Below are 288,358 nucleotides of genomic sequence, written 5' to 3'. Positions count from 1 at the left end.
TAGAAATCTTTGTTCTTTGCAAGACTAGACCCTGAAAGTAACAGGGTGCCCAGCATTGTTGGGGTTACTCAGGATATAATAAAAATGCATTAAAACATTATGGACTGTTCACTTATGGTTCATGCCTTTTTTCTCTAGATACATTATACTTCAATAGTTACTTTAAAAAAGAGAAAAACAATATGGAAATCATTGTGGAGTTCTGACTCAGTGAAACTGCTGATAAATCGAGGTAGAAGTGGAAACTGCCACTAGCTTAGAGCTATATAAAGCTGGGGGCTAGGGGGAGCCTCTCTGGGGGAGGGATCCCTCTGTGCAGGCACTCATCTTTAATTTTCTTTAAAAAAAGTTATAAGGGCTCCTGTCTGGACAACTAAAGACTTTTTGCCTTTCTTGTTGAAGGTTATTACTTTTCCTCTATATGTTGCCACATACTACTTTTTTACTATACCAACACAACTTCCATATTGTACTGACATTATTCTCCTACTTACTAATGTGTATACACTATTTCATTTCATGGAAAGGGGTGTCGTAGCTGAACAAACTGTACTCACTCTCCCAGCTTTCCTTGTAGGTGAGAATGGCCACATGACCTGGTTCTGACCAATGAAACAAAAGGGAGACTTTGCTGAGAAAGCCCTAAGTAGAACCCCATACCAGCCTTTTCCACTTTTGCACTTAGTCACATATAACACTTGGAGCAACTGCTGCCATTTTAAAACCATGAAGAGACTCACTGGGGTCACATTGCAGACAGTAAAAGAAAGCAGGAAAGGAGGCTGGGTCCTTGATGATATCATCAAGATCCTGAAACAACCCTGGAACTACTTATATCCAGCTCTAATTTTTAACTTACTTTTGATCTCATACTCTTCACTCAAGGTGGAAAGTACTAATCCTCTGCAGCATTTCCTATAGAGCACTTATATACCCACTGCATTAGTTTCCTAGGGTTGGTATAACAAAATACCACAGACTAAGTGCCTTAAACAACACAAACTGATCAAGACTTTAATTCTCAATTTATAGGAAATATAGAGTTGGAGGACTGTGAAAAGACACTGCAGAGAGCCAATGAGCAAAGTCCAGGTTGTTAACAACCTACTGGAGCAGTTTTTTCAACAAATATAAGTTGTAGGGCTGGGGGTGCAGGGAACAAGGAGAGGGACAAAAGAGCTACAAGAACCGATATATCAAAAGATACTTAAAATAAATGAAATGGAGACTAAAAAAAATTAGAAATGATCAATGAAAGCGAGAGCTGGTTCTTTCAGAAGACAAACAGAATTGATAAACTCTTAACCACACTCATAAAAAAAAAGAAAGATGACTCAAATACATAAAATCAGAAATTAAAGAGAAGTAACAACTAACACCACAGACATACAAAGGATTATAACAGACTACTAAGAAAAATTATGTGCCAACAAATTGGACAACCTAGAAAAAACGGATAAATTCCTAAATTTAAACTGGATCTTCTCGATCTTCTAAAACTGAATCAGAAAGAAATAGAAAATTTTAACAGACCAATTAATAGCAACAAAATTAAATCAGTAATCAAAAAACTCCCAACAAACAAAAGTCCAGGACTAGATGACTTCATAAGCAAATTCTACCAAATATTTAAGGAAGAGTTAACACTTATCCTTCTCCAACCATTCCAAAAATAGAAGAAGAAAAGTGTCCAAATTAATTCTATGAAGCCAGCATCAGCTTGATAACCGAAACCTGATAAAAAAAAAAAACCACTAAAAAAGAGAACTACAAGCCAATATCTCTGATGAACATAGATGCAAAAATCCTCACCAAAATACTAGCAAACTGCATTCAACAATACATAAAAAAAAAAAAAAATTGTTCACCATGATCAAGCTGGATTTATTCCTGGGCTGGAAAGGTGATTCAATATTCACAAATCAATCAACATAATACACCATATTAACAAAATGAAAGTTAAAATTATACGATCATTTCAATAGACGCAGAAAAGCATTTAACAAATTTTGACATCTGTTCACTGTAAAAACCCTCAACAAAGGAGGTTTAGAAGTATACTTCAACATAATAAAAACCGTATATGAAAAACCCACAGCTAAATCACCCTTAATGAGGAAAAACTGAGAACTTTTCCCCTAAGGTTAGGAAGAAGACAAAAATGTCCACTCTCACCACTTTTATTCAACACAGTACTGGAAGTCCTAGCCACAGCAGACAACACAAAGAAATAAAAGGCATCTAAATCGGTGAGGCAGAAGTAAACTTCCGCTATTTGCAGATGACCCAAAAGAAAACCCAAAAGATGCCACCAAAAAACTGCTAGATACATGAATTTAGTAAAGTCACAGTATACAAAATCAATGTACATATATCTGTGGCATTTCTATATATCAATAATGAAGCAGCAGAAAGTGAAATTAAGAAAATAGTCCCACTTACAATTACACCAAAAATAGTAAAATACTTAGGAATAAACCTAACCAAAGAGTTGAAAAACCTGTACTCTGAAAACCATAAAACACTGATGAAAGAAATGAAGATGACACGAAGAAATGGAAAGACATTCCATGCTCATGGATTGGGAGAACAAATATTGTTAAAATGTCCATACAACCCAATGCAATCTACACATGTAATGCAATCTTCATCAAAATACCAACAGCATTTCCACAGAGCTAGAAAAAAGCAATTCTAAAATTTAGAACAGCCCAAGCAATCTTGAGAAAGAAAAGCAAAGCTGGAGATATCACAATTCTCAATTTCAAGTTATATTACAAAGCTGTAGTAATCAAAACACTATGGTACTGGCACAAAAACAGACACACAGATCAATAGAACAGAATAGAAAACCCATAATTGGACCCACAACTATACGCTCTATTAATCTTTAGCAAAGCAAGAAAGATTATCCAATGGCAAAAAGAGCCTCTCCAACAAATGGTCTTGGGAAAACTGGACAGCAGCATGCAGAAGAATGAAACTGGACCACTTTCTTACACCAAACACAAGAATAAACTCAAAATGAATTAAATGTGAGACATAAGATCATAATAATCCTAGAATAGAACACAGGCAATAACCTCTTTGACATTGGCAGAAGCAACTTTTTTCTATGCATGTCTAATGAGGCAAGGGAAACAAAAGCAAAAATAAACTATTTGGACTTCATCAAAATAAAAATCTCCTTCATAGTGAAGGGAACAATAAAAAAAACTAAAAGGCAACCTTCAGAATGAGAAAGGATATTTGCAGATGACATGTCTAATAAAGGGTTATTATTTAAAATATATAATAAATTTATACAACCCAACACCCAAAAAACAAATAATCCAACTTTAAAATGTGCTAAAGACATAAACAGGCATTTCTTCAAAGAAGACAAAAGGATGGCCAACAGACACATAAAAAGATGTTCATCATCACTCATCATCAGGGAAATGCAAATCAAAACTACAGTGTGATATCACCTCACACCTGTCAGAATGGCTATAACATAAGAAACAAAAGATGTTGGTGAGGATGTGGAGAAAAAAGGAATCCTCTTGCACTGTTGGTGGGAATGCAACCTGGTTCAGCCACTCTGGAAAACAGTATGGAGTTTCCTTAAAAAGTTAAAAATGGAACTACCCTACAATCCAGCATTTCGGGTATTTACCCAAAGAATACAAAAACACTAATTTAAAGGGATATATGCACCCCTATGTTTATAGCAGTATTATTTACAGTAGCCAAGATATGGAAGCAGCCCAAGTGTCCATTGATTGATGAATGGATAAAGAAGATATGGTATATATATACAATACAATATTATTCACCCATAAGAAAGAATGAAATCTTGCTATTTTCAATGACATGGACGGAGCTAGAGAATATAAAGCTAAGTGAAATAAGGCAGTCAGAAAAAGATAAATACCATTTGATTTCACTAATGTGGAATTTAAGAAACAAAACTAACAAGCAAAGGAATAAACAAGAGAGAGAGAAATCAAGAAACAGACACTTAACTGTAGAGAGCAAACTGATGGTTACCAGAGGGGAGGGCAATGGCGGGGGGGGGGGGTTATATAGGTGATGGGGATTAAGGAGTGTATTTGTTGTGATCGACACCTGTTGATGGATGGAATTGCTGAGTCACTACATTATACACCTGAAACCAATATAAGACTGTATTAACTAACAAACAACAAAAAGAAAATAATTCCTGAAACATTTGAGAAATTTGAACATTGGTAGGATATTTGATAATGTAAGGAAAAATTGTTCAAATTTTAGATGAGAAAATGCTATTGTGGTTATGTTTAAAGGTTATGTCCTTTAAAGATAGTTTGATATTTGTTATAGGCTTTGAAACAACTTTTATCAAGTTGCCACCATGCACACAATGATGCATGTCACAATTGAGCCTAGGGAACTCCCAATCTTTTAAAGGGTTGCTAGAAAACCTGAATAACCTTTGCTCTGCAAGAGGTTATTATCTTTATTCTTATGGTCAGGATATAAACTTGCCCTCTAATTAAGAGAGAGATACTATCCCTAGATTCCAAAGCTGTTTGCTGTAAATCATCCATGAAACATAACCATGGTATACAAATTCCCTGGAGAATTGCCTCCCAACAATTTCTATTTATGGATTCAGTACATTATTTTAATAGTTACAATAATAACATTAATAGTTATGTAACTATTCATACTTTCTATCTCTTATATTTTTTCATATGTGTGTTTTTGAAAGTTTGTACATTTTATCCATATTTTTATTCTTTTTATTCCCATTATTTTATTTTTTATTCATATATTGGTTATTGATATTATCTCTTTCTTTTAAACAGTATTTCTAGGAGTTTATCAATTTTATTAGTCTTTTCCAAAATGTTTGCCTTTGTGACACCTTTTTATGGTTTTTAAAAATAATTTCATTAATTCATGCTTTTGTCATTACTTTCTTTTATTTTACTTGGATTTTTTTGTTATTGTTTTTATTTTATTTTCACTGTCCTTTTTGTAATTTCTTTTTTTAAATTTTTTTTACGTTTGTTTATTTTGAGAGAGAGGAAGAGAGCGGGCTCATGCGAGTGGGGGAAGGGCAGAGAGAGAACGAGAGAGAGAGAATCCCAAGCAGCCTCCACACTGTCAGCATGAAGCCCAATGTAGGGCTCGAACTCATGAACCACGAGATCATGACCTGAGTTGAAATCATGAGTCAGACGCTTAACCGACTAAGCCACCCAGGCACCCCATCCTTTTTATAATTTCTTGAGATGGATACTTAGGTTATTAAATTTCAGTCTTTATTCTTTTTTAATGTATCCATCCAATGCTATCAGTTTCTATTTAAGTCATAGCTTTAGCTGCATCCCACAAGATTTTTCTGATTATGATAAAAAGCACATAACATTGAATTTACCATGTTAACCATGTCTAAGTGTACAGCACAGTAGTGTTAGCTATACATATATTGTTGTGCAACAGATCTCTGGAACTTTTCATGTTGCAAAACTGAAAATCTATACCTATGGAACAACAACTCTCCTTTCCCCCTTCTGGCCTCTGGTAACCATATTCTTTTTTCTTTAAGAGTAAATTTTCTTTTTTCCCCTGTTTTATTGAGATATAATTAACATATAATACCTGTAAGTGTAAGGTGTACACATAATGATTTGATGTATGTATATATGCTTTATTTTCTAAGAGTTTGACTACCTCAGATACCTCTAAAGTAGAATCATACAGTATTTGACTTTTTGTGACTGGTTTATCTTACTTACCATAATGTCCTCGATGTCCATCTACATTGTAGCATGTGACAGGACTTCCTTCCTTTTTGTATGTCCAAATGTACATATGTCTATTTGTATATCTTCTTTGGGGAAATATCCTTTCAAGTCTTGTATGCATTTTTCAGTTGGGTTATTTGGGGTTTTTTGTTGATGAGTTTAAGAGTTCTTTACATATTCTCAAAATTAACTCCTCATTAATTACATGGTTTGCAAATATTTCCTCCCATTCCATAGGTAGCTTTTCAATCTGCTAATCGTTTCCTTTGCTGTGCAGGAGCTTTTCAGTATGATGTGGTCTCATTGTGTGCTTTTGCTTTTGTCACCTGTGCTTTTGGTATCAGAGCCAAGACATCATTGCCAACACCAATGTTACGAAGTTTTTCTTCTCTTCTTTCTTCTAGTTTTATAGTTTTAGGTCTTAAGTTTAGGCATCTCACAGGTTTTCTTACATAGTTTTTTCATTGTCATTCATTCCAAATAGTTTCTAATTTCAACTGTGATCCTTTCTCTGCCTCATGAGTAATTTCAAAATTAATTTTTTAATTACAAAAACCGTTGGGTATATTCTAACAGAATTTCATCCAAAAAGTGTGAGTTCTAGTACCTCTTCTCATTTAGCAGGAACCAGATTTAATTTTGAACCCCTTAGCTTTGTGATGGTGCCAAAGTGTTGGCTCAGAATCTTTGCTTCTCCATTGTCTCTCAATGAATTAGCAAATCTCCCTAGAAGAAGAATTTCTAAGCACTATTTTAGTTATTCACTGCTATTTTAGTTCTCTGATGCCTTCAAGCTTCCATTTTTATTTTTATTTTATATTTTGTTCACATAACCTAGTTGTTCTCAGTGGTTGGATTGATACAAATAAACTATTGTACTATTTCCAGAAGCAAAATTTCCTTAGATGAAATATATAGATATAGATGATATAGATATAGATATAGATACAGACATATAGATAGAAATATCTAATGTGCAAGTTTAAGTTGTGTGTTATACCTATTATGCAGTTTGAACTATACAGTACTTGGCAGATTACATGATTCCTCTCTTCTGCATTTTGGTAGTAAAATCTGATATATTCAGGAATGATGTGGCTATATATGGAGGAAGGTAGTTAAATTGACAAAAGGATGAAATTTCACATCTGGGTTGTTATGGTGCAGAGCATGAGAAAATATCAGAGGCCCTGAGAATTCACAGAAATCTTGGGGAGAGTTTTGGATATTCTCAGGGTAGGCTTTAAAAAGTTTTTTCTCTAATTTAAGTCTAATGAACATATAGTGTTATATTAGATTCAGGTGTGCAATATAGTGATTCAGCAATTCTATACATTGCTCAGTGCTCATCACAGAAAGTGTTCTGAGGGCAGTCTTTCTTAAGTGCTGGAGGCGACAGGGACATCTGGATGGGACATAGATTTATCAAATACAAAGAACTATGGGATTCAAGTACAAAGAACTGTGCAAGTGTCATGCTACTCAGTTCCTCACCTGTTATTTATCCATGTATTTTTTTTTATTCTTTTGTTTAGAGCATGTGGTGACTGTAAACTGTGCTGTAAGCACAACCACAAGAGCAAGGCAAAGCTAGAGGTAATGGGAAACAGAGAGGCTGCTATAACTATGTTAATGAAAAGGTAAGGAGGATGTTGCTAAGTCTGTTTCTGTCAGTTTTGATAAGCCAGCTTATTTTAGCACGTAATAACATCTTCTTATAGTTTAGAAAACACTTTATTACTAAAATTTCTGTGGGAGGGGCGCCTGGGTGGCTCAGTGGGTTGAGCGTCTGACTTCGGCTCAGGTCATGATCTCACAGTCTGTGGGTTCAAGCCCCACATCGGGCTCTGTGCTGACAGCTCAGAGCCTGGAGCCTGCTTCCGATCCTGTGTCTCCCTCTCTCTCTGCCCCTCTCCCATTCTCACTTTGTCTCACTCTGTCTCTCAAAAATAAATAAATGTTAAAAAAAAAACCTAAAATTTCTGTGGGAAAAAATTACTTCATTGTTGCTGCTCTTTTGTTTTAAGTTTATTTATTTTTTTGAGAGAGAGACAGAGAGCAGTGGAGGGACAGAGAGAGGGAGAGGAAAAGAATCCCAAGCAGGCTCCACAATGTCAGTGCAGAGCCCAATGTGGGGCTCAAACTCATGAACCTAGAGATCATGACCTGAGCCAAAATCAAGAGTCAGATGCTTAACTGACTGAGCCACCCAGGCACCCCTATTGCTACTCTATACATTCTAGTGCTAAGTCTCTGTTTCTCATTGAAGCATCTGTATTATTCAGTTTTTTATATTACTTTTATAATAGCAGAATGGGCCACATACTACAGCACGGCACTGTAGGGGAAGTTATGACTATCAGACTCCTTTAAAAATTGTGTGGACCTGGACAGAAGACACTGTAATAGGCTTAAGATGTTTCAGCACTTCTACCCGGATAGTCAGACTATTGGAAATAATATATGTTTTAACCAGAGTAATAAAAACTTGGCAGACTCATACTTGAAAAAAAGAATAAGGATTTTACAAAACTGAATAAGCCATACATAAGACCAAAATTCAGAAGATGCCAATACAAACACACTCACTCTTCCTTTCCCACACACAAAATAATAATCCATTAATAAATAAATCATTGTAATAAAATCGTTCTCTTAACATGGTGCCTATCACTAAAGACTTAATTAAATATTTACCCACTGTGTTCCAGGAAATACATGTTCAATGAGATGTTAATAGAATTCTCAAAAAAATATTTTCTATCCTAACCAGTTTAGGTAGCTATGCATAGTACATCTGCCACCTGGAAATTCATGATGTACATATTAAATGTTCAGGGAATTCCTACAGTAAAGAGACATGCTTAACTCAGCATTTAACAAAGTTATTTTGACCACTAAAGCATGAAACACTTCTAACACATCACTGAATTGTTCAGTGGGATGTTTTTTGGGAAATGGTAATATACTATCAGGAAATAATTTATTTTCCTTTTTTTTAAATTTTTTTTTAACGTTTTATTTATTTTTGAGACAGGGAGAGACAGAGCATGAACGGGGGAGGGTCAGAGAGAGAGGGAGACACAGATTCTGAAACAGGCTCCAGGTTCTGAGCAGTAAGCACAGAGCCCCACGTGGGGCTGGAACTCATGGACAGTGAGATCGTGACCTGAGCCGAAGTCGGACCCTTAACTGACTGAGCCACCCAGGCGCCCCAGGAAATAATTTATGTTCAAACCCAAAACACATTAAGAAGATCTGTTCTAATTTTCTATAACTTCCTGTTTGAGTTTTGGTAGTGTGTGTCTAGGAATTTGTCCATTTCTTCCAGGTTGTCCAGTGTATTGGCATATAATTTTTCATAGTATTTTTCAATAATTGTTTATATTTCTGTGGTGTTGGATGTGATTTCTCCTCTTTCAATCGTGGTTTTATCTATTTGAGTCCTCTCTGTTCTTTTTATGAAGTCTGGCTAAGGATTTATCAGTTTTGTTTATTCTTTCAAAAAACCAGCTCTTAGATTCATTGATCTGTTCTACTGGAGTTTTTTATTTTGGATTCTATATTTTCTCTAATCTTTATTTTTTCTCTTCTTCTGCTGGCTTTGGGCTTTCTTTGCTGTTCTGTTTCTAGTTCCTTTATGTGTGAGTCAAAGTTCTGAATTTGGGATCCTTCTTATTTCTTGAGATGGCCCTGAATTGCAATGTATTTTCCTTTTAGGACTGGCTTTGCTGCATCCCAAAGGGCTTGGGCTGTCATGTTTTCATTTTCATTTGCTTCCTTATATTTTTTATGAATAATATTTTTTTTATGAAATTGAATTGGCTATCAAAAATCCCCCAACAAATAAGAGTCCTGGGCCAGATGGATTCCCAGGGGAATTCTACCAAACATTTAATGCAGAGTTAGTATCTATTCTTCTCAAACTGTTCCAAAAAATAAAAATGGAAAGAAAGCTTCCAGACTCATTCTATGAAGCCAGAATTGCCTTGATTCCCAAACCAAAGATCCCACTAAAAAGGAGAATTATAGGCTAATATCCCTGATGAACATAGATGCAAAAAAATCTCAAAAGGATACTAGCAAATTGAATTCAATAGTATATTAAAAAAATTATTCACCATGATCAAGTGGGATTGATTCCTGGGCTGCAGGGCTGGTACAGTGTTTGCAAATCAATCAATGTGATAATCACATTAATAGAAGAAAGGATACGAACCATAGGATTCTGTCAATAGATGCAGAAAACACATTTGACAAAATACAGCATCCTTCTAAATAAAAACCCTCAAGAAAGTCTAGATAGAAGAAACATACTTTAACATCATAAAACCCATATATGAAAGACCCACAGCTAATATCATCCCCAATGGGAAAAAAAAACCAAGAGCTTCCCCCGTGAGATCAGGAACATGACAGGGATGTTCACTCTCACCACTGTTGTTTAACATAGTGTTGGAAGTCCTAGCCTCAACAATCAGAAAACAAAATGAAATAAAAGGCATTCAAATTGGCAGAGAAGTCAAACTTTCACTTTTGACAGATGATATGAATACTCTACATGGAAAACCCAAAAAACTCCACCAAAAAACTGTTAGAACTGACACATGAATTCAACAAAGTCCCAGGATATAAAATCAATTGTACAGAAATTGGTTGCATTTCTATACACCAATAATGAAGCAACAGGAAGAGATATCAAGGAATTGATCCCATTTACAGTTGCACCAAAACCCATAAAATATCTAGGAATAAACCTAACCAAAGAGTTAAAAGATCTGAACACTGAAAACTATAGAAAGCTTATGAAAGAAATTGAAGAAGTCACAAAGAAACGGAAAAACATTCCATGCTCCTGGAATGGAAGAAGATATTGTTAAAATGTCAATACTACCCAAAACAATCTACACATTCAATGCAATCCCAGTCAAAATAGCACCACCATTCTTCTCAGAGCTAGAACAAACAATTGTAAAATTTGTATGGAACCACAAAAGACCCCGAATAGCCAAAGTAATGTTGAAAAAGAAAACCAAAGCTGGAGACACCACAATCCCAGACTTTAGTCTGTACTACAAAGCTGTAATCATTAAGACAGTATGATATTGTAACAAAAACAGACACATAGACCAATGGAATAGAAGAGAGAACCCAGAAATGGACCCACAAATGGATGGCCAACTAATCTTTGACAACGCAGGAAAGACTATCCTAAAGGGTTAGGATACTAAAGGGTTAGTGTCCAAAATCTATAAAGAACTTACGAAATTCAACACCTGAAAACAAAGAATCTAGTGAAGAAATGGGCAGAAGACATGAATAGACACTTTTCCAAAGAAGACATACAGATGGCTAACAGACACATGAAAAGATGTTCAACATTGCTCATCATCAGGGAAATACAAATCAAAACACATTGAGATATCACCGCATGCCAGTCAGAGTGGCTAAAATGAACAACTCAGGAAAAAACAGATGTTGGCAAGGATGTGGAGAAACGGAACCCTCTTGCACTGTTGGTGGGACTGCAAAATGGTACAGCCATTCTGGAAAACAGTGTTCAGGTTCCTCAAAAAATTAAAAATATTATTACCTTATGGTCCAGCAATAGCACTACTAGGAATTTATCCAAAGGATACAGGAGTGCTGATTCATAGGAGCACATGAACCCCAAGGTTCATAGCAGTGCTTTCAACAATAGCCAAACTATGGGAAGAACCCAAATGTCCATTAACTGATGAACGGATAAAGATGTGGTGTATACACACACACATACACACACACACACACACACACACACACACACATATATATATACACAATGGAATACCACTCAGTGATGAAAAAGAATGAAATCTTGCCATTTGCAACAACATGGATAGAACTAGAGTGTATTATGCTAAGCAAAATAAGTCAGTCAGAGAAAGACAAATACCATATGATTTTACTCATGCGGAATTTCAGAAACAAAACAGATGAAATATGAGAAGGGAAAAAAAAAGAGAGAGGGAAGCAAACCATAAGAAACTCTTAATGATAGAGAACAAATTGAAGGTTGATAGAAGGAGGTGGGTGGGAGATGGGCTAGATGGGTGAAGGGCATTAAGGAGGACACTTATTGGGATGAGCACTGAGTATTGTATGTAAGTGATGAATCACTAAATTTTACTCCTGAAACCAATTATTACACTATATGTTAACTAACTAGAATTTAAACAAAAAAAAAATTGGAAAAAGAAGAAGATTGGAGACCCAGCATTAGTTTTTCCAGGAGTTTTGGGTCTGACATAAATTGAAGGTGTACTCACTACCCCCTCTCTTGTGCCATTCTATCTCCCATGACATTTTGTTTTTTTAAATATTTTATTTTATTTTTTTAGTTTTGTTTTTAAAAATATTTTTTAATGTTTATTTATTTTTTGAGAGAGACAGAGTCAGAGTGTGAGCTGGCGAGGGGCAGAGAGAGAGGGGGACAGAGGATGCAAAGCGGACTCTGATGACAGCACAGAGCCCGACATGAGGCTCAAACCCACAAACTGCGAGATCATGACCTGAGCCCAAGTCAGATGCTTAACCAACTGAGCCACCCATGTGCCCTGATATCTTTAAGTAATCTCTGCCCCCAACAAGGGGCTCAAATTCACAGCCTTGAGATCAAGAGTCATACGCTTTACTGACTCAGCCACCCAGGCACCCCATTAATAGTAAACCAATGGAGAATGGACCCTGATGCTGATTCTGCCATAAATAATTATGAGACCTTGAGGAATTTAAAACTTCTGAGCTTCTGTTACTTTGTTGATACAATGGAGTTAATCCTGCTTTTTATTCGATATCAGTAAATATTAAAAGCCAGTTATCAGGAAATTTACATTCTAGGAAGTAGGGAGGGAAGAACAGAGGGAGGAAGAGGGAGAAAGATTTTATCAATATAAAAGTAAAAAAGAAAATATCAGTAAGTGATAAGTTCTATGAGAAGACTTAAAATAGGATGATGTGATAGTATTTAGATGACTACTTTTGACTAAATAGGAAAGACTCTCTAAAGAGGTGACATTTAAACTGAAATTTGAATTATACTCAGGCAGATCTTTGGGGTGAGATCTCAGAAGAAAGAGCAGTAAGGGATCTTAAAGTGGCTGAGTACAATGGGTGGAGAGTGGGGAGAGAGATAAGGGATCAGCTTGGAGCAGGAGGCAGAAACTAGATCAAGTACAGCTTTGCAAACCATGCTATTTGGGTTTTATTTTAAGTATAATGAAAAGCCACTGAAACATTCCAAACATGGATGCAACAGGATCTACACAATTTATATCACAGAATAGTTGTAAAGATTAAATTAAGCACTGTATATGAATCAGTCTGTACTCAGACTAGGAAATTTGAGGAGAATTTTTAAAGAAACCATTTGCCATAAGTAGGTTATAGGAAACACACCAGAAATAGTGTAGTACCCATGGGCGACTAGCAGAGGGAATCTGAAGGGAATAGCTATCCAAACTCAGAGAAGAAATTTCTGTGGAGAATGTCAAATGAAAAGAGCTGCAGCATTGATGAAATTGGTCCAGTCAACCTGCAGTCCTATGAACGGAAGGAGGCAAATTGTCACCCTCCTCTGCCCACCATTGGCTGAACCCAACCAGGGGCCAGAGGCAAAGAAGTCCATTGATGAAGATCTGCACAGAATACAATAGGTAAGAGTGGAAGATGGAGCTAGAGGAGCTGCGGAAAGGATCCAGCACACTCCACTCTTTTGCCTCTCCGCATCCACTGTCATTCTTGGCCTAGGTGAAAAATTTGTGTTCCCAATCAGCTACTGCATCATCATGGTCGATTTGGTCATATCAACACTTGCATCCTAAAATGTTAACCACCAGCACTGTTCTTCACAAAAGGAGTGGGAGCAGACATGGGGAAAAGAAGCAATCATCATAAGACAAACCTGCTACAATCTCTGTAGGTGATTACTAGGCCTAAGTTGTTACCATAGTGACTGTCTTCCAATTCTCATTCCATATTTTCCTTGTTCTCCCAAAGCACATTAGTTGGATGGTTTCTCAACCTGGTTGCCTGAGTCAAATCTTTAGTCTTGTAGGAGCTGATTCTTTTGGTGGGCCTATCTTTATTGTGTTGCCAGGGTTTTCTATTGGCAAGAATCTTGGAGTAATACAGTTCTAAGTAGCTAAGAGCCCCACCTGTGTTCCAGAAATACTTTTCATGACCACTGTATTGTAGTAGCTCAATTTCCCCTTGTAATCAAGATCATCCTTCCAGCCAGTACAGTAACCTCTTCTCTATTGCTTCATTAGCCTAAAATGACCAGTGGACAGTCTCTGCTTCTAATGCAGTGGAACTATTGTTGAATTCCCTAATGGATGGATTCCATACTCCAGTGCTACAAATCCACTGAGACCAAGGTTTCATGAATGGGAAAAAAAAGTCCCCAAGATACATATTTGGTATAATAGTTGGAAAGCCCATTCTCACTTCCAGCCATTGGCTCCTGTGTAAGTGGTTTCCAGCCCCAGGGAAGGCAGTTCCTTATATTGGCACTGCATCCTATACGTAACACTCTGTCCTCATAGGATTTCTCTTCTGATGGAGCCAAAAGTGCCTTCAGATCTGAGCCTTCAGATGCCATTCCACAGTTTCAGGAGACTGACCTGAGTATCATGAATGGTGCCATATTGAGAGCTCAGCAATGACTTCTGCTATAGGCAGATTGGACCCATAGTGATGATGTAGATAAATTGGCCTTGATGAGACTGTGCCATGTTGATGAGTCCATGCATAGCTTCCATTCCTGCCACCACCATCACTTTATATTACTCCATTGACCAATCATATGAATGGCTAGGAGAAGAAGCTGATAGACATTCTTAAGAGGAATAATCTTATCCATTTAGTTATTGAAAGCTTTTCTTCACCACTGGGATACCCTCTAATGGGCATGTACATGGAACACACACATCCTTCCACCTTGTGCCCAACCTGGGAAGCCCATCCACATACCTCTCTGCCAGACCTTGCCATCAATCTTCCTATTTTTCCTTTCCAAAGCCTTAAGTGTTGGCCTATTCAATTCATGTAAATTAATTCTTCAGACTATCTCTCTTTCCATGTTAAGTGAATAATCAGATGACTGCCCAAAGTTCTGCCCACTGAGAAAATTTTCTCTCATCATTGTCTTTCAGCATCACCTGTATGTGAGGCTGTAACACATTACAGCCATCCATTTCCGTTTAATGCCCACATGATATCCATTCATGAACCAGGACTATTCCTTTTCCCCCTCCTTCAGCTGGTCATAAAGAAGTCTCCCATGAGACTGTAGGTGTGGTCTCAAAGAAATGCAGGAAAGCAATGACAGCAGCTGCCTTGGCAGTCTAGGCCACTTGTTCATGCCATTCATTTTTCCTTCTGACTCATCTAGGCTCTGTGTCATATACACCATTTTCATTTTATACTAGAATGGTATGCATATGTCAAAATTTATGGTGCAAACAATTATATGACACCAAATTCATAATGTGCAGCTTGGGTCACATATTCACTTATATTCAAAGGTCAGATGTTCAGTCTTTGCCAAGCCAAACTGCAAGCTAAAAGGTGTTTTTAAAGTAGAGACTAACTATCAGAAGGTTTCCAAACACCTACAGCCTTGCACAGTGAGCTTGCCAGGAGCTCGGTACAGTTTGTCTGAAACAAATGCTTAACACCATTGGATCTAATGGCTGTTAGCATGAACAGCATAGACTTGCCAAAGAGCCTTTAGCCTTTGTTGCTTTTCTTGCTCCAAGCTCCAAACTGGTAGCCTTATAGGTTTTCCAACAAATGGTGACACCAGTATCCCCATATGTTGTATATGCAGCCTCCCAGATCCAGAGACTCACAAAATGTTGTGCCTCATCCTTTGTAGTGGGCCATGCAAGATGCAGAAACTTATATCTCAACTTACAAGGGATATTCCCAATATACCTAAGACGACCAATACCCAGAAACTTCATCTAGTGACAGATCCTTGAAATCCCTTGCCCTCTGGCACATGTGTGACTTAGGAAGCCATGTAGGTACTTGATAGTTTCTGTTCACTAGATACATTAGTATAATTTCATTAAAGTAATGCAGTAGCATAATGTGCTGCAGAGTATCAAGATGATCGAGTTCCCTCTATACCACATTACAACAGAGCTGAAATGAGTTGACATAGATAGCAGGCAGGTCAGTATTCTGCTATCTCTAACATTTGAAAGCAAACTGCATCTTCTTATTTAGCTGACAGCGATGTCAAGAAAACATTTACTAGATGAATAGCTCTATGCCAGGATGGAGGCTATGTTTATTTGCTGCTTTGGTGAGGATGCCACATCCAGAACTGTAACTATAACTGGCATTACCATTTTATTATGTCTGTGGAAATCTATAGACATGGATAAATAGTAACAAATAAATAAATCTTAATGAATTTCTCTCACCGCTAAGTGGATTCATTAGCAAAAGAATGAAGAGCTAGGGGCATCTGGGTAGCTCAGTCGGTTAAGCTTCCAACTTTGGCTCAGGTCATGATCTCACAGTCCATGGGTTCGAGCCCCGCATGGGGTTCTGTGCTGACAGCTCAGAGCCTGGAACCTGCTTCAGATTCTGTCTCCCTCTCTCTCCACCCCTCCCCTGCTCGTGCTCTGTTTCTTTCTTCCTCTCAAAAAATAAATAAACATTAAGAAAAAGTTTAAAGAATGAAAAGCTCATTTCCTCAAATGGAAATAATACCTGGCCTCTCTTTTCTGAATGCTGGGTTCTCTTACCCAGGGAAGTGTTCATAGTTTGTGGATTTCAGTACTACATTAGGAATAAAGTAAATTATCATATTTGTGGTTGGTGGGGGATGTTAGGATTTGAGGTCAAAAGGAGGTCTGGACTTACACCAGAAGAGAGTTGGATTCCTTGAGTTAAAAGGATGAATATGTAGCAGTTTCCATAAGAAACAGAGTTCAGTGGCCTATCCAGGGCAGCAAGCTTAGAAATTGCCAAACCTCTGAATGGAGTGGCAGCATGGATCTGGGATAAAGCCACTAAGCCACTAAGCACCCTTATCTCACACAGTGAATGTACTGATGCCCAAGATTGGCACAGGGGAGCCAGTGAAGTTACCCAGCTGAAAATGTTCATAAGAGCTTGCACAGTTAGCATTTTAGTACTGACTATGGCAGAACCAAACAAGAGGTCAGTTTTTGTGTAATCTTTAAGGGAGAAGAAAGAAAAATCCATGAATAATTACTGGATCTGGATGTCCCATTATTCAGGCAGCCTGCTGCTAAGACAAATTACACTTATTAGTAAGATCCTTAAAGGTATTTTTGTTTGTATATTTATGTTTATAAAGCACATTGAAGCCTTAATGTAAAAGTACATGGAAAGCTGAAGCCTAACCATATTTTCACGATGCAAGCCTGTGGAGGCTAATGCAGGGTGAGCTTCTAATAAGAGACTCTACTTCATTTCCCTCTCTGGAAGTCTGTCACTCTTGCTTTCATGCTGCTTCCTCACAAGTGTTTTTATAATGGTCTTAACAGTCTTGTCAACATATCAACGTGTAAATAGTGTGAAAAAGGCACCGCTGTTGGAAGACTATTCAGAGGAGAAGTTGAGGGAGCAGACTCTTTACATCCTTCTGATAGAAAGTCAACAAAATTTTACTTTAACAAAAACTAATACCAAAATTTTTCTTTCATAATTTTTAAAATCACCCTTGCTATGAGCATAGTGCTGCTGAATCAATTCTTAATTAAATGCAGATTTCTCAATTCACTTACAGGAGTAACTTGTCCAAGGTCTGTGGTTTTCTACATTATTCTAGCCTGGCACAAAGAAAGCATTCTCTGCTTGCTTTTCCCAGTTGCGTAATGGCCAAAAAAGTATCAAGAGAATTTTCTTCAGACTAAAGTTGGAAGCTATGCTTCATTGGATTTTTAAAACAAACTTAAAAACACTGAAGTATTACATTTTTTTTTGACAAAGCCAATGGTTTCTCTCTAATTAGGAAAACAAATGGCACTTTATTTATTTATTTATTTTTAAATTTGAGTATAGTTGACACACTGTTACATTAGTTTCAGGTGTACAACTTAGTTATTTGACAAGCTTATGCTATATTCACCACAAGTATAGCTACCATCTGTCCCATTACATCACTATTGTAATATCAGTGACTGTACTTATACTCTGCTTTTCATTCCCATGATCTATTCATTCCATAACTGGGAGTCTGTATCTCTCCCTTTCATCCATTTTGCTCAACCACAGATGACCCTCTCCTCTGCAACCATCTGTTTGTTCTCTGGACTTATAGATCCGATTCTGCTCTTTGTGTATTCATTTTTTTTAGATTCCATATGAGTGGAATCATATGGTATTTGTCTTTCTCAGTCTGACTTATTTTACTAAGCATAATACCCTTTAGGTGCTTGCATGTGTGTCATTGTGCCAAATGGCATGATATCATCCTTTTTTATGGCTGTGTAATGTTCTGTTATGTATATATGCCACATTTTTCTTAACCATTCGTCCATTGATGGACACTTAGGTTGCTTCCATGTCTCAGCTATTGTAAGGAATGCTGCAATAAACCTAGGGGTGCATTTAACTTTTCAGGTCAGTGTTTTCATTTTCTCCTGGTAAATACCCAGTAGTGGAATATTGGATCATATGATATTTCTATTTTTAACTTTTTGAATAACCTCCATACTATTTTCCACAGTGGCTGTACCAATTTATATTCCCACAAACAGTATACAAGGAATACTTTCCTTCCATATCCTGACACTTATTGTTTCTTCTATTCTTCTTTTTTTTTTAAGATTTATTTTATTTTGATAGAGAATCCAAGAGAGTGAGTTAAGTAGAGGGGCAGAGGGAGACAGAGAGAGAATGTGGGGTTCAATCCCACAACCTTGGGATCATGACCTGAACCAAAATCAAGCATCAAGATGCTCAACCAACTGAGCCATCCAGGTGCTCCTTGTCATCTTGATTTTAGCCATTCTAATGGGTGTGATATGATAGCTCATTGTGGTTTTGATTTGTGTTCTCCTGATGATGAGTGATGTTGAGCATCTTTTCATGTGTCTGCTGGCTGATCTGTATATCTTTTTTGTAAAAATGTCTGTTCAGATCCTCTGCTCATATTTTAAACAGATTGTTTGTTGTTGGTTTTTGTTTGTCTATTTTGGTGTTGAGTTGTATGAGTTCTTTATATATATTTTGAATATTAATCAAATATTGGATATATCATTTGCAAATAGAGTCTCCCATTCAGTAGATTGTCTTTTAGTGTTGTTGATGGTTTCCTTTGCTATCCAAAATTTTTCATTTTAATATAGTTCCAATAGTTTTTTTTTTTTTTTTGCTTTTGTTTTCCTTGCTTTAGGAGATATACCTAGAAAAATATTGCTATGGCTGATGTCAGAGAAATCACTGCCTGTGTTTTCTTCTAGAATTTAGGTCTCACATTTAGGTATTTTATCCATTTGGGTTCATTTTTGCATATGGTATTAGAAAGTAGTCCTGTTTCATTCTTTTACATGTAGCTATCCAGTTTTCCTAGCACCATTTATTGAAAAGACTATCTTTTCCCCATTGTATATTCTTGCCTCCTTTGTCATAGATTGATTGACCATATAAATGTGAGGTCTCTATCCTGTTCCATTAACCTATGTGCCTATTTTTGTGCCAGTACCATGCAGTTTTGATTACTAGCACTTTGGAGCATATCTTGAAATCTGTAATTGTGATACCTCCAGCTTTGTTCTTTCTTAGGATTGCTTTGGTTATTTGAGGATCTTTTGTGGTTCCATACAAATTTTAGTATTATTTGCTCTAGGTTAATTTTTTTAATGTTTATTTATTTTTTAGAGAGAAACAGAGGACAGAGATAGAGCACGAGTGGGGGAGAGGCAGAGAGAGAGGGAGACACAGAATCTGAAGCAGACTTCAGGCTCTGAGCTGTCAACACAGAGCCCAACACAGGGCTCCAACTCACAGTCCACAAAATCATGACCTGAGCCAAAGTTGGATGCTTAACTGACTGAGCCACTGAGGCGCCCCACTGCTGTTGGTATTTTGATAGGGATTGCATCGAATCTATAGATTACTTTGAGTAATATGGACATTTTGACACTATTAATTTTTCCAATCCATGAGCATGGAATATCTTTCCATTTGTTTGTGTCATCTTCAATTTCTTTCATCAGTGCTCTATAGTTTTCAAAGTAAAGTTCTTTCACCTTTTTGGTTAAGTTTATATCTAGGTATTTTATTCTTTTTGGTGCAATTGTAAATGGCATAGTTTTTAAATTTCTCTTTTTTGCAATTTCATTGTCAATGTATAGAAACACTATGATTTCTGGGTATTAATTTTGTATTCTGCTGCTTTACCTAATTTGTTTATTACTTCTAATAGTTCTTTGGTGCAATCTTTAGGATTGCCTATGTATGGTATCATGTCATCTGTCATTGGTGGCAATTTAACTTCTTTACCAAGTTGGATGTCTCTTATTTCTTCTTCTTGTCTGATTGCTATGGCTAGGACTTCTAGTATTATGATGAATAAAAGTGGTGAGAGTGGACATCCTTGTCTTATTCCTGACTCCAGAGGGAAAGCTCTCAGTTTTTCACCATTGAGGATGATATTAGCTGTGGGTTTTTCATATATGGCCTTTATTATATTGAGGTATGTTCCCTGTAACCCCATTTTGTTGAGAGTTTTCATTAATGTTGAATCTTGTCAAATGCTTTTTCTGCATCTATTGAGATCATCATATAATTTTTATCATTTGTTTTATTGATGTGGTATATGACCTTGATTGATTTGTGAATATTGAACCATCCTTGCATCCCAGGAATAAATCCCACCTGATTGTGGTGAATGATCTTTTTAATGTACTGTTGTATAAAATTTGCTACTATTTTATTAAGAATTTTTGCATATATATTCATCAGGGATATTGGCTTGTAGTTTTCTTTCTTTCTTTTGTGTGTGTGTGTCTGTGTGTGTGTGTGTGTGTGTGTCTGTGTGCCTTTGCCTGGTTTGGGTATCAGGGTAATGCTGGCCTTATAGAATGTACTTAGAGGCTTCCTTCCTCTTTAATTTTTGGAATAGTTTGATGAAAATAGGTATTAATTCTTTTAAAAAAAAATTTTTTTTAACATTTATTTATTTTTGAGACAGAGAGAGACAGAACATGAACGGGGGAGGGTCAGAGAGAGAGGGAGACACAGAATCTGAAACAGGCTCCAGGCTCTGAGCAGTCAGCACAGAGCCCGACGCAGGGCTCGAACTCACATACCGCGAGATCGTGACCTGAGCAGAAGTCGGACGCCCAACTGACTGAGCCACCCAGGCGCCCTATTAATTCTTTTTTAAATGACTGGTAGAATTCACTTGTGATTTCATCTTGTCCTATACTTTTATTTTTTGGTAATTTTTTTTATTATGAATTCAATTTGGTTACTTATAATTGGTCTATTCAGATTTTCTATTTCTTCCTGGTCTAGTGTTGGAAGATTGTATGTTTCTAGGAATTTGTCCATTTCTTCTAGGTTGTCCAGTTTGTTGGCAAGTGAGTTTTCATTGTATTCTCTTATAATATACATTTTATGTGTATGTTGTCATATTTTAAAACTTTTTATTCATATTTTTCTTATGTCTATGACCATATCTTTTCCACTTAAATATTTCCCTTTAACATTTCTTGTAAGGCTGATTTAGTAATGATAGACTCCTTTATCTTTTGTTTGTCTGAGAAACTCTTTATCTCTCCTTAAAATCTGAATAATAACCTTGAAATGGCACCTTATTTAACTCAATAAATGTTAACACTGGAAACCTATTTGTCTGTCTACACTCTCATCTCAGGAGTTGAAGTGATACAAATCCCTAGAGAATTTTTCTTGCTCTAGACCAATGAATACTTAGCACAAGCATATTAAAAAAATGCAGCACTGCCCAAAAAATAATTCTATAAAAAGTATTTTTTAATCATACTGCCTAATATTCATGGGAATCCAAGAACATTTAAGTCATGACCACAAACTATTCAAGAGCCATGCCTTCCACAAACAACTGAAAACCTGGCATCAATGTCATTACATGGTACAGGCTGGGAGGTTCAGAGGTTTAAAGGAAAAAGGAGAGACTGGAAATGTCAAAATAGCCTCTGTAAACACAGTTTCTTTAATTTACTCCCATTTGTTTTCACTTTTCCACTTGTGGCCTAATAATGATGTAACAGAATGTGGATACATCATTCATCAGAATAACAGGTGAAGATTTTTCCAATGCCTGTGATTTTCAAAAATTAAGAAATAAATTAAACTCTTAGAGTATTATACTCTGGTGACTTCTGTAGATCACTTCTGGATACCTCTAAGAGGAATTTATCTTTTAATACATTTACAGCTTTTTCAAGGAGTCAATACATAGTCCAGGCCTGTGGTCTGGGACACCAGTACATTAGAGCTGCACATAAGCAAATCTATGCATTATTTCTCCCAGGGTAAAAAGTCAGTGTTTAAAATCTTTTTTCTTTTTTTCAGCCAAAATTTAAAGGACTTTATAGCCCTTAAATGTTATAAAAGAAAAAGTATCCTAAAAACAGCACAATGGAAATCAATGGTAGAGGAACTTTTGAATCTACTACCAATAAAAGAACTGTGTGAACAAGTAAAATATGACCTTTTAGAGCTCCTCCATGATTTTTTTAAATTAAAGGTTATCCCAAATGAACTTAAATTAGTGAACTGCATTAGAATCAGCACCTGATGCATCATCACCCCCAGCTTATTAACCAAGAAGTGAGATCCTCAAAGTTTACTTTGGTGCTAACAATATAAAATGTACCTTTGGCAGATGGATACAGGCTACTTCCTTCTCTTAAATATTTATCTTCTCCGTAGTACTCTTGTTAGTTGCAGGTTTTTAAACAGTTTCTTTGTAAAGGAAAAAGACTTTTGTGACGATGATGGTAGTTGACTAGTGTTTTAGGGGAGTTTTCTGTTTTCTCCCCATGAATAGTAATGTTGATTCACATTGATGTAAGACCCAAAAATAACCCCAAGTTAGCAAATATTTTGTGATTTAAATGAAATCATACAAATTTTATTATTTCTGAATTGGTGATGTAATCCTCTGAAATAAAAATTTTTTAAAAAGCAGACAAAATTTCAGTTTCTCAATGTCAGCACAACCATACTCTGCTGTAGTGTCACTGACAACTGCCTGCAATCCCTGATCCCCCACCCCCCAAAAGGGATTATACAAGCCAGTTGTTACTGCACTAAGGAATGCTGACTTTCTCTGTTCATCTTTAGCCATATCACTCTCATTAAGTTTCCGACTCCTGTTGTTAAATAAGTAAGAAATGTAATCATACTCAACAGTAGGTCTTCTAGTGGGAAAGGGAAGGCAGAGTGGAGGGTGTGCTTCTTCCTACCAGTCTGTAGTCAACCTGAAAAGTGTCAGTTTGTTGGTTGATTGGTTGGATTGTTGGTTTACTATAAAGGACTTAGTAAAAGGAAAATAAAATATTTTCCAAAGTCAAATATTATGAATTGGGGAAGCCTGGTCTGTGTAGGCAATCTACTTCAACTAGAACAGCATTCCTTTGAGAAAGGGCTGTTACTTTCTCAGAATCATGTCTGTGTGGTTCTAAGAACAGGAACATACGATCCATCCTACTTTTAATATTGGCAAAGCAAGTCTAAATTAAAGAAAAACATGTCCACTTACTGTGTTCTTCTCATCTAAAAAACCTTTCTAATCAAGCCAATTGCAGAAGGAAGTACAAGTGAAATAAAAAACCAGTACTTGAGTACTTTATGGAACAGGTGGTATGAGAAGATCTGGGAAAATAGTTTGGATTAAGAGCTTATCTTCTTTCTCTTCCCAAACTCCATAATATGGCCACAGAACAATACCAAGAGAGCAAATTCAGAGGGAAAATAGAAAAGGAAACAACAGTGGACCAAAGATGTCAACACGTTTGAAGATGGGAGGTGGAAGGAGTGATAGTAACTGAGATGGTTGATATAGGAAGTAGCAACTCCAGGGCACAGAGGAGGAACTGTGATAATCCTGCAGGACATTAGAAAGGCTCAGGATTTGAAGTACTAGGTATTTTTGATGGTGAGATCAAGGTGTAAGGCTGAATCCAACAGACAAGTTAAAAGCCTATATTGAAGAAACCAGGTAATTTCCTCCACTTTGTTAATCAGGGCAACTAACCTTCATTCTCCTCACTACCTATGCAGCCACTGTGTCGACCACAGGTGTAGCCCCTAGAAGCACTCAATCAGAAAGTCTCCAGATTTGGAAACATTAGCTGGAACTAGTATTGGAGAAACTTGAGGCTGAAAATGAGATTAAGTGAAATCTGTATAGTGAACTGTAAGACTTCACTGCCTTCTCCCTTTACCTGGCTGATTTCAAACGCTGGGACCCAGAAATAAATTCACCATGTAGGAGACTGAAGAACTCCTCTCTGGAGAAATTAACTGGCCATAAAGAGAAGAGCTGGAGACGTAGACCCTAAGGAGTGGCCCAAAGAAAAACAGCTCAACCTTGGGCCAATCTATGGCGATAACATCCATTAGATAAAAGCCCCACCCAAAGACTGAGAATGTTCAACCAGAGAGGCAAGGGAGGTGCTGGTTAAGAGCTCAGACTGTGGAGACAACTATCTAGATTCAAAACCAGGCTTCACCCACCCCTCTATTTGGCCTCGGGCTAGTACTTCATGTTTATTCATGTGTGAAATGGGGATAAAAACTGTTTCTTCTCTGAGGCTATTGTTGGGATCTGTAATAGTTTGCTAGGGCTACCATAGCAAAGTACCACACAATTGATGGTTTAAACAGAAGAAATTCATTGTCTCACTGTTCTGGAGGCTAGAAGTCCAAAATTAAGGAGGTGGTAGAATTGATTCCCTCTGAGGACTCTCTCCTTGACTTATAGGTGGCTACCTTCACTTTGTATCTTCACGTGGTCTTCCTTCCATATGTGCCTGCATCCTAATCTCTTCTTCTTACAGAGACATCGGTCATATTGCATTAAGGCCCACTCATATGCCCTCATTTTAACTTAATTACCCTTTCAAAAATCCTAGCTCCAAATATAGGCACATTCCGAGATACCGGGAGTTAGAACTTCAAAATATAAATTTTTGAGGGGACACAATTCAGCCTATAACAAGATTAAATATGTTAATCATGGTGAGGGCTTAGGATAATGTCTGATACATAATAAGTGCTATCTAATATCCTTTTGATGCCTCACTCCTAAATAGGAATTAATAGCCAAAAATCACCTCACAGTCTCAGCGAGGCCTCCAAATGGAAAGACTAAGACCAAAAAACATTTTTTAAATGAGAGAATTTGGAATAAACTGAGACAACTCAGAGAGCAGAAGAAAAGGTCAAAGAAATGATAATTAACATTGTTAGAGGAATTGGTAAAGGTATTGGGATTAATAAGAAAAGACTAGTATAAAGTAATGGACAACATGAAGAAAAGATAAGAAAATCAAAGTATCAATCCAGGAGATGAAGATGTTCACTCAGGAAACTTGGGAAAGTTCCCATGGGTTCAGCATCTGCCAGGGGAGGGAAGGAAGCAGGATTGGGCAGACCAAGAAGTTGAACTACAGTGTAGTGACAGTAAAGGCCAAGCTCATCATCAGCCTGGGATGCCCCCTCAAAACTGTCCTGAATTGGACTAATGAAGCTGGGCCTTTAAAATCTCACACTGATCCAGTTGTTGGATGTGGGCTGCCCCCAGGAAAGGGAAATGATCTTGGGTGAGGCAGCTCTTCCCAGCCACTGCTAATGCTCAAAGAAGAGCTCAGCTGAGAGCTGTCAACTGCCAACACTTCCAGCAGCAGGGGATTAAGCACTTCACTTCCAGAGGTGGCCTGAGGAAGGGGGGGTGGGGGGTGGGGGGGGGCGGGGAGAAGGGTGATTCCAGGTGGTACAGTGCTGCATGCATTACAGATCTCTAGCCTTTCTTTTATCTCTTCACTCACGTAAAACATAATTTATCATCTCTGTAGTTTTATTATCATGCATTTTGTTATCTCATTTTTTTTTCCCCCTCGGGTTTGGAGGGTTAATTCTCTTAATTATTGAGTGTTTTCATTCTATGTGTATCATTTCCTCACATGATTTGTACGTTTTTCTTATAAGCTAATCTTCAACAGTTTACTTCAGAAAGGCCTGAAGAGGTATTTTGCAGTATCTACCGTTTACGACTCTGTATTTGAGTTCCTTCTTGGTTTCTAGTTATCAGTTTCCTTTCAAGTCTAGGTCTGTTTTATTGTTTGTTTTTGTTGTTAGGTTTTATCCAACATTTCTGTGTCTGTAGTGAGAGGGGACTTTTCTCCTCAGCTCAGTCCTCAATATTAACAGAAGTTCTCCCAGAGTAGGGCTTAATAGGAACACAAATAAAATAATTTTCAGATTGTTAAAAATTTTTCAGTTATGTTAAGATGTTGCTCTGGATTTATTTCAATAATTAGAAAGCAAAGAAAAATATATAATTCAATTCTAAACAGATAAGAATTTCATTAAAACAAAGTTTCAAAAATTAATAGATGCTACTGATCAGTTGTAATACCATTTGTGCATGGTTCCTTTGATATTTATCTTAACAATATTGATGTTGCATCATCTACATATTTACCTGTTGTAGCCTAAGGCATTTTGTGTTTGAAAAAGCTTTACGGTTTCTCATTTGATGATGTTTTTCATCAAATTGATATTGCCAAAACTTTGCTTGTCAGAAGAAACACTTGAGTTTCACATCATGACAAAATTCATGAAATATGTTGAAATGGGCCCAGTCTTGTTAATCTTATGAAACAAAAATTTCCATTCAAAACTTGAAACCTGGTTTGTTTGAAGTGCTCTTTTATCATATCAATTTTATTGTAGTCCGTGACTAAATTGTACATAGATTAAATACTTTAAAGAAATTATATTTTGTCAGTGCATGCATGCATGACATACAAAGCTGCTCATAAGGATTTTATTTTTATTAGAAATCCATGTGCTGGTTAAGATGGCAGAGTAGTAAGGTGCCCTGGGCTTGCCTCATACCTCTAACACAGCTAGATCAACATCAAACTGTTTTGAAAATCTAGGAAATTGATCTGAGGATTAACAGAACAGTCTGCATAATTTGAGGGAGAGAACATGGCAAGTACATGGTGCAGAGAGGTGAATTGGGGGAGAGAAGAGCCACGGTGCCACAGAGGGGTGGGAGCCCTTTTCACAGAGAGGAGAAAGAGAGGGGAGAGTGAGCAGTGTGTCAGGTTCTCTCACAGGGAAAGCATTCTCCCTGAAAGTAGGTAGAGAGAAAGAGTGAAAACATGCACAGGGAACTGCACAATAAAACTATTTTCCAAAAACCATTGATGGGGAAAAAGAGAGACTTTCAATGCGGCCATTTTTTTTAATGTTTATTTATTTTTGAGAGAGAAAGAGAGAGCACAAGTGGGGGAGGGGGAGCGAGAGGGGGGCACAGAGGATCTGAAGCAGGCTCTGTACTATCAGCCTGGCAGTGCTGCAGTGAAGAAGCAGGGTAGGGCCCCTGGAATGGGCAGCAAGATCTGATGATTCCCTGGGTTGCATGAGGAAAAGTTGTTCCCTTGCTTGGAGTGCATTTGATAAAGGTGATACAGCTTTTCTGTGAGCAAAAGGCCTGGCAGACACCATAGAGATGCCCTGTTCACTGATATAGGAACAAAGATGTCAGCTGAGGGCAGCAAACCCTGGCACCAGCTGTGTGTTTTGATTTACCATAAACTCTGAGCCACTGCTGCTGTGTGGTTTCCGGATGTTTTCTGAGACAAGCCGGTACAAGCCACCATGCAGCAAGACCCTCCCCTGGAGGATTAATGCTGTCTGAGCCTCTGGAGTCTCTGAAGTGTGGGGGTTTTGAAACACAATCTGAGATAAAACTCTGGAGGGAGGTGCTGCCTGGCAAGTGGACAGCTCAGATACAGACAGGGGGAAGGCAGGAAACTGACAGAAGCCACAGACACAAGAGGGGTGATTTATTGCATGCTTGTCAGGGCATGAACTTCCTGTTCTGAAGACTAGAGAGTGGGGTGAAGTCATTTTCACCATTAGCCCACCAACACTGATAAACCCCAGTGAACTAAATAGTGCCAACAAGTCGAGAATGGAGCTGTTACACAAAACCCCGCCCCCCTGTGCCCTGCAGGCACATCTCCACTAGGGCAAGTCATCCTGAGAATCACAGCAGCAGGCCCTTCTCTCAGAAGACCAGCATAAATCCCTTCCACATGCTTAGTCTACTGATCATAGAGTGCTGCAACATTTCAGCTCTAAGTGAAACTGGATCTAGTTTCATTTGGGTTTTTTGTTTGCTCTTTTTTTTTTTTACTTCTGTTTTTATTTTTGTGGGTTTTTTTCCCCCCTTGGATACAGAAAGAGCAACATTTTTTATCTTATTTATTTTATTTTATTTATTTATTTTTAATTGTTTTTCTCTTTTCTCAATTAAGCTTCTCTTAACTAGCAGACCAAACACATTTAGGATCTAGCTTCCTTTATTTGATTTTTTTAATTTTTAAATTTTTACTTTATTTTATTATTACTTTTACTTCCTCTAAAATGACAAGAGAGAGGAACTCAACTCAAAAGAAAGAGCAGGAAGAAATGAAAGCCAGGGATTTAATCATGACAGATACAAGTAAGATATCTGAACTAGAATTTAAAATAATAATTATAAGTATTCTAGTTGCACTTGAAAAAAGCATAGAAGACACTAGAGAATCCCTTACTGCAGAGATAAAAGAGTTAAAATCTAGTCAGGCCAAAATTAAAAATCCTATAACTAAGATACAAACTTGAATGGTGCCATGACAGTGAGGATGGATGAAGCAGAGGAATAAACTATTGATATAGAGGATAAAATTATGGAAAATAATGAAGCTGAAAAGAAGACAGAAACAAAGGGAACAGATCATGAAGGTAGTCTTAGGGTACTTAGTGACTTATTAAAATGGAATAACATTCATATCATAGGAGTCCCAAAAGATGGAGAGAAAAAGGGGCAGAAGGTTTATGTGAGCAAATTAGAGCTGAAAACTTCCCTATTCTGGGGAAGACAGATCAAAATCCAAGAAGCACAGAGAATATCCATTAAATTCAACAAAAGCCAGCCATTGCCAAGACATATCATAGTCAAATTCACAAAATACACAGACAAGGAAAGAATCCTGAAAGCAGAAAAGGAAAAAAGTTCTTAACCTACAAAGAAAAGATAGATCAGGCTCACAGCAGATGTGTCCACAGAGACTTGGCAGTCCAGAAGGGAATGACAGGATATGTTCAATGTACTAAGTGGGGAAAATATGCAGCCAAGAATACTCTATCCAGCAAGGCTGTCATTCAGAATAGAAGGAGAGATAAAGATTTTTCCAGACAAATAAAAACTAAGGGAGTTCATGACCACTAAACCAGCCCTGCAAGAAATATTAAGAGGGACTCTTTGAGTGGGGAAAATAAAAAGACCAAAACAACAAAAACTAGAAGGATCAGAGAACATCACCAGAAACACCAACTTTACAGGTAAAACAATGGCACTAAACTCCTATCTTTCAATAATCACTCTGAATGTAAATGGACTAAATGCTCCAATCAAAATATATAAGGTATCAGATTGGATAAAACAACAAGACCCATCTATATGCTGCCTACAAAAGATTCATTTTAGACCTAAAAACAGCCATAGACTGAAAGTGAGAGGATGGAGAAATATCTATCATGCTGATGGACGCCAAAAGAAAGCCTGAGTAGCCATACTTATATCAGACAAACTAGATTTTAAACCAAAGACTGTAACAAGAGATGATGAAGGGTATTATATCATATTTAAGGGGTCTATCCATCAAGAAGTCCCAACAATTGTAAATATTTATGCCCCAACTTGAAATAACCCAAATACATAAATCAATTAATCACAAACATAAAGAAACTCATTGATAATAATACAATAATAGTAGGGACCTTTAACACCTCGCAGCAATGGGTAGATCATCTAAGCAGAAGACCAACAAGGAAATAATAGCTTTGAATGACACAGTGGACCAAATGGACTTAACTGATATATTTAGAAAAAGCCGAAGAATACACATTCTTCTCGAGTGCACATGGAACATTCTCCAGAATAGATCACATACTGGGTCACAAATCAGCCCTCAACAGGTACAAAAGATCAAGACCCTACCATTCATATTTTCAGACCACACACTATGAAACTTGAAGTCAACTACAAGAAAAATTTGGAAAGACCACAAACACTTGGAGGTTAAAAAACACCCTACTAAAGAAAGAACGGGTTAAATAGGAATTTAAAGAGGAAATAAAAAGTACATGAAAGCAAATGAAAATGAAAAACACGACAATCCAAAACCTTTGGGATACAGCAAAGGCTGTTCTAAGAGGAAGGTATATTGCAATACAGGCCTACCTCAAGAAGCAAGAAAGGTCTCAAATGCACAACCTAGCCTTATACCTAAAGAAGCTAGAAAAGGAACAGCAAATAAAGCCTAAAGCCAGCATAAGAAGGGAAATAAGAAGACAAATAAATGATATAGAAACTAAAAGCCCCCAGTAGAACAGGTCAACGAAACTAAGAGTTGGTTTTTCAAAAGAATTTAAAAAATTGATAAGCCCCTAGCCATACTTATCAACAAGAAAAAAGAGAGGACCCAATTAAATGAAATTTATGAAAGAAAGGGGAGAGATTACAACCAACACCACAGAAATAAAAACAAGTATAAGAGAATATTATGAAAACTTATGTGCCAAAAAACCGGGCAATCTGGAAGAAATGTACAAATTCCTAGAAACATACAAACTACCAAAACTGAAACAGGAAGGGGGCACCTGGGTGGCTTAGTCGGTTAAGCGTCCAACTTCAACTCAGGTCATGATCTCATGGCTCATGAGTTCGAGCCCCACGTCAGGCTCTGTACTGATAGCTCAGAGCCTGGAGCCTGCTTCGGATTCTGTGTCTCATTCCTTCTCTGCCCCTCCTCCACTTGTGCTCTGTCCCTCTCTGTCTCTCAAAAATAAATAAACGTAAAAAAAAAAAAAACTGAAACAGGAAGAAATAGAAAATCTGAACAGATCCATAACCAGCAAAGAAATTGAAACAGTAATCAAAAATCTCCCAACAAACAAAAGTCCAGGACCAGATAGCTTCCCAGAAGAATTCTACCAAATATTTAAATAAAAATTAATAATTATTCTTCTCATACTGTTCCAAAAAAATAGAAATGGAAGGAAAACTTCAAACTCTTTCTATGAGGCCTGCATTACCTTGATTCCAAAACCAGACAAAGACCCCACTAAAAAGGAGAATTACAGGCCAATATCCCTGATGAACATAGATGCAAAAATTCTTAATAAGATAGCAAATAGAATTCAACAGTACATTAAAATAATTATTTACCATGATCAAGTGGGATTTATCCCTGAACTGCAGGGCTGGTTCAACATTCACAAGTCAATCAACATGATACACCACATTAGTAAAAGAAAGGAAAAGAACCATATGATTATCTCAATAACTGCAGAAAAAGCATTTGACAAAGTACAGTACCCATTCTTGATAAAAACCCTCAACAAAGTAGGGATAGAGGGAACATATCTCAACATCATAAAGGCCATATACAAAAGACCCACAGCTAATATCATCCTCAATAGGGAAATACTGAGAGCTTTTCCTTTAAGGTTGGGAACAAGACAGGAATGTCCACTCTCACCATTGTTATATAACATAGTACTGGAAGACTTAGCCACAGCAATCAGACAACAAAAAGAAATAAACAACATCCACGTCAGCAATGAAGAAGTCGAATTTTGACTATTTGCAGATAACATGATACTCTATGTGGAAAATCAGAAAGACTCCACCAAAAAATCACTGGGCCTAATACATTAATTCAGCAAAGTCACAATATATAAAATCAATGTACAGAAATCAGTTGCATTTCTATATACCAATAATGAAGCAGCAGAAAAAGAAATCAAGGAATTGATTCCATTTGAAACTGCACCAGAAACAATTAGATACCTAGGAATAAACTTAACCAAAGAGGTAAAAGACCACTACTTTGAAAACTACAAAACACACCTAAAAGAAATTGAAGAAGTCACAAAGAAATGGAAAAGCATTTCTGTTCATGGTTGGGAAGAAAAAACATTGTTAAAATGTCTCTACTACCTAAAGCAATCTACACGTTGAGTGCAATCCCCATCAAAATAGCAACAGCATTTTCACAGAGCTGGAACATATAATCCTAAAATTTTTATGGAAACATGAAAGACCCCAATCGTCAAAGCAATCCTGAAAAAGAAAAACTAAACTGGAGGCATCATGATTCCAGATTTCAAGCTATATTATAAAGCTGTGGTTATCAAGGCAGTATGGTACTAGCACAAAAACAGACATAGATCAATGGAATGGAATAGAAAACCCAGAAATGGACACAAAACTATACGGTCAACTAAGTCATTTATCATTCTTTGACGAAGCAGGAAAGAATATCCAATGGAAAAAAGACACTCTTCAACAAATGATGTTGGGGAAACTGGACAGGACATGCAGAAGAATGAAAGTGGACCACTTTCATACATTATCCACAAAAATAAATTCAAAATGGATGAAGGACCTAAATGTGAGCCAGGAAACTATCAAAATCCTAGAGGAGAACACAGGCAGCAACCTCTTTGACCTTGGCCGTAACAACTTCTTACTAGATATGTCACCAAAGACAAGGCAAACAAAAGCAAAAATGAACTATTGGGACTTCACCAAAATAAAAAGCTTCTGTACAGCACAGAAATCAATAAAACTAAAAGGCAGTTTATGGAATGGGAGAAGATATTTGCAAATAGCATATCTGATAAAGGGTTAGTATCCAAAATCTATAAAAAAAAAAACTTGGCAAATTCAATACCCCAAAAACAAATAATCCAGTTAAGAAATCGGCAGAAGACGTGAATAGACACTTTTCCAAAGAAGACATCCAGATGGCTAGGAGACATATGAAAAGATGCTCAACATCAGTCATCATCATGGAAATACAAATCAAAACTACTATGAGATACCATCTCACACCTGTCAGAATAGCTCAAATTAACAACACAAGAAACAACAGGTGTTGGCAAAGATGTAGAGGAAAAGGAACACCCTGGCTCTATTGGTGGGAATGCAAACTGGTGCAGCCAATCTGGAAACCAGTATGGAGGTTCTTCAAAAAGTCAAAAATATAACTACCCTACAATCCAGCAATTGCACTACTAGATATTTACCCAAAGGATACAAAAATACAGATTCGAAGGAGTACATGCACCCTGATGTTTATAGCAGCATTGTCAGTAATAGCCAAGCTATGGAGAGAGCCCAAAAGTCCATTAACTGATGAATGGATAAAGAAGATGTGGGGTGTGTGTGTGTGTGTGTGTGTGTGTGTGTGTGTGTGTTATGGAAGATTACTCATCCATCAAAAAGAATGCAATCTTGCCATTTGCAATGACATAGATGGAGCTAGAGTGTATTATGCTAAGCAAAATAAGTCAGTCAGAGAAAGACAAATACCACATGATTTTACTCATATGTAAAATTTAAGAAACAAAACAGATGAATGTATGGGAGGAGCAGGAGGGGAAAAAGAGAGGGAAACAAACCATGAAAGACTCCTAAAGATAGAGAACAAACTGAGGGTTGATGGAGGGAAATTGGTGGGGGATGGGGTCAATGGGTGACATATATTAAGGAGGATACTTATTATGATGAGCACTGGGTGTTGTAAGTAATTGAAGAATCACTGAATTCCACTTCTGAAACCAATATTGCACTGTATGTTAACTAACTAGAATTTAATTAAAATTTGGAAAGAAAAAATAGAAACCCATGTGCCTTCCCTATTTAAATTCCAGCAGGACTGGCCATATAATTTGCAGAGTTTGGCACAGAATAATAATGTGGGGTCTCCTGTTCAAAGAGTATTAAGACTTTCAGTGTAACAATAGTAGAGCATTAAACCAAGCATATACCTTCCAAACACAGGGCCCTGTTTGACTGTACTGTTCCTAAGCCCCTGACTCGGGTTTCCTCTCCCAGGCTAAGTCCCACACATGAGAATTTTGGAGTGTTCTTTCTTCATCTGTTCTTTCCCTAACTTGCTTCGTTTTCCTCTTTTTTCATAGCATATACCTTAACTAAAGCATTTTTCCTCCTCCAACTAACCTCTGTCATCTCCAACATCAATTTTCTGAAAAAATACTTCCTTCAGAGACAAACAACCCATAAATGCCACATATGCTGCTTTTCCAGGATTTCCACAGTCAAAGTTGTCCACCTCAACTCCTATTTAACTGTTCCAAGACCACCCTAACTGATCCACATTTGTTCTCTTTTCAAACTAACTCTTATCAAACACCAGGCAAGGTTAACCAGGTGGCAGATTATGATGCCATTACAGGAAGCAACCAGTTCAGAAGATCGTCCAATAACAAAGACAAACACAAAGAGTCAGAAGACAGAGAAAGGGAGCAAGAATTCAAGAGACAGTCCTCTTTCTGTAACCACACAGTGCACTTCCAATGACCATGCATCGTGTACCTGTTTTTTCATAGAACAAGGTTATGATTCTAGAGAGGATAACCTGGAGAATAGAAGTCACAGAAAGGTGCAGTGTATATTAATCAGAATTTGAACTATCTCACCTATTTGGCTTGATGTTGGTAGGAATGCTCTCCACCATTCATGCAACTTTGACCTGGTTAACTCCTGCTTTACCTTTCAGGTCCCTTGACTGGTGTCACCAAATGAGGTTAGGTGCCCCTTTTACGTGCTTTTATAGCAATGGTGTGCTAGCAAATGTTTACAGCTGTCTCTCTGAGGGAAAAATTTTGACTTGCAGCAATTTCAGTGGTATACACACATACCCACTCATGTATTATATAAATACATGTATATATACATCACTATGGTGTGATGTCACTAAATTCAGAGTTGGAGAAAGATGCACAGTAACACATCATTATATGACAATTCCATCAAACAGATTTATATTAGATGTAAATAACTTCAAGATAATTAGGAAATGATGAATTTTGAGAGTTTATTACCTTTGCTTTTAATATAATTTATTTAATCGTAAGCTTAAATGATTTAATTTTTAATAATGGCTGTATTTAATAACAGCCTGCAAAGTTCCTAGAAATTTTATAATCAGTTCTCACAAACAGATAGGAACCAGTGTCAATGTACCACAGGCCACAGCATCCTGAATTTATTCTTACTTATAATAGCACCTATCATTGTTGATTTTAATTGCTTGTTTAATTGTCTGTCTTCCCTCATAGACTTTTTACCTGATAAATACAGACTCCTAACTTGCTGGTGGGCTACCATAGTGCCTGCCACATAATGTTCCAGAAATATGTGTTGTATGAACAAACAAAATGGAGAAATGAATGCCACATGTACCACACTGGGCCACTTTCAGCACCAGCTGCCACCAGTGTACCCTGAGATTTGGATCCTGTTTCAAAGAATCAGCTAAGCATCACCTAACCAATTTTCAATGAGTTAAGAAATCTATAGCATAATTGAATATAAGTAAAGATATTACAGTTTGAATGAATACAGAGTCACACATTCATTCTATGAATATTTTTTAAGCACCTACCATCTTTGAGGCACTAGTGATAAAATAGTGAACCCAAGGGGAAATGTCCTACTCTCATACACCTTACATTCTAGTGAAGGAGACAATGAACAAATTAATTAGTGTATAACAAAATTTCAAGTGAGGGTAAGTTCTATGAAAAAGAAAAATAGGGAAGAGGATAAAGAGTGAGAAATGCTAGGATGATCACCAAAGTTCTCTTGAGGAAGTAACATCTGTTCAGGGGGCTTGAGTGAAGTGAAGGAGCCATATGACTATCTGAGGAAACATTCTAGACAAAGTACAGATACAAAGGTTCTGTGCAAAATTAGGCAGAGCATGTTGGAGAAATGGGACAGAGGTAAGTATGCCTGGAGTGGAGTGCTTAAGCTATGGGGGAGGATAGATGAGATAAGAGAGTAATAGAAGACAGGTAGTCTTGACCTACAGGTCAAGTAAAGGATTTGGTATTATATTGTGCATGTGATGCCATTCAGTTGTTAGAAGTGCAGTTTAAAATACTTCGCCTAAGCAGAGAGAGAGAAAGAGAGAGAGAGAGAGAGAGAGAGAGAGAGAGAGAGAGAGAAAGAGAGAGAGAGTCACCCTGGAGGCAGTTACTTAATATACTCTGAGCAGTAATTTATACTCAGGTGCTTTAAGAGTTTAGAAGACCATAATCAGGACTCCACATTCCAGAGTTGTTTCAGCAAGCATTTCAAATATCACTAACTAAATCTCCACACAAAGTGTTACAAAACAGCATTAAAGATATTAGAAATAATCTTTCAGGGCACCTGGGTTGGCTTAGTTGGTTAAGTATCCAACTTCAGCTTAGGTCATGATCTCACAGTTCAGTTTGTGAGTTCAAGACCCGCATCAGGCTCTCTGCTGTCAGCACAGAGCCTGCTTCATATCCTCTGTCTCCCTCTCTCTCTGTCCCTCTCCACCACTTCTCAAAAATAAATAAACATTTAAAAAAGAAATAATCTTTCATTGTATGATTGGTAAAATTTAATAAATATATTTAACTAGAAAGTCTGTATAAGCACTATTGTCCTTGCATGAAAAAAGTGTAAAAGTCTGGCAAGCCCAAGACATCTGACTTTTACAGGGCAAGGCTTTTGACCTGGAGTTCCACAAGGTCCTGTGTCTCCCTACCCCCTCCCATAGCCTACTGCCGTGGGTACACATACACCACATAAACCGAACAAAGGACTCTGTTGCCTGATCCTGTTAGAAGTCTGGCTCATTCTACATTGAAATAGTGACATGGCTGCCTTAAAGTGAATCTTGCAATGTGGCAAAAGGATAAAAACTAAATGAGATTAAATAACGGCTTTTATACTTGTTTGCTAATAACTGTTTATACATGTGGCAGAATTCTTCCAAACATTCCCAACATCCTACTAGGAAGGGAAACTATGGGGAAGAAGACATATATCATCATCCACCTCTAAATATAAGTGGAAAATTGAATGGAAAGCCCCAGAAGGATGTTGAGCTGGGTGGTGATATGCTAAGACTTCTATTTTAAATTCTTCTTTAGTGTAACAGTTACTAAGTTTTGAAGATTTTTAAGTGTTCAATAGTAATTAGCCCATAGACTTCAAACTTCTTCACATATTCAGAAATATAATAATCATTCCCTTCTGAGAAGAAAAATGAGCTGAAGAACAATATTAGAACATGAGTAACTATACTTTGCTATATGGGTGATATGAGTGTTCAATGGAAGCTCATGCTTTTGAGAGCCCTAGCCCCTTCCAAATCTAAAAGCGTTTCACATTTTAGTGTTTTTCTATAAGCAAACTTAAAATTTGTTCAATATGAAGTTATCTACGCTATTATTTTATAATTTACAGAAAACCTCTGTCTCCTGTTAAGCAGATTCAAGTGATAAAAACAGAATGTTTCATTACTATTATCGCAAAACAGGTAATTACTATCAAAACATTTTTTTCACTCCTGGTATCTCTGTGTCATGAATTCAGAAAGGACCCAACTAGGTAGATCTGGCTTGGGGGCTCTTAGGTTGATGTAGGCAAACAGTGGTTGGAGCTGGTGTAATTCATGGGAAGTGGAGCAGCTGGGTGATGGTCAGAACTCTCTCTCTCTTTCTCTATCTCTCCCCCATCCCCCTTTCCTCCCTCCCTTCCCTCCTCCCTCTCTTTCTCACACTTTCTCTCTCTTCATTTGGTTTCGGGGTCTCTTCATGTTTCCTCTACCTGGGCTAGTTTGGGCTTCCTTACAGTATGGTGCCTCAGGCCCAAGGGCAGCTGACTTCCTTGAGAGCAAATCTGCCAAGAGGGTGTGACAGAAGTATGAGGCATCTATAACCTAGTCTCATCAGTCACTTAGCAACACTTCCATCATACTCTCTTCATCAAGGTAGTCACAGAGGTCCCCCAACTTTGAGGAGAGGGAACTTAGGCCCGCTTTGATGAGAGGCATGTCAAGGTCACACTGTAAAAAGAACACTTGGATGTGAGATGTTATTATCATCTCTGGAAAATACAATCTGCAACACAGAACAACACAGCTATGCTACACACAGACATGACTTCTGTGCCACTCATATCCTGTTTCAGGAATGATCCTATACATTGGGCCTTTACCATGTTCCCAGCACTTTCAAAGTGATTAAAATGCCTAATTTAATCTTCACAACACTTGTCTGAGGTAGAGACTACTAATTTTTCCATTTTCCAGAGGAGGAAACCAAGTTTCAGAGAATTAAAGTAACTTGTAGTGGAAAGCTTCTGCCAATTCTAATAGTGGTATCATTAAAATATAAAACTTTAATAAATCAAAAAACAACAAAAAATATCCAATGGATAGAAAGTATATTACATATTTAGAAAAATTACATGAGAAAAATAGAAATAGTAAACTCTATCTTTTTAATTCAAGTATAATTAACATACATGTCATATTATTTCAGATGTACAATATTCAACAATTCTATACATTACTCAGTGCTCATCACAGTAAATATACTCTTAATTTCCTTCACCTACTTCACCCATTCCCCAGCCTATTTCTGCTCTGTTACCCACCAGTTTTTCCCTACATTAAAGAGTCTGTTTCTCTGTTTGTCTCTTTTTTTCTTTATTGTTTTTGTTCCTTAAATTCCATATACGAGTGAAATCATATGGTACTTTTCTTTCTTTGACTGACTTGTTTCACTTAGCATTATACCCTCTAGATCCATGTATGTTGTTGCAAAAGGCAAGATTTTATTCTTTTTTATAACTGAGTAATATTCCTAAATACATACATATATATGTATACCAGATCTTCTTTATCCATTCATTAATCAATGAACACTTGGGTTGCTTCCATATCTTAGATATTATAAATAATGCTACAATAAACAGGGGTGCATATATATTTTTCAATTAATGTTTTCATATTCTTTGAGTAAATACCAGTAGTGGAATTACTGGATCATATGGTAATTCTAATTTTTTGAGGAACCTCCTCCATACTGTTTTCCAGAGTGGTAGCACCAGTTTGCATTCCCACCAACAGTGCATGAGGGTTCTTTTTTTCTCCATATCTTTGCCAACACTTGTTTTTTTCTTGTGTTTTTTATTTTAGCCATTCTGACAGGTGTGAAGTGATATTTCATTGAGGTTTTGATTTGCATTTCCCTGATGATGAGTGATGTTGAGCATCTTTTTGTGTGTCTGTTGGCCATCTGTATGTCTTCTTTGGAGAAATGACTCTTCATGTACTGCACATTTTTAATTGGGTTATTTGTTTTTATGCTGTTGAGTTGTTTAAGTTCTTTGTATATGTTGGATATTAACCCTTTACTGGATATATCACTTGCAAATATCCTCTCCCCTTCAGCAGGTTGTCTTTTTGTTACTTTGGAGTAGTATTGGAGTGCTGGGGCTGCTTGCACTCTACCACGAGTGTGGTGCCACTTTGGATGGATTCCTGCAGAGGCCAGGTTGGAGGGGACAGGTCCATAGGAGAATATGGGGGTAGGGCATGTTGTTAGCAAGGTAGGTGGAGAGTTTTCACATTGTGCTGCTTCCTGCAGGTGTCTGTATATCTATTCTGGGGTGTTGGGGAAGGACATGGTGCCCACCAGCAATTTCGTTCTTAGAGAAGTCTCTCAAACATCCCTGCCCCTCCAGTACACATTCTGAGATTAGTAAGTAAATTTTCCCTTATATCCCAGACATTTTTCAAACTGCTGTTTCTATGGTGTATCTCAGTGGAGGTTTTATCATGCTGCCTTTTCAAGAGTAGGGACTCAGTGTCCTATCACCCTCCAGCTCTCCCAGAGCTGAGCCACTGATTTTTATAGTTCCAGGTTTTAAGCCAGACTGATTGCAAAGATCTCATGAAGTTAAGTCCTATGGTTTTCAAGTCAAATGTTATGGGGATTTGTTTTCCCAGTGTGGGTCCCCCTTTCTTTGTGCTTATGGTGTCCCTTCCTCCAGTGGACAGTCCCAAGGATCAGTTTGGTTCCCCACTGCATCTCCACCCTTCCTACCCTCTTCAGTGTGGCCTTTCCCCTACATTTAACTATGGAGAGTCTGTTCTCTGGGTTATTTACATGTGCTGGGTATTTATGTGATGTGGGTGTTATCTAGGTGTATCCATGGGACAAGATGAGTTTAGAATACTAATCCTCCTATTCTGCCATCTTTCCCAGAAGTCTATTTTTTTTTATATTTTTATTCTGTTGTGTTTTAATAAAATCCTGTTCAGAAATGTGATGTATTAATAATTAATCCCTTCAATGTCATTACCTTCCACGTCTACAAGTAAGTGTAATGATAATTACGGAATTATTCAGAATGACAAAATCACTTTTCAAAAATCTCCATTTCCTGAGCACTGGAATTAGCCATGGTTTCCCCTTAAATTCATTTGCTGTGTACACTACTGTAGACATTTTTTAAGCCTATGATCATACAACCTAAAACTAGGTGAAAACTATGGAGAAACTAGACCTTTCACACTAACTGACAAATTCTTGGGAAGATAATTTTCCTTGTCTGTTGAACTTTTCTTATGGGACGTTTTGTTAAAGACCCATGACCATGAAAAGGAAATTGAACTAATTTTTATAGCCCAGTCTACTCTTATGCTTGGGATAATGATTACAGGAAGAACTATTCACAGGAAAACATTTTGTTCAGAAAGCAACTTCTCCCTTTATCCAAACCACTTCAAGCATAAAAATTGTCGTGTGGATTTTAACATGTTATCTGACTCTACTATTTCTTACAAAATGTTCAGCTCAGGCAATGAAAAATTATTCACATCTAGAATTTCTGTAACAAATGTTAAGTTGAATGGGGCGTCGGGCTCTGGGCTGATGGCTCGGAGCCTGGAGCCTGCTTCCGATTCTGTGTCTCCCTCTCTCTCTGCCCCTCCCCCGTTCATGCTCTGTCTCTCTCTCTGTCCCAAAAATAAATAAAAAACGTTGAAAAAAAAATTTTTAAAAAAAACTTGGAGGAGGGTTGGTAAACGAAAAATCAGGATGAATCCTTTTTCATGTATTGCTTTTAGTATCTGGGTAATGAGAACACTATCAAGGGTAATATTAATGTTACAGCACAATCAGAGGTAATGTTTATATGGGCACAAAGTTGTGAGATGACCCATAAGAGATATGGCATCCCATTAGCAGAACTCTCTCTGATCCTCATCCAAGAATAATTCACTGGATCCTCACTTGTTTATACTGTATCATTATTTTATCTCCTAAAACACTGCATAGTAATCAATTCAAATCCTCGCTAATCCATTTACCCATTGTGTAAACATGAGAAAGTTACTCAGCATTCCTCTGCCTCCATTTTCTCATCTGTACAATGAAAATAATAATATACTTCACTGATAGAGGTGTTAGGAGGATTTAAGCATGCAATTAAAATTTCCTATGATTATATTTGTGTCTCTTTTCCCCATCGTGATGACTTTAGAAAAAAAGGAATTCAGAAGAACCACATAATACTCACCAAGCAGTTAACTTAGATATCTATAACACAAGAATTTCTTATCATAGAGAGGTAGACCCAAAATTCTAGTCTTAGTGACATTTTAACTGGGTCTTAAGGATATAGCTAAGAAATGCATAAAGGATAATGTCACCACAATCGAAGGTTTTGTTCCTGAACCACACTTCACCTTATGTTTATTTCTTTTGGCCCTTGGCCATCTTGTTTTAGTCCCTTGCCTCTTCTCCTGGGCTTTTCATCTTGATTCACCTTTTGAACTATTTCTTGGTTCATGAAGTTGCATTTATTTCCCGAAACTTTCACCAGCTTTCTGCTTCCTGGAACAATGTCTCAATAATTTACTTTCGTTTGCATTGATGCAGGACTCCTTCCCTTCAGTGCCTCCCACCAACTGCTATGCACCTCCTCCTGCTGTGTATGACCTTGACTGGCATGACTCAATTTTCTCCTTGAAAATTTCTTGTGGTTCATGAGTGCAAGCCCTGTGCCAAGGGCTGCCCAAGGAGGCTTGTCAATATGTTAACTGAGGTCAATCAGGATGGTAAGGTAAAATGCAAAATTAATGAGACTAATCTTAGGGGATTATTAGATTTGGGATAATCCTATCCAAAAAAAAAAAAAATCTTTAATTTTTAAAAGAGGAGAAGAGGAGCATAAATAGGGATAGACCTTACAGTATCCAAATATTTGAAGAGAGGACTAAGAATGTTGAGAATTCTAAAATCTCATGACAATTTCAAAAATGGAAGTTTCTTATATCTGCTCTTCTTGTGGAATGAAAAGAGCAGGGACATTAGGTCAAATTCACACTCTGTCAATAAACAGCGTGAAACTAAGACATTCTATGAGGCCCTAACCCATAACCTCTCAACTACCTAATATGTTTAATAATGCCTATCTTGCAAAAATATCTAAAAGATCAAAGACAATATAGACCAATTGCTAATAAGAATTTCTTGAATGACTGGGTGCTGAGAGTGAACTTCAATTGAAAAAGAAGGAGAGGCTTTCAGAATGGGAGAGACTGGGAAAGGAAAGGTATGGAGAGTCAGGTTCATTCCTCTGGCTTGTTAATGTTAGGTTAACAGTTATGTACTGGATACCTTTTGTTTGAAAAAAAAAATCTTGAGGCCTATATACTAGCAACTGACAAGATATTTCCGGACAGGATATTTCCTCCTGTCTCTGAATTAATATCTCTATAGGTTCTTATTGCAAGCCAAGTGAGTAAACTCAAGAGAAAATACATGAGCTCAAAAAAGAAAACCAGGCATCTCAGACAACTCCACCCATCCAGTGAGGGAACTTCACAATAGATAGTTATCACTTGGCATATTAGTTTACAATGAATCTCACATTAAGGCAAGACAATTACATAGACTCACTGAGACTTCACACCGATTCCTTCTGTAAAGGTCCAATGAAGTAAGTAGTCAATATTTTGCTGATTTAACATTAGCAGAAAACAGGAACTTAGAGGTATGTGTTGCATCTACGCTCCTAAATTTAATGGCGAGTAATCCTGATTAGACTAGTGTCTCAATCTGCATCTTTGTCTTGATAGATTGCCATATAATCGATAATAATACCCTGGTACATAATCAATAAAAAATACCCTAGTACATTAATGTGAAAGATACTGGAAAGAATGAAAGTAGACTAAAAAGTTTTTTCTTGGATATTCTAAGTACTTCAGTATCTCTAAAGGTCTTAACTAAGATGCAAAACAAATACAATGGAACAGGGTTACTTTTTTTAATACTTTATTTTTCCAGCCAGCTAAAGAAGGATTTCTATGGGGGTGCCTGGGTGGCTCAGTTGGTTGAGCATCCAACTTTGGCTCAGGTCATGATCTCGTGGTTCATGAGTGTAAGCCCTGTGCTGAGCTCTGTGCTAACAGCACAGAACCTGGAGCCTGCTTCAAGTTCTGTGTCTCCCTCTCTCTCTGCCCCTCCCCCGCTCATGCTCTGTCTTTCTCTCTCTCTCTCAAAAATAACATTAAAAATTTTTTTAAAAGAAGGATTTCTACATAACAGGAATAGAATTTTCCCTCTAATGACCAGTTTTTGAAGAATAAATTTTAAAAATATTATTGAATTTTGCTTCTAGTAATTACTATTTTAAACAACTGAGTTTTGGGGTCTCAAATACTAATCCTTTTATAATTATAGTCTTTTGTCAGTTTCATTTAGGTTTTCCAGTGTAATTCCCAACTTCTAGATTGGGACTTGGATTATGCAATTTTTGGTCAATTCAGCAAAATGTACACATGTGCTGTGGTGAGGGTTTCATCTTCCTAAGCCTATGCTTACGGGCAAGGGAAAAACAAAGTTCTCCAATGAATAAACTGTCATTATCGCTTGGTCATAATGGACTTTCCTAGACTTCTGTTTTATTACTTAAACAGGAAGTTAAAGAGATGAGAGCTTTATTCACAAACCTAACTTTGCATATTGGAAAAAAACTGCATAAACTAGAACCCAAAATAGGTATTTGATACCTTTTTTCTTTAGATCCAAGTTACCTTCCAAATTATTCCTTATTACAGTAAGCAGACTATGTTGACTGTATTTACAAAGAAGCATTCTTTCCATGATTTTCTAAAAAGGCAAAAATAAAAGATTCTATAATGGCCAAATTTGAATATAAGTATTTTGATAGTCAACACTATGAACACAATTCACTATTTAAAAAAAAATTTTTTTTTTTACACTTATTTGTTTTTGAGAAACAGAGTGAGACAAAGCGTGAGAGGAGCAGGGGCAGAGAGAGAAGGAGACACAGAATCTGAAGCAGGCTCTAGGCTCTGAGCAAGCAGTCAGCACAGAGCCTGATACGGGGCTCAAACCCATGAACTGTAAAATCATGACCTGAGCCAAAGTCGGACGCTCAACCGAATGAGCCACCCAGGAGCCCCATAATTCACTATTTTAATACATTTATCATTACATAATATTTTATTATATTTATTAAACATATATATTATATATTATATTAAATATATATTATATATATTAAAAGTTATTATAACTTTTTTATAGTTAGCCTTGCCATTAGAATTCAAACCCCAGGAAGGCAGGGGTTTTGTTTCACTGGGTTTTGTTAACCGAATAAATAAATAATTAATTAAATAATTAAATAGCACTATTGTGCTATTTAGAAAAAAGGGAACAGTTGCCCCATTTGAGTCCAGCGTCTTGTCCTCTGTAAGCTTTGTGCTATTGTTGTCCATTTGTCAAACTTCACTGCTTTTACTACAGTCATTTGCCTCTCCTATGCTCATAAACTAGTAACTAAGAAATTGTAATAAACCACATTTACCTTAGCTGCTCTGGGCCCTCTGAGTGTTTGCAAAATGGTATAGAGTCTCATGGTAGGAGGGAGTCAAGGAGCAGTGATGTGGTAGCAATTCCACAGAATATACAAACAAAATCAAGAGAAAGACAGAAAACTGGGTTTTGGAGCCTCCCACTCATCTCCCTTTAGGACAGGGCACATGGTGACTATTATCTTACTCACATCCATGTGCTCTTATTTCTAGTTCTGTAAATGTTGTTCTAAGGTCATCTTTAATAAATGTTCTGTGCTACCATTGCACACTTGAGTATTTAATTTTCTATTCAAAAACCACAGATGTTTCCAAATGCTAAAGAGGAGGGATTGGTGTCAAAACACAGTGTGTGTTCGGCATAAAGTGCCATAGGTAGGTCAATGAATCCACTATGAAGAAGGATTGCTCAATGCCTATGAACTCAAAATCACACTGATATACTCCTATCTTTCCTAGAAGAATCATGTGGCCATCCCCACACTGGCATATAGACTTGTTCCAGCCAAATGAATTGGATGAGATAGGAATGCCAACTTATTTGAGTCAACAAGTGTTAACTTTGTTCTGGAGGGGAAGAGTATGATCATAAGTTCCCTGAAAGCGTGTGCATGATCATTCACACTTTCCTAAACCTGACTGCATTTATAAATAGTGCTGTTTAAATCTTTTGTTTCCAGAGTTCTCATACTGAAAATTCTACATGGACCCTATCAACCATCCAAGTCATAGCAGGACTTGGTCAGCACCTGCTACAAAACTGGTGTCCTAACAATGACAGTGGCAAAATGGATGTCCACTTAAAAATGAAGCTGGCAGCCTTTATTGCTGGGTTGATATTTGTTAATATGAAGATTGGGACCACTATCCATCAGAAGGAGGGAAGAAAGAGAGAAGGGAGAAAGAGAGCAGGAAAGAGTGGAAAAGAAAGAAGGTTTTTATCAATTGTTTTCTATCTAAACTGTTTTTCAAAGTTTCATCTACAGTTATGGAAAAGGTGATGTTGCCCATTAAGACACGTGGTTATTTCCCTAAATAGCTTACAAATTTCCATCTGTCAAAAAATGTCACTTGACTTCAGTAACCTAAAAACTCTCAGGAAACAGAGGGTACATATGCTAATTGTTACAGTTTCAGACCTAATATTCCCTACATATTGTCCATCTAAATGCAGTGACTTTATGCTGCTGCAGATTTCCCAATCCCAATTATTCTGCTTTTTTGCTACTAGAGCATATAGACACATTTCTTTTCAACATATATGTGCAGAACGTGCCTGAAAGAAATTTCATATTAAATGTTTTTCTTCCTGACTGTCAACTCTCCCTATCACTGTTGAGTTTTGTTGTTTTGTTTGTTTTGTTTTGTTTTTGTTTTCTTTTGTCTTCTTGTAAGATAGAACAAGTTACAAGCCAACAGAATTTCTTACATTTAATATAATACATGACTATGCATTTATCTCAAATGTATTTCCCATATTTGAATTTAACACAAGCTCTAAAATCACAGGGATCATCTCTGAGTAATACTAACATTTAACCTTTATTGAGGGCTTACTAAGTTCCAGGTACTGGCCTAAGTTTTATGAGTGTGTTTAATTCTCACAACAACATTATGTAAGAGACGCTGTTTTTGTCTGTATTTTACAAAAGAGGCCCAGAGAGGTTAACTAGCTCAAGATGCCTCAGTTAGGAAGTGAGCAAGGCAGCGTTGGAACTGAGGCAGCCTGACTGCAGAGCCCTTGCCCTTCAGGGTAATGGTATATTGTACAACAGTCAAGCCTTGGAACATTTAAGAAAGACCTTGTCTTCTTTATATTTGATGCCAGAAAGCAGTGAGTGGAACTATGATTTACGCAAATCCTACATCAACATTTGATCTTTTTAAACAATTCAGCTAACAAGGCCCTTAGCTCACCAGGCTGTAAGTATTCTGGAGTAAGGCATTTTACACCTGTATATTAAACCAAGGACATGTGATTGCCTTCTCCCTTTCATCAGGTTTGTGCTATCGCTGCCCATTTGACAAAACACACTGCTTTCACTATGAAATGTTTTCCTTTCCTTTGCCAGCAAACACAGCTCACTGAGAGGTTGTGATTGCTACTATTTACAATGTTACAGCAAACATCATTTCCTATATTTAGTACGGTTTATGATTTCACACAAATATCTGCAATGTGTTAACGAACTTCAGGATTCTGAGTAACATTTCTGAGAAAATAGATTTTTTAATCCCCTTTTAATTAAAGTTATTGCCCTTCTCAAAGAAAATAGTTATATTATCTGACTCCATTTCATCTTCCTATAGTCTTTCCCTTATCTCAAAATTCCTTTTTTTCCCATTTCATTCTCCTTTCACTTATATATTTAAGATTTATTGATCTAGAAATGATACTAACCCCCCTCTATTAAAAAAAAAAAAAGGAAATTGTATGTGTTCACAAAATAAAGGAAAACTTGGTTTGAGGCAAAGACAGTTTCATGCTCTACCAGCCCAAAACTCTCAGGAATCCTCTGCTCTGGAAGACCCCGAGCAATCTCTGATCCTTGAAACAGAGAAATCATTAGTGACAAAGGAACAGGTGTTTATTTGGTTATTTGAAAAGCCCTGAAGATGATGCCAAGGAGAGAGAAATGTGGATCCTTGATTTCTGGATATTCTTCTAATAACTCCCATGTTCCCCAAATCTATCTGGAAAACTAGAAACCATTTCAAGTACATATAACAGAAATAATTTAACTCAGGGAATTGATACCATGGAAGATGAAAGACTTGAGAAGACAAATAGTCTCCATGAGGCAAAAACATCAGGTAGCCATGGCTCTCCCTAAATCAAGGGAGGGAAAGGGAATGGCATAGCACAGGTCCCGGGGCACCACGTGAAAGCTGGGACCCTGAGGAAGGCACAGGCACTGTCAGAGATGCTGCCTTATGCAGGACAAGAGAGAAGGGGTGGCAGTGGGGGAGGGAGGCTTCCCATTAACTAAAACTAGCCAAAGGTGAGCTGACATGAGGGCTTGGTAATGCAGGCTCCAAGGTCATTCCCTCTGACCCAGAGCCAGGCAAGGAGGATGTGAGCCCTGGATCTGCGAGCAATCAGGCCTTGGACAACACACTCCAATTCTCTCTTCCATTTTTCTGTGGCTACACATAGTCATCCTTTCCCCACCAGAAGGCTGTTACTCAATCTAAAAATATGAAACTTTAGAAGTCATGCAGTAACTAACTGGTCAGTCATCCAACTATGTTACATCACTGGGATAAACTTCAAGGAATAATGTGTTTAAAACAGAAAAAAAAAATCCACTAAATCAAGGTACAAAGGAACTTGACACAAAGCTCCATCTCTGGGACGTTTATTAAAATTTAGTTGCACATTATTTCCTTATTGAGTTTTGCTTCTCTATTTTCCTGGAATATAATCATAAAGTCAAATTTGGCAAACTTATGTTGGTTAATCACATTCTACAAAATTATATTACTTCTTTATACTTCCACAGAGATATTTCAGTGACTATTTCAGAAGAATAGAAATAATGATAAGGACTCAAAGAAAACAAAAACTCTTTAAAACTATTTTTTTAATTTCTCAATTTTCAAAAATATTGTCTTAAGCATACTGTGCTTATAATTGTTAAAACCACCCCAAAGCATGAAATTTTGAGAGCTAAGAGACATTCACAACATTTTGATCTGTTTTTATCAGATTTGCTATATTCTTACCTTTAATAATCTCCCCAAATCCTATAACAAGTATTGGCCAAAAAAGGCTTTGAGTTTGGGGCACCTGGGTGGCTCAGTTGGTTCAGCATCCGACTTCGGCTTAGGTCATGATCTCATGGTTTGTGGGTTCGAGCCCTGCGCTGGGCTCTGTGCTGACAGCTCGGAGCCTGGAGCCTGCTTCAGATTGTGTGTCTCCCTCTCTCTCTGCCACTTCCCCATTCACGCTCTGTCTCTCAAAAATAAATAAACATTTAAAAAATTTTTTAAAAAGAAAAGGCTTTGAGTTTTTTGAGGGTGAGAATGGAAGCTTGTTTGATTTTGTATCTCCAGTAGCAGGTGCAGTACCTCACACCCAGCAGGCATTCATAAATGTTGGTTGAATGGATTGGGCCCTGGTAAGAAAGAGAAGAATGAAGATCTTCGGGTATCACAGACACTCATGAAGTAGAGAGTGATCCTTTTAAAATTCCTTTTTACTATGTAAGCCTTCTGCTTGAGAACCTACACTGCTTTTTTCATTGCCCAGAGGATAGAGTTCCAGAAAGAGTACAGGACATCTAGTCAAATGTGAGTTTCAGATAAACAATGAGCAATTTTGTAGTGTATGTCCAAATACTACAAATACGTGCATATTTGAGACATACGTATAATAAAATATTATTCATTGTGTATATGAAATTCAAATTTAACTGGGGATCTTATATTTTCATTTGCTTAATCTGGCAAATATAGCATAAGATAAAATACAGGGGTGCATAGGTAGCTCAGTTGGTTAAGCATCCAACTCTTCATTTCGGCTCAGGTCATGATCTCACAATTCATGAGATTGAGCCATGCATGGGGCTCTGCGCTGACAGCATGGAGCCTGCTTGGGATTCTCTCTCTCCCTCTCTTTCTGACCCTCTCCCACTTGCACACTCTCTCTCAAAGTAAATAAATAAACCGAGGTGTCTGTGTTGGTGCCAGACACTTGGTAAAGTGTCTGACTCCTGGTTTTGGCTTGGGTCATAATCTCATGGTTCATGAGATTGAGCCCCTACTTAGGATTCTGTTTCCCTCTTTCTGCCCCTCCCCAGTTCTCTCTCTCTTTCTCTCTCTCTCTCTCTCTCTTAAAATAAATAAACTTTTAAATAAATAAATAAGTTTTAAAAAAACAATAAAGGAGAACTATGTTAAGCACTGCTCACACTCACTCTCTCTATTTATAAATAAATAAACTTTAAAAAATTAAATACAAATTTCTGTTTTATCATGGCTTAAAAACGGCTTACTTACCAGATATATTGAACAGAAATGGCCATCCAATGAAGATAGCCATGCATCACCAAAGGAACAAACACCCATAATTCTTAAAAGTAGCTTTTAAAATTGTTAACAATTTTTCTGAACAAAAAAAAGTTAGTTTTGAAGTAAATAAATAATATAATTAATAAATAGGAGAAAAAAAGTCTTTGATGTTCGGGAGAACTGTTTTGAATCTTGATCCTGCAATTAAGTTACCATATGGCACTGGAAAGCCATTTATCCTCTGCAACTTTATAAAATGATTCTAATCACTTTCTTGTCATATTGAGAAGAAAAAGAGATAGGTTAAACTATAAAATTCCTTTACATCCATTTCTTCTCATTTCCTTCCACAGAAGCAATTATTGCTAACTGCTATAGTTTGAATGTTTGTGCCCCCTTGAAATTCATATGTTGAAATCTAATCCCCAAAGTTAAGGCATTAGGAGTTAGGGCCTTTGGGATGTGCTTGGGTCATAAGGGTGGAGCCCGCATGAATGGGATTAATGCCTTTGTAAAAGAGATTCCAGAGAGCTCCCTCACCCCTGTCCTCATGTGAGGACATAGCAAGAAAATGGCTGTCTGTGAAATAAGAAGTGGGCTCTCATCAGACATCAGATTTGCCCATGCCCTGATCTTGAACTTCCCAGCATCCAGAAATGCGAGAAATAAATATTTGTTATTCATGGAGTGTGCTTGTTGTGAAGAACACTGAGTGGTGTTTTAAGTCTTGAATCAGTAAATTGTACACCTGGAACAATATTACACTGTATGTTAACTAACTGGAATTTAAATAAAAACTTTTAAAAAGTATTTGTTCCTCATAAACCAGTCTATGGTACTCTATTATAGAAGCCTGAATAAAGACACTAACCATTTGATTTATATCATTATCATTTTGTACATACATATATGTGTATATATATATATATATATATATACACACACACACATGTATATATGTATGTATACACATGCTATTTTTTATTTACAAAAATGAATCACATTCCATATATTACACTAAGACTTTCATTTTCATTTAGTCTCGGATGCCTAAAAACACTTTTATTTACATAATTTTTCTAAATAGTTAAAACACACACATTATGGCAGGCAGACTCTAAAATGTATCTCCTATGATTCCCAACTCCTGGTACTCATGCCCTTGTGTAATACCCTCCCTTTTACTGTAGAATGGCCTAAATACTTGTTTTAACAAACAGAATGGGACGAAAATGATGTGATGTAATTTTCATGATTAGGTTACATAAAATTTGACTTCCATTTTGCTAGCAGACTTCTACTGTCTTCTTGGCTTTCTGGCTTTGATGAAGCTGGCTGTCATGTTGGAGACGAATGGGGGTGGGGGGAAGGCTCCAGCCAACAAACAACTAGGAACTGACGTTCTTAGTCCAGTAGTACTCAAGGAACTGAATCTTGCCAACAACCATGTAGTTTGGAAGCAGATTCTTCCACAAGCAAGCCCTTTAGGAGAGACTCCAGCCTTGGCCAACACTTCCCTTGCAGCTGTATTAAGACCCTGACACAGAAGACCCAGTTAACCAGGCCTGGATCCCTGACCCACAGTAACTCTGAGTCCATAAATGTGTGTTGTTTTAGGCTGCTAAGTTTTTGGTAATTTTGCTGTGTAATAATAGATAACAAATGCACACATGATGCAAAATTTAAAAGCCATTAAATTTAAGTTTCCTTCCCATTTTATCTCTAGCCAGTCAGATCCCTTTCCCAGAGGAAAACCCTGTTACAACCATCAATTCAGATCATCAATCTGAAAGCACTTTAAATGTTTAAAAGACAATAAATAAAGTATTAATAGAATTATTCATACTAAGATTCCCAGATTTATAAATGATACTAAGATCTTTGAGGAAGGCAAGAACAGGAATATTTACAGAATTATCTTACATGGGACTACATGGAAATAGTAGAAAAAGTGACAGATAAATGACAGAGTGACAGATGAGCCCATATAAAAAGGGATATTTAGGGGCACTTGGGTGGCTCAGTTGGCTAAGTGTCCGACTTAAGCTCAGGTCACGATCTTGCAGCTTGTGGGTTTGAGCCCCACGTCGGACTCTGTGCTGATAGCTCAGAGCCTGGAGCCTGTTTCAGATTCTGTGTCTCCCTCTCTCTCTGACCCACCCCATTCATGCTCTATCTCCCTCTGTCTCAAAAATAAAAACGTTTAAAAAATAAATAAATAAATAAATAAAAAGGGATATTTATATCTGGCAGAAATAACAAGTACATTTACAAAACTATATCTAGTGAGCTATTGCTTATGACTAGGAAGAGATCCCAAAATCATTAACCACTTAACCTTAATATCATTGGTTCAGTGTCCTATGCTGACTGTAAATCAGAACATTATCAAGATGAGTGAAAACAAAACAAAAAGCATTGTATTGCATGGTTCAAAGCCACGTCTATGCATCTGACACTGACTGTACATGGAATACTGTTCATCACAACTCAAAAATGACTTGGTGTAGCCAGAAATGACAGGGTGGGAACTAGGATGAGAGTCTGACTCATATGCTTGAGTTAAAGAATAGACTAAAATAAGAAAGGCTTTTCATCTGGAACAGGTGTGAGCCCTTTTCTGTAAAGAGCCAAATACTAAATATTTTAGGCTTTGCAGGTTATATGGTCTCTGACCCAACAATTCAACTCTAATGTTGTAGCGCTATATAAATAAATGGGCATGGCTATATTCCAACAAGACTTTATTTACAAAAATAAACTTTGGTGGATTTGGTCCAAGAGCTTACTGGGCCCTTATCTAGAAAATTAAAACAAAGGATATCCAAGACAGCTGAAGTCTTTCACTTTGGCACCTGATTAAAAGACCCAGATGCCACGGCGCCTGGGTGGCTCAGTTGGTTGAGCATCCGACTTCAGCTCGGGTCATGATCTCATTGTTCCCAAGTTTGAGCCCCGCATCTGGCTCTGCTGACAGCTCAGAGCCTGAGCCTGTTTCAGATTCTGTGTCTCCCTCTCCGTCTCTGCCCCATCCCCACTCGTGCTCTGTCTCTCCCTCTCTCAAAAATAAATAAACATTTAAAAAAATCTTTTAATAAATGTTTTTAAAAAGACCCAGATGCCAAGAAGAACTCCCCTAGCTCATAATGCCAATTCCAGTGCTGCATTCTGAACACACTGATTTGACTACTATTGAAGACACTGGTTTTTATTTGAACCAAAACTTCTAATCTGATTTCCAATCTTAGTGATTTTCTGCCCATCCAGAACCTGAGTTGCCTTGGAGCTAAAATAAAGCCAGGTCAAGAATACCCCTTCTTTTCTGAATGCCCTGCCTTCTTACCATCCCTCCTCCAGCTTCTTGGGAGATTCCAGGACTAGGACAATAGTACCAGATTGGGAAATGTCATCCTTAATAGCCAAACAGATATACACAGTATATATTTTTAATCATATTGACTGCAATCAGTGTTTTTAAGCATTTGATACTAAATTATGTTGTTTCAAAGAAACTAAATGAATATTTATTAACCAATGTATAGAACTAGGCATTTTATATTTTTATACTAAAATTTGCTCCAAAAGTTATAAATTTTATTGATTTCTTAGCATTCTTTCCCAAATCTCTCAAGTATGTATTATATGCTTTTATGTTTCATGGATTTTGTTAAAAAAAAAAAACAAAACTCAAATCCTTTGTGTGAGAGAAAGATCTACACACAGATAGCCATGTGTTCACACATACCTGGTACAATGGGATAAAATTTAACTGATTTTATTTCCTGGTTCTTGTCTTCTAGCTTACATGGATAAAACTTGGAACACACGATAGAACCATAAGAAATAAATCAGTTGCCCAATTTTACAAAAATATTATGAAAGTAAAATGTTTTAGGCAAATTAACTTCCTGTGTATAGGATTCTTATCCTTCTTCTTAAAAAGAAAAATAAATTTTTTTTCATTAATTTACGTCCCCAAAGATTATGAGATTTAAATGAAAGTGTGTCATTTTTAACCTTCTAAATTTAGAATGCCATCATCTCTGAGATACAAACTGCATTCTTAAGAGACCAACCTTGATGAAGCAAGATGTATGTTTGAAATCTTACTAGAGGTTAAGACACCGCAATTTTACTTGTGTCTGGACCAACTCCACATAAACAAAAATAAAATGAAACCCCAGTCTGAGATGCTTTGCCACTGTCTAAAAGCAGAAAAAGGCCCCTTGCCTGACCCCAGCCTCCACTTCCTCCCCAACCCAGACAAGTGGGTGTACCAGCTTTGCTGATACATTGTACATGACCTCTTTACTTCACTAAGAACTCTGGCTAACCCCCTGGCCAAGCTACGATCCACAGAACCAAAAGACTGTTATAAGTTGGGGAATATCAGTGAGATATACAGGACAGGGTCAAAACTGCAGCTTCCCACCATAAACAGTATCTAATGTAATCTATGTTTCCTCTAATTATGGTTATGTCCATATTAGGAACCATGGTGGAGTGCCTTAAAATTTTTCAAGTGCCTTAGAATTTACCACCCACAATATTTGATCTGGTAAAAGTCACCTAAGACTAAAATTAATCCAAAAACATACTCCCTCCAGGAAATAGAAGTCATCCAAAACCCTTAGAGAACATGACTTTAAATTTTCAAATATAACTAGGTAGGTTGATTTTAACTTCATCTCTACCTTCCCCTGTCTGGCCCCTGGTGAAAAGCAAAACGTGCTCCAAAAAACAAATGGCCTAATTAAGAAATAAAAGTAAATGATGTTGTGTGAATAATGAGAAGTTGCAAGGTCAGTTTATTATTTATTTGATCATAGCTTAGCCTCTTTCTTCTCAGAGGCAAGCTAATTTGACAATATTTAATGGAGTTTGTAGTCGAGATAAAGTCGAGATAATAGTCAATAGTCGATAATAGTCGAGATAAAGTCAGGTTCCCTGGTTACCAACATTTGATGCTATCCACAAAAATCTATACCAAAGCTAATTCTCTTTGGGTAAAAGCGAGAAAAACAAAAACAGAGGCCCAAGAGAAACCTGCTATCCAAATTACTTAAAATATCTATTGATACTCCCTTTGGAATTAAGTGAGATATACACCATCTCCTTCTGGAGTTAAGTGGTCACATCCTTATTGTATAAAATAATCAAATCAAATTTTAACATATTAGTAATGTCACATGGACTAATTTAGAGTTTTAGGAATGGGGAAGCAAAAATGAATGAAAAATTCTCCATATAGGTAGAAATTATACTACAAAAATTATATATATAAAGTTAGGGCATGATAATGTAAATCCAGTCTCAAGAGTTTAGTGGTCTGGAGCCTAGCTGCTAACATTCAAAAACTATGGGTTGATCATTATAATGGAATGGAAGGCGTTGCATTAATCAAGGTAACACCTGCTATTGGAAGACATGTCAGGGACTTGAGGTCATAGAGCACATCGCTGTTTCATATAATATTTATATCAGGGTTCCTGGTCACCAGACAGCTCAAGCTATCTCCTCCTTGGGTCTCTGCCCTCCAAAAATGCTTCATGGTCCTCTTCATTCAGCCAAAAGGTGAGGAGGCAGACTGTGGAGGAGGCACAATTAACATTTCAGGCACCATAGCCTGAAAGTAAAGCATGTCAGTTGGTTTATGCTCCATTGGCAAGAACTAGTCACATGGCCATGCCTAGATGCAAAGGAAGCTGAAAAATGTAGTTTCAACTGGGCAGCCACTTCCCAGCAACTACTCTGAAGAAGATGAATTTTTGGTGTACACCCAGCAATACCTGTCCCAATTATAGTAGGTGCTATAACGAATCGAAAGGTAGCAAGACATAAGGCTAGCTATGAAATTGTGCCTTTGAATTTTCCCTTTATCTAGGTATATGGTGACTGTTAAAATATGACAAGCAATTCACTCAAAGTGTAGCTAATGAAAACAACTAATATTTTAGGCCATTGTATGTAGTAAGCATGAAGCTAATGATACTAACCCATAATCACTAATCTGTGTGTTTTGAATTGGTGATTCATAGCAGCATAAGATTAGCCAAGATGTATTGACATCCTCTGACACCGTATGGCTCATAATCACAGCATGACACTAGCTGGTTGGCATGCAGGTAAATAAAGCTCTGCATTTTTATTAGATTTGAGCCTTTAAGAAACAAAACTATTCACTCTCTTTATAAGATTTCTCACCAATATCGCGGTAACTTAGAGCTTTCGCTGCATACTTGTTTGTTTTCAACCAAGTTTGGTCAAAGTTGGATGCTCATTGTTTTGATTCACATCTTAGAAGTTAGTCTCTAAACACCAGTTCCTCCTCCGTATTGCATCCCAGCATCCCGTAGAAAGCCTTTCCAACCTAGACAGGTGAAACTAGTCACTCCCTTCGCTGGGCCTCTACTGACCCTGGAAAATATATACTCAGGTTTTTGCAAGGAGTGAATGAAATCATGCATATAGATATGACCGCACAGTAATTGGCTTTCATATAATTATCTGAAAAATTGAGATCCTACTACTGAATTCATGCAGTTGTTAGGAATATTAGATAGAATGTGTATTTTAAAATCTAGATATTATAGGTTTCCCATGAAACATACAATTACTGCTACTATTGTTGTTGTTGTTATTGTTATTATTTTGAATATTTTTCCTTTTCACAAGCAAAGTCAGAAGTTCTGGGCTCACTCTTTGTTATGATAGAAAAGGTAAATGCTGAGGGTATAATAATTATGAGGAAGTGTTTCTTAGGGTAAAAATAAGCAGTAGAAATTTGTTACGAGTGAATGGGTTAAAAGAGGACAAAATGTGATCACAAACTTTGATTTTAGATAACTCTTAGATGATTTCATCTCAAATTGAAATTAACAGGTTGTCTAGACCAGTCACATCTACAGATGTTTGGAAATGAAGAGGATGTGAGTGCGGGAAAGAAAAATCTAAAAACATCTCCAGATTATGGAGAAGCCTGATATTCTGGATCTGTTTGGCAATGAAATTGCCTCCTAAAACCACAGGAGGCATTTTCCAGGAAAGAAACAAGCCAACCTCTTCAGTCACTTTCTCTTCAATCTCCCACTCTCAGTGTAACAGAATCTGAAACAAATTCATGTGACCCACACTGAGAATATGCCTCAAGAAAACACATATTTGGGGAGGTAAGGATAAAAAATTCACAGAACCTTAAAGATTGAGTCATTAGAATCATTGGTTGGAAGTGATTGCCCTCTTAGAAAGTTTTATTTTTACTAACATTATTGTAAAATTGTTCTTAACTTTTTATCTATGATTTAAAATATAGGAAAAAAATACATGATAGTCTCCTTTAAAACATATTAAAGACTCTTCAACTTTCACCTGACTGCCAGTTTATTAGAGAAGCTTTGTGTCAAAATCTTCCCTTTTTGGTATTTCATCTGAACTTCTCTTACAATCTCAGTGTTGTCTCTATGTCTACAACTTGTTTTCTCTTCCTATTACAATGTCAATATTTTACTTCTCGTGAATCTTAAAAAGATACATAAAATCACAGAATTTTAGAGCTGGAACTGACCTTAAAAAGAATCTAGATTAACTCTATCAAGAAACCTGAGACCCAGACAAGTTAAAGGTATAACAACCCCACAGATATGGGGGAAAGATCCTGGCTCTTCAGATTCTGCAACGGTGTCTTTAAATGTGTATACGGTCCCTCCCTTATCTGCAAAAATAAACTCCAATACCCCCAGCAGGTGCCTAAAACTGCGGATAGTACTGAAACCTTTATAAAAAGGCTATTTTTTCCTATACTTACATACCTATGGTCAAAGTTTAATTACACACAGTAAGAAATTAATAACAATAATAATAAAATAGAACAATTATAACAAATACTGTCATAAAAGCTACGTGAATTGGTCTCTCTCAAAGTATCTTGTACTGTACTCACCCTTCTTGTGATGATGGGAGATGATAAAATGCCTATGAGATGAGATGAGGTACACGGGGGAATGACGTAGCATTATGATGTAGAGTTAGGCTCGACTGACCTTCTGATGACTCGTCAAAAAGAGGATTATCTGCCTACAGATGTTGTTGACAGCCGGTAATTGAAACTATGGAGGGGCACCTGGGTGGCTAAGTTGATTGAGCCTCCGACTTCGGCTGGGGTCATGATCCCATGGCTTGTGGGTTCAGGCCCCTTGTCAGGCTCTGTGCTGACAGCTCAGAGCCTGGAGCCTGCTTCAGATTCTGTGTCTCCCTGTCTCTGCCCCTCTCCCATTCATGCTCAGTCTCTCTGTCAAGAGTAAATAAACTTTAAAAAAAAAATTAAAAAAAAAAAAAGAAACTGGAAAGAGAAACTGCAGATAAAGGGGGATTACTGTTCAAATTTTTCTAAGAACCCAGCAGTTGTTCTAACTCCTTAGAGTTGATGCTAAATGCAAGTATTATATGTAGCATCTATAGGATTAAGCATTATTATTTTTTTATTATTATTATTATTTTAGAGAGACAGCACGAGCAGGGTGAGGGTCGGGGCGGGGGTGGGGGGGTAGAGACAGAGACAGAGACAGAGAGAGAGAATTTTAAGCAGGCTCCATGCTCAGCACAGAGCCAGATGTGGGGTTCAATTCCATGCCCCTGGATCATGACCTGAGTCAAAATCAAGAGTTGGTGCTCAACCGACTGAGCCACCCAGGCGCCCCTTTGGGATTAAGCATTATATTAAAGGTGTGCCCCTTTGCTCACTTGTTCCTCAAACATTCACTGAGTTGCCAGCAGGAAATGGTGGATACAAACATAAGACCAAGCCCCTGCCTGGAGGGAGTTCACTTAGTGTAAGGAGACAAGCATGTAATGGCAATAAAGTATCATGGGCAGGGTGCATTAGGGGTACAAAAGTGGAAGTGGTTATTTCTATTCAGGTCAAAAAAGGCGTTATAGGGGATGCCTTGATGTTTAATGTGAATTAAGTCTGAAAAGAAAATACTTCACAAGCAGGTGTGGAGGGGACTAAAGAGATACTCTAGACATGGGTGCCCTGCAGTGTGAGCAAAGGCATGGAAATTTATACTAGCATAGTACTTTGTGGGGCTCCAATGGGTTCTGTGTGCTTGTTGCATGGAGTATAAGAAAGGGAGTCAGTGAAAGATAAGGCTGTAGAGGCAGGAGAACGCCAGTCCTCAGAGGACCTCATGGTCTGTAAAAAATAGCATTCACCTGGCTGGCCCTCTTTGTAGTTTTTTAACTATAGGAATCTTGCCTGTGGTTAGGTGTAATCCATTCTGCCTGATAGTGACTTCTAATAGGACCTAGAAGAGATGTTCAACTTGGGACTTTAAAAAGGCAACAGATGGGGCATCTGAGTGGTTCAGTTGGTTAGTTGGTTAAGCATCGGACTCATGATTTCAGCTCAGCCCATGATCTCACCGTTTGTGAGTTTGAGCTCTGTATCAAACTCTGTCTGCGCTGACAGTGCTGAGCCTGCTTGGGATTCTCTGTCTCCCTCTCTATCTCTGCCCTTCCCCTGCTCACATTCCTTCCCTCTCTCCCAAAAATAAACAAATAGACATTTTAAAAAAGGCAACAGAAAATAATTAGGAATGACTCAACTTACATGAGAATTATATATTTTTTACAATGAGTTTATTTTTTTTTTCCATTCACTGAATAAATATTTGTTGGCACAAAACTATGGGATGACATATGGATTTTCATTTTATTAAAGAATTCAAACATTAAAGGACCATATTTTAATTACTAATTATTTTAAATCATATTTTTAAACCATAAATGTTATGCCATGGAATAGAAACATCAGTGTGAGCTCTTCCTTAATAGGAACTGGCAAAACAAACAAAAGAAAAAACCTTAGTCAGGTGTGGCTAGAAAGATAACTGATTTGACTCCTTTTTTTTTAAGTATTATTTATTGGGGGGGGGGGAGTAGAGAGATAAGGGGAGCTTATCTGACAGCTTATCTGTGCTGACAGCAGAGAGCCTGAGGTGGGGCTTGAACCCAAGAACTATGAGATCATGACCTGAGCCGAAGTCGGATGCTCAACTGACTGAGCCACCCAGGTGCCCCTTAACTGCTTTTTTTGTTGTCCAGCTTTTGTCCTATTTCTTCAGATTTTCTTCTTCTGTTCTATTTTAAAATGGTCACTTTTTCATATTAACCTTAAAATGGATTTTCTACCAAAGCTTACTCAAATATCTTACTTTGAATAAAAATTTTCATAAACCGATTTCGAAGAATGCTTTTCTCCCCTCACATTCATTCTGCAGAATGCTAATTACTGGTTGCTAATTGTGGCAAAATGCATCTTCCATACCAACAGGAACCTAAGCTGCTAGACTTTTTATTTGTACATTTCTGCAGCTTTGTCCCCAGCCCTCTTTGGGTCCTCTCTAACTATAAGCTTCTGTATTGTTCCCCATACTGCTGCAGATATAGCCTTCAATGCTGCTGTGATTGAGGTTGGCTGGAAAGAGAGACTTCCTGTTTGAGACCAATCCCAAAATACCCATCCTATTCTAGTGTAGACACAGGGTCTCCAACATATGACTTCCCTAGCCACGGTCCCACTGAGTTTACTATTTAACCTCACCCCCTTAATCTCATTGGCTAAACAAGTTCCAAATTTTTTAGTTGATTCTCATGAATAAAAGTCTCCATAAAAAGTGTCTTTTTAAGAAAAAAAATCAATAATTTAAGTCCACTTTAAACACTGTATCATTTAGGGGCACCTGGGTGGCTCAGTCAGTTGAGTATACGACTTTGGCTCAGGCAGGACCTCATGTTCTATGGGTTCAAGTCCCATGTTGGGGTCTCAGCTGACAGGCTCAGAGCCTGGAGCCTGTTTCATATTCTGTGTCTCCCTCTCTCTCTCTCAAAATAATAAACATTAAAAAAATTTAAAGAATGTATCACTTAAAGAGTGTTAGAATGCCCTTAGAGTCTGTGATAATACTTTAATAGAAAATCACTATCTGATTGGTGAGTATTGGCAAATATTAGATAACAGTATACAATATACTATGAATACAAGCATAGTTCATTGAATTGAGAAGCACAAACTATGTGCTCAGAATTTATTAAGGATGGAGACTTGAGTAATTAATCACTAACAACTTATTGATGTTTATTTACTCTATAACAATTCTGTGCATCTAAAATGAAAATTTTTCTTTTGTTTTAAGTGAAACTAACGTTTGACAATAGTGAGACCACTTTTTCAGGAGCTGAATTTCGTTATTTAAGTTATTGAGCAATGGACTAAAAGTTTTATGATGTTTGTTTCTTATATTTATGAAATGTTCTCATTTCATATCTGAACTTAAAAATAGCTTCCTCTTATCTTCCACCCTTGTGTCCTCTCCTCTAGTAAATAATGCCCCTCTTCCTTAGACTAAAAATGATGAATATTGTGGCTACAGTTCCCAACTTCTCTATGACAGATTAATGATGGTACCAAGATATCAGATTTTTATTTGAACATTGATTCAGGGGGAAAAAAAATATTTGCAGAGCTGAAAATTTTTAAATAGTTGATTATACCTTCTAAGAATATAATTAGAAATATCCAAATAAGCTGGAAGTCAGTATTAAAAAATTCCACAAAACAATGACATGTGGACACTTAAATTTTCCCATTATATGGGAATTTTCATGTAATTCAAGAAAAAAAATATCATGTTCTTTATATGTTCCCGTATGTCCTCTTATAGTGTCTATATCTTAAAATCACAAATCACTGTCTACATTCCAGTTTAACAACTAAAGTTTTTTCTTTCCACATACAAGATTTACAAGGAATTTGACCAACTTGACCTTTTGATTCTAACAACCAGGCATTAGCCTAATCAAGAACGGAAATAGATCAAGCCTACAGATCAAGCCTCGCTGACCTCAATCATTTAACATGTTAATTCTGATAGTTGAAAAATCTTATTCAGAAAAAATAAGCATCAGCAGCATGTTTAATTGCAAAAAGCAAGAAGAATGAGCCTCTTCAAAAGTCAGAATGGCACACTATCCACTTCATACTTTACAGAACTGCCTCCATTGCAAACCACTTTATCTTCTCATCTCTGGAGCATCCCAGACGCATTCTTTAACTGTGAATTCACTGGTCTTTCCTCAGAATCAGTAACCTTTTGAGTGAGTGTGGGAAGTGGGGAAGGAGACAATGGTGTCTACCTGGGGCTGCAGAAAGCAATGACAGAGCAGAACAGGAATGCTTCAGTTCTCTTGGCCTCTGTGTTCCTGGTTATTGTGTCGCAGAGCCTTATTGGGAAATATTTTCTCATCTGGCATTCCAAGAAATGGAAGGCCCCACAGCTGTTTTATAGTTCTGTCATTAAATACGGGAATGTCCTAGCCTGCCAGAATAAGAAAACTGATAGAACCAGATTTGTGGTCTGAAATCCCTTTCAGAAACGCCATCGTGTGGCACTTTGGAGCAATGACCGGAAGAGTCCTGTGGTGGGTCATATGGTTCATCTCAACCTGGCTAGTCTCCAGCGAAATCTATTCCTATAACTCTCTAAGTTCATATTAAATCATCCCCGTGGGCAGAGAGTAAACCATGGTGAAATCTGTGGAAATCTTGTTGTTTTTAGAATTTGTGAACTTCCCCTCACAAAATTGACAATATGACAAATTTATGTGTGTAATATGTTTAAAGGGAAAAAACAATTTTTAAAAGCAGGAATAAGAAGTCTATTTTGAAACTTTATAACTGTGTGCTTTATATTTTATAGAGATAGCTGCCAGCTGAATTATTAAAATGTGTGATTAGAGCCCACAAATCAATAATATCAATTCATTTGGGAGACATCCAAAATAGACATACCCTCCCCCCACCAAATGTCCACAAAACCTATGGATTATGGTTATACTAATAACACTGCAAGAAATTACTTAATCCATATTTATATTAAAAGCAGCATTTAGTAAATAAGAGCTGATACCTTAGATAGAACTAATAATAAAAAGGACCATTTATCATTAATCTCATTTCACACATAATTCTTACAGTGGAGGTGTGAGATAAATAAATAGTGCAATCCCCATTTCACAAGGGAGAAAGGCAGATGAAGTAGTTAAGTAATCTCAAAACAATATTAAATACCTAAAATGGACTCAAAGCTTTGCTACCTCTCATTTCTGTTCCAATATTCAAGCTTCATCTGTAATTCTCTTTCATTTAAACACCTTTTAAATACCCAGTAAAGTTTTTTTTTTTAATATAAAAAATGTTTTTAATTTTATTAAGTAACCGACTTTAAACATCCTGGGAGAAAAACTAGAAAAAGATAATTCATAAGTCAACCCATTCCTGTAGAGATGTGCAAATTACCCTATTGATGTACACAGTTTAAAGACCTTACATCTAGCCTCATTCTAATAACTGATTCCACTTAAAGACATTAAAATCATGACTCCCTGCTCTTCCTAAACATTTCAGTAATAGTTAACACACAAAGTGTTTAAAATATGCATATAATATGTGACAAGCATTGTTAGTTTTACACATACTAATTCATTTAAACTTCTCAAAGCCCCCATGAGCTAGGTAATAGTGTGTGCATGTGACAGATGAAGAAACAAATACCGGAGGCTAAGTGATCTGCCCAAGGCCAAACGGCTAACTGGTGGCAGGGGGGAGTCAAAGCCACACTCTGGCCCCAGAAGCAGCATTCTCAAGCAGTAACACTGCTCCCAGTCAGAAACTGCCTTACTTCTGTAGCATATAGAATAAATTACCATTCCTCTATTTTATCTACTGAATTATGAGATTTGTCACCTCCAAACAATTCAAACAGTGCGACAAAAATTCACGTCCTTGAGAGGTCATTGTGAATCCAACTTAATGGGCATAGATTTCTAAACATAGTTTTTAATGTTATTAATGTCATTTGTCTAAATGACAAGTTGTTACATACTTGAAATCACAAAACCGAGCTTGAGTACTGAAGGATGGAAGGAGCCTCTCTGAACTTTTCGTACGTACACCTCAACAGTAGCCCTGCAGCTGTTAAACAAGTATAATTGTGAGGCACATGTGGTTGCATTATATTACCTTAATCTGTTGTTTACCCCAAAAGAAACAAAAATCTATTCCATTTCATTTTATTTAGGACTGATTCATATTAATAATTTTTCTTCTAATTCAGAAATGCTAAAACTCTTTAAAAGAACTAGTCATTCCTCCCCACTTTTTTAGAGGACCCCTCAGTGCCCTTCCATGACGCTGAATGACAATCCCATAAATGAAAAATCTAGTTAATGATATTGTACGTAAGTAATGTTTTAACTGCAGAGTAGTTTGTGTGTTTGTTTCTTTGTTTTTCTAACCACAAAACCAGAGGGGGAAGTGTGGGAGCAAGTGGGTGGGGCAGTGACAAAAAAACCTCATGACACATTTCTCCGCCTCCCTGTGTTGGTGGAGAATGTCTGGAGCAGCATTTAAATTCTGGGAGGTCCTGGCTGTCAGCAGCAAGAAGAGAAGGCCAGGACTGCCACACTGTCCAGGACTGGGCTCTCTTCTCAGCAGCCACAGACCAAGGTAAGCCCGCAGTGCACTGTCCTATATACTCAGCTTCGTTTCAGGGCGAAGGGCAAGTGGTAAGGAAGAGTTTAACTGTAAAGCTGTTATGCAGACTTGTTCTTGTCTTTTCATTGAGCATGCCAGATACATTACAGATTTCCTGAGGAAAGGTGACTGGCTGTTTTGAAAGCCAGTCGTCTATATAACTCAGAAACACTTTGAGTCCTCAAAAGAACTAACACTATTTCTTCCAATCAGAAAAAAATAAACATTCTATGCCCCTTTCAAATGTTTCCATATACATTAGTTTTAATGGACAGATGGTTGTGGAAGCATTTAAAAGGAAAAGGATCTTTAGTGGTAATGTAAGCTAATAATAATGCTATTTTTTGATGATTTAATGTATCCATCCTATTTTCAAGGGGGAAAAAAAACCTCCCTGAATATTTTACTTCTGTATTTAGCCGTTAAATTTTTCACCAAAATACTTGTATGACACTATGTAGACTTGTTATCATGAATAGAAAAGCTGTTGACTGTTTTCAGTGTTTTGTTTTTTGTTTCAAATTTCTAGAATGTCTTTCTTAAATAACTGAGTTTTGAGATGGCTTCATTTTACCTAAGTAGTATCTTTTTAATAATTTAAGAATCACATTTAACATGCATGCTTGAAAAATGGAGAAAGCAAGTTTCTTTCTGTAGTTTTATGTTCTTTCTTTTTGTGTTTTTCTTCTCTAAGAAATGAGTATACTAACACTAGCTTATTATTTTAATTAAATTACTAATGATCTGTTTGTAGGTTTAGACAGCTGGAGATATCAGGTAGTATTGGTATAATCCCTGGAACTCTAAATTTTAAAGTTAAATATAGACTCGTAACATTCCTCTCTCCCTTACCCAATAGTGAGAGATGGAGAATAGAGGTGGCATTACAAATATTAACTCAAAAGACCATAGTGAACGAAACAAAAGTTTTCTCCAAAAGGAAGAAAATGTTCTACAAAAAATATATTTTATTTGTAATTATTTTGTAATGTGGTAGCAAACAAAGGTATCACGGTTTTACCCTACAAAGAGATTAAATATTCCTTACAAAATGTTTTGCAGGAAAAATAACCATGAGAATTGCAGTGATTTGCTTTTGCCTCTTGGGCATTGCCTACGCCATTCCAGTGAGTACAGCTGAATCTAAAGGAAATTTCTCAAAATACATGAATTGTGTGCTCCCATGTGCTAAGAACACATTCACATTGTAATCTTTCTTCATCTTTTCTGTTTCAAAGATTAAACAGACTGATTCTGGGAGCTCGGAGGAAAAGCAGGTAAGCATCTTTTAGGTTTATCATGTCCTTAAATTAGTTATGCAGTTGTACAGGAGGCGCCACAAACATATTTGTTGCCATTTTACTTATTTTCATAGTCATGCTGTTAATTGGTAAGTACTGACTGCCTGCTTTCAACCCAGGCCAATACTAAGTACAGTTACAGATGGTCCTCAACTTATGATGGTTCAATTTACAAGTTTTCAACTTTATGACGGTGAGAAAGCCATATGCATTTAGTAAAAACCATACTTCAAATTTTGAATTTTGACCTTTTTCTAGGCTAACAATACATGGTACAATACTCCCTTGTGATGCTGGGCAGTGGTAGTGAACTGCAGCCTTCAGCCGGGTACATGATTACGAGGCTAATCACCAATATGCTTTCAACCATTCTGCACCAATACAACTATTCCGTTTTTCACTTTCAGTACAGTACTCAGTACATTACATGAGATATTCAACGCTTCATTATAAAATAGGCTTTGTGCTAGATGCTTTTACCCAACTGCAGGCTATGTAACCATTCTGAGCAGTTGAAGGTAGGCTAGGCTAAGTTATGACACTCGGTAGGTTAGGTGTATTCAATGCATCTCTGTATGACCTACCATATTTTCAACCTGCAATGGGTTTATTGGGACATAGCCCTTTTGCAAGTTAAGAAAGAGTTGGATAGGTTTTAGTAAGTATATGCTCTTAACATCAAATTAGACTTTTTTTTATATAATAAAATAATGCTCTAGGCCATTATCACTTATGTAAGATGAATTCTATGAAGTCATGTGACTTTCTTTCCATGAGTCAACATACCATGCTAGACGTAGAAAACTCCACCCTTTAGTAAGTTTAAAATTTGTCTCACATACTGGATAGTTTGTGTGACTCTAATATTCAAAATATCTTCTAAGATATTTGCTAAGAAGCCCATTATAAAAAGAAAGTCGTTTACACTGTTTAGATCTTGTCAGCTAACTTTAGATAACAATTCTCTACCCAAACAGAAGACCAAATCAAACCCTTTATTATAGCTTTTTGACCAGCACCATAGATGTATGTGCCTCTCCAAAACAGGTGAAACTGTGCCAGCCAAACAACAAATGGGCATTGTCCTGAGGAGCTCAGACAAAAAGGCACAGAGCTCAATGCCAGATGAACAGAATAAAGGCCGTAGAGAGTTGCCTGGGGTCACTGAGAATAGATTGCTTAATGAAGACATTTAGAGAAATATTGCTGTATGCACATTTGGGTGTGCAAGTAGGTGTTATAGTCATGTCCAATTGATTTGAGAAAACAAGTATTGAATCACAATAATAAGCCAGAAAAATTAACATTTCCAGAAAAGATAGAGGTCACACTATTTGAGGCAAGAATTAGTGCTTTTAAGAGAACAAATATGGTACATGAAGCTATGACAGTACAAATTACTAAATGTCAGGGGATTCAACCTTCCAGAATCCTAGAACCTTAGAACTAGTAGGAAATATGGGAAAGTTAATAGGAAACACCTCTGGAGATGAACACTGGTTATTTGTGAGTGTTAGGACTATTAGGGGGTTTAGTCTCCTTACTTTGTTCATCTATATTGTCTCCATATTACCTTGTTTTAAATCATAAATTGAACTTATAAATACATTCTCTATGAGCCCATATTACATGTCTCATCAGGAAATATATATATTAATTATTAATTATATGTAAGTTCTAACATATTTGTATATAATCTTTATATACATATTTGTATATAATCTTTCCAAGAGGGAAACTTGAACTCATCTAGACCGGTAGTTTTCATATCATTTTTAGGCAAGGAACCCCTTCTTTCAGCAAATGCTTTGAGAGAAGCCCACTGTGAATCTGCTCTGGTTAGAGCCATCCGGCCTTGGGGAAACCCCAAGTGCCCCTGACTGGCTGCCTCCCCGCCCCTCCCCCACTCGGTGGCTGGCTGTGAAAGGGACTCTGTGGAACCACCAGGATTCTCATTCTCAATGACAGGGATGTGAAGGGATTGGCTCTGGGTGATACAGCCCATCAGATGACACTTACTCAGAGCAACTTCCGTTCCTCTGCACTAGGATAATCATTTTCCAGATAAATAACTTGGCTAGAGGAAAAACCATTCATGTCTCTGGCACCTTAGAGCAACAGAACTGTGTGATGATGTTAATATTCTATTTCTGCACCGTCCACTCAGAGAGCAGCTAGACACATGTGGCTATTGAATGAAAAATGTAGCTAGTGCAACTGAGGAACTGAATTTTTATTTTCCTTAATTTTAATTAAATAACCACATGTTATATAGCTGGAGGATACCATATCAGACAGCACAGCCTTAGAGAGTTCCCCCTTGTTCCATAGAGGAAACAATGAAGATCACCACTAATTAAGGAACTTCTGCTTTAGCTGTGCTTTATCTGAGAGGAAATTTCAGCTAGCAAGCACAGTATACTGACTGCGCAGTATTCAGTATGCACAGAATGCATCAGTGCAAAGAGCCAGTTTGCCTGGATTTGAACCCTGGCTCTGCCACTTTCTACCACTAACCTTCCTTGTGGTTGAGTTTCTCCTGATCTGTAAAATGAGAATAATAATGATACTCATCTCACAGGGTGTTGAGAGGATTAAATGAATAAATATTTGTAAAACACTTTGAAAGAGTGCCTGGCCCACAGTAAGTGCTATGTAAGAGTATATTAAATGAATCTCGGGACACCTGGGTGGCTCAGTTGGTTGGGCATTTGACTTTGGCTCAGGTCATGATCTCGCGGTTCGTGGGTTCCGGCCCCTCGTCGAGCTCTGTGCTGACAGCTCAGAGCCTGCTTCAGATTCTGTGTTCCCCTCTCTCTCTGCCCCTCCCCAGCTTGGACTCTCTCTCTCTCTCTCAAAAATAAATAAACACTAAAAAAAATTTTTTTTGAAGAGTATATTAAATGAATCTGCAATGCAAATAAATGCTAAAAGAGGTATCTAAAGCTCTGGTTGACCATATACATGCATATTATTCTTATCCATCAAGGTCAGTGAAGTGTAGTTGTTTTTTTCAGCTTATCTCTTAGAGATCCTTTATGTTTCTTTTTTTAATAATGACAAATATACAACATTTTTTGTAGCTTTACAACAAATACCCAGGTGCTGTAGCTACATGGCCAAAGCCTGACCCATCTCAGAAGCAGACTTTCCTAGCACTACAGGTATTTTTAATTTTAACTAATTGTAAAAATTAAATTTTTCACAATTAGAAAACAGCAACAAGAAGTAGCCATCATGCAGGCCATTTGGGCCAGTTAAATGGAGCCTTCTAGCCCTTGGGTAAATGTGAGCTTCGGCTAGCAATTGATCTGGTCAAGTGGCTTCCTCCCACTTTAAGCCACCCACTTTTGAGGCTGAAAACTGAGAACTGCTTGGGACAGCAAAGGCTGACTGTTGAATTAAAATGTTAGGCACGTTTGATGTTCACTGCCTGATATGTGTCCCTCCTTCTTCAGAATGCTGTGCTCTCTGAAGAAACTGATGACTTCAAACAAAAGGTAAGTTCTCACCTCGAATCAGAGGCTGACCATGCCTTAGAGAGATGAAAGAAGCCACTCTTCCTCCGAATGACATTGCCCAGGTTCAAGTCTGACAAGATTCTGTTAGCAAATTTCCCAGTAAATTGCCAGTGTAAAACTTGCTCAGAAGAAAAACATGTATTTACCAAATGGCAGAAATATCAGATTTCTTCAGATAAGTTTAGGGTGGCAGGAAGTGTTTGCCAATGTCTGTTATTTGAAATACTAAGCCTCTTAACATTTTATTTAAGGTATTTTGAAGGTGTTTTTTCCAATATCCGATAAGCACCTAATTAATGCCTATGAAAGCCAAGATTTTGTCTCTAGGAACATTACTGTTCCTAACATAACTGTTTATGTGACAACTATTCTTTTTATTAGGACTATTAATATATTTGCTAAACAGAGAGATAAGTTAAATTTGTTTTCCTTAAGATCTGTTTCAATATGTTAAGAATCTCTAATTAGGAAAGCTACATAAATAACCCAGTATATTTGCGAATCAGAAGTTTAATAGACATTAACTGGTTAATTTAATTGACAGCTTTGAGCTGCAATTTATCCACCTTTTGTTTATCATGCTAATAAGGAGGTGGTTTTAGGTTTCGGTGCATGCATTAATATATGGGTGCTCCAATATCCTGAGAATTCTTATTTCAAATAGAACAAATAACCTCACAATTATGTATCTGTATTTATTTCATCATTGAATTTGGTCAGTTAAATAATATCTAATATGAACGAGGAAAAGCAATGTTATCAGTTTAAACGTCATACTCACATATATTGCTTGAAATTGTCTATGAAAATAATTGTTTATGGAAAATCAAGCAAAACACCTCAGATTATGATTCCACTATCCTTGTGTTAAAACGAAATTGGAAGATACTCACATTTGCTCCTAAAAGTCACTGAGTACATTGTTCTGAAGGCAAAGATTCTGAAAACAAAATAGTTTGAAAGACACTGTAAAGACTAAGGGAAAATAAAAACCTTTACCCGAATTTTTCTGGCCATCTTGATTTTTAGACCCTTGCAAGTAAGTCCAATGAAAGCCATGATGTGGATGATGAAGACGATGGAGATGATGTAGATAGCCAGGACTCCGTTGATTCCCATGACACAGATGACGACTCTAACCAGTCTGATGAATCTGATGAACTGGTCACTGACTTTCCCACCGATGTTCCGGCAACCCAATTTTTCACCCCGGCTGTCCCCACAAGAGACTCATATGATGGCCGAGGTGATAGTGTGGCTTATGGACTGAGGTCCAAATCTAAGAAGTCCCACAGATATGAGGACCAGGTAAATCCTTTAACAGACACATCAGATATTTATGATTAGAGCCCAATTCTAGGAACTCCAGGTGTGCATATGCACATTCATTCATTCAGTTAGCATTATTAATTTATGACTCTAGAACACAAATATTTTTCCCATTGGTGATTTTATGTTTAAGGCCATGCTATTTCTCCCTAATTTTGCCTCTCAATCACAATGCTCTTTTTCCAAATCCTGGCTATAAAGCATTTATTCTATTCACTTTTTTAGATTAAAGGAAAAAAAACTTTGGAAAACAGCAATTATCTTCACAATATAATGGTCATGTTTTGAAGCTAAATACCTAAGACAAATTGGAGAGTGGCAAATGACACTAAATGTGCAGTGGAAGAATCTGTATTTGACACATAGCCTTGCCATTTACTATTCATTTTACTTTTTAACTTTCAATTCATTTTCCCTTTATGTAAAACAGGGATCATGAGACCTAATTCATAGTCTTCATCATATGCATAATTGATGTACCTGTTAAATTAAAGGAGATGAATATGTGAAAAGGCTTGGCAAAATGCAAAGTAACATGCTAGTCCTGGTTTTTGCTTTGGCCAAATTTAGACAATTTTTAGTATAAATTGGCCTAAAAGTTGGGAAGCAGAATTACAACGCGCCCATCCCTGACTATTCATTTCATCTTTCTTCCATTTGTTCTGTGATTCAGTATCCTGATTCTACAGAGGAGGACTTCACATCACTTGTGAAAAGTCAGAGTACGAAAGATGACTTCAATGCCGTCCTCCTTTCCCACACCGTGCGGCGGTCTCCTGACAGGGACAGCCATGTGAAGGACAGTCAGGAAACAAGTCAGGTGGATGACCACAGTATGGAAACCAAGAGCCGCAAGCACTCCAAAGAGTATAAGCTGAAGGCAAGTGATGAGAACAATAAGCATTCCCATGAGATTGGTAGTCAGGAAAGTTCTGATGTCAGCAGTGAGCTTGTTGGCCAAACAGTTCAAAGCAGTGAAAAGGAGCTAGACCAACACGCTGAGAGTGAGGAACAAGATAAACACCTGAAATTCCGCGTTTCTCATGAATTAGATAGTGCATCTTCTGAGGTCAATTAAAAGGAGAAAGTGCAGTTTCTTACTCTGCTTTTAGTAAAAAGAAGAAAAATACATGATAGCAAGATGGGAGACAATATGAAATGTTTATTTCTCAGCTTAGTTGGTGAATGTATATGTATATGGATCTGGAAATAGATACTATTTTTGATCATTCGTTTAGTGTGTCGCTTCATGGTAACATCCTTGTAAACTAAAGCTCCAGGGTTTGGTCTATGTTCTTTCCATGTAAGAAATGCAAACTATCACCGCATTTTAATGTTTGCTATTCTTTTATGAATGGAAATTTATGTAGAAGCAAACAAAATACTTTTACACACTTATAAAAGAGAATATAAAATTTTATGTCACTATAATCTTTTGTTTTTTAAATTAGTGTACATTTGGTTGTGATTACTTTTTGTGTGTGTGAATAAATCTTATACCTCAAGTATAATGAGAGTTTGGTGGTATCTGTGGCTTTTCTTCCCCCCACCCCCAGCTTTATTGACATAAAAATGACATATAACATTGTGTAAGTTTAAGGTGTACCACATGATGATCTGATACACTTATATACTGAAAAATGATGACCACCATAACATTAGTTAACACCCTCTATCTCGTCACCTCCTCTATCCTATCACATAATCATCACTTTTTTGGGTGAGAGCGTTTAAGATGCACTGTCTTAGCAATCGGTTGCTTTTCTTATTTTTATTTTTTCCCACAATTGCCCAGCCGTTAACAAGTGTAACTATTTTAATGAACCTGCTAAACTTAGTAGAGAGCAATCTAGGGTCTTCTGGATTAACTGTACAGTTTCCGGCTGAGCTAAAGTTCCTAGTTAAGGTAACAGAATTCAAGTGGGGGGTGATATTCAGCCAGGAATTCTCCAACCATGCAGGACTCCACAGGCCACATACTCCCAATGGAGCACCTTTTTCTAATTTTCACAAAGCTGATACGAAAGCTAATGAAAGCCTGTATGCAATATGCAATCACAAATCAATTTTATTGTTTCACTCACCATTAATTTGCTCAGCAAATTTATTGCTTTCTTGCCCTTGGAAGAAACCCTGATAGATTCCATAGCTATTTTTTCCCATAGCTATTTTGATCCCTCATAGATAATAATCAGTTCCCTTGTACTGGAAAATTGTACTGGAAAATTCTTAAATGCAGTTTCAGGTAATAATCAAGATTTTCAATTTCATTCAAAACTAAAAGTTCTGGAAGCCTGAAGTTGAGCAAGCATTTTTAGTTCCATGGCTTGCTCCTCTGCTCTTTCTGAAACTAGAAATCCCATTTGGAAATTTAAAAATTCTTTATTAAATAACTTTTAGGACAAAAGGGGAAAAATTAAGAATTTATAAAAAAGAATTGTATGAAAACACAAAACCAATAGAGTATAGTTAAATCAGTGATCACAGAAAATCCATAGCCTTAAAATGCTGCAGCTACAAACACATTAATAAAAAGAAAATAAATTGAGCTCCCATCTTCAAAATTTGAAAAGAGCAAAAGAAACCAGAAGGAAGGAGATAATAAATAAAAGAGCAAAAGTAATGAGGTAGAGAACAGAAAAAGAGTAGAAACTAATAAATAAAAATGTCTTCTGTTTGTGAAAAACAACAACAACATAATAGATAAACCATGAACCAACCCAGGGCGCCTGGGTGGTTCAGTCAGTTAAGCACCCGACCTCGGCTCAAGTGATGATCTCATAGTTAGGGAGTTCGAGCCCCGTGTTGGGCTCTGTGCTGACAGCTTGCAGCTCACAGCTTGGAGCCTGGAGCCTGCTTCAGATTCTGTCTCTGTCTCTCTGCCCCTCCCCTGGTGGCGCTCTGTCTCTCTCTCTCAAATATAAATAAAACATAAACATTAAAAAAATTTTTTAAGTAAAAAAAAATAAAAACCACTAACCCAATAAAGGAAGAAAGCACAAATAAGAAATAAAAACAAGGAGATAACCAATGAAAGGTAAATTTTTAAATATCAAAAGACTACTTTATACAACTCATACAAATAAAATGGAAAACCTATATGAATTGGATTATTTTCTAGGAAAATACAATTTACCAAAATTGACCTTGCTATACATGGAAAGCATAAATAGACAGATTTCTATAAAGGAAAGAGAAGAAGTTATCAAAGAACTAACTGTAAAAATTAGACCCAAATGATTTTACAGGGGAATTCTATCAAACTTTCAAAGTCCAGATAAGCCCAATATCATTTAAATAGTAGCACAGAGGGAAAACTCTCATATGATCTTTATGAAACAAGTATAATTTTAACACCCAAACTTGGTAAAGATTACACACACATGCAAACACACATAGACACACAAGAGAAAACTATAAAGCAATCTCACTCATGACTAGGAATGGAATAATCCCAAATAATGTAAAATCAAGTTTAAGGAGTGTATCATAATTGAGGGGTGAGGTTATTCCCAGACAACGAAGCTTGAATATTAGTAAATACATTAGCAGTTCATCATGTAGTTAGATCTAAGGAGAAAAATGTTGATTAGATGTGTAGATGATAGAAAGGATTTTGTGTTAGTGAGCTATTACTACTGTGAAAATAGTAACAAACACCCCCGATATCTCAGTGGCTTACCACATCAAATATTTTTCTTTTTTTCACTCTCCAGTCTGTGGGTTGGCAAGGGTGGTTATGCTTGAGGCTGCAGGACGGATTCAGGTCTACTCCATATTCTCCTCTATTTGGATCATCAACTACTCAGGGCATGTCTTTCTGATGGTAGAGGCAGAAACACAAAAGGGGTGAGTAGAAACATATGATGCTTTGGACTCTGAACTTGACAAACTACTACTGTTGATCAAATTCCATCGTTTAAAGCAAGTCACATGCTCAAACCCAAAACCAGTGTATAGGTAAGTAGTCTCTCCCAACAGTATATATCATGATAGAAGAAGGGAAAAAAGAAATAATTGTGAACACATAATAAAATGTAGCATAGCTTTTGACAAATTTTAATACTCATTCTTTTTTTTTATATGAAATTTATTGTCAAATTGGTTTCCATATAACACCCAGTGCTCATCCCAACAGGTGCCCTCCTCAATACCCATCACCCACCCTCCCCTCCCTCCCACCCCCCATCAACCCTCAGTTTGTTCTCAGTTTTTAAGAGTCTCTTACGTTTTAGCTCCCTCCCTCTCTAACCTCTTTTTTTTTTTTTACTTCCCCTTCCCATGGTCTTCTGTTAAGTTTCTCAGGATGCACGTAAGAGTGAAAACATATGGTATCTGTCTTTCTCTGTATGACTTATCTCACTTAGCATCACACTCTCCTGTTCCATCCACGTTGCTACAAAAGGCCAGATTTCATTCTTTCTCATTGCCACGTAGTATTCCATTGTGTATATAAACCACAATTTCTTTATCCATTCATCAGTTGATGGACATTTAGGCTTTCCATAATTTGGCTATTGTTGAAAGTGCTGCTATAAACATTGGGGTATAAGTGCCCCTATGCATCAGCACTCTGGTATCCCTTAGGTAAATTCCTAGCAGTGCTATTGCTGGGTCATAGGGTAGATCTATTTTTAATTTTTTGAGGAACCTCCACACTGTTTTCCAGAGTGGCTGCACCAGTTTGCATTCCCACCAACAGTTAACACTCATTCTTAATTTCATAAAAATAAAATTAAAATTAAGAGATACTTTCTTGACATGATGAAATGTTTCACATCTCAGCTCAAAACCCAGCATCACACTTAATGGAGAAACAATAGAGGCAGCATTGGAGATAAGAGCCAATGATCACAAGTATATAGATGCGTAAGATTTGAGAAAGAATTAAATTATATCTCTATATAGATCATGTAATACTACACCTAGAAAACAGAACCAGTACTGAACAATTTCTGTAAGGTACCATAATATAAAATGTACCTGAAACACACATACCAAAATACAAACAGTAACCATTTAAAGATATGTCATTTAATATCAGAACAAAACCAGGGCACCTGGGTGGCTCAGTCGGTTAAGTATCCGACTTCAGCTCTGGTAATGATCTTGTGGTTTGTGAGTTTGAGCCCCGCGTCGGGCTCTGTGCTGACAGCTCAGAGCCTGGAGCCTGCTTAGGATTTTGTGTCTCCTTCTCTCTCTGCCCCTCCCCCACTTGTGTTCTGTCTCTCTCTGCCTATCAAAAATAAATAAATGTAAAAAAATAAAAAAAGCTATATTAGAAAAACTGTGAAACACTTCTGTAAGCCAAAAAAGACTTGAATAAATGGAAAGACATCATTTGTTCTCATATAGGACAACTGAATACCACAAAGATGACAACCCTCCCCATGCAATATATAAATGTGATTCCAATTAAAATGAAGGTAAACTTTTTCCTAGAGTTATGCAAACTAATTCTAAAGTTCATGCGGAAAAATAAACATACAATAATGGAAGGGAAATAAAAGCAGTAAGAGAGGACTAGCCCTAACAAGTATTAAATCAGGCTATAAAGCCTCTCTAATAAAAATACTGTGGTACCGGGGCGCCTGGGTGGCTCATTTGGTTAAGCGTCCGACTTCGGCTCAGGTCATGATCTCACGGTTCGTGGGTTCGAGCCTCATATCAGGCTCTGTGCTGACAGCTCAGAACCTGGAGCTTGTTTCAGACTCTGTGTCTCCCTCTCTCTCTGCCCCCGCCCCCACTCATGCTCTGTCTCTTTCTGTCTCACAAATAAACATTAAAAAAAAATACTGTGGTACTGGCAAACAAATAGAGTGGGAAGGGAGTAGTAAATCTAAAAACCGACCCAAGTACCTATGAAAATTAGTATATGGCATCTAAGATCACTTGGGAAAAGATGGACTTTTAAATAAATGATGTTGAGTGACTGGATACCCATTTGGGAAAAGATAAAATTGGGTCCATAACTCACACTGTACATCAGAAAAATCTCCAAATAGACCAGAGATGTAAATTTAAAAGGAAAGTATAAAGGGCACCTGGGTGGCTTAGTTGGTTAAGCATCCAGCTTCAGCTCAGGTCATGATCTTGCAGTTCTAGAGTTTGAGCCTGCATCAGGCTCTCTGCTGTCAGCGCAGAACCCTCTTCAGATCTTCTGTTTCCCCTCTCTCTCTCTAGCCCTCCCCCCCACACACTCTCTCTCTCTCTCTCTCTAGTGTGTGCACGCTCTCTCTCAAAAATAAACATTAAAAAAATAAATAAAAGGGAACTATAAAACCATTAGACAAATACACGAGGGAGTTACTTTATAACTTGGGTGTGGGAAAAGCTTTTTAACTATGAGAAGACCCAATCCCCTATCACCTGCTATAAACTAAATGTTTGTGTCCCTCCAAAATTCATTTGTTGAAACCTAATCCCCAACATGAGGGTATTAGAGGTGGGGTTTGTGGGAGGTGATTAGGTCATAAGAGTAGAGTCCTCACGAATGGGATCGATGTCCTTATAAAAGAGACCCCTGAGAGCTCCCTGGCCCTTTTCACCATGGGAGGACAAGGGAAGAAAATGGCTATCCATGATCCAGGAAGCAGGCCCTTACCAGACACCAGCTCTACTGATGCCTTGATCTTGAATTTCCCAGCCTCCAGAACTGTCAGAAGTCAATATCTGTTGTTCATAAGGCACTGAGTCTTTTTGGTACTTTGGTTACAGTAGCTCAAACAGGCTAAGACACCACCGTCCTTGAAGCCATCATTAGTGAGGTACAGCAGTCCCTTGGGACCTGCTTCATTTAGCACTTCATCACAATCAACCACAGGTAATAGCTTTACTAATTGTGTTGTCCCTGCCTGACAAAATACAAGCATCCCTTTTCCCACTGGCGAGCAGCTTAACACTATGCTCAAATCCAAACACATACCGATTTAATTCAGAAACTGTATCTCTGAATGGTGGCATCATTCAAACACTATTCTCTCAACTGTACTAGTCTGGGTTCAATTAGAAAACAGGAAACAGACTACTAATTTGAACAGGGAAAGTTTAACATAAAACATTATTAACTAGAAACAGAATATTAACCAGATGAGATAAAAGAGAACCTAAACAGCATCACAAGGCTAACAGTACCCAAATAAGGGACAATTTGCAAAGAGGGGCCCTCTCCCTAAAACTGAGATTCAGACTTCATTAGAGAGAATGTAGCTATAGCCCAGGAGATGGTAGAGAAGTTTGTTACAGCTGATCCATAGCTGGTGGGCTGAAGTTGGCAAACAGGACACTTCCCACTGGAGATCCAGGAGACTGATGCCAGCAAGCAGGAAACCACGGGCCACCACTGCAGAGCAAAATACTGCAGGCCCAGGTGCCAGAAAAGCTAACTGGAGAGTGACTGCCACTGGGCGTTCTTGCACAATGCTTGCACAGGAGGAGCAAAAAAGAGAGGACACAGGCCAGCAAGAGAAGCCTGTTTCCTGCAGTGTCCCTCCAGTGCCATCTACTGACAAAGCTTCCCATTGTGCCAGCTGGCAAAGGAAGCATGTTTATAGGGTCCCATTCTAGTATTACAAAGCAGGACAGCAGTAAACTGATAGCTGTCACAGGCTTTGGGGGTGGGGGGAAGCTGATTCCTGTTCCTTGGGTAAAATGAGTAAAAAATGAGCCAGGGAAATCTCTTCAAGGATAGAATGCAAGGGAGACCTCAAACAAAAAATGGGGTCACAACCGAGGGACTCAAGACCCAACTTGAGGATTTCCATTGGCCAAAACTGGAGTAATTTGAGAATAAAAAGAATAATGGCAAAAATGAATTCTAACAGACTGAAATTTTTTTAGTTTCATTAGTATATAGTGTACGCATAGAAGAAGGAAAGATCTTCTTTACAGATGAATGCCAGCTAATAGTAAATGTAGACAGGATGATGAAATTTGAAAATCATTTTGCCACCCACAGTGTACTATTGATTCAGGAAATGACCTCTAATGAATGTTAAAATAATTGCACGAAATGTCACTGGCAACAAGATTATCACCTGGTCTTAGAAGATCATCCCACAAATTAGTAATTCCAAAGGAAGAAGAGATTTGGTGGTCACCACGTTCATCCAGGAATCAAACTTAGCTTCACAAATGGGACGACTGGGTATATGTCCTAATGTCATGCAATAAGAAACATGCACCATCACCTGTGAAACGTTTTTGTAGAAAAATGTCTAACAGAATCAAATCATAAGAAAACAAACAGACCCAGAGTTTGAGTTACTCTACAATGCAACTGGTCTGAACTTTCCAAAAAGTTAAGTTTCCAGATAAAATACAGAACACTGTGTTAAATTTGAATGTCAGATGAATGACAAGATCATCTTTTAGTGTAAGCATGGAATATATTATACTAAGGGATGATTCGTTGTTTAGCTGACATTCAAATTAACTGAACATTCTGTATTTTTATTTTCTAAATCTTTCAATCCTGGAAAAGAAGGGTGTTAAACTATTCGAGATTAAAAGCATAAACGGGCATAACCAAGGGCAAAACATGACCTTTGTTGGCAGCTGGACTGAGAAAGAAACAAGACTATAAAATACATTTTGGGGACAATTACAGTAATTTGAATATACACAGTACGTTAGATGATATTGTGGAACTATTGTTAATTTTCTTAGGTGTGATCATGGCATCATATTTATGAAATGAATTTCCATATTCTTCAGAAATGTATAAATGAAATATTTAGGAGTGATGTGCCATGGTTTTTGTAATTTACTTTCCATTGATTCGGGGCGGCGGGGGGGGAACAGTACACAAGCTAGAGAAACTAATGTGGCAAAATGTATTATTCTTTCAATTTTTCTCAAGGTTTTGAAATGTTGAAAAATTAAGGGTAGGAGGAAAGAGCTAGTAGAATAGAAAAATTTATGATGAATAATGTCCTTAAAATAATTCTTGGGCACCTGGGTGGCTCAGACTCTTAAGCGTCTGACTTTGGCTCAGGTCATGATCTCACAGTTCATGGGTTCGAAACCCGCATCAGGCTCTGTGCTGACAGTTCCGAGCCTGGAGCCTACTTCAGATTCAGTGTCTCCCTCTCTCTCTGCCTCTCCCCCACTCACACTCTGGCTCTCTATCTCTCTCTCAAAAAAAAATAAATATTAAAAAAATATTTTTAATATCTTATACATTGATACAAAAGTATTAGAGCAATTCCTTCATGGCTTACTTCTTACATAAAGTCAAGGAAAAGGAATTAATACATTTTTATAAATAAAAAAACTGTTTAAACTGTGTCCTATCACATATGTATCCATTAATAACCCTGTAGACACTCACTTCGGACGCAATCTGACAATCTTATCATCCTTTTTCCATGTCAATAGCATAACCTAACCAGGATTTGGAACTATTTTTTACTGGTCCCTGGCACAACCTTTTCCTGCATCTCATACTCAATTTTTCAGGTTTCTAGTAACAATGGTTCCAAAGAATGTTTGATTGTAATTATAACGGTAACAACAAAACTCCCCGGGGGGACAGTCTCCCCTGTGGAGCAGGGCAGAGGCAAATAACTAAAGCAGTTCTGTTATCGATCTGCACTCAGCAGGCAAAAAAAAAGACTTTAAAACCCTGTTTGTAGAGATTGAAGAAAAAACTATTTTCTACTTCACAATTTCATGAGGCAGTTTTTTACAGATCTTCAATTTAGTGAATTCACGTACTAAAGCATTATGTATTGTGTTCTCCACTTGCAACATCCAGAACCAGAGTACACATTCTCTAACACATCGCATGTTCAACTGCAGTATTGTTTCCATGCGGTCTCTTTGACTTCATCTATTTTATTCCAAACACCTTAATGATTCATGTCTGACTAATCTAATCTGCTTGTTTTAATCCAAAGTGCAGCTACATATTGCATATTAGGTCCAAATCTCCAATAATATACGCCCCTCCACCCCCAAGTGCAAACAAATAAATGTGGGAGATCCATGAGGCTGAACATACTCACCTAGTCAAATTGAAAGCAAAGGTCAGCAACTAAATAGACAAAAGCTCAGTTGCCTTTGAGAAACTACCAAAAGAATATGGGGCAGACCTAAGGGAAAATTCAAAAGAAGTGTCCTAAAGGTGACCTAAGTATTACCACCACCACTTATATCATATCAAGGTGATACTTTGAAGTTATTATTGGATATTATTGAGTAAAAGTACAGAAGTTTTGCATGGAAATGATATATCCAACTTCTTGAAGGTGAGAAAGGGTGAGGGGAGGCCTACCCCTAGGTAAAACTCAAATACCTAACTTTCTCCACACATCACCCCTCCTTCTAGATACTGATGGTGGAGAGGAAGGGGATTAAGTGCTAAGGCTGACATGTTCTTCTAAAGAAGTCCCCCATTGTCTTAGTCTGTTAGGGCTGCTATAACAAAAATACCACAAACTGTGTTGTTTATAAATAAGAGAAACTTATTTCTCACAGTCCTGAAGGCTGAGAAATCCAAGATCATGGCACCAGAAGATTTGGTGTTTGGTGAGAGCTCTGGTTCATAGACAGCCATCTTTTCACTGTGTCCTCATGTGGTGAAAAGGACTAGGGATCTCTCTGGAGCCTCTTTTATGAGGTCGGTCATTCTGGGCTGAACCCTCCTGACCTAATCACATCTCCCAAATCCCATCACATTGGGATTAGGATTTTAACATATGAATTTGGTCAGGGAGGGAGGCATACAAACAGTTGGTTTGTAGCACTTATCCTCCAGCCTCAAAGCATTTTGAGATGGGTCAAGCAGAATACAGGCAGACTCTCCCTGGCAGTGTGTCCAAAGCCCTTCTGGAGGTGTCAGATCAATAATCTAACCTAATTTAACAAACTAGACAAACAAGAGCAAAACAAACCCAACACAAGCAGCAGGAGGGAAATAATAACTATAAGAGTGGAAATCAATGAAAGTGAAAACAGAAAACTAATAGAGAAAAGTAATTAAACAAAATGCTGATTCTTTGAAAAAGAAATAAAATTGAAAATCCTCTAGCAGGATGGGCACAAAAAAAGAGAAGACATAAATTATGTCAAAATCAAATAGGAGATTACAACAGATCCTGCAGCCATTCAAAGGGTAATAAAGAAATACTACTGTTAGGAGCTAATTGTGCCCCCCCCCCCCAAGTATGTTGAAGTTCTAATTCCTACATCTATGAATGTGGCCTTGTTTGGAAATTGGGTCATTGCAGATGTAATTAGTTTAGTTGAGATGAAGATATACTGAGTAGAGTGGGTTCCTAATCCAACATGACTGATGTCTTCATAAGAAGGCAATTTGAAGACAGAGAGACACACAGAGAGAATACCATGTGACACCAAAGGCATCACATGTGATGTCACAGGTCACCCTGTGACACCAAAGATTGGAGTGATACAGCTGCAAGCTAAGGAATACCACGTGTTCCTAGCAAACCACCAGAAACTAGCAAAAGGAAAGCAAGAGTTCCATTATAGGGCTCAAGAGGAAACAAGGCCCTAATGATACCGTAATTTTAGACTTCTGGTTTCTAGAACTGTGAAACAACACATTTCTGTTGTTTTAAACTGCCTAGATTGTGATATTTTATTACAACAGCACTAGCAAACCGGCACATCTATGAACAATTTACCTTCCTAAGGGGTAAAGAAATAGAAGAAATAAATAAAGAAGAAATTTCTCGGAAGAAATAGAGCAACTCCTCAAAATCAACAAACTACCAAAACTCTGTCAAGATGGAATTGATAGGGGCGCCCAGGTAGCTCAGTCAATTAAGCATTCGACTTCGGCTCAGGTCATGATCTCATGGTTCACGGGTTCAAGCCCCTTGTCAGGCTCTGTGCTGACAGCTCAGATCCTGGAACCTGCTTCGGATTCTGTCTCCCTCTCCCTCTGCCCCTCCCCTGCTTGCACTCTGTCTCTCTCTCTCAAAAAATAAACATTTAAAAAAAATTTTTTAAAGATGGAATTGATAACCTGAATATTCTTACAGCTGTTAAAGAAATTCAGTTTGCAATTTAAAAACTCCTGAAAAAAAAATCTCTAAGCTCAGATGGTTTCACTGGAGAATTTTCTCCAACACTCAAAGAAGAATTAACACTACTTTTACATAATCTCTTCCAGAAAATAGAAGAGGACAGAACACTTCCCAACTTACCTTATAAGACCAATATTACCCTGATATCAAAAGGAGACAAAGACAGTACACACAAAAAGAAAATTACACACCAATATCTTTCAGGAATATAGGCACAAAACTCCTCAACAAAATGTTAGCAAGTCAAACACAACAATGTGTAAAAACAATAGCACATTGTGACCAAGTGCATTTCAAACCAGGTACACAAAGCTTGTTCAATATATGAAAATCAAACAATGTATTTTACCATATTAACAAGCCAAAGGGGAAAAAAAAATCACACAGTAATATCAATGATATAGTAAAAGTGTTTGACAAAATCCAATTCTCATTAATGACAAAAACTCTCAGAAAAACAGGAATGGGGGAAATTCCTCGACCTTATAAATAGCATCTGGAAAAATCTACAGCTAATACCATTTTTAAGGAGGAATGCTTAACACTGAATGCTTCTACTTTAAGAATGGGAAAAAAAGAATGAATGTACCCTTTCACCATTTTTATCCAACATATAGCCCTGGAATTTCTAGTCACTAAAATAGGCAATAATAATAATAATAATATTAAATTAAAAAGTAAAGAGCATGCAAATTAGAAAAGAAAAAATAAAACTACTTTCAGACAAAATGATTTGCTGTGTACAGAATACCAAGAAACCTACAAAATGCTCCCAGAACAATGAGTTCAGTAATACTGTAGGATTTAAAATTAACACACAAAAATCAATTCAATTCTTGTATACTGACAATAAACCAGTTAAAACCAAAATTGAAAATGGTGCCATTTATACTTGCTCCAAAAAAAGAGAAATATTTAGATATAAAACTAAGAAAATATGTATAAAATCTGTATGCTGAAAGTTACAAAATGCTGACCAAAAAAAAAATGACCTAAATACTTGGGGATTCACAAAATGCGATATCAAAAAAAAAAAAAAAAAACACCAAGCAATCTAATTAAAAAATGGACAGGGGAATGAATAGACATTCTTCCAAAGAAGATATACAGATAGCCAACTGGTACATGAAAAGGTGCTCTACAGCACTAATTATCAAGGGAAATGCAAATCAAAACCACATGAGATACCACCTCATACCTGTTAGAATGACTATCATCAAAAAGATGAGACATACCAAGTGTGGTGAGGATACAGAGAAAAGGGAACCCTTGTGCACTGTTAGTGGATATATAAATTGGGAAAACAGTAGGGAGTCTCCTCAAAAAATTAAAAACAGAACTACCATATGATCCAGAAATTCCATTTCTGTATATTTATCCAAAGGAAGTAAAATCACTATCAATTCATCAGGAAGATATAAAAGTTATAAATATATATTCACTCATCATTAGAGCACTTAAACATATAAAACAAGTATTAACAGAACTGAAAGGACAAATAAACAGCAATAAAACAATAGCAGAGGACTTCAATATTCCACATTCAACAATGGATAAATCATCAGACATAAAATCAATAAGGAAACAGTGGGCTTGTATAACATTATAGATCAAATGACCATAACAGACATTTATAGAACATTACTTTCAACAGCAGCAGAATATACATTCTTTTCAAGCACAAGTAGCACATTCTCCAGATAGATTATATGCCACAGTACAAGTCCTAACAAATTTAGGAAGACTGAAATCATATCAATCTTTCGCAATCATGATGGTATAAAACTAGAAATCAATAACAGAAGGGAAGTTGGAATGTTCACAAATATATGGAAATTAAACAACACACTCTTAAACAACTTATGAGTCAAAGAAAAAATTAAATGAGAAACCAGAAAGAATCCTGAGAGAGATAAAAATGGAATAACAACATGCCAAAACTTATAGGATCCAATAAAAGCAATTCTAAGAAGGAAGTTCATAGCAAAATGCCTGAATTAAGAAAAAGAGAAAGCTCTCTAATAAATAACCCAACTTTACACCTCTAGGAACTAGAAAAAAAAGAAAAAGAAAAAACTAAGCCAAAGTTAGCAGAATAAAAGAAATAATAAAGATTAGAGCAGAAATAATGAAATACTCTCCAGGTGAACAATAGAAAAGATCAACAAAACTGTATTGGTTTTTTGAAAAGATAAACAAAATCAACAAACCTTTAACTAGACTGACCAAAAGAGAGAGAGAGAGAAGACTCAAATAAAATAAAACTATAAATGAAAAAAGAGACATTACAACTGATACCACAGGAATATTAAGGATCATAAGAGACTATTATCAACAATTATATGCCAACAAATTTGGATAAATTAGAAGAAATTATTAAATTCCTAGAAACACACAACCTACCAAGACTAAATCATAAAGAAATAGAAAATATGGACAATTCAACAACAAGTAAGGACATTGAATGAGTAATCAAAAATCTCCCCGCAAAAAAACCTTGGGCCCAGATGGTTTTATGGGTGAATTCTAACAAACACTTAAAGAAAAATTAATGCTAATCTTTCTCAAACTCTTCTAAAATATTGAAGAGAAGGAAACACTTCCAAACTCATTTTACAAGGCCAGAATTACTATAATAATGGACATATGTCATCATACATTTGCCCAAACCCACAGAGGTACAACACCAAGAGTGAACTCTAATGTAAACTGTAGCCTGAATGATGATGTTGTGTCAGTGTAGGTTCATCAGATGTAACAAATGTGCCTCTCAGGTGGGAAAAGTTGATAATGGGGAAAGCTATGAATGTGAGAGGGCATCAGGGACATGGGAAATCTCTGTATCTTTCCCTCAATTTTGTGTGAACTTATAACTGCTCTAAAAAAGTAAAGTCTTGGGGGCACCTGGGTGGCTTGGTCAGTTAAGCATCCAACATCAGCTCAGGCCATGATCCAACAGTTCATGAGTTTGAGCCCCACATCAGTCTCTTTGCTGTCATTGGCTGAGCCCGCTTGGATCCTCTCTGTCTCCTTCTCTCTGCCTCTCCCCTGCTTGCTCTCTCTCTCTCTCTCTCTCTCAAAAATAAATAAATGTTTTTTTTTTAAAAAAAAAAGCAAAATCTTTAAATAGGGGGAAAAACCATAATAGTAGTGAAAAGTTTTAGCATTTCACCTAGGATCACTTAGATCCTAGAACAGAACATGCAGAAATCAACTCATACATATATGGTCAATTAATTTTTAAAAATGGTGCAAAGATGATTCAAGAGAGAAAGGATTGTCTTTTCAACCAATGATGCTAGAACAACAGGACATTCATATGTAAGAAAAAAAATTGATTCATACCTCCCACCAGACGCAAAAATTATCTCAAAATGGATTATATGCCTAAATGTAAAACCTGAAAAACTTCTAGAAGAAAAGATAGGAGAAAATGTTCATGGCCTTGGATGAAGCAGGATTTTTTTTAAGTTGTTTTTTAATGTTTATTATTTATTTTTTTTGAGAGAGAGACAGAGCACAAACAGGGGAGGGGCAGAGAGAGAGGGAGACACAGAATCCAAAGTAGGCTCCAGGCTCTGAGCTGTCAGCACAGAGCCTGATGCGGGGCTTGAATTCACGAACTGTGAGATCATGACCCAAGCCAAAGTAGGACACTTAACCAACCGAGGCACCCAGGTGCCCCTGAAGCAAGGATTTTTTCTAAAAATATTACACCACATGTACAATTCATAAAAGAAACAATTTATAGACTGAACTTGATCAAAAATAAGAACTGCTATTGAAAAATACTGAGAATGGAAAGACATTTTTATTTATTTTCATTTTTTTAAATGTTTATTTATTTTTGAGAGAGAGAGCACACATGGGCAGGGAGGGGCAGATAGAGAGGGAGACACAGAATCTGAAGCAGGCTCCAGGCTCAGAATCCAACAGGGGCTCAAACTCATGAGCTGTGAGATCATGACCTGAGCTAAAGTTGGATGCTTAACCAACTGAGCCACCCAGGCACCCCTGAAAAGGCATTTTTAAAAGGACTTCTGGAATGTTACAGCAAAGATTTCAAAGCTGTAATTTAATTATATAAAAAAAGAAAGGTAAGGTTTAACATCCTCTAAAATCGCTAATCTCCTAACTCTTGCAGAGTGGGAAGCCAAAACAGCTACCCTATATGCTCAGACCAAGGGGCCTGATCATGTGGTCATATAGCATCTTATGCACATAACTAACATGAGTCTTAACAGTTTGTATGACTCACTTTTATTGAAATCTGTTAATTTTTTAATTATAAGGGACAGAAACCCTAACCTAAAATAAATTAATCAGAAAGGAAATGTTAGGGCTAATGAAGTCCAGGGTTAGATCTGCTTTCAATTAGTGCTGGTTCAGGGGCTCAAATGATACCATCAGAAGCTGGTCTTTCCTCATCTCCTAAGACCTACATAAGACATAATAAATCAGAATCCTTAGGAGTTAGGACTCCAGAGTCTTAAAAACAACAACAAAAAAAAAAACCCTTTCCAGATGAGAACCACAAAGCACTTATCAGTAATTGTGTTATCTGTGAATAGCTTGTCTTTGCAACTTAATTACAAGTTTCTTGCATGCAAGGACAATTTCCTCTGCACCCTAATTATATCATCTAAGATTGTGCTCGATGGATATTTAACAGGTAATCTGTAAATTCCGGTAGATCTAGGGATGCTGTAAGTCTCATTCATGTCAGCATCAAAAGGCATTTGAAAAAAAAATTCTGATATCCTTTTGGAAAATCTGGGCTAGTGAAAATACAGTGGGATTCAAAGTTTTTTAACAACTACATCCAAATGGAATTAGTGAATAAATTTGAGTTGGTAAAGAAAAAAGCCTCACACAGTATTCCAAAGCATTCTATTCTTAGCCCTACATGGTTCAAAATTCTTTTGAACTTGGATAAAGATATAGATGATAAATATCATATCTGTCACTAACAAAACCAGAAGATGTCAAATGATAAAAATGTATTTCACAATGTTCTTGAATAGCATGGCCACCCAAACATTACCACTAGATCAATTTTGGTATTCTTCCGGCCCTCACGTTATACTTATTTTTATGTATGTATAATATTTTTGGCTCCATTTCTCCCATGAGTATCAACATTTTGGCTGCCAGCTTGTCTAGACTTATATCCTTTGACTCTAAATCTAGCAGGAAGAAAAGCTTTTCTTTTCCACAACTTGAAAAAAAAGTTCTGTCCTGATTTCCATTGAACAGAACCAGATCCCACACCTGTTCTTAAATACCATTCACAGGGGCCAAGAGTTCATGATGCTCTGGTTGGCACGCCTGAGTTCCACGCTCATCACTTGGGAGCCAGTGCTGATGTCAGCCCCATCTGAGGCATGCATGGACTCAGAACAGGGGAGCGTGGTTCCCCCATGAAAACCTGATTACTGTTTTGATAAGAAAGGGGAATGTCTGCTGAACTGCCAAAAAACAAACCAAAAAAGTCAGGGTCTCTTCTTCTCTCTAGGAACTTACATTCTACTCAGGAAGACAACTGTTAACAGATATTTGTAATATAAAATGACAAATGTTGAGATAAAGTTTTACAGTGTAGAGGGGCAAGTAAATTCAAGCTAGGGGCCAGGATTATGGCTACATAAGCTTCCAGAAGGAGACGATGCCTGAGTCCAGAAAGATTTTAAGTCTTTACAAGGTGTAGAAGAGGGCTTGGGAACGATGTAAGGATGTTTCCAGGCATCTCTGACTTAGATTTTATCCCCTTGCAGGCAGAATTATGTCTTATCCTTTCCCCCCTTGGGATCTCCCCCGTAACATGGTGCCTGGTGTCTAGTGGATGAACTTGTCAATATTCCCTCATTATATGTTCAGCAAAATTCTGTGGGAATTCGTAAATTAGATATTTAACCACATTATCACAGAAGGCAACTGAGATAGAGAAGTTAGGTCATCAAAATCACAGTGTTACCCAACAACAGTGCGAAGGTAACCAACCCCCCACAGAAGAAGGGACATATCCAAACCAAACTCTAGACATGAAGAAGAATAGCACAAACCCTAGCCTTGTATTAGTAGTGCAGTAAATAGAGAAATAAAAGCAAGTAAAATTTTCAGTATGCTTAGCAGTTCTCACAAAGCCCAAAACACCAAATTTTTTTCTAATGATTTCAGATGTCAAGTGGTAAAAATTTATTTTACAGTGTTCTTGAATAAATAAGGACTGGGAAAAAATTGAGAGGGAAACATGTTTGTTTGGGTGGGTTGCTAAGCAACACCACACACGCCAGAGGCTCCTTTTGGATTTCCTTTGGAAGGTGGAATCTGCAGGACCAACGGTCCTTCTGCTGTGTCTGCTTCGTCTGTTCACATGGGGAAATAAAAGCAAAACAGGAAACAAACAGGCAAGTCTGATAATACAGAAGCCAGAGGTGTGGGGAATACTAAGCATTAAATCAGACCGCACTGTTTGTAAAGTTGCCTTTTAAATGGCTTTTCTAAACGGCCACCATGGCACTGAGACAAAGAGATGGGGTTTGTATAGCATGTTCCAGAAGAACGTAACCATGCAGATGAAATGAAACCAAATAGTATCCAGCTCTGTTATCTGCCCCACACAATATTTCAGGCCCTGTAGATTATTGTAATATATAATATTATAATAATATTATAATATGGCAATAGGCAATAGGATTGTGGCAACTGGGTGAAGAAACTTATGAGTGTGTGCACCTCATTTATTTTATAAAGGAAAACTTCTTATGAGAAATAGCGTTTTAAGATGGATATTAAAGGAAGGAATTCTGTGGTAAGGGAGAGAAATTTATAGCTTCAAGGTCTGCTAGAGGAAAAGCAAGGAGCTCCGAAGGGGAAAAACATGTCAACGAAAAAGCACAGAAGAGAACATTAGTAAGCCAGAAAGAGTGAATGCGTATTTGAGCAGGAAACATATTGCATGGCTGGTGGAGGGTTGATGAAGATGAAGATTTAAATTCGCAGTGAAAGTCCTGGAATGTAGGCTTTAGGATGCAGTGCATTAAATACCATCCAAGTTATATTACACAAATAATTCTGTGAATTTTTAAAAGATCACATTTCTTGTGATAATTTGTAATTAAAACTTGTGTTAAGCACACATTTAATTCTGAATTATCTATGGGTGAATGCATTTTTGTCCAGTCTGAATTCTTTTTTTTTTTAATGTTTATTAATTTTTAAGAGACTGAGCATTAGCAGGGAGGGGCAAAGAGAGAGGGAGACACAGAATCTGAAGAAGGCTCTAGGCTTTGAGCTGTCAGTCATCCCACAGCCTGATGTGGGGCTCTAACCAGTGAACTGCAAGATCATGGCCTGAGTCGAAGTCAGACACTTAACTGACTGAGCCACCCAGGTGCCCTGGTCCGTTTGAATTCTTTTGGAGACAATGGTATGGTCTTTAAAAGAATGTTTCAGATTTTGTTTTAAATAATTGACACTGTAACCAAAAAAAAAAAAAAAAAAAAAAAAAGGAGGGGGAGCACCTGGGTGGCTCAGTTGGTTAAGCGCCAGACTCTTCTTGATCTCAGCTCAGGTCTTAACCTCAGGGTCATGAATTTAAGCTCCCCATTGAACTCCATGCTGGGCATGAAACCTACTTTAAATGAATGAATGAATGAATGAATGAATGACACTGTAAATGAAGACACACTCTTATCATTATTAATTATAGAATACAGGCTATACTCTTGAACATGCATCTGAGACTTTCCATGATCTAGCCCTGCCTACCTTCCTCTCTCATGCCAGCCTGAGTAGTCTCTCTGCCTCAATCCTTTCTTGTGTTGAAAGGCTTCGTATGGACTTAATACTGTAGGGGCCAAGGGCAAGCCACCCCAAAATGTGCACTTCGGAGAACTGATTATTTTTTTAAAAGTTACTTAATAAATAGCAGGTACAAGGACACTCAGAAACTTCTCCATCCCCTGAAAGCAGGAAATCCTTCCTGGGGCTCCTGGGTGGCTCAGTTGGTTAAGTGACCAACTTTGGCTCAGGTCATGATCTCGCAGTTCAAGCCCCACATCAGGCTCTCCGCTGATGGCATGGAGACAGCTTGGGATTCTCTCTTTCCCTCTCTCTCTCTCTCTCTCTCTGCCCTTCCCACACACACTCTCTCTCTCACTCTCAAAATAAATAAATAAACTTTTTAAAAAAGGGTACCCTTCCTGTACTAGGCAAAAAGACATCACCAGAGATAGAAACTTTAAAGCTGAGAAAGGTGTAGCAAAAACCTCATTACTTTTTTTCTAATCTACTACCTCACCCAAATTCCACTTAGAATTCCTTGTTAAAGTTCCTAAACATCTGTTTTCTTCATCCTGTCAATTCCTCACAAATTTATTGTCTCTTTGTCTAAAGGGTGCCTGAGTGGCTCAGTTGGTTAAGCATCCAACTTCGGCTCAGGTCATGATCTCACAGCTAATGAGTTTGAGCCCCGTGTGGGGCTCTGTGCTGACAGCTCAGAGCCTGACGCCTTCTTCAGATTCTGTGTCTCCCTCTCTCTTTGCCCCTCCCCTGCTTGCACCCTGTTTCCCTCTCTCGCTCGCTCTCAAAAATAAACATTAAAAAAAAAAAAGGAACTCTACATGAAGAATTAGAAAACCCAGTCTTAATCAAAGGTCTGTCTGTGTGACTGCAAATGATGACACCCGACTAGGTTCACTCAGTCCCTCAACAGGTCCACAGGGAATGCAACTCCCCCGGGGCTGGGCTGTTTGCTGCACCAACTGCATTCCCTCCTAGTGTTGTGCCTGTTACTTAATAGGTGCTCAAGAAGTATTTGTTGTAGAATCCTCTGTGCTAGGCAGCAAGCGTCTGTCTTAAGAAGCTCATAATCCAGTCGTGGCAAAAATTTCCAAGTGAGTTATTGTAATAGATGAAAACATTTATCATAATTAAGATATAAGAGCTAATAATAGCTTGCACTTGAGCATTTACCACATGCCAGACAGCGTTCCACCGCCTTACATGAACTCCTCACAACAACACCATAATGGTAAACACTGTTAGTACTCCTGTTTGTCCAGGCACAAGGAGGTAAAGTGACTCACCCGAGGTTACACAGGTAGGAAGTGGCAGAGCAGGATCTGAACCTGGCGTTCAGATTTAGCACACTGCAGGGACAAGACAAAGAGTACCTTTGACTCAGGAACCGTGGAACTTTCTTCTTGGCCTGGGATTCCACACTGATGCATCACAGGTGATAACAAAGCACTAGGAATATGGGAAAATGTTTCATGAAACCCCATTGGCTTGGAATATATTGGTGCTTCTCAAATTCACAACACCCCAGAATCCTCTATGATTCAGAATTTCAGGCCTGTAATCCTGGAGTAGAGATTCAGAATCCATGTTTTTAACATTTGCTGTAAGTAGTGCTAAAGGTCTTCTGATCACACTTTAAAATACTGCACGAGATCTGTTCCCCAGCAGACCCTGTTAGCCCCAATCCTATACTCTCTTTTCAGGCCTGGCTCTCTTCTGGCATGTGACTACTAAGAATCCTTTGACTACACAGCCTCATTGTGCTGTTCAGGGCACTGGCATCTTTAGAGGTTGCTTAGATGGCAGCATCATAACCCTTACCCAGGACAGTTATTTGTGATTTATCTATCTCCTCCCGAGGGCATGGGCTATCCAGGAAATATCTCGGGAATTAACTGATGGATAGGATGAGCCAGGCCTGTTCTCCAGACCCACCACCAGCCCTGTCTTTAAGAAGCTCAAAGTTAAGTAAAGAACACAGATAACTAAAGAGATAAACAGCAGAATCGGTGATAGGCGGCCATGATCCCCTAAATAAAATCAGCATGTTATGAGCACATGGAGAACCAACAGAGGATGCTACTCAAATGGATACACAAGATGGGAAACAATGCTAGAAAAGTAGATTGGGAGCTGTTATGGCCTGAACTATGTCCCCCTCAAAAATTCATATGTTGAAGTCCTAACCCTCAACAACCCAGAATGTGACTGTATTTGGAGACAGGGTTTTTTTTGTTTTGTTTTGTTTTTGTTTTTGTTTTTAAGATAATTAAGTTAAAGTGAGGTCATTAGAATAGGCGCTAATCCAATGTGACTAGTGTCCTTATGAGAAGAGATTAGGACACAGACACATATAAAGAGATGACCAAGTGAAGACACTAGAGGAAGACCACCATCTACAAGCTAAGGAAAAAGACCTTGGGAGAAAACAATCCTACCAACATCTTGATCTCACACTTTCAACCTCTAGAATCGTGAAAAAATAAATTTATGTTGTTTAAGGCAGTTAGTCTGTGGTACTTCATTATGTCAGCCTTAGCAAACAAATGAATACAAGGGTAGATGAAGAAAATTTGCTAACCTAACCTACAGAAATTAAATTTTACCCTTTAAGCTGTCGGAAGCCCCAAGAGGTATCTAAGCATCATGTGACATGAACGGTTTTGTTTCTGAACACAATTTGGGCCTGTGGACACCTTGAAGTGGAGAATGGAGGTGGAATGGACAGGTTTGTTGTTCCAATGAGAAATATACAAGAAAACACGGATGAGAGACACAGATCCGATCAGAGATTTGTGGGGCAGAAGTAACAAGATTTAGGGAGATGAGGTGTAGGACGAGAAGAGCAGACAGATGAGGGTATCATGGAGAAGCATAGCTTGGCAAGCTTCAAGTGAGGACAGCGATGCCTCAAATCTCAACTGAGGTTACAGGAGGTGACGCAGGCTTAAAAGAAGAGGGGAGAAAGGACAGCATTTAATTTGAGACAGGTTAAGTCTGAGACCATTGCAGAACATCCAGTTGGCTGTGCTCTGTAGAGTAAGAGCAAAGTTCTGGCCCCGGGGGGCCTAACGTGAGATTTCGACCTGGAGGCCAGAACTGGCTCAGGGCAACGGCGAGGAGAGGGGATGGATGAGCTCACGCTGGGAGCCCCAGGGATCAGAGAGTTCCAGGACAGAATCCTTGGGGTCTCCACAATGTGTGGAGAGAGGAGCCGACCAAAGCTTGAAGAAACCATACAAAAGGCAGCCGCCAGGGCAAGGGACAGGCGGCCGCCAAAATCAGGGACAGGCGGCCGCCAAAGGGCAAGGAAGTCAGCGTTAGTAGTTTGTTGGTAGTTTTCAAATGAACTGAGGATTTCTTTGCCCCTACTGCAGACCAGCGCAGACTGGATATCGCTGGTCCACACCATCTCACAAAATGGTTTTCTCTCTTCTCTCTCTCCAATGTGGTAAATCGAGGCAGAAGGGGCTGGCGGTTAACAGGGACCCAAGCATTATGTCAGGGTCACGCACGCAGCGACAGCTCCAGAAGCCCTGCCCCCCTCCCCGCCCCGCCTCCGCAGGTCCCCCTCCCTGCCCAAGCCCCTCCACCCGCACGGAATGTGGGCGCCCGCCCTGGGCGCCGGCTCCACTTGGAACGTGGGCCCCGGCGCAGCTCGCCAACCGCGCCGTTCGCGGGGGCGGCTTCCTCGCACCTCCCCCTGCCGCGCGCCGCGGCCGCTGGGCCAGGCGAGGCGAGGGGAAGGCGGGCCGAGGGGGCGGGCGAGGGACGCGGGACTGCGGGGAGGTCGGGGGCGGGGAGCAGGAGGCGGCGGGCCCCGGGAAGAAAGGAACATGGCTCCTGCGGCGGGCTGCGCCGAGCGCGGCCCGGGGCGAAGGCGCGCCGGGCGCGAGTGACCGCGATGGTGAACTCCAGCCGCGTGCAGCCGCAGCAGCCCGGGGACCCGAAGCGGCCGCCCGCAGCCCGAGCGGCCGGCCCCGGCCGGCTGATGACGGGCGGCGCGGCCGTGGGCGCCGGCCTCGCCGCTCCGGGCGGCCTCCGCGAGCAGAGGGGCCTGGAGATCGAGATGGAGCGTATCCGGCAGGCGGCCGCGCGGGACCCCCCGGCCGGAGCCTCGGCCTCTCCCTCCCCGCCGCTCTCGTCGTGCTCGCGGCAGGCATGGAGCCGTGACAACCCGGGCTTCGAGGCCGAGGAGGAGGAGGAGGAAGAGGAGGTGGAAGGCGAGGAAGGAGGAATGGTGGTGGAGATGGACGTGGAGTGGCGCCCGGGCAGCCGGAGGTCCGCCGCCTCCTCGTCCGTGAGCTCCGTGGGCGCCCGGGGCCGGGGGCTGGGGGGCTACCACGGCACCGGCCACCCAAGCGGGAGGCGGCGCCGGAGAGAGGACCAGGGCCCGCCGAGCCCCAGCCCGGCCGGCGGCGGGGACCCGCTTCATCGCCACCTCCCCCTGGACGGGCAGCCGCCGCGAGTGGCCTGGGCCGAGAGGCTGGTTCGCGGGCTGCGAGGTAAGAGCGCGACCTGCAGCGGCTGATGCACAAACCAGCTGCGGGCGGCTTTCCGGGGCTCCACCTCGCATCCCTCCTGTGTCCCCGCCTCCCTTGCAGGCGCGTACCCCACCTCTGCTACTTGTGCCCTACTTCCGGTACCCATGGCGGACCGCCACTGCGCCCTTGTAGGTGCAAATTTATGGGATACCTCCTTCTTCTAAAAGAAGAAGGTGTGTCAGCACATTTTTACCGCTGGATCTACGTGAAGCCGTAATAGAATGAAAGGGTACCTCTGGAGATTTTTCTTCTTGTAGAGAATGAAAAAACATTCTGATACAACTGACTGGTTGCAACTGCATATCTGGGGCTTCCACTGGTCTGGATGCCCTATTGTCCCTCATTCCATTCTGGAAGGGGTTAACAGTAGTGTTATCCAAGTTATGGGAGGAGTGTCACTGAGTTGTCACTGATGTTTTGGTGATGTGTGTAGTTGTTTTGGGGAGAGCGGGCTGTTGAGATCACCACAAACAATAAAATAATGTCTGAGAAAAACAGTTGTGCAGCCACTTCTAATCTAGGCATTTTTCTGAAACAGTTGCAAAGAACAAGTTACATTGTCTAAAAAACTTGGTAGTATGTTTCTAAATAATTAAATCAATGTTCTTTGAAGTTCCAACAAATCAGTGGAGTCACCAGATACCAGCAGCGTGTAAATGTGTCAGAGTTCGGTGCGCCCAACTTTCCAAAAGGCAGGAAAGGAATTTTCAGATTTGCCAGTGCCTATTTAGAGGACACAGATTTTCCAGAAGCAGATAGGATCCTGTTTTTGCAAAGTTTTGTCAGAGGCATCCTTGGAAAAGAGTTGCATTTGCTCTCGCCGTTCAAATTATTTTAATCTCCACTTTTAAGAGTTTCCATGCTCAGTTCTTTTGAAAGTTTCTCTTCCCCTCTCTTCCCTGTCAGTTTTGAAAATCTTGCACAAAATAACCCAGGTGTTTTTACAGCAATGTGATTGAGACCAAGTCAGTCCTTTACCCACATCCTAGTTCCACCACACATTGACTCTATGACCTTGAGCAAACTGCTTATCCTCTCTGATCCCCAATTTTTGTTTTTCTTAAGAAGAGATCATTATAATACTTAGTTCTTGAGTGGGGAGAATTAAATGAGATGAAACTTGTAAAATGCATAGCATGACTCTGTCATGTTGTGAGTGCTTCATAAATATAAGTTAAATCATAAATTTTTAATTGTGTACACTTGGGTACTTTCATGTAGGTGCTTATGCTAGGTAATCTGACTCATGGTGTGACAGGGAACAAAAGATCCTTTTTGAACAACCTATGTGAGTTAGTGAAAAGCCCTAATACTTTTTAAGGTTCAAAACTGTATCCAAACAAATTATATATTACTTTACCTTATTTTAAATGTGCATATTCACTGATGTGAGAGAAGTTTTTTATAAGCAAATGAATAATAAGTCATGATCCTTTTAACTAAGGTTAAGCGTCTGATAACATATTTAACCTTCTTTGAATAAACTCGATAAAAGAATATAATGAAGTGAAATATGTATCTTTGTATGAGTTTATATACAAGTTTATTTCTTCAAAAATTTTTAAATTTTTTAAATTTAAAGAAATTAAAAAGAAAATTGACAATGTATAAGCTCATAGTGAACTTCTGGTCAATGGTCTAATTAGTAGGGGAAGAGACTCAGGAAAATGTTAATTTTGGAAAATTTTAGAATAAATTTTATTTTCTTAAATGTTAAATATATTAAAAATTAAACATATACTTGTCACTTATTAAATAAGTGACATTTGTTGAATCATTGGCGCTGCATTAGGTGCCTCCCTTCCCCCTCCCCCCTCCCCTCGCACACACAAAAGAACTAAACCAGCACCAGCACCATTTTCTTATGGACAGAAACCAAGAAAAGTAAACTAAATAACCATGAATGAGTTGTGATTTTTTTCCCCCCTCATGGATACCAATGACAAAAATCTTACATGCAATATGTAAGTAGTACCCTAGGATCAAAGGCAGAAAGTAACTTGCAATTTATAAAGGTAGGAGAGATTACTCAAGCTTAGAGTGGTCTAGAGTTTCCCTAGGGATCTCCTGCCTTCGTGGTTTTATACACTCACTCAGATTTTCTGGGCCTCAGTTCCTGATTTATAAAGTGGAAGAGTTGAACTTAATCTCCAAAGTCTTTTCCAGCTTCAACATACTCTGTGTTGTTCTTTAATGACATGAATCCAATATGGACAACAAATGGTCATTTTTGCTCTTTGTGCAGTAGATAGATCTACTTAGCAGAAGTAGGATAGTAAAGAAGAAATGTTTGAGGCCTGGTTGTGGGACACCTTGTGTCCAGCCAAGGAATTGAGAATTTATTCCTAAATATTAGGAAGTGGTTGCAAGTTTTTAACAGGACCAGAACATGCAGAAAGGGAATATCAGGGGGTGTGCTGTGCAGGAGATCTTGCACAGGGAGACAGAGAGACAGGAGGGCCATGTAGGAGGCAGCCAGTGAAGAAGTGGTAAAGATCTGGACCAAAGGCAGTGAAAGATGGCTGAAAGATTTAAAGACTGCCCCCAAACTTAAAGACATCCTCACTGGTCTTGCTTACTTTTTTTTTTTTTTCCTTCAAAATCTTTAGAGCAAAAATAAAATCTGATACTTTGCATGAGTTATCAAATTTTCTGAATTTCCAGAGTTGAATGTGTTCTATGGATGTATCAACCTGGTAAAGTCATTTCCTGTTTGTTATTTTAAACACCTATGCTTGGGGTTTGGGGTTTTTGTTTTCCTAGAGAAATCCTAAAGTACTGATTGTATTGGTCAGGGTAGGCTAAGCTACTATAAGAAATAGATGCCTCCTCTCCCATTCACTATGTTGTATGATCACTGTCCATTTCCAGAACTTTTTCATCATTTCAAACAGAAACTCTACCAATTACCACATCCCCCTGCTCCTGGTGACCTCTGTTCTACTTTGTCTCTGAATTTTTCTAATGTAGGTACATCATATTAGTGGAATCATATAATATTTGTCCTTTAGTGCCTGACTTATTTCACTTAGCGTAATGTTTTCAGGATTTATCCATATTGTAGCATGTATCCAAATTTCATTCCCTTTGATAAATGAATAATATTCCATTGTATGTATACAACACATTTGTTTATCCATTCATTAGTTGATCAACACATGGGTTGTTTCCACCTTTTGGCTATTGTGACTTTCCCTTTGTTTTTAATCTAAACCTCGCTCTATCACTTCTTCCTTTTGTTATTTGCACTATAATTTTGAACAAATGAGATTTTGTATTTCCATAGCTGTGGAGAATTTTTTGAGGGAGGGTTGCTACTGTGGGGTTTGTGGAAAGGTTATGCTAGTAACAGAATTTGGGCAATCAACAAACATTTGATGAGAGTCTCCTTTGTAGTGGGTACTAGGAATACAAAGGTGAATTATCATTCACCCAACTCTCAAAGAGCTCAGTTTAGTAGGGGAAACAGATGTAAGTAAATAATTGCAATGCCAGGTGTCAAGTTTGGAAGGGACCCAATGAAGAGAGGGCCAGCTTTACCTGGAGAGGTCAGAGGAAGTGAAACTTGAGTTAACATTTTGAAGGATGAGGGGAGAATTTAAGGAGGGAAAAAATAGCAGAAGTAAGACCAAGCAAGCCTGTAGCTTCTTGGTACTTTCCCTCTAAAAAGTTAGAGCTCTTGAGGGCTTTACATGTCAATCTGAAGATGATTCTAGCAAGAATGTAGAGAATGGGGTGAGGCGCATAGTACTGGTTGGTGGGAGAATAGGTCAGGAGAGGCTTAAGCAAGAGACAGAGGGGTGAAAAGGCTGCATCCAAGGCATGTGAACTGGGATAGAGGGAAGCTGGCCTGGAGACAGACAGAAGCCATCAGAATTGTGGACCAATTCCATATGAGGGTTAAGAAAAGGGCCTGTTTTAGGATGAAACCTATGTTTCTGGCTTGATACCATTAACTCAAACAGGGCAAGTAGGTTTCTAGACAAAGAAAAATCTCAGTGCATGGGGCATATGAGTATGAACTATCTGTGGGATATACGGTGGAGCTGGCTGTTATCTGTGGTATCTGCTTGTCTGGACCTCAGGAGAAGGCTAAGAATTCAAGATTCAGGAGTCAGTATCAAATAAAGTAGCAACTGAATCTTCTATATTAAATGGCCCAATAGTAGTAAAAAGTCTCTTCCTTTTTTTAAAAATATTTTATTCTTTTTTTTAATGTTTATTTATTGAGAGGGAGGGAGAGGGTGAACACAAGTGGGGGAGGGGCAGAGAGAGAGAGAGAGAGAGAGAGAGAGAGGGAGAATCCTAAGTAGGCTCCACGCTGTCAACATAGAATACAACATGGAGCTCGAACTCACCAAACATGAGATCATGACCTAAGCCAAAATCAAGAGTCAGATGCTTAACTGACTGAGCCACTTAGGCACCCATCACTTCCCATTTTAAAGGTGGCCATGAAATTCAAGTAACTATTAGGAAGGATTGCATTTGTCTTCCTAAACAAAGCCCACATGTATCTAAGCACAAAAGAACAGGATTCTTTTATGATATAAATGCAGTGAGAATTTGGTCAGGCTATTCACAGTGAAATCCAAATTCATATGGATTTGGGCATTTACACTGTTCTGAAATTTAGACCAACTAGATGTCAGAAGTAGGACATTTTTTCAGATTTGTACCTGTTTCTGGAGCTGTAGACAGGCCTCTTCCAAGCACTTTATGTGCTTTACACATAATATTGTAATTCCCAGAGCAACCCCACAAAGAGGTAGTCTTACCCCATTTTCAGATGAGGAAATGGAGCTCATGATGTCAGATAAGATCTCACAGTTCTGAGCCCTCATTTGAACACAGCCGACTCCAAAATTCCACATTATTCCTCATTATTCCTCATTGTCATGATCAATGAGTCATGAGCATTCAGTGTATTTCCGATGGGATGGGGTTAGTGTAAGGCAAATGATCCACACTGAGTCCTATAACCATAGAACTGAAATATTCAGGATGAAATGACATGATAGCTGGAATTAGTTTCAAAATTCAGAGGAATGGGTGAGGGTTTAGATGAATCAAAGTTGGCATTGAGTTGATAATTGTTGAAGTTGAGTCAGAGATACATAAGAATATGAGGAGTTCATTATGTCATTCTCTCTTTGTGATTTTTTTTTTTATATATATATTGCAAAATAAAAAGGTTTTGGAAGTATGTGAATAAGACAGTTGCAACAATGACATTTTTTTCACAGTTATTTATGTTTGAGACACCTTTGGTGTTTTGGATTCTCCATCTCAGAGTTCCCCTATATTCATATCAGTGCCACTGCCCAGGGGAATATACACTGTTTAGATAAAGTGCTCCAATTTTGGGCTCTGAAGTTGAATAAGTGCCTTCTTAAACATGAGAGAAGTTGGATATTGTCTGATTGTCCCCCTCACAGCATGTTCTCCCTAACAGCTGGAGACATTTTATGTACTGAGCGTGAGTACCTAAAATGCCAGGCAGGTATTCCCTCTGTAGCTGGGCCAATTGTGGGAAAAGACAACAGCTGATTCTGAAGAATGCTGCCATTTGGGACATGAGCTCTGTCTTTATTCTTATTTTATCAGCTGTGCTAAACATGGAAGTAGTTGGTTACAAGACAGCAATTATTTTCTATTTGTGGATGTAGCCATTTCTCACCCATCAGAATATAAACAGGTCCCTGTGTCCTCAGACAGACCCTATATACACACCCAGTGGGGGAATTGGATGAAATTTTTAAAGCAATAAGCATTTGAGGAAGTAGACTAACTTAGAAAAAGTCAATCAAATGCATAAAGTATATTAAAATATAAATAAGGGGACTTTGTTTCTTTTTATTTGAAATATTTCATTTGAGGGCTAGAATTAAATTGCGATAGGCTCTTGCAAGTTTAGCTTGAATAAAATTTGATGGGAGTTTGGTTTTTCTATTTATAGGTCGCAATACCATTTGTAAATATTAAGAACTGTGACTATTCCTTAGTGCATAATTGTTTATAAACCATGGGAAAGAGTGAAATCACTGACCAAGTGAGGCAAGACAACAATCTTTCCTGATGATAAAGAGACTAATAATCCCTATTTATGTGTATACTTTAGGTCTGGCCTCCAAAAGAAATATATCCAAAGAAAGAGTGTGATTGCATCCAGGGCTACTGAGCCTAATATTTGGCTGCCTCTGTGTTATTCTGAGTTGTAATTTTCCATGTCATCTAAATTTGTAATAATTTTTAAATATGATAGAGTTTGAGCGAACAAACATTCTGCTTGCTGCATTTCTTCTGAGTGAGTAATTCCCTGACAACTACCAGATCTTGGCAGAAGCAAACCTGGTCATAAGTCATGCTCCACTTTCCGTGTGTTGAAACCTGTGATGCGTAACACAGTGTCTTTGAATTCCGATGTTGATTTTCCTAAAGGAAATTTGAGAGAAAAAAGAAAAGGAAATGAAATATCCAAATTTAGGAGTAAAATTAATGTATTATTCTAAGACTTAAAAAATACATAAACACTAGTGATGAAGTCATTTTTATGAAGTAAAAGCCTGGATACCGTTTCTCCCTGTTCTCTGTGTGGTGTCATGGTGGCTCCAGTGGCTGTGTGAGTTTAAGTGACTGAAGGGGTTCAAGTCTGTGGAATAGGAATTGTGAGGCAGAATGCAGGGGCCAGGTTGGCTGCCATTCATAGCCGACCTAATCTAACTGAGAGGATTGAGAAGTTTGTCTTTTTTGGAAAATACTAAGTCTCTTCCAAGTAACCAGAAATGTGACTTTACCACACTGTTCATTAATGGGGGTTTTGGATGGCCACCATGTCTGTCTGCTGGCTGAGTCCAAAACTGCGGTAACTGCCTCCAGCAAGCTCACGGAGGGTTATGTCATCCCACTCAGCCAGCCGAACACTTTTTCCATCTGCTAAAATGTGGAACATGGTTGCTGATTTTACTCTTTCTCCAAAGAGAGAGAGAGAGAAGTTGGATGATTGTTGCTTTTAATTTAAAGATGATATGTTAATTAGCATTTTAAAAATCTGTTAAGCTTAGCATGTTTAGTGTAGTCAGTCAGCATTGAGTTTCTTAAGGACAAAGATGGGTACAGAGTAGAGAGATTTTATGCCAGCGTGCTAGAAGTTTAATGGATATTCCCCTAGTGAAATGATGGTCCAAGCAGCCCTTCTTTTCATCAGGGTGACCTGAAAGGTATCATGTGCCATGCAGTTACATCATGTACTAACGGTTCAGTAATAGGATAATTGCCAGGTTGCGTCCTCCCCCCACACAGGAAGAGGTGATGTGTTTGCACAAGTATTTAATCTGCTCTTCTAGGCTGCCCTCATTTCCTGTTCTCTTCCTAAATTTTTATTAAGCCATTTTCTAATAGGATTGGGAGTTTAGACAATGATCAGATTGTCGCCTTGTGATTTGCATGTTTGGGGGGACAGTAGAGGTTGATATATTCTAAAGTAAAAGGCACTCCGGCTAAACAATTTCCCAGTTACATTCAGAGCATGCCAAGAAAAGTGCAGGAGAATCTCCCTTAAAGGTTATGCTATTTATTTTATATGTTTTTTCTGCCATTCATTATTTGAAAAATAAAATGTCATATTTTTCATTATTTTAAAGGTCTCTGGGGAACAAGACTCATGGAAGAAAGCAACACTAACCGTGAGAAGTATCTTAAAAGTGTTTTACGGGAACTGGCCACATACCTCCTTTTTCTCATAGTCTTATGCATTTGTAAGTAGAACATTTTCTCCTACTAAAAGAAAAGTTTTGAAAATATTTGACCTGTCAAAACTATAATTGAAGGGAATTGTGTATGCATCAGAGGGGTTAATTCAGGAGTTCTCTATTTTCAATTTCAATTTAGAATTTAGTAAAGCCCTCCTCTCTCCTCTGGTAAACATTAATTAAAATTCAGCATTATCTGATTGGCCAGTTCATTGCCAGTTGTGACCATTTTCACTATGACACGCATCTCGCAAACTGCCAGACACCAAGAAACCAAGTAAAAGGATTTTTGTATTAGATTTCCTGGTAAATACACAGTCACTATTTTTACATCAGTTAATGTAAAGTCTACATAAGAATTATTTTTGGCAAAACGGCTTTCCAAGTGTAACTTTCAGGAAATACAAATAATGTCACCTAATACTGCTTTTATGGATATACATATACATATTTAAAAGTCCCAGTCTTTTGGATTTTGATATGTTTGTTGTGTGGGTTCCTTCATTTAGTTCTTAATATCTTCCAAATCTTCAATGAGCACTGGACATGTACTCTAAGGAAACTTACTGCAGACTCACCTCTTTCTTCTTCTCTTCTTTCATATGTCCATGCGTCCTTGGGGAAAGGAGGGGAGTCCAGCCTTAGCCAGAAACAAGTCTTAGAAACCATTTGCTTCAGAGTCCAGAAGGTCATAGACAATGGGTTTTATCTTTTCAATCAAAGAGGACTGAATGATGGGAGTCCTGTCCTGTTCTCTCGAAAGCCCTTTATGAGAACAGACAAGGAAGCAGATTTATGGCAACCGGGACCTCTTACCATACTCCTGGGAAAGGAGTTCATTCTTATCGTGCACACTTAGAAATGCTGAAAAATTAACGCCAGTCTTGAAAGGACTCCCCTTCTTTGTATATGGAAAAAATCAAAATTTAATCAAGTTTGATAATGCCATTCCTAGTACATTAAAATTGACCACCTTGAATTCAGTTGACTAAGTGCAAAAAGTTTTTTGAATTTATCAGATTTATATAAAAAGAATAAAAAAGGTTTCTAAGTTGAACATAAAGGATTGAGGAAACATTTAAGTTTCAGTTGTAATTTTAAGAAATTGAATACTGATTGGGGCGCCTGAGTGGCTCAGTCAGTTGAGCGTCCGACTTCGGCTCAGGTCATGATCTCGCAGTTCATGAGTTTGAGCCCCACATCCGGCTCTGTGCTGACAGCTCAGAGCCTGAAGTCTGCTTTGGATTCTGTGTCTCCCTCTCTCTGCCCCTTTCCCACTCATGCTCTGTCTGTCTCTGTGTCTCAGAAAATGAATAAACATTAAAAAAAAAATTAAAAAAAAAAGGAAATTGAATACTGATTTATTTACTATTCCCACACACAGTTTTTATTAATGCTAGTCAGCTCTTGATGAGCTTTAACAGGGAATGACTTCTTTTTATATTTTCTGAGACTTTGCATTTCCAAGTGGGAACTTAAGCAAAAAAGAAGTTATTTAAGCTACAAAGTTTGTATGTGTCAACAACATCCATCTTCTTGGTTTTTTTCTGTTACTTGTTTAGAAAGGAAATGTCATTAATTATTTTTTATTTTTATTTTTTAAGTTTATTTATTTTGAGAGAGAGAGAGAGAGAGGAGAGAGAGAGAGAGAGAGAGAGAGAGAGAGAGAGAGAGAGAACGCGAGTGGGGGAGGGGCAGAGGGCGAGAATCCCAAGCAGGCTCCATGCTGCCAGTGCCAGAGCCCAACTCAGGACTTGAACTCAAAAACAGCGAGATCATAACCTGAACTGAAATCAAGAGTTGGACACTTAACTGACTGAGACACTCAGGCACCCCTGTCATTACTTTTTAAAACATTCTGTCTATGATAGAAATGCTGAAAAGCCTGAAAAGATCTATTCATTACAATAAAAGTTGTAAAGGCAGAGATGTGGTATCTTTAACTTTTATGTTCTAAGCTGTTAGAGCTTAGAATATTGAAGGAGATTTTGCTCCCTGCATAGGAGCTTAAATATTAAACTACAGTGGCCTTAAATATTAACAGGTTGATTGGGATCATTGTTAAGTTTTTTTAAGCATGACATAGACACATACATACATATATGTCTTATGCAAAATGTAAGTATCCCTATAAGTAAGTCTAGGTTTTCTGTGCCCACCCCCCTCCCCCAGCCCACACCAACTGCTTGAGCATCAGAATCACCAAGAGAATTTTTTTTTTAATTGCCGTTTGCCCAGATCTGCTAAATCAGAGCCTTCTAGATGTGTCCCAGAGAAGTGAGTTTTCAGATGCACTGACAAGTTTGGGATCTAGGCCAGATAGATAAACCAAATAGCTAGAGTTTTAGGAAACATGCCTTAAGGCATATAATTAGGGTTCTTTTGTTTATTTTAGAATTTTTAAAGCTTTTTTGTTCCTTTTCACACTAATCACATTTTTTTCTTATACCAGTAGCTACATATTTTACATAGGCAAAGTTTTATTTTCAGAATATTGTAGAATCTCTGGTTAAGAAGGGATCTTAGCAACCATATGATCAAACCTCCACTGAATGCTAAAATTGCACTCCAGCGTTCCTCTCAAGTGGTCAGGCATCCTATGTCTGATTGAGTAACAGTTTCAAGTTAAGGGACTTACTTCTTTTAAATAATTCATTTCATTTTTCTATGGCTATGTTAGAATGTTCTTCCTTATATGAAGCCAAGACTACCGCTGTCTAACTTCCTCTCTCAGTGCCCCCTCCAAGCCCACCTTTACCTTTACCAAGTTCTCCAATTTAGCCTATCAGAAGTTTGGAGACAGCCATTCAAGTCTCCCTTAAGTCGCCTCTAGGTTAAACCTTTTCAGTTCCTTTAACTGTTAATCATGTCATTGGTGATATGCCTTTGAGTACCCACACGATAGAAATTCCCCCTGCACATGTTCTGTTTATCAGGTCCCTTTGAAAGTACAGTAGCTCCTGCCTGGTTGGCTCAGTCCATTAAGCATCCAACTCAGCTCAGGTCATGATCTCACAGTTTTGTGAGTTCTAGCCCCATGTCAGGCTCTGCACAGCTCCGAACCTGCTTGGGATTCTCTCTCCTTCTCTCTCTGCCCCTTCCCCACTTGCACTGTCTCTGTCTCTCTCAAATAAATAAACTTTAAAAGAAAGAAAGTATAGTAGGAGCCTCATGATGAAAGAATGGAAAAAGTGCGACTATGAGTGTCCTTATTCAGATACAAAGCTGTGGCTCCTGCACCCTCCCATCACCTGACCCTTCACGTAAATGATTCCTCAGTCTCTTCCCCCCAAACTATAAATCACTGTGTTCCCCAGCTAGTATTTGAACACTTCTTCCTGGAACAGAGTCCTGAAAGGACTTCCCTTTCAGCTCTGTTAAATTCCATCTTATTAGCACCTGCTTATCATTCCAATCTGTTGAAATTATCTTGGATCTGGAGTCATTCATGTCAGTATCAGCTGTTCCTCTTGGCTTCACTGGATCAATAGAGTTGATATCATCCATGCTCTTATCCTGATTAATTAATAATAAATCAAAAAAAGTTTGATCTAAGAGCATCATCCATTAGTGAAAGCTCTTTGAGTGGAGTTCACTGAATTATATTATCATATAGGTCAGAATGTTCAAGAAATAGGTTAATGAGAAAGACTTTTTCTTATTAATGCCCGTCTGAATAACTCCATCATTCTTCTGCTATCAGCTGTTGGCCGAATCAAAAAGGAAATGAGATAAGCAGACATGATTTATTCCTAGCAATGCCTTACTGGCTCCTAGTGATTGAACCCTTTCCCCATTGCTCAGAAACCATCTCTTTAATTACTAGTTTTAAAATCTTGCCAACAGTATCAGTATCAGAAGGCCAATAATATCAAACTCATTACTTTGTGGGTATATGAGAGAATGTACTTAGCCCTATGCCTTGCACATGGGAAGCTCTTGATATGAAATAGATAGGGATCTGGAAGGCAGCTTGACACAGTAGGAAAAGTATAGATTTTTTTTTTTGCATCAACAGAGGTCTGAGTTCAAATTCCAGCTCCACTACTTATATACTAGGTAAGCTTGAACTAAGTTATTTAACCTTCCTGTATCTGTGAAATACTTATTTTGAAAGATTTTGTGCAGGTTGGGAATAATACACCAAAAGATCCTAGGTACTATCATGTGAGAATAGTAAAAGCAAAATTCTTCCCAGAGATCGTTGACCACGGCCGAACTCTTTCATCAGTAGGTTCTAAGAAGTATAGGTTCTAATTGTTTGAGCATTTATTTGGAGCCCCTAAGTGTCCCTCAAAGGTTATCTTCCATTTTATCAGTGTTAGTTCTAAACCCTTGTATCTTTAAAATCAGTCTGAATAAACCCAGAGGAGAGAAATAACATGGGGACTAGGTAATCCTATTTTCTTTGTAATTTAGAATTTATTCTTACTTGAAACCTAAGGTTGCTATGAATCTACCATCAAAGTACTTATTTTTATATGGGTTATTGTTATAAATAGTAAGAGTATTTCTTTGTGTGACTTAGATGCTAAAGTTAAGGAAAGGAATAAATATTATTAAAGATCTTTGGAAATGGCAAAAAAAAGTCTTTGGTGAATCTGTGATAAAAATACATTTGCCTCTTCTTTTTTTCTGCTCCCTCCAGTCTTTGAAGTTTCTCAAATTTCCTGTGTTTAGACATTATAATGGAAATCATAAAGAAATGTTAGTTGAGTTAGCATCATAGAAATGTAGTATTTGTACATGTCAAAGAAATAGATAAGATTAAAAGGCAGAAAACAATTGTAAAGAATATTTACAAGAAATATTACAAAGGGTTAATACCTTACCACATTTGTAACCCACAAGTCACTGAGAAAAACACCAAGACCTCAGTAAATATTTTACAGAGTAGAAAATAGAACATATTTTATAGAGTAGAAAATGTAATCAGTTATTGTGAGAAAGTCTTTAACTTTAAACTCACTAGTGTCCAAAGAAGTATTGAAATTGGAGAAATGAACAACATAGTCCTAAAATAGCATGATGTATCCTAGGACAGGAAGAGCCCTTCTAAGAAGTAATTTGTGTGTCTCCATTTCTTTTTCTCTGGAAGAAGATATTCTAGTATTCTAAAAAAATTAAAATTAAAAAATGCTTCTTTAAATTTTTTTATTAAAAATTTTTTTTTCAATATTTATTTATTTTTGAGAGACAGAGAGAGAGACAGAGCATGAGCAGGGGAGGGGCAGAGAGAGAGGGAGACACAGAATCCAAAGCAAACTCCAGGCTCTGAGCTGTCAGAACAGAGCCTGACACAGGGCTCAAACTCATGAACGGTGAGATCATGACCTGAGCCGAAGTCGGACACTTAACCAACTGAGCCACCCAGGCGCCCCTAAAATTAAAAAATTCTTAAGAAATTAAATGAATAGTATCAAATCAACACATTGTACACTTTAAATTTATACTATATTATATGTCAATTATATTTGAATAAAAAGGAAATGAATATTTTATTTTTACTTGTAAAAATCTTGCAAGGATTGTTGTCTAATCAAGATAGTTTTCCTCATTGCAAGAGAATCCATGGAGACTCACTGTTGATAACTAGGTCAGGGAAATCAAAGGCCATGGGTTAATCATCACATTGGTGGGAAGCTAGTTCAATTTCCGGTGACAAACATTCCAACAGCTTCTCACAGCAAACATATTCAGTCCTAAAATCACAGGCTGTAGTCCATGGAAAGTAACTGTTAAAGACTGCCTATGCCCACAAAGCTCTCTGTCCTTTTCAGTAAATTGAGCAAAAACCACATGACAAGAAATGTGTATTTATTCTTCTATAAATATTAATTTATACATAGTCTGTACTCCATGTGCATAGCTTTCTCTTCTTTATGTCTTTGTGATAACATTTATTAATACTACATATCTTTCTCTTTTGTTTCAAAAGAAGAAGTAATCCGAGCTCAGTATAGTCATTCGCAAAAGCACCTGTGTCAGCCTTTATCCCTCAAAGATTTCCATCTCAGTGTGTTACTTACAATTTCCTTCAAATTTTAACCAAAACTGGATTAAAATATTTGGAAGTTTTAATAATGTTTTTTCACCTCTCTTGTTTATTCTGTGGTCTCACCTGTACTTCTTGAAAGGCCTCACCAAAGTCACTTAGGGACCTTTTTTTTTTTTTTTTTTTTAGTTTATTTTGAGAGAAAGCACAAGCAAGGGAGGAGCAGAGGAGGCGGGGGGGGGGGCGCGGGGGGCGGGGAGGAAGTGGGGGAAAGAATCCCAAGCAGGCTCTGCACTGTCAGCGCAAAGCCCAACATGGGGCTCAAACTCACAAACCATGAGATCATGACCTGAGCTGAAATTAAGAGTCAAACACTCAACTGACTGAGCCACCTAGGCACCCCACTTAGGGACCTCTTAATTGCCAAATTTTAGAGCTCTTTCCAGGTTTTTCTGGCATTTGGTCGCATGGCATTTGGCTTTCTAGAAGCTTCTCTTTGGCTTCTAGGACTCCCTCTCTTTCTGTGTTTCTCCTTGCTCTATTCACTTTTAGTTTTTTTCCTTATGAAATGTGTTTAGCCAGTTTATTCTCTGCAACTGGATCTTTGGCTTTCTCTTCGGGGATCTTTTCCACATTCTCAACTGGTACTTGATGCTGGTGACTCCAGGTCCCCCCTAGACCTTGCTCATGAACTACAAACATTGTGCCAACTTCTATCAGGCATCTCCACTGGTGTATCTCCTAGCAATCTCATCCTTAACATTCCTAACCCTGAACCTGTCATCCTCCCCATCCAAACTCGTTTCACTCATGTTCTCTCTGAGTTAATGTGAACATTACCCACATGATGCCTCTCCCCAAAGCTACACATCATTCTAGATGATTTCCCTCACTTTTCTCATTTTTCCTCTTTAGTGCCTCTCGAATCTGCCTTCCTTCATACATCACTGTTGTTCCTATTTTAACCTTTGTCATCTCTGTCCTGGATTATTCATTTATTCATTCAGTCAACTGTTCAGTAATTTAATTAAAAACAGATTTAGGCCCTGCCCTTAAATGCAGAAGTAATATGAAACAAGACAATCGGGGAGGAGGATTCCCCTACAGACAAGGCCTCTCTGGGACCTAAATTAAGAGTGGGAGCCAGTCAGATGCAGAGAGAACTTTATGAGTGAAGGTTCTGAGGCAGGAAAAAGCTCAGAACATTCCAGAAACTGAAGACAGTTACTAAAGAGAGTACTATCAGATAAGGATGGAAAGGTGGTCAGGGGCCAGACCCTATAGGTCTGGTAGGCTTTGTAAGGGGTTTACAGTGGAAAGCTGGGTTTTTTAAGTAGAGAAGTGACAAGATTTATTTAAGTTTTAAGATGACTCAGTGACCTTAGACAACATTGTTTAGTATCTAATATCTGGACTTTTAGGACTCCCAGGCACTGCTCCAGATTACAGTCTCTGAAACCAGATTAACCCAGGTCACTCTTCCATTTAACATGCTATAATCCCTCAGTTTCAAGATAAAGTTTAAAATATTTACATAATAAAGACATTATACAGTCTTTGCTTACCTTCTTCGGACCTGCCACTCCCTATGACTTCTGTTACTTCAACCACACCACACCACTGTGAGTCTCAGAAAGGCCTTGACCTAGGCTGTCACCTTCTTGGTCTGTTCAGTTCTTCCTCATCCCTCAAGATCAGCTCAAGAGGCAGATCCAGTGAGAAGCCTTTATCAACTATCCCACCTCCCTGAGCTGTGCTGAAGTCCAGGCCCACCTGTTTCACTGCAATCCTCACCTTGGATTGCCAGACTGGTTTATGCACCTGTCTCCCTCAGCACAGAGAGGGCGAAAGGGATGCTCTTAGGCACATCTCAGAGATGCCACATAGGTGCTCTTACAAAATGTTGACAGCTTTGCCCATTTTCACTCTCTGTCTTGTTTGCTAGTACTTCTTGCTCACTAACACAGAACTTTTCCTAATATGGACTCATGGTACAGCTGACTCCTGGAGTGTATGAAGCTGTCTCTCAGAGATATCCCATGGAGAGGGTGCCTGGGTGGCTCAGTTGGTTAAGCATCTGACTCTTGATTTCAGCTCCGGTCATGATCTCAGGGTTGTAATACGGAGCCCCGCATTGGGCTCTGTGTTGAGGGTGGAGCCTGCTTGAGTTTCTCTCCATCTCCCTCTGGCCCCACTCCCACTTGTGGGCACACACTTGTAGGTGCTCTCTGTCTCTGTCTTTTCTCTCTCTCTCTCTCTCTCTCTCTCTCTCAAAAAAAAAAAAATTAAAAAATAAAAAAGATATCCCATGGATTATCCCAGGGCCTGGTACAAGGGAGGAGCTGAGTTAATATTCGCTGATTCAATGTGTTAGAATAATCATCCCTTCAAAGCTAGATGGCATTGTTTCTCTAGATGTCTTACAGATGGTGCTAAATAGTCAAGAGGATGCATCACTTCCCTTTTAGTGAAGCGTGAAATTTCATACAAGTCTTGAGAATTTCAAAAGCAATCGATATTAAAAATATAGGAAAGTAAGAGAGCTACAATGTTTAATCAGTGGCTAAAATACTCACATTTATATACATAGAGAACTATTTCATATTTATACATCAAAATATTTAAATCATCTGTCATAAATCTTTTTAAACAATAAAACCCACAGGTAAAAAATTTGAGAATGAATGATCTATATTAATCAGTCAATCCAAAGCAAATTCAAATTTCAAGTTAACTGAAAAAATCAACTTAATAATTTTTTATTCAGCTTTGGGGATCCTTCGCTTCTTTTCTTTAGCATCATATCAGCTTTGTTCCCTCAGCTGTCTCTGGATCCACAGAAAGCTTCTGTAGAGTTTATTGTACCCTGTCCATCCCTCTATGGGAGCTGGCTGGACAATGCTCTTCCCAGGGATACTTATTAGCTTCTCTTCTTGAGGACAGAGATCACACCTTGCTTATCTTCATAAGCACTCTGTCCCATAAATATGAATGGATTAAAAGTCTAAACCCTTAACTGTGGCCCAGTACAGTTTTGAGAGGTTGCAAGTCATGGAGCACTTGAAGAGGAATGTTCTTACCCTAATTTGTGGGTTGCAGGAGGACAGGTGAGGGAGTCTAAAACTAAGGGGACTGGAAAACATTCCTTTCCCTCCAGATAAAATAGATACGCCGCATGATTGTATGTATTTGCTGATCCACTGACTGCTCGAGGTGGACTCTAAAACACACTTATGTTTGAATCACTATTATCTGCTCCTCTTTTTAAATAATCTTAATTATCTATGCTGCTCAGGTGGAGAAGGGAACTATATGAGGAAGAGATTTTATTAAATAGCACTTAATCCCCCTTTTAGTGAAGGGATTACAGGGATAACCTGTAAGTTATCTTCCTACCTCCCTCTAGGACCATTCGGAATGAGCTGATATAATCAGAAAATCTTTATGGAAGGAGTATAGCTTGAGTTTAGAGGGTTCCATACAAGATTTGATAGGTATTTAGTGATCATTTAATGCAAGGTTTTAAAATGCATTTTATGGGGCACCTAGGTAGCTCAGTTGATTAAGCATCTGACTCCTGATTTCAGCTCAGGTCATGATCTCATGATTCATGAGCCTGCTTAGGATCCCCTCTCTCTCTCTCTGCCCTTCTGCTCACACTCTCTCCCTCTCTCAAAATAAATCAATAAACTTTAAAAAATAGATAAATAAAATAAAATGCATTTTACGATGCCTTAAGATTATTACAGAATCAGCTAAGTGTTAATCACTTGTTGGATATTTAGAACTATGGTCAAAAGAATTATAAAAGGGAAGTGTTTCCTCTTGAAGCTTTTTGTCAGCTAGTTATAGGAATTAGAGTGTATTATACATGCAGTTGCTAGAGTCCAGTGTAAGACAGCCGTCTCCTTGTTCAAATACTGAAATTTTTAATGCAGGTGTTACAGCAAGCTGATTAAGGAGGAAGAACCACCATTGTTGGATATTTAAGTGTCAGCCACTGTATTGGGTAATTTTTAGTTATTATTTTTATTTAAGCACCAAAAACTCCTATGGGGTAGCTAATTATCCCCATCCTACAGAAAACAAAGCTGAAGCTCAGAAAATTTAAGCAGCTTGCATAGTTCACATAGTAGACAGCAGGCAGGCCAGGATTCAATCTTTGATCTCCTGTAACCTAATCCTCCTACCTCCCTCTAGGACCATTCAGAATGAGCTGATATAATCAGAAAATCTTTATGGAAGGAGTATAGCTTGAGTTTAGAGGGTTCCATACAAGATTTGATAGGTAGATGGGAGGAAGATGTGTCTGTGTTATCATCCTGCAAGGAAAGGGATGGAAAACTCAAAGTGGTAATTAAAGAACGTTTAATGAAGGCACTATGTCCAAAGGTGGGGCGGGGTTATGGGAACCAACAAGGGGAGTGAGGCTCTCAGAACAGTTACCACCTCCAGGCCTGAGGGGACAAGGGGAGGGAGTGGCATGGCATGAACCCAGTATGGCTGTGGGAGGAGAGATTCCCCCAGCAACTATGGCCAAGGTTAGAGGGTCCCCTGCCAAAGTGCATCCAGGTGGTGAGGGAATGGAGGAGGGGTGGAAGAAACAAACCCAATCTCTTTTTCCTCAGCCCCCCCCCCCCATTTCCTGTTCCACCCCCTATGGGCCAAATGCATGGAATGTCAAAGGTCAAGGGAGCCTACGTGGTACCATCTGTAGAGGTCAGCCACAGTATGCAGAGCAGAGAAGGGTGGAGAATTGATGTAGAACAGAGAATCGCCTGCCCGTTTTATTGTAGAGAGAATAACAGCACATGCACAGCCTCAGGACGAGACACTCAGCATGGCTTCAGTAGGAACCCATGCAGATCAGCCTCCCTGTGTTGAGGGGCTGATCTAGGTGGGGAGGGGGAGATGAAGTTGAATAGCCATGTCCCAGATGTCAAGTAAAGGCACTTGATCTTAACTTAATGCTCTTTAGTAAGCCAGTTTTGTTTCACATAAGGCAATGTTAATTTATTTCTTTTATAGGCTTGAGAGCTAGGGAGAGATCCTAGAAGAATGGTGAAGGGAAGGAAGGCAAGGGACAGAGCAGACTGTTTGTGGATACCTACCCATTCAGTGGGAGTGTCCTAGTAAGTGTGTGGGTTCCCTCACAGGGTTTATGTGGCTCTTTCTGTGTTCCAGTGACCTATGGGATGATGAGTTCCAGTGTGTACTACTACACCCGGATAATGTCGCAACTCTTCTTGGACACCCCAGTGTCCAAAACAGAGAAAACAAACTTTAAAACTCTTTCTTCAATGGAAGACTTCTGGAAGGTATTTACAAATGACTTTTCTATTTTTGTTTTGTTTTTTGTTTTGTTTTTGTAAATGACTTTCAAAGTATCTCTTTATCACTGAAAATTATTCATTTGGCTTCATAAATTAATTCACCAGTATATATAGGACCCATTATGTGCCTAACACCGAGTGAGATGTAGGTTATGGTGAGTTGTTGGAAGTTATGGTCCAGTTGAGAATCTTGTATGTTTCTTGCAGCATGTTGTATGTTTCATACTTTACCTTCTTTAGTGCCATAGTAACCACACAAGGTAAGTGCTAATGTTGTGCCCCGGGTGGTAGATGAGGAGACTAAGACTTAGCATGCTTACACATGGCTAGGGAGTATGAAAAATGGACTTTTTTTCTAGCCTGACAGGAACTTCTTCACCCTAGTCTATAATTCATTCATCCATTCTTGATTCAATAAATATCTGTTGACTGTCTCCTAGATATACAGCCTAATAAGGGCAAAATCTGGTTATTTAGTCTTGCTTTTTTGTTTGTTTTTGTTTTGTCTTTTGTCTCCTTGTTTACGATGGCATATACTCTAGAACAGCACCTGATATAAGGCAGGCACTTTCTTTCAGAGATCTCTAATGTGAAACTCAATCCAGCCTTCCCAAATTGCACAAGATCCAACATAGTAGCAGAGGATAAGCTATGAGTGATACCATAGGAAAAATGTTAAACTGATCTGGGAGGTATGGTGCTCAGAACCTAGGAAAATTGGAAGGGAAATTGGAAAGGAAACAATTGTTTCTTCCTGCAGAGATGCTTTCTAAAATTTTTACTAAATGCTGGGGTCAGAGCTGGTGGTTGTAAAGATAGAGGAAACTGGACCATGTGGACCCATTAATATTGATGCCTAGTTAGGCATCAGGAATTAGAGTGTATTACACATCTTGGCATCCAAATACTTGGCATCCAAAACCACTCTTGTATAATATGAATCTCTCCCCACCTCAACAGAGCAAAGCAATCCATCTCTTTTGATTGTCTGATAAGGATAAGACACTGAGAAACAGCTTCTTCTTCCCTACAGGAACACTAATGAGAGACTTCTCACATATACACAATTCCATGGTAAAGCAGGGGCAGGGGCAGTTAGAGTTCACAATGTGACAAAATAGTCCAGACACTTAAAAGATCCACCAGATGGCAGACTGGTAATCAAAACTGTAGTCTTTTCCTCTCCAAGCAAGTTTGGAACCATGGTTATGTGGGATGTTATTTTAATAAGGGAAAAGTAAAATGATCACAGTTGTGGATTTATGTAAACCACACCCCCCACCTTTAGTCCTAGGCACCAAGGGTAGCAACCATATAAAAAAATGGATATATATATATTTTTAATGAGTATTATAGATACAGGAACCTTGGCTTGAAGTTGGATCCTGCTCAAGGCCTCACAGCTAGTAAGCAGGGGAGCAAGATCCAACCCTAATCTTTCTGACAGAGAAACCCACTCTTGTCATGCTACCATGTTCACAGAGTTGCCAAACTGTTGGTCATGCAAACATTCCAGGAAAGTGCAAAGCAAGCCACTAAGCTTGGAGCTTTTCAAAGAACTTTTCAAAAATGTTTCCTTCACGGGGTGAAGCCACCTGGATGGCTCAGTCCGTTGAGCGTCCAACTTTGGCTCAGGTCATGATCTCATGGTCCGTGAGTTCAAGCCCCTCACTGGGCTCTGTGCTGACAGCTCAGAGCCTGGAGCCTCCTTTGGATTCTGTGTCTCCCTCTCTCTCTGCGCCATCACCCCCCACCACCACATTCTCTGTCTCTGTCCCTCTCTCTCTCAAAAATAAATAAACGTTAAAAAAAATTTTTTTAAATGTTTCCTTCACTTTCAGTTCACAGAAGGTGCCTTATTGGATGGGCTTTACTGGAAGACACAACCCAGCAACAATACTGACGCCGACAACCGAAGCTTCATCTACTACGAGAACCTCCTATTAGGCGTACCACGTATACGGCAGCTGAAAGTCAGGAACGGGTCCTGTTCTATCCCCCAGGACTTGAGAGATGAGATTAAAGAGTGCTATGATGTCTACTCTGTCAGTAGTGAAGACAGGGCTCCGTTTGGTCCAAGAAATGGAACGGCGTAAGTGTCTGTGCCCCGTTGCCATGCGTCCTTGCCTCTCACTGACATTCATTCATTCATTCATTCATTCATTCATTCATCATTTATTCTCTAACCCCAACCAAGGAGAAGATGCTTTAAGTGAGCCTTCAGTGCTTACACTTGAGGCGATGGCCAAATTGACTTTTGGTTTCTCAGGTTTTCTCTACTTTTTACCCCCTTCAATTTCTGCACACAAATATTTCAACAGGCTAAATTGTTGACACAAGAAACATGGCCCACAAGAAAGAGGCTATCTGGGCCTTTGGTGGTTTCTTTTAAGATGCCTCGTTCCTATTTTTCTAGATCCATTGATATAATTCACTAGGTTATTACTGGAAATTATTCTGGTACAGAAATTCTCATCTTACTAGAATTTACAAATATATCTTTGTTCATAGTACAGTTATTTAAAGTGTCTAATAAGCTTGGGAGGCAGTTTTTTGTCTGGTTTAAAGCCTGTCCTCTCAAAGATGTGTTTATGATGTTGAGTATGTATTGTCATTGTGGGTATTTGCAGGGATTTTTGGTATTCTTTTGTAACCATACTTAAAATATCTTGTGTGTTAAGGGAGGATAGTCATTACTTTTAGAATTACGGTAGTTACTATAAAGATTTAAGAAGAGCTCTCAAGCGGTCCCAAGGTGGCCCTCTTAGGGTCACTGCCCCTGAGTGAGTCATTATGGTTAGAAGTGTCTTCTAAACTTTTCTAACCTAATTCTATCAGTTCCCCTAGATCCCTTTCTTGGGAACTGAGACACCCACACTCCAGATTTGTCAATTATACTGTGGGGGCAAACAGCTCTCCAATGATCAGATTCTTTGTTTATCATCCGATGCATATTTTATTTAGTCCCAGGGTCCGTAAGGAACAAACTAGGTAAACGTCAGAAGATTTAGCATAAAGGGATTGAATCATCCCAAAGACATTTCTTCCAGGTTTGGTAATGATTTTGTCTACAGCTCCTTTTTCTAGTTCCTGCCCTTAAACTATGGTACTTTGTCTAATATTTTACTCAATTTCATATCATTAGTGAGAGAAATGGATACAGCCATTACCAGACGCTACTTAAGAAGGGATTTCATGCATTATCTCATCTGCTTTTCACAAAACAACTCTGAAAATAGGTGTCATCTCCGTTCTGTAGATGAAAAAACTGAAGCTCACTTACCCAAAGTGTCACAGCACTTAAACCAGCTTGACTCCAAAACCCATGTTTCTTCTACTAAACCACATTGCTTCTTCTCTATTAATTACACTGTTAGGGTGGCTCCTTGCCACCATCAGCTCCTTATCAGCACTCCTGCTTCTTGAGGGTGGGGACTGTATTTTGTTCACCGCTGTATTCTCAAAGCCTTGAGCACTGCCTGCTGTCTGAAGCTACTCAGTAAATGTCTGCTGGAGGCATGGGTGAGTGGGTGATGTCCATCCACCATGGATGGACTGCCATGTGTCTAAACCACTCCTTGATTCTGCCCTATTCTCAAATTACTCCCATTCCTCCTTCCCTTGAACTCCAAACTTCCGGCAAGAATAGCCTTCACTCGCCACGTCCATTTCCTTACCATTGATTCACCCCTTAAAGCTTAAACCTGTGCTTTGGACATCTCTCTTGGAAGCCACCAGTGGATTTATTGAGTTTGCCAACCCACTGACCCATTCTTGATGTACATCCCATTTGGCATTTCTGCAGAACTTGGCGGTGTTGATTGTTCATTCTTGTGACTTCTGAGAGTGATGCTTGAGTTCCCTTCATTCTGTAATCCTCCTCTTAACCCCTCCCACTTCTGTCTTATTCCTATGTTCATTCTATATTCAGATCTTTTCTTTCTGTACATTTTTTCCCTTGACACTCAGTTGACTTCCTCTCTCATCCCTATTTGATAATTTATCATTTCTTCATCAAATGTACCGAGCGTTTACTTGTGCCAGGCATTTTCCCAGTGAGGTCTCTTTTTTCTAGAAACGCCCTTGGTGCTGGCTAGGGCAACAAAACAGCAAGAAACAAAACAGAAACAAATCCCCTGTCTTCACAGAGCTTGTGTTCTAGTGACAGAAAACAAAAAATAACACTATATCCCACCAATGTCCCACCAGCTCCTATAATTCAGTCTGACCAAACTGAATTCCTCACTTTCTTATCGGGTCTGTTCTCCTTTGCATTATTCAAAGAGCCTCCAATCATTTTTCAGATGTCACTTCTCCCTTGCCCCAACTTCCAAATCAGAGGCCAAGTTCTTCTGACGGTCACTGCAGTGTCCTATCTCTGTCCTTCCTGTCTGTCTTCCTATCTTCCTATCACTGATCTGGCTCAGGCCTCATCATGTCTGGCCTATTGCAGGGACTGCTAACTGAGCTGTGTTAGGTCCCCCAGGCCCACACCCTGGCTCAGGGATTTGTTGGAAGGATTCACAGGATTTATCATCTAGTCATGTTTGTGGCTAAGGTTTAATGCAGTGAAACGATAAAAGCAAAAGCAGAAGAAGGTACAGGCGTGTGGGGCAAAGTCTGGAGGAAACAAAGTGCAAGCTTCCAAAAGTCCTCTCCTGGTGGAGTCCCATAGGACATGCCGAATTCCTCCAGTAACGAGTCCCAACAATATCTGTCAGAGAGGCTCATTAGAGACTCACTGCCTGAGGTATTTATCGGCTTCTGGTCACATAGGCAGCCACTGCCTGGCATGTACCCAAATCCCAGACTCCCAGGAGGAAAGAAGGTGTTGAGCATAAGCCACTGTGTTTGTACAGACAGGCTAGGCACAGTTAGCCACTCTTATGTATCAAAGTTTTATGTCAATATAGGGAGCTGTTTATCAGTCAAGGTTCAGAGCAGCCAAGGCCCAATCTTGCAAGCAGGCCTTCCGAATAAAGGGCCATCTCAGACCTGCTATGGCAGCTTTTCTGCACATGAGGTGTCTATTCCTCACCACTCCAGTCTTTCCTGCAGCCACCAGAGGAACTCCGTTCAGTGCCTCTCAGAAACCTTCCCTCAGTGACTCCTTCGTGCTTGCTCTTCACAATCTGATCACAGTCTACCTTTCAACGTTTCTTTCTTCATCATATGGGAGCTGAACTCAACTACCAGCTGGATGCCTTGTACTTCTCCGGCCTCACCTGGCTCAGGCTTGAAAATGCCCTTCTCATCCACTTAAACCTGCCTGAATCCTGTTTATCTTTCACAGCCCAGGTCTGCTGTGGCTTCTTCCCAAAGCTTTCTCTATGCACCTTTGCTGTTGCCGGACCCCAGACAAGGATCTGCCAGAGCAATTTCTCTATACTTCTCTGTTGGATTTATCATCCATCTACCTTGTATTTTAATTGTTTAATTACAACTTTTATCTTCCTACTTACTATAAATGTGAGAGGGAAAGGAACTTGGTCCATCTTTATATCCCTGTTAATGCGAAAGAAGCCTCTGGTTCCTAAGAGAGCCTCTCTCAATACTTGTGGATTAAACACCCAAATGCCCTGTGGAGTCTTGTTTAGTTCAGTTGCCAACAGTGGTACTTGATGAACTTGTACTTCTTGGCTGCAGTTTTCTCTGGGAGCATAGAGTCATCTAGCCCCTGAGTATAGTTACCCAGGGATGGCAGCTACATAAACTAAGGGCTAATAGCACAGGTTCTAGAGACAGTCCTGGTGTAGGTTCCTGACAATACCTTCAAAAGCATCGAGACTGAATTGACCTCACTAAGCTTCAGGGCCCTCGTACCTAAAAGGGGGATAATAAATGTATAAGAATTAAATAAGGGGGTGCCTGGGTGGCTAAGTTGGTTAAGCCTCTGGTTCTAGGTTTTGGCTAGATTTAGTGTAAAGGGATTGAATCATCAGGTCATGATCTCACAGTTTGTGAGCTCAAGCCCTACATCTGGCTCTGTGCTGTCAGTGTAGGGCCTACTTGGAATTCTGTCTCTCTCCCTCCCCTGCTCACATACTATATCTCTCTCAAACTAAATAAATAAACTTAAAAAGAAAATTAGGGGCACCTGGGTGGCTCAGTCAGTTAAGTGTCCAACTCTTGGTTTCGGCTCAAAGTCATGATCTCTTGGTTTGTGAGTTCAAGCCTCACATTGGGCTCTGTACTGACAGTGAAGAGCCTGCTTGGGATCCTCTCTCTCTGTGTCTCTCTTCTCTCTATCTCTCTGCTCTTCCCCTGCTTGTGCTCTCTCTGAAAGAGAGAAAGAAAGAAAGAAAGAAAGAAAGAAAGAAAGACAGACATTTATGAAGCACTACTCCAAGCACATTACCCAGCTTGATAAGACTTACATTTATTTATTACATACTCTATCTCACCAGGAACCAACTAACTTTATAAAAAAAATTTTTTTTAACGTTTATTTATTTTTGGGACAGAGAGAGACAGAGCATGAACGGGGGAGGGGCAGAGAGAGAGGGAGACACAGAATCGGAAGCAGGCTCCAGGCTCTGAGCCATCAGCCCAGAGCCTGACGCGGGGCTCGAACTCACGGACTGCAAGATCGTGACCTGAGCTGAAGTCGGATGCTTAATTGACTGAGCCACCTAGGCGCCCCCCAACTATCTTTATAAATGCCACAAGTGTTCCACTTATTTTATCTGTTTGTTTTGTTTTCATTTCATGTTTTAATTAGTTGGATATACACGAGTGAAGAAGACTTGAATGGGAGTAGCCACTGGGGAATGATTGCAACCTATAGTGGAGCTGGCTATTACCTGGATTTGTCAAGAACAAGAGAGGAGACAGCCGCTCAGGTCGCTAGCCTCAAGAACAATGTCTGGCTGGACCGAGGAACCAGGGCAACTTTTATTGACTTTTCGGTATACAACGCCAACATTAACCTGTTCTGTGTGATCAGGTGTGTACCAAGGGCGCTGGTCCCTCCCACCTCAGTGTCTTTGTATGTATATCCTAGTCTTGAGATAGACCAGGAGACCATTGCCTGCGGCTGGCTAAAGGACTACCAAAGATCAGAGCTGACAGCAAGGGAAGGGTGAAAACCAAAGGCTCAGTGGGATAAATATATTTGGGGAAAGGGAACTAGAATCCTAGAATATTATGAGTTGGAAAGAACCTTAAGACTGGTCCAGGTTTATCCCAAAGCTGGAACCTTCTCAGAAAAAAAGCACTGTGTTTTGCTAACATCTCTTCTTACTCATTATAATGATGATCAATGCTATATGCTCTGTTACCACGGCCTCTGCTATCAAACAGTGACTCATTTCCCTGAGCTTCCCACTCTCAAATGATGCCCATGCTATCAGAACACAAGCACAGTAGTCAGAGGGTATGCCTAGGTTTGGTAGGATACCCAGGTACCTGCTAACACTGAGATTCACCAAAGGCACATAAAATTCCTTCTACAGATCCTGTGACATTGCCATCATGGTCACATTGGTTAGCAGTGAGGAAACTAACAAAGACCTACTGGCTTGTCTGGGGCCTCTTGTTCATTCATCCACTTATTCAGCAAACATTTATTGGACACTTAATATGTGTCAGGTACTGTTCTCAGCACTTGGGCCACATCAGTGAACAAAATAAAGATAGCTGCTCTAGCAGAGCTTGTGTTAAACCAGGAGGAGATAGATAATAGACAAGAAACAATAAACAAAAGAAACAAATAGTAGGTTAGAAGGTAATATGTGCTATAAAAAAAGAAAAAAGCAGAACAAGGCAAGGGAGAGTCAGTTCACCCACTTTAATCCTCCTGGTGAATGTGTCAGCAACACCCAGACATCACTGACATGACTTACTTTCACATATATATACCTACCAAATAAGAAGCATAAATTCTCATAATATCCTTATTTTGTGATCATTTTTGAGGCTAAACTCAAATCTGCTTTACAAGGCCAGTTGGATTTTCCCAGACCACTTATTTAACAACTTTCACAGGAAATGATGTCACATTAAGTCAAATAACAGCTATTACTAGAAATGATTGAATAATGATTGCAATTATTATTGAACTTTTCCTAATGATTTCAGGGCAAATAGAAAGAGGAAAAAAACAGTCAACTCAGGCAGTCAACTCTGATTGACATTTAAGGAAATATCTATTTATAGAAGGTCTTGAGTATGTCTTTCACTTCCTTCCCATACTTTAAGAGTGAATATTGTCAAGGCAATTACTTCTTTTCTGTATGTTGCTGCCTACGTTTCTGGAGAAGTTAACAGATGCAGGGCCAGAACAGGACAAAAAGAGATTACTTCACACACACAAGCTACTTTCTGCCTTCCACATTTACACTGAGGCTATAACGAGGCTCGCTGTTTCTGTATTGCTCTCCCAGGTTTTTGTTTATTGCCCCTGGTCTCCAACACATCAAATGAGAAAAAAACAAAAAACAGTGATTGACAGTGAAGAGGAAGGAAAAATTTTCATACTTCTTTGACCAGTTCTAATTTACCATTGTCTCTGCCTGGACCTGATTATTGCTCATGCTTGAGTCTTAGATACTCAGGCTCTGGGTGTGGCTACACATCCTGTAACGGAAGAGAAGGTTACACCTGGTAGTTAACTAAAGGTCTTTTCAGAATCTTAACATTAAGGAGGTAGATATTCTATTTCTAGTTTGATAGGGGAACTGCACCATTAAGTGAATCATTTAACTCTCTCAGTGTGACACCTATAAAATGGGAAGTTGGCAAGAAACATCCTTCTTGTTTGAAAAAAAAAGAACTATAGAGCATTTTGAGCAGTATAAGTAACAGAAAAGTAAAGGGGAAACTGAGGAGGAATAATCTCTTTAGGAGGACTTGGGGAGCCTTGTTCCTTTGGGGGCACAGAATTGTACAAGAACACAGCTATTAGCTGTGATCAAAAATATATTGCCACTAGTTTGAGGTGACTTGTGGTTACAATTTTAGGACCTGTTAGTACAGGGACAGAGTAGATGGATGTCCTTTCCTGGCTGCATCCATGTGTTGTTGTTGTTGTTGTTGTTGTTGTTGTTGTTGTTGTTGTTTTGTTACTGTTTTAACTGTTCTTATTGCAATGCAGGTTATTGGTTGAATTTCCAGCAACAGGCGGTGTGATTCCATCTTGGCAATTTCAGCCTGTAAAGCTGATCCGCTATGTCACGACTTTTGATTTCTTCCTGGCAGCCTGTGAGATTATCTTTTGTTTTTTTATCTTTTACTATGTGGTGGAAGAGATACTGGAAATTCGCATTCACAAGCTACACTATTTCAGAAGTTTCTGGAATTGTCTGGATGTTGTGATTGTTGTGGTAGGTTTGAGAACAATAGAAAATTCCGTACTCTGTTATAAAAACATGTTAGAGTCCTTGATCTATCTCCTCTGTATTGTGGATCCTGATATTCCTGAAGGAGAATCTAAAAGTTCTCTTTCCTATATATCAACTTAAGTGTTACCAATTATTTTCTCATTTTGTATGAGTAACCCTTCTGAATATAGAAGTGGAGAGGTATTTATAATAAGCTATCAATTAGCCACACAAATAACCAGAATAATGTGGCTGGCTCATTTGGAAGAGCATGCGACTCTTCATCTCAGGGTTGTGAGTTCGAGCCCCACTTTAAGAGATGACTTTAAATAAATAAATAAACTTGAAAAAAAATTAAAGTGGTCGCTATGTGCTGATACACACAAGTTCCAAGACATAAAAAAAGAATAACTTAGTAATTCACATTTGGCTTTGGCATGCCATATGAGATGGGACACAGAAAACAATGTTTTGTCTATTCTGGTTTTTGTTAATTATATTTTTCTTCAACTGCTAACAAAAATTAATTTGTATTTTTCTGCACATATGTAAAGTTAGAGCAAGAAGAAGCATCCAGAAAATATTTGGGGTGGTAGAGAAAATTTCCTTGTAGTTTAAAACTTCCTGAAAATAGTCCACAGTGTACAAAATACAGGTGAGGGACCATCAACGTTTTCTGTATCAGGTGCAAGAAACCAGAAGGCAGCTAGGATAGAGTCGAGACTATGACACCTTGTAGATCCCCTGCGTGCCCTTGACTCTATTAGAACTTCTTACACTTGTTCAATATGGTTTCCCTTCCACATCAGCTTAATCACTTCCTTCCAGGGGCTTCCGTAGAGAAATGCATTTTTGCAAACTTTTCTCCCATCAATGAGAATGTGTAATCTTTTGCTGAGTCCTGTTACACATTGAAGCATATAAAGACATGTTTAATTGTTACATGCCTAAAAGTCCGTCCTTTCCACCATCATCCTCCGTCTGATGATAGAGATGCCCCTCTGAAATCTCAGTTAAGTGATGCATTATCCTATCAGGGTGCCCTTTTCTGTTACCTTACTTCTTGGCCACTATTCTCCCCCAGCCCCCAGCAACCAAAAATTCGTTTGGGCTTTGTGAAGCATTTACATCAAGTCATTATCAGATCATCACTAGAATTAGTTGGCAAAATAGGGAAAAATATTTTCTGAAGTATGTTATTAATATGTTTTAAACATAGAAAAAAATCCTCATGTTTGAATAAAAGAATGCTTAAGACATTGAAAAGAACTATATAGATATATACTGCACAAATATTAACACGAGCAATAATAATAATCATCATCACTAACACTTTAGAAGTTATGTGTGTCAGACACAGTTCCCGGTGCTTTTCATATACAGAAGTATGTTTAATCCTCACAATAACCCTCTTAGCCACTCTTCTGTTGCCTCTCAAGTTACATGCATGTGCTCTTCATAAAGGGTTTTTACTTAAAATAAGAATTCCTCCAGAATACTGTGTGGAAGCCATTCAACCTTGATGCACAATGGCTTGTGTCACATCACACAATTCCTGTAGGTAAGCTCTTGATCCCCAGATTCTCAATACATTAATAATAACAGAGTAACAAAGACATTTCACTATTTAAGGAGGGAGGAAAGGCCATGAGACTGGAAGAATTTTTCAAAATATTTCTGTACTACATGATGGAAGAGTGCAGTCTATCTACATTGAAAACTATTCTAGAAAACAATTATTGTTTGGGACTCCAAGGTTGCAAACCCTGCTTTTTTAGTTTATATGGGTATATTTATAGTTTAGGTCATTGAGAATAATGGTAAAAGTGTGATAATATGCTAGTTAGTGGCAGGTTTGTTTGGGTTTTAACCAAATACCTTTAATATCAACAAAAGACTAGTCAGTGGCAATCAACCTTTTTGATTATGTACACCTATAAGTGAAAACTTTGACAACACACCCTAATGTATTCCATATATTTGTAGTGTGTGTGTGTGTGTGTGTATACACTTGTACAAACATTCACAACATAAAATTTGAAAGATTTGGTTAAAAATAAATACAAATAGAATTCTAGCACTTTCTTTTCACTTGGATAGAAGTTTTAATATTTTATTCCCACACCTAAGTGAATCGCCTTGTACCTGCTTTGGAGAAAATAACTGATGATGTCATGGAAATTAAGGATAGTTTCTTTGGCTCAGCAGCCACAAGATTTTGCAAGTATTTCTTTGAAAACTTGCTTCACTGTGCTATTGTTCTTTTTTTTTTTTTTTAACTCTTAGTACTGCCAAGACAATAATTCAGACAGTGTGCTTTTGTAAAGAACAAGGAAGGGCTACTGGAATCCTACTTCTCCTTTGAAACCTTCTCTGACCCTGCAGAAATAAGGGCATGCTTTCTGCTCATCCCCAAAACAAGCCCTGTGCTCCACTGGACCTTCAACCCCATGAAAAAAGCAAAGGTGTTTTCATTTTATCTGGCCCAAATGTGCTAAAGCACACCCGAAACTTGAAAAGTAATTATGTGATAAATATAATTACAACATCTTGGAACCACTCTGAAATCATTTTTTGTGTTTTCCTTTTGTTTCTTCCAACAAAGACTTTGAAATCTATAGACTTAATTTAGTCAACCGTTTGACCTAAACAATAGTCTTTCAAAACTAGTGGAATTACTGAAAAAAGAAGACTGTTAAAAAGTCTAAATTCAAATAATTTTGTTGATTGGTAGGTTTCAAGGGTGATAATTATTAATTTATTCAACAAAGATTTTCTGAGCACCTGCTATGTGTCTGGCATTGTTCTAGGCACTGGGGATATAGGAAAGAACCAAACAGCCCAAACTCCTGCCCTTATGAAGCTTATGTTAAGGAAGGAAAGTTCTTTCGTAGATAAGGATGACAATCCCAGAGAAAACTCAGGACATAACTCAAATGCTTACAAAATCTCTTTTCTCATCTTTTCTCTCATTCTCTATTTTGAAGAAAACATCTCAAGGAAATTTAGTATATTGATATGATATTGATATTGTATAAATGACCAAAGCAACTATACCTAGTGAGAGCTGGGTAAAGGGCTATTGTTATTCAGTCAGTCACCCCTTCCCTCTCAACTAAGTCAACATAGAGAAACATTTTCAGTGTATTCAGAGAGCTCAAAGAAAATAATCCTACCACCAGCACAAAAATACAAGATTTGCTCTAGAAGTCCTTCACAGAAAACAAAAGATGGTAAAGATTGGCATCCAGGCAGTTTTCTGCTATGATAATCACCTGGAGTCATGATCAAGAAGCTATCTCAGGAAGGGCTAATGAAGTGGTCTTTGACCATCATTCATGAGAAGAGAGAAGGAATGGACAGTAAGGGTCTCAGCACCTAGGACAGCACACCTGCTGTGGATTCAGATCCCATTAGGAAGCCCAGGTTGTGATGGTTAACCCCTAGCACTTTCCATACATATACCTTAATCCAGTGATGATGGATGCATGTAGGGACCAATGTTGTAGGCCCAGAACTGAAGTAAATGTGGAAAGTTGCATGGTCGTGGGTTAAGGAACAGAAACAAGAGGGAAACCCTTGGCTCACACATATTCCCACTGCAAGCCTTCTGGAGCCCTCTCTGACCATCATTCCCACCATCCTTTAAGACCAAGCATATTCTTTTTCCTTCGAGCACCCCTTTTAGACTGTCTTGTTTCACCCTTCACCTTATGTTGTACAATGCCAACTCCTTAGTAGGCTTTTGGGTTGCTTATTTTTGTGTGTGTACCTGGTCTTGAACCAGAGTGTAAGTTTCTTAAGAACAGAGTTTGTGCATTTTACTTCTGTTTGTTCCTCTTAGCCCCTGGCACAGTGCTGTATACATAGATGTCCACTATGTATTTGTTAAATAGTAGAAGGAATGGATGGCTGGCAACTGGAAAAAAAAAAAAAAAGCAAGATGGGGCTGAGAAAGCAGAAGGGTGGAAAGTGATTTAAATGAGAGTGGCAGAAAAAACAAGGCATCCTATTTGAATTTGATTTTGTAATACAGCAACATCTCTCGTGTTTGTGCACATGGACACGTGCATTTATTAGATTTCTGTTGCTAGCAAAGGGAATGCAAGCAGCTTATTGTTTTACTTGTATTATGGCTGTGCTCAGCATTTAACATTTGTATGAGTGATTTGGATAAGTAGATTGCTGAGCCCTAGGAGTAATACATGAGTAAGAAAAAATAGTCATTTTAAGGTAAGTTGCATATTTCTAAAACACTGTAATAATATATAAATCTTTTGTTTTCCAGCTGTCAGTGGTAGCTATAGGAATTAACATATATAGAACATCAAATGTGGAGGTGCTACTACAGTTTCTAGAAGATCAAAATACTTTTCCCAACTTTGAACATCTGGCATACTGGCAAATACAGTTCAACAATATAGCTGCTGTCATAGTATTTTTTGTCTGGATTAAGGTAATTTACAAAGTTCATGTTCTGGATTTTCAATAATATTTTTCCCTTTCTTTTTTTATTTAAAATAAATTTTAATGTTTATTTATTTTTGAGTGAGAGGGGGAGGGAGAGTGGGGGCGGGGGTGAGGTAGAGAGAATGGGAGATACAGAATCCGAAGCAGGCTCCAGGCTCCGAGCTGTCAGCACAAAGCCCCACATGGGACTCGAACTCATGATCTGTGAGCTCATGACCTGAGCCAAAGTCAGACGTTTAACCGACTGAGCCATCCAGGTGCCCCTTTCCCTTCTTTTTATTAACATGAGTCACACAAAATGTTGGAGGACTTGAATGTGCTTTTGTGGTTAAATTCAAATGCCAGCCAAAGCTGCTTCATATTTTACAAGTAAGCTAGCAGGATTCATGTGATCTTTCATCTAACTGTGTATGATGCTTCCTACTACCTGCGGTTTTGCAAAACCAGTCCCTGCAGATTTGTTTCACAAATGCAATAAGACACCTTCTCAGTGTCCTTTGGGTCTGTGGCCCTCAGCTACACTAACACAGGGACAGGTTGGGTTTTACCTGATATCGGGTGACCAGGTGAAGGAAAGGGAACTAAGAACAAGTTGGGGAGAATGGAGAGGGACAGAGAGATGCACTGGAAATGATCTGTGGAAGAATTGTCTCTTTCCCAGGTGGAGGCCATATGGCCATATGGCTTTACCTAGAATTGAGGTTGGGACAAATACATACACTTCTGAGTAGTACCTTTATGACTCATCTCCTTTTCCAAAACAGTGTGCATTTCCATGTGTGTGCAAGGTCAGGGCATTTCATACACAAATGAGCCTCAATTCTGGAGATGCAGAAAATTTTAGTAATAATGGGGGTAGCTCCCCAGCTGTCCCTTGTGAAATTCTATCATTCTGCTATCAAGACAATAGCTACTAGCCCCAAGTGGCTATTGAAATTTAAATTTTAATTAATTAAAATTACATACAGTTAAACATTCAGTTCATCAGTCATTCTAGCCACATTTTAAGATCTCAATGTCTGTATATAGCTGATGGCTACTATATAGGGCAATGGAAATAAAGAACATTTCCATCATGTCAGAAAGTTTGATTGAACAGCACTGTTCTAAAAGGTAGTAACCAGCAGTTATTTATTTTCCTGAATTGGTATTCACACCTGAAAGGCCTGAGATTTATCAGAGGATATAGATCTCATCCTCTCTTCCTATTTATTTAGTTACATGCTTGTTCAGGAAAAAGCACCACTAATACACCAAACCTTTATCATAAAATAGTAATAATAATCCAAATCTAATAGGAATTACATAAAGAAATGTGATTACCACAACCCTCAAAAAAATTTTATTGTGGCCAGAAACAATTTCTAAGAGTTCTTTAAGTAAAATTCTAGAGATTCCTTTTCAATGTGTCCCTCAGGTTGAGCATTTTATTTAGTGTTTTGCTTATAAACATTCTCCCAAAACTTTAAGAACCATTAAGTTCTTTAAGGCAGGGATTGCACCTTGACTTCTGATGTGTCCTCCCAGCGTTCTTCCCCCAAGACTTATGCCACAGGTTGTCATGCCCCTGGGCTGTGAGGAACATCCTGAACAGACATCCTTAGTGCCTCGTTTACAGAAATGCTCAATATGATTTGGCAGTCAGATAGCGCTGGGCTAGACGGCTGGCTCTGAGCCCTGGCCGACACCTGGGGGTAGAATACCAATATTTAAATCATTGCAAAGACTTGAGGCAGTGTACGTTGCTCTTTCCACCGTACCTGACACATCATTGCTAAACAATAAATGACAGTTAATAACATGCAATGAATATTTCCTGGAGGGATTTTTTTTTAACAGTTTTCACTTGTTGGTTTTTTTCCCTCTTAATTTATTTTCTTAAAAATATTTATTTATTTATTTATTTATTTATTTATTTAGAGACAGCAAGGAGGGGAGGGGCAGAGAGAGAGGGAAAGAGAGAGAAGCCCAAGTAGGCTGTGTGCTATCAGCACAGAGCCCAATGTGGGGCTCAATCACATGAACCTTGAGATCATGATCTGAGCTGAAATCAAGAGTCAGATGCTCAACTGACTGAGCCATCCAGGTGCCCCTCCCCATTCCTCTTTTATCTCAATCTTTCTTGGGGTAAAAATATCACTAATCATCTTAATTATGATTTAAACCAATTTTTACTGTATTGTAACCATCATGTAAAATGTAAGCAACATCAGGGGATGAGCTTTGTTCTGTGCACTGCTGTTTGCAACTCCAAGAATAGTGCCTGGCACATGGTAGGCATTCAACAAGTACTTTTTGAATGAGAAAATAGAAGTTGCTGGGTTTGGGGACAAAAGCAAGTCATTATTCTCTCTCTTAAAAAAATGTTGGGAAGCTTGGGATTTTTCTCTTCCTCTCTCTCTGCCCATCCCCCCACTCATGCTCGTTCTCTCTTTCTCAAAATAAATAATGAACTTTTTAAAAAAATGTTGTAAAATACACATTAACATAAAATTTATCACTTTAACCATTTTTCAGTGTACAATTCAGTGGCATTAGTTACATTCACCATGTTGTGCAACCATCATATATATTTCCAGAACTTTTTCATCATTCCAGCTGAAACTGTATCTAGTAAAACTAACTCCCAATTCCCGCCTCACCGCAGCTCCTGGTAACCTCTATTCTACTTTCTGTCTCTATGAATTTTCATATTCTAGCTACCCCATGTTACTGGGGTCATACAATATTTGTCTTTTTATGTCTGGCTTATTTCACTTTAGCATAATGTTTTCAAGGTTCATCCATGTTGTGGCATGGATCAAAACTTTATCCCTTTGTAAGGTTGGGTAATATTCCATTATGTGTATATACTATATTTGTCTACCCATTCATCTGTTGATATCTTCCCTCTCTTACAGCTCTTCAAATTCATCAACTTTAACAGGACCATGAGTCAGCTCTCCACAACCATGTCTCGATGTGCCAAAGACCTCTTTGGCTTTGCAATTATGTTCTTCATCATCTTCTTAGCATATGCTCAGTTGGCATACCTTGTCTTTGGCACTCAGGTTGATGACTTCAGTACCTTCCAAGACTGTATGTAAGTATATATGAAATTATAAAAGAAAAATTTAATCAGAGCCGTCCTTGCCTCCTCAAGGATAAAGAAATCTTTATGGTTGCTATTTAACCACCAAGTAGTTTTAAATAGTTATTTAAAAATAAGAATTAATTATCTTTCCCAGAAGCAATTACCCACCAATGTAAAGATGGCAATGTATAATACTGATAAACTTAAGGTAGCAACTCTAAAGTCATAAGAGATAGTAGAACAGCTACAGTAAACCAATATGATTACAAAGACAGGTCTTCTTAGCACCAAATGCCAATGGTAGCTTTTAAGAGACCATTTGCCTAGATTTTCATTCTTATTCAATATTGTTGCCATGTATTTTAAACTTAAGGTTATTTTCTAGAAAAAAAATAGTATTTCTAATATTCTACGAGAAACTCAAACCGATGTAGGAATTTTCTGTCCTTTTCCAAAGTTCTCATATATGATATTAAGACTAAAAAAAAAATAACCAGTATTACATTTCCACGCCATTTGGAAAGAAGTCAGTCAGGAAAGGAGAAGAGGATTATGATAATAGAAGTTAAAAGGGCTTTTTGTGCTGGGGGATACCAAATTATGTTGCTGTTCGATGGAAGTCGGAAAGGGAAATGATTTTACTGATTAAGACCCCAGCATTGGCAACACACGGCCACTCAACAACACCACTTTGAGAGCGTGTGAGGATATTGGATCTTTGAATGCATACAATTTTGGCTATCTTTCAAAGTCTTTTTTTAAAGAGGTTTTAAATTCAGACCCAGGGTGACCATGGTGAAGTTTAGAGTTAACCATCCATGTTTTAGCCAGATTATGGATTAAATTCTTGTAACTGGTTGCTTTATGAGTCATCTAATAATTATTGTGTTTTCTTTTTAACCAAATGGAAATAATGTATTTAGCACAAAAGTATATGATTTTTATTCCAGAAAGCTTCAATTGCTCGAATAGTTAGCATTAGCAAGAATTTTCCAAGGAGACTGACAATTTTCTATTATCTGGCAGCTGTGCACACTGATAAAGAGGTCCAAAAGTGTGAAATCATCTTTAGGAAATGTTACATCAATGCTGAACAGTCTTTGTTTTTGTATTGTAGTGTTTTGTTTTGTTTTGTTTTTATAGCTTCACTCAATTCCGTATCATTTTGGGTGATATCAACTTCGCAGAGATTGAGGAAGCTAATCGAGTTTTGGGACCAATTTATTTCACTACATTTGTGTTCTTTATGTTCTTCATTCTTTTGGTATGTACACTTTTGTTTACAGTGAGGTGATTTAAACTTCATAAATCACCATCTTCCTTTTTCTCTCATGCTCTAGAGTCCTTATTTTTTAAAAGACTCAGGAAAAACTGTAGATGAGAATACATATTTTATTTTACTTCTCATTGATTCAGTTTTAAGTCGCCACCAAATAATCTTTTGCATTGTCTTTCATTTATCCATATATATGTCTATTCAATGTAAAAAAAAATTAGGTCACATGCAAATTGATAAAGTCACCTAAAATAATGCTTTGCCTAAAAAGTAGACTACTTACATATTTACAGCCTTTTTTAACACAGATGTCAGCACTTTCGTGATCACTTGCTAGCATGACTTTTCATTCCTCTTTTCTTTAAAAAAAAAGAAATAGGAACTGACAAAGCAAGCTAGATCCAGGATGTCAAGAGTAATATATGAGTTAATTATTGCTTGTCAAGCTTAAGATACTTTGTCTTGAATTACTTATATTTAACACATCTAGAGACTGCCCACAGAGAGTATTCAAATTTTAAATTTAAAACTAGCTAACAATGGATAGAAATTGCTTTAAAAGTTACTTTCAAAAATAACTTTTCATTCTCTTGATTTGGTACAAATGAACATTTTTAACATTTTGACCCTAAGTTAATTAATATTTTTTAAAAGGCATTTTGTTCTCCATCTTAACATTTACATATTTTACTGAGTAATTATTCATTTAAGTTAGCTTAACCTAGGCAGTGGGTGTTTTTTTTTAAGTTTATTTATTTGGGGTGCCTGGGTGGCTCAGTCGGTTGAGCATCCAACTTTGGCTCAGGTCATGATCTCGCCATCCATGAGTTCGAGCCCTGCATCAGGCTCTGTGCTGACAGCACAGAACCTGAAGCCTGCTTCGGATTCTGTGCCTCCCTCTCTCTCTGCACCTCCCCTGCTTGCACTCCATCTTTCTCTCAAAAATAAATAACCATTGAAAAAAAAATTTTTTTTAAGTTTATTTATTTATTTTGAGAGACAGAGAGAGAAGGAGGGAGAGGCAGAGAGAGGGAGAGACAGAATTCAAAACAGGCTCCAGGCTGTCAGCACAGAGCCCAACGCAGGGCTTTGAACTCAGTAACCAAGAGATCATGACCTGAGCTGAGATCAAGAGTACGGTGCTTAACGGACTGAGCCATCCAGGCACCCCAGCGGTGGGTGTTCTTTATCCAAACCCTAATATTTAAGTCTTTCCTTACATTAATCACCATCATAAGAAAACAACAAAATTGTCTCCATTTTCAATAAATTTTATAAGATCCTTTGTGTAAAGTTCAGTAATTCAGCATAATATTCCCAAAGTTGGTCCAAGCATTTAGTGGTTATTTACAGATTGAGTATTAGATCTACCTTGGTAGGATTGAAAGAGTCAGCAATATCACGCAAGTCCATTTGTATCTTGCACAAATGTGTTATTAGTTTTAAAGTTAAGCCTCTCTAGTTTCTTTTCTCTATCATATGTTAAAGAAAAAAATGGAACAGTAAGCCTTTTTCATCTCTAATATTGGTAGTACTTTGGATTCTGGAGCATCTGAATCCCCGAATCTCTACTAGGAAAACAAAAACCAGGAATTGAGAGCTCTGCAGTGGACCCTTTCGTTAACTGCTGGCCACCTAAGTTTTCTTTGTGTGTCCTTCTGCCAAATGAGGAACATACCTGTGGCAATTTGAAATGGTCAAATGTGGACTTGTTTGAATGTTGTCTTCTGGTAGGCAGTGCCCTGCAATTGTTCAGTCATTTCGTCAAATCAGTCACTAGAACATGAAAAGAAGCGTTTAGCTTCTGTCTTTATACTAAAGTAATTTTTTGTGCTGTTACACAAAAAGGAATTGCTCTCCCTGAACTCCACTCCTCTACCCCTCACTCCCCCAGAGAGAGGTGGGGAGTTACAGTCAATACAGATTTTTCTTTAAAGAAATGACAAGCCGAGTGCAGGGTTGGCCATTTTTCTGTGATGACTGCCGGGTGTTAATTTATTGCCCTGGCTGTAAAAGAAGCTACCGTGGTGAGAGGTGGCCCAAATGAGCCAGGAAGCAAAATCCTGTCATCACCAGGAAAAGACCTCTGATTGCACAATTAAGCAAACCTTCTGAGACAGGGTGGAGAGGAGGGGGGCTTCCTCTCCCCACACTTTCAGTAGTCTTTCTCAGCCACTTTCGGTTTTTTAAAAATCTCTTCAGAGGACCCACCCTTTAACCCTACACCTAAGATATTTGCAGGCATTAGCTAACAGCCATTTGGAAACTTTTAAAAAGAGAACATTAGTTGCCTGGGTTGGGAGGGAGAAGGTGGGAATGTTGCTCCAAATGCAAAGGTCTGTGCTCGGAATTAAACATTAAGCCACGAACTTACATGCATTTTATATTTTATTCTCATTTCTGCTACAGAATCTTAAACAGTGTTCCTCCTTAACTTGCAATGGTTTAGTAGCCCATTACAATAATAGAGCTCCCATTTGTTCATTCATCCATTATTCAATAAATATTTGCCGAGCCACTATTTCCAGGCAAGCTGCTATGTACTGGGGGTACAGTGGTAAGGAAAGTAAGAGACCAGCTCTGCCCTCGTGAAAATTCCACAGATTTGTGGGGAAAACAGACATAATCAAATACACAACTCTGAGTTCAAACCATAGTTATGTGTCAAAACGGAAAAGTGAAGGAAGAGCGTGTTAAAGAAGGACTGGATCAGTTGGGTGTGGTGCTTCAAGAAAAACCTGTTGGAAATACAAACCATTATCCTCGGGAGAGGAAAAGTTAGGAAAATGAACTAACCGTCACTGAATAATAATAGCTATAAATATGTAGCACTTACCATGCATTAGGTCCTGTCCTAAGTACTTTTACATAGATTATCTCATTAATTCTTATAAAAATCTGTAGTATTATTTCTTCCACTTTATTAATGCAAGAATAAATAAATTTTAAAATAAAGATTAGAAAAAAATTTTTAATGTTTTTATTCATTTTTGAGAGACAGAGAGAGACAGGGGAGGGGCAGACAAAGAGGGAGTCACAGAATCAGAAGCAGGCTCCAGGCTCGGAGCTGTCAGCACAGAGCCTGAGGCAGGGCTCAAACTCACAAACCATGAGATCATGACCTGAGCCGAAGTTGGACACTTAACTGACTGAGCCACCCAGGCACCCCTAAAGATTAGAAAATTTGAACAATATAGTCTTGGCAGTGCTAAGACTGAAACCCTAATGTGCTTGACTCCAAAGTCTTTGTCTTTTTCACTAAGCTTTTCTTGACCCTCTTCTGTGAAGCCTACTGTATTTCTATTTGGAGAGATCTTTTTTTAACTCTTCAAAACATGGTCTGTAAATCTCAAGTAATATATAACAACATTTGGAATAAGCATAGGATTCCACTTGTCTGTATTGATTGTTGTAATTTGAAGAACTGTGTAGAGTTCTAAATTTCTAATAATTTATGTCAAATAAAAAAATGTAGAGAACATAGACAAGCAAAAATAATAAAATAGAGTAATACCACCATCCATCAGTAAATACATCAATATTTTGTTGTATTTCATTCTTATCTTTTTTTGCAAAATGTATCACAATATATGGTTTGTAAGTAAGAAAATATATTGTATTTTCCTTTGGCATGACTTAATGGAAAAATTAATTTTCCCAAAGAATATAACAGCAAAACTATTAATTTATGACTTCTTAAGACATCAGATAACTTAAAAAAAAAACTGAAGAAAAATACATATGTCAAATTTTGGATTGATGTTTAGAAAGTATATTTAGGTTTCTTTTTTAATCTCAACTTTCCTTTGATTTACAAACAGAATATGTTTTTGGCCATCATCAATGATACTTACTCCGAAGTTAAATCTGATTTGGCCCAGCAGAAAGCTGAAATGGAACTCTCAGATCTTATCAGAAAGGTATGACAAGCCCTAATTCTCAGAATTGTTTTCATCCTCTACATATAATGAGCATTGTTTCAGCCAGATTTCCACAGCAACACTGATCCATTGTCATTGTTAAAATAAAGAGTAGATTGCCACATTTCAGGAATGATTTAAAAGTTCTCTGTCGGGGCGCCTGGGTGGCTCAGTCGGTTAAGCATCCGACTTCGGCTCAGGTCACGATCTCACGGCTCTTGAGTTCAAGCCCCGAGTCGGGCTCTGTGCTGACAGCTCAGAGCCTGGAGCCTGTTTCAGATTCTGTGTCTCCCTCTCTCTCTCTCTGACCCTCCCCCATTCATCCTCTGTCTCTCTCTGTCTCGAAAGTAAATAAACGTTAAAAAAAAAAAAAAAATTAAAAAAAAAAAGTTCTCTGTCTCAGAGCTAGAGATCGGTATGCTGTTAACTTGGACTTAAATTCTGGGAACCCGTAAACGCCCTAGAATTAAATTCTCAACAATCTCTTTCAACTCTTGAGAGCTGAGCTGCTGGCTTCATCACCTTCACTTATTTTGACAACACCTCCAGGTGGCTCTCACTTGCAGTTCCAGAATTCAGAATAAATTGGAAGAGAAAAATATGAAGACGTCTCTGCTTTTTTCTATCTCAAATACAATTTAAAAGGAGAAAAAAAAGTTTAGAAACAAATATTTTGTAGTCCACCCTTTACCCTTGATCTTCCAGAGAAGTTTTTAAATAGTCAAAGGAAAACTGTCCATGGCATCAGGCCACAGCCTAAGGGTCTGAGGACTTTCACTTACGCACGCACCCTCTCAGGAAGTTAATTGTTAGATGGAAGGGCAGGACAGGAAAGCTGGGTAACTTTGTTCTTTTCAATGTGACTTCTTTATTTGGTCTAAAGTATAAAACTTAAGCAAAAACAAATAACTACATCTGAAGTACACAGCTTGTTCCCTAACATCATTTTGCTAAGATACCAGTGGCTCCTTGACTGATCTTTTTCTGTTGGTTCAAGTCATAGGACTATGTTGTCTGTCCTGTTTGAACAGAGAACTTCCAGTTCTTAAAACAAGGTCCCTTCCATGGGACCTAAGATGTGTGTTATCCTGAATTTTGCAACAACAGCTTATTACACGTTAGCAAATCTCCAAAGTATATCCAAGCAGTCCTTACTTTGCGCTCTGGTTTTGGTATGCACAGATTTCAATTAGTTCAGTTAAATAACACCAGCCTCTCAATGCAGTTCATATATCAGTTATCACAGTATATTGACTATGAATAATAGTATAGAAGTACAAACTTGCAATTCTCACAGAATATCTTAGTTATCACAGTATATTAACTGTAATAGCATGACTATAAACTTCACTGCTGGCTCTTCAGTCTACAAATCATTACATAAGTAACAGATGTGTATCATAACCGGTGAGCATAACATCACTTCTTACAAAGTCTAGGATTGGTCCCTGAGCATCTGCTGTTCAGTTCAGGCACAGAACATGTAGTTGTGTTGCTTCTGTATCTCCCTGTGAAAAACCCATGTGACATTTTGCAAGAATGCGTGTTGGAAAAGGAGAATGGGCCAGCAAAGATGAAAGCATAGCAAAGAAACAAAGAATGACAACACTGAAAGTGAAATTCAAAACCAGTGTAACAGATTTCTAGGCTACGTAGCTGGGCGTGGAAATGTTGACATTACTACCCTTCAAGGTCTTGAATATCAATGGATAGACAGATATACAGTCAAAGAGCTTAGTGAAGCACATTTATCAACATGAATGAGGGCAGTGGTTATGAGGAAAAGGCTGACAATGTCTTCAAGGAAGTGACACTGACAAACAACTTCACATTAAAGGAATTCTTGGAGATATGACATGGAAAATGCAAAGGATAAAATGTTGGGAGCTGACCCATATTAAGAAAAGATTATGAAAGCTCCCCAAGACATAGAAAAGATGCTTACTCCATATCATATGTTATACAGGAAGAAGGCATGTGCTGTTCAGACTAGTCTGGATAATTTTTTTACAAAGAAAGAAAACATTTTAATTTTCAGTGTTTCTGAGGTTTTAAATTTCAGTGTACCAAATAAATGTTCACTTTACTGTTTTTTAAATTTTCCTAATAAGTTTATAACCAACACCAAGAAAATTTTAATGCTTTGATAAAAAGTTGTTTTTTTTTTCCCCAATATATGAAATTTATTGTCACATTGGTTTCCATACAACACCCAGTGCTCATCCCAAAAGTGCCCTCCTCAACACCCATCCCCCACCCTCCCCTCCCTCCCACCCCCCATCAACCCTCAGTTTGTTCTCAGTTTTTAAGAGTCTCTTATGCTTTGGCTCTCTCCCACTCTAACCTCTTTTTTTTTTTTTTTTTCCTTCCCCTCCCCCATGGGTTTCTGTTAAGTTTCTCAGGATCCACATAAGAGTGAAACCATATGGTATCTGTCTTTCTCTGTATGGCTTATTTCACTTAGCATCACACTCTCCAGTTCCATCCACGTTGCTACAAAAGGCCAGATTTCATTCTTTCTCATTGCCACGTAGTATTCCATTGTGTATATAAACCACAATTTCTTTATCCATTCATCAGTTGATGGACATTTAGGCTCTTTCCATAATTTGGCTATTGTTGAGAGTCCTGCTATAAACATTGGGGTACAAGTGCCCCTATGCATCAACACTCCTGTATCCCTTGGGTAAATTCCTAGCAGTGCTATTGCTGGGTCATAGGGTAGGTCTATTTTTAATTTTCTGAGGAACCTCCACACTGCTTTCCAGAGCGGCTGCACCAATTTGCATTCCCACCAACAGTGCAAGAGGGTTCCCGTTTCTCCACATCCTCTCCAGCATCTATAGTCTCCTGATTTGTTCAAAAAAGTTGTTTTTTTAAGTTTGTTTGTTTAATTAATCCCCACACCCAACACAGGGCTTAAACACATGACCCCACGGTCAAAAGTTGCAAGTTCTTCTGACTGAGACAGCCAGGTGCCCCTCATAAAAGGTTTTAAAGGTCACGGAGCAATCATAATTTTTCCTGTTGATTATTAACATCACTTCACATAGTTCAGGCTTGCATGGTCATTTTTATAATCCTGCAACTACCATGCAGAGCAAGGTCTGCACAGGTAGTTAGTTACTACTGTAAATGGATGGTAAAGTGCATGTAAAAAGAGAATAAACTAAACCAAATCTTTTCAACAGGGCTACCATAAAGCCTTGGTCAAACTAAAACTGAAAAAAAATACCGTGGATGACATTTCTGAGAGTCTGAGGCAAGGCGGAGGCAAGTTAAACTTTGATGAACTTCGACAAGATCTCAAAGGGTAAGAATCACTCTTTCTGAGGCCCAGGGAAATTCTTAATGGAAAGATAAGTTCTTGGTGATAAGGATATTTTTGGCCCAACCACTTACTCATAGAGATGCTCTTTTTTCAGAGTAGGTGTCTTTCTGGCACATATTAATAAGAGAAGAGCTGGCCCTGATTCAGCAATTTCTCCTTTATTCCTGCATTTTGATGTCCCTTTGTTTGTACTGTACTATGTACACAAGTGATTTCATCTGTAACCTCTCAATAATTTCAGGAAGGGCCATACTGATGCAGAGATTGAGGCAATATTCACAAAATACGACCAAGATGGAGATCAAGAACTGACCGAACATGAACATCAACAGATGAGAGACGACTTGGAAAAAGAGAGGGTGGGTCTCATTTAGGAGAACATGATTTGATTCAGTACCCACAGTGTTTCAGACACCATGCTAAGTCATGGATTACTGAGAGTCTTTCTCCTCTCTCTGTCTCAATTCATGTTGTAATGCCCAGCTTATTCTAAAAAGGATATATAACATAATAATATGTAAAAATGCAATAAGTTGGCATCAGTGTAAAACAATCAAAATGAAAAAATGAGGTAAAACAAAAGTGAAATATAAAACTAGACAGGAAGCTAAAAATGCTTCCATAAAAATACATGTATGTTGATTAAAGATTGGGCTATAAATCTGGCCCTAAGTTTTCTGGCCATCAGCTTCAAAAGGGAAACCTGAATAGTCACACACCTCACTGTGTCCATGAGAGTGGAGGAAAAAAGATTCCCAGGAGATGTAAAGCTAATTGTTCTTTAACATTTATAATGAAACAAAACTAACTACTGCCTTCCATTTGAATACTTCTTATGAAACTGTTAGAAGTAAACTCACATGGTCTTTTATAATCAGAAAGGATAACTAAAAGCTTTAACATTAACATTAAAAATAAATGGTTAAACGAACCAAAAAATATCCATTGTAATTGAGGTACAGAGAATGCAGGTGAATACTATATTCCAAAGTTCCTTCTCTATGAGGAGTAGTTTCTAAACTCTGCCCCACCGAATGGTGCCAGTAAGTGAAAAACTTCCCCAGGCATAGTGAAATCACCTTTCACAAGGCTGCATTTAGTCAAAATTTTTACTGTAAGATTATATCCTTCCAACTTTGTGGCTATTAAATGTGTTATCTTTTATGAAAAGGTGATAATATATTTCTTCCTCTACCTTTTTCTCTGCTTTGTTCTATTTTTAATGTTCTTTCTTGTCCAAACAAGTTAGCAGTCCCTTGCTGGTCATTAAGACCTGTTTTGAAAATTTGCCAATCCATGAAATTTACAAGTGTGGGAATCACAGTCTGGTGTTAGCCACAAAGAAATCCTAGGTAATTGGTACATACCCATTTGCCATTTGCCCAAGCCCTCAGTGAAGCTCTGTGGGGACTGGGTGTTCTCGCTCCTCACCCAGTGATCCCATGTTCTTCAGGAGGATCTGGATCTGGATCACAGCTCTTTACCACGTCCCATGAGCAGCCGAAGTTTCCCAAGAAGCCTGGATGACTCTGAGGAGGATGATGATGAAGACAGTGGGCATAGCTCCAGAAGGAGGGGAAGCATCTCCAGTGGGGTTTCTTATGAAGAGTTTCAAGTGTAAGTATAAAGGAATTGGCAGGATTTGTGTTGACAAGAGTTTAAATGAGATAAAGCAGTTTCTCCCACCTCTCTCAGTTTAATTCTTTCCATTACTAATCATCAGTTTCTTTTTTTTTTTTTATAACTTTTAATGTTTTTTTTTCAATAGAAGTAATATGTTCCTTACAGGAAAGTTAGCAAATAAATAGAAGAAAACATTACGATCTCTCCTATTCCCGCTAACCCAAAATGTAATTTTGGTGTTTGTATCTCCATTTACATGTTTTTTGTTTTTCATGTGTTTTTTGTTTTTATGGCCTAGCACAAGGTATATCCCAAAGAATGTTCCATGAGCACCTGAGAAGAATGTATGTACTACTGTTGTTAAGTGGAGTGTTCTATAGGCGTCTTTTAGGTCTTTGGTTTATAGTGTTACTTAAATCTCCTATTTCCTGTTGTTCTGGCTAGTTTCATCTACTTTCTGAAAGTGGGGTATTAAAGTCTCCAACTATTATTATTAAATTGTTCCTTCATTTCTGTAAGGTTTTGCTTTGTGTATTTTGGAACTCTGTTGTTAGGTGTATAAATGTTTATAACTGGTATATCTTTCTAATAGATTGACCCCGTTTTCATTAAAAACTGTCCTACTTTATCTCTAGTAATTTTTTTTTTGTTTTAAAGTCTTTTTTGTCTGATATTACTATAGCAACTCCAATTTTCTTATCATCGCTTTTTGCATGATACACCTTTTTCTGTTCTCATTTCCAGTCTGTTTGTATCTTTGAATCTTAGGTGTGTCCCCTGTAGACAGCATATAGCTGGACCTGGTCTTTTCATCCAGTCTGGTAATCTTTGCCTTTTGATTAGAATATTTACTTCATTTACATTTAATGTTATCATTAATATAGTTGGACTTACAACTACCATTTTTCTTCTTATTGTTTTTTGAATGTTTATTTTTGAGAGAGAGGATGTGTACACACACGTGAGCAGAGGAGGGTTAGAGAGAGAGGGGAACTAAGGATCCAAAGTGGGCTCTGTGCTTACAGCAGACAGCTGGATACAGGGCTTGAATCCATGAACTGTGAGATCATGACCTGAGCCAAAGTCGGATGCCCAACTGACTGAGCCACTCAGGGGTCCCTTATTTTTTATTTTCTGTAGGTGTCATATCTTTTTTTGTCCTTCTTTTTCTCCTTTGTTGCTTTCTTTTACATAAAGTAATATTTTCTAGAGCTACATTTTAATTCCTTTAATAATTTTTTCACTACATTTTTTAGTTATTTTTTTAGTAGTTGCTCTAGCATGTAATATATACAAATTGATTTATGAGGATCTACTTCAGATTTATATTAACTTAATCCAAGGCGATATAGAAATATTCCTATATAACTCCTCCCCTGTTTTGTGCCATATTACACATATTAATCTATGTTACAAATCCAATACAACATTGTCATAATGATCACTTCATATAATTTTAGGTCTCTTACAGGAGACAAGAAAGAAGAGAAAGTATATATTTATAGAGTTTGTTATATTCTTTTTCCTACTTACCATTTCTGGTTCCCTTCATTCATTCCTGTGGGTTCACGTTACCATCTGGTGTTATTTCCATATTCCAGTACAACTTTGCTCTTACCCCTCTTTTGTCCTGCTACTGTCAAATATATTATTATATTTCTGTATGTTATGGGCCCAACAATACAATTGTGTACATATTGTCTTACACAATTGCTTTTTAAATCAGTTAAGAGGAAAAAAAGGAAAAGAAACATGAATCTGTACTGCCTTTTATAGTTACATAATTAGCTGTACCCAGTGCTCTTCGTTTTTTCATGTGGCTTCTGATTACTATCTGGATCACTTGATGTCAGCCTAAAGAACTTCCTTTAGTATCTATTCTAAAGCAGGCCTGCTAGCATGAATTCCCTCAGTTTTTTTTTTTATCTGGGAATATTTTTATTTTCCCTTCATTTTTTTCTGGTCTCCATTGTTTCTGATGAGAAGATAGCTGTTAATCTTACTGCTAAGATTAGCAGTAAGATCTTAGCAGTCTTAACCTCAGCAATTTTACCTTAGCAATCTTACCTCAGTGTTATACATGATGAGTCACTTTTCTCTGATACTTTCAAGATTTTTTCTTTGTCTTTGTCTTTCAGTATTTTGACTGATCTGAGTGTGGATCTCTTTGCAGTTATCCTATTTGGAGTTCATTAAGCTGCTACAATGTGTAATATTTTCATCACATTTAGGAAGTTTTCAACCATTGTGTCTTAAAGTATTTTTTTGCTGCTTTCTTTCCTTTCCTTCTGGGATTCCTACCCTGTGTTTGTTGGGGTGCTTACAGGTATCCTACATTTTTCTTCACTTTTTTCCTCTTCGGCCCTTCAGATTACATAGCTTCTATCCATCTGTCTTCAAGTGTGCTGATTCTTTCTACTGCCAGCTCAGATCTACTGTGGAGACCCTTAAGTGACTTTTTCATCTCATTTATTGTACTTTTCAGCTCCAGAATTTATATTTGGTTCTTTAAAATAATCTGTATCTCTTTGTTGATATTTTCCAAAGCAGACCAGCTTCATCTTAACTGTTTATTACCATAATCTCCATTGTTTTCAAAAGCACTCTTAGGCTTAGCACTTTGTTCCAAATAAAGACAGTTCTCTTGGGGGGAAGCTTTGGAGCTCTCTGTTCTGTGGCCTGACTATCCCCTGGGCAAAACCCCTGTGCTACTGCTTCAGAGAGAGGGGCAGGGACAGTGGTCTACTTCCCAGAGTGATACCCCTGTTTCATGAATCAAGCACTGGGCTGGGATGGCAGCCTTCAGTCTTCTCAGCTTGCCTCTCCGGGCATGGAAACTCCACCCTATAGTTGGCAGATGAGTGGAGGAAGAGAGCCTCATAGCTCGCTGCCACTCTTGTCTGGATTAGATCCTCTGCAATATGGATTCGGGGGTGGAGGCACAGGGATGAGAACTGCGCAGCCCACCCCTTCCTGTGAGATACCAGAGCCCCCCACTGGGAGTAGAAGGGAGTGGGAGTCCTGTGTTCATTGCCTAACCCAACTGGAGTGGCACTTTTGTCACGCTGAACTGGGGGAGAAAGAGAGGGAGCAGACTCTCTGAAATTCAGTGGATTTTCTTAAATAAATGCTTCTTCATTTGCTGTGTACCCTTAAGAAAATGTCCAGAGTTTTGAAAAAAATTTTTTTGATAATTTTCAACAGTTGCGGTTGTTTCACTGGGAGAGGGCTTACAAAGCCCTCCTGTCACCATTCCAGAAATTGTCTCCTATTTCTATGTTTTTAAAGCATTTACATAAATTTTTTTATTCAAAATAATGGGATCACTAGTGAACAGTGTTTTCTAACTGCTTTATTTACTTAATATATTGTAAATACCACTATTCCATTAAATATTCTATCACCATACAATTTCTGGTATCTCCATAGAATTCCATTGTATAGATGAAAATAACATATTTGAAAATTTTTCTATTAATTATTTAATGTAACCATTTTTCAGTGAACCACTATTAATAAGCAGAACTCTAATGAATATGCTGGTAGCCCAAAAAATCACACATATACTTACTTCCTTCGGAAAATTTTCAAGAAGTGGAATACCTGAATAAAAGCTAAACATACATAAGACTTCTAATACAATGTTGACTTGCAGAGAATTTGTGCCAGTTAGCATTCCCATCAGCAATATATGAGTTTATAGCTAAAGTTTGAGACGGCTGATTATCATCTTGTTTAAGAAAAATATCTTAGCACTTCTATTTGAAAAGCCAGCTGGGGAGCACCTGGGTGGCTCAGTTGGTTAAGTGTCCAACTCAGCTCTGGTCACCATCTCACGGTTCGTGAGTTTGAGCTCCGTGTTGGACTCTGTGCTGGCAGCTCAGAGCCTGGACTCTGCTTCAGATTCTGTGTCTCCTCTCTCTGACCCTCCCCCACTCATGCACTGTCTCACCGTGTCTCTCAAAAATAAATAAATGTCGGGGCGCCTGGGTGGCGCAGTCGGTTAAGCGTCCGACTTCAGCCAGGTCACGATCTCGCGGTCCGTGAGTTCGAGCCCCGCGTCGGGCTCCGGGCTGATGGCTCGGAGCCTAGAGCCTGTTTCCGATTCTGTGTCTCCCTTTCTCTCTGCCCCTCCCCCGTTCATGCTCTGTCTGTCTCTGTCCCAAAAATAAATAAAAAACGTTGAAAAAAAAATTTTTAAATAAATAAATAAATAAATAAATGTAAAAAAATTGTTTAAAAAAAATGTTTTTAAATGAAAAGCCAGCTGGGGTGAAAAGGCAGCCCACCACACAAGGTGGCTTTCCCCCTCTCACCTGTGGTGTCCTGCAGCCTGGTGAGACGAGTGGACCGAATGGAGCATTCCATCGGCAGCATTGTGTCCAAGATTGATGCTGTGATCGTGAAGCTGGAGATCATGGAGCGGGCCAAACTGAAGAGAAGGGAGGTTCTGGGAAGGCTGCTGGATGGGGTGGCGGAGGTAAGTGGTCATCTGGCACAGAAACACTGATTCTAGAAAATATCAGGGTAGTCATATTTTGTAGTGTTTCATCTGAGAGGTTTTCTGAGATGTCTATAACTGCAGATCAGTGCAGATCAGATGATAGTCTGGAGGTATTACTTTCTTAATACTGTTCGGATGGTTCTGCCTTCACTGAAGGGTAGAATTAAGTCAAAAAGTCACTCCAGTAGCTCAGAGAATTGCTATATATGCTATAAATCGCCAGTGTTATTTAATGTTGACAGATTATTTGGCCCCCTGATTTCCTAAGGCAATTTCTAAGTACAAAAGTGTGCATCCCCCAACCCCCAATATCCTGATCTCTTTTTCCTTTGTTAGGATGAAAGACTGGGTCGTGACAGTGAAATCCACAGGGAGCAGATGGAACGACTAGTGCGGGAAGAGTTGGAACGCTGGGAGTCTGACGATGCAGCTTCCCAGATAAGTCATGGTTTAGGCACGCCGGTGGGACTGAATGGTCAGCCGCGCCCCAGAAGCTCCCGCCCTTCTTCCTCCCAGTCTGCAGACGGAATAGAAGGCGCAGGTGCAAATGGGAGTTCCAATATCCAAGTCTAAGATGTGTGTTAGTGTGTGTTCCTAATAGGGGAGAAAGGGCTGTCCTGAATGGCCAGAGCAAGTACACTATTTATATGCCCTGACCACCATATGATGCTGGTCTTTGTGACCAACTGTTAATTCTTCTGCACTTTAATTTATTTTAGATAAACTTTGCCCATGGATCAAAGAAGATTTTTTTTTCTCATATAAGAAACCTAGGTGTAAATATTGAGTACAGAAAAAAAAAATCTTTGTAAAGTACATGGAGTGGTCTGCCCACTTGCTACCATGGATGAGTCTTCTCAGTGGACAACAATGTAGCCTTTAAAGCTAGGAGAGAATTGTCAAAAGCCTTCTGAGTTTTATTTCCAGTCACAAAAATCAGTATTGTCATTTTTGCCCAGTGCGTGAAGGGAAAGTAGGGGCATTCTTTCCCACTCGGGCTTGGTTTATGGACATAAAACATAGCTTGCTTTAAAGAAAGGAACCCTTTGTTTCAACTACCTTCCTGGGGCAAACATTTCCAAAAGATGAGCTGGAAAAGAACTATGAACCGTGGAATGGGTATGTAGTCATTATGCTAGAATGTGTATGAATGGTGAAGATACATGTTGAATACTGTGCTTTTTTATCATTGTATTATAGTTCATGTCCGTGGGAATAACTGTTTCATTTGTTCATACTGTTTTCACTCTCATTTAAAATGAGCTGCGTGATGGGGCGCCTGGGTGGCTCAGTCGGTTGAGTGTCCGACTTCAGCTCAGGTCATGATCTCGTGGTCTGTGAGTTTGAGCCCCGTGTCGGGCTCTGTGCTGACAGCTCAGAGCCTGGAGCCTGCTTTGGATTCTGTGTCTCCTTCTCTCTCTGCCCCTCCCATGCTCATGCTCTGTCTCTCTCTGTCTCTTAATAATAAATAAACGTTTAAAAAAAAATAAAAAATAAAATGAGCTGCGTCAAACCACCAGATTGATTGTAGGTTAAAATGTCATCTCTAGCCATGACATAGGAAAATTAGAAGGAGCCCTGTCACTCAGTTTGACTTTTTCTTTCTTTCTTTCTTTTTTTTTCTTTTTATGTTTATTTTTGAGAGAGAGACAGACAATGAGCAGGGGAGGGGCAGAGAGAGAGGGAGACACAGAATCTGAAGCAAGTTCTAGGCTCCGAGCTATTAGCACAAGAGCAAGTTCCAGGCTCTGAGCTGTTGTTAGCACAGAGCCTGATGTGGGGCTTGAACCCACAAACCCTGAGATCATGACCTGAGCCGAAGTCAGATGCTTAACTGACTGAGCCACCCAGGTGCCCCATCAGTTTGACTTTTTCTTATAATTAGTTTAGTATAAAGATTCGTCCATATATTCTCTTCCCGCATGGTTCAATTTACTTGCAACTGAAATGAACGTTGTAACTAATCTGGGAAAGCCGACTTCCTAAATGTTTTCATTATGTACTGAGGGTTTTAACTCAGCAGATATGTTCGTTTGAAACAAAAATTTACAGGAGTTTTGAAATTCATATGCAAACATTATAAAACTGAAGTTTGAGTTTTATGCTGTTTTAAGAATATGGAACTCAAATAGTCTGATTCAGCAGTTCAAAACTTGAATGTATAATCTAAATGGAGCTCAATTTTAATGAGAAGGAATTTCTGGTATTGAAAATCCATTCATGATCAGAACGTATCAGTCACAGTTTGAGTTTGCAGCAGTTTTTGGTTTGTTTGTTTGTGTTTTCATTAGGAGAGGGTCCCACCAAATTTATAGAGAAGAGATTATTTCTCAATAAAAAATAAAAAAATCTAATTTTTCAAAAGTGTTGAATGAGGTGACCTTTTGAGAGAGCTAATGGGACAAGCAAGAGAGAATGCGTTGCTGGTGAATTAACTCTGACTTGGAGAACAACAGAAGGGAGGCCTGAGTTTGAATGCCTGGCTTTAAGTCGTTTACGTGATTGATAGAATATGTCGGTCAAATCTTCAGTTAAAGCCTGAGCAAACAAACCTGCCTAAGCTGGCTTCTATAGAAGTGATACGCATTGGGTTTCTTTAATAGTTATTTCTCATGCTTTATTTCCATCTTTACTTTCTTTTGAATATGCTACATGAAGTTCTTTATTACTAGGTACTGAAGTTTGCATTCCAGGGATATTGAGTGTACGTATTTATGTGTGTGTACCATGTTGTTACATGTACAAACTTCAATTTGAAGTGCAGCCATTATGTGGTATCCATGTGTATTGACCACGTGCCATATATTAATTATGGTCACTAGAAAATCTTTTTATGTACTTATTATCATCTTGTTTCTCATTTCACCTGTACGATTTTACAAAATTCTTTCTTTTTACCCATAAGTTACATACTTTTTTTTCTCTTTAGTCATGGAGAATTCCCTCCTTTTCCCTCTCCTATCATCTTCCCCTCTATATCTGTGATTTTAAGAAGATGTTACATATGCAAGTCTCTCGACAATTGAGAATTTCATTAATGTGTAATATTGAGCACTTTACTTCTTAATAAAGACTTGGTATAATAACAGATGTAATAGTTGTCTGTTTCCTAAGTAGAAGCAGCTGGGGTAATTTGCCTTGTATCATGAGACTAATTACTAAAGGTTTAGACTTTGAAACAGGCATCTTCTCTTTTATGTCCAAAAAATATGATTGACACATTACTTCTTCAGCAGTATGTACCTTCATTAAGTTATTCTGATGACTGTATAGTATTCCCTAATGTGCAACCACATTTTACTTATGCATTTCTGTAGTGAATAGTTGGTTTTAATATTTCTGTTATTTCAAAATCTTTGAACGTTAATGTTAATTCCCTCGTTGACTTTTCATGAGTTCCCCCATGGGTATATAACAGGAGTCAGACTGCTGAGTGCCAGGCCTATAAATATTTAATTTTATTCAGAACTCTCAGGTTGCCCTCCGGAATGACTGCATCCGTCCATGATTCCACTACATGCATGAGATTACCAGTTTTATACGTCCCCTCACCAGCATCAGTCCCATCCAGCTTCCTGCTTTTTGTTAATGGCATGGTTTTAAAGTGAGGTCTCATTTTATTTTGCATTTCTCTGATTCCTAATTCCTAAAGTTGAACATCCCCTCATATAAATGTTCAACATTTGCGTTTCCCTTTTGGTAAGCTGCCTATTCAAACCTTGAAACTCTTACACTTTGATCTGATGGGAAACAAGTATGTTTTTGTTCATTGCTTATTTTTCTATTGGGTCATGGTCTTTTTTTGTTGATTTCCAGAAGTTCCTTGCGTGGCTTAAATATTAATACCTTATCAGTATTGGACTCTTGTTAATATTTGCTTGTTAATGTCTCTCAACTGACAACTTTGTCAATATTTCCTTAATTTTTATATAGTAAAATCAATTTTTTTTTTTTTTGCTTTATTGTGTTTGGGGTTTTAAAGAGACCTTTGTAAGATCAAAAACTTTTATTTATTAAACTTAGTTTTATCTTTCACATTTAATACATCCCAAGAGTAAATGTGTATAAGGCCCACAGGTATTTTTCTCCAAATAATGAGCCAGTTTTTTATTGAATAAGTCACTTTACCTTACTGGCTCATGATGTCATTTCAAGGTCATGTATAAACTCTTTAGCCTTTTGCAAACTGATCTATGGATATTCTTGCACAACAATTTTTTTTTTTTTTTGGTAAGGTCTTTTTTTTATTATGAAATTGACTGAGCTACTTTTGTGAAACTTTATTTTTCCATGCAAGTGTTCGAACAAGTTTGGTGGGCTCCTATTAGAGGGAGGACAGAGAAAAAGTTCCCACTGGAATTTAATTTGAATTGCATTGAATTTATTGTTTAGTTTGGGGACAACTGACATCTTAACACTATCAGAAACAATTCTTCACTTATTCAGAACGTCTTTAATGTCCTTTAAGTGTTTCTTAAAATTTCTTAATGATCCTATGTATTTATAATATGGTTTTATTGGTACTGTGAACAGAATCTTCTATTATATTTTCTAGTTGGTTACTGCTGATATAAAGGGAAATTACTAATGTTCTATAAATTAATCTTACATGTAGCACATGTGTTGAACTCCTTCACTAGTTCTAATAGATTCTGTATTGATTCTTTGGGTTTTCTGGGGGTAAGGCTAGTTCATTTGTAAGGACAGTATTATGCTGGAGAATAGCAGTAAGACTACACATGCTTGTTTTGTTTCTGGTATTAATGGGAATGTGTTTTAGTGTCCTAAAATAAAAGTCAAGACAAGGACTTGAGTCCTTTGGGAGGTGATACTAGGAAACAGGAGCAGGAAACAGAATGAGCCAGGAAAGGAGGAGATGCAAGCATACTGGTGTGTTAATGAGGTAGGCAACAGAAGCTCAGTTCCATCTCTGGGAACCCTACAGAATGCCTCTCATAATTCCCCGTCTGAAGAACACTGGGCTGAGGCTTTGTCCTGATCCCTATTGGTGGAGGGGTGAACACCCCACACTTTCAGGCTACACTTGCACTGGGGCTGAAGAGTTTCTTTCAGCTTTGGAGGCCTCACAGCAGGAAAGTGAAGAGATTTGTGGTGCAGGTTTGAGGTGGGATGCTATCGACGTGATCTGAGCTCACTTGAGCTATCCACTACAGCTGCAGCTGAAATCAGAGGTGCCAAGGAGGTATGCCACAGAGCACCAAAAACATCTCCTTCATCCACCCTTTGCACCACTCAGATCCATTTGTGTCCACGTAAAGTCCACTCTGGACTTTTTGAGGGAGCCCAGCTATGATCTCTAGAAAACATACTACAGGAGGGTTAGTGGAACTGACTCGTCCCCATTGCTGCTGCTGCTCACAAGGCCATAGTTACTCCTTATCTCCTCTACCACCCTTCCTAGAGTTCCTCATTCTTGGCCAATACTTCAGCTCTACAGCATTGCTTGTTTGGTGCAGTGATCCACACCCTCATTGCTGAGGGCTCAAAGTCCTTGTCCTTTACCAGGCTGTGATTGCCTGTTTAGCATACCAGGTTACCTCTGTGAATTCTCTGCCCCATTATACAGCAGTAAAGTCTAGCTTCTCCTAACAGAGTTGACCAATGCGATACCTGCTTTCTTTGCCTACTGATCACCAGTGTGCAAATCTCAAAGTGTCTAAGTGGCAGACAGTTTGAGGTTCAGTGGAACCCTCACTGTATTCCCAGGTAAAAGTGTGCTCGCTTCATGAGGATTTAGGAGCTCCAAAAGAGCAGAGCCTCCAGCTGCAGACAGGGAAGCACAAATCCTGCAAATGGGCTGAAGGAAATGATACTGAGAGAGGCCAATATCACTAGTATGTAGACCTGTATAGTGTGACTACACTATAAATGCTGGGAACAGGAACTCTTGGTCTCATACAGGGACCGGCAAACTTTCCATAAAGAGCCAGATAGTAAATATTTTAGGCATTATGGGCCACAGTAGTCTCTGTCATAACTCCTGTGCCATCATAGTGCAAAAGCAGCCATGGACAATACTAATACAAATGAGCGTGACTGTGTTTCAGTGAAGTTTTATTTACAAAAACAGGCAGTGGGCGGGATTTGGCCTGCAGGCCATAGTTTGCTAACTCCTGGTTTAGTGCATAGAACATGTCCTGGAGAATGGTGCTCTTGTCCCTGCGCAGGGTGTCATCCATGAACTGGCACTAGCATGACGCTAATAACCAGTGTGATGTCCTATGGGATGTAGCAGTAATAGCGAAAATGTATTGAGGACATCCTATGAGCCAAGTACTTCTAGGCACTTTACATGCATTACCTTATTTGATCTTCACACCTCTAGAGAGATAGAAACTATTAGAATCCCTATTTTATGGATAGGAAAGATACAGACTGGGGCACCTGGGTGGCTCAGTCGGTTTAGCACCGACTTCAGCTCATGTCATGATCTCACAGTTTGTGGGTTCAAGCTCGACGTCAGGCTCCATGCTGACAGCTCAGAGCCCAGAGGCTACAGCCTGCTTCAGATTCTGTGTGTGTGTGTGTGTGTCTGTCCCTCTCCTGCTCACACTCTGTCTCTCAAAAATGAAAACATTAAAAAAAAATAAAAAGAGAAAGATACACATTAAGCTAAATAAGTCCATCAAGGTCACAAACCTGGGTGACACATGAGTAACTGTAGAGAGGCGGCCAAATCATCACCAGCTGTCACTTATGAGAGTCCCATAGGTGCTGTTCTTGGGGGATTTACCAGGTGCAAGAATGATTCCTCAGCTTAAAAAAAGTTTGAAGATCAGGTGATGTTAATGAGCTCACTTAGTTCTAGATGTGAGTCCAGTATTTAGGTGGATACAAAATATATGCCTTTAAAGGCAATTGCCACACCGATTAGATCAAGATCAAATTATAATGAATGTAGGGTTAAATGACCTTAACTGGTTATTACAATCCTAAATCAGTATAATCCCAAAGAATCACCTGGAATTCCTATGCTCACTCCTCAGAGATTTCTCAACAGATGGGGAAAAAAATAGCTTTTTCTTTCTTTCCTTCCTTCCATAAGCATCCAGATAAGCATCCATCAATGGTCATTCTTACCAGGCAAGCTTGGGAAACCCTGGGTAACCGCAAAGAAATGTGGAATCTCACAGTCACAGAGTTACTCCAATTTAGAATAGAGGTATCTTATAGTCATATTGTTCAATGGGGACAGAAAGTAGGCTGCAACATGTGAGTCACATTTTTTTAATGTGTATAACAAGAGACAGAAGGCCAGCAGGTACAGCAAGACAGTAGCTATGTTTGGTGGGGTTCCAGGTTTTCTTTGGGATCTTTATTCCACTGAGAATAAGCACAAACCTCGGACGGTGAGGCAGTTACGGATTACCTCCTGAATGGACTTGGTGAGGATGAGCTCTTGCAACGATTCAGGTTTGCTTGACACACAAATTCCTATGGATGTAGTGGACATTGTCTAAATTAGCCTTAAATCCTAAGCCCAAAGAATCCTCTGATTTCAGTTTCACACCTGAGAGAAGAATGTCACAGGTAAATGGCTACGTAACATTTTACTGTTTAAATTAGTAAACTGGTGCTCTGGTTTACCAATCCCCTTCTGAGGATGGCTCATGTGAATTAATTCCTCAGAGCATAATGCCCCTTGCATACACTGAAAAAAATAAAGTCCCAATTCCTAAACATGCAAAACACACTCTCCCACAAACCCAGTGAGGCCTCCCTCATCTCAACTGGTAGCCAAATCTCTTATGGAAGAGTAAATTATTAGGAGGCAACATATTTGTTCTGTAATACAGAAACAGGGTTTCAATAGAATATCTTGAAAAGTATCTTAGTAAAATTACCAGAAAATTTCTTAGAAATCTGGTTCATCAACATTTTAACAGCTGAGGCATCATCAGGAATGGCCATCAGGACATCAGCATTGGCGAGAGCCCAAGCTTTTGGACCCAAGAATGGCATCTGTCCCAGCTCTGCTAGTCTGATCTGGGGCGCACTGAGCAGGCACTGGGGAGGCCTAAAGATTTCATATAAATACGAGTAATGCTGCTTTTCAAATATATGTAAACATTGAGGTATTGAGGTTAATGTAATTCAAATCTAAAGACCATGAAGAATGGCTTCCAAGACGAAGAAACAGAGGAGTATGTCCACTGCCCCTTCAACAACTCTCTTCAAGCCACCCATTTTCCTTTCCTTTCTTGCTGCCTCACCTAACACACCATGGAGCCTTCCACAATGAGTCTTCCTGCACCCTTTTGTAAAAGCCCCACGACAGCAATGGAAAGAGTATAAACAGTAGCTAACACTTCTCATTTATTCCTGAGATTGCCTTTCTTTTTAAAATTTTTAACATTTTATTTTTTGAGAGACAGAGAGAGACAGACTGTGAGCAGGGGAGGGGAAGAGAAAGAAGAGACACAGAATCTGAAGCAGGCTCCAGGCTCCAAGCTGTCAGCACAGAGCCCAACTTTGGGCTTGAACCCAAGAACCACGAGATCATGACCTGAGACAAAGTCAGATGCCCCATCAACGGAGTTACCCAGGTGCCCCAGGTTTCTTTTACTTTAAACCAAATTAATATATCTTCTCCCATTACGGATTAGTTCTTCTGACATCCAAGAAAATAAAAACAAAATTCAAAAGGATATAGACATAGTCTGATTTCTAAATTTCTATAAATTAGTATGTTCTTTTATACTTTATAGGATATACGCTTTTACGTTACTTTTAAAAATGGTCCTTAATTTAAAAACCGTTAAGATGGCAAATTTTATGTTATAGGTTTACCATAATAATTAAAAACAGAATTATATAAAAAGGATATAAGGAAATTGCACTATAAAAGGATGATAGGTATAAGAGGATACATTTAAATTCTTTTTTATTTCATTTTTTAAATGTTTCTTTATTTTTGACAGAGTACCAGTGGGGAAGGGGCAGACAGAGGGGGACAGAAGATCCAATGTGGGCTCTGCTCTGACAGGCTGACAGCAGCAAGCTGGATGTGGGGCTCGAACTCAATAACCACAAGATCATGACCTGAGAGGATGTCAGACACTGAACCATGACCCTCTTTCTTATTTTAAAAGTGAGTGTTAATATATTGGGCTGCTTTGTTTCTTCTGTTAAGTGTATTTTGTGTGTGAAGCACAGATATTACTCTCTGTATAATGGGAGAAGACTGTATACAGAGAACTATGAGGAAGCAGAGTTATACACCAAGAACAGGAAAAACTGATTAACCCTAATGGTCACATAATAGGGTAAAAAGAGTGTGTGACAACATGTTACAAGACAGTGCATTAATGAAGTATCATTAAAAAAAGTTTCTGAAAAATACAATGTTATGAAATATATATATATATACACATATATATACACATATACACATACACACACACAAACACACACACACACACACACACACACACACATATATATATATAATGTTATGTCCCTCCCTGGACTGATATTGTGACAATATGGCAGGGCACCCAATGACACTAAGTGATACTCCAAGATGACCAGTTGCAAAGGGTCCACACTGGTGATTCTCAACCTCAATTCTGAAAAATGTTTACTTTCATAAAAAGGAGGATTCATTGCAATCCGATCCCCTGGAGTGGATCCTGGAATGACTAAGCATGTTAGTGTAATCTGAATAAAGTGTGTAGTTTAAGTAATAGTAATGTACCAATGTTAACTTCTTACTTCTGACATGTACCATGATATATAAAATGTTAGTAAGGAAAGTTGGGTAAAGTATATCTGGGAATTTTTCCATACTACCTTTGCAACTCTTCTGTTAAATCTAAAATTATTCCAGAATTAATACTTCATTAAAAGGGGGAGGAAAGGACTTAAGTAAGGCTGGACCTATGCACACAGGAACACAAAACATGAGAACAGCAACAAGGAGGAGTATACAAGCATCATTTCAGAAATAGCACAGAGAGAAGGAAGTAGTGATCGGGAGGGGGCATGCGGCGGGCATCCATGCACTGCTAACGTCCTGTTTCTTTGCCTAGATTGGTAGTTCCACCAGCATGTTCCTTTTTTGATACTTCACTGGACTACACTTTTCCCCACATGACCCTTCAATAAAAAAGAAGTTAAGGGGTGCCTGGGTGGCTCACTAAGTTAAGTGTCCTACTTCAGCTCAGGTCATGATCTCACAGCTCACGAGTTTGAGCCCCATGTCGGACTCTGCGCTGACAGCTCAGAGCCTGAAGCCTGCTTCAGATTCTGTGTGTCCCTCTCTCTCTGCCCCTCTCCTGCTCCTGTGCTCTCTCTGTCTCAAAAATAAATAAACATTAAAAAAAATTATATATAAAAAAAAAAGAAGAAATAGTTCCCTATTACTGATAAGGGTTAGAACAAAGAGAAGATCCGTGAATAAGAGATGTATATGTAGGAATGAAGAAGTCTGTACGGGGGCAGTTATGACAGGTAGTGTATCATAACTAAGTTTTCAGAGGCAGAGAGAATCTTGGAAATGACCAGGTCCTGGCATGGGCAGGGCTTTCTGGAGTAACCCTGGAGATGCTGATGCAGCGGGGCTCACAGGGCCTGGCCATCTGTATTTGAGCAAAGTGCCCCAAGAGGCTCTGATCCTTGCCCGGATCACAGACCACTGAACTGCCCCAGCAAGGGTCACAATTCCCAGTCCTCCACACCTACAAAGGCCAGCAGAGACCCCTGAGGTGCTCTGATTCCACTAGAGAAATCTCAGTACGTTCTAATAATCTTAAAAGGCTCATCAAAGCTTTTTCTATCACAATGGGGTTTTTTTGCCCTATAAATAACACTGGGTTTTTCCAACATAGATTAGATTTCGTACTTCCACCACTGCATCTGTACATTTGTTATTATGATTTATTAAATAATGGCAAATCACAGATTCATCTAATACTGGAGCTGGAGGGCAATGAACCCTCTATTCATTTTAAAGATGAGGAAACTAATACCAGAAATATTAATAACTTGTCACAAGTTCCCAGCATTCAATTCTGTTTTAGGTTGATAAACTAGATGTCTTCCCCATGGTTACTGTATGACCAGATGAACTAATACACAGTCCATAATATCACTAGTTTATGACTTGAGTTCTTTCATGTATAAATCAGTTCGCTGCGGTTTCTAGAAAAATAATTCTTGCTGAACAGTATGATGCCAAATGAAGAGACGACAAAAACACTTCATTGAATGCTTAAAATAAATCAAGACACTCCCTATTTAATGTGCACATAAATCATGTAAATTCAAGAAGAATTTAAGAAAATTTTTTAAGAAATAACAATTTTAGGTAGGCAATTATAAGGAAAATAACAATCATGCATGCCAAGGCTACGTGATTCTTCCACAGGCCCCAAGGGGAGATATCGATGCCCTGGTTTACCAAAAATTCTTCGCCAGTACATCTGAAATTCAACAGAAAAAGAATATAACTTTACCCTTAGTTATCTGCCAAGTTTTACTCTCAATGTATTCACAGTTCCCATAGGTTCCAAGTCTTAAAGAACTATGCCTTTATATATAATGGGTAACAATGAGGGCTTACAATTCTGCTGGATACTATGCTAAGCAGTCCATATGTAACAGTTTAGTTAATCCCTGAAACAACTCAGTGAAATAAATATTATACCCATTTAAAAAGATGAAGAGACTAAGGTTTAAGGAACTTGGCCAAGTCCACCGATTCATACTTTGAATTCAGTCGCTAATCTCTGCAAATTCATTTGTTTTCAGATCTCTGATGCTGCTCTCACTCCTGACAGGGAAAACCTCAGTTTTAACAGATGACATCTAAGGCCCCTACCAAGTTGATCAAAGCTCTTTATAGAGCTCACTACCCACCAACCAGATGTACAAAGAAACACACGCTAAGAATTCTAAAGCTAGGAAAAGAGGTGAGCGAGGGCTTCCTGCCCCCGCTGCTCTCGCAGCAGGGCTGGAATGAGCACTGCAGATACTCAGCAGCAGGCCCACCTAATCAGGTGTAAGCCTCGGTGGGGGCTGAGCTAGAGCAGGATGGAGTGGCCCTGCCACAGTTTAGAAAAGCGCCTGGTCCTAAAACTACCTGGTGCAGCCATACTGACTACCTGGTACGCCATGTGTGTGCAGCTCCTCCAAAAATGTTATACCCAGACAGAAGAGAGTGGGCAGAATATAGAAAACTTCTCTTCATACAGGTTTTTCAGAAATACTTCAAAATAACAATTTGCCCTATTACTAAGAATTATTTCTATTCTACTTGAGAATAGTTCATGAGATTCTGGATACCAGCATTCTCTTTTCTCTCATTGATCGATGTAGCAAAATCAAACCATTAACAACAATCATCGACAAGAAAAGGGTTATTCAATTTTTAAAACAACATCCTCTGATTTTATCAAAATCTGCATTTCTGTTTGACATTATGCAAAAAAATGGGACTTCTTTCTCAGTTTACTGAAAGGTGTTTCCTCCTTTGGAGGATACATCCCTCAAAAAGGATGTTCTGGGTCAGTTTAAAAGAAAAAAAAGATAGTCCTGTAGACCTCGATTTCATAATGTCTCCTAGTAAATGCAGGAGGAAGAGGCAAGTGCCCACAGCGCGGCAGGACAACGATCCTCCCCTGTGCTGCCCTCTTAGCTCTTGCTCCTGGCCTTGGGTTGGGCTTACAGGAAGCCATAAGTTTATGGATCCATACACTTCACACACTCCATACAATTCCAATATTCCAAGGCTTTGGTAAAATATCAAAGCAGCTCATTTCAAACTCAAGTGTTCGGAAAGTCAAAACTAAAACTCACAATCAAAACAGCCAATGAATCTTTTTTAAAGGCCCCCAATGAACAACGTATCAGAAACATTTCTCCATCTGAAGTACAATTTTCACTGAAGCAAGTGCCAAGGAGATGGGCACTGGTGTACAACCCAGAGAAGTCAGTGAAAGGACCTACACCAGCCAAGCGGCCCAGTGGGCTTTCTTCATACACCACAATAGTAAACAAATCCACTACGACACTGAATACCAACTTACGTCGCATAACTACAGGTATTATTTGTTGTTACGTTGAGTCCTGGGCAGAAGTTTTGTCCCAAAAATTCATTATGCTGCAAAGCCTATAACACAAGGGGGATGGGGCAAGGTAAACAGTTTTAAATTTCAAAAAACTTCAAAGAATTATCATGTACTCCTAGTTTAATCTTTATTGCTATTTCTACAAACAAACCAAGCTTCACGTTCACAGTCTCTGCCACACCAGAGCAACTAAAATTCTTTTCCTTGGCAACTGAGTAGTCTAAGGTTGAGATTTTAGCTTCCAAAACAAAGGGAAGTAAAGTAGTTGGCAAAGAGGGGAGACCTCTGGCTCCTTCCTTCTTCTCTCCCCAATTTTATAATCCCACAGTGTACTCAAAATCATACAGCAGTACTCAGTGACTATCGTTTATTTATGGTGAGAATCTTTTGTGTTATTCGCGTTTATTTTCATCAAAACCAGTGCTAATTCTTGGGAGTTAGGAACCCAATTATACTATATTAAGACAGTTTTCTTTGGAGTTGATTAGCTTTCTAAAACCAAGATAGTGGCTGTATTATATGCTCTTTGTTTTTTGGGGGGGGGGTTTTTGTTTTTTTCTGAATTCAATATAAAATACGTATTCTAGGCCCCCCATTCTCTATTTTCATAGTGAACTGAAACACAACTATATTTCTTTATATCAATTAGTCAATCTTTCTCCCTCATGAGGAGTTATCTCCCCACCCTTCACCTCCTTCAGACAACTGGGTAACTGGGGAAACCTCAGGTGATTATCAAGGTGATCTAAGGCTTAATAGAAAACTCTCCTTCATTGCTCCTAAAAAAGAAACCCCTGGAGACCTTCACAGTTCACAGTGGGAGACAAGGTTGTTAGGCTTTATTCTGGTTGTCCCTAGCTTGGGAATTCTAATCCTAGAATTAATCCTGTGCTAGGATCACAGAAACAGATGAGGAAAACTCACCGCAAAGCCATATCGAGGAATGCTGAAGTACTGAAGCCATGATAGCCAAGGCTGGATGGTTGTGAGATTTACCAACAGCCCTGAAAATATCTACAAAAAGAAAATACCAAGAATTAGACCTGGTAAGGGGATTTCATGAAGAATTACAGAGAATATCTCCTTTAAGTGCCCTACAACCTTTATAAACATTTCTGTTAAGACCAACTCTGGACATTCCTTCCATTCCTCTTTGCATGAGTATGCCTCTCTATCACTGAGGCTGTTTATGGTTCTCAGGGAATGACAATATATAATATATGTGCCATTTAATTGGAAGACCCTTAAATTTCAAGGCTTTTACTTTCTGTAACTGCACACAATGAAAGGTCAAGAAGTACTGACTGTTCTCACGATACAGACACTATATGTTCCCACCAATACATATACCAGATCATATCCTGAACATCTCATTCCTCTATTTCCAAAACACAGTATGATTTGTTATTTAAAAACGTTTGCATTCTATCTCTGCATGACTATAAAAATAATTTGGGGGTCAGGATGCATACTTAACCTACAGCCTGGAACTGGTATATAGCACAATGTGGTGAAGTGAAGCATAAAATATGGTGAATACCTTCATTTAAAGCTACCAAAAACCAGGTGACGGGGTGGCTCAGTCAGTTAAGCATCCAATTTCAGCTCAGCTCATGATCTCATGGTTCATGAGTTCAAGCCCTGCATTGGGCTCTATGCTGACAGCCTGCTCTAGATTCTGTGTCTCCCTCCCTCTCTGCCCCGCCCCTGCTCATGCTCTCTCTCTCTCAAAAATAAACAAACATTAAAAAAAAAATTTAAAGCTACCATAAAACAGTATGACAATGAAGATCCCAGGAAGGATTACTCCAGCAACAGATGGCTACATGAGAAGAGGTTCATATAAAATTTCTAACTGGCCCTAGGAATGCTGGGATAGACATAACCTGACGTCGCTGAGGGACTACATATTTTTGAACTCCACCTAACCAGGTGCTTAATATACGACACACGGCGTCTCTGAGTAACATGGTTTTATGACTGGTTTTAAAAGTTCTATATACAAACATTTAAATAATAAGACGAAGCATCTAATATAAAACAAGACATTTTTATGTATTGATGACATGTTATTTATTGGATAATACAGAAAATACATGCAAGGTTTATCAATTTCTCAATAATGTTTAGATTTCAAACTCACAAAGTTTGTCAAAGTTTGTGCTGATTATTTTCCTTTTAAAGACATCTATTCCTATTCTAGCAGAAAGAACATGTATATTAATAGACTAAGCATTCCTGTTTACTTCATGTTGTAGGGGGCAATGTGGTAACTAGTTGATTCATGTACTGATTCATCTATGTGCATGTAAAATTAAGGGACATGTAAGATTAGGATTTAGTAACTACTTAAAAAAAAAAAGGTAAGTAGAAATATATTCATATAAGGGAATGTCAGGAACGCAGAAAGGCAGAGACACAGTACTGTGTGGGTTCTGGAATGCTTCAGTATTTTTAGACACTCCTTTTCAAAATACAGGAGGGACCCAAGACAGACTACCCACACTGCAGACCATTTTGTTTCTCATAGAACTTAGCTGTTCCCTTGGAAAGGAGTAGATACATCCAAACCATTAAGTTATTGCTTAAACCAGTCAGCAGTTCTCTAACACTAGCATAGAAGTTGGGCAATTGACTGCTGTTTATATAGGGAATCTTAAAATCAAAATTTTTCTGTTTTTTTTAAGTTTATATTTAAATTCTAACTAATTAACTAACATACACTGTAATATTAGTTTCAGGTATGCAATTTAGTGATGCAACACTTGCATATACCTGGTCCTCATCACAACAAGTACACTCCGTAATTGCCATCGCCTATTTAACCCATCTGCCCACCCACCTTCCCTCTGGTAACCATCACATTTTCTATGGTTAAGAGTCTGTTTCTTAGATTGCCTCTCTCTCTTTCGTTTCCCTTTCCTTGTTCATTCTGTTTCTTAAATTCCACATATAAGTGAAATAATATGGTATTTGTCTTTCTCTAACTTCTTTCACTTAACGCTCTCTAGCTCCATCCATGTCATTAAAAATGGCAAGATTTTATTCTTTTTTATGACTGAGTAATATTCCATTGTGTATCTATACCACCTCCTCTTTATCTATTCATCAGTGGATAGACATTTGGGATCTTTCCATAATTTGGCTATTGTTGATAATGTGGCTATAAACACAGAGGTGCATGTATCCCTTCAAATCTGTATTTTTATATCCTTTGGGTAAATACCTAGGAGTACAATTATTGGATCATAGAGTAGTTCCATTCTTAACTTTCTGAGAACCTCCATACTGTTTTCCAAGTGGCTGCACCAGTTTGCATTCCCACCAACAATCTAAGAGGGGTCCCCTTTCTCCACATCTCTACCAATAAATGTTGTTTCTTTTGTTGTTAATTTTAGCCATTCTGACAGCCATTTAGACATTCTTCACAAAATGAAAAGGAAAATTCATTTTGAATTTGTTTTTGTGTATGGTGTACGAAAATGGTCCATTCTTTTGCATGTCGCTGTCCAGTTTTCCCAGCACCATTTGTTGAAGAGACGGTCTTTTTTCCATTGGATATTCTTTCCTGCTTTGCCAAAGATTAATTGGCCATATACTTGTGGGTTCATTTCTGGATTTTCTATTCTTTTCCATTGACCTTTGTGTCTGTTTTTGTGCCAGTACTATGCTGTCTTGATCACTACTGTTTTGTATTATAACTTGAAGCCCAGAATTGTGATGCCTCCAGCTTTGCTTTGCTTTTTTCAAGATTGCTTTGGCTATTCGGGGTCTTTTGTGGTCCCACACACATTTTAAGATTGCTGGTTTTAGCTCTGTGAAAAATATTGGTGGCATTTTGATGGGGATTGCATTAAATGTGTAGATTGCTTTGGGTAGTATAGACAGTTTAACATTATGTGTTCTTCAAATCGATGAGCATGGGATGTTTTTCCATTTCTTTGTGTCCTCTTCAATTTCTTTCATCAGCGTTCTATAGTTTTCAGAGTACAGATGTTTTTACCTTTTTGGTTAGGTTTATTGTTACATATCTCATGGTTTTTGGTGCAATTTTAAATGGGATTGGTTGCTTGATTTCTCTTTCTGCTGCTTCATTATTGGTGTATAGAAATGCAACAGATTTCTGTATGATGATTTTGTATCCTGTAACTTTACTGAATTCATGTATCAGTTCTAGTAAAATTTTTTGGAGTCTTTCAAACTTCCTATATAGAGTATCATGTCATCTGCAAATAGTGACACTCTTACTTCTTCCTTATCAATTTGGATGACTTTGTCTGATTGCTGTGGCTGGGACTTCCAGTACTATGTTGAAAAAAAAGTGGTGAGAGTGGACATCCCTGTCTTATTTCTGACCTTAGAGGAAAACCTCTGTTTCCCCCATTGAGGATGTGGGGTTTATGTGGCCTTTATTATATTGAGGTATATTCTCTCCAACCCTACTTTGTTGAGAATTTTTATCATGAATGGATGTAGTACTTTGTCAAATGCTTTTTCTGCACCAATTGAAAGGATATGGTTTTTATCCATTCTTTTATTAATGTGGTGTATCATGTTGATTGATTGCAAATACTGAGCCACCCTTGCAACCTAGGAATAAATCCCACTTGATTGTGGTGAATGATTCTTTTAATGCACTGTTGGATTCAGTTTGCTAGTATTTTATTGAGAATTTTTGCATCCATGTTCATCAGGGATATTGGCCTATAGTTGTCTTTTTTAGTGGAGTCTTTGGTTTTGGAATCAGGGTAATGCTAGTCTCTTGGAATGAATTTAGAAGGTTTCTTTCCTTTTCTATTTTTTAGAATAGTTTAAGAAGAATAGATATTAACTCTTCTTTAAGTGTTTGGTAGATTTCTCCTAGGAAACTATCTGGTCCTGGACTTTTGTTTGTTGGGAGACTTTTTATAACTGATTTAATTTCTTTGCTGGTTATTGATCTGTTCAAGTCTTCTATTTCTTCCTGTTTAAGTTTTGGTAGTGTATATGTTTCTAGGAATTTATCCATTTCTTCCAGGTTGTCCAATTTGTTAGTATATAGTTTTTCATAATGTTCTCTTATAATTGTTATTTCTGTGGTGTTGGTTGTGACCTCTCCACTCTTTTTTAATTTTATTTATTTGGGCCCTTTCTCTTTTCTTTTTGATAAGTCTGGCTAGATGTTTATCAATTTTATTCTTTGAAAGATTCAGCCCCTGGTTTCATTTATCTGCTGTATGGTTCTTTCTTTTTCTTTCTTTCTTTCTTTCTTTCTTTCTTTCTTTCTTTCTTTTTCTTTCTTTTCTTTCTTTTTAGCTTCTGTATCATTTATTTCTGCTCTAATCTTTATTATTTCTCTCCTCTGCTGGCTTTAGGCTTCATTTGTTGTTCTTCTAGCTCCTTTAGTATAAAGTTAGGTAGTTTATTTGAGATTTTTCTTGCTTCTTGAGGTAATATACTTTCCTCTTAGAATTACTTTTGCTTCATCCCAAAGGTTTTGGACCATTGTGTTTTCATTTTCATTTGTTTCCATGTATTTTTTTTAACTTGTTCTTTGGTTTATTGGTTGACCCATTCATTGTTTAGTAGCATGTTATTTAACTTCCATGTATTTGTGGTCTTTCCAAATTTTTTCTTGTAGCTGATTTTCCAGTTTCATAGGGTTGTTATATGAAAATATCCATGGTGTGATCTCAATCTTTTTTATTTGTTGACCCATTTGTGATCTATTCTGGAGAATGGCCCATGGGCACTTGAAAAGAAAGTGCATTCTGCTGCTCTAAGATGGAATGTTCTGAATATATCTGTTAAGTCTATCTGGTCCAGTGTGTCATTCAAAGCCATTGTTTCCTTGTTGATTTTCTGCTTGGATGATCTGTCCATTGCTGTAAGTGAGGTGTTAAAGTCCCCTACTATTATTGTATTATTATCAATGGGTTCCTTTATGTCTCATTAATAGTTATATATTTTTGGGTACTTTCATGTTGGGGGCATAAATATTTACAATTGTTAGATCTTCTTGTTGGATTGTCCCCTTTATTATGATATAGTGCCCTTCTGCATCTTAGTCTTTCGTTTAAAGTCTAGTTTGGTTTTTGAAGTTCCAGTTTATCAAGGTTTCACTATATGCCACCAAGAAGAATCTTTTAAAAACTCATTTGCAACAAAATGCTAACTAAATTTATAGCAATAATATTAGAATAGTAGCCAAAAAGGCTAGGGAATGTCAAGAAAAAGCTGTACATTCTCTAATATAAGCTATCCTTCAATACATGGCCTCCTTAAAGCAGAGAATCTAATTTACAGAATCCTCCAAGCTGGTTTCAGGTAACAGATAAATTTGCAGGAAAGAATAAGGGGAAATAATTTATTCTTAGCGAAGCACAGTTTCTACTCACCATCATAAACACAAAGGAGATGGTCATGAGAAGTGTTGCTATGGACACCACACTCTGGCCTGCTGCTATGGCCAGTGCCATAGAACTGGCTGAATAAGCCACCATCATAAGGGTAAACATCATGATGAAGAAAGCCTCCACGACTGGTTTCAATCCTTGGTTGGGAAGAAAAGAGGGGGTTGAATCCAATAGGTAACAGTGTATTTGAGAGCGCTCTGTGCAAATGGCACTATAATATTTTGAGAAACAAATATCAGAATGAAGAAAATTCATCCTCTATCCGACCACCCCATCCTACTGTATAAAGTTATCATACACTTTCTTTTTATACTTACTGTATAAGCACATTTCTATGTAACATCTATGCTCCTTTATGTGTAATTATTAACAATTTCTGAGTGCCTGAGATGGACAGCTGTAGGCAACACAAGTGGTCACAATTCTACAGCCATTTCTTCTAAGAAGGAAACTTGTCAAGAGCACATTCGTTCTACCCAGACATCACCACATGACTACTGGCTATAACTGCGTTGTGTGAAGAAACTGGGAAGATGAAGATTATGTGACCTTCCAGTGGTTTCACTATCTGGGGTAATGTCTCCACAAGCCAAGTCTCCCAAGACAAATCACCATATAACTCTGGGATTGAGGGTGGGGCTAAATAAATTTCATAAGACTACTTTACAAATCATAATGGACTAATATTATGGGTCATATAATCTGAAGATTTTGGAAGGAGCCTGAGGATCTAGGTTCTATGCCTAAATATTTGACACACCTCTTATTTGTAAAATGGAAGTTTAATTCAATCAGTGAATCTTCTTAGTGCTTTAGTTATATATATATAAATATATATATATATATTTATATATATATAAATATAAATTTATTTTATTTATTTATTTAATATATAAATATTATATTTATTTTAATATTTAATATTATATAAATATATAATATTTATAATTATATTATATATTATATATATTATATATAATTAAAATATATAATTATATAATAATATAAATATATAATATTTAATAATATTAAATATAAATAAATAATTATTTATTTATATAAATATAAATATATATTTATATTATATAAAAATATAAATATATATTTATATAAAAATATATATTTTTTTTAATAAAAATATATATTTCTGATGTGTATGTGTTTATGTGTATCAGTAAAATATATGGAAATTCTGATGCAGTGAGCCTGGGGTAAAGCCTAAACACAATGCACAGATGAATCTAATAACCACACCTATCAAACAAGTATTTGTATTAAACTAAGAAGCCCCAAAAGTCACATCTTTCACTATCTTCACACACAAACACATGCACACACACAAAAATATAAATGGTACTAAATATTCCAGCTCCTCCAGCACAGTGTCAAACAATCTTGTGAATTCTTTCCATGTTTGTAAATGATACATAGCATCTCACAGTAAAATACAGTTTTATAAAAAGTTTTTAAAGTTAGTTGCGGACAAGTCTTGAAAAAATGTCCTCAGGGAAGTTATTGAGAGTGTGCACAATGGATAGATGTCTCCTTATCTCACTGGCGTGGCTTAGAGTTTGAGAACCAAAAACATGCTGGTATAAACAAATTGGCCCGCCCTCATATCCAAGACTAAAGACACATACCTTTTGTCATGTTGCTTACCTAACAAGAAGTATATTATACAAGTAAATATAATACTTGGTAATATCCTCATGGGTAGTAAATCAGATATCAGTTTTCCAAAGAAATAAGATGACACTCTGTAGTATCCACTGATATATTCATGTCTGAAAAAGAAAAACTCATCCTACATTAGTTTAGGAAGGCAGAGAACAGATTAGATTGCTCACTGTACAGACTTCTGCTGCCACCAGGGGTCTAACAACTACAGCTTCTCACATCCTGGAGGTGAACACCCGGCCTCCATCCTTGTCAGCATCAGGCACCATCTTGGGTGGGGGCCTCTCCTGGGATGTCACCTCCATGCAGGTCTGTGCAACACCCTTCTTCTCATTATAGAACTCCCTCCGAGTGCCGCCCATTCTGCTCCCTGAGCACCTGCTCCCAGTGAGCAGATCTGTCTCTTCCCTCTCTCCCAGCACTGGAGCTCAGCTGTGGTATCAGCTTTACTTTCTCCCCACTTTTGATTATGAAGAAGGTGACACTGCTATCCTCTGAACTTCCTAATGCAGTCTTGGATCACTTCTTCCAACCTCATGATAAAATAGAAAATGGCACTTCTTCCTTCAGTGATCAAATCCTCCAACCATACATCCCTGTCAGCTATGAAATCCTGTTTTCTTTCCTCTCTACTTCTAGATCCCTTCCTCTTCCTGACATCTTCCTCCTATAATTCCAAACTCCTCCACCAACATCTTTATTCTTTCCCTCTGGAAGGATTCCTTTCCTCAGCATGTAAATATGGGCAAATTTCTTCCAACTTTAAAAAACACAAGAAACAAAACAGCCCATACCTTCTTTTAAGGCTGCCCTTTGCCTTCTTCTAGTCCCCCTCCCATTGAGGGCTAAGCTGGGTTCACATTCTTTGTCAACTTTACCTCCTTACCTTATATTTACTGGCTCAATCCACTACTTTCTCTCTACCAAGCCCCTCTAACTTTTCTTGTGAAAGGCCATTAAGACTTATCATTTGCTAAAAACAAAAGCTCCTTTTCAGCCCCTTTATTGCTGGCTTTATCTGCAGCATTTGGATTTGCTGGCTCTGCCCTAATCTTGAACTCCTTTTTCCCTTGGTATCAGGTCCCGCAGGTTCATGACTGCCTTTTCAGTCTCTGGATGCTTTTTCTCAACATTGGCAATCCCTAGGTACCACCCTGCAGCCCAATACAGGATATGACCAGTTTGACCAACACCCCCTGATACAAGACAGCCCCCTTCCTGGAACAGAGACCTACTCACATAAAGAGCTTCTTCTCAACCACAAAAAGCTCCACAGCTGAGATACTGCTGAAACACTGGTTGGTCGTGAGGAAGAAGAGCACCCCTGATCTGCAATGAGAGAAAGGGAAAAAAAAGCACTGCAGTCGATTAAACATTCTTAGATCAATTTTCTACCCATGAAACTCTCTCCTCAAATGATACCTTATAACATCAAATAGAACACTGTTCTGGTTTAAACAGAGGGAACTATGAGCTCCATCAGCTCTCTCCCTACCATCTCTCTGTACACACAGTGGTACCCCTGGGACTCCACAGAGCACAGTTTGGAAGTCACAGTCCTGGATTGCTATGGATTGAATTGTGTCCTCCCCAAATTCCTATGTTGAAGGCTAAACCTTCAATGAGATGATATTTAGAGACAATTCTGTCTTTGGGAGGTAATGAGATTTAGATGAGACCATGAGGGTAGAGTCCCCATGACAGGATTAGTGTCCTTAAAAGAAAGGGAGAGACACCAGAGTGTGCTCTCTCTCTCTCTGCCATGTGAGGACACAGTAAAAAGGTGGCCATCTGTTAGCCAGGAAGAGAGCTCTCATCAGAACCTGACAACAGAAGCACCCTCATCTCCTCAACTGTAAGAAGTTGTTGTTTAAACTGTTGTTGAAGCCACCAGACTATGGTTCTTTCTGATGGCAGCCTGTGCTGATGAATACACAGGTCATAAAAATATTATCTTGAATTTTACCTAACAAAAACAACAAGTATCATTCCTAATGTATGAACAAAGAAATAGTGAACCAAATAAAGTCTGTAGAGCTTAAAAAAAAAAAGCCTCCATTAGCCACATTTTTAAAGTAAAGAAGAAACTAGGATATGAAGAGGCAAAATGACGGGGGAGGAAAACCTCAGTCGACACCTTATTATAGACCTCCACCACACAACAGTCAGTACAGCCTTGATATTATCCTTGGTAGGCCATCACCAAAATGGCTTCAAACGTGCTCAGAAAACAAAATGATGCTTATAAAGGAAAAATTTATTTTTGCATCTGTAAGAAAAGGAAGACTACTAATGCTTGTTTCTCAATAAAATAACGAAGGCTCAAAAAGGAAAGACACTTGGATAGACATACGCATCTTACAAAAGCATGCTAACATCCCTCAGACAGTGTTGGGCTGCCCTTCATAACCAAACCATTTAATTGACATGAGGATGTGAGCTGAAACTGAAAGAGCTGAAGTGACCCATCATTTAAATGATGCAAAAATAAGAGAGAACAAATAGAAACTCAAGTGTACAGCCTCTCAAAAAAAGAAGAAAGAAAGAAAGAAAGAAAGAAAGAAAGAAAGAAAGAAAGAAAGAAAGAAAAAAGTCCAGATACTCAGTAATTGTTTTCAATGCCAAAAATAAATAAAACAGAAGACAGAAAACAGACTGTTTTAAAAGTAATGTTTAACCCATAATTAATAAATAGGAAATAGCCAGACCTAGTACAAAGGCAGCTATGCAACCTTTTCCACACAAATAAGCCTACTATCAGAATAAAAGCTAATTTCAGAAATATGGGACATGCAACAATTCAGCTCAATTTGTCAGATCTTATATCTAATAATACTGTTTGTTCATCAGAATTCTGAACTAGTAGATAGTGACATTACTTCTAAATCATAAGATGATTTATTTAACAGTAAATACAGCTTTTATTACTAAAGAATTTAAGGTATTCTAATACTTTTCAATTGGGTAATCCATGTCTGTAATATCTCCTTATTATCCAAATATTTTTAAAACTATCTTTTTTCTTAATATGCATTAATTTGTTTAGCTATCACCACAACCCTGTAAGGTAACTATTAGGTCAAAGAAGCTCATACTCGGGGAGCCTGGTGGCTCACTAAGTTAAGCATCTGGCTCTTACCTTCAGTTCAGGTCATGATCTCATGGTTCATGGGTTCGAGCCCTGTATCGGGCTGTACAGAGTGCTGGCAGTGCAGAGCCTGCTTGGGATTCTCTCTCTCTGCCCCTCCCCCGTTTATGTGCTCTATCTCTCACAAAATAAATAAACATTAAAAAAAAGAAAAAAAAGCTTAAACTCTATATACTAATAAAACCCAGCTTGTCAGTTACACAGGTTAGAGAAAGAGCAGAGCGCACCTCTCTGGGATAATTCATTCCCAAAGAAGAGAACCAAACCCCCAGCCTCCTGAGCAATTTCAAATGATGAAAAAGTGGCAGCAAGTTTAAGTCAAAAAACACAAATTAAGGGGCGCCTGGGTGGCTCAGTCAGTTGAGCATCTGACTTCAGCTCAGATTGTGATCTTGTGGTTCACAAGTTCAAGCCCCATGTCAGGCTTGACAGCTCAGAGTCTGGAGCCTGCTTTGGATTCTGTGTCTCCCTCTCTCTTTTCCCTTCCCCTACTCATACTCTGTCTTTATCAAAAATAAATAAAATATTTTTAAAATACCACACAAATTAAAATAAATCCAATGCCCTATTTCTCCAGAATAAATTTGAAGAAACTGCTAAAGCTCTTCTTTATTTCTCTGGATTCTTCTATCAAGAATTTTAATGGTTAGATTTCCAGTTTCCCTTTAAAATGCCAGTTAAGGACAGGTTTTCCAATATTTATTCCAAAAGCTTCCAACTGCACAACACAAAAGGTCCACAGGCTCTATAGATCTTGTGACCTATACTCTGTGCTTGGTAAAAATATGGCATTTACAGAAGGTACAAATCATCAATTACTAGCAAGCTTGGAAGTGAGAGAACACTGTCTTCAGGGAAGAGGTAAAGAGAAAAACAATGACATAACTCTGTAAATGAGCTGCCATAATAATCTCAACGTAGAGTAACACTACTTACTTAATTCCATTTATTTTGGAGATCATTTATTTTACTTAAGTGAAGAATTGACTTTTATGCTTATTCTTTCTTTCATAAACAATCAGCTTTCTCCAGACATCAAAACAGATTCAACTTAAGCTACTGCACCTTCTTCATATCCTTATGGTAAAATGGGGATAATATCACCCATCCCTCTGGGCAGAAGGGTAACCAGAGTCTGTGATTTAAAGCATAGAGCACAATGCCTGGCACAGAACAGTTTTACACATGAAGTATAAAGAGAACTCTACAGTCCTGGACATCACTGAGCATCTACATTTGGAGCATGCTAGACCTCATTACAAAGTCTCATTATGAAAAACTATTTTTAAGGGCACATAATGACTAAAACTCGCTAAGGTAGACTAATATAAGTGCTAACCATAACAGAAAAACCTGAGTCTCATCCACCTCCTCATGGCAAACAAATCAAAAAATAGAGAAAAAAATTACTCACAAGCAACAAACGAAAAAAACAGATGGGGTGTCTGGGTGGCTCAGTCAGTTGAGTGTCAGACTCCTGACTTCAGCTCAGGTCAGGATCTCAGGGTCATGAGATAGAGCCGTGCATCGAGCTCTGCACGGACAGTGCAGAGGCTGCTTGAGATTCTCTCTCCCAGTCTCTCTGCCCCTCCCCCGCTTACACACATACACATCTCTCCCCTCTCTCAAAATAAATAAATAAAAATTTAAAAAAAGACAAAAAAAAACCCAGACAAACTGGACTACATCAACATTTAAAACTCATGTGCATCAAAGGACACACTCAATAGTGAAGACAACCCACAGAATATCAGAAAATATTTGCAAATTTACACACGATAAGGGGTTAATATCCAAAATATAAAAAGAACACTTACAATTCAACAATAAAAAGAATCCAAATAAAAAAATGGGCAAAGGATTTGAATAGCCATTTCTCCAAAGAAGATACACATGGCAATAAGCATATTAAAAATGCTTAACATCACTAATCATTAGGAGAACGCTAATCAAAACCGCATGAGATATCACTCGACACCAATCAGGATGGTTATTATTATTATAAAAAAGAAAAAGAAAAAAAAACAGAAAATAACAAGTTTGGTGAGGTTGCAGAGGAATTGAAACCCTTGGGCACTGCTGGTAGGAATGCAAAATAATACAGCTGCTATGGAAGACAGGATACTTGATAGAATTACCAAACGATCCAGTAATTCTACTTCTGAGTATAAACCCAAAAGAATTTAAAGCAGAGACTTAAACAGATATTTACTTGTAAATCCTCACTCATAGCAGCATTACTCAATGAGAGGCAAAGGGCGGGTCACTCCAACTTGGGTTACTTTGACATGAAGACTATTTTGAGCTAAAAGCGATCAATTACCTGCAGATTCTGGAAAAGCTTTTTACCGCTCCCTCAACTGCCTAAATTTACATTGGAAAGGAGAGCCTATACCAGGAAGAAAGTTACTAAGAAAGATTGTCTTTACCTAAGAAACTTATTTGCATAAGAGGCAACTTTAGTTTTCCAAATATCATCTCTCAACTTCCTAAGATCTTTCTCCCAGTGTATCCTCAGACCTTACCCACCCCTCTCCTTAGCTCACATAGGCATCATGTTGCCTGTTTTTGGAATTTCATGTCTGTGTGGATTCCCTGTTCACATGCTACTGAATTTGATTTTCTCCTGTTAATCTGTCTTATGTCAACGTGATTCTTAGTCCTACTAGAGGAACTCTGAAGAGCAGAGTATTCTTCCTCCCCAAAATTCACAACAGCCAAAAGGTAGAAATAATCCAAGTGTCCAAGACAGATAAATGCATAAACAAAATATGATATATCCATACATTGGAATATTACTCAGTCTTTAAAAGGAAAGAAATTCTGACATGTGCCACAACATGGATGAACTTTGAAGATACTATGTAAAGGAAATAAGTGAGTTACCAAAGGACAAATACTGTAGGATTCCACTTATATCAGTACCTAGAGTAATCAAATTGGGAGACAGAAAGTATAAATGTGGATTATATGGAATAATGGAAATATGCAATAATGGGAAATAATTAATGCCACTGAACTATATACTTAAAACTGTTTAAGAAGGTAAATTTTATGTACTATGTAAATTACCACTATATATGTATACATATACATACATACACACATATATATAATTACCACTATATATGTATACATATGCATGCACACATACACACACACACACATACATATATCCCTCCAGCTTTCAATTCACTGACTTACCCTACTCTTCAGTTTAGCCTGTCTCAAATTTAAATTCTTTTTTTTTAATTTTATTTATTTTGAGAGAGAGTGTGTGTGTGTGTGTGCCCACAAGCAAGCACAAACAGGGAGGGGCAGAGAGCCATGGAAAGAGAGAATCCCAAGCAGGCCTGCACTGTCAACACTGAGAGCCCAACATGGGGCTCAATCTCATGAACTGTGAGATCATGACCTGCTGAAATCAAGAATCAGACGTTTAACCGACTGAGCCACCCAGGCACCCCTCAAATTTAAATTCTTAATGGATTTTCATAAGCTTGAAAGAAGTAACAACACTTTCTCAAAATCAAGATCCAAATTTACTTACCTATTCTGGATTCCCGTAGAATCATTTTTTAAATCATAGAAAATGGCACCTATAACCAATCCCAGGATGATTGTTACAATTATCTTTTCAAAAAAAAAAAAAGAAGAAAAGTCTTAATTAAAGACAAAAACAACACGCCATTTATGATTATTATATGGCTACGTAACCAAATTTCTCCATTGAGATAGATACTTCAAATCGTTCAGCCAAAGCCCTTGGGAGAATATGGAACAGTGTATGTTATTAGACCGCTTTCTAAATTAAAAAATAATTTATCTGTTTGTTGGGGAGGCTGACAGTAGAACACAGTAAACTCCTAGAACCCTAAGGATCCCCCCACTGATTCACCAGGCCGGTTCAAGGTCTAGTTCAAACTACCAGGCCTGGGAAGGCCATATAGAGTAGGGAAGCAATGCAAGTGCGTGGCTAAGTCATTTGAGAAATAAAATAAAGTCCATGTGGCTAAAGAGTTCTGACCTGAACTTTCAACCTTTGTGCTAGTGAACATGCAGTTTTATATTTGAAGAGGCTCAAGTAAAAACAGGATATCTTTACTCTTTTTTTAAAATGACTTTTTAAAAAATATGTTTATTTATTTTGAGAGAGAATATGTGCGTGTGTGTGTGAGAGAGAGAGAGAGAGAGAGAGAGAGAGCGAGAGCAGGGTAGAGGGGCAGAGGGAGAGAGAGAGAAAGAGAGACAGAGAGAGAGAGAATCCCAAGCAGACTCCACACTCAGCACAGAGCCCGACACAGGGCTCAGTCTCACAACTGTGAGATCAAGGACCCGAGCCAAAATCAAGAGTTGAACACTTAACCGACTGAGCCACGCAGGCACCCCAGGATATTTTTACTTTTAACATTAAAAATAAATAAAATGTTTCAAGCACATATAAAACAATTCTAACAATGTTATTTCATGTGATAAGGAAGCAGCGATAAGCTGGGGCTCGCCTATCTGACCCAGGGGACAGTCTATGCCTGCACTGGAAAAGTGCACTGTCACTGCCACCAAAGCATTCAACCAGCTCTCTCTGAGGGTACCCGAGTACTTTCACTACCCATTCTCTTGTCACTGCTTCTCCAGCAACCTCAGCCCAAGGGCCTGCAGCCAAACGAGTAGAACTAAGCTGCCAGTTTTTTGCCACTCTTACCTACCTTCACTTACTCGGTCTGTTTGAGGACTCAAGTAGACTGGATAAACATTACTTCTGTTTTTAAGATTGACAAAATATCTCTTAAGGACACTTCTATAAGCAAAGGATTAAGGGTTATACTATGACACAATTTATTTAGGAAAGTTCTACGTATTGTACTTTTATGTTGTATTAAATTTAAAAAATGTAAGAAATGGTAATCTGAAGAAAACAAAATATCCCACCATGTATCTTGGAACCTTCAAAGTTAAAAAATAAAATACAAAATCTCAGTACTACTACAGTACAATAGTATCAAGACTTGAAGGAATTTTTTGAAGCATATTTTGGCATGAAGCAAACCAAACTGGTAAACAGGATCATGATCTGTGGAGGCTAGTTTGTGAAAACCACAGTCTGGAAAAAGTATGATCTGAGATGTCTTTAAAATTCCCTTGCTAATAAGACAGTCAGAAATTTGGAGAAAAAAATCTATTACCCTGGTATATTTTCATTACCCTCAGAATATACTGTACTTCATGCCAACAGATAAGCTTCCAAAATAAATGATGATGGCTCCATTACCATGTGTGCATGTGTATGTATACAAGTCTCTGTGTTCACCCAGTATAGCTTTAAGAATGTCTGGACTTTTTAATCTGGACACTCTACATGCTTGTTCCTTTTGCATATAAAAGATACTGTCAATATTACCATTAGGATGTTCGCTAAAGGTTCGATAGTCAATATTACCAAAGGATGTTCGCTATGATCAATCTCATAATTTTGTCATGCTTTTACAAGGTGAATCCACGTTATTCTTTCTTGGATTACAGAAAAGAGAAAAAAAATAGGCAAACTAAGCATTGCTCAACAGAGCACACAAAGAGGAGATACTGTAAGTCCTGTGCACCTGGGCTCTGTTCTGAACAGAAGGAAAAAAAAAAAAGAAATTCCCTAAATATGTTATTCTGTCTTATTCACCTGTGTTTAGCAATATATCTCAAGGTGAGTTCTGAGGGATAATTATGGCCATTACTCAAAAAACATCCCTAGTCAAATGTAAAATGTGCCAGTAGAAAAAATGTATCTTTAAGAGATACGATAGTGTTTTCCAAATTGATTTGGTCAGAAAAACCCATGGCACATTAAATGAACATTAAATCCTTCTATACAGATGATCCATTCACTCCCAGATCATTCAAATACAACCTTTGGTTAAAGGGCATTATTAGAAGCAAAGTCTGAATCATGGAAGTGACTAGTTGAAATTTAGGTATGGCTGTAATACAACTGATACAGGATTTATCAGCGGGAAGCCATAAAACAGTTTAACAGCTTCATGTTCAAATAGTTTAAAAAGTAAACAACATACATGAGTTTAAAACCACTAAACCAAAGGTCAGCAAGCTAGGGTCTACAGGTCAAACATGGCCTGTCACCTATTTCTGTTCAGCCTCTAGCTAAGAACAGTTTTTACCACTTTTTTAATGGTTGGGAGAAAACAAAAGTGAGAGAAGAATATTTCTTGCCACATGAAATTTAAATGAAATTCAAGTTTCAGTATCCATCAATAAAGTTTTATTGGAACCCAACTATGTTCATTTGTTTATATATTATCTATGGCTCCTTTCAAGCTAAAACGGGAAAGGCTAGAGACAAAGACCACATGGCCCACAAAGCCCAAAGTATTTACTACCTAGCCCCTTACAAAAAAGGTTTGCCTGTTCCTGTTCTAAGCAAACATTCCAGTATCTACAAATCTGAACAGCAGATACTCAGAGAGATGCAATGTCCTATCTTTGTTCTAGGAGACTGCCACTACTCTGAACACTGTTGGGACTCCTTTAGTGGAACTGAGTTCATTGAGGAAGGAAGTAGGCTGAATATGCAACCTGGAGGCACTAGGCCTGGGTCTACATCTGAAGTAAGCCTAGCAACAAAAGATGCAGAGTCATGGTGTATTAGAAATAGTTCCACATTTTAGAAAAGGGAACCCTCTTACACTTTTGATGGGAATACAAACTGGTGCAGCCACACTGCAAAACAGTATGGAGATTCCTCAAAAAGTTAAAAATAGAACTACCCTATGATCCAGCAATTTCAGACCAGGTATTCACCCAAAGAATACAAAAACACGAATTCAAAGGAACACATGCACCCCTAGGTTTACAGCAGCATTGCCTACCATAGCTAAATTATGGAAAGATCCCAAATGTCCACTGACCGATGAATGGATAAAGAAGATGTGGTATATATACATGTAATGGGATATTACTCAGCCAAAAACAAAAATGAAATCTTTCCATTTGCAATAACGTGGATGGAGCTAGATATTGTGCTATGCAAAATAAGTGAGAGAGAGAAAGACATATGATTTCACTCATATGTGGAATTTAAGAAACAAATCAAACAAGAAAAGGAGAAAAAAAAAAGAGAGAGAGGCAAGTCAAGAAACAGACTTTTAACTATAGAGAACAAACTGATGGTTACCAGAGCAGAGGTGGGGGGCGAGGGGTTGGGTTAAATAGGTGAGGGGGATTAAGGAGTGCAGTTGTGGTGATGAGCACCAGGTGTTGTATGGAAGTGTTGAATCACTAAATTGTACACCTGAAACTAATATTACACTAAATGTTAACTGATTGGAATTTAAATAAAAACTTTTAAAAAAATAAAAAAAGAAATACCTCCACATTCTAATCATATTCTTCTCAGACTACCATATTGTGACTTGGACAAGACACTTGTAAATCACTTTCAGAGGCAAGAGAAATTTAAGTTATTTTCCAAGTTATAAAAAAATCTATAAATCACACTAAAGAACCAACTCCATCACATTCCAATAGTGACGTTGGAACAATGGTAACCAGGTTGACTTTGTTTACCAGACTTGTACCCAAAAGACATCAAATATACTATAAAAGAATAAAAATTTAACCTTGATTGCTAGTACACAGAAGTGTGCATATTCTGACAGAAATGTCAAATAACAAGTAGTAAAAATGTTTGGAGCAACTGGCAGTGTATCTCAAAGAGGGATACAGATTCTTGGTATTAATACTTACAAAGCAACTGTACTGAAGTATGAAAATTATGGTGCACGTGGTAAGAAGTCAGTAATATCTTATTAGTGCCAACAGCACGTCATCTTTTAGTACTTGACAGAAATTCAACGATTGACAGTAAAATCCATAACCCCCAAAATAACTAGCTAAACTGACTTCCTTGAAAAGAATGGCCCAATGAACTGGGAATATTAGAGTTTCATATGACAGAGCACCTGAGAATTACAGAAAAATAAAAGAGTAATAATCAACAACTCTGAACAGAGCCAGCCAAAATAGAAAAAGAACAGGATTTCATCATTATTAAAAGAAAGTCAATCTGACAGTGAATACCCTTGTTTAACAGAATTAAAGTCTGCTTACTACACTGTGGTAACTACAAACTGTTGTAGGTATCTTAGTGCTCTCCTAAGATTCGAATCCCAAAATGAAGAAGGTCAATTATAAGGAACAACATTTGTACACAGGCTCTTCCCTCAGAAAGCAGCTGGCCCCTATGACCTTCTAAGGCATTCAGTGACTTCCAGATCCAGGCTTCCCTGGCCAACCGATTTCAAATGCAATCAACTCCTTTCCACTCTCTCCCTCTTTCCCCCTCCCTGTTCCTTCTTTTTCTCTTCCTTTCTCTGCTTTTCTGTTTAAAAGTTCTCCACAGACCCTTTTACCACCTGACTTGCTATATAGTTAATTTCTGTATGAATTTGTCATCTGTTTTCCTCATTGGAAAATAGGCTCCATGAGAACAGAGGTTTTATTTTTGCACATTTTGTTCACTGCTGTATATAAGCTCCCAAAATGCCATATGTGATCAGTAAGAACTTTTGTTGAGTGGATCAGGAAATGAATGCATGCAGCTATCAGAAAACTATAGATGTGGCTAAACATCTCCTTTACTTCACAATTTTGAAGAAAACACATTTCTACAAAGATTATCCATTACAGCTTGTCTAAATCAACAAAAATTCTGAGTTAGGTAGTAAAAAAAAAAACCCCATAAAAAAAGAAAATATTTTTCCTTAAGTAAAAATTTCACTGTGTTTTACTTGTTCTGTTGGCTGTTTCTATATCCCAAATGGAGTGGGGATAAATAAATAGAATGTTGAGTAGAAGATAAGCATAATCCTAAAATAGATTATATTACAACCTAATATTCCCACATGATATGTCTGAGCATAATCAGAAGAATCTGTCAGGTTACCTGAGCTATAGAGGCCTGAGGGTTACCCAGTAAGTTTTTGAATGAACGCTTGGAAATCCATCTGAGTTGATGACAGAAGGAGGTGGCATAGGTGATCTCCCCAAAGGCTGAGCTCTTCTTTTTCTGACCCTCTGAGAGTTGATTTAACTCATCTTTTGTTTTTCTGGAGAAGGCAGAGTTGGCATAAAACTCAGCTATTTTTTCAATGAGTGGAATATCTCTCTTGGAAGGTCCTTCAGTCTCCTTGGCTTTGGAATAAAAGTAGATAAAGAAGGGGAACTTTATTAATAGAGTAACAACTGATTTAGCCCATTTTTCGGCAACCCTTTTCTTAGATTCTTCCCTAATACCTTAATTCTAATGCTTGAGTATAAAAAATTATTAGATCTGTCATTGCTCTACAACATTAGAAAAATACAGTTAATTGGGGTGCCTGGGTGGCTCAGTCGGTTGAGCGTCTGACTTCGGCTCAGGTCATGATCTCATGGCTCATGAGTTAGAGCCCCACATCGGGCTTTGGGCTCTCTGCTGACAGCTCGGAGCCCGAAGCCTGCTTCGGATTCTGTGTCTCCCTTTCTCTTTGTCCCTCCCCCGCTCATGCTCTGTCTCTCTCTCAAAAATAAACATTCAAAAAAAAATTAAAAAAAAAAAGAAAAATACAGTTAATTGACTGACTACTCCCATAAACTTATGAATACAGCAAACCTACTGACCTTTTCCTAACTATAATATTTGAACCCTAATTCTTTTAAAATAGACATCTTATCATAGCAAGTTATAATTCCTAATAGAAAAATCTTGCCTTTGTTTTCTTCTATATGCAAATACATAAATTGCCAAGTTTCTCATTTCAAAACACTATAAAATCCATGGACATTTTTTAAATAAAAATTCTCCTTAGAACTGATACTATCATATAAATGCTTATTTATAAATTAAATCAAAAATATTCTCAACAGTCAAGGAAAACAAAATCTGTGTTGACCAGTGCCATAGAGTGAATGTTTGTGATCCCTCAAGATTCATATGCTAAAACTCAATCCCCAATGTGATGATGTTTGAAGGCGGGACCTCTGAGGGGTTATTAAGTCATGAGGGTGTTGTCCTCATTAATGGGATTGGTAAACTTATAAAAGAGGCCTCAGAGAGCTCCCTCCCTACTTCCACCATGTGCGGAGGCAATGAGAAGATGGTGACCCATCTCTGAACCAGGAAGCAGGTCCTCAACAGACAATGAATCTGCAGATACCTTCATCTTGGACTTCCCACTCCAGAACTGTGAAAAATAAATGTTTATTGTTTAAGCCACCTGTCTATGGTATTTTTGTCACGGTAGCCCAAGTGGACTAAGACAACGGTTATCAGAGGACAGTATTAATATAAATTCACAAAGCCATGATTTAATGAGTTGCCACATTGTTAAACTTCAGTTAATGCAGTGAAGCAATAACCTGTGACTCTCAACAGATTTTCATACCTTCACCTGCCTGGTCCTGTCTGTTTAATACCACAGCAGAGGAGTCTCCATTAATGACATCCAGGAAGAAGTCTGCAGGGTTATTATAGGGCTCACACTGGTAACCTACAAAAGAAGGCAACTCAAGTACACAAACTTGATGGTCTTGGAAAACAAAAACTCACTTACAGGGGTGAGAGAGGTGAGGGAGAGGGAGAGAATCTGACAACTTCTCCCTTACTTTTTTTTTTCTCTTCTCCCTTCACTAATTTACCTTTTCTTTTTATATATTCAATCACACAACATTTCAGCAATGCTCTGTCTCCCAGAAAAATACACACTTAAAACCAACCTAGGACTCTCAGAAAGTTCATACTAGGTCCTTACCCATCTTAGTTCATGAGACCCGAAACAGCTATCCTCAGTATGCTCTGAAGCTTATCAGAACTTCTTCAAAAATAGAAATATAGGTGCAAATAAAAATAAGTTAAAAAAAAAAAGCTGTAGCTGGAACTAATGCTCTTCAAAGCAAGGCCACAAGCAAAGAATGCTACAGCACAGCAGGACTGTCCTTGGGAGAGGCCAGGGGTGTGTTCTGCTCTCCAAGTTCACCTGGGGATAGCCAAATATGCATTCATTGTGCTGTCATAATTCCAATAGGGAGAACAAATCACCAGAGCAGCACTCCCAAGAGAATGTGACTGGCACAACACAGCTGAATGCTTATCTCAGCTTCTGTGGCACAATCCTCTGGACTCAACTTGGCCTCCAGTTTGACTCTAGGTTCATCTCCCCTAAACTCCCTAGACCTGTGTGTGCTTATTAACTTTAAATGATGGACATTAAATGGAAATTTTTAAAACTGGCTAGTGAATATTTAAAACTATATTTGGAGTCATGGAGCATCATCTATAATCGTATCCAAATATCTCTAAAATGAAGCAGCGGCGCCTGGGTGGCTCGGTTGATTGAGCGTACGACTTCAGCTCAGGTCCTAATCTCACGGTTTGTGAGTTCGAGCCACATGTCAGGCTTTGTGCAGATAGCATGGAGCCTGCTTCAGATTCTCTGTCTCCCTCTCTCTCTGCCCCTCCCCTGCTCATACGTGCACTCTCTCTCTAAAAAATAAACATTTAAAAGTTTTTAATAAAATAAAGCAGACAACATGAGTCATAAAAAAACAATTACATACTTCCATTCTAAATAGAACCAAGCAGTCCAAAACTGTCAGAAATGTCGGTCCCTCAAAGACAACTAGTCATTCTATTAACTGGCAAGTCACTCACACCCCCTCAAGGCCTAAATCTGCAATCTAACGTTACTAGAAAATTTTAAGTAGCATCTTATGAACCTCCACCAAAGGAGACTAACATCTTCTACGAGGGAACACAGTGATAGAGCCTGATCCATAATACAGTCAAGAAGATAATTGGAGGATACTATTAGGCCTTTCCCAAAATGTTCAACAGACATAACTGGCTATGAAGCCAACATATATCCTGAACTGAAGTGGGAAGCAGATCAGGTAAGGCCCAGTAGAAATAGTCCTGCACACACATGCAGGCATACTCAACCAGGTCAGGAAAAAGACCCAAAGAACAAGCTAGTGCTGCAAAGTGAAGAAAAATTCTAACACCAAACTACCAAAGTTGTGTTGGAATGGGGGAAGCCATGGTATGTCTACTCAAAAATCAACAGCATTCCTATAGACCCCTTTTACTCTCTTTAGGATTCTCTTAATAAAGGATCTTACTACGTGAAAAAGTCAAGCATACCCATTAATGCAAAGTAACCCAAGGCCTCCTGGGCAGGCCCATGGAACATTAGTCTTCCTGAGGCCAACAAGGTGAGGCTATCAAACAACTTGAAGATAGAGTAACGAGGCTGATGAATGGAGAAAATGATTGTTCGTCCCTGTTCAGACATCCTAAATTAAAAGTGAAAAAAATAAAAGTCATTAAATGTCTGAGTCATTAAACATGTGAAATGTGAACATCGTGGCAACTTTATTCCTGCCTCTAGGTTATCTATTCTTAGTTCGACTTGATTTTCTCTTACTAACTTCTCATTTCATCTTATCCATCTGATAGTTAGGAGACCTCAATTTGGTGCTTCTATGAAGCACTAGGGTTTCTAAAGTGTGTTCTATGGGCAGTCTACATCAACCAGAAGAGTAATTAAAAATGCAAATCTCCAGGGTCACCTGGGAGGCTCAGTCAGTTAAGCGACCTACTTCCGCTCAGGTCATGATCTCATGGCTCATGAGTTCATGCCCCGCATTGGGCTCTCTGCTGTTAGGACAGAGCCCGCTTGAGATCCTCTGTCCCCCTCTTTCTGCCCCTCCCCAACTAGTGCATGCACACTCTCTCTTTCTCTCTCTCTCAAAAATAAAGAACCATTTAAAAATGCAGATCCCTGAACATTCTCAGACCTATTGGGCCTAGTGAATCCATACATCTAACAAGCACCCAGGTAGTCCTGTAAGTACACTCAAGTTTGAAAACATATTATAGACTAAATATTAAAACAATGATTGCATGCCCCATTCTCACTGATCATTTAAATCTCTTGGCTCTTTAGGAATTGGTTTTCATTCTTTTCCCTTAATGGTACAACTAACATTACTGAGTACTTACTATGTCTTTGCTACTACATACTTTATAGATAGCCTTATCTAAATTTTCACAATATTGTTACAAGGCAGTACCAATACTACCATTACCTTTATATTACAGATAAGACTTAAGAGAGCTGAGCAACTGGCCCTAAGTGTCACAGTTACTTAAGGGGTGGGGTTGCGATTTGATCTAATTCCATGGCCAAAACATTGTTAAACTACCTTTACACAGGAGTTACTACTTATGGGTAGAAAAAAAACAAAGGCCAAATCACTGTTAAAAATCTGTCATTATTGGAAATATTTTATGAGAGGTATCATGTCAATTTAGGCATTTTCTAAGTACCTACTTACTATATGCTAGTAGTGTCTATAAGTTCCTTCCGCCCCAAATAGGAACAGGCCAGTAGATCAATCATTTCAATACAGTGTGGAATAAAAGAAGCTGAGGGTTTCTTATAAGCAAAATAGAAGACTATAACCCATTCTGAAGATAATATAAGTAGTGTATCAAAGGGGCCAACCGGAGTAAGCCAAGAAGAGAAAGTGTAGTCAGGTGGAAGGAACATGGCAAAAAAAGTATGCAATAACAAGGTCTACTAAGGAAACTACAAGTAGTTCAATGCCATTGCAGAGCCCAGAGGTATGTGCAGGAGTTGGGACTGGGGGAGGGGAAAAAGTTAGTAAGAGAGACTGCATCAAAAAATAAGCCCATGATGAATCCCTTCACTCAGAAGCTGCAGCTTTAGTCAGACGGTAAGAAAGGGCTGGTGAAGCACTGGAAGCAGGAAAGTGGATTGGTGTGAAAGCCTTGTGGTCTGAGGCCCAATGACATCAATATCAGTATCTCCTATTAGACATGTAGACTCTTGTACTCCATGCTGTAGAAACAGAATCTGATTTTAACACGACCCTAGTGATTAGTGTGCACAGTGGAGTGTGAAAAGGACCAGGTTAGAGCCCTCCAACAGGGGGAACGATGCTTGTGTGCTAACTAGAACAAAACATGATAAAACATAACACAGTCAAGTATGCCACATCAATTCACCATTCTCTACTGAATGCTGTTAACATACTTACAGATGACAAAAATATCATGCATTCTCTAACTGAACCCGAACCCCAGACCCATTAGTTGGCATCTTCACTTATATGTGCAACTGACATCTCAAACTTAAGATATCTAAAATCTTCCTATTGCTTCTTATCCTAGCATAGAGACTTGCTTATGAGGGCATGGGCATCAGAGGAAGCAAGGTAATGACAAGGAGGGGATGTCATTAAAGGTGATGTGTTTGGTAGCTTTTAAAAAAGTGGGGGTTAGGGAGCAGTCCCAGAGGTAGCGGGCAGAGGAAATGGCCAGAGTGACTAAGAGATTAGTAGTATTTAACAGTTAAGTTACTTGGCTGACCAAGTAAGTAAATATATTGAGATAATGACAGCTAAGACTTTGTCTGTCTAAAAAATCATTTACAAACATGGAAAGGGTGGGGCACCTGGGTGGTTCAGTCAGTTAAGTGCCTGACTCTTGATCTCAGCTCAGTCATGATCTCACAGTTCGTGAGTTCAAGTGCTACACCAGGTTCTGCTCTGATAGCACGAAGCCTGCTTGGGATTCTGTCTCTCCTGCTCTCTCTGCCCCTTCCCCACTCATGTGCTCACTCTCGCTTTCTATCTCAAAATAAATAAACATTTTAAAAAACAAACAAACGTGAAAAGGGAAAAGACTAAAAAGAGGACTCATGTTAGACTAGATTGGAAATTTTACACATTCTTGAGTTTTTTAATACACACATACTAACAGAGCAATAGTTACAGATGTATGTTTGTATCTATCATTCTATTCAAAATATATATATGTATACACATATGTAATTAATATTCCATATATTTTCCAAATAGAAATAGGTGCCTGGCTGGCTCAGTCAGTGGAGCATATAACTCTGGATCTCAGGGTTATGAGTTTGAGTGCCATGATGAGTGTGGAGATTACTTAAAAATAAAATCTTTGATAAAAACAATATAAAAATATATTTCTGTGTTATATATATACACATACATAACGCACATGTACACAAATATTTCCTAGGTATGTCTGCTAAGTGGGTCTGGAAGCAATGAAACTTCCAGTGTAGTAGCAGCAAGCACACTACACTAAGTAAGCAGATCTTGGTTTCTAAATTCTGACTACACCAGAAGGTACCGGGGCTCCTTAGAGAAACATCTGACACAGGAAAAGGACAAGATGAGCCTGGATCATCTTGTTGACCAGGAAGTAGAGAAATGCTTGAAGAATGATTAGGGAGCATGTCAAAAGGACACAAAGCTAGACTGAAGGGGCTTCCAATGGCCAAATCAGGGCTAATTTAATCATAGAAAATAAGTAATAGCAGATTATAATCTATTGACTAAAATAATATGAGTAAAATGAATAGAGAAGGAGGAAAAGTTCTTGGTAGTAGAATGCCAACTAATATATGTAGAAAGAATGATGTAAACACAAAATCACTTGGCAACCATCACACCAATAATTGATCGAGGCAAAAGTTGTGAGTACATGCTAAAACTGGTGGGTAGAGATTTAATGAGAAACAGGATATGGACATAATAACCAGTTATCTCCCCTGACAAAATATTAATCAATTACAAAGGGAAAAATAATTACTTCACAGCAGGTACACCCAGCAGACACCAACATGACCAGCTGATGGTCGTGAACATCACCCATGGAAAAGTCAAAACCATGCACACCCAGCAGACACCAACATGACCAGCTGATGGTCGTGAACATCACCCATGGAAAAGTCAAAACCATGCAGCCCCTCTCCTCGTTAGGGAAATACAAATCAAAACCACACTGAGATACCACCCCACACTGGTCAGAGTGGCTAAAATGAACAAATCAGGAGACTACAGATGCTGGTGAGGATGTGGAGAAATTGGAACCCTTCTGCCCTGTTGGTGGGAATGCAAACTGATGCATCCACTCTGGAACACAGTGTGGAGGTTCCTCAAAAAAATTAAAAATAGAACTACCCTATGACCTAGCAATAGCACTACTAGGAATTTACCCAAGGGATACAGGAGTGCTAATGTATAGGGGCACAGGTACCACAATGTTTATAGCAGTGCTTTCAACAATAGCCAAATTATGGAAAGAGCCTAAATGTCCAACAACTGATGAATGGATAAGGAAGATGTGGTTTATAGATACAATGGAATACTACTTAGCAATGAGAAGGAATGAAATCTGGCCATTTGCAGCAACGTGGATGGACCTGGAGGGTATTATGCTAAGTGAAATGAGTCAGAGAAAGACAGATACCTTATATTTTCACCCATATGTAGATCTTGAGAAACTTAACAGAAGACCATGGGGGAGTGGAAGGGGGAGAAAAAGCTATAGAGAGGAAGGGAGGCAAATCATAAGAGACTCTTGGATACTGAGAACAAACTGAGGTTGATGGGGGGTAGGGGGGAGGGGAAAATGGGTGATGGGCACTAAGGAGGGCACTTGTTGGGATGAGCACTGGGTGTTGTACAGAAACCAATTTGACAATAAATATACAATAAAATAAATAATAAAATAAAATAAAATAAAATAAAATAAAATAAAATAAAATAAATCACACAGCCCCTGATTTTTGCACAAGAATACAACATCATTTCTGTGGTATCCCTACCAAGAATTCATGGCCTGAGTCTAGTCATAGAGAAACACTGGATGCATCCAGGTTGAGGGCCACTCTACGAAATGTACTCTTGAAGACAGATAAGGACATGAGAGCCAGAAAAGACTAAAGAACTGTTCAGAATTAGAAAATATTTTAAAAATCATTCCTGGAGAAAATTCTAAGCCAGAAAGGAGAAAGAGACACTTTTGGGACAACTGGTGAAGTCCAGCTGGAGTTCATGGGTTGGACGGTGGTGCTGGCAGCAATGTGGACTCCTTGGCTGGGAGGTGTGTAAGATGGAATTGTAGGAGGAGTGTCCTTGTTTCTTAGAGTTATACTCCAGAGTATCTAGGGGTGATGGTACATGATGTCAGAAAAAGACTATGTGGGGTGGAGGGACGGAGGGAGAGCAAATGCACATAAATGGTAACAGTTATTTATTATTTATTTATTTTCTTTTTATTATTTTCTTTTCTTTTTATTATTTTTTTTATTATCTATATTATCTTTTCTCCATTCTTCCATTTTTCAGGTCCCAAATTTTAGAAACTCATTCTTTCAATAATCACTTCCCATGTCCAATTCATGAACTAATTCTGTTGGTTCTATCTTTACAATTGATCCAGAATCCATGACTGCTCACCAACTCACCACTACCATTCCTAGTCAAAACCAGCATCATATCTCCACTGAGCTAATACAGCCTCCTGACTGCTTTCCTTATACTCACCTTGCACTACAGTCTTTTCTCTACACAGCTGCCACTCTGCTGTTCTAGAACTCCCTAAAAGTTTCCCATGTAACCTAGAGACAATAAAAGCCACAGTTCTTACAGTGGCCTACAAAGCCTTTGTAATCTGCCACCCACTCAATTCCATCTCATGTTCTATTCTGTTATGGACTGAATTATGTCCCCCACCCAAAATTCATGTTGAAGTTCTAACCCCTATGACCTCAGAATACACCTGTATTTGCAGACAGGGTCTTTACAGAGGGACTTATGGTTAAACAAGGTCATATGTGGGCCTTAATCTAAGTGAGGACGCAGATTGAAGATAACTACGGACAAGCCAAGCCAGGGAGAAAGGCCTCAGAAAAAACAACTCTACTGACCCTCTTATCTTGGGCTTTTAGATTCCCAAGAATATGAAAAACTAAACTTCTGTTGTTTAAGTCACCCAGTCCATCGATACCACGTTATGGCAGTCCTAGCAAACTAATCGATAAGCAATCCCCATTCTACCTAGTTCACCAGCATCCAGTCCCTCTGGCCTCCTTGATATTCTAAACACTCTGCCTCAGGACCCACTGGCTCTTCCCTCCAAGGAGGACTCTCTTCTCCCAGACATCCAGGTCCTGCTTACTTGCTCGCAGCTCACATATCACATCATTGAGGTCTTCTCTGACCATCCTACTGTTTAATATAGCACCCCCACCCCCACTACAGCCATCTTTTGCTACGCTCTTACCGTGCTTCATTTTTCTTGAAACGCTTATATTTGTCGATCAACTGTTTCCCTTGAACAAAGACAGAAGAAATTGCACTCACTGCTGAATTCCCTATACCAAGAAGAACACCTGATATACAGCAGGTGATCAGATATTCTCTCAGCATGGATGAGAGAATAATGTTCCTATAGCATTTACCTCTTCAGGAGCAAAAGGACAGCATTTGCTGTGCTTGAGTCTAAGCCAGTTGTGGGCTCATCTAGGAACAGGATGGCTGGATCAGTAATAAGCTCCATTCCTATACTAGTCCTTTTTCTTTCTCCTCCAGACACACCACGGATAAACTGAGTTCCAACCTAAAACACAAATATCATTATTAACAATTACAACCACAGCCACTATTGTTTGTGGAGGTCCTACAATGAGCTGACCCTGTAAGAGGCAATATCTCATCCCTTGCTTATTCAAAATAGCAAGTAAATAAAAATGTCGGAAAAGAGGTAGGTTTCGCTTTAATAAAATGAGTAAACTGAGGCTCAAGTCAGCTAAGTGGCTAAGCCTGATGTGAAAGCCATGCTTAACAGTACTATATATTCCTTACCAAGTCAAATTAGAATAGTAAAAGATTTGGCCCTGGCATACTGAAGTCACAAACCAAAAGGGAGATAAAGGTAGGAGAGGAGAAGGGGAAAGCATCTATAATTTATTAATCTTCTTACACTCTCCCTCCTCACCCCTCCAAAAGTCCTCAGCGTGGTTTGGAAAACAGAAAGTTCACTTTCTATTATACCACATTAGCACTTCTTAAATCACCATAAGGCTTCTCAAATTGACCCTGCATATATCCCAACTCACTGCAGAATTCCTCACTCGTTCTTTCAGACAAATCCAGAAGACAGAACATTCTACAGGGCAACTGTAGTCTTTTCTTTTGGCTCAGTCTTTTCAACTAGTCGATGTCATTGTATGTAGTGGGGATGGAGGGGACAAGAAGGTTTGGGGGGAGGTAGGAAGCAATTCCTACATTAAGAGTCTTCAAAGAGATAATCAAGTGCTACTGATGCCCTTGGCTGGATCTTGTAACAATTGAGCTGTAACAGACATTTTGGAGACAATTGGGAAAATGTGAATGAATAGGGGCTTAACGTAACTGATATTAAGACACTGTTAATTTTGTTAGTTTATAATGGTATTGTGGTAATGTAGGCAAATGTCTTTTTTTTAAGATGCATAATCAGTTTTCAGGAGTGAAATATGATATTTATAACTTTCTCTAAAATACTTCAAAAAAATACTTCAGAAAAAAAAGCTGAAGCACATATGGGATAAGATGTCAACAACTGGGAGATCTAGGTGAATGTTATTAGTATCATACCATTATATTAATTATACTATAATCATACAATTAGGATAGTAATCAGACTATTCTATGTTTAAAATTTCATAAAAAGTAAAAAAATGTTGAAAGTATTTTCAATCAATTAGATAAATAAATTCTAAGAAGTGAACAACTACCTTCAGCTCATTTCCCAGGAATTCTATGCAAATAAGTTAGGGCAATGGCTGTCTATTTGTAAAGAAGTTTTACCTAAAAATAAAGATTGGAAAGCACCTTACTAAAAAGACAAAATGAAAAACAGAGCCAAAGCAAAGGAAACCCAAACCCATAAACTCATAAAACAAAAGTAGTAAATAGTGGCATCCCGGAGTGCTGCTTCCAAGCAAAATATAGCAAAATACACTTAACCTTTTTTTTTAAATGTCAGTATCACAAGAAGCAGCAGCCAGCAGAATGCCCCCTTTCTTCATTATCTCTAAGTCGAGGATAGATTTCACAGGGGGATTAAACTATTGCCACCACAGGCTCAGTTAGTAGAGGGTACAATTCTTGATCCCAGGGTTGTAAGTTCGAGCCCAAAATTGGGTGTAGAGATTACTTAAAAATAAAATCTTTAAAATAATAAAGAATGCTAAACTACAGCCACCACAATCTAAAAAGCTCATCTTCACCCAAAGCTTCAAATGTCTTCCCAGCAAATCTTTCATCCCTAGTCATCAACTGTAAAGTTCTCTCATTCATTTCATTTCTTCCTCCTGACTCTGCACAACCACAAAAGGATTTATTTTTGTCTCTCTGGCCCCAAACTGTTATCTCTAAAACCTAAGAGCCCAGCACATAACAGACAATATGTAAGTAAATATTGGCAGAAGAAAGGAAGATATGAAGAGGAGAGGGGAATAAGAGACAAAAGTACCAAAAGAAAGGCTATAGAAAAACGACTGGGATGCTACACAAATTAGAAATAAACCCTAAGTTAGGGGTGCCTGGATGGCTCAATTAGTTAAGCATCTGGCTCTTGATTTCAGCTCAGGTCATGATCTCACGGGTTTGTGAGTTTGAGCCTCACATTGGGCTCCTTGCACTGACAGTGTGGAGCCTGCTTGGGATTCTCTTTCTCCCTCTCTCTCTGCCCCTCCCATGCACACACTCTCTCTCAAAATAAATAAGCTTAAAAAAACAGGAATGAAACTCTACTTTGACTAAATATAATTTTGAAAGCCAAATTATAGCAAAGTGAAACGTAGAGCCAGAACCCTTGGATTTTTGCCATTTAAGAATTCCAGAAATATACCTCAAAAGCAATGGAACAAAGTCTCCTGGAGGAAGAGGAAGAAGAGCTAAAAGGGGAAAGAAAACAGGAAGAAGGAAAGTTAGTGTAAAGACAGTGGATGACCCATGACAAACGGTGTGGGAAAGCGTCAAGAGCTATCATCACATGGAAAGGGCCTTGTGCTCTTTGCAAAGACACTTCTATATACTAGAGCACACTGCCACACTTCATTTGCAGGGTTCAAACACTTTTAGTTTTTTTCTGGCTAATTTCCATCTCCATATTATGTTTTTCTCATCTTTACACAAAGCAGTCACTTTTGACCACACATATTATAGAAAACTTCTGAATAAGAGTTACACTATCCACACAGGTAAGATCCTATTTGCCAGCTATGATCCTGTTTTTTCCACATTACCTTGGAATCCGCCACTTTATCCAGACCTAACTCCTGAATGACCCTGTTAATCCGTATATTTTTTTCATTAGTCGTCATAGTTGTTGGAAGCCGTAGAGCTGCTGAGAACTGTAAATTTTCTCTCACCGTCAGAGTGCCCATCACGACATCATCCTTAAAGCAAAATGGCATTTGAATAACACGTATTAGGTCTTTTCTAATACCATCACCCTTAAGTACATGTAATGTAATCCACAAGAATAACACACTCAATTTAAAGTCCTAGCTAATGATGTATTTGCAATCATACAAATGACAACAACTTCACATATAGACAGCTGAAAAAGCATGATGGCATAATTTTCATTCTGTATCGGTATACCCAAAGAGACACAGGTCATTATGATTATTACCAGCAGACATGTCAGACTGCTTTATACAGGATTTACCAGAACATCTTTCTAAGCTCGAAGAAGGACAGGGGTGAAGGTAGGGCCAAAAGGGAATTCAGTAGTGTCTTATGGAAATGATAACTAGAATGGATACCATTGCCCTTACCATGGTTATATTCCAGATTCTCCCTGCCTTTTCATTTCACACTACTCTGAATCTTACGGGGGATTATGAAAAGCTGGTGGAAAGAAAACTGGTTCTATGAGCATGTCATATAGTCAGTTGGAAGTACACTGAACTATCAGCCAAGGTACTTGCCCACATAGAAATAGAAGCAAGCTAAAAAAAAAAAATGCATAAATACTTACTTGTACCACATAACCTGAATTACATTTGAAATTGGCAGGTCGAGGTGCTCCATTTATCAAAACATCCCCAGATAATCCATGTGGATCTTTCCTTGCAGCTAAGACATCTAACAACCTATGAGAGGACATATACGTTGTGGTTTTTCTCCAACTCAGGCTGTATCTCTCGGCTCCACTGAATCCAAATTCTGCTCAAGTTAGAAAATTAACTGATCGGGGCGCCTGGGTGGCGCAGTCGGTTAAGCGTCCGACTTCAGCCAGGTCACGATCTCGCGGTCCGTGAGTTCGAGCCCCGCGTCAGGCTCTGGGCTGATGGCTCGGAGCCTGGAGCCTGTTTCCGATTCTGTGTCTCCCTCTTTCTCTGCCCCTCCCCCGTTCATGCTATGTCTCTCTCTGTCCCAAAAATAAATAAAAAACGTTGAAAAAAAAAAAAAAATTTAAAAAAAAAAAAAAAAAAAAAAAAAGAAAATTAACTGATCAAGAAAGTCTATAGATTACCTAAAATTATGTATATTTTTAAATTCTTACCTTCCCTTATTTAGTATATGCTACAATAAAGCCCAAAGACATGAAACCGAGGCACTGTTGGCTGATCCAGCACAGACTTCCGAAAGAACCTTCCAGGCTGTGACCTTGGGGGGTCTCAAGGCAAGCAATGTGCTCCTTTGTCTAAGACACAGGCCTTAACTTATGCCTTTGGCTCCATCTCCCCACTTTATATTTTCTCCCTCCTTTCTCTCCCCATAGCTCAAATCATAGCCAACAGCTGTATGCCAATCATGTCCTGTTATCATGTCCTGTTAGTAAGCTGACCAAATAAGATTTCCCGGTCCTTGAAACAACCACAAGCTAGCACTATTGCACGTTACCCACAGAGCCTAGAACCAGACTAGATAGGCTGCAAATGCTCAACAAATACATGCTCATGTAAAAATAATCTTGAAAAGCACATTTAAACTGCAAAGAAAAAGCTGACTTATATTATTATACTCACGAAGATTTGCCTCCACCTGTGGGTCCCAGAATGGCATTGAGGCCAGGTCTCATGATGCCACTGTAAACACAGAGACATACCAATTTAATAGCTTGTTTCAAAACTGGTTCTATTAATTTAGGGTCTGCATTTAATACACTCAATGAAAGTGATTAAAAAAAAAAACAAGCACAAACCAACTCTTAAAAGAAAAAGACACTGAACTGTCAATTAACATAAGTCCCACATACAAACGAAGTTAATCAATACTCAAGACATCTAAGAAAAATGGCTTGGGTCCCTCTAAATTCCTTTCACTTCTTCTCTAAATCATTTATATTTTTTGAAAAAGGACACAAGGAAGTTCAAGTTTCCTCAAAGTAGCAGAGTCTAGTGAAACATCTCTGTTAACATTTATCCCCCCAAACACAGTGTAAAGACCTTCAGTCTTAACTAATGTTCAGTGACATTATCTTCAAGTCACCTCATTTGCTACTTAGTCAAGTTCTACACAATTAACAAGTCAATGGACTTCTAGAATCCCCAGTAAGAGTGTTCTCACTGCTTAAATCTACTCAGACTAAAAAACAATATATCTGAAGTAGAAAGTCAATGGCTAGAATAAAGCACCTCACAGTCAATGGCTAGAATAAAGCACCTCACAATGGCTAGAATAAAGGTAAAACAAACAAAAAACACATCACCCGTTCTTAACCCTCACAAATTTTTTACTAAATTAGAAATAGTAAAATATATATTCTCAATATGTATCATTTTCTTCCTTATAAAGTTTCAGGTAATTGGACTGGGAAATTCTCAGTGTAGAAGTGATAGATGCCACTTTCTGTAGGGGACAACTTAAGTTGTCACAACTGTAAAATGGCTGGTGGATGCTAGGGTGAAATGTAGCTTTCACTCTGTTACTCAACTATGGTGCCTCGCACAGAAACACTGCACAAATACAATGAGTTTGGTAAACTAGGAACAAGCTGTAGAACAGAAAAATCTCTTATTCTTTCAATGACCTCTTCTCTTCCCCCCATCCCCAAAAGTAAAAAGACATACTGGCTGAGTGAACTTTCAAGATGCATTTATCTGTAGCTCTTGATTCATCTTCTTTATTAATAGCTACCTAGTAACTGTTTCTAAAATGACCAGAAATAAGCTTGTCATTCACTAAGACTTCATTATCAGAAAAAATCTCCAGGTTTTAAAAATATTTACTCAAGTAAAGACCAACTAATCCTAAATGATTAGCCCAAAATTGAATGTGAATGTTCTAGGACAATTTTATAGGTCCCCAAGCTGGGCTTACTTTGGCACTAAACCCTAGCATTACAGAAAACAACAATAACATACAACCACAAATGCAAGAAAGAGTTCCAGTTGGGAGCAGTGGCTAATTCTCCCTCCATTCATTCAACACAATTATCCAGTGACTACTACGTATGTACAAGACACTCTTCTAGGACATGGGACAGAGAATAGAACAAAGTCCTAGGCCTCCTGGAGTTTACAGTCCAAGGGCCAGCAAAAAAGAGCTGGTCACCTGTTTTCTGTTTTCATAAACAAAGTATCATTGAAACAGAGCCACACTCATTCATTTACGTCCATGGCTGCTTTCACACTACAATGACAGAATTGACTATTTGCAACACAGATGTATGGCCCATAAAGATGAAAATATTTACTATAAGGCCCTTTATAGAAAGTCTGTTGACGTTTGTTCTGGTTTATGGTCTACAATCCCCTTGTTTCCCCACCCTGCCCTCCACTCTACTATCATCCCTCCGAACTCATTTCCCACCCTTATTTACTGCTTTACAGCATGTACATGCAGGAAAATCTCCCTCACTGTATTGTAAAACTTTGTCAACAAGATGGTGCAATCTTGTGTCACCCCCCACCCCACCATAGCATGCAGCACAGTGGTACAATGGGTAGATCATTGAATACATCAAATGAAACCTAGCTAAAGGATTCATGTCACATCTATCACATTTTAGTGCATAATGGTTAATCCTCTGGTCTCATTTTATGAAGAGGTCCATGCCATTCCCACTGCTTGGAGCTACCTTCCCTCCCTACCTTGTTCTACATACACACTCTTCACTCTCTCTCTCATTCCCCTGGGCCTCCAATTTAGGATTAGGGGCTTTCATGGTATTTTCTAATCCCCCTATCTGTCCCTCTAAAGAGTAAAGTGCTCTACTTGTATGAATCCACCATTAGACTAGAAGGTTTCTGGAACAGAGGACATAACTGTGTCACTAACATCATATACAATGCCAAGCACCTCATAGACACTTAAAATGTATTGAATAAATGAGTCTCTACATTTTTATAAATGACAGTTACTTACAGGAAATCTAAAAAAAAAAAAGTTTTCAATAAAAACAAATGTCAAAAGACACCTGGGGAGCTCAGTTGGTTAAGCGTCTGACTTTTAATTTCAGCTCAGGTCATGATCTCACAGTTCGAGAGACTGAGCCCCATGTCGGGCTCTGCATTGTCAGTTTGGGATTGTCTCTTTCACTCTCTTTCCCCCTCCCCCACCCCCCACACATGCACTCTTTCTCTTTTTTCTCTTGCAAAAATAAAAATAAACTTTAAAAAAATGTCAAGAAGTAGGAAAAACTTCTTGACAGCTAACAGAACACAGGCTGTGAAGGGAGATGGAAGGAACAGAGGTGACAGCTAGAGGGCAGGGTAATTACTTATATTAAGGAATAAGAAAAGTAAGCAAATCAGTAAGTATATTAAGGATAATGAGAACCAGGTTTTTTATTGAGATATTTTATAAAGAAAGAAATGTAGAAAGAACCCTAGGTATAAAATTAGAATTGAAGGTATTACTGAGAAGTCATGAGTTTTAATCTATATACACAGATATAGAAAGCTTTAGGTACATGTATGTGTGTATATATATATATATATATATATATATATACGTATATATATATATGTTATGTATATATATATACGTATATATATATATATGTTATGTATATATATATGTATATATATATATGTATGTTCCCTAGGTCTACCCACTGAGAAGGCCTAGAAGCTATGACATCCCAATGGCAACGAACATTCCAAACACCCAGATCTTGGTTTATAAATACCATCCTCCATGAAAAGGAACAACAGCTAATTCCAGGTCTGAAGCAGGGTAAGTATTCAGGGAGTCTGAAACTTCTTGCTGTGTCAAGAAAATACTCAAATGAGAAAATATATCAAAAGAACAAGGTAAAAAAAGCAAAGGTCTCCCACTGACCCAATCAGGAACAGTAAGATTATCAAGAAGAATAATGATAATAATGCAATACTATTGAATGGTATTGAATATGAAATCCATGAGTCTATACTGATATAAAGAAATGACTGAAGAAAGGAAGAATAGAGCTTTTTTTTCTTTTAGTAGACTACAATCTAATCCATACTGAAGAGTTGGATGAAAACAGAAAAATCACCTTTTGATAGCTATCATAGTGATTGTTACTGCTGACTTGGGAAGGAAGAATCAATGGGGGCTAAAGCTGGTGGGTTGAAGATTAATGAGGACTACAGTTTTGGAATAATGTCAGAGTATCTCCCCTCATAGTATTTATCAATTACAAAGTAGAAATGGTAACATTACGGCGGAAAAGGCTGGTAGACACCAACATGACTAAGTAATCAAGGTTCAAGGGTGAGACAGAAAAATACCAGGTTGGATGAGACAAAAGACACATGATGTGGTGGTTAGTTAAGTATGTTAAAGGCGTGGTTGACGGACAGTCCCTTAGCACCCACCACTGCATTCACTATGAGGCTGCACTTCCCCTGGGCTGCTCCAAAACAATGACTGAGTTGCTATATAAAAGAGGATCCTTATTTCTGGAAAGCATACACCAAAGGAGTTAAGGATAATAAAACACCATATGGACAGCTTGCTTTTAGAAAAATACTAATGATAATGGGTATATAAAGAGTAAAAGTAACGAGCAAATGCAGTGAAATGTTAACAGGTGGGGCATCTGAGTAAAAAGTGCAAGGTTTAAGTTTAAAATTATGTCAAAATAGGGTCACCTGAGTGGCTCAGTCAGTTAAGCATCTGACTTTGGCTCAGGTCATGATCTCACAGTTCATGAGTTCAAGCCCCACATCAGGCTCTTTGTTGACAGCTCAGAGCCTGCAACCTGCTTTGGATTCTGTTTCCCTTTCTCTCTGCCTCTCCCCCACTCAAGCTCTGTCTCTCTCTGTCTCTGAAAAATAAACCTCAAAACTTTTTAAAATTATGTCAAAATAAATTATAAATTAAAAAAATCCTGAAACAGTATAACAAATTTCCCTGGAGATTAAAAAATATCCACACATCTACTGGTATGGACTATTTTTTCCATAGATCTTCAATCTTCGTGAAGGAAAGCCCAAATACTGGATATGGGGACAAACTAAGTGTAACAAAAAGGTTTTTCATGAGGAAGTAAAATCTTACCTTTTTGAATGCTAATAGATTTTGTTTTGTCTTCTTCCCCCGACAGAGGAAATCAGGTTCTAGTTACTTAGATCTACAAATGAGATTACAAAATGTCCAAAGGAAAAACAAAACTCAAGATTCTCATCAGATTTCTTGAAATACAGTTACTACTGTGAATGATGGCAGTGCTATCAAACACAAATCAAAAATTAGGTTTATGGAAGCAATCTTTCCCCATCCCAGAAACTCTACTTAGTTGAAATCAACAGATAGGGGAAACATAAGAATCACTGCAGCAAAAACAGGGATGACCTTTCTCAGTGATCCCTAAACCAGACATGTGAGTAAACAAGGAAACCAATCCCACCCGTCCTTTTAACTATAAAATTATAAAGAATTACAAGATTTGACTGAGTTTTTATGAACCTAGTTCTGCACGCAAGGATGAACTCATCCATTGCTGAAATGCATACCAGTGAACCATAAAACTTTATGAAGCCTTGAACAGATGACACTTTTACAGTACCAAGTTACTAAATCTAGTAGTTTTAAAACATAAGCAAGATAAATATATGCTTGCACAGCACGCATTTTAAATCTATTCAACCTGCACATATTCAGGTCCTTTGTTACCTTCCACTTAGCACAAAATCTGAAGTGACCAACATTTTCTTTTTTGAGTATTAATTCTTTTAGGTTTATTTATTTATTTTTGAGAGAGAGAGAGCACAAGTGAGGGAGGGACAGAGAGAGCGAGAGAGAGAGAATCCCAAGGAGGCTCCACATTGTCAGTGCAGAGCCGGTCATGTGGCTCAAACCCACAAACAGTGAGATCGTGGGCTGAGCTGAAATCAAGAGTTAGACACTCAACTGACTGAGCCATCCAGGCACCACATGACCAACATTTTCTTGATTATGATGTTCCACAAAAAAATTATCAGCTTTTCAGAAAGGAAACTTTGCATCTACCATTCCTCTCCTATTTTCCTACTCAGGGTTTCTCAACTAACACACAAAAGCAACAAGGAAGTAAGCTTGACAGTAGGTATTACTCCATGGACAAAGTTCTATCTAATCCTACAAAGCACCTGGCCTCCTGGTAACCCAGTCGATCTCAGATCCCCAGAGTCTCCCTGCCCACAGATAAAAGAGCCCGAAAAAGTTACTTTCTTTGTCTAGGAGTAGTTATTGCCCCTATTAAACAAACAGACTATGCTGTCTGAGCATACCTAGACTCACTCCCCCCTCCACAGACAGGAAAAATCAAGCTCACTTCTGTAGACATCAGAAAAACATTAAAACCCTGATGGCTATCATTTGTGAAAGAGTAGAGATATCTGGGACCAACTAGATTCTACATAAATGCTCATTTTTCTCTCCCCACTCTACCGCCCACTCCACCATGACATGATGCATTCGCCCTGGATGAAGAGAATGAAAACCATAGTTTTGTACTGATTTGGATTCTAAAATACAGTTAAATGTATTGATTTGGTTCCTAATTTCTCTTGGAATTCCACTGCATCACTTAAGCTAAGCCATAGTTTGTCTTATATGTAAATAGACTCTGTCTGCCTATATAATGGGGAGAAGCATTAAGTAAATGGTACAAATTACTGTATAAATGGAACACTCATTTAAAACAAGTGTATTTGAAAACCAAAGTACTTTTACAATATACTGTCATTTCCACTACCTGGCTCTTGCATCTAGGACATAAAGGACATAAAGGACATAAGTACCGAAAAGTGTCTAGCTCATAAGGTACAATAGCAGGTCTTCTCTCTGTTCCACAGATGAGAAAACTAAAGTTCAGAGATGATAATTATATCCCCACAACCAAGAACCAGTAAATTATACAGCCATTCCCATTCAGGAAACCACGGGGTGTACCCAGAAATAATTAAACGACACATTAATTGTTCAGTTTCTCAAACAAAAGTTGATGCACATAGAGCAACCACTTTCCCAATTTGGCAGTTCCTTTAAAGTTAACCACACACCTAATATGGGATCCAACCACTTCACTCCAAGTTCAGCCACAAGAAATAAAAGCACGTGTCTGTATGTCTGTATAGAGTCGTACACAAATGTAATTCCTTTATTTGCAATAAGCAAAACCTGTCAAGCTCACTGTAGGTCAATAAAGCTGTTTTAATACAAGTTCATGAACATACTTGATATTTGTTAATATTTCTTTCTCAACTGTTTTTCGACCAAGAAGAAAGCCACTTGTCACTTTTACTCGATAGTTGATGTTATGAAAACTTAACACAGCTACTTGGGTAAATGTCTTCAGGTCATTGGAGGTTGTCCTGGGGAGGTCATTGGTGTTTCTTCGGGACATTGGGATAAAAACTTCATCATTACTGGAAGACATCTGGAGAGTTTCTGCCTTTCTGTAGAGGGAAAAGCAACAATAAGTTGATAGTCCAGATAAATCAGATTGTAAATACCAGTTAACAGTACACTTAAAACAAGTCATTTTGGTACACATTTCCAATTACAAAATAAATAAATCCTGGAAATGTAATATACAGCATGGTGTCTACAGATAATAACACTGCACTGTATGTTTGAAAGTTGTTAAGACGGCAGATCTTGGAAGTTCTCATCACAAGAAAAAAATTGTGACTTTGTGATAGATGTTAACTAGACTTACAGTGATCATTTCACAATATAAATAAATATTAAATCATTATATCGTACACCTGAAACCAATGTAATGGTATTTGTCAATTTTATCTCTATTCAGAAAAATTAAAAATAGAGATCTAAATTTTTTAAAAGAATGTAAAATACCCAATTAGTCCTTTTTTTACATGCTTAAGTAAAAATATTTTAGGTACAGTGGGTTCAATAAAATACACTATTAAACATGCTTTAAAAACAAGTCGATTTTAAACTACAATGCAATAAATAGTTCCATTTCCAAAGAACAGGCTATATTGTGAAAAGAACAACCATGGGACCTATATTAGGGGGGCAGACACAACTCCAAATGCGTAAACTTCAATTAGTTGTTAATTAAACATCTAATAAGTAAATACAGACAATGAAAATTAATCAAAACTCATAAAACAGGAAAAAGATAAGTGGGAGTTAGACTTGCCTGGTTTGAAAATCATATTACGATACATCTCAAGATTAGGGGCAGACCACATGATTACCATCACCTGTTTTTGTTGTTTCATTTTGGGTTCTTCACATAGTTATTATTATAAAAAGGGAGTTAATCCAGGCAGTCAGGGACAAGAGAAATTTCTCTGAATTTATTGCTCCAGACTCTATATCCCTGACTGTTATGCTCCCTCAATCAGCCAAGAAGAGAAGCTCCAAAACTGTTTGAGATGACATAATCATTTCCATGATGGGTGAACATATTTAAATTCTAGGAAGCTTTAGAATTAAGTAGAAAAACTATTAATAAAATCAAACCAATAATGAAGCAGGTATAGAATTTAGAACAAAAACAGAGTATTAAGTTTATAAATGGAGTTTAGGGGCGCCTATGTGGCTCAGTCGGTTAAGCACCCAACTTTGGCCCAGGTCTTGATCTCGTGGTTTGTGGGTCTGAGCCTCACATTGGGCTCCTGTACTGACAGCTCAGAACCTGGAGCCTGCTTCAGATTCTGTGTCTCCCTCTCTCTCTGCCCCTCCCCTGTTCATGCTCTGTCTCTCTCTGTCTCAAAAATAAATAAACGTTAAAAAAAAAAAATTGAAAAGATTTAGACTAAAGTTAAGATGAACTTAACAGCTTGTGAACTAGGTTTGAAATGTCAAATGACCATCAACTTAGTGTTCTGTTTTGTTAGAGTATAGTTGACATCCCAGTTTTAATTTTTAAAAATCAAAGTTATCAGGGCACCCAGGTGGCTCGGTCTCTTGAGCATCTGACTCTTGATTTCGGGTCAGGTTATGATTCCAGGGTTGTGGGACGGAGCCCCACATCAGGCTCCATGCTGAGCATAGAGCCTGCTTAGGATTCTCAATCTCTCTCTCTCTCTCTCCCCACCCCACCTGCCCCTCTCCCCTGCTCACGCGCACTCTCTCTCTAAAAGAAAAATAAATTTAATTAATTAAATTTTAAAAAATAAATAAAAATGAAAGTTATCCACGAAGAACTTTCTCTCTGGCTATGATGGAGCAGCTGTTCCAAACCCAGCATCCTCCAAAGAGAACATTGTAAAAGTAGATAAAATGTAACATGCAACTATTTGAAGAGCTCTGTGTGATTAGAGTAACCAAAGCAGCTAGGACTTGCAGAACCAAAATCCTGGAAAGGAGAGAATGCAAAGGCAAACCCAGCATTCTGTGCCCTTTCCTCTCCAGGCAAATTGCAGACACATGGGGAAAATTTCAGAAAAAAAACAAAACAAAACAAAAACAGGCAGAAAGAAGCTGCTAGAGGCTAAAAATCTGAGCAAATATTTAAGCAGCCAATGATAAAGAAAATTTTTAACTTTTAACATTTGTGGACCCTGCTCCTGGGCTCTCAGGGAAGCTATACTTTACATTTCCCACCAAGGTCAAAATGACTTGGCAAAACCTCAAAGCATAGGCTCTACCTCTGTCTGGAGCACACATTGCATGTCTGCTTCATTCAAAAAACAACCAAAAAGGAACATCAAACATACAGATAGGAAAAACAAAAGAAACCTCTTGGTTCCCATAAGATTAAAATCATACAGCCTTGCACATGCTGAAAACATAAAGTCTGTAACTTTCTGGAATGCCCTTCTTCATCATGATGTGTAACTCTTCATGTAAAAAAACATGTAGAACACTGCACCAAATGTTCCTTCCCCAAAGCACTCTCTTCTTTGTCAAGATTATGTATCCTGGGCTATTGTGCTAAATTGGGCTCGTCTTTCCTTTTCTCTTTAAAAATTTTAAAAAGATTTGTTCATTTTGCATCAATGTTACTTGGCATAGAAGGACAGGATATTAGAGAAACTCTTGCAAGACCTCCGAGCAACTCAGGCGCTGGGTACCAGCACAGGTACCCCTGTGAACTCCCAGCACCTCATAGATATATCGGGTGAGTTCTCCTGATATCTGCACCTCCTCAATTTGAGTTGATGGTCCTGACTTTTATTCAAGCTGTTGAGAGTTACAGGAATGATCTCAGGTGGGAATAACCTACAGGGGTTGGAATTGATGGGCTGGATGTTTGAATTTGGCATTATACTAATTGCTAGACCTTCAGTGTAAGGCTTGAGTAAATTTTCTGGTTAGAAATATGAGAGACCGAATCACTCAGCTCTAAGCAGCAAGGACATTTGCTACTTCTGGCCAAATGATCCTTTCAGATGACTGAAAGCCTGTAATGGAAGTGTCAGAGGATATTCCTCAAGACCTGCAGGGGTCCCATAGGAATGTTCCATCTAATAAGGTAATTAATGATTGGATGGTCCAGGGACACAGACATAAAGACAGATCATCCAGTGCTCCCAGCCCCTTCGATGGTTTTTACCTCACTGAGAGAAATCCAGAGACATCAGAAGGTGTATCACGGTCCTTGGAAGTAACTCTCACAAGCAGCACCCTCTCAACCCACCACACTTGATATCCTTAGATCTTAGTCAAGCCTTATTCTACAAATAAAACTGAAACTAAAACGAATGGGGAACCGTGCTTCAAAAGCCTAACGCTGCTGGAAAACCAACAACCACCCACAGGAAACTCTGGCAGGCTGTACGTACAATACATGTGGAGCCTACACACGGCAAGTGGTTACTAATGGGGCAATTTAAGGATAACCTGAGTCTCAAATCCCAAATGCGGTTCTTCGACATGTCTGGATTAGTTTTCTTGTGTACACTATGAGAGAAAGCCAGCTATAAGACTAAGCAGCTAGAAACTAGGGAGCCATTTGGTGTAACCAGTGAACCCCTGGCTTTGGGGGAGGACCCAACCCTCACAAAGGTACTCTGGGCTTCATTCGGTTTGTTCGTTGCTGTAGCGTTTCATATCTTTGGACAAAACCGACCGAGTTCTTACTGGAAATGGAAAATAACTAGTTAATGGATCCAGAAAGTATCCTGCTGTCTTGCAATCAGATTTGTTTTAATAAAAGGAGGATATTTGGAAGTTGGGTCTTAGATGTCCTCTCCACAAATATTACTGAAACAGAGGCTAATTATGTGTGCACCTTGTTTGTGTAAATGTCTATATGCGTTACAGATGAGGTATTTTCTCTACCTCCAATTGGTATTGCTAAAATTAATCTGTAAAGGAGTTCTATTTAATTAGTTTAAAAGCAAGAGCTCTAGAAACTGGGCATTCTAGAACTCAGAAAGATAAAAATAACTCAAATGTTTTTCAAGTTCACATGATCTGGAATAAAATTCCCTACACTCTGGCTTTTACGTTACTCCATAATAAAGATGCCTCACAGCAAGGAACCCAACTGATGGGCCAAAGAAATAAGGATAGACAAAGACTTAAGACACCTGACCCACTTCTCAATAGCCATAAAAAATGAAGAAAAAGGGAGCAAGACAGGCAGACACCGCAAATCCTAAAAACACCTCTTAAACACAAACACCAGGACCAATGCCCAACCAACCCACTGCCTGCTCCTCCACCTCCTCCAGTGGCCTGAAAAGCAAGCAGAGAAAAAAAGCCGGTTCTGCAGGAGGAAAATACAGGAGACGGAGATAAAGTAACGTTAGTCCAAACTTTGACTATGCGTCTGACCTTGCCAGCAGCACTCCTGCTGCCTCCGCCCCGTCCTGTTACTGTACCACCATCCGGGTCTCTCACACAGGCGGCTCCTACACCAAGGCCTCGTGCGCTATCCACTCCTGCTCATCCTACCGTCACTGGTCACTGTCGAGGAGCACAAAGCACCGCAAGCTATTGGGCCCCGTCCTTATGAAGGTCCAAACTGGAGCAGCTCCAAATCAGCATGAAGAGGCCCGAGGGCTCCCTTGGACTTAAACCACTCACTTGAGACTTCCCCACAGAAGCCCCAGGTAAAACTGACAGTGGAGAACAGGAACAAACTGATTGACTTTCAAGTGAACACAGGTGCAACGTATTCGGTATTAAAGCTAACTCAAGGTGGCTGCTTTAATTAAAATAGACACGTTTTTGCAGTTATCAACATAAAATATAATAATCAGCTTTTATTCTACCTGAATTTATTCAATTCGTGTTCTATCTGTTGCAATTTGTCAGCAAAAATAACTTAAAATGCTATTGGATTTTGTCTGTCTCATGAAGTTCTCATGGGTAATTGTTAAAAGCAAATAGGTTAAATACATAAAAAGGTTTATAGCTTTCAAAATCTCTGGTAAGTTAAAACTTTTGCTAGGCTAAATCAAAAATTGGGTTGAATTCATTGGGTATCTAATTTTCCAAGTAAGATAAAATCCGGAAACATTTATTACTAAACAAGGCTTTTCTGCTTTTGTATTATTACCGAGAAACTAAAAATACTTAGATCTGCTGCTAAATGATTGTATCCTTTATTGAAAATTATACTATGAAAAAAACACGTTTCTAAAAACTGAAATGTGTTCATAAATTTGCCAATGTAAAGAATTCTAGTGTTAACAGTTCAAAATCCTAACTACTTAGTTTTCACTGAAGACTAAGGTTTCTAAGAGTGAAAATTCTGCTAAATGTAATGGAGACTGCTGGAAATGACAAAGAAAGCAACTCTGTATGTAGGAAAGTAGAAGATGTGCAAGAAAGATATAAGGAATGAGAAAACATTTTTGTTGAGAGAAAAAAAATAATTTTGTCCTAAAATAAGACTGATTGTTTTACAGAGGGAAAGCTTACGGCAAAGTCTAAAAGAAAAGGAAAGTTGTAGAAGGTCTGTGAAGGGGAAAAGAATTTGATGCATTGTCAGGAATGACTATGCTCAGAATAAACAAGTTTAAAAGTAAACTTGTATAGAAAATGAACAACAAACAAAACCTAAAAGCAGCAGAAGGAAGAACATAATAAAGATTAGAGCAGACAGAAATGATATAGAAACTAAAAAAACAATAGAATGAGCTGATTCTTTAAAAAAAATAATAAAATTGGTAAACCTCTAGCCACACTTAACAAAAAAAGAGAAAGGACTCAAATAAATAAAATCACAAATGAGAGAGGAGAAATCACAACCAACACCACATAAATACAATTATAAGAGAACATTATGAAAAATTGTATGCCAACAAATTGGACTACCTAGAAGAAATGGATAAATTCCTAGAAATGCATAAACTACCAAAACGGAACAGGAAGAAATAGAAAATTTGAACAGACCTGATAACCAGCAAAGAAACTGCATCAGTAATCAAAAATCTCCCAACAAACAAAAGTCCCAGATCAGGCTTCATAGGCAAATACTACCAAACATTCAAAGAAGAGTTAATACCTATTCTTCTCAAACTATTCCAAAAAATAGAAAAGGAAAGAAAACTTCCAAATTCAGTCTATGAGGCCAGCATGACCCTGATACCAAAACCAGATAAAGGCACCACACAAAAAAAGAGAACTACAGGACAATTTCCCTGATGAACATAGATGCAAAAATATTCAACAAAATACTATCAAACCAAATTCAACAATACATTAAAAAAAATCATTCCCATGATCAGTGGGATTTATTCCTGGTGGTTCACTATTTGCAGATCAATCAACATGATACATCACATCAATAAAAGAAAAGATAAGAACCATATAATCATTTTAATAGGCACAGAGAAAGCATTTGGCAAAGTGCAACAGCCATTCATGAGAAAAACTCCCAACAAAGTACAGGGATAGTGGGAACATACCTCAACATCGTAAAGGCAATATACAAAAAACCCACAGCTAACATACTCAGTGGAGAAAAACTGAGACCTTTTCCCCTATGATCAATAACAAGACAAGTATGTCCAACTCTCACCACTTTTTTTCAACATAGTACTGGAAATCCTTGCCACAACAGCAGACAACAAAAAGAAATAAAAGGCATCCAAATCTGTAAGGAAGAAGTTAAACTTTTACTATTGGCAGATGGCATGATGCTGTATACAGAAAAACAAAAGACTCTACCAAAAAACTGCTAGAAGTAGTACATGAATTCAGTTAAATCACAGGACACAAAACCAATGTGCAGAAATCTGTTGCATTTCTATACACCAATAATTAAGCAACAGAAAGAGAAATTTAAAAAACAATGCTATTTACAAGTATCCATTAATTGGTGAATAGATAAAGATGTTATATATATATGTGTATATATATATATACACATATATATATATACATATATATATACACACACATATATATATACACACATATATATATACATATATATATATACACACACACACACATACACACACACACACACACACACACACACACACACACTAGAATATTATTCAGCCATAAAAAGAATGAAATCTTACCATTTGCAATGACATGGACGAAACTATAGAGTTTCATGCTAAGCAAAATAAGTCCATGAGAAAAAGACAAATACCATAGGTTTTCACTCATATGTGGAATTTAAGAAACCAAACAAATGAGCAACGGGGAAAAAGAGAGAGAGAGACAAATCAAGAAACAGACTCTTCACTAGAGAGAACAAACTGATATTGACCAGAGGAGAGAGGGCTAGGGAGGATGGATTAAATAGGTGATGGGCACTTGTGATGAGCAGTGGGTGATGTATGGAATTGTTGAATCACTACATTGTATACTTGAAACTAATATAATACTAGATGCTTAGCTAACTGGAATTGAAATAAAAACCTAAAATGAAAAAAAGTACACCAGTATAAAATTAAAATTTGGTTTTTCTCTCTGTTAAAAAGATAAGACTTACTTAGATTATTGATCTGCTCTTGATAAGAAATTACAACATTTTTTTTCTTTATCTGCTTAGAAAAACAAGGGTTTCTATATTTGTTTTTATCAGGTCTCTAATTACCAAAGAAAACTAAAACTTGTCAATATTAAAGGAACTGAGTTTTGCTAAGAATTATTTAACCTTCTATAGAATCTCTTAGTGCCATTTTGGTTAAAACTTAAAACTTAAGTTTTGTAATGATCTGTAATCCTATTTAGGCATGTGCTTTCAAACTTTTTGATATTTTTAACAAACTTCCCAAAACTTTAAATTCTAAATAAAGTTTTTCACAAAAACTTTAGCCTTGTTTATTTGGATGTTAAGTTACATGGGAAGCACTGTCAAACAAATAATGATAAACCTTCTTAGATTGTATTATGTGGGTAAATGCTATATAACTGTTCCAGAAATTATAGAAAATTCCTAAAGTTTTAATATGTCCTGGTATAATGTCATCATTTCAAATTCCAATTATTGAAACATTAAACTGTTATGTGTCACAGAAATAACTGGATTTCCTTGTCAACTGTATTATAATGAACTTTCATCAGACCTTTAACCATCTCCATCTTTGAGTCTTTTGTCATTTATAGTTATTGTCTGATGCTCTTACAAAATCTGTTTCATCTTCAAGGAGATTCACGAAAAGGACTTTTGACAAATATAGTTTTTTGATGCCCTTAAGATCACAAAACTAAACTAAGAATTTCCAGGACTAACCAAAAAAACTGCACTCAAACAAAACAGAAATTAATAACATGGGACTAAGTGAATTAAGAAAAAATGATTATAGTTTTTACAACTGTAGTTTAAAACTGCTGGTTCTCTGCTCTTCCAGATTTAAGGAAACTTCTTCTCTTAAAATATCTATGATTTACAAAAATATGATAAAATATTCCTTTGTGAACACATAAAAACATTTATCTTTTCTCCCTACCTGAACCCTCCAGAATTTAGAAACTCTCAATAATTATTCTTGCTTTCATGGCAATTATAATTATTTGCAAAAGTACAATAAGAATCTGTTCTCCTTGTTACAGGACACCATTGGAAACACTGGTTATATTACCAAGGCTCTGACTGGAATGTCATATTTGAGAGACACATGTGTAGACTCAGATATGACCAGACAGCTTTAAGGAACTGAAATTGACTTTATGGAGCCAATAAAGCCCCTAGGAGGTGTTGGCCTGATACCGTGCTTACAGAGTTCCCAGCAGCTTTACCAGGCGAGTAAAGAATATCACTTCCTGACAGAAGCACGAACCTCAGGAAATGTGGGGGACCTCAAGAAGACAGGAATTCACCCAAATCTATAGGTATTATAGTAGAATCTTATGGCAAGTATTTGGTTTCACTCTTGGCCTTAAAAAATGTTAAAGGTTCAAACTGAAATTCATTACAAAGTTTCAACAAAACAGGTTTAAAAGAATCTATATATTCAATTACTATTCCTGCTATAAATACTTATGTAAATACTTAGGTAAATAATTAGGCCAAGTTTGTTAAAACTGGACTTATTTTACAAACAAATTAGTCTTTATTGGGCTATTTTTGACAGGAATGAAGGTGACTTTAGAGAGAAAGGTTATATTTCAAAAACACACCTTTATAGATGTTAGATTCTAGTTCTGATTAATTATCTTTGAGGGTTTGCTGTTTGCCTATAAAACTGGGCTGGATCCTGAATTCTGGTTTCTTTGACTATCTGGCTATTTGGAGCTATCTCTCCAAACTAAGCCTTCCTATCTTCTCCCATTCTTTTATCTTAAAATCATTAAGAACTAAAACTGCCCTTCTTCCTGAAGTCCTGCAAACTGAAGCTGAACAACTTACGAAAAACTTTAGAGAAATTGCCGTATATATATATATAGAGAGAGACAATATTAGTGCCTTTGCTCTATGGGCCACTCAAAAGGATCACCAGAGACATGTTAACTATAAAGCAGAAAAACCCATCAGGTTTCTGCTGCCTGCTTCCATTCCATTTCTGTATGTTGATTTTGTATCCTGTGACTTTACTGAATTTGTGTATCAGTTCTGGCAAATTTTTATCAGAATCTTTTGGATTTTCTATATAGTGTCATGCCATCTGCAAATAGTGACAGTTGTACTTCTTCCTTATCAATCTGGATGCCTGTTATATCTTTTTGTTGCCTGATTGATGAGAATAGGACTTCCAGTACTAAATAACAGTGGTGAGAGTGGACATCCCTGTCTTGTTCCTGACCTTAGAGGAAAAGCTCTCAGTATTTTTCCATTGAGTATGATATTAGCTGTGGGTTTTTTGTATATGGCCTTTATGATGTTGAGGTATGTTCCCTCTATCCCTACTTTGCTGAGGGTTTTTATTAAGAATGGATGCTGTACTGTATCAGATGCCTTTTCTGCATCATTTGAGAGGATCATATGGTTCTTATCCTTTCTTTTATTAATGTGGTGTATCCAGTTGATTTATTTGCAAAAATTGAACCACCTTTGCAACCCAGGAATAAATCCCACTTGATTGTGGTGAATGATTCTTTTAATGTACTGTCAGATTCAATTTGCTAGTATTTTGTTGAGAATTTTTGCATCCATGTTAATCAGGGATATTGGCGTGTAGTTCTCTCTTTCAGTGGACAAACTAGATTTTAAACTAAAGACTGTCACAAGAGATGAAAAAGGGCATTATATCATAATAAAGGGGACACTCCAAGAAGATCTAACAATGATAAATATTTATGCCCCCATCTTGAAAGAACCCAAATATATAAAACAATTAATAACAAACATAAAGGAATTCACTGATTACAATACAATAATAGTAGGGGACTTTCACACCCCACTTACAGCAATGGATCAACTAAGCAGAAAATCAACAAGGAAACAATGGCTTTGAATGACACACCAGACCAGATGGACTTAACAGATATATTTAGAACATTCCCTCCTAAAGCAGCAGAATACACATTCTTTTCAAAAGCACATGGGACATTCTCCAGAATAGATCATATATTAACTCCCAAATCAGGCCTCAACAAAAAGATTGAGATCATACCATAGATATTTTCTAATCATAAAGCCATTAAACTTGAAGTCAACCACGTGAAAAATTTTGGAAAGACCACAAACACATACAGGTTAACAACATCCTACTAAATAATGAATGGGTTAGCCAGGAAATTAAAGAAGAAATTTTTTAAAAATGCATGGAAACAAATGAAAATGAAAACACAATGGTCCAAAACTTTTGGAATGCAGCAAAGGAGGTCATTAGAGGGAAGTACATAGCAATACAAGCCTACCTCACAAAGTAAGAAAAATCTCAAACAACCTGACCTTACATCTAAAGCTAAAAAAGAACAACAAATGAAGCCCAAAACCAGCAGAATAAGGGAAAAAATAAAGATTAGAGCATAAGTGATATTTAGAAACCAAAAACAAACTAACAAACAAAAAAACAGTAGAACAGTTCAATGAAACCAGGAGCTGATTCTTTGAAAAAATTAATAAAATTGATAAATGCATATCACAAAGAAGAGAAAGGACCCAAATAAATAAAATCATGAATGAGAGAGAAATCACAACTAATACCACAGAAATACAAACAATTATAAGAAAATATTATGGAAATTATATGCCAACAAATTGGGCAATCTGGAAGAAATGGATAAATTCCTAGAAACATATAAACTACCAAAACTGAAACAGGAAGAAATAGAAATATTTGAACAGACTGATAACCAGCAAAGAAATTGTATCAGTAATCAAAAATCTTCTAACAAACAAAAGTCCAGGGTCAGGTGACTTCACAGAGGAATTCTACCAAACATTTAAAAAAGAACCAATACCTACTCTTCTCAAACTAGTCCAAAAAATATAAATGGAGGAAAACTTCCAAACTCATTCTATGAGGCCAGCATTACCCTGAATCCAAAGCCAAATGAAGACTCTCTGAAATTTTTAAAAAGGTTTGTTCATTTTGTGTTAATAGCTCCCAGGGCTAAGAAGGTAAACTTTGGAGTTGCAAGTTATCAGCTGGAATCCCCAAGCTTTTCAGGTCCCAGGAAGGCTATGCCGCAGGAATACAGGCAACCCAGAAATAGACCAACTTCTACTGATCCATTCATACTTGATTTGTCTGCAAGGAGAAAGTTAAATCTGCTCTGAAAGACATCATCATCCAAATTTTCAATAAAAAATTACCAGACATGCCAGTAAACAGAACCTAATGTTCTAAAAACAAGAAAATAGAAATAGACCCACAGGTAATGCAGACTAGAATCATCAGACATTGACATTAAAATAACTGAGTAATATGTTTAAGAAAATGAATAAAAAGATATTATCACCAAAAAACCAGAATCTATATCGAAAAACAAAAAAATCAATAGATGAGTTTAATTACAGTTTAGACACAGATTAGAAAAGAGAATTAGTGGAATTGGTAGACTCATATGCAGCAAACATCTAGTTTGAAACATGGATGAAAATTATCAATATGGTATGTGTGTGTGGAGGGAGGTCCTCCAGATTGAAAAAGATGAAACCTACATAAAAGAGTCTAAGAAATATATGGGATATGATGAAAAAGGTCTGGCATACATGTAACTGGAGACCTCAAAGTGGAAAAACTGTAGTAGAATCAACATTTTAAGAAATACTAACCATGTATTTTCTAAAACTGATGAGGTTCTCAAGCCACAAACTGAAGAAGCTCGAGGAACATCAAAGCAGGATAAATAAAAGAAAACCAACCTAGGCATATCATAGTAAAACAGCTAAAAAACAAAGGAATAGCTGAGTAATTGTTTCTGCACCCAGAATCTGCTCTATTGTCATCACATTTTTAACACTCCATTCAATTTTGGTAACTGGTAAAGTAGGAAAACACCTAAAGACTGGCACTCAGGAAATTAAAGGTAAATAGCTTAGTTTTAATCTGTGAACACAATGATTTGGTAATAATTAGCCAAAATCCTATTCTCTTAAAGCAGTGAAAGCAAAGGTATAAGGTACAAGTAATCTATAAACTTTACATCTTGACTTTATAAACTTCTTAAGCTATCTCCCCATGTCTTCAGAAGCCAAAATATGCCAGTTCTAATGCCAGCAATCACTTCTACAGTCATCCTCATTTAATGTTTAGCACTGAGGAAGCCACTAATCCTTTCCTAAGACTTATTAAGACAATCAAATAACATACCAAATCTAAATAGGACATTGGCTCAAGATGGAAATTTGTAAGAGATTTTTTGAGATTTTTCTAATAAAAGGCACCAACTGGAACTAAAGTGCCCAAGAAAGATCATCTATGCCCATACAAGGCAGATGGTTAAAACTTATCAATACAATCACATTTTAGAAGGGTGTGCATACAGAGCGCCTTCATTGTGATAGGATTAAGTTTGTGATTCACACTGTCTAGAAGCTGCTCAGTTCCTCATTAGGATTCCAACAATCTTCCTCAGAGAGATGGCTTGGCTTCAGAAATTCTCCTGAGTCACAAATCAAGAGATTAGACAGGTATAACCTAGGCATACCATCCAGCTAAAGCACATCACACACACACACACAACAACAACAACAACAACAACAACAAACTTTTTATTTCTAACACCATTTGGAACAATGCATTACTCCAAGATGAAACAAAAAATATATAGTAATGATCATAAAATAAAGAAAATACAACAACCTCAGTACCATATTAACTTCAAAGTGCTGGGTCTCCAGTTAATATCATATACTGAGTTTAGATGGGTCACCAAAAGAAACTGCTTCCAAGTAAACATTAATATTTCCCTATGTTCAGAAGCTTTCTGAGCATATGTGTTGCTACCAGTGAATTAGCCTTATCTTCTTTTATATATAAAAAACAACCTAAATCACCTCTAGATTTCCTTATCACAAAAATCGTCTTCCCAACTTGCTGCTGCTTCCTTTCTTCCAGAGCATCTGCTGGTCCTAATTGGGTTCTTATCCCTTTCTGTGTCCTAGACCCACTGCAAAAACATTTATTAAGCTGCAATTTTAACAATATTTTAATTCTGTTCTGAAATTCGTCTGCAAATACCTTAACGTAACATTGAAACCAGTGATTTAATAAACAAGAGGCATGTATATATTACTGTGCAAAAAAATAAGCCTTACACATTTATGTCTATATATGATATTTGTAAAGTCAGTTTCCCAAGGCCCATAGAACTAAAGTGTGCACACAGCACACACACACACATCACCATATTCAAATCAAATGGATTTATATTAAGTGTGAAATTAGATGATATAAAATTTACAACCAGATACACAAAATATGAATTGAATTACACACTGTTGATAATGGGTATAACAATATAATAAAAATAAAAGAAGCATCCAAATGGCTTAAAAATTCACCTGAACCCAGCCTACTCTGTTATCTGGCTTGGTTATGTCCCTTAGCCAGGTGGAAAAGCTCTTTCACACATGACTGAGGGGCTTTAATGAGATTCTTTTCCACTTTTCAGTTGTCCCTTTTCTGGCGGTTTACCTGTGTCATCTTTACTCTCTTCTTATGGTTTTCCAACTAGTGAAGCCACATTTTTACTTTTTTAAAAAGTTTAAACAGTCTCCTGCCATAGATGCTGGCATATCTATTATAAGAATGATAACCTGCATTTAAAATACCATTCTTCTCTATTTTACTCTTCACTACACTCATAATCTGATAGTCTACTATGAGCGGAATGCGTAACACAATGGAAACTGCACATAGATAAGAAAAGCACACAAGTTAATTCTAAAGTTCTCAGCCAGACACCTGTCCACAGTCATAACTATTGCTCATGCTGGGAGAAGCCAGAGTAGCCTCAGGTCAAGAATTCAGTGCCGTCCTCTTACATTTTTTTTCCTAGGGATAATACTAGTAAATGGAGTGTTTTCAACTCTGCCTCATAGGCATAAGGACATGCTATCTAAGCACATACCTCCTGCAAACATTTACTATAATGCCAAGAGATTAAATCCTGACAAGGAGTTAGGAGTTTCACGTCACTGTCAGGTGATCATTACAAAACTTATGAATGAACAGAAAGCAGAAGCTAGCAGAGTATTGAGCACTGTTAGAAAGGAACTTAAAATCTGAATTTTAACTTCCATAAATTATCCCTTGCATTTTAAAAGTATCAATCAATGGATTTTAATGTTATCTGATTTGACACATCCACTTTGAACCATCCAATGTTGACACTATATTCAGGTCCAAAGGCTACTCAGTAACAGAGAGTTAGAATCAGATCGCTGAAGTCTTCAGGACAAGGAAACAATCCCAGTCTGGCACTCTAGGCCCCACAGCATCACAGCAGAGTGATCTGGGAAACATGGCATGAAGGACAAGATCAGCCAGAGAGGAAGAGACCCCATCATAGAAGGTCTGTACAACCAATTAGACCCCACTGAGGCCTTAGAAGCAGGACTACAGATCTAACTATGTTTTTAAATGACCACTCTGGCAGCACTGTGTGGCAAATGCAGCAGCAAGGGCCATTAGGTGGCTAGTGCAGAAACTAGGTAAAACATACTTGGACAAGGAGATGAGCTGGGTAATGACAGAGGGGACATCAAAAACTCAAAGACTCGGGGCGCCTGGGTGGCTCAGTCAGTTAAGTGTCCAACTTGGGCTCAGGTCATGATCTCGTGGTTTGTGGATTTGAGCCCCACATCAGGCTCCGTGCTGGCCGCTCACAGCCTGGAGCCTGCTTCAGATTCTGTGTCTCCCTCTCTCTCTGCCCCTCCGCCACTCACACTCTGTCTCTCTCTCTCAAAAATAAATAAACATTAAAAATTTTTTTAAAAATTTAAAAAAACCTCAAAGACTCTGTTCAATGCAGTTAAGTTTTAGATGCCTGTGAGATATCTGAGAGAGAGATAGCTACCTTTGGTTAAAAACAGAGTGAGGAGCACCTGGCTGGGTCAGCTGGTACAGCATGTGACTCTGGATCTCGGAGTTATGGGTTTGAGCCCCACATTGGGTATAGAGATTATTTAAAAATAAAATCTTTAAAAAAACCCTGAGAACCATAAATAAGACTTGTGGATGACAACCCCCCACCCCCAGTGTCTTGGGGTCTTCATCATGCAATAATGCGTTATTCTTTTATTTTTTAACAAAACGCTACAGACCCACATTTGACTGAGCATCCAAATATAAACTGTTTTCCAAGAGGCATTTATGCATTGACACTGTCATACACTATTGTAAAGTTTAGGATCTTGGCAGCTACAGTGAATTTTTAGCCCCTTGACCTTCTCTCCCCTAATGATCTTGTCCTTCCTACTATCTTAGTCCTGCATGCTCCCAACACTGGCACTGTCTTCACATCCACCTATCTTTCTCATCTTTTATCCATCTCCTATCTTTCTGGTGCACTGCCTCTACTTATCACAGGACAACACCCCTAGGACTCCCTCTGATCCCACTGAAAGTTAACCCTCTACTCTCTTCATAATTTCTTTAAAGACATTTGCACATCACAAAGATATGACCTATGCATATCTTTAAGCTACAGAACTAAAAAAACAAAACAAACAAACAAAAATCCTGCTTTCTTACCAGAGCCTAATAAATAAAAGTTCACGTGTTCACTGTGTTTGTTTTCTAAGCACTTACAGGTCATCATTTGAGAAAAACTAGGAACTTTTAAAAAACTCTGAACCCTAAAAATTTTATGTATTTCCCATGAGACTAAACCCAAACTGGCAACTACAGTGAGGTTCAATAATGTTTGAAATTGAAGGCATTATTCTTTTTGTAAACATGCACTTCTAGGTCACAAATCTATTAAACTTAAAAAGCCCAGAGTAACCCCAATAACATAGCTAGTGCCCAGATGGTGGTTTCTAATAACATTCTCCAAAAGAGGAACCCATGTCTCGGAGAAATGGTTGATTCCAGGGTTGAGACATGGAAAGTACAAATTGAGCCTGCAGCATTCTGTAGTATCAGAAAGTAAGGATAGGGGTGCCTGGGTGACTCAGTCAGTTAAGCGTCTGACTTCAGCTCAGGGCATGATCTTGCGGTTTGTGAGTTCGAGCCCCACATTGGGCTCTCTGCTGTCAGTTTGGAGCCCACTTCAGATCTTCTGTCTCCCTCTCTCTCTGCCCCTCCCCTTCTCTCTCTCTCTCTCTCTCTCTCTCTCTCTCTCTCTCTCTCAAAAACAAATAAACATTAAAAAAAAAAAGTAAGGATAAAGCTTTAAAGTTCGGGCAAGGAGGCAGGGGGAATGGTGGTATGTCAAAAGGGCACATAGGCCAACCTGAAAAAAAGTTCCAGTGGCCAAGGCTGGAACAGGTTGAGCAGTAAATTAAATAATGACAATATTGAATTATAACCCATAAAATAACAAATATCCATGAATTTTTACTGATACAAATAGTTGAGTAACTAAATGGGTAAGAAGAATTAGTAAACTTAGAAGGAGAAAAAAATTTTAAATCACTATTAGAACAACATAGTACAATGTACATCAAGTTCCACCAATGGATGTTAAAATTAGTGAACAAAGTTTAAGCAGAAAGAAGATATTTGCATAGTCCAAATTTAAGTCTAAGGAGAAACCGGGTATTTGCATAGTCCAGGTTTCTCTCCCAAGATACCTAATAATTACAAAGAGAAAAATAACTTTCCACTGGGGACCTGGCGAACAGCACCTTAACCAAGGTTTACGTCAGCAATAAGATGTCATGTACCTCTGACAAAATGTACTGAGATTCCTTCTGGTATTTTTTCCCCCAAAATGCATAACCTCAATCTAACCATGAGAAAACATCAAGTACTAACTGAGGAGCATTCTATAAGATATCTGACCAGTACTCTTCCCAAGTTCCTGGAACTGGATCCTGAATGGAAAAAGGATAATGAAAAGTCAGTGAAATCCAAATAAGTCTATAGTTTTGTTAATAGTATTACAGTATTGTTCCAATGTTAATCTATCAGTTTTGACAATTTTACTATAGTTATACAAGATGTTACAGAAACTCTCTGTGCCATATTTTTTTGCAACTTTTCAGTAAGCCTAAAAATTATTTCAAAACAACAAATTAAAATCAATAATGAAATAACCCCCAATTTTTTCAATGTTTATAATGGAAGCATGATGTCAGGCTTAAAATGCCATCTTTGTTCTTGAAAACCTCATCAAGAGCTATGCAAACCCAATCACAGCTTTTCAATGCATTCTCAAAAGCATTGTTTTATAAAGGATAACACATCAATAACATCTTTTTCTTGTTACCCTGTCATAATTATGATTAGCTGAAATTCATGATATGAGAGTAATGAGATCCACCTAAAAACCAAGCTTTAAGGGCTATCTCTATCGCACTGAGAAGGGAAGTAAGAGCAGGAAACTTACCTTTTCTAAACTATTCTCCAGAAGTGATTTGTGCCTCTTCCTTATTTAGGTGGAAATTTGTGGAGGGAGAGAAGCATAGCAATTTGCCTTTTGTGGAAAAATTCAAACCACTTCAATTTGCCTCTGGGATAGGGTAGCATCCTACCAGGTAAGATGGAATATATCTCCCTGGGGGTGGGGTGGGGTGGAGAGATATGTATCTACATCTGAGGTCAGAACACAATGAGTGGTCTGTAGCTCCAGGGAACAGCTAAGTAGCAAGACCAGATCTATACTGTCGCAACTGGAGTGGGTCAACTGGCCCTAGGTTGCTGGTAATATCCGCATAAATCAATGCTGCATGTGTCAAATGGATTCTACTCCTAACTTAGATTTGATATGGAAGTGGTGAGTGATTTGGCATGATATCAATAGTACTATTAGATTTAGGTATGACTGAACTGATATCATTAGATTTTTAACTATAATTAGCCTACTGCTTTATGATTTCTGAAGTACACGTTTTATTTGAGGTAACTATTATGAGGTACACTGGGAAGACATACAGTATCCCCATGTGATGGAACAGGATAAATGGATCAGAAAGGTTATAAATCAAAGTCAGGTGGTAGGTTTGCAGAACCAAGACTCCAGTCTCTAGACTTCCTTGCACAGAGTACGTATGCACTAAAATAATGGACAAGTATTATTTCCTGGATTCTTGCATTTCCTGCAGTTTTATTCCTTCTGTTTTTATTAGTAACAGGTAGGTATTAGGAACAAGTTATTAGTTACTAAAAGCATTATTTTCAGAATAGAAAAGGCATCACCCAAACCAGCTTCTACCAATGTATTAATTAATGCTGCAGACTTGTGCTACCCAATATGGCAGCCACTAGCCACATGTGGCTACTAAATACTTGAAATGTGCATAGTCAGAATTGAGATGTGCTGTACATGTAGGATATCCACCAGATTTCAAAGATTTAATATGACAAAAAGAATGTAAAATATCTCAGTAAGTTTATATTGGTTGCATACTGAAATTCTATCTTGAAGATATTGTTTATATAGAAAGAGAGACAGATATAGACAGTGTTTAACAGTTTCCAAATAATAGCAAGTTTTATAAGGATCATTTGACCCTCACAAATTGGGCAGTTATTCCCATTTTACAGAAGAAGCTATGCTGGGGTGACTACGTGGCTCAGTAGGTTAAGTGTCAAACTTAACCTGGTTTGGCTCTTGGTTATGGCTCAGGTCATGATATCACAGCTGTGAGTTTGAGCCCCGTGTCAGGCTCTGTGCTGACAGTGCAGAGCCAGCTTGGGATTCTCTCTTTCTCCCTCTCTCTCTCAAAATAAATAAACTTAAAAAAAATTTTTTATAAGAGGCTATGAGCTAGTATTGACGTACCAGATGCTAGGTCTTTAGACTTTTACTGAGTAATGATTCCACTGGCAGAACACTTATGTTGTAAAATATAGCTTGAACATTATTTAAAAATAATAGGATAATAATGGGAATACCTTTAGCATTCCCAGTGATGGGCCACATAGGAATATGAAATGTCCTCAGGACGCCTGATACTCTGCGCTACCACTCTGGCAATGTCAGCTGACCCCACATTCCACTTCTAGACTCCTTAAATAAAATATAGATCCCTCCCATCCCAATCCACATGTTCTCTGGTCCCATGAAGAAACTGTGGTCCAGAGAGATGAAGTGCTTTCATCAAATGTAGAAAATGAAGGAATGACATTTATCAGACCCTAATTAGATCTGGCCTCCCTACTCCCTAACAATTTATGCCCCGACATGACTTACAGTGAGCTGCTCTGTAAACATGTAAGTAAACTGTGAAACAAATTACCAGGTGAGACAGAGAGAGGAGAAAGAAAGAAAGAAAGAAAGAAAGAAAGAAAGAAAGAAAGAAAGGGAAAGAAGGAAAGAAAAAAGAAAAGAAAGATAAAAGAAGAAAGAGAAGAAAAAAGAAATGAAAAGAAAGAAAAGGAGGGAAACAAAAAGAAAGGGAGACAGAGGCAGGCATGCTAAACTTTAATAAAGTTCAATATGGTCTTTTTGTCCCCACTATGAGTAACCCAGTGAACTCTCAGCTTCCTCCCCTATAAATATGGGATTGAAATACTCCCTGGAAGGTTTAGTCTGAGCATCAAATGAGAACGAATATAAAAACACCTGCACAGAGAAAGCACTCAACCACCCATTGATGGCCACTTCCTTTTATCCAGAAGATAATGATCTTGTCTTAAGGCATTCCAAATTAATACAGGAGGGTTGAATAAAAGAGGCAAAATGAAGTATTTTCTTCTCCCTTTCTAAGTATTCTTTTGTCCCTCCAACTTTTCTATCCCTTCTCTCCCCTGTCCTAGGATACAGTCAGCGTGGAGCCAGGGTTGGGCTGTGCAGGTCAGGAAGCAGATAGGGCAGGACCTCCTGTGTGAAAGTATCTAAACTTTGGGTACCTGTCAGAGAGTTTTTCTTCTTACCTTGTAAGACACTCCACTCAAATGGACCCAGAGGGAGATCATAGGCTTATTACTTTCTAGAGCCTTCGGGTTTTGCCTTTCCAGATAACTCTGAGAACATAATACCAGAGAAATGACAGAGAGCTACCTACTGCTACCTGGCCCTAAATACTGATTTCCAGCCAGCTCTTGTCTAAAGTGTAAAATTTTTTTCTAGTTGCAAACCCAAAGAGATTGGGCTAGTGATCAGCAAAAGTGTAAGACACTTTGTTCAATGGGGTTTCAGACACTGCCAAGATTTGACTGTACCCTTCTGTCAAAATCAAAACTTCTTCATTGAAATCAGTTCGTTTGCTTTACTCACATCCACTCACCTTGGGTTTCAACAACCAGTGTGGTACTAACTTTCAATGTTATGATTCTCTGAATGGATATTTTATTTATCTCTATAAATAAGCTGTGTGGCTCAAAAAATAGATAGCCACTTTGTAACAGTCTCTCAGTGAAACAGAATATCTTGCTTCAAAAAAAAAAAAAAAAAGCTATGCTGGGGGGTATCATGAGAAGGGGGAGTAACTGCTAATGGGTTTCTAAGGGAGGGGATGATGAAAATGATTCTACACACTGTGCACTTTAAATAGGTGAACTGTGTAGGATATGTGAATTATTTCTCATAAAGCTGTGTTGGGGGGGAGGGGGGGGTTGGGAAATGAGGCCCAAACCACCAAGACAATTTATCATTACTGGTTCACAACCTAGTGTGAACAGAGAATGGATATTGTGTGTGTGTGTGTGTGTGTGTGTGTGTGTGTGTGTGTGTTTTAATGTTTATTTTTTTTTAATTTTTTTTAACGTTTATTTATTTTTGAGACAGAGAGAGACAGAGCATGAACAGGGGAGGGGCAGAGACAGAGGGAGACACAGAATCTGAAACAGGCTCCAGGCTCTGAGCTGTCAGCACAGAGCCCGACGCAGGGCTCGAACTCACGGACCGTGAGATCATGACCTGAGCCGAAGTCGGACACTTAACCGACCAAGCCATCCAGGCACCCCAATGTTTATTTATTTTTGAGACAGAGAGAGAGCATGAACGGGGGAGGGTCAGAGAGAGAGGGAGACACAGAATTGGAAACAGGCTCCAGGCTCTGAGCTGTCAGCACAGAGCCTGCGGGGCTCGAACTCATGGACCGCGAGATCATGACCTGAGCCGAAGGCGGACGCTTAACCGACTGAGCCACCCAGGCGCCCCGAGAATGGATATTTTAAAGGATAAACTTTAGCTTTCTGTAGGCAGACCTACAGATCCTATATCCTATAGAGATGACAGCCATTCGTTTTTTTTTTTATTTTCACTAAAAAATTGCAACCCTATCCTATAACCCCAGTAAGCAACAGAGAATAAGCCTTCCCTCTTGATATAACCTGTATCTGCTGCCAAACTTCTATCAAAAACTCCTGACATAGAAATACAGGGTACTTGAAGAACATTAGGTCCATCTATCCCTCTAAAAAGTCTAGACTCATCCCTGAATAAACCCCAAACCATCAAACAGCAGCATGTATGACCATAAGGTCTCAGCATCCAACAAGGGCTTCTCACAACACTTAGGGCAAGGAAAATTGCAACTACAGCTAGTAAATGTACTACTGCATGGACTACTAGGATGGGCACACGGATGCTCTCCCACTGCTGTTCTTCAATCCCCTCTGCATCTTCTGTAACACAAAACATTTCCCGCAGAAATAAATGCCAAGAAAAGCTTTTCTAAGGAGCTGGTAAGTTTCCGCCTTTGTCCTCATTGAATTGTGTGACTATTCATCCCTTTTTATTGTGGCTCCCAGGAGGCAATTTTAATTTGCATAGCATCTGTCCAAGTCCATTTTAACCTGCTTCCCTTTACTCTTGATTGTATTTTATTTTCCACTTGTAATACTTATGCTCACCTCAAATGCTTCATGGAAGCTTAATAAAAATAAATGCAGAGACAGATTTTGGCTCTAAGTGTATTTTAATAGCATCTTAATACAAAAGAATGTGTTTCCTAATCTTGCTGAATACTCAGGGTTTGGAACAAAGATAACCAATACGTATTTGTTACTATAAATCTATTTTTTTCTAAAAGTGGAATGAGCTTTTGTATTTTTACTATTAGGCAAGAAAATAACACTAGGCAACATTACAGTTCTTGTTTTTAACTGCTATATTTACATTTTGGTCTTGTATTTTTCTGTATTGTTCTAACTTCTTCAGTACTATTTCTAATAAGTATTGTAATAAGCTGGTTAATTTTTTGAAGTCAATCATTAAAAATCAACTATCCACAGAAGAAAAATTACAAAAGGGAACTCAATAGCTCTTTAACAAGCCAGCCATCCAAAGTTAAAGTTAGGGACAAAAATTTATGCCCTGAAGATAAGAAAAATACATAAAATATATTGGTTAATCCCTTTAAAAATACTAATATCAACAAATTTCTCTCCCACCTTGTAGTAACTTCCATGTTCAACAAGTTTTTATCCATCTTATATCAACTCTTGTTTCGTACATTTGGAGAAAGACAAGAGTTTCACCCACCGGCTCTTAACACACACCACCAGACACAAAATCCGTTTGCACCAAGACATGGATTTCTGAAAAACCGATGTGAATTCTCAATTGGTATTTCACACTCGTTTTTCAAACGAAAGTGGGAGGGACTAACTCAAACCTAGTCATCTCAACTGAACAGTTTTCTATTTTCAACCAAATATACATGCAATACCCCCACGGACCACTCAAGCCACACAACATCCCCAGTAGCTTTCGCCATTTACTCACTCGGGTTAATAGTGGTTCAGCTGAACCGAGGGCTTCGATCTCAGGGTCCGTGTGCTCAGAGGAGGAGCACTAACAATCATTTATATAAACGCCGAGCTGAGTGAGCCAGACCTTCCAGCACACCCTAGGGAAGCAGCTCCTAACAATGGCATCAAGCATCTGTCCTGCGCTTTCTAAATCCTGAAGAGCTTTTCCAAAATCTCCCCGGCTCCTTTCCAGGTTGCTTCCTTCCTGTGACTCCGAAACTCTGCGGGATGGTCCAGGACTCCCACTTCCCTCCTGCGGGCTCTCGACTCGTGTAACGACGGAGGACTCAGGGCACAGCTGGAGCGCGCGGCAGACCCCCTCCTCCTCCCCCCCTCCCCCCCCCCCCCCCCCCCCCCCCCCCCCCCGCGGGACTACTTTCCGCGCGCTCGGGCCGCAGGCAGCCCACCGATGGTGTCGGCGCGCTGGCGGTGGGCCGCGCACTCACATGCGCCGCGGCTGGCCTGGAGAGGCGCCCGCTCTAGGGCACGGTGCAGGTCAGGGGCGGCTGGCAGCGGGTCGGGGTGGCCGGGGTCGGGCGGGGGTAAGGGTTGCGAAGAGGCGAGCACAGGCAGCGCGCACGCGGGCCCCACCTCGCTACCTTCGGGCTGCAGGCGGGGAGAGCGCTGGGCGGTGGCTCCCTCGGGGTAGGTGCCCCCAGGCGGACAGCAGGAGAGGCGCAGCCTGCCTGGCTGTCCTAACCGCCCAGCGCCCGAGCGGAGGGCGGGAACTGGTTCCGTGTGCTCAGAGCCGGACATTGGATCGGACCGCCACACTCCCGCGGGGCCGGGTCACGGAGATGACACTCCTGGAGAGCGCAGAGTTGAACCCAAAACTCCCCAGGGCTTGTACCAAAGGGACAGTGGCAGTTAGCCCTGGTGATCACAGGACGCTACCCAAGCTGATCAATACCTTCTCTGGATTGGGTCACTGTCTGTCCCGCGCCCCTAAGCACCAGGGGACGCTAACACCGTGGTTTTTGTCTCTCACACACGTTGCTCACCCAGAGAGCAAGTAGGTCGCTATCTAAAGAGTTTCTGAGAAATTAGGTGCCTGCTCCCCAGGACAGTAAGTTCAGGAACTGAATCTAAGGGGGAGAGGAGCGGATTTTTGAATAAAAATATTATTATGAACAGTTCAATTGTATTCTTCACACTCCTGTAATAAATACTTCTCTGCAGCAGTGTTCGTGTGGAAAAGCCGGAAAGTGTGCATATTCGAGAAAAAGTTTGGTTATCAGGCTTTATGAGTGTATAAGACTATCCCAAAATTTGCCTACTGCATCTACCCTTGGAAATTAGTACTTGCATCTGTTTTCCTGTTTGCATTTACAAACAAAAATCGTTATTGAAAGCAACACTAGGGATTACTGCTAATTCTTCACCCATTGCTTGAAATCTTTAGCTATGGGGCACCTGGCTGGCTCTGTTGGTGGAGTGTGCGACCCTTGATCTTAAGGTTGTGAGTTCAGGCCCTGTGTTGGGTGTGGATTCTATTTTTAAAAAGACAAGTTTTAGCCAGGAAGCCTATATAAGAAATCGATTTGGGGCGCCTGGGTGGCTCAGTCAGTTGAGCCAGGACTCTTCTTTTTTTTTTAAATATGAAATTTATTGTCAGATTGTTTTCCATACAACACCTAGTGCTCATCCCAACAGGTGCCCTCCTCAATGCCCATCACCCACTTTCCCCTCCCTCCCATCCTCCATCAACCCTGTTTATTCTCAGTTTTTAAGAGTCTGTTATGGTTTGCCTCCCTCCCTCTCTTCCCCCCCCCCTTTCCCTCCCCCATGGTCTTCTGTTAAGTTTCTCAGGATCCATATAGGAGTGAAAACATGGTATCTGTCTTTCTCTGTAGGACTTATTTCACTTAGCATAACACTCTCCAGTTCCATCCACGTTGCTACAAATGGCCAGATTTCATTCTTTCTCATTGCCAAGTAGTATTCCATTGTATATATAAACCACAATTTCTTTATCCATTCAATTGATGGACATTTAGGCTCTGGACAACCTGGAAGAAATGGACGAATTCCTAAGCACCCACACACTTCCAAAACTCAAACAGGAAGAAATAGAAAATTTGAACAGACCCATAACCAGTGAAGAAATTGAATCAGTTATCAAAAATCTCCCAACAAATGAGTCCAGGACCAGATGGCTTCCCTGGGGAATTCTACCAGACATTTAAAGCAGAGATAATACCTATTCTCAAGCTGTTCCAAAAAATAGGAAGGGAAAGAAAACTTCCAGACTCATTCTATGAAGCCAGCATTACTTTGATTCCCAAACCAGAGAGAGACCCAGCAAAAAGAGAACTACAGGCCAATATCCCTGATGAATATAGATGCAAAAATTCTCAACAAGATACTAGCAAATCGAATTCAACAGCACATAAAAAGAATTATTCACCATGATCAAGTGGGATTCATTCCTGGGCTGTAGGGCTGGTTCAATATTCGCAAATCAATCAATGTGATACATTACATTAATAAAAGAAAAGATAAGAACCATATGATCCTGGCAATCGATGCAGAAAAAGCATTTGACAAAATTCAGCATCCTTTCTTAATAAAAACCCTCGAGAAAGTCGGGATAGAAGGAACATACTTAAATATCATAAAAGCCATTTATGAAAAGCCCACAGCTAATATCCTCCTCAATGGGGAAAAACTGAGAGCTTTCCGCCTGAGATCAGGAACACGACAGGGATGTCCACTCTCACTGCTGTTGTTTAACATAGTGTTGGAGGCAGGACTCTTAATATCAGTTCAGGTCATGATCTCTCAGTGGTGGGGCTCTGTGGGTGGAGCTGTTTAAGATTCTCTCTCCCTCTCCCGCTGCTCCTCCCCAGCTTGCTCTCTTTCCTTCAGAAAGAAAGAGAGAAAGAGAGGGAGGGAGGAATTGATTATACATAATTTTTTAGAATATTAAAAATACCATACTGTATACTTTTAAAGGATTTTAAAGTATATATCCATGATGTGCTCAAACATTTGGATGAAATTGGTTTTTTGGATTAATTTTGAGACCGTTTAAAGATGCTTAAAGACCCATATACAAATATATTTGTCACTTGAAGCCAAGGCTGAGTAAAATTTTTCAAAGCTGGCTCTTGATAACTGCAAAATTTAAAAACGCCCTCTGAAGAATAAAGCTTTACTGATATCAGTAAAGATTTTAAAAGTTGCCAGCAAACTCTGAAGGCAATTCCAAGAGGGGAATTATTAAAATGGAAAAAATACACATGAATTTGATTTTAAAAGCACATAAAAAAAAGAATAAGTTGAATATAGCATTCTGCAATTACATAAAATGAAAACAAACCAAAAACTTATACCTAGAAAATAGCTAGCAATACAAGAAAGTGTTATTTTTCTGGGTTATGACATTACTGTTCTTTTTTTCCTTCTATTTTAGTGTAATTTTCTATATTTGTTTCATGCAGATATGCAACCTTTATATTGGGAAAAACAATTTTGTTTAAAAGTAAAATAAATCAATGAAATGTCAGTGTTTTAGTCACTAAAATGTATGTATAAAGACAATGACAATACTTAGAGTCATAACCTCACCCAAAATAGAGCTAAAAAAAAAAAAAAACTAAAAGAATTAAAACTTTCTGCCTGTTTTTAGTCCAATTTTTAGAATAGTTTGATTTTTTTCGTATTGATATGTCAGTGTATGTGCTAACTAACGTTACATTAATTCCTAATCTCACTCTAATACACTCTAAAGATCCACCTAAAAACCAAGCTTTAAGGGCTATCTCTTTTGCACTCAGAAGGAAGTAAGAGCAGGAAGCTTACCTTTTCTATACTATTCTCCAGAAGTGATTTGTGCCTCTTCCTTTTCTAGGTGGAAATTGTGGAGGGAGAGAAGCATAGCAATTTGCTGATTTCTCTAAAGCTGATCATTGCCATCAATTTGATAAATTCAGACTAAAGCCAACATTTCATAAATGTATTGCATTGTTAAGAAATGAGTCATTTTAGCTTATAAGTTAGCATTTTATTTTGGGGCTAGTTATTTTTTTTTAATATTTATTTCTGAGAGAGAGAAAACGTGTAGGCAAGCACGAGCAAGAGAGGGGTAGAAAGAGGGAAACAGCGGATCTGAAGCGGTCTCTGTGCTGAGAGCAGACAGCCCAACGTGGGGCTCAAACCCGGCTGAACAATCCAGCTCAAACCCATGAATCCTGATCATGACCTGAGCATAAAACCAAGAGTCATTGGCTTAACCAACTGAACCACCCAGGTGCCCCTGCACTAATCATTTTCAAATGCCCTGCCTTCTGTTTTGCTGTTTGGGTAGTTTAGGTCACAAAATATAGGGAGGGAGGAACCTAAAGATGACCTTCCTCATTTACAGGTGAGTCACCTGGTGGAAAGGAGACCAGTTTGCACAGGGTCAAAAGTTAGGGTAAATGGGGAACTCACAGCTTCTAAGACTGCTGCTCTCTGCCCTCCACCTCATAACCTTCCTGTTTTATATTACCAGAGAAGAGTAACTGCCCAGTATTTAGAGAGCCTGATATTGTAATTCCCACTGAATGCATTCTCATTCTGGCACTTTTTCTTTTTACCATTTAACTAAACTTATTTTTCTCTCCTGTTGTAGTATCAAACAAGATGAAAAAAAATGACTTGGAGGGGCACCTGGGTGGCTCAGCACAGAGCCCACTTCAGATCTTCTGTCCCCCTCTCTCTGCCTCTCCATTGGCACACTCACTCTCTCAAAAAGAAACATAAAAAAAAAAAAATTACTTTAACCCAGCAAGCACATACCATCTGCTTTTAGTCTTTTTCTATGCATACACATTTTCTTAAAAAACAAAATGAGCTTACATACAATAGGTACAGAGATGGAAGTCATCATCCCAGAAGTCAGATAGCCTACATCTGTACCCTGGTTCACCCAAACCCTGGAGATTTCTGCTTGTACTAATTACTTGATCTTCAGGTGGTTATTGGTAATCAGTGGAAACAATCTCTTAGGGTAGTTAGAAAGAGTAAATGAGATAATGTGTGTAAAGCCCTGAACAGAATTATCATCACTGGTTAGCACTCAATAGATGGTAACTATTATTATTTTGTAAACTGCTACATTGTAAACTGCAAACATGGTTCTCTGTCATTCAATATCTTTCTACAACTTTATAGTTAATAGCTGCATGGTATTCATTTGTTTGTTGTATACCATAATTAACTAATCTTCCTATTAGTCACAAAACATTCTTGTAGCTATTTCATCACACACATCCAGATAAATTCCAGAAGGTGCCTTGCTCAGGCAAAAGGTATTGCTTGTTTTAAAATTTTTAATGCAAAAAAATTTTTCTAATGTATATAGCCAGATTTCCCACAAAATTATTTGTGCCAAATTCACAGTCTCCCAAAATTTAAAAGGTTGTTTGTTCCTCTAAGCTCTCACAAATACTGGATGGAATAATAATTTTAATCTTTTAAAATTTGATACATGACAAATGTCAGTGTTTTAATGTACATTTCTTTGACTTAGTGAGAGTAAATTTTTTTAATGTTTAATGATCGTTTGTGGTTTATTCATGAATATTCTATGTAAGACCTTTGCCCACTTCTCTCTATTGATTTCTTAGGCTGCAGAGCAAGTAAACAGAAGGACACTGGATCTCTGATGAACATTGATCTCCTGAACTCTCTCGAAGCTAGTTGAAGTCACTGTTTGTCATATTTTATGAGCCTTATAATCAAACTACAGAATTATCAAAATTAAGATTTCTTTACAATCCTAATTGAAAGCTTTGGGGCCATCTGGAGTCCACACCCATTAAACACACATTGAAGATCTAAGTGGGCACTGGCAGGGGTGGGGTGTCACCTTATGTTTTTGTAGGCAGTATGCATGGACACGAACAGATAGATAAGGAAGGTGACCTCAGGTGAAGGGAGCAAACAAACTCATTCATGAAATCACTTGAGCCTCACTTTTTTTTTTTAACATTTATTTTTTGAGAGAGAGACAGAGACAGAGTGTCAGCGAGGGAGAGGCAGAGAGGGAGATGTAGAATCTGAAGCAGGCCCCAGGCTCTGAGCTGTCAGCACGGAGCCTGATGTGGGGTTCAAACTCACAAACCACGTGATCATGACCTGAGCCAAAGTCAGATGCTTAACAGACTGACCCACTCCTGAGTGCCCCTTGCTTTTTGAAAACTCCAAAAATAACTGGAAGTTTTTCTTTTTTTGTGGCGGTCAGGTGGTAATACTCCTTTTCAATAATCACACCAGTGAGGGACTTGCCTGTATGGTTTTCACAAGGGTATCAGTGCTTAATGGAATGTCAGCAACAGACACAGGCAAAAGATATAAATTTGTTTAATGTTGATTAAGGGTATGGCTTATTATACAGAATGGCAAACCAAAGCAAAATCAACAACAGTATTCTCATTAAAGGATCAAACTTTCTGGGCCTGTAATTCCATGAATCAGTCACCCTACTATCAAAGCTCCCATATAGACCTATGAGAAGCTCTGCTCATCCTTCTCACAGGATTTTTAATGCCTTCTTTGCCTTTCCCAGCTGTCCTGAGCTCTCAGTCTAATTGCCAGCCTGGCCACCAAGTGCAAGGAGCTAGTGAGGGCTCAGTATATTCCTTAATGCTCACTCCAAGGAGTGAGCTTCTCAGAGTCAATTTTCCCCTATCAAGTCCAGGTTTCATACAGGACTTATTTTATGGACATGGGGCATTTGGGTTATGTATATAACATCTGTAATGTGTCCAAGGTATATTTATTTTCACCACTTCCAAGATAAAGCAAATAAAAAACAGTGCAAGCAGCTATGTACACCATGCTCCCCCGTGAAGTCCGTGACAGGAAGGTCAGTCTGTAATGACTTGAACACCCATGAGTAAGTGAAGGAATGGAAACAGAGTACAGATAACTCCTCCCAAAGTTTTCACTATAACAAGAAGGTGAGAGAAAGGAGTATCCCTTAAGGCCATCTTGGGTTCAAAGAATATTTCTTATTTGATTGGACAGGCTGGAATGTGTGTGCGTGCCAAGATGACAAGTCATAAAGAAGAAAAGGTGGTTAACTGGTATAATCAGGTCCCTTAAGAAGGGAATGGAAATGAAATCTAGAGGCATTCACATTACAAAAGAAAAGGAAAAAAGAGGTTAGAGTGGGAGAGAGCCAAAGCATAAGAGACTCTTAAAAACTGAGAACAAAGTGAGGGTTGATGGGGGGTGGGAGGGAGGTGAGGGTGGGTGATGAGTATTGAAGAGGGCATTTTTGGGGATGAGCACTGGGTGTTGTATGGAAACCAATTTGACAATAAATTTCATTAAAAAAAATAAAAATAAATAAAAATAAAAATACATTAAAAAAAGAAAAGGAAACTTTTTTTTTTTAATTGTGGGGGAAGGAAAGGGAGTCAGGATGAGTCATGCAGATTCATGCAGATAAATATTTTCATTAGGGAAAAGAAAGAAAATGGAAAGAAATGTACTTTCTCTCCTAAGCTGGAGGATCTGCTGAAGGTACAGTGTGAGGAGACCAGGGATTTGAGAAAATGATAAACCCTGGAATAGAGCTATATTCGTTTCCTATGGTTGCCATAACAAAATACCACAGACTTAATGGCTTAAGACAACAAAAATTTATTATCCTACATTTCCATAGGTCAGAAGTCCAAATGGGCCTGACTGGGCTAAAATCAAAGATGTCAGCAGGTCTGCACTCCTTTCTGGAACTTTTCCAGCTTCCAAAGGCCACCTGCATTCCTTGGCCTATGGTCCCATTCCTGTAGCTTCCAAGTCAACAACAGAGCATCACTCTGCCCCTGCTTCTGTTATCATATCTCTTTCTGTCTTATCTTCTGCCTCCCGCTTCCACTTTAAAGGACCCTTGTGATTGCATTAGACACATGGGATAAGCCATGATAATCTTTCTATTTTAAAGTCATCTGATTAGCAACCTTAATTTCATAGGCAACCCTAATTCTCCTTTGGCAGGTAACCTAACACACCCACATTCTGGGTATTAGGACATGACATCTTTGGGAGGCCACTATTCTGCCTACCACAAGGGCCTAAGTAAACAAATTGGATACTAATGTAGGGATCCACCCAGCCCCATGGAGTTGGTCTAAAGATGATTTTAAACTGAAGATATTTGAGATGCAGTCAGTGGATGCTGAAAGAAGCCTTCTCGCAGCTTCCCTTATCTGACCAAAGACAAAATCTTCAGAAAGTAAAACAGCCATAAAGCCCCTCTGAAGGGAACTTCACTGCCAGGAAAAGGAACAAGCACTCCCACATGGATAAGAAATTGCACGAACAAACATTATCACAAATGGTCATACTTTCATTTGTTTCCCTAAAAACCCATTTGTCTTTCCTAAAAGTCCTTTGTTCTCCCATGGAAGCCCTTTCTCCTGCCCCCTCCCCCCCACGTGCCCCTATTAAGCTGGTATATAAACCCCATAAACCCTATCTTTTCTCCTTTAATCTGTTGTTGGTTAACTTTCAGCTCCTTCCCCCCCCCCACTGGACCTAAATTGGTAGAGGGAACATTTGTCCTCCCAGTAGTAATAAGGGACCTAGAGAGAGACTGCACAGCAACACTAAGGACCCCTAAGAGTAGATTCTACAAATATAGCAGCATCAAAGCCACAAGTGGGCATGGTTTTCCCATTCACAAAGAATTCTCGCTTATGAATTCCCATTAATAAAGATAGAGAAGTTAGAAGGTTGAATAAATTCTAGAATGTGGTTTTGCTAGGTGGATAAAGCAATAGAAAAATGGAGCAAGGAGTTGAGTGGGTGACGTGATTCATCATAAGAAAGTGAAACCAGGGGGATGCCTGGATGGCTCAGTAGGTTAAGCACCCGAATTTGGCTCAGGCCACGATCTTGCAGTCTGTGAGTCTGAGCCCTGTGTCAGGCTCTGTGCTGACAGCTCAAAGCCTGGAGCCTGCTTCGAATTCTGTGTCTCTGTCTCTCTCTGCTGGCACTCTGTTTGTCTTTCTCTCTCTCTCTCTCTCTCTCAAAAATAAATTTAAAAAAATTGAAAGAAAGAAAGAAAGAAAGAAAGAAAGAAAGAAAGAAAGAAAGAAAGAAAGAGGAAGCCAGGAAAAGACAGGTAGAAAGGGAACCCATGGAGGCGTCACTTGGAGGCTGAGGAGTGGAAACAGGAGGATGAGATCACTGCACAGGAAATTGGCATTTAAGACTAGAATTCCAGGTTTTGACAAGGTTGCATGGTTTGGACACGACAATAGGATTATGGAGGTGGAAGGGAGGTTTTCTATCAGTTTAACATCTTAAAACAACACTCATTTATTATAGTTCTGGAGGTCAGGAATCTAGGGCAGCTAGGCTCGGCTCTGCTCTGTATATCATGGGGACAAATCAAAGTGTCAGCCAGCTGGGCTTTTACCTGAAGGAAGGTTCTTATCTGAATAACCTGCTTCTAAGTTCACCTTGTTGGCAGAACCCAATTCTTTGCAGGACTGAAGTCCCTGTTTCCTTGCTGACTGTCAACCAGCGCCTCCAGGCTGCCCACATTCCTCCTTATGTGATTCCCTGCATCTTCAAAGCAGGTCCTTCTCAAACACTGAATCTCTCAGACTTCCCCTTCTGCCTTTTAAAGGGCTGGTGTAATGAAATCAGGCCCATCTTGATAATCTCACCATTTTACGGTCAACTGATTTGGGACTGTAATTATAACTGCAAAATTCTAAATAAATAAATAAATAAATAAATAAATAAATAAATAACTGCAAAATTCCTCAGAGCCGTACCTAGATTCACATATGGGTAAATAACCAGTGAATGAACTGGAATCTTGGGGTTTGGGGAAAAGAGGATCTTTAAAATTGTGCCTACACTTGGGGAAGTTGAGATCAAAGAGCACAAAAGCCAGGGTGCTGGGTTGATCATCTAAATAAACAGACTTTGCCAAGGTAGTGACCATCTTGGAGAGAAGGGAAATGCCAAAAACCAGTGGTCAAAGTCTTAAAATCATAGAGAAGACAGAAGGTGGCATTAATACAGAAAAAGACAGTGTGTGTGTGTGTCTGTGTGTCTATGTGTGAGTAGCGGTGGGGGCCAGGGGGTGTTAAGAGCCCAGATGTGGAGCCATACTACCTTGGTTCATGTAATTTGTTTCATACAGCAGACTAGAGACCCAGTAAGAAATAATTCATTTGGGGGCGCCTGGGTGGCTCACTCGGTTAAGCCACCAACTCTTGCTTTTGGCTCAGGTCATGATCTCATGGTTAGTGGTTTCAAGCCCCGCTTCAGGCTCTATGCTGACAGCATGGAGCCTGCTTGGGATTCTCTCTTTCCCTCTCTCTCTCTGCCCCTCCCTCATTCTCCCCCCACCCCCCACTCTCTCTCACACACTTTCTCTTTCTCTCCCTCTCTCTCAAAATAAATGAACTTTAAAAAAAAAAAAAGAAAGAAAGAAAAGAAATAATTCATTTGGTTATAAAGTTCACAGAGGTAGCCAAGCCCTAAAAAATGAGCACAGCAAGGAAAAAAAATATGATTACGTACTGATAATTGACCTGCAGAGTCAGAAAGTGGGATAATAACATTTGTCCTGCAAAATAGGCTAAAAGGTTAAATGTTGAGAGTTCAACAAACTAAATTCCACATATCCATAAAGTCTTTTAAGTAATCTTTTTAATTGAAATATAACATACATCCAAAATAAGTACAGAAAATCTCAGTAAACAGCTTTATGTATATTTACAAAGTGAAAACACCTGTGTTTCTGCAACCCCGATCAAATATATGTTTGTTATATGTCCATTATATCTCCATAGAAACAAACAAAAACCACATAAAACTCATGTATAATGATAAAAGTCAAAACAGTAGTTACCTTTGGAAGGGACAATGACTAGGGTGGAGCATGGAGACTTGGCAGTGTTGATAATGAACAAATGCATATACATATATATGTGTGTGTGTTTGATCTGGGTGGCAGATATACAAGTGTGTTCACTTTATAACTATACATTAAGCTGTTTACTTAGATGGTCTGTACTTATTCTGGATCTATGTTATACGTCAATTAAGAAGTTTACTTAAACAGGGGGCGCCTGGCCGGCTCAGTCAGAGGACCATGTGATTTTATATATATATATATATATATATATATATATATATATATATACACGTTTCTTAATGTTTATTTATTTTTGAGAGAGAGAGAGTGTGAGCGGGGAGGGGCAGAGAGAGTGGGAGACACAAAATCCGAAGCAGGCTCCAGGCTCCAAGTTGTCAGCACAGAGCCTGATGGGGGCTAGAACTCATGAAACATGAGATCATGACCTAAGCCAAAGTCAGACACTCAATCGACTGAGCCACCCAGGTGCCCCAAGGAACGTGTGATTCTTGATCTCGGGGTTATAAGTTCAAGCCTCATGTTGGGTATTTATTTTTAAATAAGAAAAAGTTTAAACAAAAGACTTTATGGATATGTGTTATGAGGAAAAGAAGGATGGGGAAATGCCAGGTTAAAACAAGTGAATTAAGTAGGCTTCATCATTACTGAAAAGTATTTATTCATGGAACCTATCCCCCAAGAAGCATCTCAAAGGCTGTATTCTTGGTAACATACTAACAGAAATGTGACAGAATCTTCTGGAACCAAATTGTGGAAGACTTGAAAGACAAACTAAGGAGTTTAAACTTATCTTGAGAGTGAGAAACTAATGAAATTTTAGTGTAGATGGATGACATTGTCAAAGTAGTGTTTTCAAAAGATTAATCTGTTCACATACAGAATGGATGATGGGGTTTGAGAAGGCAGAGATCAGTCTGAAAATGAAAAAAAAAAAAAACACTGAACCAGAGCAATGGTGAAAAAATTTTTGAGGAAAGGGGCGTGAAAGAAACATTGCAAAGGAGGAGTTTATAGCACCTGGTAACTGGTGGAACATTGAAGGTAAAAGACAAAAGAGCTGGAACTGACATCAAGATCTCACACCTGAGAAACTGAAAACCTCATGGTGTTGTTAATGGAAATGATGAGAAAGTAATGTATCTGTCCTCAGTGTGTGTTCTAAATATTGCCTCTCTCTGGCCTTGAACACAACAGATAATTGATAAAACTTGATTGACTGAATAACAAAAGTGGGTTTATCTTATGCAATTCAGGGGCCTATCCACCCTTACCTGACTTTGTCATGTTGTTAAAATGGAAGAGGGTTTCATCAATGACTGATCTCTTTCATATGATACATTACTGACTACTATAAACACTTCATTGTCTGCAGAGATAAGAGTTCATTTTTGGGAACGAATGAAGTTAAAGTCTAATGGGCATTAAATGACACATGGTTCATTATACAATGTGTTAGAGTTTTTTCACATCTGACTGTCATGTTTAATATTATAATGGATGATGTCAATAAAGCCAAACACTTATAACTTCACCCAGAACCCATATTAGACCCAGGAAACGTACATTCAATATTCTATGTGTGACAAAGCCATAAGTCAATCTAGATGTACCCATGTTTTATCTCCTCTTTCGAGTTTTTGCTATTTGATACTTGGGTGCCTCAATTTCTTTCCACAAATTAAAGGTGATAATATCCATGCTACAGGGTTGAATAAAGATAAAATAAAATAATGTGGGGATGCCTGGGTGGCTCAGTTGGTTAAATGTCTGACTTTGGCTCAGGTCATGATCTCACAGTTCATGGGTTCAAGCCCCATGTCGGGCTCTATGCTGACAGCTCAGAGCTTGGAGCCTGCTTTGGATTCTGTGTCTCACTCTCTCTCTGCCCCTCCCCCACTCCCTCTCTGTCTCTCTCTCTCAAAACTAAGTAAACATTAAAAATTTTTTAATAAAAAATAAAAATAAAAATAAAACAATGTGCATTTGGAAAACATAAGGTAACCTCGATGTTTACTCAATGCCAATAATAACTTACTGATTAATACTTATTGAGAACTTGCTACTTGCCAGGCAGTATTCTAAGTGCCTTTAAGTTTTGTGAGGTTTTTAAAAAACTTGGTCAATCTTTACAACAATGCCCTTAGGTGGATTCTATTAATATCTCTATCTTGTAGATGATAAAACTGAAGCATAGTGAGAGTAAGGAATTTGCCCAAGGTGATACAGCTAGAAGACAATTTATGCTCGCATTATGTCTCTTTACCTTAGTGCTGATATAAGAAACAATGACACCACTATTTCCTGTAAAAACTGTTCAGAAAAAAAAAAATTTTTTTTGGAGAAAGAAGGCAGAATGAATTTGCTCACCCTTCAAAATCCCCCTCCGCCACACATACCAAAGTAAAAGAAGAAAAATAGGAAAGTCTAGGCAGTGGTGAATCTAAGATACGAAACTCCATGAAAGAAACCCCAAATGATAAGAATTTTACTAAAGCCTGCAGGTTGAGGGACTTGGGGCTGGAAGCAGGTAATGGTGGTAAGGAGTTTGGCTAAATAAAAGGAACTCAAACCACACAAAGCAGGGGACTGGAGTCAGGCTCACTTTTTGAAGCCTCAGGCAGGGATGCTGCTGCCCACTTATAAAAGGGTAGAGGTGGTGAGAGACAATGCTGTTCAACTCTGCCTAGGGATGTGTGGCTATATTGTGTGGATGGGGATATTGAGGCAGAGACACAGCACATTTGCGGGGGAACCTCCCCAAGCTGCCATCTTGCATCCCTAGTGCCTCTAGAGGTCTATGTGCCTCCTCTCTGTAAAGAGGGCAGCAGGCACTGAGAGCCACTGGGGGGGACCTTTAGCTATGAAGCGCCTGGTCTCACCGGCTGCCTTTGGGAAGGTCTTCAACACTGCTGGATAAACTCAGGCACCTCCACGGCTCCCTGCTCAGTAACAAGACTTCCCAAATCAGATTCCTCCACAATGAAAGTGTGAGTGACTCAAGCCACCATCCTGGCCTTCCCAACCTCAGCAGTGTATAAGACTGATAATGAATTAAATCATGTTAATCCTGAAAAAAAGGTACTACTAAGCTCTGGCTAGGGATGTAGCCTATGGGCTGCTCCATTTCTACATGTCTCTTCTTACATGTCTCTTAGCCCTTACATATTTTCCACATCTTTATCTCTCTGTGTTGGATCTTGCATAATTTCTTCAGATATGTCTTCCAGATGTCTAATTCTCTATACAGTTGTATCTATCTTCTATCCAAATTCTTAATTTCAATGATTAGGGATACTTTTCATTTCTAAAAATAGTATGTTGTTCTTCAAACTGGCCTAATTATTTGATAGTCTCCTATTCTTGTTCATGTTTTCAGTATCTTTTTTTTTTTTTTACATTTTAAAATACTTCAGACAGAATTATTTTTCATTTCAATTCTGATAATTATAATATCTTAAGTCTTTATGGTTCTGGTTCTATTCTCCATGGCTTGCTTGATGTTTGTTTTGTAATTTTTTAAGTTTTTTGGGCAACCTATATGAAAGAATTCTTTGAGCCCTGGAAAAGTCTGAATTTCCTTCTCTCAGACACCTGGGGATTTTACCCATCCTCATAGCCTTTGAATTATAGGCTTGTGTTTTTGGATCATGCAAAGAATGTACATTCAGGTCCCAAACTACATTAAGATTGGGCCAGTGGCTACAAATTCTCAGGGGAGGGTTTTTTTTCCTTCTTTTTAAAATATCCCTTCATAGTGTATGCCAAGATAGCAATGTTGTCTTGTGGTTGGCAGAGTGGGTTTCCTTTCTAGTTTGCCCTATCTGAGGGTATACCTCTCCTGGGTCTAGGTGTTACATTTCCATTTTATGTGAACTCAAGGCTTTGACCCCATCCTTTCTGTGCGATGCAGCTCAGATCAAAACGATCACTGTAGATCTCAGATACCCAATGAGTTAGCTTACTTGCTTGGCCTTTGTTCCATTACTGATCTTAGTGAACTCACCTAATCTTGTAAAAGTGGGTTTTAATCTTTAATCAAATATTTTTAGATATTATGTAGCTGGGTAGTTTCAGGGTCTCAAATGCTGAAGTAGTGCTGAAAATACAAGTCCTCAAATATCTCCATCATCTTTTTCATTTTCTCATGGAAAATGGAAAATTACAACATTTCACAAGTTAGAAAAAGATATGCTGAGCCTCAATGTAGATATCGACAACTAGTGGCCAATCTTCATTTCATTCATATTCTCCTTTTCTCCCCCTTTCCCACAAATTATTTTGAAACAAATTTCAGATAGCAAATAATTTTATTCATAAGTATTTTCATACATATTTCATAAATATTTTCATAATGTGCCCCCCAACCCCAAACACACAGAGTATGTTTGGAAATGTCCAGTAGTCTTTTTGTGGTCGTGATATCTGAGAGTTGCCATTGTCACACAATGATCATAAGCCAAGGATGGAAAACATCCTGTAAAATAAGCAACAGTGTCACAGCCAAGAAATCATTGCCAAATCCAATGTCATAATGATTTTCACCTATGTTTTCTTCTAAGGTTTTACACTTTTAGCTCTCAACATTAGGTCTTTGATCCATTTTGAGTGTTTTCTGTTTATGGTATAAGGAAAAGATCCAACTTCATTCTTTTGCATGTGGATATGCAATTTTCCCAACACCATTTCTTGAAAAGATTATCCTTTTCCTATTAAATTGTCTTTGTACCCCTGTTGAAAATCAGTTGACCATATATACATGGGTTTATTTTGGGACTCTTTATTCTATTCCATTGGTCTATATGTCTGTCCTTACACTCATGATTATAGGAGCTTTGTAGTGTGTTTTGGAATCACAAAGTGTGAGACTTCTAAACTTGCTCTTCATTTTCAAGATTACTTTGGCTATCCAGGGTCCCTTAAGATTCAGATGCATTTCAAGATGGGTTTTTTCTACTTCTGAAAAAAATGCCACTGGGATTTTGATAATGATTACACTCAATCTGTAAATAATTTTAGGTAGCACTGTCATCTTAACAATATTAAATATTCCAATCCATGGGCACAGGATATCTTTCCATTTGTTTATGTTTTCTTCAATTTCTTTCAGCAATCTTTTGCAGTTTTCAGTGTATAAGTCTTTCACCTTCTTAGTTAATTTTATTCCTAAGTATTTTATTGTTTTTTATACTATTGTAAATGAAATTGTTTTCTTAATTTTCTTTTCAGATTGTTTATTGCCGCAGTACAGGAAAGCAAGTAACTTCTGCATGTTGATTTTGTAGCCTGCAACTTTGCTGAATTTGCCTATCAGCTCTAACAATTTTGTGTGTGTGTGGAATCTTTTGGGTTTCCTATGTATAAGATCATATACCATCTGTGAACAGAGATAATTTTACTTCCTTTCCAATTTGGATGCTTTTCTTTTTCTTGCCTAATTGCTCTGGCTAAAATGTTGAATAGATGTGGGAAAAGCAGGCATCTTTGTTTTGTTCCTGATTTTAGGGGAAAAGTCTTCAGTATTTCACCACTGACTATGATGTTAGCTATGAATTTTTTATATATGGCCTCTATCATGTTGAGGAAGTTTCCTTCTATTCCCAGTTTATTGAGTGATTTTTTTTATCATAAAAGCATGTTAATTTTGTGAAATATCTTTTCTGCAAATATGTTTGCTATATGAGATGATCACACAGTTTTTTGTTTGTTTGTTTGTTCTAATAATGTGGTATAGTACACTGATTGTTTTTCATGTGTTGAACCATCTTCACATTCCATGGTTAAATCCCACCTGGTCATGGTTTATAATCCTTTTAATAAGTTTTGAATTTGATGTGCTATTATTAAGTTAAGAATTTTTGTGTCTATATTCACAAAGGATAATAGTCTATAGTTCTTTCTTTCTATTGTGTCTGTGTGTGGCTTTGGTACCAGGGAATGCTGACTCCACAGAGTGACTTAGGAAGTGTTCCCTTCTCTTCAATTTTTTAGAAGAGTTTGAGAAGGATTTGTGTTAGTTCTGAAAAGATTTGGTAGAATCTATCTGTAAGCTAATTGGTCCATTGTTTTTCTTTGTTGGGAGGTTTTTACTACCAAGTCCATCTCCTTGCTGGTTGTAGATCTATTCAACTTTTCTTTTTTTTTTTTTTTTTTTAAGATTTTATTTTTAAGTAGTCTCTACACCCAACATGAGGCATGAAGTCACAACCCAGAGATCAAGAGTCACACACTCCACCAACTAAGCCAGCCAGGAGCCCCTCAGCTCTTCTATTTCTTCATGAGTTGGTTTGGCTGATTGTATGTTTCTGGGAATTTGTCCCTCTTATCTAAGTTATCTGATTTGTTGTTGGACAATTGTTCATCGTTTTCTTTTATAATATGTTTTATTTCTATAAAATCAGTAGCAATGTCCCAACTGACGTTAATAATTTGAGTCTTCTCTCTTTTTCCTTAGTCAATCTAGCTAAAGGTTTGTTTGTTTTATACTTATAAACATACCTATAAAACTTGTTTTAGTACTTAGTCCATGACTTTATAACTGCTTAGTTAAATATTTGCCTTAAAAGAGTGTGAACTACATTTTAAGGCCAGTTTCTAGCTTTATAAGAGGTACTCAACAAATTCATTGTTAAATGAACAAAAGAGGTAAGTTTAAAGGAGTGTACAAAAGGAAATGTATACAAATCATATGTGCAAAGGAGGCATGGGGTGGTTTGAGGTAAATGTGCAAAGTTGGCCCTTCTATACTGAACACAATACAATTTCCTTAACAGCATGAGTTTTTTTTTATTGTTGTTATTATTTAAACAACAGCCAATGAGGTGGACTTCTATTATTAAAGCCTGGTTCCTACAGAGTTCTTCCTCACTTCTCTTTAATGTCTAAATTTCTTTATCATGAGCCAGCAAATAAAACCCCAATCTTAACAGGAAATACTGACTCTCTCTCTTTGTACTCCTGCCTTAGCTAAACTCAATGACTCCTGATGTTTTTGTTTATCTTCAATTTAAGCTCCGCCTCCAGTGTTCCATAAAACCTTGCATACAGGCATTGCAATTAAGCTATTGAGTTTATTTACAAAGTTAGAAGGACATTTGGTTAATTGTAAGATCCCTTTCAACTCCACCAGTCAGTGATTCTGCCGGAGATGAGCTATTCAGCTTGCTGAGTTTAAAATGCCACTGAAATGCTCACTAGCAGTGGGTTTCAAATTGTGGTCTGACAATCCTAGGATAACACAGAGAGGCTTCAGGAACTCCACAAACCATTTATGTAAATGTTGTTTTTAAAATATTTTAGCCATTTAGAGAAAATATTTGCAAATCATATTTCTGATAACTTGTGTCCATAGCATGGATTTTTTCTTCCCAAATAAATAAATAAATAACATGCATATATTTTCATTCCATCCTGTAGTGAAACTAAAAATGTAAATGGGGAACCTAAGTGTCTGACCATTGTTTTTGGCTCAGGTCATGAACTCACCATTTGTGAGATCCAGCCCACTTCTGGGCTCTGTGCTAACAGCACGCAGCCTACTTTGGATTCTCTCTGTCCCTCTCTCTCTTTGCCCCTTCCCTGCTCTCTCTCTCAAAATAAATAAATAAACATTTTTTTTTAATGTAAATACTGCATATGTCTTTTTTTTAAACACGTGTACTATAGAACAACTTGTATCCAGAATTTATAACACAACTCAATATCAAAAAATTAACCTAGTTTTAAAAATAGGCAAAAGATTTAAGTAGAAATTTCAGCAAAAATATATGAATGGTCAATAAGCACATGAAAATATGCTCAACATCATTAGTCATTATGAAAATACAAATTAAAGTCACAGTGAGATACCACTTCCTACCCTAAAATGGCTATAACCAAAGACAGACAATAACAAATGTTAGCAAGAAATGTGGAAAAACTGGAATTCTCATACATTGCTGGTAGGAATGTAAAATGGTGCAATTACTTTGGAAAATAATTTGGCAGTTTCTTTTTTTTTTCTCTTTTAATTTTTAAATGTGTATTTATTTTTGAGAGATAGACACAGAATGTGATGGGGAGGGGCAGAGAGAGAGGGAGACACAGAATCTAAATCAGGCTCCAGGCTCTGAGCTGTCAGCCCAGAGCCCAATGTGGGGCTTGAGTTCATGAACCACGAGATCATGACCTGAGCTGCAATCAGACGCTTAACTGACTGAGCCACCCAGGCTCCCCCATTTGGCAGTTTCTTAAAAAGTGAAACATAAATTTACCATATAACTCAACAAATTCACTCCTAGGAATCTATGTGAAAGAAATAATAACACATATTCACACAAAAGCCTGTAAACAAATGTTTACAGTAGCATTATTCATAATAGCCCAAAACTGGAAACAACCTGAATGTCTATCAACTTGCTAGAAGATGAACAAAATTTGTTGTATCCATACAATAGAACCCTATTCAGGAATAAAAATGAATGATTCATGCTACAAGATGGATGAACCTCAAAAACATGATAAGTGAAAGAAGCCAGGGTAAAAAGAGTATAGGATTCCATTTAGCAAAATGCCTAGAGAGGGCAAAGCTGTAGAGTCAGAAAGTAAGTTAGCAGTTTTCTGGGGCTTGGGGTGGAAAAGGGGAATGACTGCAAATCAGCTTCAGGAATTTTTTTTTAAGTTTATTTATTTATTTTGACAGAGAGAGAGAGCAGGGGAGGGGCAGAGAGAGAGACACAGAGAAAGACAGAAAATCCCAAGCAGGCTCTGAGTTATCAGTGCAGAGCCCGACACGGGGCTCCATCTCACAAGCGTGATCCATGAGATCACGACCTGAGCAGATATCAAGAGTTGGACACTTAACCAACAGAGCCATCCAGGCACCCCAAGGAAGTTTTTTGTTTTTTGGTTTTTGTTTTTTAAATATACTTCCTATAATGCATTTGGCATTCTCAGTTACATCTTCTGTATATTGGCTCAAAAGAGCCCACCCATAAACCTGCGTCAGTCCATAGTCCAATTTGAGATTTGTTTCCACATCCAAAGTAGATTTTGACTGTGCCAATGGGGGACTCTAAGAACCATGGCAACCTGTGCCCCACTGTCATCAAGTTCCCAACACACTTTGATCAGTGCATAAATCCTTCAGTTCCAGCTAGAGAAGGGGGGCTGGACTCCTGCCCTAGGCCTGTTCATTCTTTTTTCTTTTCTTTCTTTTTGTTTTTAAGCATTTTGTTAGCATTAAGAACCTCCCTCCACATACTGTCCCCTCCACATACCCTTAGTCTTCTCCTCAGCTCTTCTGCTGAAGAATTTGGCCTTCATGATGACAGGCTGTTTTGGGAGCTTTCCTGTCCCCAGAATAGCCTGATTGCATCACCTCGATGATGGCAGCAGCTCCAGTCTTGTTTTTGGCAGCATTTACATGTGTCTGCTCACTAAACAATGTCCACCATTTATCAAGATTGACAGTTAGGCAGAAGCTCTGCTTCCTCTTTAAGTGGTGATGCCTCATATCAACTTTCCCAAAGTAACCTGGGTGGTAGCTGTTTCAGTCGATCTGGTGGTGATGCATGCCACCGGCATTACACCAGCCTCTTGGTGAGTCCCAGTGCTTGCAGGTACGGCAATGGCAGTGGCTCATGTGGCTCTGAAGTTTCTGGGTCTTCCTCTGTCTGAATGGCTGTGTGGAAAACGGTGCTTAGTGAGAAGGCCAGAGGGAGGTGGGGCAGGGGATGAAGCCTGATGGTGTTCAAGGGGCCTGTAGACCTGGGGAGGGAGGATCTGCCCTGTGGCCCACTCAGCAAAGCTGATATTAGGGATTGGCCCCAGGGCTGTTTGGCCTCATCAGGGCTATGCCAGAGTGCACCAGCCTGCCAGTCTCTGAGGTCTGACAGGGTCTGAACATGCAGCCTCAGGCTCCTAAGCCCAGGCCAGCCCCCTGCCCTGAGGCCCACTGTGGGAGATAGGTGTGGGGCGGGGGGCGATGGTTGGGGTGCAACCTGAGGAGTAGAGCTTGTGGCCACACCAGCAACCAAGCAGGGGCACATTTAGAATCCAGGCCTGTTTGTTCCTGAAAGGATAAAAGTATGGGTAGGGAGGTGGTACTGAACGCATTAGGTGAACATCAATCCACACTGCACTGCAAGGGGGCCTTTCCTCTTGGCCCCCATTTCAGCAACACAGTCTTGCAACATGGGGTCAGCCACAGAGAACTTTGTGATCTCCACTGCTGGCCCTCCCAGACAACTGGCAGGACTCCCTCATTTGCTAGTCAAGGAAGAAGCCTCTGTAGTCTCACTGGGCTTTTGACCTTTATATGACTTCTCCAACCTACCATACTAGTAGGCCATGGTACAGGTCATATAACCCACTGCCCATGGCCACTAAACACTTTATGAATGAGGTCTGTTTCTCTTCCCTAGGGCCTGGTCCCTACTTGCTTAGTCAGCCTACCAGAGAAGTGTCACCTGAATTTTTTTTTGAAAGAGCATTGTCACTTTAACACCTCCAGGAAAAGGGAATTTTAAATCCCGTGGAGTTAATCTGCCAAAAAGTACTAGGCGGTGTTGCCTCTTTTACCAAGAGACAAACAGGCTGCCTTCTGTAGCAGTTTTATAGGAGCAACAAGTGTTCTCTCAGAAACAAACACTACTAGAGTTTGTGAAAGACAGCAATTATTCTTTGACTACATATGGGATTCTGTGTGTGAACCCACTAACAGAAGTTTAAGCATCATAACTGGTGGGGTGCCTGGGTGGCTCAGTCAGTTGTGCCTGTGACTTTGGCTCAAGTCATGATCTCATGGTTAGTGGGATCAAGCCCCACATTGCGCTCTTTGCTGATCATGTGGAGCCAGCTTGGGATTCTCTGTCTCTCTCTCTCTCTGCTCTTCTCTGACTTGTACTCTCTCTCAAAAATAAATAAATAAACTTTAAAAAAAAGTATCATAACTGGCAAGTACATCCTCAATTTTGTTGGGATTGTAAATCTCCCGTCTGGTGGATGTCAAAGGCCATGGAGAATGTCACCTGCAACTTGCCAATCCATAAGATATCATTAAACTAAAAACATTGGACATCAGAAGAATTATCCTCTGATACCATAGGAACATTCCAGTTCAACATGTAGTATATAAATATATAGAGAAGTATTTCCTTATTTATTTAAAACATTTTAAGGGGCACCTGGGTGGCTCAGTCGGTTAACTGTCTGACTTCGGCTCAGGTCATGATCTTATGGTTCATGGGTTTGAGCCCCACATCAGGCTCTGTGGTGTCAGCTCAGAGCCTGGAGCCTGCTTCAGATTTTGTGTCTCCCTCTCTCTCTGCCCCTTTCTACTCGTGCTTTGTCTCTCTTCCTCTCTCAAAAATAAATAAACATTAAAAAATGTTTTTAAACATTTTAAGAAATTATACAAAAACATATAGTGCCCTTTCACATACTATCTTTCACATACTAAACTTTGGTAAGTTTAACATATTGGAAGCATACAAGCTAATTTATGTATGTTTATATGTATTTCAGAATAAGTCTTCTCTTGTCATCTCTGTTTAATCAAAGAAAATCATAAAATTATTAAGATGATGAACGCAATACAAAAACCTGAAACCATGTCCAACTACTAGTCTGTAAATCAGATTTTTCTCAATAGTGTACAACCAAAACAAAATCAAAAATAAGTTTATTTCAGAGGCTTCCTGCAACTATAATAAACTCTCTTTTCAACAGCCTTGTGTTCATCAAAAATACTATTTTCACTGACTCCATAATAAGTAAATTCTATAAATTTTAACATATAAATAACAATAAATATATTTTTATATACTGGAGTTTATTTTACAAGTACTATATGGACTCTCAACAATTCTTGGACTGTTTTATCACCCCATTTGTGCTAAATACATTCTTTATTCTGATAGGTTATTATAAAACTAGTTATAAATGATTTAGTTTTAGTTTTGACCTGTTAATACAGGTGATTGTGAAAAAAAATTTTTATAGCATTTATTTTTAATTTTTAAAAAGGTTTCTATTGTTAAAATAAAAGAAATCTGAATTCTCTGGGCCATAGGTGGTACAGAAAGATCAAGCTCAACTACATTTTTACTAGAAGGGTGAATAGAAACAAGTTCAGTTTGAAAGGACACCTTATTATTGTCCTCTGAGGCTGCCATGAAGGTGATGGGATCGTACTTAGACAACAAAGGTTTAACTTCAAAAAAACATTTAAAAAAAACGAGGTATTCCATTTCCTCCTTGATCCAACATTTCATAGTAACCTAGAGTATTCTTACTGCCTTCCTCTTTCCTTTTAGTTAGAATTCAAACATGATGAGTGGAATCCCTGTGGCTAGCTTGGACTGTGAAATGACTTTGAGAGTAGAAGCCATATATGACAAAGAAAAAATGTGGGTTCTTTGAAACCATGGACTTTTTTTTTAAGCTTTTTTTTTTTAATGTTTGTTTTTGAGAGAGAGAATGTGAGCAGGGGAGAGGCAGACAGAGAGGGAGACAGAGGATCCAAAGCAGGCTCTGAGCTGACAGTAGAGAGCCTGACACAGGGTTCAAACTCACGAACTGGGAGACCATGACCTGAGCTCAAGTCAGATGCTTAACCAACTAAGCCACCCAGATGCCCCTGAAACCATGAACATTATACTATTTCTGGAATGCCCACCTCAAGATGTCTTCAACATGAGAGATAAATAAGTGTCTATATTGTTTATACCACTATCTTTCAGTTAAACTTAATCCTATAAGTATACTGATATCAGAGTGTTGCAGATAGAGGGAGAGGTCTGCACGAAAGTTCTGAGACAGGAAATGCTTGGCATCTTCAAGGCATAGCAACGTTAGAGTGTCAATAATGAGAGGGAAAATGGTAAAAGATTGTGTAGGGCTTAGTGGCTTATTGGTACTTTGAGGTTGTATTTAGATGTGGAAACGCATCAGAGGGTTTCAAAAAGAAAAGTGACCTGATTGATTTTTATTTTAAAAGAATCTCTTTGTAAAGAAGAGAATGATGCTAACATATAAGAATCCTCATGGTGGTGCATAAGCATTTATTACAATATTCTCTACACTTCTTTTATATACGTAATATATTCTAGTTTATAAAATTTCATAGAAAACTTTTCACAATCATCTTTGTTAACTGGCCAAAGCTAAAACTGAATTATATATAACTTTATTTACAATAACTTACCAGAATAAAGAATGTGTTTAACACAAAGAGTTTCTTCTTTATAGAAACTAAAAAACAGATAGTCCAAGAATTGTTGAGAGTCCATATAGTATATGCTGGGCTCAGAGAGCTCTGCTTTTGAATCCTGCTTCAGGGTTTTACTAACTGGGTGGGTGATCTTGATTAAATCACATGACCTTCCTAATCTACCAAAGTATAATCATCTTTATCTCTGAGGATTAAGTGTTTAGCATAGTTCCTGACACAGAAGAATCATCCCATAAATGGTGTCTTTATTAGTAGTAATCACAATTATTAGACTAATAATAACATTGGATCAGAACAGTGTGAAATTTCCAGTCCCTAGAGAGGTTTTTCTTTATTATGGGTAGAGACAGCTCACACAAAATTTTCCATTACTTGGATGACAAAGCTCTTAAATGTGCCCCATTTTCTCTACTCTGATATCTAGAAGGGCCCACTTGGAGATTTGAGTTTCTAAATCATAGAATGTCCATAAGAAAATCAATTGTAATTCTAATTCATACCTCAATTTCTTGTGAACTTATTATGAATCAGCAACTTGAGCCCATCAGCACAAGCACACTGAGAAGATCCAGTTTCTAGACCCAAGTAGGTGAGGCCCAGCCTCTTAACTAGGTTGATGTTATGTCAGTAAGACATAAGCACTTGAGCAGCAATTGATCATTTGAGAACTAATTCACACATATAAACAAACATGGCTGTTGAGGACAGAATTTGGTAGTTAAAACCATTCAAGCAGACTTCCAATGGCCAGTCAGGCACATAAGGACCTTGGACTCCTTTAACACCAAATAAAAAGTTGAACAAACTGAAAAATCAATAGCTTTTCTTAGCTCTGTCAGAGAAGTGAGGACAAGGAGCAAACTGCTTCCCTTAAAATGGGAGACAGACAGGTGAATAGAGAATCACAACTTAATAGGACAAAAACTCACAAACAAAAACTCTGGGAAACCAGTGCCAAGGTAAGAAAACCTGAATTGCAATTGATAAATTGCTGGTGGACAGGTCTATGAGCTAAAAACTCCAAGAGGATCACCTCATTTTTGTGGGTTTTAGCTCCTGAAGTTCTACCAGGTGCTCACAGTCAAGATCAGAGAAAAATCCCCCTCAGCTTCCCGTAGGAAGAGGAAACAATTTTGAAACAAACCAGAGCATTCTGTTCTTAACAAAGCCTGTCTTCAAGAGATACTATTTTATCAGACCCTAACCACCTATTAGGGTTTTATCAAAGTTTAAAATTACCTAGGAAGAGATAAATAACCAACTCCAGCCCCCTCTAGCCATCTTGTCTTCTCTAAGGCTGGGTGGTAGGGACTGAGAAGCACTTGTGAAGTTCAAACTAAGAGCACAGGCTCACTAAAAGACAATCGTAGGACTACAGAATGCTACCCCTTGTCCCACACCTTACCAACAATGCTGTTTACCAGCATTCCTTTTACCCAGTATATAATGTCTGGCTTTCAACAAAAAATTAAAAGGCACACAAAAAGGCAAAAAACACCATTCGAAGAGACAGAGCAAGAATCAGAACCAGTCTTAGATATGCTAGGGAGGTTGGAATTATCAGATCATGAATTTAAAACAACTATGATCAATATGATAAGTGTTCTAATGAAAAAAGTAAAGCTGAAAAAACAAGTAGGTAATGTAAACAGAGATGAATATTCTAGAAATTTAAAAAAAATGTTAGGGAATAAAAACACTGTAACAGAAATGAAGAATGCCATTACTGGGCTTATTGGTAGACTGACCACAACTGAGGAAAGAATCTCTTGAACTTGAGGATATGTCAACAGAAACTGAAAGCAAAGAGAAGAAAGAGAAAAAAAGGAACAGAATATCCAAAAACTGCGGTGTAACTATAAAAAGCATAGCATACACATAATGGGAATACCAAAAGGAAAAGGAAGAGACAATGACACAAAAGCAATACTTGAAGCAATAATGACTGAGAATTTCCCCCAAATTAAGGTCAGACAGCAAACCATATGTCTTAGCTGTCTGCTACAACAAATTGCTATAGACTGGGTGACTTAAACAGCAAAAATTTCTCTCTCAACGTTCTGGAGGCAGAGAAATACAAGATTAAGGTGCCGGCAGATTTGGTTCTGGTGAGAGCCAGCATCCCAGTGTGTAAATGGCTGTCTTCTTACTGTATCCTCATATGGCGGAGAGTAAGAGCAATCTCTCATGTCCCTTTTTATAAAAGCACTAATCCTCATTCATAAGGGCTCTACTCCCATGACCTAATTACCTCCCCAAAACCCCACCTCTTAATGTAATCACATGTGGGTTAAGATTTCAACATATGAGTTCTAGGGGAAACACTAACATTCAGCTTATAACACCACAAAGCCACAAGAAATGAAGAGAACACCAGGCAGGATAAATACCAAATAAAATATGCCTAAGCATATCATATTCAAGCTGCAGAAAATAAAAGGCAAAGAAAGAATCTTGTAAGAAGCCAGAAGGAAAAAGCACCTTTTCTACAGAGAAGCAAAGATAAAAATTATGTACAACTTCTCTGAAACCATGCAAACAAGAAGGAGGTAGGGTGAAATATGTGAGGTACTGAAAAAGAAAAAACACAAAACAGTAACCTAGAACGCTGTACCCTGTAAAATCATCCTTTAAAAGTGAAGGAGAAACAATTTCTCAAACAAACATTGAGGGAATTTGTTTCCAGTTTACCTGTCTTGCAAAAAAAAAAAAAAAAAAGTGTTAAAAGAAGTCCTTTAGAGCGGCACCTGGGTGGCTCAGTCGGTTAAGCACCTGACTCTCCATTTCAGCTCAGATTTGATCTTGGGGTTGTGAGTTCAAGCCCTGCATTGGGCTCCAACCTGGGCATGAAGCCTACTTAAAAAAAAGAAGAATTTCTTTAGAGAGAAGGAAATTGATATAGATCACAAATTTGAAGGTGACCACTAAAAAAAGTTGTTTAAAAAGACATAATTTATATACTAACAAAGGAGAGAAAATATAATTATATAAAATGTTCAATTAAAGCCATAAATGCCATAAATGGCAGGGGAAAAAAGTGAAAGACAAAAATGGGAACAAAGAACAGGGCAATAAAAAGAAAACAATAACAAATAAGATACATACTAATCCAAAAACAGCAATAATCATTTTAAGATATCAATGGTCCAAATACAAAAATTAAAAGATAGAAACAGTCAAAGTGGTTAAAAAAAAAAAAAACAAGCCCCAACTACATGTTGTCTAAAAGAAAAATCCCCACTTGAAATATAAAGATACATAGAGATGAAAAATAAATGGATAAATAAAGATATACCATGCTAACACTAATCAAAAGAAAGTCAGATTACTTATATTGATTTCAGACAGAGCAGATTTCAAAGCAGGAAAAATTATCAAGGATAAAGAGGGACATTAGATAATGATAAAGGGGTCAATTCTCCAAGAAGACATAACAATCTTTAATGTGTACGCACCTAACAACAGAGCACCAAAATACATGAGGAAAAACTGATAGAACTGAAAGGAGAAATGGATGAATCCAGAATTATACTTAGAGACTGTAATACCCTTTTATCAGAAATGCACATATCCACAAGGTAGAAAATAAGTAAGAATGTAGTTAACAGCACCATCAATCAACTGGGTATAATTGACATCTACAAACTACTTCTTCCAACAACAGCAGATTACACATTCTTCTTAAGCTCATAGGGAACAAACACCAAGATAGACCACATTCTGGGTCATAAAACACATCATTAAAATTTTTCAAGAAAAGGGACACCTGGGTGGTTCAGTCAGCTGAGCATCCGACTCTTGATTTTGTCTCAGGTCATGATCTCATGGTTGAGATCAATCCCTGTGTTGGGCTCCACACTGAGCATGGAGTCTGCTTGGGATTCCCTCTCTCCCTCTCTCTTTGCCCCTCCCCTGCTCATGCTCTCTCTCTTTCTCTCAGAATACATAAATAAACAAACATTAAAAAAAATGTTTTTTTTGTGGTGTCTAGGTGGCTCAGTTGGTTAAGCGACCAACTTCAGCTCAGGTCATGATCTCGCAGTCCTTGAGTTCAAGCCCCATTTGGGCTCTGTGCTGACAGCTCAGAGCCTGGAGCCTGCTTCAGATTCTGTGTCTCCCTCTCTCTCTGCCCCTCCTTTGCTCACACTCTGTCTCTGTCTCTCTCTCAAAAATAAATAAACATTTAAAAAAATTTTTAATAGTTTTTTTTTCCACAAAAACAAATCATACAATGTATGCTCTCAGATCATAATGGATTTGAACTAGAAATTAATAAAGAAAGACAACTGGAAAATCCCAAAATATTTGAAGACTAAATAACACTTTTAAATTACATGTGGGTCAAAGAAGAAATTTCAAGAGAAATTTAAAAACATTTTGGGCTAAATGAAAATGAAAATACAACTTATCAAAACTTATGGAATGAAGCAAAAACAGTGCTTAGATGAAAATTTACAGCATTAAATGCATATATTAAAAAGGAAAAAAGATATAAATTCAGTCATCTGTTTCAACCTTAAGAAATTAGAAAAAGAAGAGAAAATTAAATACAAAGTAAGCAAAAAGAAAAATAATAAAATTAGAGCAGAAATAATGAAATTGAAAATAGGAAATTGATAGAAAATTAATGAAGGACAAAAAAGCTGGTTCTTTTAAAAGAACAAAAGGGTTTATAATCCTTTAGATAAGCTAACTAAGAAATAAAAATAAACAGAAATGACACAAAGCATTAACATCAGAAAGGAAAGTGTGAACATTACTACAGAACCCATGGATATTATGTAAATAATAAAAGATACTCTAAACAACTCTCTGCCTACAATTTGATAATCTAAATGAAATGGACAAATTCCATAAAAGACACAATCTGCCAAAACTTACCCAAGAAGAAATAGACAATTTCAACAGGCCTATATCTTTAGAGACACTGAATCAATAACTAATAATTTTCAAAAGCAGAAAGCCCCAGGCCCAGGTGGGTTCATTGGGTAATTGCACAAAACATTTAAGAAGGAAATATACCCATTCCCTACAATCTCTTTCAGAAGATAGAAGCCAAGAGAATAGAACTGACCCTTGACCTTCAAACATGGGTTTGAACTGCAGGGGTCCACTTGTACATGGATTTTTTTTTCAATAAATACAGTATTATAAGTGTATTTTCTTTTCTTTATGATTTTCTTAATATTTTCTTCTCTAGCTTACTTTACTGTAAGAATACAATATATAATGTTATTAGTAAGGCTTCTAGTCAACAGTAAGCTATAAACAGGCTTAAAAGTAAGTTTTTTTAATTTATTTTTTATTTAAAAAATTTTTTAATGTTTATTTATTTTTGAGAGACAGATTATGAGCGGGAGAGGGGCAGAGAGACAGGGAGACACAGAATCTGAAGCAGGCTCCAGGCTCTGAGCTGTCAGCACAGAGCCCGATGTGGGGCTTGAACCCACAAACCGTGAGATCATGACCTGAGCCGAAGTCGGACGCTTAACCAACTGAGCCACCCAGGCGCCCCCAGTAATTAAGTTTTTTAAGGAGTCAAAAGTTATACGTAGATTTTCAACTGTGCAGTGAGTTGGTGCCCATAGCCCGCACATTGTTCAAGGGTCAACTGTCCTTCCAAACTCAGTCTATGAGGCCAACATTACCCTAACACCAAAACCAGACAAAGATATTACAGGAAAAGAAAATAAAACATTACAAGAAAATACAAAACAAGAAAAAAGACCAATATGTCTCATGAATATAGAGGCAAACGTCTTCAACAAAATGTTAACTGAATCTAACAATGTATAAAAAGAATTATACACATTTGGATCACGTAATATACATATGACCCAAAAACAAAATAAAACAAAACTTACTACAAGTCTATAGTAATCAGGACACTGGTAGTGGAGAAAAAAATAGTCAAATAAATTGTTCATGGAACAGAACAGAGAGCCCAGAAAGAGACCCACACAGTCAACTTATCTTTGACAAAAGAGCAGCAGCAGTACAATGGAGCAAAACTAGTCTTCAACAAATGGTGCAAGAACAAATGGACATCAACATGCAAAAAAATGAATCTAGACACAGACCTACACTCTTCACAAAAATCAACTCAAAATGGGTAATAGACCTAAACAGAAAGGGCAAAACTAAAAAACTCTTGGAAGATAACATAGAAAAATGTAGGTGACCATCAGTATGGTGATGACTTTCTAGACATAACACCAAAAACATGACCCATGGAAGAAATCATTGATAAGTTGGACTCTATTAAACATTAAAAAACGTCTATTCTGCAAAAGATACTGTGAAGAGAATGAGAAGACAGGCCACAGACTGGGAGAAAATATTTGCAAAAGATCTGAAAAAGCATCAGAATATACAAAAAACTCTTAAAACTCAACAATAAGAAAATAACCTAATTAGAAAATGGGCCACAGATCTAACATCTCACAAAAGATATACAGATAGCAAATAAGCCTATGAAAAGATGCTCCACGTCATATGTCATTATGGAATTGCAAATTAAAACAATAATAAGATAGCATCACACACCTGTTAGAAAGGCCAAAATTTAAAATACAGATGACACCAAATTGTCTCTGGTGAGAATGCAAATACACATAGCCACTTTGGAAGACAGTTTGGTGGTTTCCCACAAAACTAAACATCCTCAGGGTGCCTGGGTGGCTCAGTTGGTTAAGCATCCAATTTTGGCTCAGGTCATAATCTCATGGTTTGTGAGTGCAAGCCCCATGTTGGGCTCTGTGTTGGGTTCTGTGCTGACAGCTGGGAGCCTGGAGCCTGCTTTGGATTCTGTGTCTCCCTCTCTTTCTGCCCTTCCCCCACTCATGCTCTGTCTCTGTCTCTCAAAAATGAACAAACGTTAAAAAAAAATTTTTAAAAAGAAAAGTAAACATCCTCTTGCTACAGGATCCAGTAAGCGTGTTCATTTACCTAAATGAGTTGAAAACTTAGGTCCTCACAAAAATCTGAACACGGATATTTATAGCAGCTCTATTCATAATGCCTAAACTTAGAAGCATCCCCCAAAATGTCCCTCAGTAGGTTAATAGATAAATAAACTGTGGTACATCCAGATAATGGCATATAATTTGGCACTAAAAAGAAATGAGCTATAAGGGTGACTGGGTAGCTCTGTTGGTTAAGCATTCGACTCTTGGTTCGGGCTCAGGTCATGATCTCACTGTGGGTTCAAGCCCCGTATCAGGCTCCACGCTGACAGTGCAGAGCCTGCTTAGGATTCTCTCTCTCTCTCCCTCTCTCTTTGCCCCTCCCCCACTCATTAATTCTCTCTCTCTCTCTCTCAAAAGTAAATACACTTAAAAAAAAGAGAGAGAGAGAAAGAAAGAAAGAAAGAAAGAAAGAAAGAAAGAAAGCTACCAAGCCATGAAAAGACATGGAGGAAACTTAAATGCCTATTAAAAGAAGCCAATCTGGTTCCAAATATATGACATTCAGCAAAAGGCAAAACTGTGCAGACAGTTAAAAGATCAGTGGTTGGAAAGGTAGGAGGTAGGAGAGAGTGAAGGATAAACAGTTAAGTTACAGAGGATTTTTAGGGTAAGGAAACTATTCTGTATGATACTATAATAGTAGATACACATCACTGTATACTTGTCAAAATCCATAGAACTTTCAACAGTGGGAGTGAACCCTAATATAAACTGAGGACTTTGGGTGATAAGTGATAATGCTGTGCCAAGGTATGTTCATCACTTGTAAGAAATGTACCACTCTTTTTTTTTTTTAATGTTTATTTATTTTTGAGAGAGACAGACAGAACAGAGTGTGAGCAGGGAGGGGCAGAGAGAGAGAGAGAGAGGGAGACACAGAATCTGAAGCAGGCTCCAGGCTCTGAGCTGTCAGTACAGAGCCTGATGTGGGCCTCAAACTCAAGAACTGCGAAATCATGACCAGAGCTGAAGTCAGATGCTTAACTGACTGAGCCACCCAGGCGCCCCAGAAATGCACCACTCTTAATGGGTATATTGGTAGTGTGGGAGGCTGTGCATGTGTGGGGGCAGAGGTTATGTGGGAACTCTCTGCATTCTCTGTCCCGTTTTGCTGTGAATCTAAAACTGCTCCAAAAAAAATAGAGCCTATTCAAAGGGAAAGGAAGACATACAAGCATTTAATGAAGAGACATGTACAGGTAAACAATAACACTAAACGAGTATGACGCAGAAATCATGCAGCAAGACTGCCAGGCTTTAGCTACCCGTCTTGCTCATCATGGTTTGCGACCTTGGCCAAATTCTTGCTTTCCTCATCTGTCAAAAACAAAGGACATTTATCTCCTAAGTTGCTGGGAGGAAACAATGAGTTAAACCACGAAGTGTGTGGCAGTTAGTAAGTATACAATAAATGTTAGTTATTATTAATATTAAAAGAACAAAATATCAACACAATATTTTATAAAGTCTATCATGCCAGGAGATGTATCTGTCTGCTGAGGGGGGAAATGTTTAGATTTTCTCAATATAAGACAAGTATGGGCCCTAAGATATGACTGAAAATAGCGTACAGGAGCACCTCGGTGGCTCAGTTGGTTAAGCGTCAGACACTTGGTTTTGGCTCAGGTCATGATATCATGACTTGTGAGTCTGAGCCCTGCACCAGGCTCTGTGCTGACAGCATGGAGGCCTGCTTGGGATTCTCTGTCTCCCTCGCTCTCTGACCTTCCCCCACTCACTTACTCTCTGTATTTCTCTCTCAAAATAAATAAATAAATAAACATTTAAAAAAAGAAAATAGCATATAATGACAAAATATGATCTATAGACCAGATAATCTCTTTTGATATACTTAATTAAACAAGGCTATTTGGTGATATTGTTATAGTTTTAAGTAGAGTCATCCTTAAAATATGGAGAAATACCATATACAACTATAAGCTTCAGGTTGAGGAGATATAAGACTGAAAATTGAGGGAGATAAAGATCACTGCATAACATGAGGCAAAATGAGATTTTTGCAAATAAGATGTCAAACATCCTTGGATGTTTGGCAGGACATATCTGCCACATGACCCATTCTTTCTTTTTGAAATTGAGTAATGCATTTTGTATACCCAATGTTAGACTGCATTAAAATCCATTATTCTGATTTTTTAGTTTCTTCTGGTATTTTTTTCTAGAATTTCAGAAGGTACAAAAAAGGAAACAAGAGAGGCCACAAGAAAGTTACAATAGGCAGGGCAGTCAGACAGCTCAGAATCCACAATAGACCAGGGGTTCTTATATCTTGACCTGCATCAGAATCACCTGGAAGCTAACAAGAATCACAGAGTCCCAGCTTCTTTGAAGCAGGAAGAGGTCTAGGCCTTTGTAGTTTTACCAAATTCCCCAGGTGATTGTGATAGGGACCCAAGTTTGATCTAGACCCTGTGACCTCTCCCTTGCTACTCAGGGACCAGAGAGAAGTGGCAGGAGTATCACCTGGAAAGCTGGTTAGAACTGCAGAGTTTTGTGCTCCACCCTAGATCTACAGGGTTAGAATCTGCATTTTTATCAAGATCCTTAGGTGATTTATATGCACATTAAGGATTGAGAAGAACTGGTTCTCAACCTGTCTGCACTTTGGAATCTCCTGGAATAAAACTCTCCTTGTTTTCCCTTTTCTCTTTCACTACCACCCAAATTCCTTAACCCTCAGAGGGTAGTTTCCACTTAAATGTCACTTTCATGAAACTGGTGTTCAGCCAAGTACCAATACAGTGAGATTCCATTCATAACCAATGAAAATTTGATTTAAGAGATTGTATAGCAGGTTATTCAAGAACTAGAGAAGTGAGAACAGAAGGAGGGATGGAACTGACTAGAAGATGAAGATGTGAAAGAACTGAGGGGCGGGGCACCTGGGTGACTCAGTTGGTTAAGCTACCGATTCTTGGTTTCAGCTCAGGTCATGATCTCACAGTTTGTGAGTTCAAGCCCTGCAATGAGCCCTGCATTGGGCTCCTCGCTGATAGCTTGGAGCCTGCTTGGTATTCTGTCTCCAGTTCCCTCTCTCTCTGCCCCTCTCCTGTTTGTGCTCTCTCTCTTTTTATCTCTCTCTCTCAAAGTAAATAAATAAGCAACAAAAAAAATTTTAAAAAGAAAGGAAGAACGAAAGAACTAAGGGTAAGACTAGAGAAAGGGAGCATTCTCCTGTTCTTGTAGGTTTTGTGAAGTTAACAACTGCATTCTAGCAACCAGAGTCAATGATCCAGGGCTATAGCTAAGTGATAACCATGGCTGGTTTCCAAAGAAAGCTGTAGTTAACAAACTGTAGGACTGTTGCTTCAGAGTGGTTTCATTAGAGCATTTCAAAACTGGAGCTCCAAAATAACTCGAGAGCTACACCTAAGAAACGAGGTTTTCTTTAAATTTGAGAAAGAAGAGTAACTAAATGTTATTGATGGTATCAAAATAAAATTTGATATCATCGGCACAAGGATCATGTCTACAGATGACCCTGAGATACTTATTCTCTATTTTCACACAAGAAAGTCTTAAAATAGCGCTGGACCAAAGGTTTTAGTTCCAAACCTGAAGAGGTTTGGTTCCAAACCCTCTAAATACAATGATTTCCTTGTAATCACTTTGCAAATCTTCTCTTTCCTCTTCTCTATTTCTCTAGTTTTCTTCTTCTTCAAGTAAGAAAGAATTTTGTTTCTTCTAAAAAAGCCCACATCCCCCACCTAGAAAAGAATTTAAGCAAAGCAGTCCCCTGCTGCAAGAATAACAGGTATGTAAAATTAACTTTATTTGGTTAGCGTAGCATTTGGACACAGAGAATGATTTTGCTACAGATGTTCAACAGTCAACAGCCTGGGCATAAATTTGCTCACCCACAGTTGCCACATGGGTCCAGGTGTTTGTAAAAGTTTCGTACATACTCAGTATATTTTGGGTTTTGCATCATTTGGCCTCGCTTGGCTAAGCAAGAAAGCATCATTTTATTTTATGTGTTCTGTTGCCTACAGATAAACGGGGTAGTTGACAGTGCTTTGAAGGAATAAAGGGTTTCAGTTGCTTTTTGTAAAAGGGGATTAATTATTCACTCCATCAGAGGGATTCATTGCATTGTTTTAGAGGCATTGGCTGTGAGGATTAGGATGCTAACAGGAGTACTTGATTTCAGAATCAGAGGAGTGGGTTCTGCATGGAAATAGACTTGAAATCCAGGCCCTAAGCTGCTACAATATTTGTCAGTTAAAATCAAAAAATGTTTGAGAAGCCCACAAAACAGGAAGCCCAGGCTGGCCTGAACAAAGCTACCCAGCCTCTTAAGAGTACTGCCAATTCTTTGTTTTGGCTTTGCTTTCTTTAAAGCAGCTTCCTCCTTGGCCAGGAGCTGTTCATCCTTTCCTGAAGCGTATTTACCAGCAGTGACACATCAAAAAACATGCAAAAAATTCCTGTAATTGTGTTTCCCTTCACTTGCACTGGCAGAGTATTTGACAACCTGTCCTCTGTCCTGAAGGACAATCTGTTTGTCTTGAGCTCTTCTCTACAAAATGGTTGAAACGTCTTCCAAAGCCCCCAGCCGACTGCAACATTCCTGTTCATCAGCACACTCATTATCCCTCTAGGTATGGGTTGCTTAACTCTCACGAGGTTTATTTGGAAAAGCCAAGATTCTAATCTTAAAATACATAAGAGTTAAACCCCCAGGAATAACGTGTTCCAAAAACATTGTGAGTTGCAAATATTCTTTTCTGTCTTTGAAAAAGTACACTTTTGTCCACACTACCTTCTGATGTAGACACTGATTCCAGCTCACTTGGTGTAAAAAAAAAAAAAAAAAAAAAAAAAAAATTACAACAAAACAAAACTAAAAATATAAACAATCTATAGATGTATACTTCATTCTGAAAATGGACCCTCCTCTCTTACTTTCATAAAGACACTCTTAGCCCTCCTTATGTAGTCACCATCCTATGACTTCTTCCTTTACAATGTCTAAGGAATCTCTTTCCATAACCTCTGATCTTGTGGCTTAGCCCTTTCTTATGTTGTATCTGTTTTCTAACTATTCTCTGCCAACAACACTTACTCCTCCAATCCAACCTAAACCATCCTACTAGCCCTTGTCCCGAGTATAATCTTTATTCTAGAATCACCGAAGTCTTTCTTTATAACACTGCCTGTTGAAAAACCATTCATTCTTTTCCTTACTAAAAGAATCAAGTCCAGGGGCACCTTGGGTGGCTCAGTCGATTAAGCATCCAACTCATGATTTCGGCTCTGGTCGTGATCTTGTAGTTCATGAGTTTGAGCCCCACATTGGGCTCTGTGCTGGCAGCGTGGAGCCTGCTTGGGATTCTGCCTCTGACCCTCCCTTGCTCTCTCTCTCTCTCTCTCAAAATAAATAAATAACTTAAAAGAAAAAATTTTAAAGACATTTTTTAAAATAAAAGAATCAAGTCCAAACTCCTGAGCCTGAGAAGCAGGACCACCACAACCTGGTGTTAGGAGGCTTCTCCCTGCTCTTCTTTTTTAAGAGGATGAGGTGGCCATGCTAGAGGGTCAACATGATCTCAAACTCATGCATCTTATTTTCTGACTTCCCTTCCTTGGCTCATACTCTTGCTTCTCATGCCTTTCCCCACCCATCTTCAAATTCTAAATATTTTTAAAGCCAAGACTTTCTAAGACTAACCTTCTCCATGAAGCTTTATTTGACCAGTATAGCCTACAGTGGTCTCCCCCTACTTTGAGTTCTTAACACTTTTCTCACTTCCATTCATTTGGCAATTTATCACTTACTGCTTCTTATGTCTCCAGAACCACTGCCTCATATTATCATTTAACTTTGAGATGTTTACATCTTAATGCCCTAAGTAAATCAATAGTTCCTCTGTTACAGGAGGGTGGGAGAGATGCTGGTCCTTGTCTTGTGGAGTCAAAGACTGAATCTCTCAAATAGAGAGTGAGCAAAGTGATAGAGTTTGTTGAGGGAAAGTATACAGCTCTCAAGAGTGAGAGGGGTCCCAACTGGGTTGCTGCTGAGGATTGTTGTCTCTGACTTTTTACTGGGAATTTATAAGAAAGTTTGTGAGACTCCACTCAAGGCACCTTGCCCAGGCAGGTCTGGAATGCGTTTATCCTTCTGCTTCTCCCCAAGCCCCACTCCTGCTTTAGCTTTCCACTTGCAGCTGAAGCCTTATCTATCCCTGCCTAATGTTAACCCTTTCCCCATTCACCTCCATTCATTCAACAAATATATAGTAGGTTTACTAAATGCCAGGTACTATGCTAGGTATGGGGGGGAAATCTCTATTTTCTCCTTATACTGTAGTGTTGTTTTTTTACGTTTATTTATTTATCTTTGAGAGAGAGAGAGAGAGAGAGAGAGAGAGAGAGAGAGAATGAGCACACAGGTCGGAGAGGGGCAGAGAGAGAGAGAAGAGAGAGAAAGGGAGACACAGAATCTGAAGCACCAGGCTCTGAGCTGTCAGCATAGAGCCTCACATGGGGCTCAAACCCAGGAACCATAAGACTATGACCTGAGCTGGAATCAGCCGGTTAATTGACTGAGCCACCCTGTTGCCCCTATAGTGTTGTTTTTTTAATGCATAACAAGTAGGTTTCAGGCATGACTGTTCTACTAGAGACCCCTGCCACACTCTTCATCATCCAATGGAGAAATATGTCAAGGGTATTAAAGAATATTAAAGGACTAGTCTTTATTAGCTTTTCCTGGGTCTTTAACACCATAGAGTTACCAGCTGTTACATGAATTCAACTTGACGCCCTACCTACTTGATGCTTTTATAGATCACATTTTATTTTAATTTATTTTATTTTGAAGTTCATTTATTTATTTTGAGGGGGGGAGGGGCAGAGAGAGAGGGAGAGGGAAAAACCCAAGCAGGTTCCACATTATCAGTGTGAAGACCAACTCGGGGCTCAATTTCAGGAACCACGAGATCCTCACCTGAGCTGAAATCAAGAATGAGACGCTTAACAGACTGAGCCACCCAGGCGTCCCTAGAAATCACATTTCAATATCACCATCAGAAGCAGATTCTGCAAGATGATGTGATACGGTATACTATCAAATGGTATACATAGGGCTGGATCTTAGGCTCCTTCTTTTTAACTGAAATCTTAATAATATGGAGCTATGGACTGTTTGAACAGATGCCTTTCTGCCATTGAGACTAGGAGGGCAAGCAATCTGCTCCAGGCTGATGAGATATATTAAATTTGAGGGTTTTTTGAATCCTGCTGATGGACATCTTTGTGAGCTGTAAAGCGTATTCAGGTTCACCTGGGTTTTAGAAATTAGTATTTGACGATTAAAGTTACAAATTTCAGACTCTAGTTTTCCTCAAGCCCTTAAATTCAGGTTACAAATACTATTTCTCTATTTCTAAATCTAGCACATTTTATTATTCACTTCTAAGAGATCTTTCAATATTTGATCTAATTTATAAACTTAGTTAATTAATATACTTCCAAACATTTAAAACTGCACTTGGAAGAAAAATATACCCTTTCCTTAGTGTTTTGGGGGGGTCCCCTATATTCAGAGATTCATGGAAGGATTCTGTATTCATGGAAGGATTTACAGAACTCAGTATATAGTTCTACTCACAGCTAAGATTAATCACAGCAACATAGCATGGATATACACTTAGGTAGATCATAAGGAAAAGACAAAGTCTGCAAATATTTTCTCCCAGTCTGTGGTCTGTCTTCTCATCCATTTGATATTGTCTTGTGCAGGACAGACATTTTTAATTTTTATGAATCCCATCTTATCAATGATTTTTCTGATAAGTCATGCCTTTGGTGTTATATCTAAAAGGTTATTGCTATATCCAAGGTCACCTACCTTTTCTTCTGTTATCTTCTAGGAATTTTTTGTTTTTCATTTAGATCTATGATCCACTTTGAGTTAATTTTTGTGTACGGTGTAAAGACTTTATCTAGATTATTATTTTTGTGTGTGTGTGAAGGTCCATTGGTTCCAGCACCGCACTGTTTACTAAAGACTATCTTTGTTTGTTCCATTGTATTGCCTTTGTTCTTTTGTCAAAGATCAATTGACTATATTTATTTGGTTCTCTTTCTGGGCCCTCTATTCTGTTCCATGATCTATTTGTCTATTCATTCACTAATAATACCACACTGTCCTGATTACTGTAGCTTCATAGTAAATTTTGAAATCAGGAGTATCAATCCTCTTACTTGTTCTTTTTCTTCAATGCTATGTCAGCTATTCCGGGTCTTTTGTCTCTATACAAACTTGAGAATCAGTTTGTCGATAACCATAAAATAACTTGCTTGGATTTTGATTGCAGTTGTATTGAATCTATAGCTCAAGTTGGGAAGAACTGACATCTTGATAATATTGGGTCTTTCCATCCATAAACATGGAATATTTCTCCATTTATTTAGTTATTCTTAGATTTCATTCATCAGACTTCTATAGTTTTCCTCATGCAGATTTTATTTATATTTTGTTAGATTTATACCTAAGGACTTCATTTCGAGGTTGCTAATGTAAATTGCATTTTGTTTTTAATTTCAAATTCCACTTGGCTGTTGCTGGTAAGTAGGAAAGTGGTTGATTTTTGTAGATTAACCTTGTATCCTGCAACTTTGCTATATCACTTATTAGCCCTATGAGTTTTTGTTGTTGATTCTTTGGATGTTTTGCGTAGACAATCATATCACATGCAAACAAAGACAGTTTTATTTCTTCCTTCCCAATTGGCATAACTTTTATTCTTTTTCTTGTCTTATTGAATCATTAGAACTTCCAGTATGATGTTGTAAAGGAGTGGTGAGAAGGGACATCCTTGCCTAGTTCCTGATCCTATTGGGATCTTATTCTAGTTTCTCATGATTAAGTATGAAGTTCGCTGTAGGCTTTTTGTAGATGTTCTTTATTAAGCTGAGGAAATTCTCTTCTTCTTTATTTATTTACTTTTAACTTTATTTTTTATTTTTTAAGATTTACATCCAAATTAGTTAGTATATAGTGAAGCAATGATTTCAGTAGATTCCTTAATGCCCCTTACCCATTTAGCCCCTTCCCCCTCCTACAACCCCTCCAGCAACCCTCAGTTTGTTCTCCATATTTATGAGTCTCTTTTGTTTTGTCCCCCTCCCTGTTTTTATATTATTTTTGTTTCCCTTCCCTTATGTTCATCTGTTTTGTCTCTTAAAGTCCTCATATGAGTGAAGTCATATGATTTTTGTTTTTCTCTGACTAATTTCACTTAGCATAATACCCTCCAGTTCCATCCACATAGTTGCGAATGGCAAGATTTCATTCTTTTTGATTGCCGAGTAATACTCCATTGTATATATATACCACATCTTCTTTATCCATTCGTCCATTGATGGACATTTGGGCTCTTTCCATACTTTGGCTATTGTTGATAGCACTGCTATAAACATGGAGGTGCATGTGTCCCTTCAAAACAGCACACCTGTATCCCGTGGATAAATGCCTAGTAGTGCAATTGCTGGGTCTAGGGTAGTTCTATTTTTAGTTTTTTGAGAAACCTCCATACTGTTTTCCAGAGTGGCTGCACCAGCTTGCATTCCCACCAACAATGCAAAAGAGATCCTCTTTCTCCACATCCTCACCAACATCTGTTGTTGCCTGAGTTGTTAATGTTAGCCATTGTGACAGGTGTAAGGTGGTCTCTCATTGTGGTTTTGATTTGTATTTCCCTGGTGATGAGTGATGTTGAGCATTTTTTCATGTGTTGGTTGGCCATCTGGATGTCTTCTTTGGAGAAATGTCTATTCATGTCTTTTGCCCATTTCTTCACTAGATTATTTGGTTTTTGGGTGTTGAGTTTGATATGTTCTTTGTAGATTTTGGATACTAACCCTTTCTCTGATATGTCATTTTCAAATATCTTCTCCCATTCTGTCGGTTGCCTTTTAGTTTTGCTGACTGTTTCCTTCGTTGTGCAGAAGCTTTTTATTTTGATGAGGCCCCAGTAGTTCATTTTTGCTTTTGTTTCCCTTGCCTCCAGAGACATGTTGAGTAAGAAATTGCTGCGGGCAAGATCAAAGAGGGTTTTGCCTGCTTTCTCCTCAAGGATTTTGATGGCTTCCTGTCTTACATTGAGGTCTTTCATCCATTTTGAGTTTATTTTTGTGTATGGTGTAACAAAGTGGTCCAGGTTCATTCTTCTGCATGTCGCTGTCCAGTTTTCCCAGCACCACTTGCTGAAGAGACTGTCTTTATTCCATTGGATACTCTTTCCTGCTTTGTCAAAGATTAGTTGCCCATACATTTGTGGGTACATTTCTGGGTTCTCTATTCTATTCCATTGATCTGAGTGTCTGTTCTTGTGCCAGTACCATACTGTCTTGATGATTACAGCTTTGTAGTATAGCTTGAAGTCTGGGATTGTGATGCCTTCTGCTTTGGTTTTCTTTTTCAAGATCGTTTTGACTATTCAGGGTCTTTTCTGGTTCCATACAAATTTTAGGATTATTTGTTCTAGCTCTGTGAAGAATGCTGGTGTTACTTTGATAAGGATCACGTTGAATATGTAGATTGCTTTGGGTAGTATTGACATTTTAACAATATTTGTTCTTCCTATCCAGGAGCATGGAATCTTTTTCCATTTCTTTGTGTCTTCTTCAAGGAAATTCTCTTCTATTCCTATACTGAGAGTTTGTGATCATGAATGAGTGTTGGATTTTGTCAAATGTTTTTTGTGCCTCTATTGATATGATCATGTGATTTTTCTTCTTTAGCCCTGTGATGTGATGGGTGACATTAATTTATTCCAAATGTTAAACTAGCCTTTGCATATCTGGGATAAATGCCAGCTGGGTATAATTTTTGGTGTATAATCCCAAGTGATGTAATTTCTTTCTACACATTGTTGGATTCAACTTACTATTATTTTGTTGATAATTTTTGCATTTATATCATGAGAGATATTAATCTATGGTTTTCTTTTCTTGCAATATCTTTGTCTGGGTTTGGCATTAGGATAATGCTGATCTTATAGACTGAATTAGGAAGTATTCCTTTGGCTTCTATCTACAAGATATTGTAAATCATTGGTATAATCTTCCCTTAAATGTTTGGTGAAATTCCCCAGTAAACCCATCTGGGCCATGTACTCTGTGTTGTGGAAGGTTATTAATTACTGAGTCAATTTCTTTCAGATATAGTCTTTTCAAATTGTTGACTAGGTCCTTGTTTTTCCTAAAGGGAAGACAGTTTTATTGTTTTGGGTGGTTTCAATATGTAGTCTTGCTATCTACTTGTTAGCAAGAAGAATTCTCAATATCAAATATTCTAAAATTAAATTGTTATCTTGGGCATACTTAAAAAATTAATTGATCTATGTCTAATAACTAGATAATCTATATTTAGTGACTAATTATAGTTAATATGTAGACATTTTAATTAACAATGTATTCATTATTTATTCACTTTGCTATTCCTTTAAGCTTATAATTTCATTAGCAAGCAGCAATATTTTATAAGTTAAAACAAAAAAAATTATAAGTTAAAACTGATATGATCCTAGCAGTTAACACAGCCTGCTTGGAAGAAAAAAGTTGCTGGGTCAAATTCTCCTAGACTGTGCTCTTTGCCCCTTTTAGGAGATGTTTTTATTACAATATTCTTTTTTTTTTTTTTTTTTTTTAACGTTTATTTATTTTTGAGACAGAGAGAGACAGAGCATGAATGGGGGAGGGTCACAGAGAGGGAGACACAGAATCTGAAACAGGCTCCAGGCTCTGAGCTGTCAGCACAGAGCCTGATGCGGGGCTCGAACTCACGGACCGCGAGATCATGACCTGAGCCGAAGTTAACCGACTGAGCCACCCAGGCACCCCCCCCCCCTTTTTTTAAGTTTATTTATTTTGAGAGACAGAGAAAGTGAGGAGGGGAGGGGCAGAGAGAGAGAGAAGGAGGGAGAGAGAATCCCAAGCAAGTTCTGCACTGCCAGCATGGAGCCTGATGTAGGGCTTGAACCCACAAACCATGAGATCATGACCTGAGTGGAAATCAAGAGTTGGCCGCTTAACCAACTGGGCCACCCAGGTGCCCCTCATTTGGCAGATTCTTAAATATAACTGCTGACACACTAACTAAACTTAAGCTGATACAACTAATTATAAAACCATAACAGTTGAGCTTAGGCTACATCAGAATCACTTGCAGGTGCTGTTAAAAAATTAAGACTCTGGGGCGCCTGGGTGGCTCAGTCGGTTGAGCTTCCGACTTCGGCTCAGGTCACGATCTCACGGTTCGTGGGTTCGAGCCCCGTGTCGGGCTCTGTGCTGACAGCTCAGAGCCTGGAGCTTGTTTCGGATTCTGTGTCTCCCTCTCTCTCTGACCCGCCCCCACTCATGCTGTCTCTCTCTGTCTCAAAAATAAAATAAACATTAAAAAAATTTAAAAAAAAAAAAAAAAATTAAGACTCTTGGGGCGCCTGGGTGGCTCAGTGGGTTAAGCGTCTGACTTCGGCTCAGGTCATGATCTCATGGTCCATGGGTTCGAGCCCCGCGTCGGGCTCTGTGCTGACAGCTCAGAGCCTGGAGCCTGCTTCAGATTCTGTGTCTCCCTCTCTCTGACCCTCCCCCATTCATGCTCTGTCTTTCTCTGTCTCAAAAATAAATAAACATTAAAAACAAAACAAAAAAAAAATTAAGACTCTTAAGAAACACACATGTCCCCAAACATGATTCATATTCAGTAGAAAATAAGTCAGAATCTAGATTTAAACAGGGCACCTGTCTGGCTCAGTTGGTAGAGTATGCAATTCTTGATCTTGGGGTTGTGAGTTTGAGCTCCACGTTGGTTGTACAGACTGCTTTAAAAGAGGGAGAGAGAGAGAGATGGGGTGCCTGGGTGATGCAGTCAGTTAAGCATCTGACTCTTGATCTCATCTCAGGTCATGATCTCACAATTCATGAGTTTGAGCCCGACATCGAGCTCTGCACTGATGGTGTGGAGCCTGCTTGGGATTCTCTCTCTCCTTCTCTCTGCCCCTCCCCCTCTTGTGTGTTTTCTCTCTCTCTCTCAAAATATAAATAAATAAATAAATACATAAGTAAATAAATAAATAAATAATAAAAAACAGACAGAGAAATCTAGATTTAAACAAATACTTCCAGGTGTCCCAGGAGAAACAATGTATAGGGGTAAGACAAGGTAGACTTGATCAATATTTCCCCCCTCTTTAGTGTACTAAAAGGGACCCCAAACTGATTCCTAAGAAAATAACTGGCTTTGCCTTGTACAGCCTGGTTTCCTTAACATCCATAAAAAAATTTCAGTACTAAATGGTGAATACGCGTGGGCTACATAGAGAAGAAACCTTAAATACACTCTTAATTGGAATGAATGAAAAGAAAAAAAAATATCTGTGTTGGTCAGGAAAGAATAGAGGTGGGAAACAGAAATAATGTAGTATGTCATGCCTGAAGCTATAGAGGAATGCCAACTGTCATCATTTTGTAAATGAGTCATATTCATTTAAGCTTATTAAGTGTGCACATGGCTTGGTCAAAATACAGGTGCAATTTTCCAAAGCATTTGCCAACATGAAATGAAAATGCATCTATTTTTTACTAGCAATTCTCAGAGTCAAGCCTTTCCGAAGGTACCCTCTAGAGAAGAAACCCTAATGAATGATTGTATCTGATGATTAACTACAACTTTTTTTTTCAGTAATTTTATATAAATTTTAACTATATTAAGAATAAAATGCCCCCATAACTTTGTATTTTATTTCCAACATCATTCACTGTTTTCTGGGTTGTGTCTTTGATATTCTATGGAAACTATAGTCCAGATTAAACTCCTTTAATTTAACAAGGCAAAACCACTATACTGGAAAGAAGTATAATTAGTCTGGTATAACTGATTCTTACAGTCTTTGTCCTAGTCCTCATTCTTTCTGTGGCCCATATACCCATGTACTATCTCTTCAGGAACTGCTTCAGCATTCTGACAAGCCAAGCTTATCAGCTATGTTGCTTGGACTGTGTACTCTTGGCTATTGGCATAACTTGAAATTTCACCAAGAAGTACCAGTGTTAGGGTACAAATAAGGACACATGAATGGTGATTATTTGCATATCACTCATTTATGCCCCTATCTCCATGATGCTTCCAATATTGTCAAGCTAAGGTTGTTTTTCCCTCTAACAAAGCATTAAGACAGTAAGGAGTTCTTGGGGAAATGTTATACTCCACCTGTCTCAACTATTTGTCAATGGGCTACAGGGTTTAAGGAAACTTAATGTTATCTGCCATTTCCTTCTGCCTTTGTTTCCCACATCACTACTGCTTATACATTAAGCCCCATTAAGTGATGATGAAGGATGCATCTCCAAAACAAAAAGAATGGTAGAAATAAGTTCCATAATGTTAATACTGCATTACTGACAGCTAGAGATGATAGATAGATAGATAGATAGATAGATAGATAGAGATAGAGATAGATAATAGATAGAAAAACATATGCAAGAGTTAATTTTTTTTTTTGAACTAAGAATAAAGAACAGTTTGGCTTATTAAGAAATGAGAGAATGTGGTAAACAGAGCCCTTAAGAAGAACCATTTTTAGCATCAATTTCTTAATGTTTTCAGCCTGTAAATCATGTTTAAAAGAAGAAATAAACAAGTACAGAAATAATTACTGCTGCTAAAGAACAAATATTCAACCAAGTACATCTTAAAGACTCTAATTGGTTTTATTAATGGATTCATGAACTAGGCAGCATCCCACCCAGAAAAGAGAGGGCAGTCCCACTGAGCTGCAGAAAAGGAAAGGTTTTTAAAGACAGAAAAGGATCAGGAAAGGGAAAATTATTAGTAAAGAAGCACTGTTCCTCCAAAAGAGAACAGAGGGATCTATGAGTAAAGTTCCTAGGACCAACCAGGAAAATGTATGTTGACTGGTTAAAGATCATATTCCTGGTGGAGCTAAAACTACAGTTAGATTGGATATTAAGTCTTGGTTTACTGACCTGGGGCTCTTAACGTAAGTGACTCCATTTTGGGCCTGTGGTTTTCTTTTTAAAACTATGTAATACAGAAGATAAGTGATATATAGAAAAGGACTATAGGAATTTTTTTTAAGTTTTTTTTTAATTTTTAATGTTTATTTATTTTTGAGAGAGAGAGAGACAGAGCATGAGCAGGGGAGGGGCAGAGAGAGAGGGAGATACAGAATCTGAAGCAGGCTCCAAGCAGTGAGCAGTGAGCACAGAGCCCGACACGGGGCTCGAGCTCACAAGCCCACAAACCGTGAGATCATGACCTGAGCCAAAGTCAGATGCTTAACCAAAGGAGCCACCCAGGAACCCCAAGCACTACAGGAATTTAAAGAACACTTTGGATTACTTTCGAATGCCTGAGATTCTTTGGGGGACTACAGCAATTGGCTTACTTTAAAGTCAAACTCAGATGCCCTGAGGGGAAAAGTGGGAGAGGCAATAAACATCATTAGGGAGGTGGGGTGGAGGAGAAAGTCTTTCTTGATCTCCTCTTCAAGATAAAAGTAGGTTTGGTAATTTTTGTCTTTCTAATCTGTGTGTCAAAAATATTTACAGCGATTTTTGGAATTAGAACTCTCAGTGTAGACTTAGCTCATAATTAAACTGGCCATGCTTATATAGTGCAGAGCAGAGTGTGAGCATATGTGCCAGTTTGCATAGGAAAGTCCCAGTTTGCATGTAGTGCCCCAAGTAATTATTAATTGTGTCCGCTTTGACTCTCAAAAGTAACTGTTGTCCTGGCTTTGGCAGGAGGAAAGGCAAAAATAATCCTAGCCTTGCTAGACTCTGGCGCCCTCTTGTGTTTAAAGCATGAAAAGGCTTTATGGAAACCTTTTCCTTGAGGTTACATCGGGGAATTTCACATTCTGATATCGCATGTTCACACCACAAACCACCACAAAATGTGAACATCCCAAAGTAGATCATCTACTACTAATTTCCACACAAAGATCTCAGCTTCAAATTTCATGTCATCAGACTTTATCACTGACTGCCTCTCACAGTTGCTGCTATCTTTAGACTCCAGGACTCGCTTGCCCCATTTATCAGTAACTTTAGTCCCTGGTACATGCCCACTGTCTCTAATGCTACGTCTGTCTTGCTTCATGGTAAATTCAATACACACATAGGTAATTTTCCCACCACGCTGGCCCTGACTACCTTAACCTCTCCTCCAACGTCCTTGCTCTCCACCTTGCTTCAGTCAGACACTCCCAGTCACACCATAGACACTGTCATTACCGGTGCCATCTTATCTGTCTTGCTCTCTGACCACCAAATCCCATATTTCCACCTAACTCCTAGTAACCCCACTCCAACAAACCTTTGACCACCACAAAATGTACAATCCATTAATTTTGCTAATACTTCACTGTGCCTCATCCCTCACTGTTCACTTTAGTCTCCATACCAGATGAAATTCCATGATCATTCATTATAATAATACCCTAGCAAACAACCTCAAACTCCCTTGTTATTCTTTTGCATTGCCATTTGTGTGGCCAAACCACAAACTCTCCTTAAATCCAGATCTCTCCCACTCTTCGCCTATATCCTTGCCGCCGAATGTGGGGGGAGAAAAACACATAAGAATAACAATTCATCTAATTTTTTTTTAATTTTTTTAAGTTTGTTTATTTATTTTGAGAGAGAGTGTGCACACATGTGTGAGTTGGGGAGGGGCAGAAGAGGAGGGAGAGAGAGAGAATCCCAAGCAGGCTCTGCACTGGCAGCGTAGTGCCCAATGTGGGGCTTGAACTCATGAACTGTGAGACCATGATCTGAGCCAAAACCAAGAGCTGATGCCTAACCAACTGAGCTATCCAGGTAGCTCAGCTGATAACCTTATTTCCTACTTCACTGAGAAAACTGAAGCAAGCAAAAGAGACTTCTAGATTCTACCATATCTGCCTATTGGCCAGCATACTCTGCCTTCCCTCTTATCACTCTGGCCTAGATGAATGTCCTATTCATCTGAGGCCTGAGACAATGTCTCCACTTGTCAGTAAATCCCATCTCCTTTCTCTTATATATCATCGCATACTGATATTGATATGGATATAGCCAATAGGTATATATACTACCTATATCTATATACTATATACTGATGTATCTATCTCTTACTACTATATCTATCTCTTACTACTGGATCATGCCCAGCAGCATACAATCATGTTGTTTTTTTTCTTTCATCTTCAACAACATATTTCTTCATCTCACATCTTATGACCACTGCTATATTGCTCTGCTCTCTTTTACAACAAAACTCTTCAAAAGAATTCTCTATATTCCCTTCTCCAATCAATCCCTCTCCCATTCTCTCTCACATCCATTTAATCAGAACCATGAGACATAACAACAACTTGCTGGTTAGGCCTCTAGGTTTTAGAGAGTTTGGTCATGCAGCAAAAGAAATTGGAACGATACCCCCAAGAGAGCAGTGGGAGCCTGGCCTAGGCGGGGGCAGCCTATTCCCTAACAGAGTTACATGATTTTGCCAACATGTTATCAACAGGAGTCTGGGGAGCAGCTGAGCATATAGATTCTAAAAGTGTTAAGCCAATGGGGATAAAATATATTCAGTTAAGCCAAGAGCATTGACGTAAGTGTACTCCTCCAGGGTTAGGAATATAACATTTTGACTGGAAGACTGGGGATAGTGCTACCTGTTTGAAACTGTCGGCTAATGAAAGCCTGGATTCAACAATAACACAGAGTTAATGAGGTTGAAATGCCAGATATTCTCTAGCATACTCTTGGCAAAGGAATGCCAAGTTATGGGAAAATAAGAATGGATCCATTATATGCAACCTCCTCAAACACCCCCTGACTACACCCCTCTGGGAAGGTCTAAAAGACACCAAGACATTAGGAAATGCATTAGTGAGGCAAGCACCAGCATCCCTGCAGAGCTCTGCAGTTCAGAGATATGGGCAGATGAGGCTGCAGTGCAAATGTATCCTTATATCAATAAGGATAGAGGGATTCGGTGTGGTGAAGGCCTGGCAGAGTGCTGGACTGTTAGAAACAATATGGGGCAATGACTTCAACAAGCCACAGATGGGGCATATAATAAGTGTTTTGGGGCACCTGGGTGCCTCAGACAGCTGAGTGTCTGACTCTTGATTTTGGCTCAGGTCATGATCCCAAGGTTGTAGAATCGAGTCCCAAGTTGGGCTCCAGGCTCAGCGTGGAGCCTGCTTGTGATTCTCTATCTCTGTCTCTCTCTGCCCCTCCCTGACTCACGCAAATTAAAAAATTCTCTCTCAAATTAAAGAAAAAAAAATTTAGTAAAAAAATAAGTTTAAAAAATCAGTGTTTTGACCTTCTGCGCTTTGTGCCAATGGCTAACTGATTTTGGAGTCCCAAAAGTTCATAAACTGACAGCATGCTAAGATGCTGCTTAACATACGTATGTGGAAAAAAAGACCTAAGTCTGTTAGGTGGAACCTAACCTAAGTTGCCAAAGTATGCCTTGTGCCCAATATCCAGACCTAAGTCATTTTGGAGACTAAGAGCTTCAATGAAGGGGAAAATCTGGGTACTTCTGAGAAAAGATCCTGCGACACAGCCATAGGTGTATGCCACAAATCTTCTGCCAAGCTAGCATTTCTCAACCTCTGTACTACTGACAGTTTGGCCTGGGTATTTCTTTGTTGTAGGTGGTTATCTTGTACATTATAGGATGTTTGGTAGCATATCTAGTCTCTACCCACAAGATGCCGGTAGCACACATACCTACCCTCTTCCCCAGTTGTGACAACCAAAATGTTTGCCAAAACATTACCAAATATCCTCTGGAGAGTAGGGTTACCAGATTTAGCAAATAAAAACACAGATTAAATTTGAATTTCAGATTCAAACTATTGCATGGAGATATCTATACTAAAAAAAAAAAATACTTGTTCTTTATCTGAAATTCGAATTTAATCGGGATCCCTATATGTTATTTGTCAACCCTACCTGAGGGGTAAAATCATTTTGTAGAGAACTACTGATCTAAGACACTGCCTCTTTAAATGTGCTGGGAACTCATTACAACACTGATTCTTAAAGGCCCATTCCCAGGGATTCTGACTTACTGGGGCTGGTGCAGTGCCTCTGAATTTTCATTTTTAATGAGTTTCTAAGTGGTGCTAATGGTCGCTGGTCCAGGGAGAAGCCTTAAAGAGTATTGCCCCAGAGATTTTTGCTAGGTGACTATACACTAGAGGAAAGGAAATACCCAATGATTCTGGGAATTATTAGATATTGCTTCCTAAATGACATTGACTCCCAGGGACACAATGTGCCACCAGGTTCAAAAATTCAGAGTAGCAACTTATGGAGATGAGCAGATAGATGGTATCTTGGCCTAAGTTAGTCTAAACTTGGACCCCACATGGAGTGACAACAATTATGGCAGGAAGCATCAAAGAATCCCCTGGGGCTGCCCTCCCACTCCTGCCTCCTCTGTACCAAGACATGGACCTAAAAGTAACACCACATCCTGAGAGAATTGCAGGGATTAATACCAACAACAAAAATTTCTGATACTGGCGTGGTGATTCCTCCACCCTTGCTAGGTAACTCACCTGTTTAGCTGGTACAAAAGTCAGATGGATCATACTGAATGACATTAGATGATTGTGGTCTTAATCAGGTAGTAATCCCAATTTCAGCAGCCACTCAAGATGTTTTTTCTCTAGTGAAGACAATCAACACAGCACCTGGTACCTGGTATACAACTCTTGACTTATCAAATGTTTTATTTTCCTTTCTAATCAATAAGGAAAATTAAACATAATTTGCATTTATTTCCATATCAGGAAAAACAGTATACATTTGTGTTCATTTCCCAGAGCTATAGCCTCTCTCCCACCATCATAATTTAGTTGAGAGGAACCTTGATTGTCTTGATATCCCAGAGGACATCAGGCCAATTCTGTATATTAATGTCATTATGCCAATTGGATCTGGCCAACAGGAAGAAACAAGTATCAAAAATACCTTATTTACATATATGTCAAAGGATGGGAGTTAAATTCCATAAAATTTAATAGGTCTACTACACCAGTGATATTTGTGGAGGCTCCATCATTTGGGGAACATTAGGATAGCCCTCTATAAAATGAGACGTAAGCTTCTGTACCTTGCACTTCACACCATGAAGTAGAAACAAAACAAAAACCCACCATACTTGCTTCTTTCAAACTTGGAAGCAACACATGTCACATGCAGCATGTTGCTCCGAACCATTTCATTTGATAATTTGTAAAGCTACCATTTTTGAGTGGAGTCAGGTATAAGAAACTTCTTGAAGTTTCAAAAGAAGCTGTCTTGCTACCTGAGCCCTACGACATGGAGTGACAACAATTTGGTAGACCAAATGGTAGTAGAAGTATATTGTTGTAGAGAAAGATTGTATATATGGCTTGAGGCAGGCTCCAGTGGGATTGTCACAGCACAGACCTCTAGGTGTTTAGTAAGACCACACCTCCTCTTATGACATATATTCTCCCCTTGAAGAGGAGCTCCTGGCTTGCTACTGGCCCAAGTTTTTGAGACCGAACACATTACCACACACTACCACATGGCCGCATACACTGAACTTCCCATGATGAGCCACAAAGCTGCGTGTGCACAGCAACTTTTCCACTGTCATATGGAAGTAGTATATAGGAGACCAGGTCCTAGCAGGTCCAGGAGCACAAGGAATGTGCATAACCACTTGGCTACAACTACTAAGATATCTTTTTCTACCACTTTCTTGCCTTTTCCTCAACCTATGTGGGAGTCCTCTTGGGGACTTCCCAGTGAGCATTTCACAGAAGGGAATGAAGCATGGGCCTAGTCTTCAGATGGATCTTTACCTGATACTGCACTGACAAAAAGTGAATGTTCACTGTACTATGACCCATTTAGGCATGACCACAGAAAACCATGATTGAGAGAAATCCCCCAAGCAGACAGAACTTTGAGGAGTACATCTGGTTGATTGTTTTATGGCCTGAGGTACAAAGACCTATAATTATTTATGGGCAGTGGCTGTTGGATTGGACAGACAGCTAGGAGCTAGATGACAAGATGGACTGCATATGGGCCTCTTGGAATGTGAGAATATTTAAGTGTCAAGTATATATCCAATAGAGGGTATCCATGATTGCAAAGGCTGTCAAAAATCAGATAATCAAGAGGATCTATTTTGCGAATGTAAGGAAGCCTCTTTCTCCAGGCATCCCAATGCTTGCTTAACACATCCACACACAAAGTGGCCATAGCAGCATGGAAGGAAGTGTGAGATAACAACATGGTTTTTAGCTCCCCAAGACCATTTTGCCTTTAACTACTGCTGAGTGCCCAATCTGTCAACAGCAGAAGCCAATACTAAGGTACTGATACAGTACCAATGTCCAGGGTGGCAGGTGACTACCTAGTAGCAGTTGGTTATGATGAACTCTCCTCATCATAAAGGGAACCATTATTTATGTTCTCAGGGATAGCTTCATATTCTGGGTAAAAATTTACTTTCCCTGCCTACAAAGCTTCTGCCATCCCTAGTATCCTGAAGTTACAGGATGTCTAATCCATTGCCATGGTATCCCATATAACTGTCTCTGACTATGGTCATAGGTTATGAAAAAACAGGTTTAGAGATAGGCTCATGCTTTCAAAGTCCTCCATCTTGCAGAAGCTTGATAGAACAGTGATCTGGCCTGTTGAAGTTTCAATTGTAGGGCCAGCTGGTACCCCATGTAATGCTAGGATATTGTCCTACAGCACAGGATGTATGCTATAAACCAGCAGCCAATATTGCACAGAGCCAGAGTGCATAGGTGTGGGGACCATGGAAAAGAATGGTTCTTCTATGCACACTGACTTCCTAAGGTGTTTCTCTACCATGCTAGACATTCTCCTGCCTCCATTTCCTCTACCTAAATTCTTTCCTCCACTCTATTTTTTATTTTTATTTTTTGTTTATTTATTTTGAGAGAGAGAGAGGGCATGAGAAGGGGAGGGGCAGAGTGAGAGGGAGAGCAAGAATTCCAAGCAGGCTCTGTGCTGCCAGCACGGAGCCTAAGGCAGGGCTTGATCCCACAAACTGAGAAATCATGACCTGAGGCAATATCAAGAGTCAGATGCTTAACTGACTGAGCCACCCAGGCATCCCACCTCCACTCTATTTAAAATTGCAAAATCTCCCTCTGTCTTCCTGATTACCCCTTCCCTTACAATGCTTTTCTCTCTAGCCCTTCTCACCTTCTAACATACTATATTATTGATTTCATTATTGTTTATTATCTGTCTTCTCCCAGTAGAAGGTGAACTTTACAAGAGCAGGGTTCTCTATTTCATTCACTCTTCTACCCTTGGTGCCTAGGACAGTGCCTGAAACATAGTAGGCACTCAAAAAATATTTATAAATTGATTTGAATGAGTATCATGGAAGTTCTTGAGGAATAGTAAATAAACATATCCAGTCTGTTATCTTTATCTACATTAGGGATTGGTTGGCAAGCTTTTTCTGTAAAAGGCCAGAGAGTAAACACTTGAGGATTGTGGGCCATGGAGTTGCTGTAGCAACCACTCCATTTTGGCACTATAGCATGAAAGCAGCCATAGACAGGAAGTAAATGAATAGAGGATACATGCAGAAGAAGGAGAGGAATTGCTGAAGGTCTAGGAATTGGGAGACTGAGAAGGGAGTTAATATGGAAAGAAGGGACTTCATACGGAAATACTTCAAAGAAATACGTTTGATTCATTTCTTTCTCAGGCCCTTTCATGCCACCATCATAACTAATACTACTGAAGTTAGATTTTCAGTTTGGCTTTGATTTTTGAATATTGTACTTTTATTTTTTTTTTAATTTTTTTTAATGTTTATTTATTTTTGAGACAGAGAGAGACAGAGCATGAACAGAGGAGGGGCAGAGAGAGAGGGAGACACAGAATCAGAAGCAGGCTCCAGGCTCTGAGCCATCAGCCCAGAGCCCGACGCGAGGCTCGAACTCACGGACCATGAGATCATGACCTGAGCTGAAGTCGGACGCTTAACCGACTGAGCCACCCAGGCACCCCTGAATATTGTGCTTTTAAAACTCCCACAGAACCCACTTACTAATACGACCTCCAGGTGGAGCCCTTTCTCTTTTTCTCATTAAGCTGGTTTTATTATAATGGACCCCTGAACATCTTGAGGGTTGGGGGTACCCACCACCACTGCAGATGAAAATACCACTTTTGACTCCCCAAAAACTTAACTACTAATAGCCTGCTGTTTATCGGAAGCTTTACTGATAACATAAACATTTGATTAACACATATTTCATACATTATATACAACAAAGTGAGCTAGAGAAAATGCTATTAAAATCATAAGGAAGAGAGAATACATTTATAGTACTGTACTGTATTTATTGATACTCTAAATTTACATTGTTTATAAGATGAAAAATCTCTCAGTGTCTACATCAATATTGCCTTTTCCTAGAAGTTTTTATTTATTCATTTATTTACTGAGGCAGGGGGAAAGGCAGAAGGAGAAAGAGAATTCCAAGCAGGCTCCACACACAGCACAGAGGCTGACATGGGGCTCGATCACACGAACCATGAGATCATGACCAGAGCCAAAATCAAGAGTTGGACCCTTAACTAACTGAGCCACCCAGGTGCCCCTTAAGTTCTTATTTAAATTCCAGTTAGTTAACATACAGTGTAATATTAATTTAAGTTGTACAATACAGTGACTCAAACTTCCCAACAGCACCCAGTGCTCATCACAAGTGCACTCCTTAATCCCCATCACCTATTTCACTCACACACACACACACACACACCCTCCCTCTGGACTGATCATTTTGTTTTCTATAGTTAAGAGTCTGTTTCCTGGTTTGTCTCTCTGTCTGTTTCCATTGCTCATTTCTTTGTTTCTTAAATTTCACATATGAGCGAAATCATGTGGTATTTGTCTTTCTCTGACTTAGCATTATTCTTTCTAGCTCCATCCACATCATTGTAAATGGCAAGATTTCATTGTTTTTTATGGCTGAGTAATATTCCGTTGCATTTATATACCACATCTTCTTTATCCATTCATCCATTGATGGCCATCTGAGTTCTTTCCATAATTTGGCTATTGTTGATAATGCTGCTATAAACATCAGGGTGCATGTATCCCTTTGAATCAGTATTTTTGTATCCTTTGGGTAAATATCTAGAGTGCAATTGGTGGGTCATAGGGTAGCTCTATTTTTAACTTTTTGAGGAACCCCCATACTGTTTTCCAGAGTGGCTGCACCTCAATATTATCTTATATGATACAAAACACTACAGATGTTATATATATCACTAAAACTAGACTTTAAAAATGCAAAGATAGGGGTGCCTGGGTGGCTCAGTCGATTGAGTGTCTGACTTGAACTCAGGTCATGATCTCACCGTTTGTGAGTTTGAGCCCCATGTCAGGCTCTGTGCTGACAGCTCAGAGCCTGGAGCCTGCTTCGGATTCTGTGTCTCCTTCTCTCTCTGTCCCTCCACCATCTGTGCTCTGTCTTTCTCTCTCTCTCAAAAATAAATGAACATTTCAAAAATTAACAAAAATGAAAAGATAATGTGAAAAAGAAATTATTTTTATTTATCGATATAATCATGCATTGATAATGAAGAAGCAGCAGTATGATTGCTCTGTGGTAGCCTAGTGTAACCAATATGATTGCTTCGTGATAGCCTAGCTAATATACTAATGAATCAATCACTATAAAATTTTTATGGCATATAGCATTATAGTCATATTCATAATACAGTATTGTCCCTTTTTTTATTTTATTTTTTATTTTTTTTGTCCCCTTTTTAAAAAGTAAGCTCTAGGCCCAATGTGGGGCTTGAACTCACGACCCCAAGATCAAGAATCACATGCTCCACCTACTGAGCCAGGTGTCCCCCCATAATACAGTATTGAAAACAGTGTTACATTTTTTTAAAAAAAACACTTACTTGTAATGATAGGCTGATATATACTTATTCTGACTGAGAGACACAGACAGAGACAGAGAAGCATCCAGTACAGTAATGTAATTTGCTGAAGGCAAAGTTGTAAAACAGTAAGAAAGCCAGCACAATATTAATTTTACATTAAATATCACTCATGTTATGCCTGTGTAAGGATAGGCTATCCCCTTCCATACAATTCTTGCACACAATGTTCTACATGATGAACGATGAACGCTCAGGCAATGATGATAATGACACGAAATGTCTCAATACAGCTCTTGTTATACAGTTACTAGATTTTCACACAAAGACACGCACAGACATACACAACAGATATTTAGTAACTGTACATCATGATGATTATTTCTATTCATTAAGTGGATGTGGATCATCACAGAGGTCTTCCTTATCTTCACGTTGAGTAGGCTGAAGAGGAGGAAAGAGAGGTTGGTTGGTCTTGTTGTGTCAGGGGAGACACAGATGGGGGAGGTAGAAGGGAAGGCAGGAGAAGCAGGCACACTAGGTGCAACTTTATGGAAACACATGTAATTTCTGTCCGACTTTCATGCTTCTTCCTTTCTCTAAAAATGTTTCTATATACTACCAGTCCTCTTCCACCATTTGTTTTAGTTTCAGTGCCCATATCACAGAGGTTCCATGCTGTAAAAGAACTCCAAAGCAGTCTTGGATAGTCAGAACTTTCTGCCAGATTGTTTAATGCCAGTCTGTTTTCTGGCACTGCTTTTTTTACATCTTCCTCCTCGTCATCTGGCACTGGTTTGGAAGCACTCATGTCCATTGAGTCGTCTTCTGTTAATTCCTCTGGTGTGATGTCTGTTAGCTCTTAAATTTCCCAAGATCCAGATCTTGAGACCCTTCACCACAACCACCCTCCACCTTTTTTGCCATATCTACAATCTCTCTCATGATTTCCTTGGCTCTGTTGTAAACTCTGTGAGGTCAAGCACAGCATCTGGGCAGTTTCTGTAGCAGGAATTTATTGTTTGGGGCTTGATGGCTTTCGTGGCTTTTTCTGTAACAACAATGGCATCTCCAATGATGTAATCCTTCTAGACTTTCATGATATTCTCTCTATTGTAGTTCTCTTCCATAGTATTGACAATCCTTTCCCTAAAGTACTGTGTGTAATGAACTTTAATGATCCTTATGACTCCATGATCTAGAGGTTGAATTAGAGCCATTGTGTTTGAGGGCAAGTAGACCGCTTCAACATCTCATGGGGTTCTGAGTAGACAGGCATTGTCCAAAATCAAAAGAATGTTAAAAGGCAGTCCCTTGCTGGCAAGGTACTTCCAGACTTCAAGAATAAAGTATTGATGGAACAAATCGAGAAAAAGGAACCAATCCTTGTCCAGGCTTTCTTGTAGTACAACCAAAACAGTAGCAGCTGGTGTTTATCTTTCCCCTTCAAGGCTTGGGGATTATCAACTTTATAGATAAGGCAGTTCTGATCATAAACCCAACTGCATTTGCACAAAATAGAATTAGCCTATGCCTTCCTGCCTCAAATCCTGGTGCTTGCTTCTCTTCCTTACTAATAAATGTCCTTTGTGACACTTTTTTCAGAATAGGGCACTTTGGTCTGCATTAAAAACCTGTTAAGGCAGATGTCCTTTCTCCTCAATGACTTTTTTTTTTAAGTTTTATTTTATTTATTTGAGAGAGACAGAGACAGAGTGAGTGGGGGAGGGGTAGAAGACAGACAGAGAATCCTAAGCAGGCTCCACACTGCCAGTGCAGAGCCCAGCACGGGGCTAGAACTCACAAACCGTGAGACCACAACCTGAGCTGAAACCAAGAGTTGGATGCTCAGCCGACTGAGCCACCCAGGCACCCCCTCAGTGATTTTTTAAACTGTGTCTGAGAATGCATCTGGCTGCCTCTTGGTTGGTGCTTCTCCTGCTTTCTTGACATTTTTCAAGCCAAACTTCTTGTTCAAATGATCAAATCATCCTTTGCTGGCATTAAATCCTCCAGCTTTAGATCTTTCTTCTTCCTTTTGCTTCAAGTTTTCATATAATGACCTCACTTTTGCTCAAATCATATTTGAGTCTATAGGTACGCCTTTCTTATACTAATCCTGTACCCAAGTAAGAGCTGCATTTCAATAGGAGATAAAAAGGTATTTTGCAACAAGTACAAAGTTTTCACCCCCGTCGGTGTAGCTCCAGTGACAGCTTCATGAATTTCCTTTTTTTTTTTTTTTTTTTTTTTTTTTTACTATGTTCCTTACACTGGATTCATTTATCTTGAAATGCAGGCAACCACACTGCAGACCTCCATCTACATGTAGTACATATCAAGCAGCTCAACTTTTTCTTGTCATGTCATGACTTTCCTCTGCTTCTTAGAAGCACTTTGAGCATCACTAGTGGCACTTTGCATGGGTCCCATGGCACTATTCAAGGTTTATAGTGTGACACTAAGCATGGTGAAAAACATGCAAGAACCTCAAGAGAAAACATTTTACTGTGATTCACAATATACTGGAGAGAAAACCCAGTCATATGAAGACCATCATCACGAACAGCATTCGAAGTGGATACTGGCAACACTTAAGCTCACCATCACAGCTAGGAGAGATGGATACAAAATTCTTGCATAGTATAGTATGTGCTACAGTTAATTTTACATAGTTATGATTTAATCCTGCATCTTCGCATTTGGTTACATTTCTTTTGACCGTAAACAGCACCATGTATGGTCTGCATTTGTGTGCATCAGTTTTGATAAATTTTAACCTTTTATAATACATTTGTGTATATTTTATGGTAGTAAGTGACAAAATAGTATCTACGTATATTTTATGCTTTCATGACGTATCTAACTTCTTTATTTTTTGATATATATAGGCAATGCAGTTCATCTATGAGTTTTTTTCGAATTGTTACAAATCTCCAAAATTTTTCCAATATATTTATCTAAAAAATCCATGTATAAGTAAACTCCCACAGTTCAAACTCATGATGTTCAAGAGTATACTGTAGTTTATTCCACAAATATTTACTGGGCATCTATGATGTGCCAAGAACTAAGTGTTAGGATATAGCTTTGACTTAGACAAAGACCCTATCCTCAGGAAGCTTACATTCTATGAAGACAGATGATCAAATATATATATAGTCACTTCAGAGAGTGATATGTGATACAAGGAAGTTACAAAGAGTAATGGGAGTCCTCCTTGAAGAAATACCACTTTTTAAGCTGAAAACTGAATAAGAACCAGCCATGCACTGTGGTAAAATATCTATAACATAAAATTTACCATTTTTAAAGTTTATTTTATTTTGACAGAGAGCACAAGTAGGGGAGGGGCAGAGAGACAGGGAAAGGGAGAGAATCCCAAGCAGGCTCCACACTCTCAATGAGGAGCCCGATGTGGGGCTTGAACTCACAAACTGTGAGATCATGACCTGAGCTGAAGTCGGACGCTTAACTGACTGAGCCATCCAGGCACCCCCAAATTTACCATTTTTTAGGAGTAGAGTTTTGTGACATTAAGTACATTAACATTGTTGTGCATCCATTACTACCACCCATCTCCAGAACTTCTCTCATTTCCCCAAACTGAAACTCTGCAGACGCTAATCAATAACTCCTCACTCCCCAGTGGCCCCAGTGGCAACCACTATTCTCTTTTCTGTTTCTATGAATTCAACTCCTATTAGGTACCTCATATAAGTATAATCATACAGTGTTTGTCCTTTGATGACCAGCATATTTCACTTAGCGTAATTATCACCAAGTTTCATCCATGTGTCAGAACTTTTAAGATGACTATTCCATTGTAAATTTATACCACATTTGTGGTATTCTTCTGGTGTTCATCTTTGTGCTTTTGTGAATAATGTTGCTATGAATAGAAGTATAAAATGTCTATTTGAGTGCCTGCTTTTAATTCTTTTAGTGTATACCCAGAAGTGATCATATTAAAAATTAATCATGTTTAATTTTTTGAGGAACTGCTAAACTGTTTTCCATAGCAGCTAACACTGTTTTACATTCCTTCCAGCAAAGCACAAAGGTTGCAGTTTCTTCAGATCCATACCAGCTCTTGTTTTGTGCCTTTTATTATATTATTATTATTATGGCTATCTGTTGAGTATGAAGTGGTATCTCACTGTGGTTTTGATTTATATTTCCTTAGTGATTAGTAATGCTAAGCATCTTTTCATGTGCTTATTGGCCATTTGTATATCGTCTTTGGAGAAATGTCTGTTCAAGTCCTTCACCCTTTTTTAATTGGGTCGTTTGGCTTTTGTTGTTAAGTTGTAGGAATTCTTTATATATTCTACATATTAACTCCTTATTAGATGATTTGCAAATATTTTCTGCCATTATGTGGGTTGTCTTTTTACTTTAGTAATGTCCTTTGATACACAGAAGTTTTTAATTTTGAAGAAGTCCAATTTATCTAGTTTTTCTTTTGTTGCCCGTGCTTTGGTATCATTTCCAAGAAATCGCTGCCAAATCCAGCATCATGAAGCTTTTCTCCTATGTTTTCATCTAAGAGTTTTGTACTCTTTACTTTCATGTCTAGGCATGTGGTTCATTTTGACTTAATTTTTTCTATGGTGCAAGATAAGGGTCTGACAGTCCTTTTGCACGTGGATGTCCAATTTTCTTAGCATCATTTTTTCCAAAAGACTGTCTTTTCCACATTGAATGGTCTTGACACCCTTGTCAGAAATCGTTTGTGCACACACATTAGAGCTTATCTGGGGGCTCTCCACTCTATTTCATTGGTCTGTATGTTCTTCTTTATGTCAGTACCACAGTTTTTTGATTAATGTCGTTTTGTCGAGGTTAGAGTTTTAAATCAGAGGTCACAGCAATTTCAAAGAACTAGAGTAGGGATCAGTAAACTTTTTCTGTAAAGAGCCAGATAGCAAATATCTGGGGCTTCACAGGCCATGTGGTCTCTGTCATAATTACTCTACCCTGCTATTATAACACTAAAGTAGCCATAAACAAGACGCACTCAAAGGGTCGCAAGTGTGTTCCAATAAAATCGTATCTATAGTAACAGGTGGCAGGACAGATTTGCCCCAAAGGCAGCAGTTTGACACTCTGGGCTGGAGGCCACAGTTGGACCATTTTCAAAGGTCCAAAGGAAGGCAAGTGTGACCAGAATAAAGGTGAGAGAGGAGAAAGGTGAGATTGGAGAGATAAGTAAGAGCCAGATCACAGAAACCTATAGACCACAAGAGGATTTGATTGTTCTCCCTCACCCATTCACTCACCAAACATCTATCAGGGGCCTACTGGGAGCCAGAGGCTGGGACTACATAGGAGTTAGGCTCAGTCCTCAACCTCAAGGGGTTTCAATATAGGGAAGAGGTGTAAGCTAAGGAGTTTTAGTACAGATCAAATTTCCTTTCTGATTCAAGACATATGCTCCATTCCATCACCTGAACCATGGGAGCTGCTCTGAGTTTACCCTACTGCTTTGGTTCAAGCCTTTATTAATTCTCTCCAGGATGATCACAAACAGTCCATTCAAACAGCCTCTGCCTGTAGCCTCACCATCTTCCAAACTACCCTCCAAACTGCAGCATTAAACTCCTAAAATGTAATTATGATTGTACTCCCCACCTTCAAACTATATTGATGGCTTTCATCACTATTAGAGTTAAGTCCAAATCCTGAGGATGACACAAAAGGCCCTGAATGACCAAGCTCTTCCCAACTTCTCAGCATCGTCTGCTCTCTCTCCCCTTGGTGGGAAGTGCTAACTGACAGCCTGGGACATCGACTCACACAAATAACATAAGAGCACGTTTGGCTCATGATTAAGTCATGGGTAACATCTACATCAAAGAACATCTGATATGTGTGTGAATTCTTGTTGCTCTTGTTTCCATTGTAAAGTATAATTATGAATTGAGCAAGACTTAGTAATAAAAGAGCAAATTTGTATAGAGAGAGCCTGGCACTGCTAAGCCATTTAATCCTCACAACTCTCTTCTAAGGTAGTAGTGTCATTGTCTCCATTTTACAGATTAGGAAACTGAGGCACAGAAGGGTTAACTTCCCCAGAATTACACAGCTTGTATAAGTGAGGGCATCAATATTCAGACTCAGGAATTCTGGCTCTATAATCTGTGCTATTAAGCACATTAAGCTCCCTCACTAAACCATGAAGATGTTATTTTAAAATACTGACTGCGGCACCTGGGTGGCTCAGTCTTTTGAACATCCGACTTCGGCTCAGGTCATGGTTTGTGGGCTCGAGTCCCCCATCAGGCTCTGTGCTGACAGCTCAGAGCCTGGAGCCTGCCTTGGACTCTGTGTCTCCCTCTCTCTCTGCTCCTCCCCCGCTCACTCTCTGTCTCTCTCTCCTTCAAAAATAAATAAACATTAAAAAATATATATTAAAATACCTACTGAAGGGGTGCCTGGCTGGTTCAGTCGGTAGAGCATGCAACTCTTGATCTTGGCGTTGTGAGTTCGAGCCCCATGATGGGTGTAGAGATTACTTAAAAACAGAATCTTAAAAAAAATTAAAAGATAAAATAAAATAAAATAAAATAAAATAAAATAAAATAATACTGAAGCTGTGCCCATAGTCTAAAAGCATGGTCTCTGGCTAGCAGCATTAGGTTCATCTGGAAGCTTATTAGAAGCGCAAATTCTCAGGCCTGACCCCCGACCCACTGAGTCAGAGTCTCTGGAGGTAGGGCCCAGGAATCTGAGTTTTAGCAGGCTCCCCAGGTGATTTTTAAGCACGACAAAGTTTGGAATTCATTGCTCTAAAACATTTATTCCTGTGCAGTAAAGGCCTTAATGGAGGCAAAGCTTAAGACAAACATGAGAATAATTTTGACAAAAGAAGTAGAAAGCGAATTCTTTTTAATGTACAAAGCTTTCAAATTATGTCATAAAAAAAAGATCCTACTACAGAACAATATAGGTTGTCAAAGGTCCTGAGAGGATGCTTGAAAGGATGAGTAAAAGTACATGATAAACCTGAACTTCAAGCAATCAGGCCCAGGTCAAATCCACACACCTACTAACCTGCTGTGTGTCTTTTAGCAATTGCTTAACCAGAGCCTCAATTTCTTAACTGTCAGGGTAAAATAGTAATCCCCTTGACCTATACCCCACGATGTTTGTGAAAATCAAGTGAGATAATGTATGTGACAATGCTTTGTATGGAAGGATAACGTGGTTCATTTTCTGCTGCAACTCGTTACGATAGAATAGATGCATCTTCCCTGCTACTCAGGAAGTGGATAGGAGTTCGAGTCTTGCAGTGACTTAAGAGAATTCTCTTTAGTGTAGGTTGTACGAGATACACAGCTGGAATGAGGGGTTGCTCTGGCCTTGACAAGACAGGAAAAGAGAGAAGTGTCCTCACTGAGAAAATGGGGCCAGAGCATTGGCAGATGGTGGTAGGAATACCATTATATATCTCTGAATTCATCGGTAGCTTTATAATTTCTCCTCCCATAAATATTTCATTAAAACCTGCAATAGCTTAGGCCAATATTCAGTCCTGTGCATTCTTACGGCCTAGCATTTGCTATTATATGGGCTGTTTACAGTAGCTTCTGTTCTGATTGGTCAATGTTTGTGCCTCTCAGGTTGTTAAAATTTTAAATATCACCTCTGGTTATACTCCATAATAGAAAGAAATGTTATTTGAAGTTTATTTCAAACAGAAGCAATTCTCCCCTTTCTGGATGGTTGAATGGGTTCATCCTGGGCTTCACCAGGCCTGTCTATTCCTCTGAACTTTGATTCCATTGCATAATCCTCAACTTAATGACAAATAGTTTCAGCATGTTCATTCATCAAAACAACAAAATTTATATTTACTTATTCTGTTTCTAGCACATTTCTCTGGCTGAGGAAGACACAAGCTACCATTCTGGAAGGACTCTCATGCATGTGTGGGTAAGAATTTGATATCTAGGGTGGGTTTCTTTTATTCATTTTGCAAAGCTAGGATATCCCAGGCCACCACTCTCTTTTCTTTCCCCCTTCTTTTCTCCCATTGCTATTTTCTCCCTTCAACTAGGGACAGAATAGGTACACTTCCAATCTATTCATTTTTTTCCTTTTGGATTGTCTCTTGGATTAAAAGTGACTTTCAGATAAATGTGAATCACTTAAGATGGAGCTACTATTGGGAGAGTTTAAAGGCCTCTCATAAGAAAACAAAACCTAGTAATTATATTCCTTACTCGAACTGACTTTAAACCATGTAACAGATTCCTGTATCCTACACTCTTCACCTCGAAATGGTAGGTGGTAGGGACACCAGTTATTTTTCAAGCATGCATAATTTTTAATTGAAGCCGAAATGTTCAAAGTGACCAGTAGCTATACTGGTTGAGGCATGACATGGACACTTAATCCCAAAAATTACAACACTTAAAGATTTCTGGCTCTGCTGAATGTGACCCATGCAGTGTAAGGAGCAGCCCAACATTCTCTCTCTCTTGGGGTGACTTTGCTTCCCACATCTAGAACCTGTTTAACAGAAACCCCAAATTCTAGAGACAGTCTGCTAAAGCAGGTACAACCAGGGCAGGGAAGGTGACTGATTTTCTTTTCAGGTGCTCTACATGAATCATGTACTGGGTTAAGTCCCTTCATTCCACCAGCATCCCCAATCCTTTTCCCCCGAAAAGCAAAAAGCCTAGAGGATTTAAGGCCTTGTTACTCAAGGCATGGTCCATGAACCAGCAGATCTGAGGTTGCCTGCAAGCCTGCAGAAATGCAGGGTCTCAGGCCCAAACCAGACCCACAGAACTCTGCTTTTTAACTAAATGTCCAGGTGATTCATATTCACGTTAAAGTATAAGAAGTACTGGTTTATGTGACGCATTTGTTAAAGCCCATACCAAAATAGAACCAAGATTCTCTACTTAGTTTGAACACTTGAAAAATTAAAAACAGATGACTCACTTCACTTTTGATGTGTGATGCTCGAAGGAAAGCAGCCCGAGCCTTGGTAGAGAGGAAGTGGTGATACTGAGAAGACTTCTCTCCTTACAGGTTCTCCCATAGACACTGCAGCTCTTTAAAGTTCCAGGACCTTCCCTTTGCCAGTCCTCAGGAGGCAAGAGAAAGAATCAGAGGAAATGGAACAGTTCCTCAGCCAGGTCCTGCAACAACCAGGAAGACGGAGGCTTTCCAGAAAAACTAGCCTTGAGGAAATGTCCAGGGTAAAATGAACGGTTCTCATACCTCCTTGAGTTCCTTTCTTCTCCACCATCAGCTAGTTGTTACCCACATTTCTTTCTCGACCACTAGGATTCAAACTGATGACCTAATGCCTCCAATCAGCCTGGGATCCATTTCCAGCGTTCCTGGCAAGAGGATGGGAAAGGGAGAAAATGCACGAGTCAGAAAGATATTTTTATCTTTCTCTTTGCACGACAGAATCCTGACAACAGTATCTCTGACACAAGCAACAACTTGAGGAAGGGT

At 38.4% G+C, this 288,358-nt stretch overlaps 3 protein-coding genes and 1 pseudogene across 6 annotated transcripts; 2 read left to right on the top strand and 2 right to left on the bottom strand.

The window, feature by feature from the left end:
* The first annotated feature begins 64,327 nt into the window (after positions 1–64,327).
* Positions 64,328–72,124, top strand: SPP1 (secreted phosphoprotein 1). Of its 2 annotated transcripts, XM_007074695.3 has the most exons (7): positions 64,328–64,430; positions 65,520–65,584; positions 65,696–65,734; positions 68,842–68,922; positions 69,217–69,258; positions 70,309–70,587; positions 71,282–72,124. In XM_007074695.3, the coding sequence occupies exons 2-7, from the start codon at positions 65,531–65,533 to the stop codon at positions 71,684–71,686; spliced, it is 900 nt and encodes a 299-aa protein (XP_007074757.1). In that variant the 5' UTR covers positions 64,328–64,430; positions 65,520–65,530; the 3' UTR covers positions 71,687–72,124. The 2 variants fall into 2 exon arrangements, with proteins under 2 accessions (XP_007074757.1, XP_007074758.1); XM_007074696.3 differs by lacking the exon at positions 68,842–68,922.
* A 22,247-nt stretch (positions 72,125–94,371) lies between these two features.
* PKD2 (polycystin 2, transient receptor potential cation channel) lies at positions 94,372–146,931 on the top strand. The gene is made up of 15 exons (XM_042984210.1): positions 94,372–94,972; positions 102,655–102,768; positions 113,942–114,075; positions 115,932–116,182; positions 120,812–121,036; positions 123,185–123,413; positions 127,699–127,866; positions 130,781–130,962; positions 132,097–132,217; positions 136,051–136,149; positions 139,341–139,462; positions 139,722–139,839; positions 140,934–141,097; positions 145,436–145,583; positions 145,944–146,931. The coding sequence occupies exons 1-15, from the start codon at positions 94,372–94,374 to the stop codon at positions 146,178–146,180; spliced, it is 2,913 nt and encodes a 970-aa protein (XP_042840144.1). The 3' UTR covers positions 146,181–146,931.
* A 9,901-nt stretch (positions 146,932–156,832) lies between these two features.
* ABCG2 (ATP binding cassette subfamily G member 2 (Junior blood group)) lies at positions 156,833–287,992 on the bottom strand. Of its 3 annotated transcripts, none has more exons than XM_007074694.3 (16): positions 287,834–287,992; positions 199,447–199,668; positions 192,826–192,885; positions 191,832–191,946; positions 191,092–191,244; positions 188,260–188,417; positions 182,097–182,248; positions 180,343–180,447; positions 178,866–179,113; positions 173,469–173,551; positions 168,010–168,099; positions 166,753–166,877; positions 165,076–165,230; positions 159,623–159,712; positions 158,657–158,739; positions 156,833–157,051 (listed from the first exon to the last, which is right to left on the bottom strand). In XM_007074694.3, exons 2-16 carry the CDS (start codon positions 199,647–199,649, stop codon positions 156,904–156,906), a joined length of 1,968 nt encoding a protein of 655 aa, XP_007074756.1. In that variant the 5' UTR covers positions 199,650–199,668; positions 287,834–287,992; the 3' UTR covers positions 156,833–156,903. The 3 variants fall into 3 exon arrangements, with proteins under 3 accessions (XP_007074756.1, XP_007074755.1, XP_042840143.1); XM_007074693.3 differs by lacking the exon at positions 287,834–287,992 and adding an exon at positions 222,782–223,114; XM_042984209.1 differs by lacking the exon at positions 287,834–287,992 and adding an exon at positions 216,831–216,900.
* On the bottom strand, positions 238,048–243,616 carry LOC122238081 (annotated as a pseudogene).
* Positions 287,993–288,358: the final 366 nt, after the last annotated feature.

The sequence above is a fragment of the Panthera tigris genome, chromosome B1, assembly GCF_018350195.1.
Source record: "Panthera tigris isolate Pti1 chromosome B1, P.tigris_Pti1_mat1.1, whole genome shotgun sequence".
In the NCBI taxonomy this organism is placed as follows: Eukaryota; Metazoa; Chordata; class Mammalia; order Carnivora; family Felidae; genus Panthera; species Panthera tigris.
This window is presented reverse-complemented; position numbering and strand designations above follow the sequence as displayed.

Coding starts and splice junctions, on each gene's coding strand:
- SPP1 (XM_007074695.3), top strand. CDS start 65,531: ATGAGAATTGCAGTGATTTGCTTTTGCCTCTTGGGCATTGCCTACGCC. Junction 65,735..68,841: donor GGAGCTCGGAGGAAAAGCAG/GTAAGCATCTTT, acceptor CATTTTTTGTAG/CTTTACAACAAATACCCAGG. Junction 69,259..70,308: donor CTGATGACTTCAAACAAAAG/GTAAGTTCTCAC, acceptor CTTGATTTTTAG/ACCCTTGCAAGTAAGTCCAA.
- PKD2 (XM_042984210.1), top strand. CDS start 94,372: ATGGTGAACTCCAGCCGCGTGCAGCCGCAGCAGCCCGGGGACCCGAAG. Junction 121,037..123,184: donor AACCTGTTCTGTGTGATCAG/GTGTGTACCAAG, acceptor ATTGCAATGCAG/GTTATTGGTTGAATTTCCAG. Junction 132,218..136,050: donor TTATGTTCTTCATTCTTTTG/GTATGTACACTT, acceptor ATTTACAAACAG/AATATGTTTTTGGCCATCAT.
- ABCG2 (XM_042984209.1), bottom strand. CDS start 216,883: ATGCATTTTGGGGGAAAAAATACCAGAAGGAATCTCAGTACATTTTGT. Junction 159,713..165,075: donor TCTCCTTTGTGTTTATGATG/GTGAGTAGAAAC, acceptor TTCTTTTTGTAG/ATATTTTCAGGGCTGTTGGT. Junction 157,052..158,656: donor AATACCTGTAGTTATGCGAC/GTAAGTTGGTAT, acceptor GTTGAATTTCAG/ATGTACTGGCGAAGAATTTT.